This window comes from Pseudorca crassidens, chromosome 11 (genome assembly GCF_039906515.1).
Source record: "Pseudorca crassidens isolate mPseCra1 chromosome 11, mPseCra1.hap1, whole genome shotgun sequence".
In the NCBI taxonomy this organism is placed as follows: Eukaryota; Metazoa; Chordata; class Mammalia; order Artiodactyla; family Delphinidae; genus Pseudorca; species Pseudorca crassidens.
The window spans coordinates 105475209-105709952 of NC_090306.1; the positions used below are offsets into that span (position 1 = coordinate 105475209).

The 234744-nt window shown below is 56.7% G+C and overlaps 7 protein-coding genes, 2 long non-coding RNA genes and 1 other non-coding gene across 21 annotated transcripts; 5 read left to right on the forward strand and 5 right to left on the reverse strand.

Annotated features, from left to right (window-relative positions):
- Positions 1 to 295: 295 nt before the first annotated feature.
- On the reverse strand, positions 296 to 8344 carry ALG12 (ALG12 alpha-1,6-mannosyltransferase). The gene is made up of 10 exons (XM_067698443.1): positions 7066 to 8344; positions 5715 to 6052; positions 5509 to 5641; positions 3969 to 4142; positions 3172 to 3366; positions 2603 to 2706; positions 1811 to 2034; positions 1165 to 1334; positions 1002 to 1077; positions 296 to 925 (listed from the first exon to the last, which is right to left on the reverse strand). Exons 2-10 carry the CDS (start codon positions 5880 to 5882, stop codon positions 694 to 696), a joined length of 1476 nt encoding a protein of 491 aa, XP_067554544.1. The 5' UTR covers positions 5883 to 6052; positions 7066 to 8344; the 3' UTR covers positions 296 to 693.
- A 423-nt stretch (positions 8345 to 8767) lies between these two features.
- Positions 8768 to 16949, forward strand: CRELD2 (cysteine rich with EGF like domains 2). Of its 3 annotated transcripts, none has more exons than XM_067698444.1 (10): positions 8768 to 9040; positions 9359 to 9441; positions 9980 to 10090; positions 10397 to 10488; positions 11107 to 11283; positions 12702 to 12797; positions 13612 to 13740; positions 14754 to 14849; positions 15273 to 15419; positions 16671 to 16949. In XM_067698444.1, the coding sequence occupies exons 1-10, from the start codon at positions 8918 to 8920 to the stop codon at positions 16718 to 16720; spliced, it is 1104 nt and encodes a 367-aa protein (XP_067554545.1). In that variant the 5' UTR covers positions 8768 to 8917; the 3' UTR covers positions 16721 to 16949. The 3 variants fall into 3 exon arrangements, with proteins under 3 accessions (XP_067554545.1, XP_067554546.1, XP_067554547.1); XM_067698445.1 differs by having other exon boundaries at positions 16674 to 16949; XM_067698446.1 differs by having other exon boundaries at positions 13657 to 13740.
- A 5731-nt stretch (positions 16950 to 22680) lies between these two features.
- LOC137202624 (uncharacterized) lies at positions 22681 to 31823 on the forward strand. The gene is made up of 5 exons (XR_010932714.1): positions 22681 to 22812; positions 29692 to 29824; positions 30071 to 30269; positions 30347 to 30470; positions 30787 to 31823. It is a non-coding gene; the product is annotated as an uncharacterized lncRNA (long non-coding RNA).
- Positions 31816 to 35708, reverse strand: LOC137202623 (uncharacterized). Of its 3 annotated transcripts, XR_010932712.1 has the most exons (3): positions 33965 to 34123; positions 32316 to 33008; positions 31816 to 32164 (listed from the first exon to the last, which is right to left on the reverse strand). It is a non-coding gene; the product is annotated as an uncharacterized lncRNA (long non-coding RNA). The 3 variants fall into 3 exon arrangements; XR_010932713.1 differs by lacking the exon at positions 33965 to 34123 and adding an exon at positions 35469 to 35708 and having other exon boundaries at positions 31816 to 33008; XR_010932711.1 differs by having other exon boundaries at positions 31816 to 33008; positions 33965 to 34138.
- A 10549-nt stretch (positions 35709 to 46257) lies between these two features.
- On the forward strand, positions 46258 to 49363 carry PIM3 (Pim-3 proto-oncogene, serine/threonine kinase). The gene is made up of 6 exons (XM_067698447.1): positions 46258 to 46624; positions 46731 to 46840; positions 46929 to 46979; positions 47066 to 47435; positions 47949 to 48125; positions 48205 to 49363. The coding sequence occupies exons 1-6, from the start codon at positions 46540 to 46542 to the stop codon at positions 48390 to 48392; spliced, it is 981 nt and encodes a 326-aa protein (XP_067554548.1). The 5' UTR covers positions 46258 to 46539; the 3' UTR covers positions 48393 to 49363.
- A 15261-nt stretch (positions 49364 to 64624) lies between these two features.
- On the reverse strand, positions 64625 to 64697 carry TRNAR-CCU (transfer RNA arginine (anticodon CCU)). The gene has a single exon. It is a non-coding gene; the product is annotated as a tRNA-Arg (tRNA).
- Positions 64698 to 67637: 2940 nt separating this feature from the next.
- Positions 67638 to 105476, reverse strand: IL17REL (interleukin 17 receptor E like). 5 transcript variants are annotated; one of them, XR_010932716.1, is made up of 16 exons: positions 105346 to 105476; positions 73736 to 73885; positions 73456 to 73565; positions 73067 to 73181; positions 72782 to 72826; positions 72380 to 72525; positions 72220 to 72291; positions 72084 to 72138; positions 71388 to 71551; positions 71275 to 71319; positions 70932 to 70989; positions 70602 to 70759; positions 70345 to 70425; positions 70087 to 70144; positions 68742 to 68822; positions 67638 to 67926 (listed from the first exon to the last, which is right to left on the reverse strand). XR_010932716.1 is itself a non-coding variant. In XM_067698453.1 (15 exons), exons 2-15 carry the CDS (start codon positions 73842 to 73844, stop codon positions 68797 to 68799), a joined length of 1242 nt encoding a protein of 413 aa, XP_067554554.1. In that variant the 5' UTR covers positions 73845 to 73885; positions 105346 to 105476; the 3' UTR covers positions 67638 to 68796. The 5 variants fall into 5 exon arrangements, 2 of the variants coding, with proteins under 2 accessions (XP_067554554.1, XP_067554555.1); XR_010932715.1 differs by having other exon boundaries at positions 67638 to 67971; XR_010932717.1 differs by having other exon boundaries at positions 67638 to 67990.
- Positions 105477 to 105582: 106 nt separating this feature from the next.
- MLC1 (modulator of VRAC current 1) lies at positions 105583 to 169084 on the reverse strand. 4 transcript variants are annotated; one of them, XM_067698451.1, is made up of 12 exons: positions 150707 to 150856; positions 138784 to 138875; positions 135210 to 135348; positions 134488 to 134561; positions 132507 to 132635; positions 131553 to 131667; positions 129860 to 129985; positions 122340 to 122526; positions 110917 to 111065; positions 108742 to 108982; positions 106312 to 106747; positions 105583 to 105839 (listed from the first exon to the last, which is right to left on the reverse strand). In XM_067698451.1, the coding sequence occupies exons 4-12, from the start codon at positions 134488 to 134490 to the stop codon at positions 105585 to 105587; spliced, it is 1641 nt and encodes a 546-aa protein (XP_067554552.1). In that variant the 5' UTR covers positions 134491 to 134561; positions 135210 to 135348; positions 138784 to 138875; positions 150707 to 150856; the 3' UTR covers positions 105583 to 105584. The 4 variants fall into 4 exon arrangements, with proteins under 4 accessions (XP_067554552.1, XP_067554550.1, XP_067554551.1 ...); XM_067698449.1 differs by lacking the exon at positions 150707 to 150856 and adding an exon at positions 146309 to 146458; XM_067698452.1 differs by lacking the exons at positions 105583 to 105839; positions 106312 to 106747; positions 108742 to 108982; ... (6 more) ...; positions 135210 to 135348; positions 138784 to 138875 and adding exons at positions 147837 to 149193; positions 154997 to 155119; positions 155753 to 155809; ... (6 more) ...; positions 168352 to 168520; positions 168950 to 169084.
- Positions 169085 to 172933: 3849 nt separating this feature from the next.
- MOV10L1 (Mov10 like RNA helicase 1) lies at positions 172934 to 217504 on the forward strand. Its single transcript, XM_067698757.1, has 26 exons — positions 172934 to 173030; positions 174658 to 174842; positions 179571 to 179733; positions 181037 to 181149; positions 181571 to 181758; positions 184697 to 184840; positions 185093 to 185337; positions 185700 to 185811; positions 187113 to 187307; positions 191010 to 191124; positions 194748 to 194925; positions 195222 to 195292; positions 198402 to 198493; positions 207855 to 207913; positions 208367 to 208464; positions 208863 to 208971; positions 209255 to 209424; positions 209921 to 210067; positions 210534 to 210655; positions 210832 to 210931; positions 211038 to 211202; positions 212538 to 212711; positions 215123 to 215272; positions 216029 to 216136; positions 216691 to 216828; positions 216920 to 217504. Exons 1-26 carry the CDS (start codon positions 172934 to 172936, stop codon positions 217013 to 217015), a joined length of 3534 nt encoding a protein of 1177 aa, XP_067554858.1. The 3' UTR covers positions 217016 to 217504.
- A 4879-nt stretch (positions 217505 to 222383) lies between these two features.
- PANX2 (pannexin 2) lies at positions 222384 to 231642 on the forward strand. The gene is made up of 3 exons (XM_067698455.1): positions 222384 to 222631; positions 228627 to 230057; positions 230412 to 231642. Exons 1-3 carry the CDS (start codon positions 222406 to 222408, stop codon positions 230732 to 230734), a joined length of 1980 nt encoding a protein of 659 aa, XP_067554556.1. The 5' UTR covers positions 222384 to 222405; the 3' UTR covers positions 230735 to 231642.
- Positions 231643 to 234744: the final 3102 nt, after the last annotated feature.

The following is a 234744-nucleotide window of genomic DNA, read 5'->3' on the forward strand; positions in this document are numbered from 1 at the left end:
TCAGGTGCAGGCAACTCCCTCTGGAATGGCTCAGGAAAGACTGCCTGTGTCTACGCACACGTGTGTAGCGTGTGCGTGCATGTGCACGGTGTGTGTGCATGCGGGCAAAGCACACTCAGTTCCCTGCATCGTCTTCAGTGCCTGCTGAAGTCAGACACGTGTCAGGAACTCGGTAAACACTGTTCAGCAAAGTGGGAAGGTGCCCAAATCACTTAAACAAAACCCAGGTGGAAGCAGACTCTGGCAGCAGCACCTGAGATCAACAGTAAGAAGACATTTACAATTTGACTCTCACTCTTTTTGAACGAGTTTATCTCCTAAAGCCTCATCTGAAATGGAAACGGCTGCCTGTGACCACAAAGGAGGCCCCACCCCGAGGGCTGGGTGCTGAGGTTCTGCGGTTACGCTGCCCCAGGGGGACGACCTTTCAGGGGCAGAGAGGCCACAGCCTGCTGCCCAGAAGCAGCTCCGCGGGAAGATCAACACCCCGCTGCGGTCTGGACGGCGAACAGCATCCCACCCACCGTCACCCTGGCAGGGGTGCCAGGCCCCTCGTTCTCACAAGTGGTGGGCAGCGTGGACGTGGGTGCCCCGGCTGTGGCTGTGACCGCGCCCCCGTGAGGGCACACCCGTGGTCCTCTGCGCGCTTCCGTCTCGTCCTGCCGGTGTTTCTGGAGGGCCCCTGGCTCCTCCTCAGGGAGGCCCGAGAAGCCTCTCCAGGAGCACCAGCTTGGTCTGCAGGTTCACGTCAAAGGGGGGCAGCCTGCTCAGGTTGAGGCTCAGCCCGGTCGTGCCTGGGACGCTGGCCAGCACCCGGTGCGTGTCCTGGTACGGGGCCAGCTGCGCGGGGGCGGCCTCCACGAGCAGGTGCGTGTAAGCCAGCATGCGCTCGGAGCCGGGCTGCACGTCCTCTCTCTTATCGTACCTGCAAACGAGAGCAAGGCTGTGCACCGCCGGGTCCATGGCGGCCCTGGGCGCCCGTGCACGAGACGAGGACGTACCTCCAGGCACTGTTGATTTCCAGAAACCGGGACACACCTGTCTGGGCAGCGGCCACATCGATGTGCACAACGACATCTGTGGAAACCGCGTCTGCTCGGTTAGCGCTGCGAATCCGGCACCTCTGGCCAGAGCCGCAGCCGGTAGCGGGGGCCGAGCGCCTACCTGTGCGGGAGGGCACCAGCTCGTGCAGCCTCTGCATCGCCACGCCGCCAGGGTAGTTGAAGTGGGACACGTACAGGCCTGTGGCCGAGTATGTGGCGTTCACCACGAGGTGTCCTATCACGAGGAGGGACCCCACTTTACACAGCCAGGACTTCTTATAGTTAGTCAGCCTGTAAAGAGCAGTGCACCTTGCGGAAAGGCAACGCAGCCGCGGAGCAGAAGCCCGCCGGCCGCTGTCGCCGGGCGAGCCATCCCCAAGCGGCAGGCGTGGCGCTGCCTCTCTGAAATCCCACCCAGACGCCAATTTAAACCTGAGATTACGTTTTCAAGCATCCCACGTCATTACTTGGCTCAGAGCGCAGCCTCCGGGCCAAATACCGCGCTGCCTGTGTGGAGGTGAAGCGGACGGGATAAGGCCGCCGTCACAGTGCGCAGGCAGGACCGCGGAGCCCACGGAGCGAGGCACTCAGCATCTGTCCTTTACGGGCCAGTTGTGGGCCCTGTAGACTCGGGCTGGACCCTTGACCAAAGGCTGGCCAGGCGCCCAGTTAAACACATTGGCTCACCCTAAGCACCTTCCCCTATGTGAACCGGTAAACCGCCCCCAGGGGAGCCCAGGCAGCAGCGTCTCGGTGGTGGCACTCACACGCGGGCGCAGCCCCTGGCGGCCACGATATTGAGCACGGGGAAGGCATAGATGATGAAGCGCAGCTCCTTGTGCGGGAGAAGCGAGTACAGAGCCACGAAGCCCAGCGCCGGCAGGAGCAGTGCCAGGGCCCTTCTGTCCACGGCGCCCAGGGGCACGAAGAGCAGGCTGCAGCCCAGGCCGCGCGGCAGGGCCGAGTAGAAGTACCAGAGCAGCGGCGAGGTCTGCGGCAGGAGGGTTAAGGAGGCCACGCACCAGCCACAGCTGCCTGTCCCCGGGCCGAGCTCAGGTGGGAGCCAGGAGCGTGCGGGAGATGCAGCCCTGATGGCGCCCCTGCCTGCAGCACCCGGGACCCCCGCGCCTCGGGCCACGGCGTGACTGCTTCAACACGCGGACAGAGGCTGGGACTCGGGTGTCGGTGCCAGAGCCAGGCCGCGGATGGCGAGTGGGGCTGTGCAGAGTTCTTTAACTTTTCCCTCCATTTTTCACCGTAAAAACAGATTGTCCCAGGGTGATGGGCCCACTCGGGACTCAGTATTCTATTTGTGTGCGTTTAACTACTCCAGAATAAAAAGTGAAAAAAAGCAGATCCCCACGAGGACAAAGGAGACACCTCGGCTACAGACAACGGGTGGCGGCCACTGGACCAGGGGAGGCCCAGACTGCGGGGAAGAAGGCGCCAGTGCCGGCGCTGCAGCAGCCGCCGTGCTCCATCAGGTGCGGACACAGGAGGAGAGTGGCTCAGCGCACAGCCCCGCCCCGTGGGCCACTGTGCAGACACTGGAAGGATACGCCCCAGTTGGAACTTTTGTTCAGGACGGTGTTGTACCAGAGCACCTTTCCTTCTGGCCATACAAGGTAGCGCCAAAAATAGGAGTCCACGGCCACCGTCAGCCCTAAGAAAAGAAGACCTCAGGAAAGAACACGGCCACCTGGGAAGCTCGGACCTCGACGCAGCTGGCTGAACGGCAGCTGCGGAGCCCTGGTCACAGGTAGATGTTCCCGAGACGCAGCCCCGTCAGCACAGAAACCAGGAGCCACCAGCAGCTTCACGTAAAGGAGCTGAGGCGTCGGGACCATCCCCGAACGAGCCTCTTCACGCAGGTCCCTCGTGGCCGCCCGGCCTGGCTGCGACACACAAGGAGAAGAGCCCCTGATGGAGGCCCCAGGCAGCAGGGGGTGGGGGACCCTTGGGCAGAGCAGCCAAGGACCTGCACCGAGACGTTTTACCACCACTGAAGGTGAAGGTAATTTCATTTAACGAAAAACAAAAATAAGAAAACCTCCCGAGTTTCGTCTCCATAAAACAAGACAAAGAAAGCACAGGCCCCCGACAGCGCGGCCACGGTGACCTGACTCACCTAAGCAGAGGATCCCAGCCGGCACGGCGCAGCGCAGGGCCCGGGCCACCGAGACCTTCCGCAGGCAGAGCGGCAGCAGCAGCGCCAGGCCCAGGAGCAGGCTCAGCTCGGCCCTGAGGACCAGGATGGCGAAGGCTGAGAGCCGGACGAAGCGCGTCCACCTCTGCTGCAGCCAGGCTGCGAGGGCTAGCAGGACTGTAAGGCACAGGCCAAGAGGCAGGCCGCTTACTCCTCCCTCGGGAAAGCCACACAGAACCCTCCAGAAGACAGCCAGCACCTCTCAGAACCAGACCCGCCAACGCAGGCCCGAGGCTGCACCGCGACAGTTCCCCCCACCCGGCCCGCGTCCTACGCTGTGACACAGCCCGAGCCACTTCCGCAGGCCAGACGGCCCCAGATGGCCCCAGACGCCGGCGTCCATGCCACTTCCTGCCTCCTCCTCAGCCTCGCACTCGCACGGCCAGTGCCAACCTCGGCCGCCTCCTCCCCTCTCCTGCCGGCTGCCTCTCCCGCCCGGTCCCTCCAAGGTCCCTGCTCCCTGCACTCGGCCTCCCGAGGCTCCCGGAGCGTCCGCACCGGCCCCGCATGCGGCTTGCCCTCCTCCCAGCTCCGCGGACCAGCTCCAGCTCCGGCCCTGCTCAAGAGAAGCTGAGCCCTGGAAGCCGGGCCTCAGTCCAGCACCGAGGACAGGGCCCTGCTCCCCTCGCAGGGTTTCTGAGACGCCTGGTGGGGAGCAGCTTTCGACGGGCAGACACCTCGGAGGGACCCCCGGGCAGGCCGGCCAGGTAGCTACATACCCACAGGCAGGGCCAGCACGTTGGGGAGTGTCCGCGTGCAGTAGAACATCAGGTGGAACTGCGAGGCCGTCACGCAGCAGAACAGGGTGGCCACCGTGGCCCCAAACTGCCGCCTCACTTCTTTTTGTAAAGTCCAGAGTCCAAAGATCACGCCGAGTCCAAGGACAGCCCTGACTGAACAGAGAGGGCGCCGTGTGCGCGACAGCGGTGAGGCGGGGCCCTTAGGGACCACCGGGTGTCGAAATGGCCCTGAGGGAGGGGAGCTGCCTTCGGTGCTAAAAACAGGCTGGGTGTACACGGCAGAATAGTACTCAGCCATAGCAGAGGCAACCCTGCCACTGCAGCGACGTGGAGGAACCCAGAGGTGATCAAACTAGTGAAGTCAGTCACACAGAGAAGGACAAATATCACATGGACTCACTTACGTGTGGAATCTAAAACGTGACACAAATGAATCTATATACACAACAGAAGCAGACTCACAGACACAAGGAATAAAGGTATGGTTACCAAAGAGGAAGGAGGAGAGGGATAAATTAGGAGTTTGGGATCAACAGACACACGCTACTGGATATAAGACAGATAATTAACAAAGATACACTGTATAATACACGGAACTATATTCAGTATCTTACAATAACCCATAATGAAAAGAATCTGAAAACATACATATAACGGAATCACTTTGCTGTACATCTGATACAATGCCATACTGTGAACCAACTACACTTCAATTAAAAAAAATAGACGCGTAAAATGAATGAAACTAAAATACGTTAATTTAAAGTGACAGTATATTTTTCACTGAAACTAGCATTAGGTGAATTTGTTCATTTTGTGTTTCACTCGCTATTAACTGAATTCTTTTAATTTTGAGTGTGGTGGGCCACATTTCGTGACCTGTCACATCGTTTATTAAACTTTTGAAACTGTCAAAAAAATGGGCTGGCGTGGAAGACGGACAGTCTAGACCCTGGCCCCCCGGATCCCAAGGCGGGGGCCTGCGGCACTCAGCCGCTGGGCAGGCCAGGAGCATCAGGACGACAGCCCAGCACTGACCCCAGTGGCCCCGCCACCTGGCCGATACCTCCAGGGCCACGTTTACCAAGGACCTGATGCTCAGACGTGGCCCCCAACTCTCCCATCCAAGGCTTCCTGGCCCCCCACCACGTGACCACAACAGCCTAGAGCGAGGGTGGATTTCCGTTTCCTCATCTTTCAAGAAGCAGAATTGCTTCTTCCCCAGGAATGTGCAATTCTTAAAGCTCTCCATACAGGCCGGACCAACCAGCCGTGAGATGTGTTTGACTCAGCTGGGAAACGTGCTGCTTCTGCTCGGGGGACGGGGCTCGGCCCCCACTGCAGTCACGAGGGCACAGCCCGGCGGGGCTGACGCTGTCCCCACTCTGAGTCCCTCTGCCGAGTGGCCGAGATTCCAACAAGTGGACCCTCCTGCACGAGGGACCCTCAACCTGGGTGACTGAGACCCTCTGACAACACTGCAGTTCTCCACCCCGTCCCCGTTTGAAGACCCCCTTACCTACTAGCTGAGAATAGAACTTGGACGTTTCCAAGAGCGAAAGCACGTAAACGGCGGGGCTGGAGAGTGCCGCGATCACCAGCGGCCCGAGGAACGTCCTGGGGACCACGCCAGGGAACTCGAGATGGTCAAACTGCGGGGAGAAGGGCAGGTCAGCAGAGGCCCCAGGAAGCGCGGGTCGATGCACGGCTTGGGCGGGAACTCACCTTGTCCACATCCAGCCGGTGGTAAAGCAGGTCGTGCACGGCCTGCAGGTTGAAGCTCTCCTCCACTTTGGTGTAGGGGCAGGCAACCAGGTGGACGGCGGCTACCGCCACCAGCAGCCCCAGGAGCCGGCGCTGCTTGCCCAGGCCCGACGGCCTCTTCCCGGCCATTCTGCACGTCAGCCTCACGGACCTTCATCCACCGTCGGCACCGCCACTCGAATCGTTTTGAGAGAATAGAGTCGCAGGTCCCCAGGCTTCAAAACTCACACTCGAGTTAACACCTGGGAAATGTGTTTGAAGGGTAATGGGAATCCTTTGAACTGCTGCAGCTCTGTAATCTGAAAACACATCAAAATAGAACGCTGAAAGAAAAATCATGCTAGAGAAGCTTTCGTACTTTAACCAGCCTTCTTACGCTTTTAAGTTGTGCGAATACTTTTCCAGGAAGAAAGACCTGAGTTGCAGGACACGAGTTTAGTCCACTGTGCAGCCGGGCCCTGGGCCAGCCCGGCACTGGAGGGCAGCAGGACGACCCCTGTGCTCGAGAAGCTGAAATCTGGCCGGAGAGTTAGGAACAAGCTGGGCTCGGCCCGCACGGTACTGGCCGAGGGAGACGGGCCGGGAGGCTGTGAAGTAGAAGGGCGGGAGGGGTGCGCCTGGAGAACTGCAGAGGGACAGCCACGAGAGGACAGGAGGTGAGGCGCAGGGCTCGGGGCGCCAGCAAAGCCCTGCACCCCAAGGATGGTGAGACAGGGCCGCGGACACCCACCCGCTGTGTTCTGAACTTCACCCCCTGAGCCTCTCAGAGCCCCGGGGAGCACCACGCTGGTCGTGAGCACAAACTCGTGGATATGGCAGAAAGCAAGAGTGTGTTCCTGGGGGGTGGGGATGCAGACAGATGCGCCTGCAATGGACCACCCAAACACCAACAGCGCTTTGGGGGGCACCCCATGCCACGAAGCTTCCTGAGAAAACCATGCAAGTGTCTGGGGCAGTTCCTACTCGTGGAAGACCTCCATCTTTCAATCTGGCGAGGGAAGGAAGACGGCAAACTCTTCCTGTTTCTGGCTTGTCTGAAAACAGGTTTGCTTTTATTTGATCAAAACCAGAAGGGCAAGAAGTGAAAGGAGAGAACCACGGTGCTTACTGTTTGTTAAAACTACTTTTTGGTTCGAGGGAGAGGTATGAAGTCTGTACTCTCCTAGGATAGCAAGTGGGGAATCAACAACTGGGGGAACAGGAATCCTGTCTGATACGGTGGTGAGGTGAGGGAAGTAAGGGGGTCAAAGGGCTCTAAGAATTACCAAAATAACGTGCAGTTCCCAGGGAAGTAACAGAACTTTCCTCTTACCAAACGTAAGGGCGGGATTTTTCTGTCCCCCGCTGCCCACTGTAACCTCAGCAAGGATGGACTCTGGTCATCACAGGGGCCATCTGTGTCCGCTGCTGGGCTCACAGCCTGAGGGCAGGGCTGACTCACTGCTGTATCAGCACAGCCTGGCGCATAGCAGGTGCTCAATAAACTACTTGAAGAAGAAATTCATAAAAACTAAGCGTGGATCTCATCACACCAGTTTACATTTTCATTAAAGAAACGTGCACGCTTTAATTTCCAGTGAAGCCGAAGAGACCACGGAACGTTCATTACTACTCTCTGTTCTCTTACTGTCCGAGGGGAAAAGAGCCTAAAGAACTAGGAAGCATCTCTAAGGCCAGGCGGTTGGAGCAGCTGCGCAGGTGCTCCGTGGCAGGAACCTCGCTCGGGCTCCCAGCTGTCCCAGGCCAGCCCCCGCACACCCCACTCCACACCTCTGCCCAGAGGAGGTTCCCCTGCGGGAAGATCTAGACTCTGTTATTTCACGAGCTGTGGGGTGAAAAGGTACCGGCCAAACCCCGCTCCGGGCCCCAGGAGCTTCTCACCCAGATAAGAGTGTGCTCTGTGCTGATGACCAACGGCAGAAACCAACCGGCAAAGCAGCTTATGTTGGACGGCGCTAGCGGCACCCTGCATGCCCACCCGGGACCACGAGGAGACAAACAGGACATAAGCAAGTACAGAAACCACGGTCAACCCCCACCGGGCCCGAGACGGCGAGCAGACGCACGTGCACTCGTCCACACCTGCTTGCAGCTGTTGCGGTTGTTAATCTGAGGCACCCACAGGCCAAAACAGGCCACGACTTTAAAACACGTCGTTTATAGGACGGTGACCCCTCAGATTAGGTGCAAAGGGCTTCTCGTCCCCGTCTATTCGGATTCTAAGGTCTCTACTGAAACTGGTCAAGTCAGATGTTCACGTTATTAATCCCTAGCTGGAAACACAAAGGAACTGGTACAAATTCGGCGAGAGAAAACTCTTATCATTTGTACTGCTTCCTTCTGGCAGTTCTGTCCTAGTAGAAACCAGGTAATGCCCACCTTCGTTCTTCCTAACTTAAACCACGGGTTCCAGTGCCAATTGCCTCGGGCACGTGGGGAAATGCACGTGTCTGGAACCCCAGAAACACACTCATCAGGCCCCGGGCAAGGAGCCCCAACCCTAGGTGAGGAGACTGCCCCCAGGTGAGGAGCCCAACGGTCGTCCCGCGTGGCCACGCACGGTGAGGCCCAAGGAGCACCGCGAGAGCGCCGGCCCGGGGTCCCCGCATCCCGTCCCGAGAGCCCCAACCGCGCACGCTGACCTCGCCAGCCCACGGCGCGGTCCCTCGAAGCGCGTCCGCCTGGGCTGCCTCAGCCGGAAGTCGGGTGGCGGAAACCGAGAATAGAGGCGACGCCCTTGCCCGAACCTAACATGGCCACTAAACCCCGGCTGCCGTCGCGGCGGGCGCCCTCTCTGACCGGAGTAAAGATGGCCGCCGCGGGCGGTGCAGGCGAGAGGCCGGCGCGAGGGGCGGGCTCGGATCTCCACGCCCCCTGTGCCCAACCTTCCCGGCGGGACGCTGACCCGGGGCCTTCCTATTGGTCGCCTCTCGTGGCGAGCCCGGATTGGGCCACATGGGGACGGGGTGGGCCCAGCCGACCAATAGCGATGGAAGGGCTGGCGCGGGGCGGGGCCCCGGCCGGCGCCGTCAAGTAGCCCCGGGACCGGCCGGCGCTTCGGAGCCGGTGGGCGGCCGGAGGCCGGAGCGCTCGGCCGGTTCCCGCTGGACCTCGGCCAGTGCCCGTGCGGCCGCGTTCCGCAGCGCTGTCCACGTCGGCCAGCCATGCGCCCGCCGGCCCCGGCCGTGCTGGGGCTGCTGCTTCTGACGCTGCTGTCGCCCGGCGAGGCCACCAAAAAGCCAACGCCCTGCAAGCGATGCCGGGAGCTGGTGGACAAGTTCAACCAGGTGGGCCGATCACCCCGCGGGGACACGAGGCCAGGGGTCTGGCCGGGGTCGCCCCGCCTTGACCAGGGTCACCCCACCATGGACTAGGGTTGTCCCGCCATCTACTGGGGTTACCCCCTCCGTGAACTGTGGTCACCACACCAGGGACCCAGGGTTGCCCCACCATGGACTGGGCCATCCCACCATGGATCTGGGGTCATTCCACCATGGACTGGGTCACCCCACCATGAACTGTGGTCACGCCACCATAGACCGGTCACCTCACCATGGACGGGGTGAGGCAGCAGTGCTGAGCTCTGTGCGGCCGTCTCCCCGCAGGGAATGGTGGACACAGCAAGGAAGAACTTTGGTGGTGGAAACACGGCTTGGGAGGAAAAGACGCTGTCCAAGTATGAATTCAGGTGGGCGCCCTGCTCTTACTGGCCCAGCGCCTGCCTTTGGTGCCTGACGTGTTCCTGGGAGCGTTGACAGACACAGAGCGTCTCTTGGGGCTTGTCACCTGTCCTTGCCCGGGGCTGGCACACTGGCTCCTGGCTGGCCTTTTGGCTCGCACACTTGTCCCACTCGCCCTCCACTCGGCAGACACGGTGGTTTCTTAAAAACATAGGTGGCGTAAATCCCTCCTGCCCCCCCACCCCGAGCCCCGGCCTCCTCCGGCCCCATTGCAGGGCTTCCCCTGGCACACCCCACACCCGAAGCCCCACCGTGAGGACGGACAGGCCTCCCTGACCAGCCCCACCCTCCATGTTTAGTTCTCTGCCTGGCACTGACTACCCCCGGCCCCAGGTGGGTGTTTGCTGAGGGTCTTTTTCCACTGAAGCGCCACTGTAGTCGTGGCCTGGCCGCAGGTGGGGCCTCGGGACATCCCTGGGGAATGGACGCTGACCACTGAGGTGCCCCTTGCCCCGGCCTCGCCGTGCTGACAGCCTTGTGTTTCAGCGAGGTCCGCCTGCTGGAGATCATGGAGGGCCTGTGTGGGACCAGCGACTTCGAGTGCAACCAGCTGCTGGAGGAGCACGAGGGACTCCTGGAGACCTGGTGGCTGCGGCTGTGAGTGCCTGCGTCCCCGGGGACCAGTGCCAGCGACTCCTGGCTTTTGAAATGATGTCAGGTTTAAAAAGCTACAGAAATAGTAGGGGTTTCCACACACCTGTTTTCTTCCGTACCCGTGTTCCCATCCTTTATCACCAAAGTGCGACCCTCCAGACGAGGGTGTCAGCTGGAAGAGTCTTTTGGCGCTCAGACCCTCGTCTCCCAGATCCCATGATACTCAGAAGCACGTTACATGTTCAACTGTGTTTTTGTTTTGAGGAAATCTGCCACGTGAGATTTACTGAACACTTTAAAAATCCTCAGGAAGAAGAAGTATCCTGACTTATTTGAATGGTTTTGTGTGGAAACACTGAAAGTTTGTTGTGCTCCAGGAACTTACGGGCCAGACTGCCTGGGTGAGTTTTCTGCGGGGGCTCGTGAGCGTCCTGTGTGTTTCCGGTTAGCCCTGTCGTGATTCCCGGCTGGGCAGGAGCTCGGGTGGGAACGTGGGCCCTGTGCAGCCTCCTCCCAGCTGCAGCGATCTTCGCCTCTGGGTGCCTGGTCCCAAGTATGCTCCTAATTCAGGGCTCCACAGACCCCCTGGTCGCCCACCTGGGTGCCGCCCTCTGGGTGCGGGGAGGTGGTCCATAAGCAGCGAAGCCCGTGTGAGAGGCCGGGGCCAGGGGCGTCCAGCCTCCGGGGGTGAAGAGACTGAGTGAAGCCATAGCTGCCGCCCAGGCGTCACCAGAATGTTCACGTGGATCAACTGGGCAAGGGGCATGATGCCGGCGCTCAGGCCCCACCCTGGCCGAGGCTGCCCCTGCCTGTCCCGCCGGTGTGGCGTCACTGCACGGGCCCTCACTGTCCCGTCCTTGGCCCCGTGTCCCGCGTGAGGCAAGCTGACACCTCCTCCAGACCCCTCGCCAGCGCGGGGCTCCTGCGCTCCCAGACAGAAGGGCTGAAGCGAGACGCAGAGAGCTGTTTTTACGAATGTGTCGCGGGGTGCGCTCTGAGCGGGCTCGGGGTCCCCGCAGCGTGCCAGGGCGGGTCCGAGCGGCCCTGCAGCGGGAACGGTCACTGCAGCGGAGATGGCAGCAGACAGGGCGACGGGTCGTGCCAGTGCCACCTGGGGTACCGGGGACCGCTGTGCGCCGACTGCATGGACGGCTACTTCAACTCACTGAGGAATGAGACGCACAGCATCTGCTCAGGTACCCAGAGCTGCCTGTGTAGATGGGAGGGGGACCCGGTGACCGCTGACCCAGGCTTCTGGAAGCTGAGGGGGAAGGCGTGGGCCCTTGTACGACGTAAGAAGGGACATGACAGGACCAGCAGCCAGGGATGGTCTCGCTTCCTGTCTCCAAACAAGCCCCAGGAGGGACGTGTGAGTTGCTTACCCGCGATGTCCTCTGGAGAAGGGCTCGAGGGTGGACGTGTGAGTTGCTTACCCGCGATGTCCTTCTGGAGAAGGGCTCGGAGGGTGGACAGTGTGGCACCTACAGCTCTGTGACGTCCACGCTGGTCCCGGGGCCCCGGACCTGCACCTGGGGTGTCTGGCCCAAGCTTGCTCTCCCCGTGGCTGTCCCAGCAGGAGGCTCGGCTGTCCTTGGGCGCAACTCGGGGATCAGAGGCTGGTGTCCCCGCTGTCACTCAGGCTTAGGGTCTCGGAGTGAGCAGAGGCAGGGCCGAGTCTGGCCACGTCAGGGCACCAGCAGGGTGGGGAGGTGGCCCACGTGAGAACCGGGACAGCGGAGGCCACGCAGTGTGACCTCCTGGCCCCAGGTCCCCGTGTAGAGGACGCGCCGTCTTGGTCACCCTGGTGTCGGGTAAGGTGGGCTCTCCCACCTGGGTCTTCAGAGGTGCCCTGGCTGTCGTTCTGGGCGCCCCCGTGAGTTCTGAGATGGGCCGTGGGGTTGCACGGGTGGAGCCTTCTCGGCTGTGATGGGCACGCTTCTCCCTTCGATTGGGGAGGCCCATGCCCTGCTCGTGAGGCTGCGTCAGCCCAGGATGGCATCCTCTGACGGGGTGTAGATGTGTAAGTCCAGGGAGGAAGCCATGAGGCACGCCCTGTCTCGATGTGTTTTCTCGTTGGTTGTCACTGATGTACAGGAAGACCTTTTGGGCGTCAGCAGTCGTGTTGAATTCTCCCATCAGGGTTGGCGGTGAGGCTGCGCTCCCTTGGGCATCCCCGTGGAGAATGTGCTGGGTGCCTGGGAGGCCAGCCTCTCCGATTCCTACCCCCAGGCCTTTCCCGGGCCCAGAACGTCCACGCGTGTTGGCGGGCGGCATGCACACACCCAGCTGGGTGTGGGCTCCAGCATTTGGGAGGCTACCTCTGCCAGGTTACGAGCAATTCCTCTGGAGTCCTCATTTGCTGAGAATTTTATCACCCCTGGGCGTGGAAATCCTCGTGTGTTCTCCTCTCTCGTTAAGTTCAGGGATGTTGTGAATCACACGAGTTTCTCTGTCGTTGAACGTATCTTGCTCCGCTGGGATTTTTTGCTGGTTTGCGGTTTTTGTTTTTACACTATGAATGTCAGCTCCTAATTTCCGAAACGCCCTTTGCATCGAGTTCACTCCTGAGACGGGATCCCCACGTACTGACGGCCATCCCACCTCTGCCTTCCAGCCTGTGACGAGTCCTGCAAGACGTGCACAGGCCCTACCAACAGAGACTGCGGCCAGTGCGAAGTGGGCTGGGCGCGGGAGGACGACGCCTGCATAGGTGAGGCTGGCGGCTGCCCTCCCCCACCCCTTCCCCCCACTCTCTCGTGGCGTCTGCGCAGCCCCCAGCTACCCTCAGGACACCCCACTCCTGCCCCCTGCCCCCTCTGACTCGTGGGGAAGCGGCCTCCGACGTTCCAGGCTGTATTGTAACGGCCACAGCGTGGAGGCTGGGCTGGGAAGGTGGCCCCTGTCCCCCGTCCTTGCCATCAGGTGGCCCCGGTGGTCCTGTTGGCTCAGGGCCCGGGAGGGAAGCCTGGGACTTAGGCCCAATCGTGTGTCCTCGGGCCCTGGTTTCATAAAAGAGACAGACGTGGGGTGGGGGGCTCTGGCCGGCAAGTGGACACTGCAGGGCATGGGCAGCCTCTGACTGTGGTGGACTCTGCACGGCTCCTCGGTCTGGAGGCCCTAGCCGTGGCGCGTGGCTCTCCCTGTCCACCGTGCCCAGCCAGCCGGGGCCCCGCCTGTTCCCGGGGTGTCTTCTCCTCGAGCTGCAGCCCTACAGCCCGGCCGCCAGCATCTCGGCCCTGCCCGAGTCCACGCAGGCCCAGGTGCTGGCGGGGGCGGTGGGTTGGGGGTGGGTGGCCGCCAGGGCCTCGGTTTCGGTCTCGTTCTCACAGCTGCTCAGCTGCAGGCAAGTCGGGGGCCTCACGTCCCACATTGGACGGGGAGGGTGGGGCCCCCGCCCGGCCCCACCTTGGAGCTTCACCGAGGCCCCGGGGAAGCACTCACGGGTCAGCCGCTGGTCCCACCTGCAGGCGGAGGCCCCCGAGGATGACTGACCGTGTGTCCCCCACGGCGGTCCCTCTGGCCAGCGGTCGGGGCGCGGCTGCCGCCCACAGCTGTGCCGTCCTCTCCAGATGTGGACGAATGTGCGGCAGAGCCGGCCCCCTGCGAGGAGCAGCAATATTGCGAGAACCTCAACGGCTCGTTCGTGTGCCAGGGTGAGCGCGCCGCCCGGCCTGCCCGCTGCAGCACTCCTTCCCCCGAGATGCTTGCGGTGTGTCTGCAGGACCCCTGTATGCTCTGCCTACTTAAAACACTGAAGGTGGCAACACAAGTGATAGATGTTCCCTGAAGAAGAATCAGAGAATTCAGATAAGTTGAAAAGAGTTGACCAGCATCCAGTCCCTGGGGAGGGCCCCTGGCAGGCCGGTCGAAGCAGCGCTGGTCTGAGCGGCGCCTTGCTACCTGTCTGTTTTTCATTCAACGGTATCGTGACCGCCTTTGCACGTCACATTTCTGTACATCGTGTTAATTATTTTGGAGCACGCTGTTATTTCACAGTTTCTTCAACAATCTGTATCTTTGAATATTTGTCATACACGGTTTCCCACAGTTACAAACTTTGAAGACCCCTGTAGGTAAAGCTTTTTACATTCTTCATTATTTTCTTTGGATGAGTTTCCGGGTCGGTCAGTTCAAGGGAATGTGGATTTTAGGGCCACCCAGCCCCCAAAAGGTTGAAAGGTGGTGCCGATTCCTCGCCTTCCCCCCCGCGTGCCCCCTCACCGTGTCCGCGGCCATGCCGTCCTGTCCCCATGTTTGTGGACACACAGCTTCAATGAGACGCCCCCAAAGCATCACACGTTCTCTGCCATTGTTGGCACCAAGCTCCTAGCAGTGTCACAGCTGGAGGCGGGTTTTGTTTGAGAGAAGACGCTGCCCCCCATCCTTCCCATGACAGAGGTCATGGAGGGGCCCCATGCCTGCTGCTCCCGCAGCCCGGCCTGCACCGAGGTCCCTCAGCAACACAGGACCAATGGTCAATCGGTCAATCGCAGCTAGTGCGCACTTTGCCTCAAGCGCACGCTGTCTGCTCCCCAACGCCCCCAGGATGGGGACACTGGGCTCTCCCGGCCGCAGAGCCTCCACCATCTCGTGTGTGGTTTCAGGTCGCACTTTGCCCACAGGATGGGGGTCTCATGTCGTCATCTCCCTCCCCTCTTGTTTCCAGAATGTGATTCTACCTGCGTGGGCTGCACAGGGAAGGGTCCTGGACAGTGTAAAGAGTGCCTCCCCGGCTACTCGAAAGAGAGCGGCCAGTGCGCAGGTCAGTGGGTGCATCTGCGTTCAACTCGGGGGCGGGAACCTTCCCAGAGGCCATGCGCGCTGGTGGGGACGGGACCCTGGGCTGCAGACTCTGATTCTCACGCGCCCATGGGGGTGGGGGCCGAGCAAGGGCCTGCAGGCTCCGTCTGGGCGTCCACCTCGACAGTCAAGCCCGGCTGGAACCCGGCTGGAGAACCACCGGGCTCCCGCCCTCACGTTTGCCTGGACCGTCTCTTCTTCCCGCCCCCGACGGCCTGGCTCTGGGGCTCCTGTTAAATCCTCCCCTCTGCCTCCTTTCTCTAATGGGATGGTTCCGTCTCTGCGCTTTCTGTGTGTGAGGGAATCATGACGTGTGCATCCCTCGATCCCCGGTGTGCATGTTTGCTGAACGAAGTCACCTGGTCAGTGGAATGTGTTTATTTAGACATTGACGAGTGCTCGCTGGCGGAGAAGCCCTGTCTGAGGAGGAACGAAAACTGCTACAACACACCCGGGAGCTTCGTCTGCGTGTGCCCCGAGGGCTTCGAGGAGGCCGAGGACATCTGTGTGCAGACGGGGCCGGCAGGGGCCGGTGAGTGACCGCTCACCCCACGGCCACCCTCTGCCCTCGGCCCTCGGCCGCGGGGCCTCGGTGCGCTGCCACCTGTCCCCAAGTTAAGAAATTTACACAAAAAGTGGCCCTGGGATGATGGGAGCCGGGTTCCTGGAAGACAAGAGCGTAAAGTCCTCTCTGGGGACGAAGCCCCGGGGGACTCCCTCTTGTATGGACGGAGGGAGACGCAAAGGAAGGTCAGCAGACGGGCCGCTAGCTGAGCAGCCCCCGGGTCCGCCTGAGACAGACATGCAGGGAGGCGGCGGAAGGGGCAGACGGCTCCACGGGGGCTCCTGGGAGCCGTGACAAAGCGCCACAGACCTGGCGGCTTCAACCCCAGAGGCGCGTTGTCTCCCAGTCCTGGGGGCTGGATGTCTGAGATCAAGGTGTCGGCAGGGCTGCCTCTCCCTGAAGCCTGTCGGGGAGCATCCTTCCTGCCTCTTCTGGCTCTGGTGGCTGTCACTCTTGGCGTTCCTGGGCTGGCAGCTGCGTCCCTCCAGCCTCTGCCTCTGTTTGTCACATGGCCTTCTCCCTGGAGCCTGTGTCCGAAGTTCCCTCTACTTATAGGGACACCAGCCATTGGGTCAGGGCCCACCCCAGTGAGTTCTTAACCTGCTCACCTGCAGGGACCCTATTTCCAAGTAGGGTCACGTTCACAGGCACTGGGGATTAGGATGCCAACCTGTCTTTTGGGGGGACACAGTTCTTCCCACAGTCATCTCATACAAGTTCTAGAACAACACGGAGAACAGGAAAGAAGCCACGTTAAAAAAGACAATGGCTCAGAGTTTTCCCAAAGCAGTAAGACTTGGGAGGCTCCAGAAGCTGCCTGGGTCCCGGCAGGATAAAGAGAAGCTAATCCACACGTAGACGCCCTGTAGGAACCGAGGGGCCTGACGGTCAGCGAGGGCCGCGGAGGGGCCGCAGCCACGCACCGTCTGTCCCCACACGTCACGCAGGCTGTTGTCTCGTCCCAGCTGGTTCTGAGGGCACCCCATCGGCTCCCATCGCCCGTCTCTCCCACAGTGGTGTGGCGGCTGTGGGGTGCCGTCGGGACACCCCAGCCGTGGGGTGCTTGGGGCTGCTGCATCCAGAGGGAGCCTGGCGCCACCCCACGGCCATGGGCAGCGTGTCCACGCGTTACCACGGCCCCAGCGCCCGCCTCGTGGCCGCGCCCTCAGGACCTTTCGCGCTAGGATTTTACGGACTGACCTGTTTGTTTTCTGACAGAAGTCACGGAAGCAAGCCCAGCACAGCCGCCGTCCCGTGAAGATTTATGATGTGCATCCACATCAGAAGTCACACCCGCCCTTTAAATTATTCGGACTGTCGTCCTGGACGTGGCCCTTCATGTCACACCGTCGCTCCAGGGGAAGCTGCTTTCATTGAAAGGGCTGATGCTTATTTGACCCTTAAAGCTGCATTTCTTGGTTGTTCTTAAACAGATTTGTATATTTTGATACCGTTCTTTATAATAAAATTGGCCACTGAAGGTAGCTGGGCAGACAACAGGTGTGCGTTTGTCTCCTTGGAAGCGTGTGGACCTTTAGAACGGAGTTTGCCCCGTCCTGCTGGAGCCCCCAGGCCTGCGGGGGGTTTTGAGGCAGCACAGCCCGGCTGTCCCCAAGGGGCTCCTGCCACCACCCCCCAGGCTTGCAAGCACCATCAGAACCTTAACTGGGTGAGTTTCAGGGCCCCACCTTTGGGCCGCTAGAGTGTCGCCAGGGACCCTGGGGGCTAAGCTGGAGAAAAAGTCAGTCGTGAGCCCCAGGGCCAGGTCGTCACGTGGGAAGAAGGCTGCATGGACCCCCCGCAGCCCAGCCCAGCCCGTTCCCACCAGTCTGTGTGGCGGTCAGACCACGGCTTCCGCTCCAGCCCCCCAGGGCTGCCCCCCAGTGAATGCCCAGTGGCCACCACCCCACCCACTCCCCTCGCTCATGCTCCCCCAGCCCCTCTGGCCTCCTGCCCACCCCCCCCAGCCAGGCCTCACGTCATCCCTGTGAACGTCTCCCACTGTCCTGGCGCCAGTGGCCATCCACCTGTCCCCTTGCTGCACCTGTGCTCTCCGAGCCCGAGCTGGGCCCTCTCACCTGGGCACTGGGACAGGGCACCTGCAGGTGGGACTCTGCCCCAGGGGTCCCTGCTGGGAAGGGGAGACCACAGCACCCAAGGGCCGCAGGCGCTGGCCACACCCCGGTGCACCTCGGGCTCTCCCCGGTCTCTCGTCTCTGCCATGGCAGAGGTGGAGCTTCCAGTGCCAGGCCTGAGGGCGGGGGGCCCGAATCCCTAGAGGGAGCGTGGAGTCCAGTGGGCTCAGCAAGGCCAACGAGCAGCACGGGTTGCAGGCTGCTGTCGTCTGGTCCAGGCCTGGGGGGTCCACACTGGGGGATGGCCAGTCGTCAAGCTGCCACACTCCTCTCGGAGATGGACATGGCGGTGCAGGCCGAGGGGCAGGGCACATGGGAGGGCGCGGCCACCAGCGGGGGTGATGGGGGTGATGGCTGCGTGTGGAGGGGAGCGAGGGGCCAGGCGGAGGTGAGGGGACGGGGGTCCCTGGGGAGCCTGCAGTTTGGGGGCTTCCAGGAAGCCGTGTGGGCTGGGGCCCTGCGGATGGATGTCAGGTGGGTGTGGCCAGGTGCGGTGGAGGTGCTGACCAGTGGGTGGACGAGGAGAGGGAGGCTTCTGGCCTGGGGCGCCTCAGAGAGGCGCGGCTAGAAGGCTCCCAGGAGGTGGAGAGAGGGGAAGCCTTCCCTGTCAGCTGGGGGCGGGGGCAGCTCCAGGCCAGGGCGGGTGGTCCCTGCCCGGCTCAGGTCCTGCACGCGGGGCCCAGGCTCAGGTGCCGAAGCCATCCCGTGGGTGGGGCCTCGTGACTGCACTGGGGAACTGACCCCCTCTCCAGCTGGAACCGGATGACCCCCGTCCTCACTGCAGGCCCTGGGACCGAGCGCACGGTCCCTGGGTGGCACTGTCCCCCCACACACGGTGGGGTCACCTGGGTGGCTGCCCTCCCCCCACCGGAGCTCTGTGGGTGCCATTGCCCCCTGCCCCCTACAGGTGGCATCAGTAGGTGTCCTGAGGGGGCCGGAGAGTCACTTGGCAGTGGGGAGGGGGTGGGCCCCGCTGCTTTGGACACTCGAAAGCTGGACCCCGGCCTGAGCCCTGCGGCTGGCTCCCCTGCGACCACTACGCTGGCCCATGGGGCCCGAGGGGTCCCCTACACGGCCCCTACGCTGCCTTCCTGCTGGTAGACCACCTCCGCCATTGGGCACTATTGGCCCTGGGTGGCTTGGAGAGGGATGAGGCCACAGCCCAGGGGGCTCCCTTGGCCCTCACGTCGTTCTGCTCTGGGACCCCCGCTCAGGCCCCCCAACCCTGCCCCTGCCCCACTAGGGCAGCGCAAGTCAGGCTGAGCTGGTTCCTTGAAAGCGCCGTGCACGGTCCCCCCCAGAGCCTTTGCACTTTTGTCCCTCCTGCTGGGGACACGTGGGAGGGCCCTGCTCCTACCGCTCCCTCCCTCCAGGGGGTATCTGCTCAGCTGTCACCCTCAGGGGTCGGCCCTAGCCCCTTGCCCACGTTGCACCCTTCTGTGAGCCCCCACCGCTCCCCAGGGCCGTGTCTCTGCACCCAGAAGGGGATCCTCGCCCCCTCTGAGCCCGAGGTCTGGAGTCAATGGTGGAACACCCCCAGTCTCGGCTTTCTCATCTGTAAACGGGAGGATATTCCCAGCCCGGGAGCTGGGCCGGACAAAGCGGAGGTGGGTGCCGCGGATCGGGCAGGGAGGGGGACTCGCCCCCAGCAGGGCCGCACCAGGCCGGGCTAGGGGCTCAGGATGCAGGCAGGGTCCCGGGACTACCGTGGCTGGGGGTCCACGTGCAAGTGTGTGGGGATGTGGGCGCGGGGGCTTGAACGATGCTGTCCTTTCAGAGGCTCTGGCTCCGCCTGGGGCGGGGCGGGGGTGTGACTTGGCGGTGACCCCTGCCCAAGTCCTGCGTCCTCCCCTCTGGCCAAGCAGATGGACAGGTCCGGCCCCCTCGGTGGATCAGCCACTGGGCCCGGGGCCGGAGGGGCGGGTGCGGCCAGCAGGTGGCGCTGTGGGACCACCCCGGGCCCCTCGCTCTGGACGGCCGGGGGGTGGGGTGCTAGCCCTGGGCCAGGAGGTCCGGGGAGTAGAAGGAAGCGGGGCTGGGGCGGGGCTGGGACAGAGCCGGAACGTCACACTGGAGCCTCAGAGGCCCCCCCCGCCCCGGGAGCCCGGACCCCTGGCCGCTGGAGTGACCCGGTTCCAGCAAGGGCCGCGCCTCTGCTCCCTCATCCCACCTCGGGCGCTGCCCCGGGACGGGAATGGACGGGACTGCCGGGGCAGTGAGTCACAGCGCCCTCCACGGTCCCACACTGCAGGGACGCCTCCGCACACCTCCTCAGGGTCACGGCGTGCAACGCCGTCCTGCCAGTCAGGGTCAAGGACCGTGCCCCGGTGGCAGTTCTGCTCACCCACGGGGCCCTGCACGAGGTTCCTGGCAGCCCAGCGGGGGCACTCTGCCACATCCCTTGAGGGAGCCAGGACCTCAGCTCTGCGGGCCCTGGAGGCCCAGACTCCCGGGGCTGCTCCCACCCGCCCGCGGCACCCGGGCCCAGGTGCGCACCATATGCAGGTCCTGGGGTGGCTTCCCTCCCCACAGAGCATGGCCGTCCCCCTGGTCTTCAGCAGGCTGTTGTGCACCCCGTGGGTTAGGAGCTTCTGGAAGTGTGGTGCCTGAGTGCCCGTGGTCCCAGCCCAGCCCGGTCCTGGCTTTGCTGTGAAGTGGGTCCCTTGGTCTGACGTGGGAGCCTGTGTCACAGGATCAAACGCTTTGGAAGCCAGCGGTTCTCAGTGGGTGGCGCCGGGGACACAGGCCATGTCTGGGGACACTCGTCTCACGGGGGTAACGGGGTTTCTGGCTCAAGCGGGTAGAGACCAGGGATCCTGCTCGGCACCGGCCAGAGCCCAGGACACCCAGCCCCAAGCGTCGGCCTCCGGGGAGACGACGGCCGCAGCCCGTGGCCATGTGCCCCCTCTCCCGGGGGGAGCCACGGCCTGCAGACCGCCTGCCGTTCTGGCCCCCGGGGTCGCGTGGAGGGCCTCCCCTTCAGCCACCCACTCCTCTGCCCCCCGGGATGGGATTAAATGCAGCGGCAGGGACACCGCGCTGCAGCCTTCCTGCTCTGTGCCACGTCCAGCTGGGGGCCGTTAGGGGCCCTGGGCATTGGAGCAGAGCCCGAGCCCGGACGTACTGCTCCAGAACCCGAAGCCTCCAGACCTGTGCGTCCTCCTTCATGGTGGCACGCACCTTGCTTTGGGGGGCCCCAGGCCTCTGCCCCTGCGCGGGGCCCACCTCTCCCTAGAGCACACGTGTCCTACAAAGGCCCAGTGTGTTCGCCACTTCCTGGTCACCTGGCCTGTTGATAGGGAGGATGGGCAGCCGGTCCAGGTGACTGCGGGCTGGAGAGTCCCCGTGGCCTGGGGGCCGTGAGGACACTGTGGGCCTCCAGGAACCAGCATCACCCGTGTCTAGCAGGCCTCAAACGCTCGGCATCTCTCCTCCGTGTGCTCAGTTACGGGGTCCAGGGAAGGGCAGGGGTAGGTGTGCCGATGCGGCAGACTCCACCTACTGGGGACCCAGCCTGCCCTTCAGTGGGGGTTCTGGGTCTGAAGCCTGCCTCGGGCCTGGAGACGGGGCAAGGGTCACGACCTTTCACGGGGGCCTCCTGGTCACGCACCCGTGGCTTCTCCTCCTCGGCCGCCAGTCCAGTCCCCGGGAACACGGTGTTCTGTCAACCACGACCTCAGGCGCCTCGGGCCCTTGGCCCAGCTTCAGCCCTGCCGCTCACGGAAGCTGCACGCACCGGCCCCTGATGACCAGGCGCCACCACCCCCGTCACCCTCCATCCTGTGACAGCCTCTCCCACTGGCAGCGGGGCCCGCGGGAGCCCGGGCAGGCTGCCTCTCCCCGCTCCAGATGGCTGCGTCCGCCGGGCCTCACACCCGTCCCGCCCCGCGCCCGAGGGTGAGGTCCCAGCAGCTGGGCACAGGCCTTACCTTCCCCCCGCCCCATCGCCAGGCCCCAAACCCTGGCGCCTGCCTAGAGCCTGCTGCCCTTCTCTCGCCTGTGTCCCTGTGTGAGGCCCACAGTGGAAGTGGGGGGCTGCCCCTCCCCAACTCCACTACACCGGCTCCCTGAGGTGCCCCGGCCCAGGGCCAGCCTCCGCGGGTGATCTATCCTGGGCTGCTCACTGACCACCCGCCGGGGGCCTGGAATAGGGCTGGCTCCTGGGGCCTCCTCAGCCACGGCTCCGGCTCACAGATGTTCACCCCAGCTGCCTTCCCAGACCCCGCTGGCTCTGCCCTCTAGCCCCCCAGGTACTGCTGGGCTCTCCTGCCTCTGCTCTTCATCCCCACCCGGCGGTGCCAGGGTCTTGCAGACAGGCAGGCCTAGGGGTGGGGAGGGGCTCCACAGCCAGCCCGATGGGCCCCGGCATGGGGGCGCCTCAGGGACCAGGCAGAGGGAGCACTGGAATCCTGGGCAGGGGTAGAGGGCGGGGAGCACAGAAGGCCTCGGTCCTGGGGGCAGCCATGGGGGCAGACGGCTCCATGCCGGGGCTGGGTGGGACCGCCTTGGGCCTCTCTGGGGACGGGCTGCTGTTCAGGCCACACGCCCCCTCCCAGTTCAGGGTCCTCAAAGCCCTCATTGTGCTGGGGTCATCCCAGACGCCAGGCTGGCTGGCTCCACACCACTGGCCTGACGGGGCGTGTGCAGTGCGGGGCGCCCACCTTCTTAGAGAGGGGCGGCCCGTGGGCTTCAGTGTCCCTGCTCCGGACTTGGGCGCGATCGGGCAGAGGACCCTCTGGGCAGCTCAGCCCTTCGGGAGACCCGGCGCCTAAGAGGGCGCAGACAGGGGCACACCTTCCCCAGCCCCCCTCCCCGCCTCCCTCCAGGCCCGACCCGTCGATGCCTTGCCCGCCCCCCGCCCCAACCTCCCGGACAAGGGGAGGGTTAGCCGCCACCCCTGTGTCCGCCCTCGCAGGGCAGGCGCTGCGGCGGGGCGGGGAAGGGCTCGGCCTGCTGGCGGGAAGCGGGGCGCGGCCATGCCGGGAAGGGGGCGGCGCCGGAAGCGTCGGCCAGGCTTCGGCCGCGGGAGGGGCCGCGGGGCGGGGGGGAGGGGTGGTGGGGGCCGGAGAAGTCGGGGGAGGGGCGCGATCGTCCCGCGCGTCGCGTCCGGGGTAGGGCGGCCGGAAAGGCTGGGGTCCGCCCGCGGCCCGCCCGCGCGTCCGGGCCCTGGGAGCCCCCTTTCCCCTTCCCGGAGCTGTAGTGATGCAGGGGTGATGACGCCGACGGTAAAGCCCGAGGTTTCGGGGACGTAGGCACGGCGCGTGCGCGGTGGGCCGCGACCTTCTTGGAAAGCGCTTGGCGCCAGGTGGCCGCGGGCGGGATGCTCGTGCCCCGCTTGACGTCATCGCGGGTGGGGGGTTCCCGAAAGAAACAGGCCGGGCGGAAGCAGGCGGGTGAATTAGATGTGAGGTCGAGGGTGAGCGGCCCGGCAGATCCGTCCCCGCGTCCTCCTATGGGGGCGGCGGCGCGGGGTCTCAGCCCCGGAAGGAGCTGGCGGGGCCCAGGGGCTCGGGCCTGATGAGCGCCGCGGACCCGCACTGGCTCTCGGGGCGTAGAGATCCCGTCCCAGGCACTGAGGGTCTATTCCCCTGCCGTCCCCCCGTGTCCTCCAGGACCTCAGGTCAGGCCCTGCCTTGGGGAGGGAGGGGGCCGCGCCAGGGCTGGTCTCAGCAGGGCCTGCGCCCGCACAGCTTTCCCTCCCCGGGGAGCTACGGCCGGCCCCTGGGCCCCTGGACCACAGCCCACCCTCCCGATGGGCGCCTCGGGGGACCTCCGACTGGGCTCCGGGAGAGGAGGGGAGCAGCCCCCGCCCCGTGAGGCTGGACAGTGGGGATCCAAGTGACGGCCCGCAGGCAGCCCCGCTCCATGCTGCACCCTTTCTGGGGTCAGGTCTGACCTTTTTACCAGGAGCTGAGTATCCCTTTGTGGTTTCAGAAAACAGTCAAAGAGAATGAAGCTAAATCGGGCAGACCCGGGGGTGAGCAGCGGCCCCCCATCCCTTGGTGTGGTCTGCTGCCCCGCCCCCGTGTACTGCTCCCTGCTGGAGGCGGGGTTGACCTGCGAGGTCAGCGGGGACCCTGTGTCAAAGCCACTTCCGGTCGTGGACTAGAAATGAGGTGACAGAGCACAGGGCTGGGGCTGAGGGCTCCAGCCCCCTGCGGCCCCTCGTCCACCCTCTCCCGTGTTGCCACCTGACGCCAGGTGTGGGGGCCCATCTAAGCACCCGCTCCTCCATCTGGGGCCCCTCCTAGCGCTGCCCCTCCCATCTCACACTCCCCAGCATCAGCACGTCTCTCCTTGGGGTGAAGGGTGGCTGGCCAATGGCCCCCTGGGAGAGCAGGGCGCGGGGCACCAGCCTGGGCACCCCCCAGCCTGCTGCCCCAGGTGAACCGCAGGCCCCGGCTCAGCTGCTGACTGGATAACAGTGGCCCTTGTCCAGCCGCCGGGGTACCAGCCCCGGGTGTCTCGGGCAGAGAACGGTGCCCGCCCCCCACCCCACCCGGAGGCATATTGTTCATTCACCCGCCACCCTCACTATTAATAGCGCCTCTCGTCAGCGGAGCCGCTATAAATAACCCCCACCAGCCCCTCACACGAGCCAGTCCAGGCGCCCGCCGCCTGGGAGCACACAGTCACCCACACACGCCTGCACACGGGCCCCCTCGGCCGCATGCCCGGGCGCTGACTCCTGGCCGGCTGCACGGCCAGGACACGGAGGCCGCTCCCGCTGCCTGGCTGGGGCTGCCCTGCACCCCTCAGGGGTCCTCCCCGAGCCAGGGCCAGCCAGGGGCTGTTGCTTCTGTCCCCATGTCGGTGACCCCCTGAGGCCACCCGGCCAAGGGGCCTGGAGCCGACATTGCGGACCTTCCCCTGCAGGGCCTGGCCTGGCCTTCGTCCTCGGGGAGGGAAGCGCACCTGGTCTTCTCCCGAGGGCCATACTCAGGGGCTTGGGCATGTCGGAGGCCCTCTCTGACCCTTGAGCTTTCGCACTTGGGGAGCAGGCACCGTGGTGGTGTCCACCTGGCTGAGCACCCAGGGGCAGCTCTCCCAGCCAGCCTGGAGGGAGAGCCACCTGCAGGCCAGGCTGGGCCCCTGCTGCTACCTCTCAGGAGACCCAGCTCCCGTGGGGACTTAGCCCTGCCTTTCTGCTTCCAGGGCTGCTGGGTCAGGGCCTGAGGGTCACAGGGCCCTGCCAAACCCCAAGGGGGCCTAGGCTCAGCACAGCCCCTGCCCACCCTGACTCTGGCTCTCGTGGACCCCAGGCTGTCCCAGGGGGCAGGCACCACTGAATTCCTGTCCCCTGCTTGTTCTGGGGGCCTCATCGAAGCCGGTCAAGCCACAACCCTCATTCACACGGTGGCAGGTTGGCCCCTGTCCCAGGACCGTCTCCCCTACAGGATCCTGTGGCTGGTCGTGCCCGTGGCTGGGATGCGGGGCTTGGAGACCGCCGTTCCTGTGCCATGAGGAGAAAGGAAACAGCCCTGTTTACGGAAAAGGCACGTCCGCCGCTGCTGGCCAGCAACCTCCCCGCGGGACAGAGGCCCTTTGTTGGAAAAACAGGAAGCGAGGATTTCCAGGACCCGTCGGGTCACCCGCCGGCCACCCGCCCGGCTTCCGCCAGTTCTCAGCAGCTTCTGCCCGTCATCAGCTGCTTGTCTGTCCATCTACTTGTCTATATGTCCCTCTGAGCTGGAGGCCCAGGCTTCCAGCTTTGGGGCAAATCTGTCATCTCAGCCCGTAGTCAGGGAGGTCACCTGTCTCCTGCACGGTGCACCCTGCTCGCACAGGGACGGACACCCGAGAAACACCCCTGGGTGCCCAGCTTCCAGCAGAGCTGGGAGCACAGCAGGCCCAGCCAGGCCCTCTGAGTGCTGCCACCCTGGAGCCAAAGACCCATGCGGAAACCCTCAGAGAGGTCAGCCCCACGCTGCAAGCTGCCACGAGCCAGGAAACACACGTGGGGGTGGGGCCTCTGTTAGGTCACAGCCAGCAGGGGCGCCCCTGAGGGCATCCTTGGACCTCAGACCCAAGGGGCACAGAGAAGGACAGTGCCGACAGGACGTGGGGGAGGAGGGGCTGAGGGGGAGGGTTAGTCAGCTTAAGGTGTCCTCCTGCCTCCACGCACTGCCCCTCCCTGCCCAGGGGCCCTGTGGGTCTTAGGGTCAAAGGTCACCATGTCAGCTGCTACCCAGGCCAACGTCCAGCCCATGGTTCACACACTGCTCACGAGCTGGACCCCCCATAGCACGGGCAAGTGTGCACTCACACGAGCACACCCACGCACATGCGGTCACAGGTATCCACACACGTGTTCTCACACACACAGGCACCGATCGTCAACATAGTCCCCGCGTCCCCATGTGCAGGACACCGCAGCTGCAGCCACCCCTCCCCCCACCTCTGATGCACATCTGCTGGAGGAGCGGGGGAGGTGCCGCTGGCTCACCCCGCAGCCCACCCCGCGGGCAGTGGCCCGAGCTGGCCCGTGAGTCTCCCAGCCCGGCGCAGCTGTGAAGTACCACAGGGTGCCTGGCGCAGGGCGGGAGCCGGGCCAGCACCGCGGCAGGGTGCGCGTTCCCCATCCCCAGCCCTCCCTGGCCCGGCGCTCGTCTGCCTGCTTCGTGCCCTGTCTGTGACCGCAGTCCTGTGCGGTGGGTGTCCAGGGGAGTCAGGGAGGAGGGACGTCGAGTCCGTGGGAGGCTGAGCGGGCCCTGGAATCCTAGCCTTCACGCAGGTGCCCGATAGCCCTCGTGCCATCCCTTGCCCACCTGTCCTTCCCGCTGTCCACGTGCCCACCTGTGTCCCTGAGGGTGGGCAAGAGGTGATGCTGTCCAGAGGGGGAGGGTCCTGGACTGGAGCGGCAGCCCCAAGCCGGGATCTGTCCGGGCCTGGAGGTCAACCCCTGCCCCTCCCTCGTCCTGATGCTGCCGCGTCCTCAGGCTGCTGGTGGGACGGTGTTTGGACCCCCACCCAAGCCGTTCTGGCGTTTTCCATTGTTCTTCCTTTTGTTCAACCATTGAAAGAAGGGTGCTGAGCCAGTTCATGCCAGGCCCTGGACCGGCGGGGTGTGGACTGAGGCCTGGAGAGCGACCCTCCCAGGCTCATGGGCAGCTGGACACCAGCGACATCCCTGGTCCCGGTGCCTGGGTCTGCCCCCTCAGGAACAGCCCCTGCAGGGGGGCCGCCCAAAAGCCCGCAGGGGTAAGCAGACAGGTGAGAGTTCCCCCGACACCACGGTCCACGTGGCCCTCGGCTCAGCTCTGGCCCTGGCACGGTCAGGGCTGAGGGACAGTGTGGGCACAGAAGACAGCTGGGCGTCCAGGGGCCGAGGGTCCCTCCTGGAGACTCCTGCCCCTCACTCACCATCGCTCTGATGCCCACCTTGGTCTCCGGGGGGTGATGGGTGCCAGGAGACCTGGCAGAGGTGGGGGGCACACGAATATAGAACACTGGGTGGGGGGAGGGGACAAAATAGACCCCGGCAACGTGGCCTGTGAGTTAGAGGCCAGGGTGGCGAGAGCAGACTGGCGGGAGGAGGGGTCCAATGGGGGCGGGTCTCGGAGCACTTGGCTCCTCCCCTGTGGGGTGGGAGCGCAGGGGGACCGTGATCTGACGGAGGTTCAGGGGGTCCTTCTGCTGCGTAGTGTGGGGCTGGGCGGGGGCGCTGCTGCGAAAACCCCGCCTGGAATGAGGGCTCCAAGCTTTGGGTCAGAGGGCCAGGTTCAAGGTGGAGGCTTCAGTTTGGACCTGTTGCCCGTGGCCTGGGTCCAGCGTCGTGGTCCCTGCGCCCAGACCTCTGCGTGCTGCCGTGGCCACGTCCTCCATGGGCGTGCTGAGGCCACGTGGGGAAAAGCGGGCACCAGGGGACTGGCTTCAGGTGACTGCTTCAGGGATGCCTCGGCAGGAACCCCAAGCCAGGGAATTTATGTGTCCGTGTGTCTGTCCGTCCATTTATATGTCTGTGCGTCCATTATAGCCACGTGTCCGTATGTCCATGTGCCCATCTCTCCATCCATCCAGCCATCTGCAGTTCTGCAGACCCATAGGTCCTCCAGAAAGTTTTGTTTAATGGTGAATAAATGAATAAACCCACCTGCCTGTCCAGCCACTGCCCCATCCATCCGCGATCAGACCGTGGTCCTGAACTGGGCTCTCGGGAAAGAGCTACTTATTGAATGACTGAGTGAGTGAGAGTGATGCGTTGACTGTCCAGCCCCGAAGCTGCCCGCTGCTGACCCCTGTCCAAGCCCCAGGTCACACTCCCAAGCAGCAGAGGAGACGCGGCCTCAGTGCCGCTCCTGTAGCTTCTGAGGACGCAGCAGGCCTTGTGCTGGGCGGCCGTCAGGCTTGAGCCCTGCCCGGGGCAGCTGGACCCAGGCTGGGCTCCGAGGGGTGTGGGGCAGCCCCCTGGAGGCTCCTCCGCCCTGGGCCGAGGGATGGGTGATGGGAAGGCCCATCGTCACCCACCAGAGCCCCCAGACCTGGAGTCAGCCCCACCGGAGTCCGGGCCAACTGTCGCAGTGGGAGGGGAGGCGGGGAGGGTGCTGCCCCTGCGTGGGGGCCAGGCATCTGCCGCCCACCAGGCTCAGGCCCTGGGGGCCCAGGGAGACGTGGATGCAGGGGAGCCCCGTGAGCAACCTTGGCAGTTTTGAATGCTTTCCCTGAAAATCAGGTTCCCTAAAAATCACCGTCAGGTACCTGCCCTGAAGCCCCACACCCAGAGCAGAGCCCCTGAAGCGGCAGCCATCTGGCGGCTGATGAGTGGGTAGGGGCAGTGTGGCTGGGAGGGCACGTAGCCCACGGCCACCCTGACCTTCCAGGGCCTCCCTGCCTGCAGCCCTCAGCCCCTGCCCCCTTCCTGCCCCAGGTCTTCGGGAAGCACCCACAGGCATGTCAGGGACGGAAGGTTTTCTCCATTAACGAGTTTGGGACACTCCGGCCAGTGAGTCCTCCCTGACCCAAGCCTCCGTCCCTGAGGGGTCTAGCCTTGGTGGTCACACTGGGGCGGGGGTGAAAGCAGCCCCACCTCCCGCCGGTCAGGGCCCGCCTCCTCCGGGGCGGGGTTGAAAGCAGCCCCACCTCCCGCCGGTCAGGGCCCGCCTCCTCCGGGGCGGGGTTGAAAGCAGCCCCACCTCCCGCCGGTCAGGGCCCGCCTCCTCCGGGGCGGGGTTGAAAGCAGCCCCACCTCCTGCCGGTCAGGGCCCGCCTCCTCCAACGAGGTGGCCGCCGGCTCACCTGCTGCTCTTGGGCATCTCGTTTGTGTTCCTCGCTGCGCGCCCTGGAGAGACTGGGCCTCCTTGGGCACCAGGATCTCTGACCTGCAGAGCCTGGAGCTGCGGGGACAGGAGCATAGACATGGGGGTGGGGGGACGACACCGGGAGTGGCCACTCGTGCTCCCGTTCGTGGACCCTGGCACAGCACCGCCCAGGTCCCATTGTGGGTGGCAGGCTGTGCTCCAGAACCTAGGGCCGTGCTGTGACTCTCCCACCGTGGGGACAGTGCGACTTTCTGAGGGTTCCCTTCCCAGAACCTTATTATACCAACGCAGGAGCCTTGACACAGCCCTGGAACAGGCCTGGAGCGCACACACGGCCGGTCCTTCGTGACAGCTGTGCCTGGTCCTCTTTCTCCATGGGGACAGCAAAGAACACGTTAACCAAATCAGGGGCGATGCACCTCCACCAGAGGCTACTGACTGCCCTGGCCTCCCCGCCGCACTGCTCAGCAGCTCCTTGGCAGTCTGCAGCCGTCCAGTCTCTGCCAGGAGTTAGGGTTAGGGCCAGCATGGTGACTGGATGGGACTGGGGTGGGGACCACCTGCACCTCAGGGCTGCAGGGTGGCACGGGGCTCTGCCACATCACTTCCCCGGAATGTGGCACTGTTGACCGTCTTGGCTGGGGTGAAGTTTCCACCTGGCTGTCCCCACCACGAGAGCTCTTCCCTCACAGGCTGAGACTCTAGTTCAGGGGTTGCCCCAGCTGGACGGATGTCCCCCCGGTTATACGTTCAGGGGCTGGGGTAATGGCCGTTGTGGTCCGTGGGTCTCCTGCCCTAACTAGGGCCCCACTTGCCCCTGCTCTAATGGGCCGCGACACTCTTCAGGTTTCCAGGCACCAACGTCAATGCAGACCCTGTGTCCGCCCTACAAGATACCCCGCTGGAATCCTGCGGGGCTGCACCGTCCTCCCCCCAGCACCGGCCACTTCTTCGGAGCTGCCAGGGGCTTCAGCCAGAGGTGGAGCTGGGGTGGAGCGGCCCCTGGGAGGACTGGGGGAGAGCAGTGGCAGGACAGTGACTCAGTCATCGCAGGCACCCTGGCTGTCCTGCTGGGGTGGAGGCGGGGAGGCCAGTGGGGAGGGGCACTGGGGTCATCCAGGCGACACGGGATGGTGACAAGGACCAGGGGTGGGTGGTGAGCGCCAGGCAGATTCTGGATCCCGGCCTCCCGGTCTCCTGCCCTGTGCTGTCCCCTCCCATCCAGCATGGACCCGGCGGCTGGCTCCCAAGGCTCTGGCAGTCGCTCCGTGGAGGGGCCCATGTATGTGGAGCTGAGGGCGGCCCCGCCGGCGAGGACCTGGTCCGGCCACACCGATGCCTTCGTGGTCGAGCCTCCCCATGAGACCGCAGCCCTGCTCAGCACGAGGGAACGGCCACGCCTGGATTCCAGACCCACAGGAGCCGTAAGACAATAAACCTGTGTTGTTGTGGCCGTTAGGGTTTGGGGTAACTCGAGACACAACAAAAGATGATGTTGCAGGCGGAGCCAGCTGCGGGTGTGAGAGGAGACCCAGGTGCCCAGGCGAGGGGGCAGCGCCCGCCCCCGCGCAGCGCAGCAGGAGGGAGGCCCAGAGAGGCTGTCGGATGAGGCGGAAGCCACACAGGTCTCTGTCGGACACGGTCGGGGGGGACTGATGGTGGGGGAGGGAGGGGCCTGTGAGGGGCTCGCAGGGCGGGCGGGAGGGGTGCAGAGGACAAGAGGGGTCAGGGTTTGGGAGGGGGGGAGATGGAGTAGAAGGGGAGGGCAGCGGGGAGGGTGTTCCTCCATACACATCCAGCTGCCCTGAGTCGGGGGTAGTGGCATGAGAGGGGCCGAGGGGGAAAGGGGGCGCTCAGGGGGTCCAGGGCTCTGAGCTGGGTGAGAAGGACAGTGAAGACAGGGAGAGGGTGTCAGACAGTGACAACCTGGGGCGACTGCAGATCAAGACCCCCCTGAGATGCCACATCACGCCCACCAGGATGGCTGCCACCACAGAAACGGAAAGTGCCAAGTGTTGGCAGCCTGTAGTAAAATGGTGCCCTCGTGCACACAGCTGGCGGGATTGTAAAATGGTGCAGCTGCGTGGGAAACACCACGGCCGTGCCTCAGGATGGGCTTGAGTCCCACACGACCCAGGATTCCGTTTTCAGAGATCTGAAAGCAGGGTCTCTGATAAACCCTTGCACACCCGTGCTCATGGCAGCATCCTTCACAACAGACAAAGACAGGAGAAGCCCATGTGTCCATCAATGGATGGAGGGATTAAAAAAAATGTGGTCTCTACACACAGTGGAATATTACTCAGCCTTTAAAAGGAAAGGAGTTCTTTTTTTTTTTAGTAATATTTCCTAGCTTATTTATTTAGTTATTTATTTATTTGGCTGCGTTGGGTCTTCATTGCTGCGCGCGGGCTTTCTCTAGTTGTGGCAAGCGGGGGCTACTCTTTGTTGCGGTGCGCGGGCTTCTCATCGTGCTGGCTTTTCTTGTTGCAGAACACGAGCTCTAGGTGCGCAGGCTTCAGTAGTTGTGGCTCGCGGGCTCAGTAGTTGTGGCTCACGGGTTCTAGAGCACAGGCTCAGTAGTTGTGGCGCACGGGCTTAGTTGCTCCGCTGCATGTGGGATCTTCCCAGACCAGGGCTTGAACCTGTGTTACCTGCATTGGCAGGCGGATTCTTAACCACTGCGCCACCAGGGAAGCCCCAAGGTGGGTGTGCTTAATGCCCCTGAGCTGTATACTCAGTGGTTAAACGGCAAATTTTATGTTACGTATATTTTACCACAATGAAAAATAAAAACAACTGAGTTAGTTTGGTGCAGCGTTTCACCACTCAGGTAGGAACGAAATACACCCCCACGAGCTACAAAATACTGTGTGGCTTCAGCGTCTGCAGTGAGGTCACCGCCCTTATATCTGCTTTAAAACTTGCCCTGCACAATATTATAATAAAGGGTAACGTTCATGACAGTGATTTTTTTTTAGTGATTTTTAAGTTTAATCTTTCTTTATTTAGAACATTGAATAAACATATTAAAAAAAAGGACCATGACAAGTCTGTGCTCTTTTCTGCATGCTACATTTAACAATTAAAATGTTAAAATATGTATTTTTTTTAAAAAAGACATTTCCTGGGTATATCTCCCCACCACCAAGAGGCCTCCGGCCCCAGGCTTGGGAACGCAAAGGTGCCCTGGGATCACCAGGGTGGCCAGTGAGTCTTTGGTTGGCGTTCTGCATTTCTAACAGGCTCCCGAACCCCAGCAAGGGTCCACAGCGGCACCACCCTTAGGGCCCCTCCTCGCCGCTGAGAACTGAGCCACCTGCAATATGGGAGGCACAGGCGGTTTAGGCTTCAGTAGGAGAAAAGATGTAAACTGTCGCATTAATGCCTGTTTATACTAACTATATGTTGAAATGATAATATTTCGGAGATACAGGGTTAAATAAGATCAACATTAAACTTAACTTCACCTGTTTCTTGTTACTCTCACTCATGTGAATTCACTTTTTATTGCGTGGAGCTGGTCTTGAGGGCTCCTCTCCTCTGAATCAAGACCAGATCTTCTTTATCTTTTTTTTTTTTTTTTTTGCCTCACTTCGCAGCATGCGGAATTTCCCCAACCAGAGATCGAACCCACGCCCCCTGCAGTGGAAGCGCAGACTCTTAACCACTGGACCACCAGGGAAGTCCTTCTTTTCCTTATTTTTTAAAAAAATTTATTTATTTTATTTATTTATTTTTGGCTGCATTGGGTCTTTGTTGCTGCGCGCGGGCTTTTCTCTAGTTGCAGCGAGCGGGGGCTACTCTTCGTTGCGATGCGCGGGCTTCTCATCGCGGTTGCTTCTCTTGTTGCCGAGCACAGGCTGTAGGCGCACGGGCTTCAGTAGCTGTGGCTCGCGGGCTCGGTAGTTGTGGCTCACGGGCTCTAGAGCACAGGCTCAGTAGCTGTGGCGCACGGGCTTAGTTGCTCCGCGGCATGTGGGATCTTCCCGGACCAGGGCTCAAACCCGTGTGCCCTGCATTGGCAGGAGGATTCTTAACCACTGCACCACCAGGGAAGCCTCTCTGCATCTTAAATGTTCATGCCTGTGGCATGCTGGGCACCTGACTCTGCGAGGTTTCACGGTTCCTTCTTTTCCTTTTTTGAACGTCTCCCAGAGGGCCTGCAGAATAACAGAGTTTAGAGAGCAGGAGACTCTGGACCTAAGTGCAAGCCCAGCCTCCCCAGAACACAACAAGGCCTGCCCTCCCCGAGGGTCCTGGCAAGCCCCATTTAACCACGCTCCGCGCAGCCAGACACCTCCCGTCCAGTCTGACCCAGGCTGACCTTCGCCTGTTCCTTGGCACCATCACCGGTTCCTCAGTTCATCCCCACCTTGGTCTCCCCACACCCTGCCACCCCCCTGCCCATGCTCCCCCCACCTTCCAACCTCCCCTTACCCAACCTGACCAGGTCTGGCCCCCTCGAGCCCGTCCCAGAAGCTGGGGACCAAGAATCTGGGAGGAAGCCCTGGGCATCTGCTCAGAATCCCCCTCACCGGCCTCACAGCCCTGTAGGCCCGACAGCAGACGTGGCCTGTCCTGCAGAGCTGCGGGACCACCACCAGGGTATAGGGACACGGGGCCTGGGTGAGGTCTTCCTAACTGATGAGGAAACTTCTGAGCCCACTGGGGCTAGGCCCCGGCTCTGTGGCCCAGATGGGGCTGCCTCTGTGAGCAGGCCTGCAAGAACGGCCGAGCTGTGCACCCTCATGCAGGAGGATGCTGTGAGCCCATGCGGAGCGCGGTCAGGCCTGCCGTCCGCAGACACACACGTAGACACACACGCACACACACACAGGAGCGCCAGCTTCCAGGGCCCAGCAGCCTTCCAGGGAACCCATTTGTCATGCAAATGCCCTCTCCTGGGGCCTCCCCAAGGGAGCTAGAGAGCTGTTGCCTGTCTAGCGTGGGGCCTGAGATGGAGACAGGACCCCTGCTGGGCTCTGTTGGGTCCTGCAGCCGCTCCCCTGCAGCGGGTGGGAGTTGGGGCGCGGCAGAGGGGCCTCCGCTGCAGAGCCACACTGGCCTGAGATCTGACCGCCTCTGCCCAATGCCGGCTCCACCCTTGCGCAGCTACCCTCCCTCCTGGCCTCCCGGAACACGGCTGGAGGCCTAGGAGGGCCAGGCCTCTTCTCTTTTCTCAGCTGCCTCTGGGGCTGTGAAGCAAGAGCGAGGGCGCTCTGCTCTGTGCCTACCCCCGCCCCCTGCAGGGCCAGGATGCAGCCCACATGCCCTCCCAGCTGAGCCTGCAGGGCCGTCTCCCCACAGAGCATGTAAGCCCCGCCCCCCACTCCCGCCCGCCAGCCCGGGGTGCAGACCCCAGTAGCCGGGCGAGCCCGCCAGACCTGGGCTGGGCCTGTGCCGGGTCGGTTGGCCTCTGAGCCCAGTTGCCATTGCCACACGGAGCCAGGATGGCCAGGCCCTGGGACACGGGCTGAGGGACACAGGCCACGGCCACCCTCTGAGAGAGGAGCCGGAGGGCCTGGTGGGGCGGCCGCAGTGGAGCCGCCGCAGTGGAGCCGCGGGGAGCCCGGCGGGCGGGACGCTCCAGCCGCCGCGCGTGCCCAGCCCCGCTGCGCCCTCCCCGCTGGCCCGGCGCCGCGGCCGCCCGGCCCAGGACACGGTGTGCGGCCGGAACAGGGCGGTGTCCGCTCAGGGCGCCGGCTGCCGCATCGGCACACAAGCGCCCATTGTGTTCCCGGGCGCCCCCGCCGCGACCCCCACTTCCCGCTGCTCCGGCCCCACCCCGAAACCCAGCTCCCCCGCCCCCCAGGGCCCCCTCGCCTCCCTCTGGCCTTTCCCCCACCCCCGCCGCCCCTCGACCCCGCCCCAGCCCCCCTTGCTCCGCCCCGTGCGTCCTGCCACGCCTCTAGCCCTGTCCCCTGCTGGCCTCGGGCCCCAGCCGCCCCCCAACGCCCGCACTGCCCACCGACCTTTATACCCCTCGACATGCGCCCCCCGACTGCCCTTCGACCGCACCGCCCTACAGGTCTCCCCGTAGTCCTCCGGCCCGGGACTCCCCAGCCTCACAGATCAGGATTTCTGGCCCTGCTCCCCCTCGTCCCCTCCCACCACCTGGACTGGACGTTCCCCAGGGCAGGAGACCCTCCCCACCAGCCACCCCAGGCCTGGGAGAAGGTCCAGAGAGCAGAGCCCCTCGGGCTGCAGGGGGTTGGCTTCCTGCTGGGGGGCGCTGGGAGGATGGCCTGGAGGCAGGATGGGTCCAGGATGCTTCGCGTTGGGTCCGCGTCTTGGGGGCAGGTGCAGGCCCTGGGCGCTGGCTGCCAGGGCTGGCGCCGGGGCCCTCTGTTTCGTGGGCCACACTTCTGCCCGGTGCCATGGTGTGGCCTGGACATGAAGCCGGTGGGTGACCAGCGTCCACACTGGTCCACGTGGGCCCTTCCAGATCCTGACTCAGCACCCACGTGGGCCCACCCAGGTCAGGACACAGGGGACCACAGGCATCTTCGCACTCGCCATCCTGCTCGCAGGCACACGGGCTCACAGATATCCCAGCAGCGCTTGCGCACGCTTCTGGCGCCCCCCTCCCCCAACCCCACTCGCGCACCGCCCCATCGCACCTCTCCAGCCCCACAGGCTGGCTTAGGGGCTCACGCAGAGCGCTCTCCTGGGCGCCCCTTGGACAAGCCGGACAAGCCGAAGCCACAGCGCAGGAAGTCCTAAGAGGTCGAGAGGGGCACCCACGGGTGGGGATGGCCCGGATGGCTCCAGCGACAGGGAGGGGTGGGTGTCACCATCAACCGCAGGGGAGCATGGGGCACAGAGTGGGGTACGGGCCAGTCTGAGCTGTGTCGTTGATGAGTCCTCCGCCCACTGAGGAACTGAGGAATCACCTTCAGGCGCCTCCCGGGAGGCCCGGCCCTGCAGAAGCCCGGGCCCGGCCGCTGGCTGAGTGCTGACGCGGTGGAGAGCTCCGGGGCACAGCTCCGGGGCACAGCTGGTGCGTACCAACCATCTGGAAGGGCCCCGGGAGGTGGGGTAAGGTGGGGGGGGGCCTCTTCCCGCTCCCCACCCCCACCCCCGGCCGTGAGGCCCCTCTGTGCGCCCAGACTAGCAAGGACCTCAGGTGGGCAGGACTGCCCAGCTCACAGGTGGGGAAACCGAGGCTGGGGCCGGGGAGGGGGGGTAGGGCAGTGTCTGGGCAGGCCTGGCCTACACAGGCCAAGAGCCTGTGGAACTGGTCTTTCCAGGTGTGTGTGTGTGCATACACGTGTGTATGTGGACTGGAGCCCAGCCAGAAGGCAGGTGGAACAGAGGCCACAGCCTGCGTCATGGGTAGCACCTCAGGGCACCAGCCCAGCGGGGGGGGGGATGGGCAGGCAGCGTCCACTCCTCTCCTGTTCACGACTCAGAGACACAAGGAGGCCAGATTTGGCCTGGGGCCTGGCTACCGGGCGGGGCCGAGACCCAGCTCTGCCCCCCGGCCCTCGGCCCAAGGGCAGTCTGGCCAGTGCCCTCCAGAGCCCTTGAACTCACACTGAGGGCAGGGCCGGGCTGCATGTGCTGCTCAGATGGGCGGCCCTGCTCCACGTGCCAGGGCCCCAGCCGCCAGGCCAGCTGATGCTGACCCCAACCTGCCTCCCCCAGGGGCTCGGGGCCCAGGCAGGCAGGCAGGTCACCTCTGCTGGGCTCCCCAGTGTCCCGGCAGGTGGGATTGCAGGAGGGCAGACCCTCCGCCGAGGCCCCCTGGCCACTGCTCAGCCCAGCCTGCCTGCTCTCCTGCCCCCACTGTGGGCTCCTTCCCGCGGGCGCTGTGCCCAGCAGTCCTCACCGACTCCAAGACTCGACGACTCGACATCTCTCTGCCCTGGCCACCCCTCCCCACCTCCTTGACCCCAAGTTCTTACACAAGGACTGGCACGGGGCCAGCCTACGAAGATGCCCCAGCCCCTCCTGCCCGGCCTTAGGCTCTGGGTCGCCCACCCAGCTCCCCTGCCTGTCCCCCCTGCCCCTGTCCTGGTGACCCCTAGCCTTGGTTCTCTAGCCTGTGAGCAGGGCAGCATTGCCCAACCTCAGCTGACACTTGGGGCCTGGCCAGCCACTTGCGTCCCCGAACCTCAGTTTCCCCACCTGTAAATGAGGACCAAGAGGACGACCACATGGCCCGGCTCTGCCCTCAGAGCCCGTGTGGGCAGGTCCTGGCGGGACAGGCTCCCCTGCTCCCCCGCATGACAGGCCTCTGCTTTAGGAAGGGTGCCAGTACCTGGGATCCAGGAGCCGGACCGAAGCCCCCCCAGGCCTGAGCTGCAGGCAGTACGGCAGGCGCTTTGAGGCTTGCCCAGCCTGAGCCGGCCAGGGGGCCCAGGGCGGCACGGGGACCAGCGCGCATCCACGCCCGGAAGTGAAGGGCGGCTGGCAGAGGGGTTCCATGCCACCAGAGGTGGGAGAGGCAGGAGCAGGTCGCACGGGGCTTCGAGGTGCCACCACCTGCCCATGGCCCAGGTGCCTCCCCGCACCTCCCCCCCGCAGTCCTACCAGGGGCAGCTGCTGCTCCCTGAATACCCATCCTGCAGCTGAGAGGACTGAGGCCAGCGGCTCTGCTGCTTCTCCACAGGCAAGAGGGAGCCCTGCAAGGGTTTTCAGTGGGGAGTGGTGTGTTCGCAGAAGCAGTCTCCAGGTGCTGCTTCGGAGGGACTGGAGAAGCGGCCGGGCCTGGGGGCTGGGGTGGGGGCCGGGTGGGGCGGGATGGATACCAGGGCCAGGGCAGCGGTGGGGGCCCTGGGTCCGCTCGCTCTCCTGCTGCCCGTGCAGCTGACTTGCCCACCTGGGTGTGGCTCCAGGGCGGGGTCGAAACCCTGCACAGGTGTGTCCCCGAAACCGCGAGTCAGCGGCTCCCTGGTTGCCAGGCCGCCAGAGAGCCACGCGGGACTGCCAAGATGGGGGTGGCGGAGACAGACCTGGTGGTAAGGAGCAGAGGGCTAGAATGGGGCGTCGCTTGGGTCCCCATAGGCCCCAGCTGGGAGGTAGGAGGGAGGCAGTCTGGCACAGGTTCAGGAAGGGCAAGGGCAGAGGCTCCTCGGCCCAGCTGGGGTGGAGACACCTGCAGCCCCCCATCACATCCCCCACCAGCAGTGCTGGGGAGTGACCAAAGGCCCCATTTTGCAGATATTAAGCTGGGCTCTGCCTGGAACCCCCCACGCCCGGGTCCCAGCCCCCCCCCAGGGGGCCACCTGACCCAGGACCCCGTTCCTGAGCCCACTCAGACCCTGGGAGGCCAGACCCCCAAAAGGAGGCAGAGGGTGCTGGTACGGGGTCCTCTCTGGGCCAGGTGGGCGTCCTGTCCACCGAATACCGCAGCCCAGCAGGGCCCCAGCTGGCAGGACGCCAACGCTGCTCGAGGTCAGGGTCAGGCGGGGAGCCAGGCCTGCCCAGGGCAGCTGGAAGCGGGAGAGGCTGGTGGCCGGGGATGGGGAATTTCGTGGGGGTGGGGAGCCTAGCCAGAGAGGAAAAGTGCAGAATTCTTTCCATTCTTCCCGTTTCTCTGTGATGACTCAGCAGCTCTGCCCACTGGCTCCATGGCCCTGAGGCAGGCGAGGCCCACTGGCGGCCCAGGAACGTGCCCACCCCGGGGTGGGGTGGGGGGAGTGTCCCAGCACCCCTCCCTGTGGAGTCCCCGCCCCACCTGTCACCCGCAGGCGCGCTCCCACTGCTGTCTCCTGCCCCAGCCCTGCCTCCTCCGCCAGGTCTTCTAGGGAGCTGGGCGCCCACTGCCCCAAGGGGAGGTGGCCCTGGGCCCTGGGGTAGAGCACCCGTCCCTGCAATGGGCAGGTCTGCAGGGGCTTTGAGGCCCTGTCCTCAGCCCCACTGCGGTGGTCAGGGCGGGGCGGGCGGGCGGGAGGGCCTCTCCTGGGCTTTGGGCTCCTGTCCGGACAGTGGGTCCAGAGTCCCCAGCCCTTGGCCACACCCTGCCGCAGCCCACTGGTCTCCTTCCTCCGGAGGGGGTGGCCCCGGGGGCAGAGGGGGCCGGTGCTGCAAGCCAGAGGGACACGTGCACTGAGGGGCCCGCTGCGTGTCCGCACGGGTGGGCTGCTACCTGGGCCCTGACCCCGCCGACAGCCACGGGGAGCTCCTCCTGGCTCCTGGGCTCTGCAGCACCCCCGGCACCACCACCTCCTCCAGGAAGCTGGTGGGAGTGAGTATGGGGCATTTAGGGATGAGCCGGGCAAGAGTTGGGGGCGTCCTGAGGCCACGCAGCTCTCGAGCTCCCCCCCGAGCCGTCACTTCCTGGGGAGCGGCGAGTGGCCTGAGGCTGGAAACCAGCCTGGCCACTTCTTCTGGATGGGGTGCTGTGCCCAGGCCAGCTCGGGGCCCTGGGTAAGGCTGCCAGGGAGCCCTGAGCAGAGACGGGGACAGGCCACCCCAGGGCTTCAGTGGGCCCTCGGACTTCCCCAGTCCGTGCTGCAGCCTGAACTCAGGGGACGGCTCCAGAGCTCCAGCAGCCCTGAACCCCCCTCCTTTAGCTGCTCTTAATGCCCCCCCCATACCAGGACTTCACGATGAGCCAGGAAGGGCCTCCAGCCTGAGTTCAGGGTTCAGGGTCACCAGACTCTCCCCATCATCCCCCACAGGCCTGGGCAGCAGCTCCTGAACGTTGACATTCCCCAGTGGGCAGCACTCTGCCCCCGCTGCGTCCTGGATCCACATGCCCAGGGGCGTCTTGCTTCCCTGCACAGGCTGGCGCTGGGGGTGCCAACCTGGGTCCCTACAGCCAGTGCTGCAGCGGGGAGAGTCTGGAAGACCACACAGGTCTCCTGGGGCCTGTCTGGCAGGCTTGCCCCCTGCCCTGGCCCGGCTGCACATCCAGGCTATGGCCACTGGGGTCTGGCCGCTGCCCGCAGGCCTGGGTCTGCTCCCAGCAGGCATGGAAGGAGAGGGTCGCCTGAGGCTTGGGTCCAGGGAGCCTCGTGCACCGCTGTGTGCTGGCAGGGTGCCGAGCGTCGTGAAGACAGCCCTCGCCAGCGCAGTTCTTACCGCGCCCCACCAGCAGTTGAACCACACTGTATCTTCCTTGAAACCACTAACCGCCCCGCCCCCCCCCGCCCCCGGCCGCCAATGCCCAGGTGTGGGGGGGCTCTTCCCTAGCTCTCCATTTCTTTTTTTTTTTCCCTAATAAATTTATTTATTTTGGGCTGCATTGGGTCTTTGTTGCTGTGCGCGGGCTTTCCCTAGTCGCAGTGAGCGGGGGCTACTCTTCGTTGCGGTGCGCGGGCTTCTCATTGCGGTGGCTTCTCTTGTTGTGGAGCACGGGCTCTAGGCGCGCGGGCTTCAGCAGTTGTGGCTCGCGGGCTCAGTAGTTGTGGCTTGCGGGCTTCGTTGCTCCATGGCATGTGGGATCCTCCCGGGCCAGGGCTCGAACCCATGTCCCCTGCATTGGCAGGCGGATCCGTAACCACTGCACCACCAGGGAAGTCCCCCTAACTCTCTATTTCTGAACCATTAAAGGAGGGGACCCAGAGGGATCCATTAAAGGGGGAGCCCAGGCTTTTGGGCTCTGAGCTGTGTGGGCACCGCCTGGGGCTGGCAGGGAAGGGCCAGATCAAGGCTGGTCCGAAACCGTCATCCATCTTGCTCTGCTTCGTTCCAAGCCTGATCCATTCTTGGGCGAGGTTCATGCCCTGGCAGTGACACTCTCCTATCTTCCTGGAGGGGCCAGTTACCGCCCTCGGGCTCATCCTTCCCCTGAGGCCCCTGTCTCCCTACCACAACAGCCCCACAGGCCACCGCTCTCATCTGTGTGACGTGGTGTGAGAGCAAGGCCCACGGAGAGCTGCGCGGGGGGCACATGAGTGTGCTGAGCACGGGCACATATTCACTAAATGCGGGTCTCCACGGCCGTTATTCGTCCCGACCCCATGTTTACTGTGACCAGGCCCTCCCGGCCGTGCTCCGGAGACCCCGGGTCCATCTGTAGGAGGCAGTTTCTCCGTGGCCTGAGCGTGGTCTGAGCGTGGCCCTGGCCAGCCCTGGGACTGAATGAAACTCTCCCAAGACAAGGTCATTCCTGCCGCAGGCCCTGGGCCCCAAGGTCTCCAAGGCAAGCTGCGCTGCTCTGACCCCCGACCCTTGACCCTCTGTGGCTCCCACCTGGCTGAATGCCCCCCACACCCTCCCATTCTGGTTCGGCCTTGGAGACTCAGCTGAACTGGGCCTCCTCCAGGAAGCCCCGGTGTGGGACCCACTGGCTGCATGGCTCCTGGAGCCCAGCGCAGGACACCGCGTGCAAATCAGAGGCAGACACAGGCAGGTCGGCCCAGCTTCCGGCTCCTTGGAGACCGCCCTCCGAGGCCCCTTCTGTGCCTCTCCCTCACCTCCGCGCTGGGGCCGCAGCAGCAGGGACTGAGGAGCCCAAGCCGCCAGGGCACCATCTATAGAGGCCGCCGGGGCTCAGAGGCTGCACCTGCTTCTGGGGTCGGGGCGCGGGGTCCCTGCAGGGGGCAGCCCTGCCGGCCCCAGCCCCCCGGGGACTGGGCTTCTGGGGTGAGCAGGGGGCGTGAGATGGGACGGCCCTCCCCCAGTCCCATCCAGGCTGGGCTCCTTGACCTTGGGCTCTCAGCACAGAGATGGTGGAGCTGCCAGAGTCGGCTGGGCCCCGCCCCAGGCATCCCCATCCCAGGGAGCCCCTAGGGTCTCCCTTTGAAATCTGGGACCTCTGCACAGGACAACAGCTAAAGCCGTCACAGCCGCGTGTAGCACGCGTGTACTGTGCGCCCCAGAAGCACGTCACAGGCATCTCACTGGCTCCTCCGCACAGCCCTGCACGGGGGTGGCCAGAGCCCCACAGGTGAGGCCCCAGCACAGGGGTGGCCAGAACCCCACAGGTGAGGCCCCAGCAAAGTGGCCAGGGAGCTGGTCCAGTGCCAAGGCTGTGCTCACAGCCTGCGGGGGCCTGGCCCCAGTGCCGGGCCGGAAGCCGGGTGAGGAGGGGAACCCTGCAGCCCAGGCAGGTCCCCGATGGGTTGTCACCGCTCCCATCGCCGCCACCCCCAAGGCCGGTGTTGGGCGCTCCAGTCCAGCTGCATTTGCGGTCAGGTCCACTGGGACCCCAGCCTTTCCCTGGGTTGGGCCCGGGTGCTCCCTCGTTCGTTTTTCGGGGTCCCCTTGGCCAAGAGTCCAGGTGACCATTGCCAGGCCGTGGGCGGCTCTCAAGGTGTGAATGCTGTGCGGTGGCAGCAGGGGGTGTGCCCAGAGGGAATGGCAGCCCTTGAACTTGGGCCAGTCTTGGCCTTGAGTCAGGCCAGGCTGGGGTCTCCTGGGCGGGGCAACCAGAGTTCCCACAGGCCACCACCCACCAGCTCCCACTGAGGGACACCCCAGCCCCAGCCCAGGCCCCACCCCAGTTGCCTTTGGGGAACATTGCAAAACCCTGGCTTGGCTCTGCTGACTCCCCTCCCCGGTGGGTGAGAGGCCAGGACGGAGGCGAGAGCAGGCCAGAGGGAAGGCCCCTCCCGCCTCAGCCAGGCTGTGGCCCTGTGTCGGGGGTTTTCCATGCGGCACGCAGGCAGGGCCAGGTCCCAGGGCTCCCAGAGCCCAGTTTGGGGCCGGGGCAGGGGTGGCACTGGTGTGAAGCTGGGTGCTGTCGAGCCAGGCCCTATGGGCTGGGGAGGGGTCAGGCCCGGCGGGCCAGGGGTTCCTGCAGTGGGAGTGGAGGCTGGACGGGGCTCAGGGGGACAGCTCTGACTGTGGGCCAAGTCACCAGGACGGACCCTGACGGCTGGAGCGGCCCTGGAGGATTGGAGGCAGGATGATGGTGTGCTGACGGCGGGTGCTGGGGAGACCTGGGGACCATGGGAGCACAGACAGGGTTGAGGAGCAAGTGGGGGTCCTCCAGGCATGGCCTGGGGTGAGGGGCATGGAGAGGCCCAGGGCTGGGCCGAGCAAACCTGTGGGATGTCCAGGGGCAGCTGGAAAGAGGCCAGTTGAGGAGGCCTTGGTTGTTGACATGGGGGGACAAGGTGGGTGAGGGCCCTGACCCGGCGTAAGTGCCCGCCCCCCCGTGCTCCCTGCTCTGTGGGCGTGTCTGTAAGCGTGTGTCCATGAGTGTGGATGTGTGTGGATGGAAGACAGGGTGCTGGCCAAGGCTATCTGTAGCCCAGCCTCCTCTTCCTCCCCAGTCTGGGGAGGATAGCCTGGCTCCAGTCACCATGGCAACAGCCGTCCCTCCCACCAGCAGGACAGGGTTACCTTGTGGGGCTGGCTGTGCAGGGTTGGGGTAGGCTGCTTCCAGGGTGGGGCGGGGTGCAGCCCCCTGGAAAGATCCAAGCTGCCCCCCCCACTAAGGAAACACCTCCCTTGAGAGGCCACTGGGAACTTGAAGAGGCACCTGGCCCCGCTGTGAGGCTGCCCCTCTCAGCAGGATGGCCCCATGGAGGGAGGCGCTCACAACACGCTGGCCTGAGCCTCGGGCACGCCAAGGAATGGTGGGAGGCCAAGGGACCGGGCCTGACCTCTGTGGTCAGTGCGGTGGCCTGGTGCCTCAACCTCAGCTGAGCCTCCTCCTGGGGGCCTCTCCCCGCCGTCTGCAGGAGTGGCCCCAGCTCTGTGGCCCATGGAGTTGCTGACCTGGGCCAGGCCTGCTTGTGGGGCCCAGAGCTATTTTTAAGGCCCACCGGATGGGCCTTCCAGGAACCAGGAAAAAACAGGCAGGGTTTGACATCCTGCACTGCTGGGGGTGTGGCTGGAAGTGCAGTGTGGATCAGAACTGCAGGGAAGGGGTGGCCTGGGGTTACTGACCAAGGGCCATGCCCAGGGCAGAAGGGCAAGAGGCCCCTGGGGCTCAGATTTGGCCTTGCCTCCCTGTACAAGGAGGAACACCCGGGGGAACACCTCAGAACCTCGATGTGCCAAGCTGAGAAACGGCTGGGTCATGTCTGCCTGCAGGGTAAGGGCAGGGGGAGGTGGGCAGCACCTTGCCTGAGTCCTGCCCATGAGGCGGGGTCACTTTGGGTACTGGGGGCCCCCAGTGCTGAGGAAACATGGGCCCTGGGTGGCTGCACAGGCAGAGATGCCAGCCCCCTGCCCGGCCTATTCCTTGGGCCAGATTGGGCCTGAAAGAGGCCCCCCTGCAGGACAGCCCTTGGTAGGGACGGGTGTCCAAGTCCATTCTGACCCTCAGGGATTCACAGTCCATGCAGGACACACACACACACACACACACACACACACACACACACACACACACACACACTAGAAAGTCCAGAACACACAAGTCTGGATGAGATGAAGGCTCTGAGTAAACCTCCATCTCAGGAAAGAGGCTGCCTCCTGCTCTGTCCTCCACTCCCAGACTAAGCAGGGGACCCCTCGCCACTCCCAGAGCCCCCAGGGGCTTCCACAGGTGGCTCAGCCCAGCTTCAGGGCTGGGGGAGGAGGGACACACACTGCCCCTTTCTGAAGGAGAGTGAATCCTGCTCTGAGTTTGGGGAGACTCAGGGTCTTCAGATCAAGACTCTGCAGCTGGTGGGGTGCAGGGGGTGGCCCTCAGCCCCAGGATGCTGGCCTCCCAAGGCTGACTCTCAAGGCCAGGGACCAGCTGGGCGCACAGGCCAGGACACCCAAGGAGGACTGGCCTGCAGGTTCACATGGGAGGTCTGGAGGCCCAGAGGGGAGGCCACCGGGAACCTCGGCCCCTGTCGGCTAAGTTGGAACCGCCCTCAGAGTCACATCTTGACACCTAGATCCAGGATGCTCTCCAGCACTCCCACCCTCCCTAGCCCAGGACAGGCTGTGGGTCCAGGAACCTGTAGCAGCCTGATCTGAGGAGGAAGCCTCTGAGGACCATCCAGTGGTCCCCTGGAAAAACCCACAAGAAGACAAGAGCCCCTGGATTCTACTTCAGGGGCAGGCATCCTGCCTTGGATCTGACCCCATGAGGAGCACTGTACTGGCCTGGGGACTGTGGTTAACCGGCCGGCCCTGGCCCTGCCTTTATGGGTCCACATCGCAGGAGGGCGGTGGACAGAGCTCAGAAAGATAAAAACCTAAAAGCTGTACCAGTGGAGGGTCCACTCTCTGCCCTGGGAGAGTGACTGTGGCAGCTAAGGGATGTGACTTGGGGTAGGCTGGGTGTGCTGAGGGAGCCAGCAGGCTGGCCAGGGCCCCTGAGGCAGGTGAGTGCACATGCTTGGAGGTCACACCTGAAGGTAACCTCTGATGGGCCCAGGGATGTGGATGCCATGATTAGGTCCCAGCCTGGTCCCCAGGGGCCACGGGGAGTACCTGCGATGCCAGAAGGACCAGTACCTTGACCTCCTGGTTCCCCCAACCCTCAACCCTCTCTGGGATGGCTGTGGGAAGCAGTGGACGTCCTGAGCTCAGCCACTGGGACTGGCAGACGGCTGCTCACACCTGAGCTGCTCAGGCCGGTGACTTGGGCTGAGGTTGGCAACCCGTGGGGTTGGATGAGTCTGTGCTATACAAAAGGCAGAGGACAGGCTCAGGTCCAGACGAGGGCCCTGAAGACCTAGTCTGGCTCTGGCTCTGACAGAGGCGGGCAAGGTGGCCTCCCTGGTAGAGGTGGACAGCAGCTGGGCCTGGAGGGCAACCAGGTGGGTGGAGAGCCGAGGAGGGCTCTCCAGGCACGGGGTCAGCAGGGCAAAGTTCCTGGGAGGGAGGCGGAGTCAGGGAGGGACCTCGGGCTGCGGGCTTTGAGGTCAAGCCCGGGTAAGAACGAAGGCCCGGGGTAGGCAGAGTGGAGCCTCAGCCCACCCGGGGGCCGCGAGGCCCGGGGCGCTGTCGCCCGGCGGGGTCCCCCAGGGGGCGAAGGTGCCAGCCGCTCCAGGCCACGGGCGCGTCGGGGTGCGCGGACTGCCGGGGAGGCACAAGCACAGCCTGGGGTATCGGGGGCGCCTCCCAGACCCCGCCGCTCCTCGGGACCCCACCGCCGCATTCCTGGCTCAGCCGCCCTCGCCCGGCCGGTGTAGCCGGTGACCTTCCCGGCGCGGCCTGGGGCGGGGCCCTGGCCCCGCCCCGTCCGCGCGACGCCACTGGCTGGGCCCCGTGCCCTTTGCAAACACCGGCTCCCATTGGCTCCCGCGGCCCCGCCCCGCACTCCCGGGCCACCGCCCGCGCGGGAACTGCGCGTGCGCGGGGGCGTGTGTGACCGCGGAGAGGTGACGCGCCACGCCGTGCCGTGCGCCTCCGCGACTCCGCTCCCGCCAGCTAGTCCCAGGCGGTTCGCCGCGCCCCCCGCCCGCCCCCGCCCACTCCGGAAGGCGCGCCGGCCTCTTCCCGCCGTCGCCTCGGCAGCTTACGCGGGTTCCAGAGGCGACCGCCGCCGCTCAGCCCCGGCGGAAGGGGGCGGGGCCCCGGCTCGGCCCGCCCCCGCGGAGGGATACGCGCGGCCGCGGCCCAAAAGCCCGGGGCGAGGCGGCCCGGGCGTGTGAGCGGGTCGGTCTGCTGCGCGTGTCGTCGTGGTCCACGCGGGGCTTGGTCGGGCAGTGCGCCGCGTGGACGGCCTCGCCCGAACAGGCCCGCGCTCCGAGGCCGGCGGTCCCGGCGCACCTGCCCGCTGTCCGCGTCGGGGCTACGCGCGGCCCGGAGAGGCCGTCCTCTCGCGTTCTCCACCGCGCGGGGAGCCGGGCCGGGCAAGAGGCGGCGCGGAGGCCGGGGGCCCGCGCCCGGCCGCCGCCCGCGATGCTGCTCTCCAAGTTCGGCTCCTTGGCGCACCTGTGCGGACCAGGCGGCGTGGATCATCTCCCGGTGAAAATCCTGCAGCCAGGTATGCGGGGGCCGGGGGTGTGGGCGCGCACCGAGGTTGGGCGTCCACCGGGGTCGGGGGGCCGGGCTCTCCGGTCGCACCAACCCCGCCCGTGCGCTCTCCACAGTCAAGGCAGACAAGGAGAGCTTCGAGAAGGTGTATCAGGTGGGCGCCGTGCTGGGCAGCGGCGGCTTCGGCACGGTCTACGCAGGCAGCCGCATCGCCGACGGGCTCCCGGTGAGTCTGGCCGCCCGGCACCCGGGATTCTCGGCCCGCGCGCGTCGTTGCGTCCGCGTGGGCCTGACCACTGGTCCCTTCCCCCCAGGTGGCCGTGAAGCACGTGGTGAAGGAACGGGTGACCGAGTGGGGTAGCATCGTAAGTGTGGGCGGGGAGCGCGGGGCGCCGGGCGGAGCGGGGGACGCGGGCGCCGGGCGGAGCGCGCTGACCGCCGTGTCCCTTAGGCCGGCGCGGCTGTACCCCTGGAGGTGGTGCTGCTACGCAAGGTGGGCGCGGCCGGAGGCGCGCGCGGGGTCATTCGCCTGTTGGACTGGTTCGAGCGGTCCGACGGCTTCCTACTGGTGCTGGAGCGGCCCGAGCCGGCGCAAGACCTCTTCGACTTCATCACGGAGCGGGGCGCGCTCGACGAGGCCCTGGCGCGCCGCTTCTTCGCGCAGGTGTTGGCCGCCGTGCGCCACTGTCACGGCTGCGGGGTCGTGCATCGCGACATCAAGGACGAGAACCTGCTGGTGGATCTGCGCTCGGGCGAGCTCAAGCTCATCGACTTCGGCTCGGGTGCGCTACTCCGCGACACCGTCTACACCGACTTCGACGGTGAGCGCCCTCCCCGCGGCGAGGGCCGAGGGGCTGGCGACTGTTGGGGCCGCGCGCCGCGCTGGCTTGCCCAGAGCGGGGCCTCGGGCCGTTGGGTCCGCCAGGTTGGGGCGCGGGGCGGACTCCAGACTCCTCTTGGCCGGCGCCGCCTCGGGCCTCCCCTGCGCGCGTGCGGAACGCGGGGGCGCCGCGCAGAAATCCCCGCATTGCGGTGCCGGGGAAGCCGGGGCTCCCTGCCCCTCCCCTTCCCGGTATCCTCACCTCACATCTGTTTGTTGTGAAACCGGACCCCGCGCTCATGTGATCCGCCTCCCGCGCAGGGCCAGCTGGGCGGGCGGGGCGGCGGCGCCAGGGGAGACCACGCCTGCCGGGGTTTTTCCAGGGTGAGGACCGGCCCCCGGCTCCAACGCGGAGAGGATCAGCTGGGAGCCAGGGGTCTCGGTGTTCGCGTGCTGCCGGCCTGGTGGGGCGCCGACCCGGCAGCCGGTCTGCTAAGCCCCGTGTGTCCCCCAGGCACCCGCGTGTACAGCCCTCCGGAGTGGATCCGTTACCACCGCTACCACGGGCGCTCGGCCACCGTGTGGTCTCTGGGCGTGCTGCTCTACGACATGGTCTGCGGGGACATCCCCTTCGAGCAGGACGAGGAGATTCTCCGGGGCCGCCTCTTCTTCCGCAGGAGGGTCTCCCCAGGTGCGCTGAGGGGCTGGGCCTGCCACTGGCGGCGAGGTGTCGCGGGGCGGCCCTGTCCTGACCCCCTCTTCCCCCACAGAGTGCCAGCAGCTCATTCAGTGGTGTCTGTCCCTGCGGCCCTCTGAGAGGCCCTCGCTGGACCAGATCTCTGCCCACCCCTGGATGCTGGGGGCTGAGGGGGGCACCCCGGAGAGCTGTGATCTGCGGCTCTGCGCCCTGGACACGGACGATGGGGCCAGCACCACGTCCAGCAGCGAGAGCTTGTGAGCAGGGCCTGCCCCTGGCCGTGGGAACCGGAGGGGACCCCTGCGCTATGCCCGGGCCTGCGCTGGGCCGGCTCTGCCGGGCTGTCTGCCCCTTGCGAAAAGCAGTGACCTCCGACCCCTGGTGACTTTCGCCTTTGGCACCGGCCGGTTCCTTTGCTTTGAGTGCCTTTTCGAACGCTGCTCTCACGGGACTTAGTTTTCTCAAGCTCTGTCTGTCCAAAGACACTCCGATCCAAGCCAGGTCCCGCCTGCCCACGGCCGGCGCTTGACCCGAGACCGTCCCTCTCCTGTGCTGCTCCGGAGGTGGCCCTGACCTCCCCGCCCCTCTGCGTCTGACGTGTCGGACCAGGAGCTCTCCCGTGTCCTGTGGCCTCGTCTCACATGGGCACGGGGTCCCTCATCATGCCCCCCCCTCCCACCCTCGTGTCTCGGTGTTCGTCTGGGCACGTCTGTGCACAAGCAATGCAACGTTCAGGCCTTGCTGCCCGCCCGCCCACCCGATGCGTGTGCAACCGTCTTATTTATGGTGTGACCCCGAGGAGGGCTATTTATTGTTTAATTTATTTGTTGAGGTTCCTCCCTCCCAGCAGCCCTAGCTCCTCAAGGCCTGTGGGCAGAGGAGGGGGCGGCCGTGCGTGTGGACCCCAGGTCCCAATCCTACCCGTGTCTGTCAGAAGGTGGACTTGTACAGTGGCTAATTTAAGGGGAGTGGGTGACCCCGCCCCCTTGCGGCTCTGCGCCCTTGCGGGGTGGGTTTTAAATTATTGACCTTGTACAGTCTGCTTGTTGGCTCTGGAGGCTGGGGGGTGGGGGGACAGAGTCTCAAGCCTTTAATTTATTTCAGCAGTTGTGTTTGTGTGATCCCGGTGTGCGTAGGCACTGCGGATAGGGTTTTCTTTCAGTTCAGAAGTGAGATGTCTGGAAATCATATTTTTTTATACAGGTATTTCAATTAAACTGTTTTGTATGAAATGGATATTCTGTGTTTACTGGGCTGGGTCGTCTTGGGTAAGAGAAGAGGTTTGGGGAGAAGGGGCATCTGGTCCCTGCATAGCTCCTTCTGCATTTCCTGCGGGGAGGTGGCCGTACGAGGGGCTCAGGCGCTTCCCTCCCAGCTTTTGGCCTTCTTGCTACTCCGTTTGGACCCTGCTGCCCCAGGGGAGTGGGAAACACACTGTGCCCTCGGGCCCCTGGGGGGAGGAGCAGGGAGCCAGGCCTTGGGGGTGTTGCCAGCACGAGTCTGGGGCCGTGGCTGGCAGTGGCCCCAAGACGCTGGAAGGGGTTCTGAAGCATGAGGAGAAGTTTGCCAGGGGATGGGGGTGGGAGGTGTTCCAGGTGCGGAGAACAGAGGTGGCGGGTTGGGCCCTGGCCTGACAGGTGCAGGGTGAGGTGGCGGATGGGAGCCACGGCCAAGTCCAGGTGTGGACACGTGGGCCAGGCTGCAGTGTGAAGGGCAGTCCGTGGAGCGTCTGGCCATGCCCTGCCCCGCCTCCACGGGAGCCCTGTGCTGGGCATCTTGTGCTGGGGCAGGTGCTGGAGCCCCCAGAGGCCTGTCCCTGGGTCCCACGGCCCAGGTCCCGTGTCTCATGCCTGCTGGTGGGCCCTGGGAGCAGAGTTGGACAGAAGGGCGTCCGGGGGCCGAAGGTTAGAGCAGAGGCAGGAGGTTTTGGAAGGCGAAGCTGGAGGAAGTGGAGTCAGCTCGGCCACTCAGAAGTCAGCGGGCGTTCGTGGCCTGCCTGGGGCCTGGCGCCTCCCCCCGGAGCTGCTGCTGAGCCCCCCGCCTCCCCGGGGTGGCCCCCCTCGGTGTGTGGGGTGCCGGGCAGCACTGCCCGAGTCCTGCCAGGCTCCGTGGGGCTCTTCTCCGTTGCTCACCCTGCCTCTCCGCGGAGCAGGGCACTCGGGCAGCGGCCCCGCCCCCCACCCTGGTGACACCGTGATCCCGGCTCCCCCTCTTGCCAGCTGAGGGTGTGCCCTGCCCGTTTACCCCCCCATCCTCAGTCGGTTCATCTTCCAGACCGTCCAGTGAGCACTCCCAGAGCTCGCCTTAGTGTGGGACCCAGTCCGGCTTGGGGAGGGCGAGGCGCCCCCCACGGAGCCGCCAGGCGCCGCAGCCTGCTGGGAAGGCAAGGGGCTCGTGGAATTGGGGACCCACTTGCTGGGCATGGTCTGTGCCACTGGTGCCCCTGGTGTCTGCGGGCCCTCTGCCGGGGTGGGGTCTGTCCTGGCCGTCAGTACTGGCCCTGTCGGTGGGGCTGGGGGCTCCTCTGGCGCAGGGCCTCTTGGGACCAGGATGGGGTTGTTTCCACGGGCAGGATCCCCAGCCCCGCCTTGAGGCTGCTGGCACCGTCGGCTGTGTGGACGGCCTGCGGCTGGAGCAGAGGGGACAGGCTGCTTGAAGACCGTGGAGGGCCCGACCCCCCAAACCCTGTCCTGCCCTCCTCGAGGCTGCCAGCTTCTGGGCCAGGCCCAGGCTTCTTCCAGCAGCCGCAGTCCCAGGGGCTCCCCTGGTCCAGGGGCTCTGACTGTGCTCTGCCAGGCCAGCCCCCATCTCCACTCAGCCTTTGATATCTTGACCAGTTTAGTATCGAGGCTCCTTTAGAACCACTTGCTCACCTCCAGCCCTCAGGGGCTTTCCTTGGGGTTGCACGGAACCCAGAAATCATCACGGAAAGCACCGGAAACCTGAACGCGCTATGGCCCTCGGGGGTGCGAGCACCTCTGCTCGGAGGCGCCCACACCCACGGGAGCGACACAGTACACCCCGCACAGTGCTCACGGCCAGGCCTCCTGGGGGCTGGTGGGTGCTGGCCAAGCCGATGAGGTGGCGGGTGGGCGACCTCTCCGGGCTGCTCACCCACCTGCCTGAGGCCGGCCCCGCTTCCGGGGCAGCGTCTGGGAGGCACATCCAAACGCACTTGCCGCAGCTGTCAGGGCCTCGCTGTTTCTTTCCTCCGGTGCAGCCCCCAAAAGGAAACCTTGGCGTGGCTTTGCTGCCTCGGCTTCTGAGAAAAGGGAAGTGAACCCACCTGGGAGCCCCACCCAACCCTCTGGGCACCCAGACCCTGGCTGGGGGAATCCCCATGCTCTCCGAAGGGGACAGGCTGGGTGGCTCCCACGGGGGCGGTGGAGACTGGACAGGCAGGGGCTGGGGGGCCATCACCTGCCTGCGTGACCCTGGCCCTGAGCACTGCGGCTGGGAAGGGCACCCGGGTCTGTGGACGCTGGCACGTCACAGGCCCGGGCTGGAGCAGGACAGGGTGCGCACTGAGCTGGAGACACACGGGGGCCTCCGGGGAGGGCGCTTGTGAGCGGCAGGGCCCAGGGTCCTGGGCAGGCAGCAGGGACGGTGTCGGCCAGGCCCGGCCGGCCCACAGCGCAAGGGGAGGGAGAGGAGCTCGTTGGGCCCAGTTCATCCCTGACCTGCAGCTGTGGCTGAGGGGTGCAGGGCCCAAGCTGATTTGCTGGCCCTGGGGTTCCTCAGTGGGTCTGTCCCCTCTCTGCAGAGGTCTCTGATTGGGGCGGGGCGGGGGGAGCTGCCTGAGCCCTGGGCACATGACTTCCAGGCAGCCTTGGCAAACCCCTGAGCTTCGATTACACAGTTGACACCCCGCTCTGCCTGCCCCCCGCCCGGTCCCCAAGGGTTCCTGGCAGTCAGGCCTGTCTGGGCAGGGAGGGGAGCAGGGCCTGCCCCTCCAGCACTGGTTACGGTCCTCCTCCTGGCCTGGTCCCTGCAAGAAAGCCCTTCCCAGGTGCCGCCGGGGTGCGGTGTATGGGGGGCCAGCCCTTCCCAGGTGCCGGCCGGGGTGCGGTGTATGGGGGCCTGCTCCCGGATGCATGAATGAGGGGCCCCTCTTTTGGGGGTAGGTCACCTGTACTCGGCACTGAATGAGCCAGGTGAGGGAAACTGAGGCTCAGGGACCCACCCAATGTCACAAACAGCCGAGAAGGCCGCCCCACCCAGGGAGGGGAGGTGCCCTAGGGCGGGACCGCATCTTCCTAACACACAGAGCTCGGAAAGGTGGGCTGGCTCTGACCTGGCCTCTGGCCCCTCCTGCCCGCCCTGCTGCCAGGAGGCCGCCTGCCCTGATCTGAGGCTCAGGCCTTTGGTGGGCAGGGCACCTGACATCACTGGGCCTGCACACCTGCTGGGGAGGCTGGCATCTGGTCCAGGGCCTTCAGGCTTCCCCACCCCAGGCAGCCCTGCAGGAACCCGAGCCAGTTCCTTGGAAGGATGGAGAGGAGAGCTGCTGATGCCCGAGGCACCAGGCCAAGCCCAGCCCAGGAGCCATCTGCCCCATTCCTTGCGGCCCCCAGGTCCCCGCCAGAGCCTGGGCTATGGGGAGGGGGCTGGACTGTGACGGTGAGAAGGCCCTGCTGGTGTCAAGTGGCAGGGCCTCTCTGGGCTGTAGATGCCGTGGGTCCTGGGACCCAGTGACTAGGAAGCCTGGGAGGTTCCACCCCCTGGGCAAGGCCGGCCAGGAAGCCAGGGTTCCTGGACCACTGGGGCACTGCCCGAGGCTGTGTGAGCCCGAAAGCACCAGGCCGCTTGCTGGTCTCCCACTTCCCACCTTGGCGGGGGGAACGGGGCCTGGAGACATCTGGACTGGGGTTCATATCACGGCATGGCCCGCTTGATGGGTCCCCACAGAGGCACCCCCATCCTGGTGAGAGTGTGGGGAGGGGTCTGCAGCCCCACCCTGTGGAGCACCCCAAGGGGGTCGCCCCAAGCCTCCTGACCCTCCCTGCCGGCTGGCTTCTGCTCACCACGCCTCCCCCAAGCCGCCTCAAAGGGCCCCTTCCCTCTGGAGGAAAGCAGACACTCCTGACCCCAGGGGCTCACCCCTGCCAGAGGGGCAGTGACCCAGACAAATGGGCATGATGGTTTCGGGATGTGACAGAGACACGGTGGTGGGGTTCCTAGGGGTCGCTGTCGGCCTTTCTGCTGAGTGGGCCCGAGAGATGGCACTGGCAGCTCTGCAGAGATCTGGGGAGGGAGCGCTGGCAGGGGAAACAGCGGATGCAAAGGCCCTGAGGCAGGTGGAGGAGCCCAGGCCCAGCTTACTCAGGGCTGGAAGCAAAGGACAGACACAGGAGGGGCTGCACAGCCTCCACCAGCACACGCGCTCCTGCAGTGGCCCTGGATTCTCCTGACAGCCTGCTCCACCTGGGTGGGCTAAGGGGGTGGGTAAGCTGAGGGGAAGGAGGTGGGGGGCTTCAGAGGCCCTGAGCCCTGAGCGAAGCCGTGGGGCCGCTCCGCGCCTTCCTGCCCGAGCTCCTGCCGGTCGCAGCACTCTCTGCTGAGAGATGAGGGTTAGGGTGCAGCTGGCCCGCAGACCCCGGCATGCTGGCTGCCGAGGTCCCTGGCGCCGTGGCTGACTCAGCATCCTTCTCAACAGGCCACAGCAGGGGGGGGTGCCCCCTACCCAGGGGCCGAAAGAGGCGCCCAGGGACCCGAGCCGGCCCTGGAGCAGGTCAGGGTTGACTCAGCATCCTTCTCAACAGGCCACAGCAAGGGGGGGGGGTGCCCCCTACCCAGGGGCCGAAGGAGGCGCCCAGGGACCCGAGCCGGCCCTGGAGCAGGTCAGGGGCTGCTGTGGGGTCCCGGAGTCCCAGCTCTGCCCCTGCCCAGTGCAGGCCACTCGGCAGCCTCCTGTCTCCCCTCCAGAAAGGCCCAGGGGGTACCACAGAAAGGGTGCGTGTTTGCCCTTGACTGTGCGCGTCTGTGTGTACCTGTGAGTGTGTATGTAGTATGTGTGGGTGTGCACCTCTGTGTGGTCTGTGCATGTGTCTGGGTGCTCGTGTGCATGTGCACGCGCGTGTGATCCAGCACAGGGTAGTGTGTGTGCACGCATGTGTATCTGTGCATGTTGAGCGTGTGTGCATGTGTGTGCACCCGGGCAGGACCTCATCTACGCAGAGCCCGGAGCCAAGACTCGGGGTGTCCTCCCCCCGTGTTCCGCAGCTGCCTCTGCTGTGTGACGCACCCTCCCTTCAGACGCCGCAGCAGCCCGTGGGGGAGCCCCTGTGACTCAGCGCCTGCGGGGGGGGGGTGGGAGGTGACAGAGGAGGAGCCCGGAACCGGGCAGAGAAGAGGGCAGGAGGCTGTGGCAGTAAAGGTCCTGCCCCCCGAGCGCTCCCGCCGCCCAGCGGCCACCGGCGCGGTGGCAGTGCGGTCACACGCGTGTACGGTGTCAGGGCACAAAGGCGTGTTGGCCCACGTGTAGGGACCGTCTTCAGCCCCAGAGGGGGCTCGAGAGCCATGAGCGCATCAGGGTCATGGGAAGTGGGGGTTCGCAGAGGGCCCTGCCGAGATCTGAGGGGGGGTGGGGGCGGGGCGCCGAGGGGAGGTGAGTGTGCTGGAGTGTGGGGGGTGTCCCGGGCGTGAGGGGCACGTGGGGGGCTCAGGGTCCTCCAAGTCCAGGAGGCAGGTGGGCCCCCGATGACTCGGGAAGCAGAGGCAGTCAGACCCGAGGGCGAGTGGAGGCTCCCCAGGACCCTGTCCACGTGCCCAGGACGCCCCCGCAGGCACAGTGAGGGCCCTCCCTCCACAGCACCCGCCTCCGATGAGTGCTTAAGGGGAGGCCCTGTCCCGTCCTGGTGCTGACCTGCCCTGGGCCTGAGGACACCTCTTTGCGCTGCCGCGCAGGAGGGGAATCGCAGGACCTGGGGGCGGCCGGGGGCTCGGAGCTGTGGTCCACTGGCTTCCCCACCCTGGGACGTTACGTCCCCTTCCTCGTCACACGTGGTCACTGGGGGCCAGCAGTTCTGTCTGCCCTGTACCTGACTCCCTAGTGAGCACAAAGGGGCTGAAGTTTGGGGATCCCCGGGGCCAGTGGGGTCTGTCATGGGGCGAGAAGCAAGGGCCAAGCTGGGCCTGGAACACAGAGGTGTGCACCGTCGGGTTGGCAGGGTGGGTGCCACCTTTCACCCCGGCCACACCGCAACGGTCCCTTCCCTGGGGACACTGGAGCATCGAGTGGAGGCGCCCTGGCCTGGGGGTGGGGTCTCAGGGAGGGGCAGAGCCCAGGGCAGGGTGGTGGCACTTGTGGGGCAGGCCCAGCCCCTCGGCACCATGTTTGTCTCTGCCCAGGCAGCCCACCCTGCGCATCCTCGTGGGGGTCCCCCCTGGGGTCCTCCAGGCGTGTCTGCCTCCGGGGCCCTGCTCGCTGCCCCCCCGAGGTGTGCCCGCCCAGGTGCGCCCCCGCCCGGCCCCGTGCACACACCAGGCCTTTCTCTGCGCAGCCACTGGGGGTCTTGGTCAACCCTGCCCCGCCCCCGCCCTCTCACCCGCGCCCAAGAGCCGCCAGCTGCCCCCGCCTCGGGGCGCACCCCCACCTCCCCTAGACAGTACCCCAGCCTCCCTCCGGCCCCCCAAGGTGCCATGGGTCCCTCACCTCCTGAGGGGCCTGCTCGCTCCAGGACCTGTGTGGGGCGGAGGTGATGAGGGGGCCTCCGCCAGGGGAGAGCCCCGGGGGCAGGGTCCGGGTCAGGCCCTTCCTTTCAGCTGGCTGCCTTTTTAATAACAAGCAAAATTCCTCTTAAAAATAGTCTAAGCCACTTTAAACATTTCTCAGAGAGTTAAATGGAAATCTAATAAAATCTGTGAAAAGTATTTTTAAAACAGCTTTATCGAGGTGTAATTTACATCCCATGAAGTCCACCCACTTTCAACGACTTCAATGAGCCACCCACCCTTCAATGGTTTTAGTAAAACTTCCGAGTTGTGCAACCACCACAGTCCGATTTTAGCACGTTTTCCATCCCCTCGATGATCCCTTGTTCCCCACGAGCAGTCACTCGTCCCCCACCCCAGCCCCTGGCAACCACGCACCTGCTTTCTGTCCCACAGACTGGCCTTTTTTGGACGTTTCATATAAACGGAATCTACAACTTGTAGCGTTTGGTATCTGGTTGCTTTCGCTGAGCACACGCATTTTGAAGTTCATCCGTGACGTAACACGTCCATAGTTGGTTCCCATAAACATATTCCATTGTAGGGAACACGTTCTGCTTATCCGCTCACCAGTTGATGGATGTTTGCTTTTCTTCCCCCACATTTTGGCTCTTACGAATAAGGCTGTTATGTACATTCAGGTACATGTCTTCGTGTGCACGTACATTGTCATTTCTTTTAGGTAGACACCTAGGAATGGAATTGCTGGGTCACGTGGGACATTTCCATGTAACTTTTGAAGAAGTTGGCTCTACAGTTTGCATTCCCACCAGCAATGACCGAGGCTTCCAATGTTTCCACGTCCTTGTCAACGCTCATTATCATCTTTCGTTCTGACTGTAGCCATCCTAGTGGATGTGAAGCGGTGTTGCATTCAGTTTCAATTTGATTTTCCTAATAGCTAATGATGTTAAGCATCTTCTCACATTTGATTAGACATTGCACCAAAGAGGATACTCAGCTTCCCCCCTCCTTCTTTGGTTAAATGTCTAATCAAACTTTCGACCTATTTCTTACTTGGATTGCTTGTCTTATTGTTGTTCTTTAAATCTTATATATGTTTGTGAATTGTGGTAAAATACACACAACAACTTTCAGCGTGTGTCGTATTTTGAGTTGTGAGTGTTCTTTATAGATTCTAAATACAAGTCCTTTATTATTAATACATATAAGATTTGGGAACATTTAACCCAGTTTTCACCATCTTACTGCTGGTGTTTGAAACACAAAACGTTTACTTTTGACCAAGTCCAATTTGTCTGTCTTTTCCATGGGTCCTGTCTTTAGTGTTTGCTGCACCTGAGAACACTATGCGTCACTCAAGGGCACAGAGGTTTTCTTTTATGTTTCCTTTCAGAAGCGTTATGGCTGTAGTGCCTACATTTAGGTTTATGGTTCATTTTGAGTTAATTTTGTGTACGGTGTGAGGTAAGGGTCCAAACTCCTCTTTCTCCATGTGGATGTCCAATTACTATAGCACCATTTGTTGAAGAGTATCCCTTTCCCCAGTGAAAGCTGTGGCACCTTTGTCAAAAATCATCTGATCATTTGTTTCTGGATCTCAGTCCTGTTCCATGGGCCTGGATGTCAGTCCATACTGCAAAACGTGCTGTCTCTATCGCTGTAGCTTTAGTGTAAGTTTTAAAATTGGAAACTCTAAATTCTCCAGCTTTGCTCCTTTAAAAAATTGTTTTGGCTATTTTGTGTCCTTTGCCTTTCCATACACATTTTATGATCAGATTGCTCATTTCTGCCCCCCAGAAATCCACTCACATTTTGATAGAAATTGCATTCAGTCTGTTCAGTCTGTGTGCATCGTAACAGTATTGAGTCTTCCCACCCATGAACACTGAATTTCTCCCTGTTTATTTAGATTTCTTTACTCTCTCTTAGAATTGCTCTGTAGTCTTAAGTGTACAAGTCTTGCTCTCCTTTTGTTAAGTTCATTCCTAACCATTGTATTCTTTTCATTGCTGTTGTAAATGGAGTTGTTATCTCAATTTCCTTTCTGGATCGTTCATCGGTAACATATCGAAATGCAGATGGTTTTTGTATGTTGATCTTGGGTCCTGGAACCTTGCTGAACTCACGTATTAGCAGCTTTTTCCCTCTATGTTCTCCTGCCATTTGGCCCCAAATGTGTCACAAATGCAGAAGTGGATAGTTTCTGGTGGAGGAAAAGGGAACCTTCAGGTACGTGGAAAGTACCAGGAAAATAATGGAGAGGAAGAAGTTCAGTGAAATGACGCCAGAAGCTTTAAAATTTAAACTCCCGCTGTCACCCCTAATCCGAGTGCGTGGATCTGATCCTAATTAGCATATCAAATACTTGGAAAATTGATCTGACAGGTAGACCTCCACCCAGGTCTCAGAGTGAGTACTAGGTGGTGCCCATGGGGCCAGACCTGATTAGAACAGCAAACATTGAATATCGATTGGACATTGGAACCAGAGCCCACAGGAAACTAACATTCTCCATGGGCAGGGGGAGACCCATAATACTCAAATGTCCGGGGTAGAAACCGAAATCACTTGGTATAAGAAGAACATGAAAATCTCAACTCACATAAGAAAAGACAATAGACGCCAACGGTGGGATGACACAGATGTTTGAATCATCTGACAGGGACGTTAAAGCAGATTATATCAAAATACTTGAACTACAAATTGCAAACAGTCTTGACAAAACACTAACACAGAAAAACTTAGCAAAGAAATAGAAAGATATAAACAAGCAAATAGAAATTTTGGAACTGAAAAATTCAATAACTAAAACAAAACAAAAAACCCTCACTAGATGGATTCAATAGCAGAATGGAGATGACAGAGGAAAGAATCAATGAACTCGAAGATATATCAATAGAAATGAATCTGTGGGAACTCCCTGGTGGTCCAGTGGTTAGGACTCAGCGCTTTCACTGCCGAGTGCACAGGTTCAATCACTGGTCAGGGAACTAAGATCCCACAAGCTGTGTGGTGTGGCCAGAAAAAAAAAAAAAAAGAAATTAATCTGAAAAATAGAAAAAAGATTTAAAAAACTGAACAGAGTCTCAGGGGCCCATGGGACCACAACGAAGGGCTATATTTGTGGTGCTGGAGTCCCAGAAGGAAAGGAGAAAGACTGTGGGGCTGAAAACATATTTTGAGGAAATAATAACTGAAAACTTTGCAAGTTTGGTGAAAGATATAAACTTACAATTGAAGAAGCAGGGCTAATCCCATCCAGGATAAGCTGAAAGAAATCCACACCAAGACGCTTCAATATCAAATTGCTGGAAACTACAAACAAAGGAAAAATCTTAAGAGCAGCCAGAGAAAAGTTATGTATTACCTATAGAGGAGCTAGGATTTGAATGACTGGGCTTCTCTTCAGAAATCGTAGAGACCAGAAAGAAGTATTGGTAATACAACATTTTTCTGAGCACTGCAAGAAAAGAAACGTCAATTCAGGTTTCCACACCTAGCAAACTTCTGTAACTTGATAAAGAGCATCAACAAAAATCCTACAGCTAATATCATACTCTCTGTGGAAGACTTACTGTGAAAGGCTTTTTCCCCGAAGATCAGCATCGAGTCAAGGATGCCCATCTTGTCATTCTTATTCAACACAGTACCAGCATTTGTAGCCAGTGCAATAGACCAAGAAAAGGAAATAACAGCATACGAACTGGAAAGGAAGAATAAAACTGTCCTTTTTTCTAGCAACACGATTATCTATGTAGAAAATCCCAGGGAATCTATTTTTTAAAAAAGAACCAAACTGTTAGAACAAATAAGTGAGTTTAGAAAGGTTGCAGGATACAAGATCAACACAAAGAAGTCAATCCTATTCCTGTATATAAGCAGTGAATAATTGGAAACCAAAATTTTAAGAAAGTTGCTATTTATAATAGCTCCCACTTAATAGACATTAAAATGTCTAGGTGTCAATTTAGCAAAACATGTATGCTGTGTGCTGAAAACTACAAAAGGCTGTTGGAAACATCAGAAAGATCTAAACAAATGGAAAGACTTATCATGTTCATGGATTTGAAGACTCAGCATAGTAAAAATGTCGTTTCTCCCCAAAGCGACCTGCAGATTTCACACATTACCAGCCAAAATTCCAGGAAGACTGTTTTGTAGATGTAGACAAGCCAGTTCTAGAATTTACATGGAAGGGCAATGAAACGGGAATGACTAAAACAATTTGAGGACTTCCCTTGTGGTGCAGTGTTAAGAATCCGCCTGCCAATGCAGGGGACACGGGTTCGAGCCCTGGTCTGGGAAGATCCCACATGCCGCGGAGCAACTAAGCCCGTGCGCCACAACTACTGAGCCTGTGCTCTAGAGCCCGCGAGCCACAACTACTGAGCCCACATACCACAACGACTGAAGCCCGAGTGCCTAGAGCCCGTGCTCCGCAACAAAAGAAGCCACCGCAATGAGAAGCCCACGCACCACAACGAAGAGTAGCCCCGGCTCGCCGCAACTAGAGAAAGCCCGCGCGCAGCAACGAAGACCCAACTCAGCCAAAAATAAATAAATTAATTAATTTAAAAATAAAGACAGTTTAAAAAAAGTTAAGAAAACCCCACACACAGGGAGATCAGCTCGGTGCTTTGTGACCACCTAGAGGTGTGGGATAGGGAGGGTGGGAGGGAGGGAGACGCAGGAGGGAAGAGATATGGGAACATATGTATATGTATAACTGATTCACTTTGTTATAAAGCAGAAACTAGCACACCATTGTAGAGCAATTATACTCCAATAAAGATGTAAAAAAAAAAAAAACCCACAAAACTCAGCACTAAGAAAACAACACAATTTACAAATAGGAAAGGTGTTGGGACTTTGGGCATGGGTTTGATCCCTGGTCAAGGAACCAAGATCCTGCATGCTGCGCAGTGTAGCAAAAAAAAAAAAAAAAAAAAAGGATGTAACTACAAATGCAAAAGGTCTTGAACAGACGCTTCACCAAAGGGGATGTATAGATGGCAACTAAGCACATGAAAAGATGCTTAGCACCATTAGCCACGACAGAAACGCAAACTAGAACCTTGATAAGAGAGCACTGCGTGCTTCTCAGAACGAGTAAAGGAGAAACACTGACAATACCAAGTGCTGGCGAGGATGTGAAGCAACGGGAACTCTGGGATGCGGATGCTGGGAAGGCAAAGCGGTGCGTCCACTCTGGGAGATGCTTTCTCAGTTTCTTATGCAGGTAACTATATATGCTTACCGTGGGAAACAGCAACGCAACCTCAGGCGTTTGTCCTAGAGAAGTGAAAACGTGTGTTCACACACAAACCTGTGCGTGAACACTGGTGGTGGCTTTGTTTGTAACAGCTGGAAACAACCCAAACATCTCTCAGTGGGTGAATGGATGGACGGACTGTGGTGATCTAGACCATGGAATACTGCCGAGTCACGAAAGAAACAAACTGTGGATTCACACAACCTCCCAGATGAATCGCAAGACATTACAGAGTGAGAGAGGCCAGTCCCCCAAGATGGCCTTCTATCTGTTTCCATCCACAGGACCAACCTACCATCGTGGAAAACAGATCAGTGGTTGCCAGAGGTTATGGGTGGAGGAAGTGTGCCCGAAAGGCATGGCAGGGGGTAGGTTTCGGGGTGATGTAACTGTAACCTGTTACAGTGACGGCTATCCGCATGTGTTAAAATTCAGAGAACTGTCCACCAAAATTAAAAAGTCAATTTTTAATGGAGGGGATAAATTAGGAGTTTGGGATTAACATATACACACTACTATATATAAAATAGATAATCAACTAGGACCTACTGTAGAGCACAGGGAACTCTACTCAATATTCTGTAATAAACTATATGGGAAAAGAATCTGAAAAAGAATATATATATATATATATATAAACTGAATCACTTTGCTGTACACCTGAAACTAACACAGTATTGTAAATGAACTATATTCCAATATAAAATACAAATTAAATTTTAAAAAGTCAGTTTTACTATGTGACAATTAAAAATTAGATGAACAAAATATTTTTAAAATGTATGTTTCAGGCCATTTTTACGCGCGCCCGGGCTTTCTCCTCGCAGCGAGTTCTCCTGCTGGGGGCGAGGGGCGACGGCCGCGCTTTCTCGGGGCACCCAGTCGCACAGTCTGGCGCATGCGCCCGGGAGCCGGGAGGATGGTCGTGGGGTCCCTCCTGAGTGGGTCAAAGGCGAGACAGAGCCTTGCAACCCAAGACGAGGGAGGTGTCCTTAAAGATGTTCCCCCCAATAAAAGCCACAGCGGGGCGGGACGGGGGGCAGAAGACGCGGGCCCTGGAGCCCCGTCCCTAACCTGCCGCGGAGGGGCAGCCAGGCTCCCCAGCCCCTCCCTAACCCCCCACCCCTATCCGGCTCCCGGAGGCCTCCCGGGGCCGCCCTGCCCCTCGCCCTCCAGGGCGTGTAGGCCAAGCCCCAGCCTCGTCCCCCGGGGCAGCCTCCCTCCTCCGACGGGCCCGCCCCGCAGCTGCTCCCTCTCCGCACCCCACCTGCGCCCCAGCCGCCGACCTCCGGAGGAAGCGCGACCCTCCCCAGCCCGCCGCGGGGACCGGGCGGAGACCAGACTTTGAGACTGGGGGCGGGGTATCCTAGCGGCCGGCCCCGCCCCCCCGCCCATCCCGCTGGCTCTTCGCGGAGCTCGCACCCGGCGGATCCCCGGAGGCTCCTGGGGCGCAAGGGCTGGGAGCGCTGCGGGCGCTGGGGCGGTCAGAGCTGCGGAGAACCCTCGCCCGAGGCGCCAAGTGACACTGGTCCCGCTGGAGAGGCAGGTGCGCCCCTCACCGCGAGCTCTCGGCTGCTTCACCCACAGCGCCTCTTCCCCAGCCGGCTGGACACACGCCCTCCCCAGTGGTCACTGCTGCGTCCAAGTTCTGGGGTCAGACGTGCCCCGGAATGCGCCGCCCCGCTCCCCGCACACCGCACGCCCAGAGGCTGCATCTTCCCCTCGGCTCGCCCAACCTGGGGCCCACTCCCCAGCCTGACTCGCGTCCGCGTCTGCCGCCACGGCCCACTGTGTCCTGTCCTAAGGCTGTGCTCAGTGGCGCCCAGAGAAACGTAGAAAAAGTATGTTTAAACGTGCACACGAAGAGTTTTAGAAAAAAAGAGTCAATCGCCTCAAAGTAATAAGCAGCCGTTTAAAATACCATTAAAATCATCAGAATCTTATTGGAAGCTGTACTCATGAAGGTTCTGCGGGAACTGACAGCTCTTCGCTTTTTGGCTCGAAGAGGGTGAATGTGGGAACCTGTTGCTGGGGGCTGGCGAGGTGGGCGCGCACAGCTGCCCCGAGAGGTGCAGATGCCGCCGAGGCCCAGGCGCTGCTGTCCGGAGGCCCCACTGCCAGGACCCGTCTCCCCGCCCTGCCTGCCGAGCTGCCTCCCCTTCCTCTGGTGGCCCAAGCTGGACACCCAAACCCTGGCCTCTGCTCGACCTCCAGGGGCAGAGACCACCAGCCGGGGACAAGCCCTTCCGCCCTCCTCAGCGCAGAGCCCAGCTCGCAGCTGCAGCCCGGCCCCCCGACATGAGTTGTCGCTCCTGCAAGCTAGAAACCCCCCAACTGCCAAACACGTCAGAGCCCAGCAACTCTGAGGCATCGACCATTTCTTTGTTCCTTCCTGACTAAACTCAGGGAGTGTCCCCCCACCCTCCTTCCGAGAGCCCTCTGCAGTCGGCCTTCCCCCCCAGGGCTCATCTCGTCAAGGTGAGTTCCTGTCTCCAGATGGCCATGATCAGAGCTCCCCTCGCTTGGCCCGCAGCCTGGTGACAGTCGATCCTTTCCTGGAAACTCTCCTCCCCTCCTCAGCTCTGACCACCACCCCCCACCCCCCCAGCGTCCTCACCCAGCCTCTCCTTATGCCCACTGTGCGCACGCTGGGGCCTCTGCCACCGCAGCCCTTCTGGCCTTTCCATGGAAATCCTCAACAAGCCTTCCAGAAGACTTCTCATTAGAAGCCTTGGAGAACACAAGCCAGTGGGAGGACATATTTGAAGTCCTGAAGAAAAAGAAAGACCTGTCAACCAAGAATTCTATATCCAGCAAAACTATCTTTCAGAAATGAAGGAAGGAAGATGTTTCCAGATAAGTAAAAGTTCAGGGAGCTCATTTCCTGCCCTACTGGAAATGCTAAAGAGAGTCCTTGGGGCTGAATGAAAACACACTAGACAGTAACTCAAAACCACGAGAAAGTACAGAATACAGTGAAGGTTACTGCATGGGAGAAGCTGAAAGCTGGTGTTATTGCAGTTTTGGTTTGTAACTCCTCTGTTTTTTTCCGTATGATTTAAAAGGCAAATGCATGAAACAATAGTTATAAATCTATGTTAACGGACACACAATAGATGAAGATGAATCTGTGACAACAACAGCAGAGGGCTGTGGTTGTGTAGGAGCAGAGTGTTTACTACTGAAACCAAATTGGTATTATTCAAACTAGGTTTTTATAAGTTTACGATTTTAATTGTAACTCCCAAGGAAACCAGTAAGAAAATACAGAAAAGGAAAGAAGAAGGACGTCAAAATAGTACATCACAAAAAATCAACTAAATACCCAAAAGGCAGTAATAGAAGAAATGAGGGACAAAAACCATATAAGACATATAAGAAAACAAATAGCTATGGTAGAAGTAAGTCCTTTCTTTTCAGTATTCACTCTATTTTTAAAAAATATATTTATTTATTTATTTGGGCTGTGCCGGATCTTAGTTGCGATACGCAGGGTCTCTGTTGTGGCATGCAAACTCAGTTGTGGCATGCATGTGGGATCTAGTTCCCCGACCAGGGATCGAACCCAGGCCCCCTACGTTAGGAGCAAAGAGTCTTACCCACTGGACCACCAGGGAAGTCCCTCAGTATTCACTTTAAATGTAAATGGAGGGCTTCCCTGGTGGTGCAGTCATTAAGGATCTGCCTGCCACTGCAGGGCACACGGGTTCGAGCCCTGGCCCGGGAAGATCCCACATGCCGCGGAGCAACTAAGCCCGTGCGCCACAACTACTGAAGCCCATGCACTTAGAGCCCATGATCCACAGCCACAGAAGCCACTGCAATGAGAAGCCCATGCACCACAACGAAGAGTAGCCCCCGCTCACGGCAACTAGAGAAAGCCTGCACGCAGCAACAAAGACCCTACGCAGCCAAAAATAAGTAAGTAAATAAAATATATATTTTTAAAACTTTAAATGGGTTAAAGTCTCCAATTAAAAGACAGATATTGGCAAAGGCGATCCACCTTTGTACACTTGCTGTGTACAAGAAACTCACTTTACATACAAAGACACAAAGAGGTTGAAAGTAAAAGGATGGAATAAGACGTTCCATGCAAACAGGAATCAGAGAAGCTGGGGCGGCTGCGTTATTATCACACAAAATAGGCTCGAGTTCAGTTATTTTTCTTGAGATCCCGTATGGAATGGGTTGTACCTGCCTGGATCATATAAAGGGTGAGGTTTTTGTCTTTGCAGTCTCTTAATGCTCATCCAATAATAAAACTGTTTTATCCCTTTCTACCCTTGTGGAAGGACTCACTGGGTTTTTGGGGTTTTTTTAATAAATTTATTTATTTTATTTATTTATTTTTGGCTGCGGTGGGTCTTCGTTGCGTGCGCGGCTTCTCATTGCAGTGGCTTCTCTTGTTGCGGAGCACGGGCTCTAGGCACGTGGGCTTCAGGAGTTGTGACTCGTGGGCTCAGTAGCTGTGCTTGCGGGCTCTAGAGCACAGGCTCAGTAGTTGTGGCGCACGGGCTTAGTTGCTCCGTGGCATGTGGGATCTTCCCGGGCCAGGGCTCGAACCCGTGTCCCCCGCATTGGCAGGTGGATTCTTAACCTCTGCGCCACCAGGGAAGTCTGACTCACTGGGCTTTAATTGTTGGTCCACCAGCTCCATCTCCTTCCTGTCTTGGCGTGAGACCCAGCCTGCCACTCTGCCCCCAAGACCATCTCCTTCCCTTAACCTGCTCCAATTTTTCTTTCTGAATAAACCTTTTATGTCCTAGATAATTTACTCTTTTTTTTTTAATGTTTATGCCTCTCTTCTCTGCCTTGGGCAGGGATCTGTGTCTGTTTTGTTCACTGAGGGAGTGATACCCAGAAGGCCCTACAGAAGCACTGGCGAACAGAGGCAGCTCAAACTTACCACGTGCAAACACCAGCTCCTGCTGCTACATTTCCGTCCCAGCCCATGGAGCCCCAACTCCAGACACTGAGGAACGTTGGTCTATTTGACTCGTACCCCCGTATCCAAGCCAGGGCACCCCATGGCCCCACCTGCCTGCCACAGCCCCTCACCTGTCCATCCTGTTAGAACCAGACTCACGCGTTGCCGGGACCACACTCCTCTAAACGGCAGCCCTTCCACACTTCCTATTTGCTTTCCTGACCTCCTTCTTCTCGCACTGGCACTGGGCACCCCGTTATAAGTTACATATTCAGCTGTTTGTGGTCTGTCTTCCCCAGGCAAAGGTCCGCTCCAGGTAGGGTGGCCGATGGCCCTGTCTGCCTGGGGTTTAGGGCTGAAAATCCTGACCTGAGAAGCCCCGCAGTTCAGGGCAGACCCAGGTATTTCCCCCGCTCCGGGGCCAGTGCTGTTTGTTATTAGTGCTGGGACAGGGTGGCACCCAGTGGGCGCTCAGTACCCGCTTAAGGAATGAATGAGGTACACAGATGTCCAAAGGCTCGTCCCAGCTAAGCTGTGAGCCCTGGCGGGGGTGACCCTAGTCATCCCTCATCCGGGGCCTGAGCGCATCCGCACGTCTCTCCGGGGCAGGGGTGAGGATGGGGTTTCCCGCTTGGCGGGCGGGGGGGGGGGGCAGTCTTACTTGGTCCATGGCCAAGGCGGCGGGCCTGCTGGGCCATGGGGCTCCGGGTGTGGTTCCAGATCCTGATGTGGAGGCAGGAGGTAAGGTCCAGCTCAGAAGCGGGCGCTGAGTGTTGCCACCACTTGGTGGCGGTGCACACTGGACAGTGGGGCAGCTGGGACCAGAGCGTGTCCCTCCCCTCCCCGTCCCCTGTGGCCCTGCACACCCTTGGTCCTGGAGAGAAGCACGGCCGCTGCCTCTGTGTGGGCCTCTGCTTCCGCCATCTGGGGCGGCCCGGGCTGCTGAGGAGTCTTGGGGGAGCCTGCACCCGGTCAGTTCCCCGCACCCGCCGCCAGCAAATCCGCCATCCCAGCTCCAGGCGGCAAGGACTCCTGGGGTGGCCCTGGGTCCCGCTGGGGTCTCTGTGCGTGGACCAGGGGACCCCTGGATGGTCCAGGCATGGGAAGCAGGAGCTTGTGGGACGGGGAGAGGGGGCCCCAGCCAGAGCTGGGACCTTGGTCCCCCACCCTCCCGGGTGCCTTGATGGGGAGGGGACACCTGGGGCAGACAGGGGTCTCCAGGGGGCCCTTGGGCAGGGGACCGGGCCTGGCTGGGGTAGGGGAGTGGGAGCCTGGGGCTTGAGGGGTGGTTCAGCCCCTGCCAATCGTCAGGGGGCGGGCCTGCGGGCTGAGTGGGCACGGGGTGGCCCTGACCCGCCTGTGGGCGCCACTCTCCCCCCACCCACGGGGGCGGCTGTGGGGCTGTTGGAGTTCCTAGCCTGGGGATGTCCTGCGATACAGGCGGGGCTGTACGTGGCGGAGGGCGGCAGGCTCCGCCCGTGTCCGTGGCTCCACCCTCGCCCCAGCTGCAGTCCTGACCTCCATCTCGTTTTAGGAGGTAAGCCCAGGCCCGTGGTCCTCCCAACCCCACCCTAAGGGCCACCTTGCCCTGCAGACCCCATCTCTGTCGTCAAGGAAAGAGGCGAGCCAGGTGGACAAGTGTTTACTGAGCGAGGGGCCATGCTGGCTTTGCCTGCCCCCCTAGTCGGCTGGGGGCAGCAGGCCCCATTGAGAGAGGGATAGGAGAAGGCCCGGTGGACTGTGTCCGGCTGAAGGAGGGACAGCCCAGCCAGGGCCTGGGTGTAGGGGCACATCTGCAGACGCAGCGCAGCTGACGTCCAGGGCGGGGCCTGGATGCACCGTGGTCTCGTGGAGATGACCCCAGACACAGCTCGGGAGGTGTGGCCCGGTGGTCCTTGTGAGCCGGCAGGAGGGTCCTGGGAGGGCAGACCCAGCCGGCCAATTGCTGGGTGACCCCTGGCCTGGGACACGGATGTGACACTGCAGGGTCAAGGGTCCCCCTGTGGTCCCTGAGCACAGATGGCACATAGTGGCCCTCAGGGAGTGTGACTGTCTGAGAATGGTTCGTCCTGGCACGTGGCCCCTGAGGCCAACGGAAGCAGCCGGCCCTCACTGGACTGGCCTCGCTGGGGGCCTGGGGAGTGGAAGGTGGCCTGAGCTCTGCGGGGGGCTGGTGCAGGGTGGTGTTCGGGCCGTGGGCTCCCTCGAGCTCTTAGCAGAGTCTTTGAAGGGTCGAGGGAGAGCTGTGTGAGGGACACTGGGGGGCCAGTGAAGGCCCAGCCTGGGCAGCAGGGGGCCACCCGGTATGTGGAGCCCGGCCATTGTGGGCATGTCCCGGCCCCCAGACCCGCCCAGCTACAGAAGGGGCGCGGCCACACTCTGCACTTCAGAGAACACTGTCCTCAGGACCAGGGGTGCAGGCCGTGCCCCCAGTTGTCCAGAGGGAGCCGGGACCACGCTGCGATTGGGCAGGTCAGGGGCTGGGCCACCCGGGGAAGGGCGCATCCCACCCAGCCGTTCTCTTGGACCCCACTCGGGGGGTTCAGAGGGGCTGAAGGTCCTTGACTGGAAGCCCCGGCATGGCCCAAGGGCCCGCGGGAGCCGCAGGCCTCTGGAGAGCTGAGGCACATAGGTGCCACGGTCTGGGGCCAGGTGAGACCCGCCCCACCGCCTGCTCTGAGGCCCAGCCTTCACAGAGGCTTGGCGTGCCCAGGCGTGAGCTGCCACTCACCACGTCCCAGCAATCTGGCCCTAGCACTTGCTTCTTCCTGGTGAGACACGTGGCCTCAGGCTGCTGTCCCCTGGGTGGCAGCTGGGGAGACAGGAATGGGGGGCTGGCTCAGGCGGCCCAGTGCCACCCTCGTCTGGGGGCACAGCCGTCCCCAGCCCAGCCCTGCCTGTGCAGTGGAAGGCAGGAGAGGGGTCCGAGACCCCAGTCGCTCAGGGTGCACTGCTCAGTGCAGCTGAGCCAGTGCCCGCGCGGCAGGCAAGGGTCCCGTCTCCGGGGGAGTCCGCCCAGACCCCAAGGGCAGTATGCCCCCCAGGTGCCCACCACTTGAGCTGGGCCCAGTCACTCTCACTGCTTCCTGGGACTCTGGGACTCGCCCAGCATAACACTGGGGCTCCAGCCGTGGCCCCAGGCCAGCCACTGGGCCACCTGGCTGGCAGGTATTAGAGCCCCAGCCCAGACATGAGGCCCCTAGGGGTGACCATCGCCCCTTTGACCTGTGATCTGCTGGAGGTGACCTTTGCTGGGGAATGGGACCCAGACTCGGCTGAAAAGCTCTGCTGGGTCAGGGAGTGGGGGGCAGTTGGGGGATACAGGCGTGAGGAGCCTCTGCGGGCCCCGGGGCATTTCCCGGGGGAAGGCGGGCAGGACTGGGGCTGCCCTGGAATTGCTGTGACTCAGCTGAGTTCAGAGGCCATTCAAGACCTACCCAGCTGCCCACGTGCAGAAAGGCTGCGAGAGCCCTGGGCGCCGGAATGCTCCCCCCGTGACCAGGGGGTCCACTCTCCACAGCTAACAGGAGAGGTTCTGTGCTTGCAGGTGGCTGTGCCTGCTGTCACTCACCCTGCGCTGGTGTCGTCCCCCCCCCACCCCCACCCCCCACCCCCACCCCCCCCACCCCCTCCCCCCCACCCCACCCCCGGGCAGGAGCCACCCTGCTGGGCCACACCCAGGCCCTGCAGGGTTAGGCTCATCCGTGGCTGGCTGGGCGAAGGGTGGGCTGGGGACATCGCGTTCCTGCACAGTTGGAACCAGAGCCCTGATTGGGGTCCGAGCAGTCAGGGAGGAGACGCAGCGCACCTGACACCGTGGGACCCGGCTGGGTGCTAGGAGGCTCTGGGGCGGACTTGACCGCCCAAGTCAGGGCGGGGCCGGGCCTGACTCCGAGGCAGGTGGCCCCTCTGTCGCCTGCCGAGCCCCAGTCTACTGTGCCGTGCACCCCGCCCCCACTCCAACATGGGAGACGGGGCTCCAGGGGCCAGTCTGGGGTCCAGCCCTTGCCTCTTGCAGCCCCCCGAGGGCCTGTCCTCCCTGCCCCCTCTGGCTGAGGCCTGGCCCCGGTGCTCACCGCACTGGAGGTCGCACAGCTGCTGGGGGACGGAGAACTGGATGTCGGTCCTTCTGCCCTGCAGGCCGGGGTCGAAGGCAGCGAGAGCGAGAGCGGGTCAGCACAGCCTGCAGCCGCTCCCTGAGCTCCGCCCGCATTCCCCAGAGGCACCGGCTGGAGGGACTGCGTAGCTGGAGGGGCACCCAGGGCAGCTCTGGGGAGGCGGGGGCTCCCCTGAGGTCTGGGAGTGGAGGAGGTGGGCAGGACAGCACCACCCACCTGGATGCAGGTGCCGGGTGCGCAGGCCTGGTCCCCGGGAATGTCCACAAAGGCCACCGCAGGGTCCTCTGTGGGGTCACCCTGAGCGGGGGAGGGGTGGGTCACGGGCAGCGGGGGTGCAGACCAGGCTCCTCTGCGTCCCTGCGGAGCCGTCTTAGCACCCTCCCCACCAGGGCTGGCTTGGGGACTGTGGGGAACTGAAGGGGTCAGCACGCCCCCCCAGGTCCCCAGGACGGTGCCCACCACACCCAGCTCACCGCAGGGATGGGGGTGGCCTGGAGCAGCCGGCGGCACGCGGGGGGCCACATCTTCCCTCGGTGACACAGGCACACCTGGAAGCGGGCAGGGCTGGGCGAGAAGAAGGCCACCCGGAGGTGGCCCGGAGCGGGCGCCAGCTGGACGGTCATCTTCCAGGCTGCGGGGGGCAGGGGTGAGGCCCAGCACGCCACCCCACAAGTGACCGCACCCTGTCGTCTTGCCCCCCCCTCCCCGACCAAGAGGCATTTACACAAGCAAAGGGCCTTCTTTGCTGCGGCCGCCCTGCGACGGCCCCAGCCGGCCTCCCTCCCGCCCCACGGGGGGCTCACCTGGGAAGCGCAGCTGCTCAAAAGGGCACTTCACCGGGAAGCCCAGGCTCGTGGAGAACTGCAGGGAGGCCGAGGGACGGGGTGTGGCCGCGTGTGCAGGGACAGGGGGTGGGTGGGGGCCGGGACAGGCGGGCCTCCTTCGTGGCCCTCTGGGACTGGTTACACTGCCCCTGCCCCGCCCCCGTGGGACCAGGAGGGGATTAGAGGGGCCACTGAGTAGCTGGACCCAGGGCTGGACAAGGCACAGGGGGATATGTGGCTGCAGGCCCCTTGCCCCAATGCCCTGGGCCCCCTCCCCAAGCCCTGGTAGTGCACGAGGCGGGCTGCGGACTGGCCCACTCACCTTCAGGCAGAGCTGGGGCTGGGTGTCCACAAGAGGGTACTGCACCTGAGGGGCGCTCAGGTCAGGGCCCTGGCCATCCATCCCCGCCCCATCCCTGCCTGGGGGGCACTCACCCTGCTGTGTGCAGGCCGGCTGGACTGCTCCAGCTCCAGGCACTGGGGCCCTGGCCCTGGGCGCCAGCACAGACTCACACGGCCACTCATGGGACAGGCAGGCTCCCAACTCAGCTCCTGGCTCCCCGGGTGGTAGTGGATGGCGTCCCACAGTGTCTCCGTGTCTGCAGGGACCCTCCCCCAGGGCTGGCATCAGCTGGCGCTACCCCAGCCGCCCGTGGGCCACGGGACTGAGCACCTGCTAGAGTAACCATCGGGCTGGCCCAGGACCCAGGTGCCTTCTCTTGGGGGCTCTGGGCCTGACCCGAGTCTGTGTGTGTGTTCTGTGAGCACCCCGCACCCCTCCGGGAGCCCCTCCCGGAGCCCCTCCCGGCAGCCTGGGCTCTTCCAGGTGGCCTGGCTGCGACACGTGCGTGCTAGTGCACCGCCGACACGCGCTCTCCTGCACGCTCATGTCCACGCGCAGGCTCTGCCGCCTTGGAGGGCTTGCCTGGAACACACTTGGCTGCCTGCCGTCCGAAGCAGGCTCAAGGGCTGAGGCTGGGCCTGCCCCCCACCCCGTCTCACCCCCGCTCGAGTCAGCCGTCCCAGCTGGACAGGCCAGCCCCTACCCTGCTGGGCACCTCTGACCCTCCCATCTCCCACCCTTCTCTCCTCGCTCCCCCCTCCTTCCCCCTGGCACCACGGGGCACTTGCCATCTTCGAAGGGGCAGGTCTGGATCCGCACGGCGTCAGGCGTCGCGGACCAGCCCTGCGGGAGGGACTGGGGTCAGCGCAGGGTCTGCCCATCCTTCTGTCCACTCCCGGCGGTCAAGGCCACATCCTCACTGACCTCAAGGCACAGGCACGACAACTCTTGTTTGTAGGGCAGAGAGACCCTCCGGGAGACCCCGTTCGCTGTCACCTGCAGGGGAGTGAAGGCACCGTGGGCGGGCGGCCAGCGAGGATCAGAGGCGGGGCCGGGCCGGGGCCGGGGCGGGGGCGGGGCTCACTCGCACTGGGGCGCCCGCGTCTTCGCAGGTGAACCACTTGAGGCAGAGCCGCACGTAGTAGTCGTGGTAGTCGGGGCCCCCTGACTCTGGCACCTGTACCAGAATGACCTTGCGGCTGCGGTCCACCGAGTAGGAGAGCTTCCCAGCTGTGGAAGGGAAGCAGGTGAGGTCACACTGGGGCCAGAGGTCACCAGGCACAGGGCTCCCTTGTGCTGACAGCCTCCAGGTGGTGACCCCTGCCAGACCCCGGTATTTTGGGGGTCTCCCACCTGAGGACCCATCATGATTTCCCGAGTGCGGAGGGCAGAAGAGCCCAGTGGGAGGCCCGTGGGTGTCTGCCACCATCTGAGAGGCTTCCCAGGAGCCATGGGGCCCAGGTCCCACCCGGGGAGGGGGCCTCACCAAAGCAGTCGGGCACGTTCCTCCCTACGTCCTCGTCTGCGCAGTCTGCGAACGACAGAGGCAGTGTTGGGCCCAGCCCGCTCTGCACCAGGGGCCGCCCCCCAGCTGGGCCTCTGCCCGTGTGGTTTCCAGAAGGCCTTCCTCTCCAGGGAAACGGAGACACTGAATTGAGCCAAATGCACTGCTGGGAGCCGTCCAGCGTGGGCCCTGCCCCCTGCCCTGGGTGAGTCCCGCCCTGAATCAGTCCCGGGAAGCTGGATGGCAGCTGTACCCGCGCCGGCCCACCTTCCACATGGTACCGCTCGTCCAGCTGGACCCCGCAGAAGTGGGGGACAGTCCTCAGGGTGACGTAGAGGCTCTGGGCCACGCTCACCTCAAAGCAGTCAAAGTGCACCTGGAGCTGGGCAGGGACGGGTGGGAACTGGTGGAGCTGGGACCTTTGTCCACCCACCCATGGCCAGGCCAGTTCCACACCGCACAGCTGGAACCCAGGGTCTGGGGCAGAGGAGGAGGGGCACCCATTCCTTGGGCCTGGGGTGGCAGAGCCCCAGGACGGTCTATGGATCAGGTGGCCAAGAGGGGAGGGCAGCCGGGAGCAGGCCAGGGGACAGGTGCAGCTGCCCGGCACCGGCTTGGGGCTGGACCCGCAAGTCCGGGTCAGACCCTGGTCTCACCTGCTGCCCCACCTGCAGCCGGCGGGAGGCCCTCGGGACCCGCACGCTCTGGCACTGTATCTCCTGGGTGTCCAGGCTCATGGAGCAGGCCTCCAGGCCCCGCAGGCCCTCTGGGTGGAGGGAGGGGCCGGCAGGGCTGTCAGAGCCCTTCCCTCCCCTCCTCTGTGAAGGGCAGTTAGCAGGGTCTCCCTGGTCCACCCCACCCCCGGCTTGTCACGGGGATTAGAGGAGCCCTGAGCCCACCACCCCACTTCCTGGGTGTCACCACCATCATGGTCACCATGCAGCGTGAGAGAGGCCTTGACGCGCAGGAACAGGGAGCAGCCGTCGGGGGGGGCACACTTCATGGCAGTGGAGAGGGTCAGGGCCTCCAGGACGGACCCGGACATGGACGTGGGGGGCTTGCGGCAGAAGCTGTTGAAAATATTTCCTGGGGAGGGGAGAAGGAGAGTGAGTACCACGGTTCCCAGGGCCTGGGTAAGGCTCTTTGGGTGGTGGGGTGGGGGTGGGGGAGGGGGGCTCTGGGGCTGCACAGTCGCGGGGAGAGTGCTCCCTACTTGCCCCAGTGCAGTCAGGGAACCAGGCCCCCGGTGAGTGGTGGGCCACCCTGAGCCATGCTCAGAGATGGCCGCTGGGCGCCAGGAGTGGGCCCCCGCCTGGCCAGCAAGGGGGCAGAGGAGCCCCCCTCGGCAAGCTGGCGGGCCCCACGGACAACAAAGATGGGCGACAGCAAAGGTGTGCTGGGGGCACGGGGGGCCTGACCTCAAGGGCACTGCCGCCTAAGGCCCTGACCGCCGGCAGGCGGCTGCGCCCGCCCAGGTGGGCCTGGCCCCGACGGCCTCGGTCAGGGCACCGGAAACTGCGGCCAGACCAAGGGCTGTGCAGGGAGCTGGGCTCTCACGTTCAGGCGCGGGGGCCGAGCAGTGTTTTCGGCCGTGGCTCTGCAGATTCGCCGGCGGACGCTTCAGGTCCGGGGAGGGGCGTTGGTTCCACGGGAGCCACCACACCCCAGGGAGCCCCGCGCCCCACGGAGTTGGCAGCCCAGGTTCTCTGCTGCGCTCAGGGCCGTGGCGTTCACGCCTGGTGACGTGTCAGACTGGGGAGTAACCCCGGGCGGGACAGTGCGCCCAGGAAGGGGAGGTGTGTGTGCTCAGCGGTGCCTCCAGGGGGCCCGGGCCCCAGGCGAACGCCGGGAGCATGTCAGGAAGACCAGCTTCTTGGGCTGACAGTCAAGGGGAAGTAAAGGACGAAAATGCCGGGAGGAGAGGGGACACGGGTGGGACCAGGTGGAACTGTTGAATGCACGTGATGGGGGGAAGCAGAGGCCGAGGGCGCACCAAAGGCTTCCTCGCTGCAGAGAAAGTGGAGCAGGAATGAGGCATCCCCACGGACCACGGTGGCTGACCACCGAGACCCTGGAGAAGGGGGGCAGAGGCACCGCGGCTGAGACACGGACGGACGCGCTGGCCCGTCGCTCAACAGAGCCCCGCCTGGACCGTATCAGAAACAACTCAAAGAGGCAGCAGGAACTACGAGGTCTGAAATGTTCCTGGGAAAGAAACCCAGCGCTGTGGATCCCACTGTGGCCAAGATGGAGTCACAGGGGTCAGATTTTCCCTCGAGCCTGAAGCAGCCTGGAAACCAGACAAGATACAGTCTCAAGACACCGGACGTGGGGAAGGACAGACGGCCATGCCCGAGGGACGGGGACAGACGGCCATGCCCGAGGGACGGGGACAGACGGCCATGCCCGAGGGACGGGGAAAGACGGCCATGCCCGAGGGACGGGGACCGACGGTGATGCCCGAGGGACGGGGACAGACGGCCATGCCCGAGGGATGGGGACAGACGGCCATGCCCGAGGGATGGGGACAGACGGGGGAGCCCAACGAGGGCCCTGCTGTCTTGAGAGCCTTTCCAGGCTGTGGCAGAGGGAGGGGGAATTTGGGACCCCTGACACCCTCCCGAAGTGGAGAAATGGGGCAGACGGAAGTGGCCAGAGTTTGCAGGATGAGCACAAGAGGAGGGATGATGCAGAGAGAGCAGGGGAATGCGTGTTCGGCAGAGAGCGGATGAGCACATGGACGTGAGGGGCTGCAGGAAGAGGAGAAGCCCAAGGGGTTTGCAGGGACAGCATCCTGTCCGCACCCGGGGCCAGGACTATCCCCATTCCCAGCCAGACTGGGGACTTCGTGATTCACGGGGCCCCGGGTACACCGTAGGCAAGAGTCTTGCTTCTGTAGGAGAATAACTAGCCTTAGATGGAGCACTGCTCTGGCCTCGCCTAACAAATCTTAAAGACCCCCAAAGGTTAACCTGTTTCTAAGGAACTTAACTGTATTTCAGAAATGGCTCAAGAATATTTGTATGGATAAAGGTATATATCCGACACACAACAGGTAAAAATCACCATGTCTACCATATAATAGAAAATTACAAGCCATGCAAAGAATCAGGAAAACATAACCCAGAATGAGGGGGAAAATCAAATAAAACCGACAGCGATGTTAGGATTAGTAGACAGGAACATTCAAACAGTTACTGTAACTGTATTCCACATGTTAGACATGAAAGATATTAAAAAAAAAAACCCAAATCCAACTTTTAGGGATGAAAACTACAGTGCCTGAGATGAAAAATACAACAGCTGGTTTAATAACAGATTAGCCATTGGAAAAAAAAACACTGGAGAACTTGACATAGCAACAGAAAACATCCAAAAGTAGATGGAGAGAGATTGTGGCGATGGTGAAGTTGTGTTGATGATGATGGTGAAGGTGGTGGTGACAGTGGTGAGGAAATAATAGAACAGAGCATTGGGGAGCTGTAGGACAACTTCAAGTGACCTAATGTATGTGTGGTTAGGGTCCCAGAAGGAATGAGGGAATGAAAAAACTTGAAAAAACGATAGAAAATTTTCAAACTTGGTGAGAACTATAAACTCACAGATCCAAGAAGCCTGATGAATGATAAGAAATATGAAGAAATTACACGGCACACCAGGATCAGTTTGCTCAAAGCCAGTGGTAAAGAGAAAACTGTAAAAGCCACCAGAGGAAAAAAGACATGTGATGTGCAGAGGAACCAAGGTAAGGAAGGTGCAGAATTCTTTTCGGGAGCAACGCAAGTGAGAAGATGATGGGGACAAAGACCCTGCAGGACTGAGAAACAAACCCCGCCCGCCTAGCATCCTATCCCTGCCCACATATGCACGACTGATTCTCAGCAAACATGCCGGGAACTCAGAGGGAAAAGGGTAGTCTTTTCAGCTAATGGTGCTGGATCAACTGGTGTCGCCAGGCAAACAATGCGCTTCTGTCCACCTTTCACAACATACAAAGGTCACCTAAAATGGACCGTCAACCTCAATGTAAAACCTAAAACTATAAAACTGTTAAAAGAAAACACATTTTTATTCAATAAAAATCTCTGTGACCTTAGGTAAGGCAAAAAATTCTTAGATACAACACTGAAACCGTGACCCACAAGAGAAAAAAATGAATAAATTGGATTTCATCAAACTTTAAAACTTCTGCTCTTTGAAAGACCCTGGTAAGGAGTGAAAAGATAAGTCAGAGATTGGGGGGAAATATTTGCAAATCATGCACCTGCTAAGGAACTTGTGTTCAGAATCTATGAAGAACTTTCCAAATTCAATGATAAGGAAACCAACAACGCAATATAAAATGGGTGCCTGTCTGTCCTCAATGCAGGAGGGGTAGACTGGGGGAGGGGGCCGCAGGCTTCCACCATCCTCCCCCCAGACTGATGGAGGTTTAAAAAATAATAAAGCCAGCGAGTAGTTGGTCTGCCTTTTTTTATCAACACGCGCTGGCAGTTCTAAACAGTGTTGGTGATAAAATCTTCCCTGTTGGTGGAAGATCTAAATGATGGCCTGCCCCCAGCCTGGCCCCCAACTGCATCCTTCGCCCACTGTCATCTTGGAGCTGATGTACCTAAGGTGTGGGGTCAGATGGACGACTCAGAGGGGGACAGCACCCCAGGGCAGTGGCTGGAATTGGAGGAGAGGCCACCTGCAGGAGACAGCTGAGTCCCTGTCTGGCCACAGGGGCTAGTGGTCAAGCCCGGTGGATTCGTCACGTAACGTGGTGGCGAGGAGGACTGTGTCCCCAAGCCTGACGCTTCCTTGCTCTGAGGGTCATCCTTAGAGCTCGGTGGGCAGCCTTCTCGAAAGAAGCGATTGTACTTTAGAATTCTCTCTCATGCGTGTGAAAACTTCCTCCTCTGCGCAGAAAATGAGAAGTCTGCAACTTTTGACCTTTTCTGGAAAAAAACAAAGACCTTCCAGCCAAGCAAGGAAAGGATCAGAGCCAAAAAAAAAGGTAGAGCCATAGAAGAGCGTGGTGACCATGGGAAATGATGAAATACATAGTTAAGTATAATGGATGCGAAGGAGAAGTCGCTTGTTGTAAATAAATGAATAAAAATAAGAACAGGCTCTTGTCCCAAATTAAGCTCACAAAACAGGAGACAGTATATAGAAGAAAGTGAGGCAGGGGACTTCCCTGGCGGTCCAGTGGTTAGTGCTCCACGCTCCCACTGCAGGGGCTGGGGTTCAATCCCTGGGGAACTAAGATCCTGCATGCCGTGCAGCGCGGCCAAAAAAAAAAAAAAAGTGAGGCAGAAACACTAAATTATTTGTGGTTCAAAATGGGGAAAATAATTCACTGCTACTGTGTGGAAAGAATTGTGAACCCAAAACTCATCATAAATACTTACGGAGAAGTAAATATATTTGGTCTTATTTAGAGAGGCTTCCTAAAAGAAGACCTGACAGCTGTATTTTAAAAAGGAGAAATATGAACTCAAAAGGAAGAAGTGGGTTACGAAAGCAACAGTGAACACAGGAATGGGTAGAACACGGTGGTGAATTTAAATTCATGCTGGGAGGGCAGCAGGAGAAAGAAGGACTCCTGTCTGTTTAAAAACAAGTTGCGAGTTCCATTTCCCAGCCTACGGTAGCCCACGCTGTTTGGACCAATTCTACTGAAAACAACTTACAATGCTGGAGAAAAAAAACATACATGTAAAAAAACTTCTTAAAAACCTGTGAGAGGGCTTCCCTGGTGGCGCAGTGGTTGAGAGTCCGCCTGCCGATGCAGGGGACACGGGTTCGTGCCCCGGTCCGGGAAGATCCCACATGCCGCGGAGCGGCTGGGCCCGTGAGCCATGGCCGCTGAGCCTGCGCGTCCGGAGCCTGTGCTCCGCAACGGGAGAGGCCACAGCAGTGAGAGGCCCGTGTACCTCAAAAAAAAAAAAAACCTGTGAGAGCTGATAAAGAATCAGGATCATCAGTATTAACCCTGAGGAAGGGCAGAGGGACGCAGAGCACAGGAAGCTGCGTTCCGGGGCGTCTCCCAGCCCGGACGCTGAGGGCTCCAAGCGTGCGGCCCAGACCAGGGGATCCCAGGGCTGCCCCGTCACGGCGAGGGGAATCAGGAGAACCCTGCCCCCTCCCCGAGTCCTGGGGCGTGGTGGGAGGGCAGGGGCAGCGGAGCTTCCTGGAGAGCCCACAGCCTCCGTGGGCCTGGGTGCTGGGTCCCGGCCCTGGTCTGCACCCCCAGGAAGATCCAAGAAACTTCAATCTATGACTTAGTTAGAAATGGTCCTGATAGTCACATGTCACTCCTGGGTGCCACTCAGAAACAAAGGGGAACCTGGAACCACAGCCACATCCTAGGCTGTGGGGAAGGCATCATTTCTCAGGGGCATGGAGCAGACATTTTTTTTTTTTGGCCACACCCCGTGGCTTGTGGGATTTTAGTTCCCCAACCAGGAATCAAACCTGGGCCCTCGGCAGTGAAAGCACGGAGCCCTAACCACTGGACCGCTGGGGAATTCCCTGGAGCAGATATATTTAGTGATAAACAAAGTTGCTGGGGAAACAAAGCACCAAGAGAAAGAACCAGCAGAGACATGCCATGGACGGGTCCATGGAGTGCTACAACAGGTCGGACACAGACTGCAGACCAACCTGCTAAAAGGATAGGCTTGAAAATATAGGGGAAAAAACTATAAAGAGGGACCTAGCACGTTTGAAAGAAACAAATAGAATTTCTGGAAGCAAAACCCACAGAAACAGAAATTAAAATATGTGCAGGGGAAAAAACTATAAAGAGGGACCTAGCACATTTGAAAGAAACAAATAGAATTTCTAGAAACAAAACCCACAGAAACAGAAATTAAAAAGCAATACATGGTTTGGAGAGCAGGTTGGACATCACTGAAGAGAGAATTAGTGGGAGAAAGATCACAGTGGATGATACAGAAATCAGCAACGAGACAAAGGATGGAAAACGCAGAAGGGAGACTGAGAAATAGGAAGAAAGACGTGAAATGTCTGAGGTGTGTCCATCGAGGTTCCAGAAGGAAAGGAGAGGATGGGGCAGAGGCAATATCTGAGATGATGGTTAAATTTTCTAAGGCTTACACAAAAGTAAAAGTATAAGCTGACCCCACTTACGAATATAGCTGCAAAATCCTAAATAACATTTTAGCAAATTGATTTAATAATATATTAAACATGACCAGATAGGAGTTGTTTTAGTACTGCAGGTGTGGTCAACATTAGACAATCTATCACCTCATTAAAAATATTAAAGGAGGAAAATTGTATCTTTATAGACACAGAAAATTTTCATAAAATTTAACACCTACCCATGATGAAAGAAGGTTTATCAAACTAGGAAAAGAAAGACACTTCCTTGTCTAGATGGAGGGCATCTCCTCCAAACGCCCAATAAACCTAATCCTTAATGGTACGTTTTTGGAAATCATTGCTATTTAATATCAGGACTAAGACAGTGGTTCCCCATTCAACATTGTCCTGGAGATTTGAGCCACTTCCATAAGGACAAAAACAAACGTAGGTTATAAACTGTTATTATTTGCAGAGTATGTGATTATCTATATACAAAAACTTAAGAGACTCAGTGGGAAATCTACTAGAAATAACAAAGAAAGTGTAACAAGTGTGTGGATGCAAGATTAATGTACAAAACTAGCTTTACACCAACAAACACCAACTAGAAAATGTGATAAAATAAGGAACCCATTCATGGATCCTTCAACCTCTGAAGGGCATAAATAAATACTTCGAGGAAGACCTAACTTCCTCAAAGATGGAAAGGCATACCATGTTCATGGTTAGAAGACTCACCTCGGATAAGATGTCATTTCTGACTCAAATTGGTCAATAAATTCAGTGCAATTCCAAGCAAAACATGTGATATTGTGATTTATATTAAGAAATATATATTTGGTCTTGGTCCCCATTTCTGGTACACAACTCCTAAAGCTCTTGGAGTTTCCTAAATGATGAGTGATAAAGGTGTCTTTTGTTATCTATAACGAACCTGTTTCAACCACACCTAGTTTGTTAATGAGGTGATTTTTAGAAGCACCTAAGGATGGGGGCTGGTTGCCAGGGGAACTAACAATGGGATTAGAGGGTTGGAACTTTCAGTCCCACCCCCCAGACCTCTGGGGAGGGGAGAGGGGCTGGAGGTTGAGTTCAATCACCAATGGCCAATGATTTAATCAACCATGCCTCTGTAATGAAACCTGCATAAACCCCCAAAAGGACAGGTTCGGAGAGCTTCTGGGTTGATGAACACGGGGAAATGACAAGTCCGAGCGCATGGACACTCCTCATCCTTCCCCATGCCTCGCCCTGGGCGTCTCCTCCATCTGGCTTTTCCTGACTTATATCCTTTGATAATAAACCGGTAATTTAGTAGGTAAAATGTTTCTCTGGGTTCTGTGAGCCACTCAAGCAAATTAATTGAACCTGAGGAGCAGGTGGCGGGGAGTCTCCAATTTATAGCCGGTCACTCAGAAGTGCTGGTGACACCTGGACTTTTGACTGGCACCCGAAGTGGGGGTGTCTTGTGGGACTGAGCCCTTCACCTGTGGGAACTGAGGCTCTCTCCAGTAGACAGTGTCAGAGTTGAGTTAATTGCTCGGTGGTGTTGAAGAATACACACACCGGAAAACGCCTGCTGACATTTTCAGGAAACTTACAATCAAAAATTCCCATTGAAGATTGGAAGGCTGAGGGTTGAGTCTCCGGTGGGAATAGACCTGGTGTTGAATGCCTTCGTGTCCTGTCTGGACCTTGGCCATGTTTAATGCCAGCTGTCACGGACGCTCAATTCACTGGGAGACGCAAAATGGTGATACGATAATTCTGTTGTTTTGCTTCCATATCTTAGCTGGAGTAATTGTTCCAAGGGAGCATTTGTAGAAGAAAGGCACGATGGAGGCTTGATTCCTTCCCTTTATTTACCCAATCTTCAAGGTGAGTTGGTTCCCTGTCATCCACAGAGACGAACAATTCTTTTTTTTTTTTTTTTTTAAACAGTACCGCTAAGAATGCATGGGTTTAAGTATGGGCTGCAACTCATTGCAGTCCGTATTCTTTTTTGAAGCTCAAACAATACCTCTTGGCAGGTGGGAGCTCCTTCTGGCCTCCAGGTACTGCAGACCTGTCACCACCGCCTTTGAGAGCTTCCTCCATCTGGAATGACAAGATGTCCCAGGCTCTTCTCGTACATTTTCTGCCCCAGACTGGAAATCAGTTTATTTTGGTGAAAATGGTATTTCAAGGCCACAGCACTAGGGAGGCTCATGACTATGTGTTGGTCGTTGTTTCTAGGATTTTTCTGTGGACAGAGCTGCAACGTGTTTAAAGCAATACCTCGTGAGGTCATACTTAGGTTACCAATTCAGAGTAAAGGTTTTACAGCACCTTTTCTACATGACATCTGCATCTCCTTTCTTCCATGCTTGATTCTCAAGAACACAGGAGAGGATAGAATGAAAATATGTCCTAACTGCCATTTGCTGTACTGCACACGCCGTACACGAGTCTGGGTCACAGCACAAACCACCGGGGTGACTGGAAACAGCAGAAACGTGCCTTTGCGTAGACTTTTCTCAGTCTCTCCCCATTTTTACACCATCAGCGTACAGCTGTGAATACCGCACTGTCTCCTTTTCCACAGGTAGTCTCAGTTTTGCAACTAGCCCTGTAGTAATTCTCACCCATTTCTTATCTGACCCTCCTGCAGTCTGGCTGCCCGAGGCTTGTTCTCCCGGAGAGTCCCCAGGAGGGGCCGTGGGACAATAGTCCGTGAGTCCCCGCCTGTTGTACCTTTATACATGAAGGTCAGTTTTCTTTTACGGAAACATATTTGACGTATAACATCGTGTAAATCGAAGGAGTACGGCATATTGACTTGATGCATTTATATGTTGTAATAATAATTGTCATCGTAGCAAAGGCACCCCATCAAGTGACATAATTATCGTTTCTTCTTTTGTGGAATAATTAAAATCTAGCCTCTTAGCAAGTTTGGTGATTATAATGCAGTATTGTGTCTATACGCACCATAGCTGTATTATGGTTTTGCTGTCCATTTTCTTCTAGCGTTAAGATGTCGCTCTTTGAAAAGTCTGATGTACTTTTCTTTCTGTTATAAATTGTACAGCTCTTTTTGCCGAGAGGCCCAAAGATTTTTCTCTTTCCCTTTAAAATCCAGCCATTTTACTAGAATAACTTTGGATGTGGTATCCAGGACTGGTATTCTCCAGTTCATGGTTTGCCTTTTCAATATCTACTGTCAAGAAAGAAATGTTTGTTCTCCGTGAACTGTAGTTTTTAGTGTTTGTTCTGCTGCTTTGGTTTTCTTTAGGGTCTCATATCATCTGCCTTCCGGACATTCTTTGACTATCTGTAACATTTACCATTATTCACACATCATTTTATCTCTTTTTACATTTCTTTTTGATTTTTTTTCCTTTCAAATTTTAGTCGTATTCTTTTTTTAAGTCGAAGTATAGTTGATTTACAATGTTGTGTTAATTTCTGCTGAATAGCAAAGTGATTCAGTTATACGTATAGATACATTCTTTTTTTAAAGTATTCTTTTCCATTATGATTTATCACAGAATGTTGAATAGTTCCCTGTGCTATACAGTAGGACATTCCTTTTTGATTAAAAAAAAAATCTCCTTTTCACCTGCTATTTCTCTCAAGGCATTTAATATTGGGTGTATTCACTACTTCCAATGCAGTCTTCATTTATACAATGATTTTTTCCTTTATTTCTAGTCACCTCGTTTCCGAACGTTTCTAATTTTTGTTCACGTCGTTCTTTAACGTATCATTGTCTTGAATATTCTAAGCCATTTTGAAATGAACTGTTACACTTGTGGGTTTCAGGATGCTCTTCTGGCGCACCTCCTTTGCCTGTCGGCACATCATTCCATTCCTTCTTTTCTTTTTAATTATCATAACTTGTCTGGAACTTGCCCTTGACAGTCTTCCGTTGCCCACATTTACGTGAATTCAGTTTCCCAGAGCTCTTAGCAGACTTGGTCTGCTTTCCTGACTGCGCAGAGCTCCCTCTGCTGTCACTTTTGGGTAGTGTTTAAAAATAGGGTGGATCGCTGTTGAGTTTCTTAGCTCTTTCCCCCCTTGCCTTCGTACCTGAAGCTGCTCTTTTCTTGCCTCTGTTGTCCTTGATGCCACTCCGAGCTTCTCTGTGCAGGGCCTCTCCCAAGGGGTCCCTGCACCCACCTGCCGCAGTGGTGGGCAGCCCCTCGGGGGGGGTGTGCTCCCCAGCGATTCTCACCGTCTGTGGGGTTCAGACACCCCTCCACTCCCTGCTGCACAGACCCCGCTGATGCTCCCGCCTGGGGCTCTGGGGCTCGTCTCTGGGGTCTGGGAGCGTGGACCCCACTTCTGTTTTACATCCTTGCTCTTGGGTCTGAGGATTCAGGGAAGCTACCATCATCTCCCGGGACAATTTAGGAAAGAAAGGAACCAGAGGGGCTTGCCCCACCAGAAATCAGTATCTAGCTGAGCTCCATATGGACTCAGACAGTGTGACCCCGCTCAGGGATAGGGGCGGGTCAGGGAACCGTGCACACAGCGTGGAAATCTGACGGGGTGGTGGGCGTCCAGTACGTGGTGCGGCCACAGCCGGATTTCCAGGTAGCAAAAGATCACAGGTGGGTTCCTACCTCACACCATACACGGAGATACATTCTAGATGAATCAAAGACCTAAATCTGAGAAAGAAAACTTTAATACAGAAATATAGGAAATACAGGGAGAAAATCTCTCTGACCTCAGGATTGGGAAGACTTTCTTGAAAGACCCCCCCATATCCACAAAATCCATGAAGGGGGAGGCTTGTAGACATGGCTGCATCAAAACTGAAACCTGTGACTCACACCATGAGGTTGAGACTGAGAAAGTGGAAGGACTCTCTGTGACGCGGGGTGACCGCCCCCACACGCTGGCCCAGGGCGGGTCAGGCACAGGGGGAGACCACACGGGTCTCAGCGTCATCAGAGACACACAGACTGAGACGGGAGTGGGGGTGGGGAAGCTGTGGCCTCACGAAACCCCTGCCCCATAACGACCAGAACCACAGATGCCACAGAGCCAGAGAACGGCCCCCGCAGCAGGCAAAGCACACGGACACAGGCCAGAGCATCACCCAGATGCCGTGGTGTCTCCCTGCCTGGCGACCCCGCTCCCCAGAAGCCCTGCTCGTGGGGTGACTCAGTCTCGGAATTCTCGACAAGCCCCCCTCCCCCGAGTCCGGAGAGAAGGAGGCCGGCTGGGTGTCCTGTATTGTCACCGCTCCGACTGGCGTGCGGGGGAAGGAGTGGGAGGGACGAGACTGCGGCGGCCCCAGGGCCCCCCAGAAGCCGAGGGCCCCTCCCCACACCTCTCCCCGGCCCCCAGGACCCGCCTGCCGAGTCCCCTGTCTCCCCAGCCAGGCCCGGGGCCGTCCTGACACCTAGCCCTCGCACACAGCTCCTGGGGGAAACACCATGGACCTGCGGTCAGAAGAGAGGAGAAGCCAGCCTGAGTAACCAGGGGTCTGTAGGGAGCTGCCGAAGTGTGACCAGGATGGAAAGCATGTCAGACGGAGTGTAGGAAAAATTAAAATAAGGATGGAGGAAAGACATGGAAGAAGGGAGGGGGAAAGGAACACAGAACGTGGGAGGCAAGGAAACGTCACGGAGGAATAGAGGGGACTCTTCCTCAGGCACCTCCACTGTGACAAGGACACGGCTTCAGTGACACAAGGGATCCGACAGGGGATCACACGGCAGGAGGCTCAGCGGAGCCGTGCCCGCCGAGGACCAGTCAAGGAGCCAGACGACCCAATTTCAGGACAAATAAGTACGGTGAGGACGCAGGAACCAGGAGACGTGGCTGGAAATTAAATTGCCGGCTTGGAACAGTTGAGATCATCATGGCAAAAGCCGTTGAGAAAGAGAAAAATGAATGGAAGCAGGTGATGGAAGGCGGAGGTGACTGAGGTCAGATCAGATGGGAGAACGGGCATCACGGAGCCTGGCTTGGACCAGGGATGGCCTGGGGCGGAGGAGAACCCCGCAGGCCCCTCGGCAGAAATGCCAGGGTGGCCTCGGCTTCTCACCCTCCGGGGAGAGTCCAGGGACAGAACTGCCGCCGAGTTGATGCTATTCAACACCCCACAACCGCTGACCGCTGGTCGGACAAACCGGTGACGGGATGCTGCCTGGGGTGGGGGCGTGTCCCCGGCTCGGGGCCCAGCAGCCTGTGTCACAATCTCACTCCTCAACCTTGCAGGGGTCCTCGAGGAAACAACACCTCTTGAGGTGAAGAAACACTTCAAGTTTAACCATTTCTTTAGTTTTTCCTATTACAGTCAAGTCAAATTAAATAAAACACTTAGTTTACATGGCATAAGGTAATTTCACCTCTATAAAATATTTGTTATGTTTATCCCACAAACAGTATATTTGCCTACAAAAGTGTCTAGAATAATGTTTTCCTAATGTAAACAATGTTTATGTCTATATGGGGGCTTTGGAGCTAGATTATTTGCACTTTCTGCCGTATATATTTTGCATCTCTTATGCCCCTTTTGATGAAATATAGTGTCTGCAGAGACAATAAAGCTATTTTTAAAATGGGATATCGTTTTACAACGGGAAAAAATGAAAAAGTGTGATATGAGAAATTTATTGCAAAGCAATGAATTCCGTGAAAACAGGAACGCACGATTCCCACGTCCAGCAAGCCCACGACTGGGCTTGACGGGGCGCTTGCCCTCCTGCACCAGGCGGTGGGCAGGGAAGGGGGGCGGCGCTCTGCTAGGGGAGGGGCGGTGGCAGTGGCGGCAGCTCTTCCTGCACAGGAGGGAGACCCCGGCCGCCTGGCAGACCTGGCTCCCGGGAGGGCAGGGTGACGAGGAGCAGAAGGGCAGCGAGTCCCCCTCGGCCTGAGCTGTACTCACGGTTTACGCGGCTCTTGCAGGCGAAGCCCTGTGGACAGAACAGTGAGAGGGGTGGGAGGTCAGCTTGGCTGCCTCTTGTCCCCCGCCCACCCCGGGCCCCGCCCCGGTGTGACCTGGACCCCGTGCACCTTCAGAGCCCCCACCCCCTGACCGCACCGACTTCCCGTGCTGGCATCCGCGGCTCCCCCGGCCCCCTTGTGCCCGTGCTGGGCGGGTGCTGGGCTTCAGGAAGAAAAGAAAATGGGCGACGATCCCGGCCTCGGAGGAGCTGCCGTCGGAGCCGGGGCAGCCGCACGACGTCAGAAAGTGACATTTAACGTCAGCTGTTGAAAAGTGTGGGGGACGATAACCGAGCGGTCAGGAGGGTGAGAGCTGTGACTCTGCCGGGGGTGGCCTCGCTGGGTCTGGCCTGGGGACCGCCGGGGAAGGGCAGGGATTAGCCCATGCACACTGCCTCTCCCGCTGGACTGATGGTTTCCCGAGGGGTCGGGACCAGGGACCAGGGACCAGGCTCAGACAGGGTGGGTGGGGGAAGGCGCCAGGGCCGTGCCCGTGGACCCCACTTTGGTGGGTGGGCTGAGGGGCTCCACGGTAAGCTTGGGAGGATGGGGTCGGCAGAGTTCTGGGAGCCCGGGGACGGGCACCTGAAGCGGCGGAATACAAACCAGTAGGGTCGCTGCCCTGGGCCCGGGCTCAGCCGCAGTGGGGGCCCTCTGGGGGCACCCAGGGAGCAACGACAGCTGGGGGCCCGAGGTAGAGACCCTGCCGGCACAAGTGGGGAGGTGGAGGAGCGAAGGGGGTCTGCTCCTGTCCCTGGGGTTTGCAGGGTGGTCCAGCTCCAGCTCCACCCCCCTTTCTAAACAGCCTTTTCATTTTGGAATAATTTTAGATTTACAGAAAAGTTGCAAAGGTGGCGCTGAGGTTTACCCAGTGACGCCCGAGGTTAACGTCTCGGGTAAGTGGGTGTCACTCTTGGGCGAGCCCCAGACTCCGGGATTCGCCCGTTTCCACCCAGGTGCCTTTCCGCTCCAGCCTTTTAACTGTCACCCCGCGTCCACCCTGTCTTCTGACCACGACATCTCCCAGAGACGCCGACTCGCCCCCTTAGGCCTCCAGACGCACAACCCCCACGGAGGCGACCTGCGGCCCTGCCCACGGCTCTCACGGGTGAGGGGCCTGACTCCGGGGCCGGCCCAGGGTGGCAGGAGGGCTCTGCTGGACTAAGGGGCTGCACCCACCTGGGTGCCGCGCCCAGAAGGTGACTGGGCAGCAGCTGGGCCTGGGCCGCAGCCCTGAGTGGACAAAGGGGCAGTGGCTTGGGTCCTCGCCCACCCTCCCTCCCTGACACGGCCCCAGATGCCTGGAGCCACCCCCTGGCATCCTCTGTCCTGTGGCCCGAGCCCAGCCCCCTCCCAAGCTGGTAGGAGCTAGAGGGCAGCTGCATCCTGGCCCAGGGTCACTGCCTGCCCACTGGGGACCTCCTGCTGCCCCTGTGCCTGAGGACCACGCAGCTGTGGCCCCTGGGTTTCCAGTGGAGCGGGGGTGGGCACGGTCTAGTAGTTGGCCCTTCGGTGCCCGCAACCCCTCTCCTGCCTTGGGGACCAGCGGGGGCAAAGGTCGAGGTCAGAGAGCACCTGTGGATTCCGGCGCCCAGGGACCCTGGCATCTTGGGAGCTGGGGGTGGGGACCCGGCAGAAGCTGGCCCGGGGCCCTGGGGCCCTTTGTAGGGTGGGGCCGGGAGGGAGAAGTGGTCGCCCCACCTCCCCCTCCCCGCCTCTGGGGTTTTCCGTCGGGCTTCCCGGGGCTTCCCAGGGCGGCGGGCGTGGGGGGGGGGGTCTGTGGGGAGGGACCCGAGGGTGGGGTCTGGGCCCTGACCCTGCGGCTCCACTGGGTGTGGAGGGCGGGGCCCTGCATGCTGCAGGAGGGGCCCCTTCGGTCTGCCCCACTCCGCCCTGAGGCACCCTGCGGTCATCTGCTCCTGTCCGCCCCACCCTGTGCCATGACTGAAGACGTGCCAAGGCCCAGAACAGCCCTCCTAGGGGCACGATGGGCTGCAGCGGTCTACATGCTGGTGCGGGGGGCACCAGCCGTGCCAGCGGTCCTCTGCTTCGCCCCACAGAGGCAGCCCCGCCCGCCGCCCTGGGCCTCTGGAGCCCCTCCCGTTCAGACCCCTCCTCCGGAGCTGTGACTCCCCCTCTCCGACCCCCTCCCTTGGCTGCCAGCAGCCCCCGGGCCTCGCGGGCTCTCCGCGTCCCCTGCTCCTCCGCCCTCCTCCTGTAATCCCACGGCCCCAGCCGGGTGCCACAGTGGCTGGAGCTCCACGGCCAAGTGCAAAGTGGGGCCCAGGCCTGGCCGTCCCCATGGGGGGCAGCGGCGGGGCGGGGGGACCCTCCCTTCTTGCTTCCCTCCCCTGGCCTGGCCCTCCTCCTTCTGCCGGGGTCCCTCCCCTCCTCGCGGCCCGCCCCACATCCGGGCCCATCCCACCACGGGGCCGGCCCATCCCACACCCAGCTGCACCAACGCCAGTTCTCACGTCTGACGGGCTTCTCAAATCCCATATTTCAAAAACGAGTTTCCTCCCTGAACCCTTGCCCGCCAGACCCCGTCACAGGAAACAACTCCTCCGTCAGCCCAGGGGCTACGGTTACACTTTAAGGTCCATCTTGGATTTCTCCTTCCCTCAAGGTCAAGGGTCCCCTGCCCTGCCAGCTCTACCTCCAAAGTACACCCCAAAGTGGCCCCGTCCCATTCTCCATCTCCGTGGGGACGGTCCAGGCCACCACCCCTCCCACCTGGGCTCAGCTGTTTCCTCTGCACCCACCTGCTCCCACCAGGAGCCAGACGCACCTCCACCGCCACCATGGGTCCCTGCACCTCGGATCTGAGCCCAGCCTGACCCCCGGCCACCCAAGCCCACTCTGTCTATCCGTGAGCTCCCTGGAACCTCTGCTGGACACTCTCGCAGGCCTCGTGGAGCTGCCTTTCCTCCTGACTGGGAGCCGGGTGTCCCCGTGTCCCCCGGGGGGCCCGGCCACTGCCCCTGAGAGGCCCATGAGCCCTCACGCCAGGCTAGTCTGTGCTCAGCAGTCACCACCGCCTAATCTTGCTTCAGGTGCGTTTCCGCAGGTCCCTGCTGTGCCCACACTTGGAGGAGCGCACACAGGCAGGTGCTCCCCAGCCCGTCCCAGCGGGCCGGCCGCCAGTCTCGCACCGGGGGACCTCCCGGGACGCGGGCACACTCTGCGGGCAGGTGCTGCCGTATGGGACGCCTCCCAGGGACAGTGAGAGTTCCGGGACACCACCACTTCTGAGCCGCATCCCGGCCCTGCAGCTCCTTCCCGCCCAGGATGAGCTTGGTACCCGCGGCGTTTCCTTAGCGGGGCATCCACAGAAGCGCGGACGCCGCCCTGGGTGACTAATCGGGGTCTGTGAACGCAGGAGGGGCTCTCGGGCTGCCCCCCACCACGTGGCTCCTCGGAGAGGGACAGGTCACAGGTGCGTCAGCGCCCCTGCCCCTCAGGCTCCCGGCAGACGTTTCCCAGATTGGCGCTGCGGGGTCAGGCCACCACCTCGTGGGGATCCCAGGCCCCCAGGCCCCCGCCACCGACCGCCCCGGGCCGGCTTCCCTGGCCTGTGCTGGGGTGGGAACGGCTAGTGCCCACCGAGGGGAACCAGGGCAAGAGGAGAGCCTGGGGGGCAGGGCTCACCTGGGAACAGGAGAGGCTGCATTCCGCGACCCTGGGGATGGCCAGGCTCCGGTAAGCGCTCCAGGCCAGGGAGAGGAAGGCGAGGGCTCGCCCAGCCAGCATCTGGACGCGAAGTGACGGCCGGGCAAGGCTAGCAGGATGCCCGTGGCTGCGCCTCGCCCTCTGGCCGCAGCTCAGCCCCGAGACAAGCAGGAGAGAGTCCGGAGTGAGTTCGCTCCCTGGGGCGGGTGCTGCCCCTCCCGGTGGGCCGGGCACAGCCCACAGCCCGCAGCTTCCTCCTGCAGGCTCACACTGGCCAGACGCCCTGCTGTTTCCAGGCTGTCACAGAAGACATCCTGGAACTTTGAGGCTCTGGGGTCTCAGGTAACCGCGTTCCCCTGGGGCTGGCTGCGCGCCTGTGCGATCAGGGAGCCGCCTGCCTCCCCCACGGCTCCCGGGTGTCCCCCTGTCTCTCAGGCCCCCGTCCTGTGGTTGGGGGATGGAAGGTGGTCAGGGGCCGTGGTCGTCGAGCTCAGCGGGGCTGGCAGAGGGGTGGGAGCCATCCCAGGCGCCTGTCTCCCAGGGCCGCTGGCGCCAGCCCCAACTCCCGCAAGCCTGGGGACACCCCGAGTGCCCCCGTCACCCATCTGTATGTGAGAGGCTGCCCCCCCCTTTGCTGAGCCCTTGCCTAGACATCCCTCACCCCAGAGGGCAGCGCCCCGCGGCCTGTAACTCTGGGGCCTGGCTTCTGCTGGCGGCGGAGCTCTGCTCCTTCCCGTTCGGATCTTCCTGGACAGGGGAGACGTCTCCAGGCAGCGGCTCCCAGCACCCTGTCCGGCCCCAGAAGCCAAGGTGTGGCTCTGGGGCCCTTTGGTATCCTCCCTGTGTCCAGCCCTCCTCCTGCACCCTCCGGCCTGGGAGGGCACTGTCCCATGAAGGGGGCATGGAAAAAGGTGTATGGCTGGAGAGCTGGGGACACCCCGCCCCCGTTGTGCTGGCCCTGGGGGCTGGGGCTCTGCTTGAAACCACAACAGGGCACCCCAGGTGTGGAGAGGAGCTGACCCGGAGCTGACCCCAGGCCGGCACCCTGGGCAGGCGGGCCCCTGGGGCGGCCCTGGCTGCCGGCCCGTCTCTTGCACCCTGTCTGACCCGAGTGCTCCGTGAAGTGGGCTCAGGCCCGAGGCAGGAACGAACTTGGGAAACACCTGATGGAGCTTCGGCACCAGAGGATGGGCCCCACAGGCAGACGGCACGCAAGACCACGGGCCCCACACCCCACCCCCGCCCAGGCACCAGAGCCCACGGCCCAGCCTCCCTCCCTCCGGGCCTGCACCTCACCGCTGCTCCCACCAGGCCCGGAGCACGTATGAGCACCGCGGGGCTCTGGGCACCACGCCTCACTCTGCCCTGTCAGTGAGGCAGAGCTGATGGGGATAGCGCATGCCCGGCCGCGTTCACCTGTGGGGCTGGCCTGGGGTGCGGTCAGCCACAGGCTGGCGTGTTTCGGGGTGGCCAGGAAGTCCAGGCGCTAGTCCTCCCGCCGCCCCTGCTCTGCCCCCCGCCCCCGAGTTGAGCTGCAGGAGGTCCCTGGGCCCCTAGGTCAGCCGGGCGGCGTAAGTCGGGAGAGGACGTGCTGCCGGAGCTCAGGCTGCGCGGCCCGGCGCTGCCCTCCACCACAGCCTGCTTTATCATCACCCACGGGACGGCTGGGGACGCCGCACTCAGTGACTCTCCCCAGAGCGGCACAGAGGCCCCATGTGGCCCAGTAGGCACCGCAGTGGCCCTCTCTACAGGGCCGCCCCAGGACAGGCCCACCCACCAGGTGACACCCTGGTGTGCTGAACACGCCATCCCGGTGCCAAGGAGATGCAGGTGATCGGAAGTGGACGGCAAATCCAACCACATGACTTCATGGGGAAGAACCATGGTGGGGACAGGCCCCTGACCCCTGGGTCTCCTGTCTTGCCTCTGAGGGCTGGGGGCTGCAGATCCCCCCAGTGTCCACAAAGAAGCGGCCCTCGAGACCCCTCGCAGGCCCCCTGTCCCCTGTAGGCTCGGGTGGTTGGGACACCCCAGCCTGAGCCCAGAGAGGCTGCAGGGGCTCCCCCACCTCTGGTCTCCACAGCCTGCACGGCCCACTGAGAGCCAGAGGCCCGAAAGTCCACCTGCGGTACAATCTGAGGGGATCTGACCCAGTGCAGGGACCCCCTTCACCCCCTCGCTCAGCCCAGGTTGAAAGGAGGCTCTTGGGTGCAAAGAACCTGGACCAGCACAGCCAGACTTTTGTTGAATCAATGAGTGAACAAGGGGCCGCTGGGGAGCCGGCCGGGGCCCTCCAGCAAGGAGGGAGGGGCTCCAGAGGAGGGGTGTCTTGCGGGGGAGCCCACATACCAGGAGGCTCTCATTCTCACATGCCCAGGGCATGCCTCTCACATGCGGGGTGAGGAGAGACGTGTGGGTCTGGGGACACGGGTGTGTGGGTATGGCACGTGGGATGCAGGGCGAGGGGCCCGGGATGTGGGTGGGCATGGGGTGCAGGCACTGGGAGAGGGTGGGGACTGAGGCTCCACAGAAATACCATGGTGAAGACTGCACAACTTTGCTAAAATAGCTCTGTGTACAAGGTCCCTCATCTATGCCAAGGTTTCCAGAGAAGCACGCCACGCACTGGAGGCCGCGGGGCCTGGTCCTTGGTGTCACGGGGTGCACAGGCCGCCGCCCGGCCCGTTGCCGAGGGGCACGACGGAGGCGCCCTGCAGGACGGCGGCGCAGAACGAGCAGCAGCGTTTGCAGGGACCGGCGGGCGGCAGCGAGCCACGGCACACTAGGCACGGCGCTGGGAGGGCCCTTGGCAGCCCTGGGGGAGAGGGAGAGACAGAAGGGCCCTGAGACGGTGCCCACCCGCCCGGAAACCACGTCCATGGCCCCAGACCGCGCCCACCTGCCCCAGACCACGCCCACCTGTGCAGACAGAGCCCACCTGCCCCAGACCACGCCCACTGAGGCCACCCACCAGCCCACAGACTGCATCCATCAGTGCATGAAATCATGTCCACCACCCCAGACCAGGCCCACTGGTACCAAAAACCATGCCTGCTGCCCCAAGACCTCGTTCTGGCCACGTTCACTGGTCCCTGAGATGGTGCTCCTCCCAGCACGCCCACCTCGGGCTCGCCCACCCTGCGGCGGCCCCCCCGCCGCAAGGCGTGCACCTGGCTGGCAGTTCCGGCCCAGCTGGCTCCCAAGCCCACCTGCTCCCACACAGAAGCCACCCGGCTTTCCCCAGCTCTCAGGAAAGCCCAGACCTCCACTCAAAGCCGAGCGTTGAGGTCCCCTTGGCCCTGCTTATCTTTCTCCACCCCCAAGGGGGCGCAATCGCAGTCAGGGGGAATGAGCACGCCCCGGGCAGTGGGCCTGGGCCCCGGGCAGTGCCCAGCCAGCAATGGCTCAGCCCAGGAATGCCACGGGCAGAGCCACCCGCTGCCAGTGCTCTGGGCTGAGTCACTCCTGCCCGGGGTCCGGGAGGGTCTGGGTGGGGTGGGCAGGAGTGGGGGCCACCCGGCGCCTATGCAAAGCAGCCCACAGCTTCCTGGACCCTTGAGCGGAGGCTGAGCCGGAGCCCAGGAGTGGGGCCTTCCCCGGGTCCTGGGGCCAGCCTGACCCGCAGGACATGCCAGGGCCTGCGTGGCATATGAGGGTGTGGGAGACCGGAGGCCTGGGCACAGGGTGGGGAGGCCAAATCTTCAGGGGTGAGCAGGCTCTGTCGCCAAGGGGGCAGCTCTGCCGGCAGTGCTTTGCCCACCAATGCACCCCAGGCCTAAACGGGCCTAGCGTACGGCTGGACGGGGACAGAGCCCTGGGCCCGCTCCAAGCTGAGGAAGGGCCAGGCCCCTGCGGCAGAGGGGCGGCATGAGGCAGGCAGGAGGGGCTGAGCCATCCGTTTAGGGGCTGGCGTGAGGGGCTGAGAAGCAGGAGAGCCATGCATCGTGGGGGTGAAGGAGGAGGGGGTGAGGCCTAAGGGGCACCGGGGACGGGGGACATCACCGAAGCGGACGGGGTGTCCACGCAGGAGTTGGTGCTCTGGGATCCAGACCAGCCCTTCTGGGGAAAAGCACAGAACACGAAAAACGTCTCAGAAGCAACAAAAGCTGGCAAAAGCAAGGGGTGATCAGGTCGCGGCTGAGGGGAAGCCCTTCCTTCAGAGGCTCTGCAGACCAGCGCCCCTCGAGGCTCGAGTTGCCAAGGCTAGGGGTGCGGGGGCAGAAGACCACCCCCAAGAGGGGTGAGAGACACCCCACCCCTCAAAGAAGCAGCAAGCCCGAAAGGTTACAGCCCGGGTGCACGGGTGAGCCCAGAACACACCTTCCCTGCCCCAGGGAGCGCCAGGCGTGTTCCTGGCGCTGAGCTATGTGGGTGGAAATCCCAGAGAAGTTGGAGTCCCGAGCTAGTCCCCAACAGGTCTGAGTGACGGCTTCTTACCCCTGGGCTGCAGGCACGGCGGGGAGGGCACAAAGCATCAAGCTATGAATTCAGAGCGACGCGGGCAGCGTTCCTCGGGAGGCGGGAGATGAGGGGCCCGGGGCAAACACCACCCTCCGAGGGGCTCCCCTGCATTCTGGAAGGAGTGCAAAGAATCCCCACAACTAACGTTTGAAAGAAACTGATCCGTCTCTAGTAAAATGTGAGAGTGCCGGCCGCAACCGCAGCACAGACATGACCAAAGACTTCACCTGTTAGAATTATCAGACACAGAATATAAGCTAACTGTGTGATGTCATACAACTTAGAGGTTTTAGGCAAAGGAAAGGAACTACAAAGAATAACCAACTTTATTGAAAAGTAGAGTTTCTAAAAAATGAAACGATAATAACTAAAGTTAAAGTTTCAATGGATGGGATTCATAAGGCTCTAGACACTGTTAAGGACAGAATGAACCGGAAGACAAATGAGGAGACTGTGCCGATGGCAGCACAGGAAACCAGACGTTGAACGGGAGTGGTACGGGCTGAGGGGCAGCGAAGGTGTGAGCAACGTCACACCTGAGCTCCAAAGGCCAGGACAGAGAGGATGGGGTGGAGGCAATACATAAAGCGAGAGGCTGGAAGTTTCTCATAAACGATTAATGACACGAGTGGGAGAGTAAAGATGTCCAAAGGTTCCCAGTTTGAATAAATAAAATCCCACACCCAGACCTGTCTTACTAAAACAGTCGTAAATGGCGCCCGCAGTGAAGACAGCTCACTTTTGGAAAGCCGCGGACTAGCTGAGCATCTCTGAGCGCAGCAGTGAAAGCCGAGACAGCAGATTGGGCTGACTGAAGTCAGAGAGTGGTCATCGCATGGCCGAGGACAGGGTGCGAAGGGGCACGGGGAACTTCCTGTGGAGAAATGTCCCCTCTCTCCTTCCGGGTGGCGGTCGTGAAGGCAAACACGTCGCACCGTGTCTGCTGGAGACCTGTCCTTACCATTTGTAAGTTGCACCTTAAGAACATTGTGTCAAAAGAGATATTATTTCCTGTGGCGTTAAAAACCACCAAATAACCAGAAAAAAAACCTAATGAAGGACGTGCCAGACCTCTACCCTGAAAAGCCACAAGCCACAGTCCAGAGAAAGTCAAGACGCCCTAATTAAGAGTAGATCATGCTTTTGATTTGAAAGACAATATAAAGAGATGTCAGTTCTCCCCTCTGCAGATTCAAGGCGAATCCAATCAGAATCCTGGCAGTTTTTCCTCCCCTCCCCCCTCCCTCCCTTCTCTCTGTCTGTCTGTCTGTCTGTCTCTTTTTTGCTTTCTCTTGAGGTGGACAGGCTGATCCTGACATACGTATGGAAGTGCAAAGGGCTGAGAACAGCCTCTGGTGCAGAGTGTGCTTCCCCTGCTGCTGGCTGGGCCGGGCCAGGTGACCTGCCCTCCCCTGCACGCGGTGCAGTGAAGGCAGCAAGTGCTGGCGTGCGGCCCAGCTGGCAAGAGGCAAACTCGCCCTGGGCAGCTGCGGGCTCGCGGCTGAGGAGCTGCGGTTCCGGCCTGAACACAGCCGGTAGCCTGGAAGCAAGCGCAGCTAGTCCCGTGGGACCCTCAGGGCCACAGCCGCGTGACCATCACGCATTGCTTCACTCCGAGATGAGCGCCACGCGCGGTCACCGCAGCACAGACCCACTCAGGCGCGCACGGGGGTCCTGAAACTGAGAGAGACCCTAATAGGTGGTGTTGGCTTGGGAAGCGGGGGGGGGGGGGCGCGAAGAGCGGCCACAGGAGGTTGACCCTCTCGCCCTCTCCCACGGGCACCAAGACCGAGGCAGACGTCAACCACAGCGACACCGCACACGGCAGGGAGACTGGCCGAAGGGTCACGCGTGCCCAGCGTGGCGCAGCCAGGCGCCCTCCTGGAGGGACCCCGAAAGCCGGCGTGCGCCCTGAGCGGACCCGGACATCGTCTGGAGTGGCTTCGGGAGTAACCTTGGCTCCTATGAGCAAGAAGCACCTGAACCGGCTGAGTCACCGAACCCTGGACCCGCACGGGCCCCAGGAGAGGACAGCCCCGGACCAGCTGTGTTCCTGTCCCTCCCTGTGACTGGCCGGGCATGGGGACATTAGGACCTGATTGTGGGAAGGTGGCCCTCCGGCAGGAGGTGGAGAAACCCTGAGCCCGCAGAGCCTCGACGTGGACCAGGTTCTCATCTCAATCGAGCAACAGACAAAATCGAGACGCTTACAGGAAGCAAGGCCTCCGGGGGCTCAGCCTCTGACCAGGCTGCCGGCGGCTGCCTTGCCCTCTGCCAGGCGCTCGGAAGGGGCTGACAGTTGCCCTCGGCTGGACAGGAGGCTCCTGGGGGGGCTGTGGGTCTGGTCCCAGAGTCCCAGCACTGGTGGAGAGAAGGACATATCTTGAAGACGAACGTGGGAGTGGATTTTGGTGCACAGAGTTGGTGGGACGGAAGCACAGCTTTTGGGGAGAAGGGTTACGTTAGCAGAAGGACCGCCAGCCTGGGCCAAGAGAGGCAGCACCCGTTTGCGCTGTGAGGACCTGAGAGCCCCGCTTCCTAAGGCCACAAGCCGCGGAGGAAACGGCCAGCCTCCAAGGGGCACGTGTCCCCCACATTCTCCTTCGTATACGGCCGAGGAGGACGACGAGAAAAGGGCCTCTCGGGGCAGAGCCAAGACTCGCTGAAAATGGATTAAGGAGCATAGTCATGGCACAGAGCTCTCCCCCAGGAAGGGCGCAGTGTTTGCCGGGGGGATCCAGGGTGCTGTGGACCAGCTACCCTGTGCTGCGTCCATGTGGCGTGCGTGCATGTGTGTGTGTGTGCGCATGTGTGTGTCCGTGCAGGCGTGCGCATGTGTGTCCGTGCACGCGTGCTCAAGAGCACGCGTGCACGCAGGTACCTCGTGTTGGGAGAGACAGCCCTTGGTGTCTCGTGCCCTCCTACGTGTCCTTCGAGGTGCGCTCCGTCCATGCAAGGCCCTGACCACCCTTCACTTGGGCCACGTCTCAGGGTGAGGTAATGTCTCCCTCCAGGACAAAGAGCTTCCTGAAAAGGCAGCAAGTGCCCCAAGCTCACTGCTCCCCCCGTGACACGGGCCCGCTGTGCATGCGCCATCCGCCTGGGCCACAGTGCGTCCCAGATCAGCTGGCGCTCACGAAGTCCTTCATCTCTGACCCAGGAGTTGCGTGTCTTCTGGCAACATCCACGCAACAGCCTCAGCTAAGCTCACAGCCAACAGCTTGTAAGGAGGGGAAAGCAAACCCAGTCCTGGCAGTTTGGCAGTAAGGATGCCTCCGGGACTCACAGTGCTGAGGCCAGGGCCCCAGAGAACGTGGCTGAGGTCTGTGCTGCTGGGGGACCTGATGACGGTTGTCTTAAACAAATGCATGTGAGACAAATCAAACGGGTTTGGTGCCCACCTCTCCTGGTCAGGTCAGAGTGGCCTGTGGAAACTGGCCGGAGGCTCAGATGATGCAGGATGCTGTGTATCACTGGGAGAGAAGGCCTTCCTTGGGTCTCCCAAGCACCCTACATACTTTGTGGGGTGTGCCAAGAATGCAAGACCCTGATCACCCATTTACCTTTCTCAGCATCGTGCCTGCAGTGAGCAGTCCTGGGGGATGAGGTGCTAGTTCCCTCCAGGACAAGAGCAGGCTTGCTTACTGCTTGCTACAAAAGTGGTAGATGCCTGAGGTTCAGTGTTCCTCATCTGTGATGCAAACTCAGCGTGTGTAGCAGGCATCTGGGCCACAGTGCGTCACCCCACGTGGCTTCACAGATGTTCAGAGGCTCTCGCTGCTTCCTGAGATGAGAACGATGAAGTCCTTCGTCTCCAACCCAGGAGTCGCGTGTCTTCTGCCAGCCTCCATGCAACAGCCACAGCTAAGCTCACAGCTCGTAAGGAAGGGAAAGCAAATCCCAGACTTGCCAACTTGTTTTTCTGGTTCATAGTTATCCAGGTGAAGAGGAATGATGGAGAATCACAAATCCCAGACTCAGAGTCTGGTTCTAGGACTGTGGAGACTTTCTGGCGGGCGGCGGTGGTGAGCGTAGTTTGTTTGCAGAAGGTAAGTGAATGCCAGTGACCCGGAGATTAGACTGTTGTATATTTGATTATTGTTCAGAACATATTCATTCCGCTCCTCCTACCCCACTGAGGAGTATCCTTCGTCGCCCACCTACTTGAGTTTGGGCAGATGTGATGTGAGTAGAAGCTTTCAGATGCCTCCCCCTTTTGACTTGCCCTCTCATGCTGATACCATCTGCCTCGTGAAGATGATGACTGGGGAACCACTGGCCCCAGAAGGGGAGACACGTGAGGTGGATCTCAGCCCAACCTGCAGCCTGGAGCCTGGCTCAGCCTTCCTGGTAGAACCCAACATTGCTACAGCTGACCTGAAGATGTGTGAGAAACAGAGGCTTGATGAATAAGTACCTCTGAGGTTGGGGAGGGGTTGTCTTTGTTATGCAGCATTACTGCTGCAAAAACCTGACTTAATAAAGACAGAAACATAGAAAATTGGGAGTGTAGAGTCCAAAACCAGAAAAACATACCTAGTCACCTGTCTTGCGACAATGGTACAATGCAGCGAAGAGGACACAGTGTCTTCAATGCACTATGCTGCATCAGCTGAACGTCTGTACAAAAATTGTGCACCTTAACTCCTATATCACACCACACCCGGAAACAGTTCCAGATGGAACATAGCTCTAAATGTGAAACCATACAACTTTAAGAGGAAAACAGAAGTGACTATTTTTATGACTCTGGGGTAGGCAAAGATTTCACAAACAGAAAACATAAACGCTAATCATAAAAGAGAAATTGATATTGGCATATACTGAAATAAATAACGTATGTGCACCAAAAGATACTATTCAGAGTAAAAGGCAAATCATAGAATGAGAGAAGTTACCTTTAATACATATACCCACCAAAGGACTTGTATCCAGAATACATAAGGAACTCCTACAAGTTGACAGGAGTAGGGAACAGAAAAACATGCCCAAATACAAAAAAGGTACCTTGCAAGAGTATGTTGAAATGGACTGTTGATATGAAAAGGTGCTGAATTTCTTCAGTCATCAGATAAATGCAAATTGAAACTGTCATGTGAACCCACTGCACATCTACTAGAATGGCTAAAATAAAAGGACAGAGAATACCTAGTGTTGGTAAGAGTGTGCAGCCACTGGAAGACTCATACACTGTGGCGGAATTTACACTGACACAGTCACTCTGGGAAATTCCTTGGGAGTGTCTACCAAAGCATGACCCAGCAACTCCATTCCTACAGAAAGATGTACACATGTTCACCAAATTCAGGAGTGCTCACAACAGCACTGTTTGTAATAGTCTGAACTAGAAGCAACGTAAACGTCTATCCACAGTAGTACGTCAGTAAACTGTGGTTGAGAACCAATTGTAACTACGTGCAAGAAACCACATCCGGACATACATCAAACTCAACGTCAAACCAACTTAGGTTCGTTCCTGGAACGCAAGGTTGGTTTAACATTCAAAAACCGATCGATGTTCAGTGCTACAGGCAACTTCTTAGAGAAAGAAAAACCTATTGACGTTATTTATCACTTTAATAGTATAAAGAGAAGAAACTTAAGAGAGTCTCATAGATGCAAAAAAAATTGCTGAGAAAATTCACTGCACATTTGTAATAAAAATTCTTGGTAGGGATTAGAAAGAAACGACTTTAACGTGCTAGAGTATCTATACGTTGATATGTATAGACCATATTTATAGCTTTATTAAGACCTACAGAAAATGTCATTATAAATGAGAAATGTTAGAAGCATTCTCTCTAAAATCAGGAATTCAACAATGGTGCCCAACATTGTGTAGGAGGTTCTAGCCAGTACAATAAGACAAGACCATAGGGGCAAGAAGGTTGGAGTGGAAGATACAAAGCAATTTACACAGGATATAATTATTTACATAGAAACTCAAAAGAAGATACATACACATTTTTAGGAATAATGGGAGAGTTTAGAAATGTGGCAGATAGAAAATTAACATATAGAAGTCAGTTTCATTCTATATGACAGCAGCAAACAATGCGAAAATGTATATATAGAGATGACACCATGTGCAATAGTATCTGAATATCAAGTAAGAGAAATAAATCTAATAAAAGATGTCTATGATCTCTGATGGGAAAATTCTAAAATTTAAAGTAGATCTAAGTAAATGGAGAGATATGTCACGTTCATGGGTAGAAAGATGCGATTTCATTAATTTATCCATTTCCCCCAAATTGATCCACGGAGTCAATGCAAATCCAACCAAAATATCAATAGGATTTTTTTTGTTGAACTTGATAAAACAATTATGATATTTATATAGAAAAGAATGAGGTCAGGAAGGACCAAGACCCTTATGAAGATAAGCAGAGAGAGGCAACTTGCCCTACCAGATGCAACAGGCAGTGTGGCACTGGTGCAGGGGGGCAAACTCACCAGTGGAACAGAATAGAGACTCCAGAAATAGACCCACACATGCACACAGGTGGGATACCAGTTCACAAGGGGATAGAAATAAATTTTTCAAAAAATAACTGAAAAATTTTTCTACGGGAACAAAAGTAAAATTCGATTCCTAACTCACACCATATACAAAAGTCAACTCCAAATGGATTAGGAAATTTATGTCAAAAACAAAATTTAAAACTCTTTTTTAAAAAAATAAATTTATTTTATTTATTTATTTTTGGCTGCATTGGGTCTTCGTTGCTGCGTGCGGGCTTTCTCTAGTTGCGGCGAGCGGGGGCTACTCTTTGTTGCGGTGCTTGGGCTTCTCATTGCGGTGGCTTCTCTTGTTGCAGAGCAGGGGCTCTAGGCGTGCGGGCTTCAGTAGTTGTGGCACGTGGGCTCAGTAGTTGTGACTTGCAGGCTCTAGAGAGCAGGCTCAGTCGCTGTGGCACACGGGGCCATGTGGGATCTTCCTGGACCAGGGCTCGAACCCATGTCCCCTGCATTGGCAGGAGGATTCTTAACCACTGCGCCACCAAGGAAGCCCCAAAATGTAAAACTCTTAGTAGTAAATGTAGGTAAACAATCTTTTAAACCTCAGGGTAAAGAAAAATTTCTTAAGACAAAGTAGCACTGACTAAAAGAAAAAGATTGATAACTTTAGCCACATTAAAAATCAAATTAAAACCTGTGTGCAAGTTCTAATTACACTACTAAAACGATCCAAAAAAACGTAGGCCATGCAAGGACAAACAATGAAACTATGTCATGAACCAAGAATTATGATTAATCAGAATGTGTGCACCTGAGATCCAATGGGATGAGGAAAATGAATGAATAAACAAGGTCCTGGACAGTCAAAAAAGTGAGAAAAAGATATGAAAGTTATAATGATTGCAAGGAAAGGAAAACAAATTAGTTGATATATCTGTATGTGAGAAACCAAAAGAATCTTCAAATATATTAATGAATTGATAGAAATGATATTAGCCAGATGGACTTTTTACAGAATCCATTCATAGGGTTTCCCTGGTGGCGCAGTGGTTAGGAATCCACCTGCCAATGCAGGGGACACAGGTTCGAGCCCTGGCCCGCGAAGATCCCACATGCCGCAGAGCAACTAAGCCCGTGCGCCACAACTACTGAGCCTGCTCTCTGGAGCCCACGTGCCACAACTACTGAGTCCGTGTGCCACAACTACTGAAGCCTGCGCGCCTAGAGCCCGTGCTCCGCAACAAGAGAAGCCACGACAACGAGAAGTCTGCACACCGCAACAAAGAGTAGCCCCTGCTCACCGCAACTAGAGAAAGCCCGCGCACAGCAACGAAGACCCAACGCAGCCAAAAATTTAAAAATTAATTAATTAATAAATAAAAAGAATCCATTCGTAAAAATCAATTCCCTTTCTATCAACCAGCCACAATTTGCAGGAAAAATTTTTTTTAATTTGATACTATTTACAATAGAGTAAAAAATAAAAAATATATGTCTAAATCCAACAGAAAAAGTGCAAGACCATTACAAAGAAACTTCTAGGAGTTTATTGAAAGATCTTAAAGGATTTATTTATGGAGAGATATACCATGTTCACATATTCTAAGGCTCAGTAATGTAAAGAAGTCAGTTCTCCCCAAACTGATGAATTTAATAGCAATAAAAAATTTTTAATTTTAATAAAAAATTATGTCGGTGAATCTTGACAGCCTACTTCTGTAACCTGTGTGGAGGTGTAGGGGTGCCAAGAAGAGCTGAGTCATTTCCAAGGAAGAAAAACCAGCTCATAGGACTCGTCTGACATCCTGCAAAGCTGTAGTAATGAAGACCTTGTGGCACTGGCCCAAGGCAGACAAAACGGTGGAGCTGAACGGAAGGTCCAGAGGCGCCAACACGCAACAGTGCCAGCCTGCAGGCGAGCAGGGGCGGGGCCGTTGGGCTCCTCACACCACGTGCAAGTCAGCTCCAGGAACGTCCAAGGCTGGAATGTATGAGCCACAGCAATGCTCCTAGAAGAAGAGGGCTTCACGACCTCAGGGTAAGGCCACAAGCCAAAGAAATGACCAACTGTCGAGGGAAAGCCTGACCTATCGGAGTTTATTAAAATTAAGGTGGCTTTACATCCAAAGACACCATAAAGGTGTGAAAAGGCAGATCACAATGTGGGACACAGTGTTTCCACACAAATCAACTGAAAAAGGAGGAGAATCCAGAACAGATGGCTGTCACCCCTTCAAATCAGCAGAAAAGATGCACAATTCTAAGGACGATCAGACAGAAGACGTGCTTTTCAGGACAGGAGCCCTAATTGGCCAACGCATGTCTGAATACAGGCCATTTTATTAGTAAATAGGAAAATGCAAACGAGCGCCATCACTCCCTCCAGAGGCAAACAAGAGGCCCTGTCAACACCAAGTATTGGCACAATGTGAGCAATGGCCGCGGTGTGGCCGCGGTGTGACCACGGTCACAGTGCCGTCCCTCTGGCCACGCCTGCAGTGCCCGGTGCGCCGGGTTTAATACCCGCCCCCCCCCCCCCCACCGCCAAGCCCACGTCCACTTGGAACCTGTGAATGTGACCTTATTTGCAGATGTAATCAAGGTAAGGTGAGGTCGTACTAGAGGAGGTGGGACCCGATCCAACAACTGGTGTCCTTTTAAGAGGGAAATCTAGACACAGTGACACCCTGAAGGAACACCGTGTGAAGCAGGGCAGAGATCGGAGTCACTCGTCTGTAAGCCGAGGAACACCGAGGACTGCCGGGGGTGTCAGAAGCTGGAAGGGACAGGAAGCTTCTTCCCTACAGGCTCTGAGAGCTCGGCCCTGCCGATGCCTTGGTTTTGGACTCTGGCCTTCAGAAAAAACGTCTGCGGTTTACGCCACCAAGTTTGCGGGACTTCGTTACAGTAGCTAATACACCTACTTAGGTAGAAGCTGTGTGCGCCCTGGGGACACTCACTCCTAGGAAGAGGCCTGGGGAAAGTCGCACAGTGCATTGCAGAGAAAACCTGGAAATTGCCCCCATGGAGAGGCAAGTCGCTAAGCAGTAGGGCTGACAGACCTTGGTGCCAGACTGGACATGGGGTGAGGATGGCGGGCCGGACTGCAGGTGGCCCCCAAGGGCCCTGCCAGCTCTGAAAGCACACGCTCATCGTGCCCGGCGCTGGCGACTCTGGGGGGCGGCCCGCACACGTGCTGATGCAACAGACATGCACTGAGCATCTGCTATGTGCCGGGCATGGCCCCAGGTGCAGGGGTGCACCGAGAGCCCAGCCCCTGACAGCTTACAATCCATGGGGACAGACAGACAGGCAAAGAGGCTGTTAGTGCCAGGGAGACAGACAGACAGACACACTGGGAACCCGGGGGGGGGGGGTGGGCACAGCAGGTGCATGTGTCCTGGTGAGTTCAGGGAGACAGGTGCACCTGGGGCAGAGCAGGTGGGGGCGTGGCCCTGGCTGGGGTCACTCTCTTGGCCACGGCTGGGTGCCAGACCGTGCCAGTGGGGCTGCTCCATACCTGTGTACCTGCGCTCGGAGGCCAAGCCCAGGCCAGGCTCCCGGGCCACGTGTGACCGGCTCCATCAGAAGCTTCAGAAAACAGCGCGAGGGCCCAGTGATTGCCGGCCCCTCCCGTCCGCGGCACTTGGCGCCTATGCAAACCTCAAACTCGACGCCCCATTGGCGCCACACCCCACAGGGGAGACAGACGAAGGCTGTTACCCACCTGGTCCTGCTGCAGGACCCCCCACTATCCCAACAACTGGCCGGGACCAGGATGGGGCCAGGGCGCCCTGAACCCTGCTCTGAGCTCAGGCTGGACCAGAGGCCCCGGCCTGCCCTGGAGGACGTAGAGCAGGTAGCCCCAAGCAGACCCGGGGCTCAGACGGACACGAGCACGGCGCTGTTACCTGATGGTCTGGGCAGCTGAAACTGAGCGCTCTCCACTGTCTTCACGCTCGGAAGAAGGGACGCAGTGGGCGCACATTTAATAAGTTTGGATCCAAGTGTTTGTCTGATTCGGCCCTGGCGAGAGCAGAGCTCAGGGCCTTACTGTCTAGGTGCTGAAAGGTACAGGTGGGGGGGCTCTATCTTCCCCAAACTCCCTGTGGCCGCACTTTACTTTCGCACTTCTCTCCACCAGCCTCTTTTAGGGCACAGGCAAGGTGCAAGGAAGCACCTTTTCGTCTTTCAGTTTCAAGTCTTGCTGGAGAGCCATTCGTGGTGGCCCCGGAGCCAGGTGTGGCATGGCCGGGGGGCACCTCTCCCCTGGTGGATGAATGTCCAAGAGCGGAGATGCAAAGTCAAAGTTGGAGATGGGCGTCATCTGCTTCTTGGCTTTCCACACACCCACCCCTTCCACGAAGAGGTCGGACCCCGGGAAGGGGGGCAGCTCCACTGCAGGCTGGGGAGGGAAGGATGAGGTGAGGGGTGCTGGCTGGTCCTTTCCTGGCCTGCCGGTCAGGCGTAAGGCCTCAGGGAGAAGCCCCAGCCACACTTCCCGACAGCTGGGCTGCCCACTGGGTCCCCCCACCAGGGGCGCCAGGTTGCAGGGTTTTGCTGCCTGGCCTGCAGGAGGGCTCCTTGGGGGAGCAGGCCCCTGGAAAGACCCCTGAAGGGAGGCTGGATCTTCACCCCAGGAGGACGGAGGACACTGCAGGTCGGAAAAGGAACAGCCTAGAGGGGCCTGGAGGCCACGGACATCCCGCCAGCCCAGCCAGAGGACCCCCTGCCAGGTGGCCACAGAGTTGGGGTTGGCTGGGGAGGAGAGATTGGAAAGCTGGATGCCAAAGGCCAGCTGGGCGAGACGCCCCCGGGGCGTGGGGAGGGGCCACCCCGAGGTGGCCGGCAGGAGAGGGACACCCCGCCCCCCTCACCTGTCTCCACAGCAGCTCGAAGTTGCCGACGTCGCAGTTTCGGTCGACCTTGCGGTCCACCACCACCTTGATGGTGTCCTCCTGCACCTGCGCGCAGAGCCGAGCCGTGACCGGCGTGGACGCGTGCATGGTGGGGCTAGAGTTGATCTCGATGAGCCAGGGCTTGAAGTCGCAGCCGAGGATGAAGTCGGCGCCGTACAGCTCGAAGCTGTTCTTCCGCGGGTCTACGTGGTCCTGGGCCACCTTCATGGTGTTGGTGACGGCCCTCTTCATGGACGGGTAGATGACGCTGCCCCACACGGCCCCGCGGCCCCTCTTCTGCAGGTACTCCTGGAACTCGGTGCTGGTCCACATGTTGTGATCCGGCAGCAGGGGGCTCCGGTCCTTGTCATTCTTCAGGTGCTTCTGGATGGAGTTGTTGCACAGGTGGATGGCGCTGCGAGGCAAGGCCGCCGTCAGGGTCGGGGGGCGGGTGCGCAGGCTCCTCTCCTCCCAGCGGGCGCCCCGGGACCCCACCCTGAGGCCCCGCCCAGACCCCGCCCCGAGGATCCGCCCCCGAGCCCCTGGCCCCGTGGGCCGTGACCCCGGCACAGCGCCACTGCGGGAGGGGTTCTGACGGGTTCCCCGTTCTCCTAATCCTCCTAGGCAACCTCAGGACAGCTCTCCCATCCTGCCTGGGACCACCATGGGGTGGGGCGGGGAGGGCAGGGCAGAAGCCAGCCAGCCCGGGGCCACCAACTAGGGGCCTCCAGCAGGTACCACCCTCTGAGCCCGTTTCCCCACTTGTCCCTGGAGGAGAGCCGGAGCCCCCCAGGGCTAGAAGGATTCGCTAACTGAAATTTTCAATTAATTCGTTTATACGCTGGCATTGTTCTAAACAGGATTTAAATTGAATAGCATCTACTAGGAGATTATAAAATAGGTGGGTCCTGTTCAAAGTCATTTTCATTTAAACGTGTCCCTGGGCCTGGGGATTTGCCATCTTGTTCTGGGTGGTGAGACCGCACCTGTGACCATGAGAGAGCTGTACTCCCTAAGACAGTTGCAAGAAACAAGATACAGGCATACGGAAGAGTTTTGGAAGCTGCAAACAGTGCTGTTAGGGAGCCGACACAGTTCAGAAACAATGTCAGAGAATCTCCTGTCAGCCTGGGGAGAGGGTTATGGTCCCGGATGGAGAAATGGCTCAGAGAGGGTAAGAGACCTGCCAGGCACTCAGCTCCCAGCTTGGCAGGGCCGGGCAGGCTGGAAGGGGCTCCGTGGGCTTCTCACTGCCCAGTCAGCCCAGGACCCCTCCTCCAGGCCCTCCCGGCCTGGTGGGAACCAATGTGCTCCTTGAGCTGCCGGCCGGGACCACTTGTCCCAGCTGCCTGCTCCTGCCAGGTGTGACTCCAGGTGTCACCTGCCAGGTGTGACCCCAGGTGTGGTCACAGCCCCCAGCTTGAGCACAGTGGACCCCCTCAAGGGCTCTGTGAAGCAACCTTCAGTCCTCGTGATACTGACGGGCTCCCCTGTAGCCCCCGCCAAGATGTCTAGGCACCCAGCCGGGCACCCGCGTGTGGTCACAAAACAGAGCCACGGAGGCCCTCCATCTGGAAAGAGAGGTGGCAGCTGTTCTCTCAAGAGAATGGCACGTTCCCGAGACTTCGCTGGTGGGCTCTCGTCCTGACACCCACCCGGCCTGCCCGCTCTGGGACCCTGCTGGGGCTGGGTTCACCCACCCCAGGGCACCCACTCCTGCAGGTCTGAGCTGCTGCCCGGCACCCCCTGCACCCTGTATCGGGTACCGCTCTCATCGTCTTCACCCCTCCTAACCCCGCACGGCTGGGGTCATCCTCAGAGGACCCCTCAGGCCACCCTCACGTCCCACACTCTGCCTCGTCGGGGAGCCGCCCCCCACCTCCCCAGACACTCCAGCAGCTTCCCCGCCTGCAGGATCCCCACCCAGGGCTCTGGGCGCTCACAAAGCGAAGGCCCTGCAGAGTCTACTGCAGGATTTGAGGGGCTGGTCCCCAGGAGCCTCCCAGAGGAGCCCTACCTGTCCCCTCCCTCCACATGCTGAGGGGACCGAGAGAGCAAGCAGAGCTGCACCCCAAGCCCGGCCCGTGTGGTCAGCGGAGGGGCACGGCCCGCCACTCAGCCTTCCCAGCCGAGGGGCAGCGGCACCCACCGCAGAGGGTGCCTGGTGCCCACGAGCACATGGCAGACGGTGCTTTCAGGATTTTCTGGAGAAGACGCACACCCCATGGGGGCGCAAGGCACTGGCTCTGATGGGCAGGGGGCCTGGGCCCGCCCCTTGCAGAGGGAGGTCGAGTAGCCTCCGCAGGCCCGAGCACGACACAGCACCCCACCGGGCACACGAGACCTGCCTCGCGCTCCAGGTGCTGGTGGGAGCCCACCCTCTATGGCAGCTAGCTGACCCCCACTGACCTGTCCAGATTGTCCAGGGAGAAGCGCTGCGTCGAAAAGCGCAGGTAGCTCTCCTTGTAGAACCAGATGGTCAGCGGGTTCCAGTCGGTGACCAGGAACCACTGCCGGATGTCAAACTTGGTGTCGTAGATGAGCAGCGGCGTCTCGATGTACTTCTGCACCACCCACTTGTTGCCCTTGGTGGGCGGTGGGTCTGTAGCCAGCTCCAGGATCTCCTCCACGTGGTTCAGGCACACTATGTCTGCAAGAGGCCACCGCTCAGCCCCCAGCCCCAGAACAACGCCTGCGGTCCTGCGCTGGGGGGCTGCGCAGGAAAAGCTCTGCCCTCGGGGTCGAGGCCACAGCCAGGGCAGCCGCCAGGCTCGCCCAGCACAAGGGGCTTCAGAGAGGACTGAGAATGGGAAGGTCGGGGACGGGGACAGAGGCCCCGTGAGGAGGCAGCCAGCGAGCTGGGCACTGGCCCGAGTCTGGGGGGCGCAGGGAAGCAGGGCGGGCCCTTCAGCCTCAGGAAAGCAGCAGGCGGGGTGATGGGCTGCTCCACGGGCTCCAAGGGCTGGTGAGGCCTCACACCCAGGGCGACTGGACAAGTGGGGGTGAACAGGGCAGGGATGGGGTGCACAGCTCTTCCCCACGTCTGCACCCCTCCACTTTGCAGGAGGGTTTGCATGCCCCAAAGTTAAGCCGTGTGACTGGTGGTGACCAGTGACACGTGAGCCAAAGTGACGTGCATTTCCCTGGGCTGCAGCATTTAATGTCACCGACAGACCCCCTCCCCAGCCCTCTCTTTCTCTGCCGTGACACCCCGGAAGCCTGAACTGCGTCACAAGACGGTGGGGGGACTCGCCATCCTCCCTGCCAACCTGCCTTGGACAAGCGTGAGGAGAGGCCGAGATGTGGGGCGGCCTGGCTCTCCTGGCCGGCACGGGGGGCGGGTGCCCCTTGTGAGGCCCAGGGGCAGTGACAGCGCGGGACACGAGGGAGCTTTCCTCACAGAACACAGGACCCCGCTCTTCAGTTACAGCAAGTGGAGACCTTGCCATCTTGAGACCAAAGTCCAGGAGGAAGCTGCAAGCCCCTGGGCCAAGAGCAGACGGGAGCACTGGGTTGGGGGTCAGGCGGTGGGAGCAGAGCCAGTGACCAGGCACAATGGCGCGCACTCGGTTATGAACAGGTGGGTTTGAGGTGTCTGTGGAGCGTCCCCGGGGACGCAGTGTCGGCAGTGGGTGGAAGGTCTGGGCTCAGGAGAGAGCCCGGGGGGGAACACGGGCCCGGCCCAGGAGGGTGCTTGCTGAGAGCAGGCAGAAGCTCGGGAAAGAGAACGTTTCAGGACAGCCTGAATGCAGGATATTCACAAATTAATAAAGCTTTTTAAAAATCTCATAAAAAGTAACCACTTATGAATTTACAGCAACAGTAAAACCCCTCAAATAACTCAAGGGGCAAATAGAAAATGCAAACGAAAGGTAAGGTCCACTTAGATACTCAGGAAAAAGAGAACATCATATAACATAGACAGGAGGATGCAGGGAAGGCTGTATTCTGAGGACATTTCCATAGCCTGGAAGCTTCTACTCTTGCACGAGGATGTCTGGGAATAAATAAGCTTAGCATTTAAGTCAGCACCAAGCGCGAACAGGAAAATTGAACAAATGCAACCAAAAGTTGGTTCTTTGGAAACACTCCTAAGATTGGAAAATCACCCTGAAATCCTGTTTTTAAATGAAGAACCCACAGTATTCACCATTAGGAATAAAGAAAAGGGCACGGTCACAGCCGTGACGCAAGGAGAAGTAGAAAACCGGGGTCCCGGGACAGAGCTCACAGGCCACTCAGGATGCGCCTGCAAGAGGCCAGTGCCTCTGGGGCTTTTATAACCGCCCTGGGCCCAGGCCCCCACTGCTGCTGGACGCGGAGTCCTCGCTCCATTGCAGCAGCTGGCGAGCAAAGCAAATACGAGAAGAAAACTACAGACAGTCTACCTGAGGACTAGAGACGGAACTTCCTAATGAATCCTAATTACTTAGCAAAATTTGGAAGAGCAGCCATGAACACCAGGGTCACTGGGATGCCCGCTCCCCGGGACCCGCGAGTCCTGAGCCCCCCAGGGAGCCTGGCGCCCAGTCCCCCCGCTGCCACGGCTGGCTGTCCCCGCAGGGCGCCCGGCTTGGGACTCACCTCGTCCCCGGGACTTGGCCGCGGGCTTTACGATCCAGATGTTCCGAAGCCCATCGATCTCCGTCTGAGGGTTCACAGAGGTGATTTTCTTCAGCAGAGCTTGGCACTGCGAAAAGTAATTTCTGGAATTGGAGATGAACGCCTCGCCGCTACAAAGCAAGATCCAGAAAGCCCGTGAGGCTCTGAGGGCGGTGCCCAGGTGCCAGCAGGTGGCCGCCCGAGGAAAGGGCGAGGGGCAGGCTCAGAACATCCTCCTGCCTGCCCGACGGGTGCCCGGGAACGTGGCCTGTAGGGTGGTGGGGACCCCCGATTTGAGGACACCCCGGGGCGCTGTGCCTGGGCCCAGAAAAGGTGCCGGGACATGAAGGCCAGGGTTCTTGTGCCGGACCCACGTCAGGGTGGCCCTTGCAGGCCCGTGTGGGAAAGCCGAGCTGCCCACGCCGGCAGCACCCAGGGTCCTGCAGCTGACGCGGGCTGGACGCCAGCTTAGTGTCCCGTGGGCTCGACTGCCAGAGTGGCTGGTGGCCACACGGTCACAGCAGCCATGGGGCCACCCCGGGAAGCCACCGTAACTTAAGGGAATAAGGGAGGCAGACGGCACAGCTGTCTGCGTGCGTTCAGAGCTCGATGCTGGTGCGTCCCTGCAGCCTGGGACCAGGAGCCCCACCCCCGCCCGGGCCGCATCGCAACCCCACGCGAGGGTGGACTGCAGCAGAGGACACTGCGCTGGGCCCCGAGGCCACCTGCCACCAACTGCGGGGATGGCCCTGGCGTGGGGAAAAAGCCTTCTGGGACACGGACGTCTGTGCACAATGTTGTGCCCACCCTGCTGGGAAGGGGGGGCAACAGGGAGGGAGTAGCGATGAGTGGGGTCCCCTATGGTGGGGGAGAGGCCCCATACCGAGGAGCAGAGTTTGGGGCGTGAGAAAGCAGGAGCCCCCTTTGGTGCAGGGAACGTGGGTGACGAGTCAGACGGGGCCACGCCCCCTGGTTCTAACAGGACACACAGAAGGGGAGCCCCCTGGCCCACCTTGGTGGTGCACACGCTCTACCTGACCCCAGGGAGAAGACAGGACCTGGCGGAAGCAGGTGTGAGTCCCGAGCTGTCTGTAACCCTCCCGCCCGGCAGCAGAGACCGGCCCGGATGCCGTGAGAAATGAGGCAGGTCCCCGAGAGCCCAGCCTGATGGCCAGGGGCAGAGCTGTCCAGGACACCAGCAAATGCAATCTCGACTTGGGCTCAGGAAGAAGACAGGGGTTGATCTTCCCCCAGGGAAGGGTCCCCACTGTCTCCCCAGGGTGTCCAAGCCCTTGCAGCGGCATCCGGGCAGGATGGAGTCCCCTGTGAGTTTGTGCATCACAATAGGAAAACAGTCGCTTCCCCCTGGGGGTTAGAGGACGGACGGGAGGAGGCGGGACCCCAGCCTAAGGTGAAGGCCTGGCCAAGCTCCCTGTCCCAGACACCCTCATAATCGCCAGAGAACAAGCACTGTCCCCCCAGATGCTGATGACAAGAAAGGGACACAGCATCTGCCCTTCTGGTCCTGACGACACGCACACCACGCGTGGGGACCCCGGGCGCCTCAACAAGGAAGGAACGGGGACAGACCGAGCTAACCGCCCTCCGGTTCCCTAACGAGCCCCCTAGCTCGGAAGGTGCCACCGCGGCCCTTGCGGGGTCTGCTGCTGCCACCCACTGGTTACACCTGGGACTTCGAGCCAAGGGCACAGCCCTGAGGGGAGAGCTGCCCATTCTCGCACGTGCAGGTGCCACCCGGGGCCAGATGCAAACACTTCCAACCCCTCAAAATGCTGCCCTGGAGACCACGTCGGCCAGACCCCTCTGCCTCTGCCCTGTCCTCCCCGCCCCTGTGTGGACGCCTCCAGCTTCACACCGGGGCTCGTTCAGTCAACAGAACGACGTGGAGAGCCACGTGTGGTGCTGCAGGCATCAGCAGCAAGTTCTTCACACCGCTGGTGGTTTCCAGATTACGAATGAAGACCCTCTGCAGATGTGTTTTCATTTCTCTTGGACAAACGCCCCAAGCGCGGCAGAGCTGGGTCGTAGGGTATGTAGATGCCTCAATTTATACGAAATGCCTGAGGCTTTTCTAGACAGGCTCCACCCATTTCCAGACACCCCCGCCGCCCTCCCCCTCCCCCTCCCCCGCCGCCCCCCTCCCCCGCCGCCCCCCCCAGCAGATTTAGGCTCCGGCCGCTCCACATCTCGGCTGACCTTTCAGCCGATCTTGTGGGTGTGCAGTGGCGTCTCTGTGGTTTTAATTCACCCTTGAATTATGAATTCAGTGATGCTAAGTGTCTCTTCATGTGCTGATTGGCCGTTTGCTGTCTTCTTATGTGACATTTCCAATGGGATTGTTTCTCTTACTGATTTATGGGCGTCCTTTAAACATCCTAGATCCGAGACCTCTGTTGGATATACGTGTTGTAAATATGTTCCTCCAGTTTGTGGCTTGTCTTTTCATTCTCTTTGTAGTGTTTTTTGATAAACAGAGTTCTTAATGTCAATAAAGTACAATTTATCAACTTTTAAATTATGATTAGTGCTCTTAGAGAACTATTTAAGAAATTTTTCTTTTTTTTTTTTTGCGGTACGCGGGCCTCTCACTGTTGTGGCCTCTCCCTTTGCGGAGCACAGGCTCCGGACGCGCAGGCTCAGCGGCCATGGCTCACGGGCCCAGCCGCTCCACGGCATGTGGGATCTTCCCGGACCGGTGCACGAACCCATGTCCCCTGCATCGGCAGGCAGACTCTCAACCACTGCGCCACCAGAGAAGCACCCTTGCATGGATTTTGATGGGGATTACAATGAATCTATAGATTAGTTTGGGAAAAACAAACATCTCTATACCACTGAGTCTTCTAATTCATGAATGTGGTTTTATACACACACACGTACACACACATACACACAACACACACACACACACTTATTGGGTCTTTAATTTCTCTGTATAATTTTATAATTTTCAGTTTAGGGTTTTCCTTGTATTTTGTTATATTTTTTCTGGATATTTGTAGGTTTTTGATGTTATTGTAAATTTCATTTTGTGATTGTTACAGTACACAGAAATACAGTGGGCTTTTGTATATTGACCTGGTACCTAGTGATCTTGCTAAACTGACTTAATTATGATACTTTCTTTATGATTGTTAAAATTTTCTATGTGCACAATTAGGTCATCAGTAAGTAAAGAGTTTTATGTCTTCCTTTCTGATTTTTTGCCTTTTCTTTCTTTTTCTTGTACTGTTAAACTCAACAGATTGTTCAGTCAATACTGACTAGATGTCATGATAGTGGGAATTTTTGTTTCATTCTGATTTCTAGGGGAACACTTTCAGTTCATGACCATTAAGAAATATATTAGCTTTAGGATTTTTGTAGATAAACTTTATCAAATTAAGGAGGTTTCTTTCTTTTCCTAGTTTGCTAGAAACAGCAACAAAACTTAACATGGACACATTGAATTCCATCAGTGTTTTGCATCCACTGAGACGCTCATACAGTTTTTCTTCTTTATTCTGTAAACACGATGAAATTTACCAATTTACTTTTTTTTCCAAAAATCTTATTGTGGTAAAATACACATAACATTAAATTTACTACCTTAAATATTTCTAAGTGTACAGTTTAGTGGCATTAAGTACACTCACGTTGTGCAAATATCACCACCATCATCTTGTAAACTGAAACTCTGTACCCATTAACTCCTAGCCCCTGGCAACCACCATTCGACTTTCTGTCTCTGTAATTTTGATGACTCTGAGTACCTCATATGAGTGGAATCATACATTATTTATCTTTTTGTGTCTTGCTTATTTCGCACATTATAATGTTCTCAAGGTCCATCCACGTTGTAGCATTTGACAGAACTTCCTTCCTTTTAAGGTTGTAGAATATGCCACTGATCAACTTTTGGATGTTAGACCGACCTTGAGTCCCTGGAACTCAAGACTGGAAATGACGAAATAAAATTGTTTTCTACAATGACATATCCTGTATGTAGAAAATTCTAAGGAACACACACACACACACACACACACACACACACACACACACACTGCAAACTATTAGAACTAATAAATGAGTTCAGCAAAAATTCACAGTTACAAGATCAATATACAAAAATCAATTGCATTCCTATATGCTACCAACAAAAATCCTAAAATTAAAATTAAGAAATTAATTCCATTCATAATAGTATTAAAAATAATAAAACATACAGGAATACATTTAGCAAGAGAAGTATAAATTTTGAACTCTGAAAACTATAAAACATTGTTGATACACATTTTAAAAGTCCTAAACAAGTGGAGAAGCATTCTATATATATGGATTGGAAGACTCAGTATTATTAAAAACCAGAAAATACAACCCACAGAGACAGAAAAAGATTAGTGGCTGGAGAGGACGGGGGTTCTGAACAAAGAGTGACTGAAGATGGGAACAAGGGAATTTTATGGGGTGATGGACATGTCCTAATACTGGATTGTGGTTTTATACAACTTTGTGAATTTACCAAAAATCATTGAATTGTACATTTACAATTAATGGAGTCTATGGCATTCAAATTATAACTCAATAAATGTATATGGAAGAAGTGGAAACAATTGGATTCCTCCTGTATGATTACGAAGATTTATGGTGGCAAAGACTGCCCTGCTGTGAGTACGCCAGTCTGTTTGCTGATCGAAGGGTTAGTTCCATTTCAGCTATATTAATGCTACTCTGATTTATGACAAGGCCGTACAGTGGGAAAAGAAATACTTTTCAATAAATTATAAGTCATTTCCAATATTCATATGGAAAAATACATCTTGATACCTACCTAACCCTATACACAAAAATCAACTCCAAAAGGGCATGTGTAAAAATATATGAAAGGTAAAATAATGAATATTTTAGAAGAAAACATAGGAGTATAAATTCATGACTTGGAAACAGCAGGGACTCTTTGAAAAGTATTATAAAACATCAATCATGAAGAGAAACTAAGATAATTGGACTCTATTATGACTAAAGATTTTCACTCTATCAAAACACATCTTGAAGAGAATGAAAAAAAGCCACAGAATGGGAGACAATAGAAGGATGGGCAAGAAACTTGAACAGTGAATTCACAAAAGAGCATATCCACATGGCTAATAAACATGAAAAGATGACAAACTGCACTAGTTACCAGGGCAATGGATCTAGAAGGATTCATACGTGAGAATAAATAGAAAATTTCTGGAAAAGGGAGTAAAGGGAATGGACTATTTCTACCATGAATTAAATCATAAATATACAGTAGTTAAAAATATACAGTACTATTACTAGGGTAAAAGACAGCAAGGCCAGTGGAAGAGAATATATAGTTTAGAATTAGACCCAAAGATATTAGAAAGACTGCCATGATGATGAGAGATGAGACCAGTGTAAGAGACATGTGGGACACAGTCTAACATATGTGTAATTGGAATCCAGACAGAGTTAGAGGAAGAATGGGGCAGAGGCAATACCGGAAAAATTAATGGCCAAGAGTTTTCCAAATTTGATGGGAAGCTCCAACTAACAGATAAAATAAGTCCCACAAACCCAAAGCCAGATAAATACAAAGAAAACTGCTCCTAAAAGCATTGTAACAAAACTGCCGAGAACCAAAGATAAAAAGAAGATCTTAAAGCACCCAGATAAAAAGACACTACCTTCAAAGGACACAAACAATAATACAGACGATTTGTAAATAAAAATTATGAAAGCCAGAAGATGATAGAACAATATATTAAAATGCAAAAGCAACAAAAACCTCTGCAAAGCTAGAATTTTATTCAGGTGAAAATATCTTTAAAAAATGAATGTCAGGGGGCTTCCCTGGTGGCGCAGTGGTTGAGAATCTCTCTGCCAATGCAGGGGACACAGGTTCGAGCCCTGGTCTGGGAAGATCCACATGTCGCGGAGCAACTGGGCCCGTGAGCCACAACTACTGAGCCTGTGCATCTGGAGCCTGTGCTCTGCAACAAGAGAGGCCGAGATAGTGAGAGGCCTGCGCACCACGATGAAGAGTGGCCCCTGCTTGCCACAACTAGAGAAAGCCCTTGCACAGAAACGAAGACCCAACATAGCCATAAATAAATATTTTTTTAAAAAGTGAATGTAAGGACTTCCCTGGTGGCACAGTGGTTAAGAATCCACCTGCCAATGCAAGGGACACAGGTTCAAGCCCTGGTCCAGGAAGATTCCACATGGCATGGAGCAACTAAGCCCGTTTGCCACAACTACTGACCCCACGTGCCACAACTACTGAAGCCCACACACCTAGAGCCCTTGCTCCACAAGAAGAGAAGCCACCACGATGAAAAGCCCACGCACCGCAACGAAGAGTAGCCCCTGCTCACCTCAACTAGAGAGAGCCCGCGCAGCAGTGAAGACCCAACGTGGCCAAAAAATTAATTAATTAATTTTAAAAAATGCTTAACTTTTAAAAAAATGTAAAATTCTACTCCTTCAGACAAAATAATCAGAGAGTTCTTAACCAACAGATTGTCACTAGAAGAAATACTGAAAGATGCTTTTTAGGATGAAAGAAAATAATAATGAAACTGCAGAAATGAATGAAGGTCCCTTAAAAAGGTTAATACGTAGGAAAATATAAAATTGCTGACTATTTAAAGCAATAATAAATACCTCACATGTAATTAAAACATGTGTAGAAGGGAGGATTCTGGGAAGGTGGCAGAATAGGAAGCACCAGGAATCTGTCTCCCCACCTAGGCAACAATTGCACTGGCAGAATCTGATGCAACTGTTTTGGAACTCTGGGGTCTACTAAACGTGTGCAACCTCCGAGGGAAGCCTCAGACAGCAAATCGAAGTTAATTTTGGTCAGTACCAGTTCTTATTACCGTGGCAGCTCCGCGTCTCCCACCCCTGTGGCAGGCAGCTGTGCATGGGCTCTGGGGCAGCGTGCACGCAGCTTGCAGGCGCCAGGGCGGGGAAAGAAAGGACCCTGTCCTCCAGACATCGGGGATCTGTGCTCTCTCTGATCACTGATTGCTCCTCCTGATGATAGAGGTACAGACAAATCAGACAGGCCGCCATTATTGCTGGACCTCCCCCCACAGTGTTATAAGCCCCACCCCCTCCAGCTGAAGAGCCTTCCAGGAGATTTAAAGGGCCAGCACCCTTCCCTCCCCTTCATTTTATTCTTCTTCCCTTTTGGAGAGCCAGACATTAAAAGACTAGGACATTTAAAAACAACTGCATAAAAAGGGAAAATTAGAAAGTGACTGTGCATGCCCAGAGAAAGGCATAGAAAAGACCTAAGAAGACCTTAAATTTACACCTCAGGCACAGAGACAGACTACAGAAATCAAAAAACCAAAATCAATAAACAGAAACAATAACATGAAACAGCAAGCCCTGGAGAAGGAGGAGAACCTGATTTCCAGAGTTTCCAGCTCGCCATAACTAGAGAAAACCCACGCAGCAACGAAGACCCAACACAGCCAAAAATAAAATAAATTTATTTTAAAAAATTTAGCTGTAAAAAAAAGAAGTCCCTTCTTATCAGTTATTATTTTTAATGTAAGTGGACTAAACTCTCCAATCAAAAGACATAGATCTGCAGAATGAATTTAAAACACATGATCCAACCATATGCTGTCTAGAAGAGACTCACTTTAGATCTAAGACACAAATAGACTGAAAGTAAAAGGATGGAAATGATATTCCATGCAAACAGTAACTAAAGAGAGGAGATGTGGCTATACTAATATCAGACAAAATAGATTTGCAGTCGAACAGGTTACCAGAGATAAAGAAGGACATAATATATTAATAAAGGTTACATCTTCTTCAGCAAGAAGACATAACGATTATAAAAAGTTATGCATCTAATGACAGACCATCAAAGTACATGAAGTAGAAACTGACAGAATTGAAGGGAGAAACAGAGAGTTCTACAATAACTGGAGACTTCAATACCCTACACTCTCAATAATGAATAAAAGAGCAAGACGGAAGATAAGGAAATAGATGACTTAACACAGTAAATCAACTAAATCTAACAGAAACACACAGAACACTCAACCCAACAACAACATACACATCGTTCTTAAGTGCACATGAGACATTCTCCAAGATAGACCGTAAGTTAGGCCACAAATTAACTCTTAATAGGTTCTAAAAGATAGATATCATACAAAGTATCCTCTCTGATCACAACGAGATGAAGTTAGAAATCAATGACAGAAGTACGACTGGAAAATTCACAAATCTGTGGAAATTCAACAATACTTTCTTAAACAACCAATGGATAAAAGTAGACACCACAAGGGAAATTAGAAAATACTTAGAGATAGGAACTTCCCTGGTGGCACAGTGGATAAGAATCCACCTGCCATTGCAGGGGACATGGGTTCAAGCCCTGGTCTGGGAAGATTCCCACATGCCATGGAGCAACTAAGCCCGTGTGCCACAACTACTGAGCCTGCGTTCTGGAGCCTGAGAGCCACAACTACTGAGCCCGTGTCCACAACTACTGAAGCCCGTGCGCCTAGAGCCCCGGCTACGTGACAAGACAGGCCACCGCAATGAGAAGCCTGTGCACCGCAACGAAGACCCAGTGCAGCCAAAACTAACTAACTAAATAAATAAAATTTAAAGAAAAAAGAAAATACTTAGAGATAAATGAAAATTAAAACACAACATGTCAAAACTTATGGGATGTAATGAAAACAGTACCAAGGGGAAAATGTAGAGCTATAAAGGCTTACATTAAAAAATGAGAAAAATCTCAAACCAATAACCTAACTTTACAGCTTAAGAAACTAGAAAAAGAAGAACAAACTAAACCCAAAGCTAGCAGGAGGAAGGAAATAATAAAGATTAGAGCAGAATTAATCAAAATAGAAAAACAATAGAGAAAATGAATAAAACCAAAAGTTGGTTCATTGAGAAGATCAACGAAGTAGATGAACGTTTAGCTAGATGGACTAAGGAGAAAACAGAGAAAACTCAAGTTACTAAAGTCAAAAATGATATTAGGGACACTACTACTGATTTTACAAAAATAAAAAGATTATAAGAGAGTACTATGGACAGCTGTACACCAATAAACTGGATAACTTAGATGAAATACACAAATTTCCAGAAACACAAAACCTACCAAGACTAAATCATGAGGACACAGAAAATATGAATAGACCTAGAGCAACTAAGGGGCTTGAATCAGTAATCAGAACCCTCCCAACAAAGAAATGCCCTAGGCGTGATGGCTTTCCTGGTGAAATCTACCAAACATTTAAAGAAGAACTAATACAAGTCCTTCTCAAACTCTTCCCAAAAACTGAACAGCTAATAAATGAATTCAGCAAAGTAGCAGAATACAAAGTCACCACGCAAAAATCAGTTGCATTTCTATTTCTCTTCTTAATTCTGTGATTGTTTTATATATTCTGATGCGGTATTCACTACATCTAAGTCCAGATTGCTTTGATTCCTTTGATTGGATTCTTTGGTTATGAAATACCCTCTTTACGTCTATTAATACCTCAAATACAGTTGGAGATTTTAACTAAGCTCTCTCAGTATCTCAGAGAACACGCAGGCGAAATAATCAGTAAGAATATAGATTTGAATCACTAACTTGACTTAATTGACACTTTTAATAACACACCACCTAGCAATGCAGATACACGTCGTATTCAAGTGTAAATGAAACAGTTACCAAAACAGATCAGTGCTGATCAGGGCTGAAAGGAAGTTCCGCCAAAATTCATGTTTATTTTTTATTCACAGTGAAAATCTCTATACAAAAAAGAACCTTGATCTTTATCTCTTATCTTACACAAAAGTTAAGATTAATTAATCATGAAAAGCTAAAAGTGAACGGAAAAACAGTAAAACATGTAGAAGAAATCATAGGGGAACATCTTCATGACCTCGAAGAGTCAAAGATTTCTTAACCAGCACTCGACCTACCATAATAGGGAAAAAATGAAAACAGTGGACCTCATCAAGAAATTCCACTGAAAGGTAAAAAGACAAGTCATGCACCGGGAGAAGGTAGGCTTAATGCACCTCTCCAACAAAGGACTTGGTGACGAAAATGTCGAGAACTCTTAGAAACCAACTTTATAAACAGAGAACCAACCTCTTTCTCTTTAATGATCAAAAGATTTGAATAAGCACTTCACGAGAGAACATAGCCAAATGGCCAGTAAGCATATGAAAGTATGTTCATCACCATCGGTCATCAGAGAAACGCAAACTAAGACCGCGATGAGACGACGAGGAAGGGAAAATGAAAAAGTGTGACAGTGCCGAGGGCTGTCCGCGGCGCGGGGAGTGGGGCGCGTGGACGCGTATCACGGCTGGCTTATGGAGGTGCACAGCCACTTTGGGAATAGGTTAAGACTGCTGGTATCCCACCTGCCCACCCACAGCAGAAGGAGTAAGGGCTCTGTGGTCTATTGAAAGGATGGGATTCCGCACAGCAACAGAAAAGAATGAGCTTCTGCACCGACTTGGATAAATCCCGCAGGTCTTGTGTTGAGCAGAAGAGTCACAAACGAGACAGCCCGGCCTGTACGATTCCATGAATATGAAATTCCACAGCAACATTGGTGGAGGTGGCGGGAGTCAGAGGAGGTGTGACCTCGGTGGGGTCCTGCCTGGGAAGGGTTACTAGGGGGGCTGGGGGGCTGGGAGTGCCCTTTATCTTGATCTGGGCGGTGGCTACACAGTGAGCACACATGCAGACTTGTATCCTCCTGGACAAATACCACCAGCACATGGCGCGCCCTGTGCCACATTTACATCCAGTGAGGAAGAAAGTACTTGATCCAAAGAAGGAAAGGAGTAAAACAACAGAAACGACCCCGGATGGTGCGTGTGCACCGCAGGCAGACCCTCCGAAACGAGGGCTCCAGCTTTGCTGCCATGTTCCCTCGGCGGACAGCTGCTCCCGCCGCGGGTGCTGGCCCGCCTCTGCCCCAGCTTCTCACTGTCGGCCACTGTGAGAGGTCGCAGCCCTCCGCAGAGGGCCCCCGGGTAGTGGGGGGCAATTGAAGGTCGTGGAGTCAGGAGGCCTGGGCCGAGCAACGGCCCTGCCGGTCCCGACCACCCAGAGCCAGCCTGGCAGCCTGGCTGCGAAGGGGACGCCCAGGGCGGCTGTGGCCCCAGATGACGCAAAGGACACGCAGGGTGCACAAGGCGCCACAGCCTCGCCCGGCCGTGTCATCCTCTTATCAGCCAACAAGGGCCTGGGCAGGCACCCCAAAAGGCACCCCAACTCCCAGACAGGCGCCCCAGACGTCCCAGGGGCCAACGTCCCCAGACAACCCCTAAAGCCCACCCGGCGTCCCCTGGATAACGCGAGCAGCGGGCAGGCCCCAGAGGGCGCCGACCAGGCGTCTTACTGAATGAGCCTGTAGTACTGCTGGGTCAGGTCCTTCCACTCGTCCTCCGTGAGGTCCTTGGCGGCGTCTTCAGAGAGGTCGATGTCCTCGTGCTCCAGCCGCCCCAGGTAGGCCTCGCACGCCCTGCACGCGACGTCCACCAGCTGCCCTGAGAGGCCTGTGAGCCTCGATCCCGTGCTCTCAGGAACTGAAACCCAAGGACAAGCACGTGGGGCCTGGGCCACCACCCGCCCCCATGCAGTGGCACCACTGGGGGCACAGGCAAAGGCCACCCCACCTGTCTGTGCCTCAGGGTCTCACGGTGAGGGCTCTCGCTTCTCTGGGCAGCCGCCCTGGACGCCACACCTGGGCCTGGGCAGGTAACCTTTCCCCTCCCAAAGCTGCCCCCCACTGCACCGTGCCCCCTCCCCGCCGCACCCTCCGACTAGACTCTCAGCCCCTCGGGTGGGAATGAAACGGCACTTCTGATGAGCTCTCCACAAAACCTCTGCTTCTGAGCACACACTTGGTCCTCAGTGAGAAAAGAACAGGTATGCGTGGACAGCCCTGCAGTGATGCCTGTCAGCCCTGCGGGAGGCTGGGGGAACACCTCCCTGTACGTCCAGCACTTCTCAGAGCCCCAGCATGTGTGGGCTTTGTGGCTCTGAGCATCCGACCTCTCACACAGCACCCTCTCCTTCTGGAGCCCGTGAGCCAAGATCACTGTTGGTCTGGGGAGCACTGAACACAGGGAGGCCCCCGCCCAGGTGAAGGCAGACCTCATGCACCTGGCCCCCACCTCACGTGGCGGCCTGCCCCCCCCACAAAGCCAGCGGTCCCCAGGCTGGATGCGGAGATGGGGTGAGAGCTGAACCCTGTCGTGGGGCTACGGGGCAGGAGCCTGCAGAACAAGGCTGCTTGGAAGGTGTACGGAGACACCTGCACAAGCCCCAGGCACAGCCACTGAGACGGCAGCCCTGATGGACCCAGCGGCCGCCAGCGAGCACGGACCCGGGAGAAAGCGCTCGAGCTTCGCGGTTGCTGCGGGGTTACAACATGCATTTCTTAAATGTGCTGAGGTGAACTTCACAAAATATAAAAATAACCATTTTAAAGTGAAAATTCACTTCTGGTGTCCAGCACGTAAGGAGCCTGGAAGCTGCCACTCCACCCCAACAGCGGGTGAAAACCTGAACAGACCGGAAAATCACCAGCTGTTCTTAGATCTGTCCGAGAACTGAGGTCACAGGGCAAAAGCCTGCCCCAAACTGGCGAGACGGATGGGCAGGTACAGAGAGTCACCAGAGCAGAAACCTGTGTGGGAGCCGGCGCCAGGGAAGGAAACCCACCTGCTGCCATGGACGGGTTGCTGGAGGCTCAGGGCGGACAATCCTGAGACTTAGAAACCCCAGGGCTCGTCTTTAGGGGACCCCGTACTTTTGTCAGTTTTACCTCCAAGAGTCTGACCTGGGGGTCACAGTGAGTATTGGAGGAAAATCCCCTCGTGTTGCTGACGGGAGAGGAGGAAAGGAACACTCTGTTCCTAACAAGGCTGCCCTCAGGAGAAATAGTCACCAGAGTGTGACCTGCCAGGGTCTGATCAGGGCCTAATCAACGCTGGGGCAGGAAAATACCCAGCTCCGCCGCCTCTAGCCATCCTATCCCACCAAAGGGGGGAAAAAGGAGAAGCGGTGGTGAAGGTCACAGTCCAACGGCACAGGCTCAGCAAAGACAGAGACCTGATCACAGGACTACAAAGCACTGTATCAGACAAAAAAAAGAAAAAAAAGAGGGGATTTGTTGCCAGTAGACTTGGCTTGCAAGAAATGTTAAAAGAAAGAAATCCTTAGGAGAGGAAAAAAATGGCATAAATCAGAAACTCAGATCCACATAAAGAAAGGAAGAGCATTAGAGAAGGAATAAATAAAGGGAAAATTAAAACTTTACTTTTTTAATCCTTAATTGATCTGACAGAACATAATAATTTAATAATTATTATTAAAAATAAAAATAGAAAAAATATATCCAGATTATAGCTTATGGATAAGTGAAATAAATGACAGCAAAGATACAGGGCACAGGAGGGAGGAATTAGGAATATTTTGTTATAAAATATTCCCATTACTGTAAAGTGGTCAATGTTACTTGAAAATGCAGTTTGATTCATTGTAAATGTATATTGCAAACTATAGGACAACCACTAAAAAAATTTATATATATCTATGTATATCTGCTATGCTAGGAAGAGAAAGAAAATGAAATCATACAAAATGCTCAATTAAAACCACAAGAGTCAGAAAAAGAGTAGAAAACAATAGGAACAAAGGACAAGGGCAACGAATAGAAAACAGTAATAAATATGGTAGCTGTTACTCCAACCATATCAATAATCACTTTAAATGTCAACGATTAAATGTATCAATTAAAAGAGATTATACAGTGATCAAACAATAAGACCCAGCTGTGTTTTCAACAAGAATTCCACTGTAAATGAAGACACATATAGATTAAAAGCAAAGGGATGGAGAGAAATATACCCTTCTAACACTAATAAAGGAAAGCAGGAGTATCTATATTAATTTCAGACAGAACAGACTTCAGAGCAAGGAAAACTATCAGGGATGAAAAGAATGTTACATGATGATGAAGGGGTCAATACACCAAGAAGACATAGCAACACTTAACATGTATGTGCCTAACAACAGAGCGTCAAAATACATGAGGCACAAACTGATAGAACTTCAGGGAGAAATAGATGAGCTCTATTAGAGTTGGAGACTTCAACACCCCTCTCTCAGAAATGGATAGATCCAGCAGGCAGAAAATCCGTAAGGACGTAGGTGAACTCAATAGCACCGTCAACCAACTGGATATAATGGACATCTATACAGTACTTCATCCAACAACAGCAGAATACACATTCTTCTCAAGCTCATTTGGAACAGTTCCCAAAACAGGCCACTTTGGGGCCATAAAACACACCTTAACAAATGTAAAAGAATAGAAATCATAAAATATATGCTCTCAGGCCACAATGGATTAAACTAGAAATCAGAAGATACAGATAGCTGGAAAACTCCTCAAGTACGTGGAGACTAAACAACATACATCTGATAACACATGAGTCAATGAGAAGAATCCCAAGAAAAATTTTAAATATTTAGAACTGAATGAAAATAAAAATACAATTCATCAAAATTTGTGGGATGCAATGAAAGCAGTGCTTAGAGGGGAATTTATAGCACTGAATGCATATATTAGAAATGAAGAAAGATATGAAACTAACTATCTAAGCTGTTATCTTAGGAAGCCAGAAAAAGAAGAACAAATCAAACTCAAACAGAAGAAAATAAATAATAAAACTTAGACCAGGGACTTCCCTGGTGGCACAGTGGTTGAGAATCCGCCTGCCAATGCAGGGGACATGGGTTCAATCCCTGGTCCGGGAAGATCCCAAATGCCACGGAGCAACTAAGTCCATGTGCTGCCACTACTGAACCTGTGCTCTAGAGCCCGCGAGCCACAACTATTGAGCCCACGTGCCGAAACTACTGAAGCTCGCACACTTAGAGCCCCTGCTCCACAACAAGAGAAGCCACTGCAGTGAGAAGCCTGTGCACCACAACGAAGAGTAACCCCCACTCACTGCAACTAGAGAAAGCCCACGCGCAGCAATGAAGACCAAACACAGCCAAAAATAAATAAATAAAATAAATAAATTAGAAAAAAACACAAACTTAGACCAGAAATCAATGAAATTGAAAACGGGAAATCAACAGAGAAAATAAGTGAAACCAAAAGCTGGTTCTTTGAACACATCAATAAAATTAATAAGCCTTTAGTCAGGTTAACTAAAAACAAAAAAGGATGGATGATGTAAATTACTAATATCATAAAACTAAGAGGTGACATCACTACAGATCTCATGGACATTAAAAGGATAATAAAGGAATACGATGAACAACTTTATGCCGACGAATTTTATAATCTAGGTGAAATGGACTGATTCTTTGAAATATACAATCTGCGAAAGCTCAAAGAAGAAGAAATAGACAATCTGAATTGTCCTATACCTATTAAAAAAATCGAATCAATGGTTAATAACTTTCCAAAACAGAAGGCACCAGTCCTAGATGGATTCACAGGTGAATTCTACCAAACATTTAAGGAAAAATGTATACCAATTCTCTACAATCTCTTTCAGATGATAGAAGCAGAGGGAGTACTTTGTAACTCATTCTCTGTGGCCAGCATTACCCTAATACCAAAACTAGACAATGGTATCACAAGAAAAGAAAACTGTTGACCAAAATCTCTCATGAACATATTTGCAAAAATCCTCAACAAAATATTTGCAAATTAAATCTAACAATTTATAAAAAGAATTATACACCATGACCAAGTCACATTTATCCCAGGTATGCAAAACTGGTTCAGCATTCAAGAATCAGTTCATGTAATCCATCACACCAACAGGCTAAAGAAGAAATATTACATGATCATATCAATAGATGCAAAAAAAGCACTTGATAATATTCAACACCCACTTATGATAAAAACTCTCAACAAACTACGAATAGAGGGGCTTCCCTGGTGGCACAGTGGTTGAGAGTCCGCCTGCCGATGCAGGGGACATGGGTTCGTGCCCTGGTCCGGGAGGATCCCACATGCCGTGGAGCGGCTGGGCCCGTGAGCCATGGCCGCTGGGCCTGCATGTCCGGAGCCTGTGCTCTGCAACGGGAGAGGCCACAACAGTGAGAGGCCTGCGTACCACCAAACAAACAAACAAACAAACAAAAAACTAGGAATAGAACATCAAGTTGAATATCCTCAACTTGATAAAGAATATCTACAAAAAACCTACAGCTAACATTATACTTAATGATGAGAAACTAGAATCTTTCCTACTAAAATCAGGAGCAAAGCAAGGATGTCCTTTCTCAACACTCCTTTTCAACATCATACCGGAAATCCTAGCTAATGCAATAAGACAAGAAAATTAAAAGTAAACAAATTGGGAAAGAAGAAATAAAACTGTTTTTATTCAGAGATGACATGATTGTCTAGGTAGAAAATCTAAAAGAATTAACAACAAAAAAACTTCTGGAACTAGTAAGTGGTTATGGTCAATCACTTTCCTATACACCAGCAATTAATAATTGGAATTTGAAATTAAAAACAAAATACCATTACATTAGCACTCCAAATATGAAATAAATACATAATTAAATCTAACAAAATATGTACAAGATCTATATGAGGAAAAGTACAAAACTCTGATTACTTAAATCAAAGAAGAACAAATTGGGCTTCCCTGGTGGCGCAGTGGTTGGGAGTCCGCCTGCCGATGTGGGGGACACGGGTTCGTGCCCTGGTCCGGGAAGATCCCACGTGCCGCGCAGTGGCTGGGTCCGTGAGCCATGGCCGCTGGGCCTGCGCGTCCGGAGCCTGTGCTCCGCAACGGGAGAGGCCACGGCAGTGAGAGGCCCGCGTACCGCAAAAAAAAAAAAAAAAAAGAAGAACAAATTAATGGAGAGAGATTCTATGGTCATGAATAGAAAAAACTCATTGTCAAGATGTCAGTTCTTCCCAACTTGATCTATAGATTCAAAACAATCCCAATCAAAATCCCAGCAAGTTATTTTGTGGATATTGACCAACTGATTCTAAAGTTTATATGGAGAGGCAAAAAAATCCAGAATAGCCAACGCAATGTTGAAGGAGAAGAACAAAGTTGGTAGATTGACACCATCTAAATTTGAGCTTTACAATAAATCTACAATAATCAAGATAGTGTGGTATTGGTGAAAAAGAGACAAATAGATCAGTGGACTAGAGAGCCCAGAAATAGACCCACACAAATACAGTCAACTGATCTTTGACTAAGGCACAAAGGCAATACAATGGAGCAAAGACAGTCTTTGCAAACAAATGGTGCTGGAACAAATGGATATGTGCAGGCCAAAAAGAAAAAAAGAATCTAGATACAGACCTTACACCCTTCATAGAAATTAACATAACATGGATCATAGACCTAAGTTGAAACACAAAGCTATAAAACCCCTAGAAGATAACATAGGAGAAAACCAAGATGAACTTGGGTATGACGACGACTTTTCAGATACAACACCAAAGGCACAATCCGTGAAAAAAATAATTGATAAGTGGGACTTCACTGAAATGTAAAACTTCTGCTCTGTGGAAGATATCATCAACAGAATTAGAAAACAAGCTGTAAATTTGGAGAAAATACTTCCAAAAGACACATACACTAAAGTACTGGTACCCAAAATATGCAAAGAGCCCTTAAAACTCAACAATAAAACAAACACCCCGATTTAAAACTGGAGGGAAGCTGAACAGACTCCTCACCAAAGAATATATACAGATGGCAAATAAGTATATTAAAAGATGTTTAACGTCATATATTGTCAGGGGAACGCAAATTAAAACTACAGTGAGACACCACTACACACCTACTAGAACAGCCAAGATCCAGAGCTCTGACATCACCAAATGCTCACCAGGATGTGGAGCAACAGGAACTCTCATCATTGCTGGCGGGAGCACAAAACGGTGTAGCAACCACTTTGGAACAAGCTTGGCAGTTTGTTACCAAACTAAACATACTCTTGCCATATTATCCAGCAGTCGTGATCCTTGGTATTTACCAAGTGAGTTGAAAACTTACAGCTGCACAAAAGCCTGTATGCAGCTTTAATCATAACTGCCAAGACTCGAAAGCACCCAAGATGTCCTTCAACAGGTGACAGGATGAACAAACTCTGTTCCATCCAGACAGTGGAATGTTAGTCAGTGCTAAAGAGAAATGAGCTATCAAGGCATGACTTAAGGAGGGATTTAAGGAGGGACCTTAAATGCACATTAGTAAGTGAAAGGAGCCTGTCTGAGTCATATACACTGTATGATTCCAACTGCATGACATTTTGGAAAAGGCAAAGCTGTGGTGACAACAAAAAGCTCAGATGTTGGGGGGCAGGACGAATGAACAGGCTGACCACAGAGGGGCAGGAGGAATGAACAGGCTGACCACAGAGGACTTTCAGGGCAGTGAAACTACTCTGAAAGATACTGTATCAGTGGATACATGTCATTATACATTTGTCCAAACCAAGAGGGAACCCTGATGTAAACTGTGGTCTGGGTGATGATGACGTGTCAGTGTAGGTTCATCACTTATAACAAATGGACCATCTGGAGGAGGATGTTGACACAGGGGAGGAAAGGGCAGAGGGTACACGGGACACCTGTACCTCCTGCTCAACTTCGCTGTGGACCTAAAACTGTTCTGTGAAAGTGAATAACAACAAAAAGGACTTATCTGGGTCTTGTAGGCCTAAACCCACGGTGGCCCACGACTCCCTACATGGCCCAGGAGCGCCATTCCCATGGCATTCTGCTGGAAGAGACTGGGGGTCGGGCAGAGCTGCAGCCCCACCCTGGATGCACAGCTCCACGGCCCCTCCCGTCACTGTCCTCCCGGGGTGCCACGGCCTTGGCCACGCCGAGGCGGCACACACCTTGCTTGTTGCTGGGGCCACTGTCACCGGCCTCTTCCTTCCAACCCTTGGGTGTGCTCCTGCTGCAGTTCCGGTGGCTGACCACCCACTTGAGGATGCTGGAGGCCACCGTGCGCCGGAAGTCGTCTGAAAGGACACCAAGGCCTCACCCCCGTGCCTGCGCTGGGGACGGGAACTCAGCCAGCGCCAGCCATTCCCAGCCCGGCATCCCACTGCGTGCGGGGGCCTCACTCCTGCCTCAGAGCCCTCCGGGGGCCGGGCGCTCCCCCACCGTCCACACCCTCCACCTCCACACTCATCCTCCCTCCTCTGCGGAGGGGAGCCTCATCCACCCCAGGACCTCCACCCCAGCTGCGCATCCACCCTGCCTACAGGCCCAGAGGCAGAATCCATGCACCCCGTTTCCTGCCCCTCTCCTGCACCCCCAGGGCCACGGTCTGTGGCACCGTCACCACCTCTCCCTGTCCCCGTGTCCTCAGCCCTGCACAGAGGGATCCTTCTAGAAGAGCCCCCTGCTGACAGCACCAGGACCCTCCCCATCACACAAGCCCCTCCGGACCTTCCTGGACATGTTGGCTCCCACCGCTCTAACTGCGGGTGGCTGGGGGCCCTGCTGCATCCACCAGCGCAGAGGCAGCTCAGGGTCCCCCAGACCCAGGCTTGGAGCCAGGCTGCCTCTGAGCGCCTGTCACATGCCAGGGGCAGCGGCCAGGGGAGGCTCGCCTCCGTGAGGGGCCTGGGAGGCGAGGCTGCTCCCCACCCCAAGTAGCTGGATATTCCAGCAACTTCTCTCCCAAACCTGCTCCTTCCCCACCTCAGCTGAGGCCACCCTACCCGGCATCCACCGGCCTGGCACTACTGCTGCCCTGGAAACACCCAGAACCTGAGCCCCCCACGCGGCCCCTCACCCACCCCCCTCCGTCCATCAGAACACATGCTCCTGACATCACCAGCCCTCTGCCCGAGGACGTGCGGGCACACTGCCTGCTGCAGGGCTGGCCTGGAGCTCCCCAGCCAGCCGCCCTCAGCCCCCCTCTCCTCTGGGTCTCCGCCCGGCGCCCCATCTTGCGAGGCCCCTGCTCACGGCCCTGCCCCCGCTGCGCTTCTCACCTCTGCCCCCGCCCCGCCCCTGCCTTGTCCTGCAGCCGGCCATTGGCTCCTGGGAGCCCCGGCCTGGGGTCAGGGCACAGGGCAGGGGTGCTGGGCAGATGCCGCTCTCTACAGCCCCCCAGACGGGCGCTCAGGAAACACGGGTCCCCCCCGAACGACCCCCTCCCTGCCTGCCCTGCCCTTCTCCTTCTCTCTCCTGTGCCTCCAGGCAGATCGAACCAGGCACCAGCCTTTGTCCCCAGCCCAGAGGCCGTTGTCCCCGTGTGCCCCAGGCACCCAGACCCAGGCCCAGCACCACCCCCATGCCGGCCTCTCCCAGAAGCCTCGTCAGAACCAAGCTGCTGACACTTGGCCTCCTGCCTTGCAGACGCTGCCCATGGAAGTTTCCAGACTGGCTCCTACCACGTGAAACAGAGCTGAGGTCCCAGGTGCTGGGATGGGACCGGGCCCTCCGCCATCACCCCACCCCCACCCCCAGCCCTGCGGCCCCTCCTGCAGGAAGGTGGGCCAGAAAGAGGCCCCGCCGGGTTTCCGGGCCCAACGCTCAATGCCAGGCGCCTCGGCCGGGCCGCCAGCCACTCACCCAGGAACTCTCGCTTCTCGCTCTCGGTGCAGAGGCCGTAGCAGCGTGGGAAGAAGGAGTCGGGGTTGGCCTGGACGTACCACGGCAGGTTCCGCAGGCTCACGCACAGCCCGATCTCCAGAGACAGCGGCACGTCAGGCCCGCCGGCCACGCGCCAGGCCAGCTTGGACCACTCTCAGTGCCCACGGGCCTGGCTGGGCAGCACCGGCTCCAGTGGGCTCCCGGGAGGGCACCTCCTGCAGCCGCCCGGCCCCATGGGCTGTCCGCATAGCCCACACCCAGACGGACACCAGCGGCCCAAGGCCTGGCAAGGATGTGGGGGGGGCGGAGCCCTACAGGGAGCCCCGGGGGCAGCCGTGCACTTCATCCCTGCTCCTCTGTCACCCTTGAGGGTTTAGGGGACGGCGCCCTTGTTGCCAGGGAAGCCCCTTTACCCAGTCGCTCCCAGGGGGTACACACAGGCCTGTCCCTCCCGGGCTGGCCCCGCCCCTAGCCTCAGCCCTCAGGGTAAATGGTGAACGGCTGCCTGGACGGGCTGGCGGCTGAAAGGGGGAGAGGGCAGGAAGTGCCCGTGTGGCAATGCCCCCTGCAGTTGGAAGTCACAGCGCAGGTGAGGGTGGCCCGGCCCCCCTGGGATCCGGAGCCCCTCCAGGGCCCAGAGCCTGGGTCGGGCTGCGGTGTCAGCCGTCACCTGCCCTGTCTTGGGCTTGGCCTGTGCGCTTGGGGCCGCCCAGGGACACAGGGCGAGGGGCACAGGGGCTCTGGGGGGCGGTCTGAGGGCAGCAGCACGGAGCGGCTCTGGACTCTGCTGCCGGGCCAGGCCAGCAGGAGACTCCAGTCCTGGAGAGGCGCCCCCAGGGAACCGGTCCCCGAGTGGCGCACCCGGCTCCGGAGGTGCTGGCATTTCAGGAGGCGGGGTGCTGCCCCGCCTGCGCCCCCAGCCCTCCCACTCACCTTGGTGGTGAAGGACGCCGTCTTCCCGTAGTGATTCAGCATCTGGTCGCAGCTCAGGCTGTGATAGTCAATGATGTCCCTTTTGATTGTCCAGAGGAAGTATGGTGTTTCATTTTTTACCAACCTGGACTGGCAAGAAAAAACCTTCATCCACACCCAGCACCCAAGGCTCACGTCTCTGACAATGGGACACGCCAAGACTAAAGGAACCGGGGTTTAGGTGAGAAGCGGCGTGTGATTTCCGTGACTCCCATCCTGACTGCGGCCTCGCACGTTCCTCGAGGGTCTGCTGCGGGCTCACGTGGGAGCAGCTACCACACAGGGCTTCCGATGGCACAGGGGTGGGGGGCTTCGGGGTCTGGGCTGCAGGGGCCCCGAGTGAGGTCTGAGCTGCGCCCCCCATGGGTGCCCACGCCGGCCGCAGGGACACACCACGTGTGGACCTGGGAGAGTCCCCGTCCCTGGCCGCCGGGACACAGGCTCCTCCGCTGCCCCCGCACCTTCAGAATGCAGGGGCCCATGAGAGCAGCTGTCATTTGTCACAGTGTGTGAGGAACCGTCGTACACGGAAGTTTAGACAGAGGCTTGGTGGCCACCCGGGCGCCCGGGACGAGAAACGGGTGGGTGACTGGGGTGTCCTCGGTGTCTGCACTTTTGTGTTTACAAAAATGGCATGTTTTTGGTCAAAATTTCTAACCATACAAAGAGATACTAGGAAAGGGAAAGATTCTCCAAAATCCTACCCTAGAGATGACCCGGACACCCTTTGTGGTCACTGTCTGCAGACAGCATATCAGGACCACCTAAGCCCCCCGTGACTCAGGTCAATCGACCTTGACCCCTGTGTTCCGGCAGGACTGGCTCCCCCCACCCGACAACAGCACTGTTGCTGGGGGGTGCAGGGAGGGGGCTGCTGGGGCCCAGGCCGCCAACGCCACTTCCAAAACGCACCCACCCAGCTCCCTGAACGCTGGGCTCGAGCCCTTGGTCCTCGTTCCCGCTCTCAGAGTGACATGTACAGCTCCTGCTGCCACCTTCCCGTGTAAGTGTCATTTGTCACACTGTGTGATGAACCGTCGTACACGGAAGCATAGACAGCAGCTTGGTGGCCCCCCGGGCGCCTGGGGTGAGAAACGGCCTTCGGTCCAGAGCTGACGCTCCTGCACAGGCCCGGCCCCCTGCACCCACCCCCGCCGACTGCCCACGCCCCCTACCCGCGGACAGCCCCCCAGCCTCACGGTCAACTTTCACAGAAAGGAATCCGCTCTGGGAACTTGCAGTGATGGGCTCCCCGGCCTGTCGGGGCTTTGCCCGTTTCTATTGGATCGTCATCTGCTCCTGACCTGTGAGCACGTCACATGTTCTGAGTACCAGATCTTTTAACTCGTAAGCCCTGCAAGTACCTCCCTGAGCGGCTCGTCTTTTCGTTCTGTTCACGGGGTCACATGAGGGACAGGAGCTCTTCAGTGCGGTCAACGCGTCACGCTTGCTCGCGGTGGACGCTGTTTGGTCTTGTTTTAACTTTCTTCCCTCCCCTTGAGTCGCAGTGGCCCTCTGTTATCGGCCAGCAGAGCCCTCCCGGGGCAGCACAGCTCTGCAAAGCCCATCCCTGATGGCTGACCTGCCACCAGGGAGCATCGAGGCCCGGGAGCTGGGCCCTGTGGCAGCTGCCCCGCCCCGCAGGCAGGCGCTGCGTCCAGCAGACTCCACCGCCACCGTCGCCGCCTGGGGGCTGTTCTGATCCTGTCCCACAGGGTTTCCACAGACCACAGGCCCAGCTTGCCTGCCCACACGTGGAGGCACACACGTGGACACTCAGAAACACGGGGCACACGGATGCACACACGTGCACACGCATGCACTCGCGCGCATGTCCTCGAGGCCGGGCGTGACCGTGGCTTTGCCACATCTCCCCCCCCAGGACACGGCACAAAGGCAGGTAAACGTCAGCCGAGACCCCTCCAGAGCCCACGGGACCTACCATCACATCGTGGATGTCGTCTGTTTTCCTCAAAGCCACTTCTTGACTTTCTTTGCCTTCAGCATGTTTGTTTTCTGCAAACACAACACACAGGAGATGTCAGTGCATCATGGCCGGAAGGCGTGACCACAGCCGGGCCCACGACAGGGCCCAGTGCGGAGCAGGTGCCCCCATGGGTCCCGAAAGGAGCAGGGTCGAGTCAGGCTCGGGTGTCCACCGCGTGGCACCCCCGCCAGGGGCCGTGCCGGGGTCGGGGACCCGGGACGTGGGCAGGGCTGTGAGCTGGGTCTCAAGCACCGTGTGGGACAGGGCCCAGCGCAGACCCTGGAGCCAAGAGGATGAAGACTTTGTGCCGAGCAGGGGGCAGGCACAGGTGGGGTCAGGGAGGACCCGTGACCAGGGGCTGGGTGCAGCGGGCACTGCTGGGGGCCAAGCATGGGGCAGAGGAGGGACAGTCAGGGCCAGGCCGCTAAAGGACGATGAACACCATCCAGACACAGGAGGAGGTCTGGGCATGGACGGTGGGACACCAAGAAGTGACCAGTACCAGGGTTTGAAAGGGCTCGCCAGTGCCCGGACGCCTGGGGCGGGGGCCGGGAGGTGACTCCTTCCCCAAGGGCGAGGCCACAGCACAGGACCCGCAGAATCGACTCACGTCTGGGTCCTCGTGACATACACACAAACCTCTCACACCGAAACACAAGACACCTCCAGTACTCTACCTGGCGCTCCTTCCCCTTCGTCTTTGACACTCGGAACGACCTTGGGCAGAAAGTGGAACCTCTTCTCCACCCAGCCCTTCCTCCGCAGGGAGGCCCGGATCACCGGGGAGTGTCCGTAGATGGAGAAGATCTTCTTTTCCTTGAATTGCAAGAACGTATTTGAAATTAAAGAATTGAAAACGAGGCAATTTTGTCTCTGCAAGAGGAGTCTACTCTCAGGATGACACAGGCTGCACCGGCGGGAAGACACCTGTGTTCTGCTATGAGGAAATCCCCCAGGAGCGTTGGGACAGCCGACGGGTTGGGGCCGGGCAGCCCCCGGGCAGGCCCACTCCGCCGTGTGTGTGCCTGCTGCCCCAAACGTGGAGGCCAGGAGGCACAGCACAGCCAGGACCTCCATGCTTCCTGAGGCTCAGACTCCAGCTCAGGGCAGCTCCAGGTCTGAAAGGCGGGATGCAGGACAGGGCCCGAGGGCCTGTGCTCTGCGGCTTTCTTTTCTCTGCAAAGGTGACCGCCCCTCATGCCTGGGGTGGGGGAGCTGCTCGAGGTTTGAGAGGAGAGGGGGGAACAAATGCCCACCAATGGCTGGAGGGGCAGTGCGAACTGCCCAGGGCCAGCACCAGGGGAGCTGGGGGCTCTGCCCATCACTGTGGGAATGAGGCCAGCTGCCAGGGGCCAGGCAGGGAGTTGGTAGCTTGCATCCGCTGCCTTCCCAGATGAGGGACAGAGGGCAGGAGAGTGATGGTCATGCTGGAGCCCCAGGGCCCATGCTGCTGAGGACATAGCCTGGACACATCCGTTGGACGGGGTCAGAGGGCAGCAGCTGCAGGGCAGGGTCAGGGAACAGGGGTATGGTCAGCAGTGAGCTTAGGGCCTCATGAGCTTAGGGCCTCATTAGCTTGTGAGAGCAAGAGGGGAGGCCAGGGCAGCAGGGGGAGGCGGCTCAAACTCACTAGGGTCCCTAATAAGACTCTGAATTTGAAAGACAGACTATCCTGGGTGGGCCTGACCTAATCAGGTGTGCCGCTTAAAAGAGGGTCCAGGATTCTCTCAAGTCAGAGATTGAAAACAGCAGAGACTGTCTCTCTCCACTGCTGGCTTTGAAGAAGGTGCCACAAGGAAATTAATTCTGCCAACAAGCTGAGGAAGCTTGGAAGCAGGTCCTTCCCCTGTTGAGCCTTCAGATGAGACCCCATCTGGCTGATGCTTCATTTCACCCTTGACAGACACTGAGCAGAGGACCCAGCCTGGACCCCTGACCCACAGGAGATAATACGTGGTGTGTTTAAGCGGCTAAATTCATGGTGATTTGTCACGCAGCATCGGTGGCTAACATGGGTCCCAGCGGGAAGACTGCGAACACATGCCAAGAACGTGTGGGCTTGTGGCCAGACGCTGAGAACTCAAGTCCCAGCGCCCACATGAAAGACCTCCAAGCCCCCTTCTAATCAGAACCTCAGTCCAAAGCCTGGCCTCACCCTCGACAGGGCCGTGCACCACGACAGGGGCCACTGTGAGGAGAGGCGGGCAGGGAGTATGACAACAGCAGGAATGTCAGTGCCCTGCAGCTCCAGCAAGACCTCCCAGCTGCGTCCAATCCTCTCCTTAACTGGAGTCCAACTGAATGACTTCAGAAAATCTGATTAACTTTAATAAGTCAGCACAGTACAATACATAAGGGAACTACAAAAGGACAAAAAAGAGTACAAGATTTCTAACATAAGAGAGGGAAAATGGAATAATAAAAAGTAATCAGTCCACAAGGAGGCATGAAAGGAGAGGACAACTGAACAGACAGTGCAAGCCAGATGAATGCAACATGATGGGAATACACCAGTGTTTAATATAGATAAATACACAAAAGGCTCCAGTTAAAAGGTAAGGAGTGCCAGACTATATCTTTTTTTAATCTAAATCTATGTTGTTTACAGGAGAAAATCAGAAGCACAACCCTACAGATAGATAAAAAATAAAAGGATCTATATATGGGACAGAATAGCCTCTGGGACAAAGAAACATCACTAAAGTAAAGAAAATCATCCCGTAATTTAAAGCAAACGTTCAATTCACCAGAAAGATACACTTGCACCCATTAAGATGGCTATAAATTATATAGAGCAAAAACTGGCAGAAGCACGAAGTAGACAAATTCCCAATTACAACAGGGTATCTAACATGCTTCTCCCAGGAAATTAGAGAACACAGAGAAAAAAATTTCAGTAAGGCTAGACGACTTCAACAACGCAAGTAACACGCTCTACCCTGATGGCTGCGAATATAGCACTCTACGTCAACGTTTATATAAATTAACAAAATGCTAGGTATAAAGCAGGTCTGAACACATTTCAATGGAAAAACATTGTACCCATTACATCCTCAACCACAGGCAATCAAACTAGAAATCAATATCAAAATAAATAGAAAAAGAGCCACCAGTTTAGAAATTAAGAACCATAGTTTTAAGTAACACACAGTCAATGAAAAGCAATAATATGAATTATAAAATACTTTGAACTGAATCTCATCAAAAACACTACAAAATGAAATCTTTTGAAATGCAGCTAAAGCAGTACTTAGTGGGATGTTTGTAGCCCTGAATGTTTATATGTTTTAAGGTCTCAGAAGAAAATCTGAAGATTAAATTCTACTTATATGAAGTCCCAGAAAGGACAGTGGTAGGAAGCACAAAGGGCACATCCGTGGTTGCCAGGATTTGGGAATAACTAGGGCGGGAGGCAGCTTCCAAGGGGGCAGAGGTGCTGTCATGTCTGCAGGGGTTCATGCTGATGACACACGTCACCTGTGCTGTGCTTCTCTCTCCAGGTACATCCAGCCCATCACAGCCTGAGCTGTGCACTTATGATCTGTACACTCTCATGTGTGTGCTGTGCTTCAGAAGAAAGTTAAGGGAATGAGCACATTTCCACGTGTTAATGTGTGTTGGCTTTGTCAGTGCTTCCCCACTGTCCCGGCCTGAGCAACGCAAACGCGTGATAAGGACAGAGGATCACGTTCTCAGAGTGGTAGCCGTGGAGCCACCTGCCCCCATTTGAAGAACGCTTGTCCTTCTTTATCTCCCCCAAATTCTCCCATTCTGCTGAAAGGTAGGCCTCCCCCTTGAGGAAGTGGGTGGGTATGCCAGCTGCCCCACTCGAGCCCCAGAGTTCCTCTCCTGGGCACAAACCCCTCTCACATGCAAGTGTCCTCACCGTGTCACCCGGGAGCCTGGGGCAGGGGGAGTGGATGGGAGGGGGTCTGTGAGGCACTAGGAGTCTGTCCCTTGTCTGGGATGTGTGTCCACAGCTGCAGTCACACGACTGCATGGCTGCAGGGGAGATTTTTACCGTGTATGTGTCTGCGTTTTTTGAATTTTGAAAGCATTACCTATTTCAAAAGTACAGCTGAAACATAAAGTAACTGGCAGAAGCCTCCAGGCGGGGGCCAGGACTGCGGGGGCCGCCTCCCATGGGCGGGGCGGGGGGGGCGTCAGAGGCAACAAACTCACTCTCCAAATTCCAAAACGAATTTCTGTTCTTAAAAGTACCCCTCCCCCCGAGCCCCAAAGAGCATTTACCTTGATTGCCTTGTCCGTTAATTGTCTTGCTATTTTGTATTTGTCTAATTTGAGGGAAGAAATCAAGTCTTGGGAAATTCCTCGTTTTAATTCTACAAAAGAGAAACAGACATCAAGGCAAAGGGAAGAGCGAACAAGTGACATTCGGACTCAGGAGACACCAGCCTAATCCCCATGTCCAGCCCCCCACAGCACTCGGCCAGCCCTCAGCCTCTGCCTGGGCCAGCCTTCCGGCCACCAGCCCCTCTGGGGTCCTCTCTGGACCCTGACCAGCAGACTCCTATCAGCACACAGCAAGCGTAGCAGCGTCCATATAGGCGTTACAATGAAACCCCTCATCCCTGCACCTGCCCACTCCCTCCTCCACCTCTCGTCTCTCCTCTCTCCACAGCGCGTCTCCTGGCTCCACCACAGACAAGCTCGGACCGAGGTCACACGTGCACAGGCCAATCCCGTGGTCACTCCCCGCGTCCAGGTCTCTGCCAGCACTGGACACTCAGCCGGCCAGTCCCTGCTCCCCTGAGCCCCGCTGTCCCTCCCTCACTGCCACCCCTTCTCTCTCCCCATGCCCTAACTGTGGCCAGGCCCAGGCCTGGACCGCAGACATCTGTGCTTCACCTCCCCGTCCACCCTGGGCCATCTCATCCCAGATGGTGGCTTGAATTCCACGGGGCAGATGCTCCTGCAATGTACACACCCCGGCAGACCATCCGACCTCCCGACGCCTCCTGGACGTCCAAAGAGCATCCCAGGTGGGCAGGCAGGCAGTGACACCCTGGCCACCCACCCACCTGCTCCACCTGCAGCTCCCTCCACCCCGTGGACCCCAGAGACCCACACCCTCGGAGCCAACTGATGCAGGCAAGGGAGAGCACCGAGGCCCTGAGCGGGGGTGGGGCTGCAGCAGCGGCCTGTCCACATGGAGAGGGGAGCCCTAGCCCCACCTGGGGACACACGGTAACTGGACGTGGGTCACAGGCGCAAGTGTGAAACGTGCACAGGAGCCGGGAGGGGCTCTCAGAGCCTCGGGCTAGGCAGCAAGTCCGAGATGCTCCACAAAAGCACTGATCATCGAAGCTAAAATGGGCAAATCAGACTTTATCAAAATTGAAATGTTCTCCTCGGCTAAGAAAATGAGAAGGCAAACCCTAGACTTGGGGAAAAAAAATACAATACATTCAACTGACAAAGCAGACACCAAGGTGCATCTGAGGGCTTCCACATGTGGGGAGTTCTGGACAGTCAGTTACAAACCAGAGCAGGGCTGGCAGGACCACCAGGAGGACACAGTAGCCTCAGCTGCACATAGGCACAGGCACTGCCCTCGGTCACTGACACAACCACAAAGGTCAGTGAGGGTGAGGATTGAATGTGACTGTCCGCCCCTCACCTCACACGCACACAGAACACCTCGCTCAGTGGCCGCCATCCTGCCCATTCCAGGACACAGGGAACATTTATTAAAATTGACCACTGAGATATTCTTAACCAATTTCAAAGGGACAGTAGCCACATAGATCATGTCCCCTGATCACAGAGCCGTGAAGTCAGGGAGTTTAATCAGAAGACAAAGTAACAACAGGAGATTAACACACATTTCACAAACGTGCTTCTGAATAACGCGCGTCAAAGAGGAGATCGGGATAAAGAGTAATGAATGTTTCTTAACTAAATGAGAGTTAAAATACCAAGTATCGAATCTTGTAGCTAGGTTCTGTTTATAAAGCGATTTTTAGCTGTAGATGCAAATAGTGGAAAATAATAAAGGCTAAGGACAGTCAGTGAAGCGTCCATCTCAGATATTAGAAAGATCACCTCAAAGTCAAACCCAAAGAAATCACCAGAAAACTACCAGCAAATTCAAACCCAAACAAATCATCAATACCAGATATTACCAGAGGAGATATTAATAAAATGTTTTTTGGGGGACTTGCCTGGTGGCACAGTGGTTAAGAATCTGCCTGCCAGCACAGGGGACACGGGTTCGATCTCTGGTCCGGGAAGATCCCACATGCTGTGAAGCAACTAAGCCCGTGCGCCAAAACTACTGAGCCCGTGTGCCACAACTACTGAGCCTGCACCTAGCGCTTGTGCTCCACAACAAGAGAAGCCACTGCAATGAGAAGCCCGTGCACCGCAACGAAGAGTAGCCCCCGCTCTCTGCAACTAGAGGAAGCCTGCGTGCAGCAATGAAGACCCCACACAGCCAAAATTAAAAATAAATAATTTTTTTAAGAAAACCCACAAATGTACTATAGAGAAAATTAGCAAAACCAAAAGTTGGATCTTTGAAACATTTTTTTTCAAATTGATAAACCTCTAAATAGACTGACCACAACACTATAAGACTAGAAATCAACTACAAGAAAAAAAACTGCAAAAAACACAAACAGGTGGAGGGTAAACAATATGCTACTAAACAACCAATGAGTGACTGAAGAAATCAAAGAGGAAATTAAAACATATCTGGAGACAAATAAAAATGGAAACACAACAATCCAAACTCTGTCAGACATAATAGCAAAAGCAGTTCTAAGACGGAAGTTGTAGCGATACAAGCCTACCTCAGGACACAGGAAAAATCTCAAATAAACAACCTAATCTCACACCTAAAGCAACTAGAAAAAGGAGAACAAACAACCTAATCTTACACCTAAAGCAACTAGAAAAAGAAGAACAAACCCAAAGTTAGTAGAAGGAAAGAAATCATAAAGATCAGAGCAGAAATAAATGAAATAGAGACTAAAAAAAACAATGGAAAAGATCAATGAAACTAAAAGCTGGTTCTTTGAAAAGGTAAACAAAATTGATAAATCTTTAGCTACACTCATCAAGAAGAAAAGGAAGAGGGCCCAAATCAATAAAATCTGAAATGAAAAAGGAGAAGTTACAACCCACACCACAGAAATATAAAGGATCATAAGAGACTACTGCAAGCAACTCTACGCCAATACAGTGGACAACCTAGAAGAAATGGACAAATTCTTAGAAAGGTACACTCTCCCAAGACTGAACCAGGAAGAAACAGAAAATATGAACAGACCAATTACCAGTATTGAAATTGAATCAGTAGTTTTAAAACTCCCAACCAGCAAAAGTCCAGGATCAGATGGCAGCACAGGTAAATTCTACCAAACATTTAGAGAAGAGTTAACACCTATCCTTCTGAAACTATTCCAAAAAACTGCAAAGGAAGAAACACTTACAAACTCATTCTATGAGACCACTATCACCCTGATACCAAAACCAGACAAAGATATCACAAAAAAAGAAAATTATAGGCCAATATCACTGCTGAACATAGATGCAATTATCCTCAACAAAATACCAGAAAACTGAATCCAACAATACATTAAAAGGATCATACACCATGACACCATGATCAAGTGGGATTTATCCCAGGGATGCAAGGATTTTTCAATATCTACAAATCAGTCAACATGATACATCACATTAACAAACTGAAGAATAAAAACCACATGATCATCTCAATAGATGAAGGAAAGGCTTTTGACAAAATTCAACATCATTTATGATGAAAACTCCCCAGAAAGCAGGCTTAGAGGGAACCTACCTCAACATAATAAAGTCCATATATGACAAACCCACAGCTAACATCATACTCAGTGGTGAAAAGCATTACCTCTAAGATCAGGAACAAGACAAGGATGCCCACTCTCACCACTTTTATTCAACATAATTTTGGAAGTCCTAGCCACAGCAATCAGAGAAGAGAAAGAAATAAAAGGAACCGAATTGGAAAGGAAGAAGTAAAACTGTCACTGTTTGCAGACAACATGATACTATACATAGACAATCCTAAAGTTGCCACCAGAAAACTACTAGAGCTCATCAGTGAATTCAGTACAAAGTTGTAGGATACAAAATTAATATACAGAAATCTGTTGCATTTCTATATACTAACAACAAAAGATCAGAAAGAGAAATTAAGAAAACAATCCCACTTATCATTGCATTGAAAAGAATAAAATACCTAGGGATAAACCTACCTAAGCAGGCAAAAAAACCTGTAGTCCAAAAACTATAAGATGCTGATGAAAGAAATTGAAGATGACACAAACAGATGAAAAGATATACCGTGTTCTTGGATTGGAAGAATCAATATATTAAAATGACCGCACTAGCCAAAGCAACATATAGATTCAATTCAATCCCTACCAAATTACCAATGGCATTTTTCACAAAACTAGAACAAATAATTTTTAAATTTGTATGGAAACACAAAAGACCCTGAATAGCCAAAACAATCTTGAGAAAGAAGAATGGAGCTGGCGGTACATACGCCCTGACTTCAGACTATACTACAAAGCTACAGTAATCAGAACAGTATGGTACTGGCACAAAAACAGAAATATAGATCAATAGATAGAGAGCCCAGAAATAAACCCATGTACTTATGGTCAATTAATCTATGAGGCAAGGATATACAATGGAGAAAAGACAGCCTCTTCAATAAGTGGTGCTCGGAAAACTGGACAGCTACAGGTAAAAGAATGAAATTAGAACATTCTCTAACACCTTATACAAAAATAAACTCAAAATGGATTAAAGACCTAAATGTAAGACTGGATAAAACTCCTAGAGGAAAACATAGGGAGAACACTCTTTGACATAAATTGCAGCAATATTTTTTTGATCCATCTCCTAAAGCAATGAAAATAAAAGCAAAAATAAACAAATGGGGCCTAATTTAACTTAAAAGCGTTTGCACAGCAAAGGAAACCATAAACAAAATGAAAAGACAACCTATGGACTGGAAGAACAAATTTGCAAATGATGCAACTGGCAAGGGATTAATTTCCAAAATATATAAACAGCTCAGTATCAAGCAAACAAACAACCCAATCAAAAAATGGGATTTAGAAGACCTAAACAGACATTTCTCCAAAGAAGACATACAAATGGCAATAGGCACATGAAAAGATGATCAATATCACTAATTACTAGAAAAATGCAAATCAAAACTACAATGAGGTATCACCTCACACCAGTCAGAATGGCCACCATCAAAAAGTCTACAAATTATAAATGCTGGAAAGGGTGTGGGGAAAGGGAACCCTCCTACACTGTTGGTGGGAATGTAAATTGGTGTAGCCACTATAGAGAACAGAATGAAGGTTGCTTAAAAAACTAAAAATAGGGTTATCATATGATCTAGCAATCCCACTCCTGGGTGTATAGCTGGAAAAGACAAAAACTCTAATTTGAAAAGATACATGCACCCCCATGTTCACAGCAGCACTATTTACAGTAGCCAAGACATGGAAGCGACCTAAATGTCCATCAACAGATGAATGAATAAAGAAGATGTGGTATACATATATATATACATATACAATGAAATATTACTCAGCCACAAAAAAGAATGAAATAATGCCATTTGCAGCAACATGGATGGACCTAGAGATTATCATATTAAGTGAAGTAAGTCAGATAGAGAAAGACAAATATCATTTGATATCACTTATATGTGGAATCTTAAAAAATGATACAAATGAACTTACTTACAAAACAGAAATAGATTCACAGATATAGAAAACAAACTTACGGTTACCAAAGGAGAAAGGTGGGATGGGAGGAATAAATTAGGAGTTTGGGATTAACAGATACACACTACTCTCTACAAAATAAATACACAACAAGGACCTGCTTTATAGCATAGGGAATAATATCTTGTAATAACCTATAATGGAAAAGAATCTGAAAAAGCATATATATATATATATATATATATATATATATATAGGTGAATCACTTTGCTGTATACCTGAAATATAAATATAAATATAAATATAGTAAATCAACTATACTTCAATAAAAAAGATATTATGAACATCCACATGTCAATAATTTGGCAATTCATATGAAATGGGCATTTTCCTTAAACGACACTGCTTATCAAAAGTGACATAAAAGAAATAGAAAATCCAGATGGGCCTATTTCTGTTAAACAAATTAACTCCATATTTAAAATGTTTCCCACAATGAAGCCAGGCCTAGATGGCATTAGAGGTCAATCTGTCCAAATATTTCAGAAGAAAAAAAAACCCAAAACCCCCCATATAAACCCTTTCACTAAAGAGGAAAGTAGAAAAGCCTTTTCAACCCTTTCTTTTTTTTTCTTTTTCAAGTTTTTTTTATGAGGTCATACATTTAACACCAAAATCTGACAAGGACCTTTTTAAAAGAAAGAAATATTACAAGCCAATCTTGCTTATAAAAATAGACACAAAAATCTTAAAATATTTGTAAATCAAATCCAGTGACATATAAAACAGTACACTTGACCATGTGGTATTTGTTTTAGGGATACAAAGTTTGTTTAATATTTGAAAATCCATAATGTAATCATTTGATAGACTAAAGGAAAAAATATGCAGAAGAAAACATATGATAAAATGTAATAACTACTTGTTTTAAAACTCTCAGTAAACTAGGAATAAAGGGAACTTCCTTTAAAACTTATAGCAACAAGAATTTATAGGTGTTTAATTTATAATTTTTGTGAATGACAACTCAGTTAAAAGATACTTGTACATTTTATAGGGAAAATATTAACCACTAGGGCTTAGAGAAAGGTATCCTGGTGAACCTGGATCAGTTTAGGGCCTCTGTATTATAACTATAAAATAGCTTCTAAAATGAAAATTCAATATTTTAGATAAATTTGCCAAAGAAAACTTGACAGTCAAAGAAATGTGAAAAAAAATCATGTTTAAAACATTTAAAAAAACTTATACATCATATTTCATGGTGAAACACTGAGTACTTTCCTCCTGTGTGGAAACAAAAAAAGATGTCCACTATATCATATCTATTCAACATTATACTCAAAAGTGCTAGCCCATGCAATAATGCAAGAAAAGGAAATAAGAGGTATTAAGACTGAAAAGATCTGCAGGTGATGATTGTGTATGTAATAAATCTAATTATTTCTATTTCCAAGCCAGGAAAATGAATTCAACTGTATTTCTATACGCTAGAGACAATCAGAAAATGAAACTCAAAAATGCCACCTACAGCAGTATTAAGCATGGATTATCTGGGAGTGATTCTAACAAAAGGTCTTGCACACCTGTAACTAAAAGTGGGAACCTTACTGACAAGAATGAAAGAGCTAATGTTCATGGTCAGAAGTCTGGATATTAAGATGTTAATTCTCACCCCAATTGATCTACACATTCAATGGAATCACAAAATTCCGGCAGGACTCGTGTGTGTGTGTGTGTGTGTGTGTGTGTGTGTGTGTGTGTGTGTGTGTTGGGGGGGGCTTATATTAACAATCGATTCTAAAAATGCAAAAGTCCAAGAAAACCTGAGCGCATCTTGAAGAACAAAGTCAGATAAATACTAAGACATTACGAGGCTCCTGGAATTAAAGCAGGCACTTCGGAATAAGGACGGGCAGACAGATCAACAGAACAGACGGATGCCCCCTCCCCGAGCCTGAGCTTGGCGGTCCCTTTCAGGAAACCCAGGGCGGCGGGCTCAGGACAATACTGACTAGATTCTCCTCTCCGCTCCGCTTCCGATGACGCAGACGGTTCCATTCCGGCCTCGGCCTCGGGCACCTCAACTTTCCTCCCTTCCACTGCCTGGACCCCTGCAAGGGGGTATCAGTGCTGCTAGAAGCAGGGAACTCAGAGGGGCAAGAGCAGGGCGGAGGTGGAGGGGGAAGTCTGGGGTTGGGGGGCGCAGGCTAGGGTCGGGGTGGGGGGGCCGAAGGCGGGGTCCAGAGGTGTAGGGCTGGGCAGGTCTGGAGTAGGGGGCGGTCAGGAGCTCCGAAGGAAGGGTAGGTCCGGGACTCCGCGGGGGTGGTCTAGAATCCCAGGGGCGGAGGGGCGGAGGGGCGGAGGGCGGTTGGCCCCGTGCTCACCCGGGAGGGGGCCCGTGCCCTCGCCCCGCGTCGCGCCGTCCCGCGTCCTCCGGTTGCCCGGGGTGACGGGCCCGGGCCGCGCGGCGCATTGTGCAGCAGCACCGGGGCGCCGGCAGCGGGGCCCGGGGAGCGCGGCTCGGCGGCGGCCGGAGCGGGGCGTGGGGTTGCGCGGGCGCGCGGGCGGCAGGGGGCGGCGGGAGCGGCTGCGGGAGTGGCTCGGAGTGCGGCTCCGGGGACGGCTCAGAGTGCGGCTCCGGGGACGACAGCGCGCGGGGGCCGTGGGGTCCCACAGGCCGCGGTCGGGGGCATCCAGGCGGGGCCCCCGGCAGGGGCTGCAGTCCGAGGCGCGGCCACGGCCCGCGCGGGGGCCGGGGCGCCGGGGGCCGGGCATGGTGTCCGCGGGGAGGAGGGCCAGCGAGTGGCGCGCGCCCCGCCTGGGATCACGCGGTCCCGCCCTGCTCCGGGTGTCAGAGTCACACAGACCCGCCCTGGCAGTCAGAGCCCCCCAGGTCATAAAGACCCGAGGGCCACACCCGGGCCCCCGCCCCTGCGGAACCAGCCGGGCTGTCCAGGGCAGGCTGTGTCCTGGGACCCTCGGGCCTCTTTCTGGTCCACACCTCGGGCCTCCCTCTGCACCTAACATCCGATGTCCCCCAGCAGAACGCCCCCAGCCCACCAGGGAGTGTGCTCTGGTGTCCCCAGGGTCACTTGTGGGGCCTGACCCGCCGCCCCGGGGGTTCCCAGCATCGGCCAGTGTCCCAGCCCACCCAGATATCCTGCGTCTCTGGTCCAGCATCTTTGCGGAGGGAGGGGTGAGTAGGCAAGACCCGCCCACCCCATCAGTGCCTTTCCTCCTGGTAACTTTCCCAAATCTACATGTCGTCTTTATTTGGTTTAAAAATCTTTATTTTGCATCTAACTACCCAAGATAACCCGAAAGTGAGGTTCTGCGCCCACTCAATGAGGGGTGGTGGGCATTCCCCTGGGTGGGCCCCAGTGCCTTTCCCGTCTCCACCAGATCCCACTGCAGACTGGCTCAGGGCAACATAAATCATGAATAAATTAAAAGGTGGCCCTCGCCCCCGTCCCCCTCCTATGCTTTACCTCTCAGTTGTTTCAAATACCCAGAGACCCAGAGTTAAACAGGCACCTGGGCCACGTTGACATGTTAGCATTTATTGCTCAGGCGGTATTAAACTATGTCACACAAAAATGTAAATTGACAGAGACAGGACTATACACTTTTAAAACCCCATTTGTGTGGATTTTTCAAGCTCTCTCTGAAATAAGAAAGTGCAGGCCTGTGTTAAGCCCCCAGGCACCTCATTCCAGCTCTAAGACTCAGACTTTCTGGACCCCCAGGAGACATCAGCCACACCTGCACTGTCCCCTTGGCTCCCGTCCAGGCTGGGGAGCTGCAGGAAGGGGAGGGGGCCCCGTGGGCTGTGGCTGGGTGGGGGCTGCTTGTGTGCAGGTGAGAGCCACCTTGCTGCCCCCGTGCTTGTCTGGGGGCCTGAGCAAGGCATTCGTCTTCCTGGCCCGCCCGGGACACGGAGGCCACCGAGACGTGGAGATGTGAGCTGTCAGTTTTCAGAGCCTTGGACAAGGGCCTTACCCCAGAGAACACTGAGCTGCCACAGTGGAGGGGGTTGGCCCCAGTGTTGTTGACAGAGGGCTCAGGACGGGTGCAGGCTGACCGCTGCTGAGCTGGGTCTCCACTGGCCGTGTAGGACACCCGTGCATGGACCAGAGCCACTGAACGGGGTCCCTTCCGGAAAGACTGGGTTTAAGTATAGAGAGAGCAGAAACGCAGGCAGGTGGGTTTCACGTGGGGAAGGCTGCACATTGGGGGTGGGGGCTGCCCTGCACCCCTGGTTCTGGGGGAAGTAGCCCCACGGGCTCTCGAGACAGGGCGGAAGCAGCTCTGCCCTCGTCAAGGAATCCATGCTCAGTCAGCGGGCGGGGCCCCCAAGAAGAGAAGGGCCGAAATGGGTGAGATCCACGCATGGCTTAGCGAGGTGTGTGTGCTGGCTGCGGACAGTAGGTGCTCTACAAAAGCAGGGCAGGGAGGCGGGGCGAGGTTTGGAGGAGCAGACACCGGCAGCCGGTCACTGGTCGGACCGGGAACCCAGAGACCCGTGGTTGCCCAAATGTCAGCGCCTGGAGAATTCAGCTCTAGCGTGGGCCCCTCCCTTACCTGGGGGCCCCGTGCCACTGCTCCTGTGGTTAGGCCACCTCCGGAGCACTGAACTGATTCCAACCCCCCCAGTCGGCGCAAAATAGTCAACGTTTGCCTATTTCAAAATTAAACTACCGTAAGAAATGAAAACTCCACGTTGCAGCCCAGCCTGCCCTACGAAAGGGGAGGGGCGAGTTGGAAGGTCGCGGCTCGGGGACGACTAGAGTCTGTGCGTTAAGTTAACAAGAGGGGTGCGCAGTCACTGGGCCATTTGCACCATGACGGCTCTCCACGCTTTCTCCTTGTCAAACTCCTTCAGGGGGCTTCTGGCCACCTGTGACTGAGACAGGCAAAGAGTTATTTGTCCCGGGCCACCCACGCGGCAGGAAGCAGGAAGGAGACTCAGTTCCCTCTCACTACTCTGCTGTCCAGAGCCCCGGCACCTCCGGCCACGACCCAGAGCACATGTCCTCCGCAGGGGCGGGGCCTGGGCTGCGGGGTGGGCTCTGGATGGGGGGTGGGAGGCTGCCGTGAGTGGGCATCCTCCCAACAGCCGGGGAGCCGGGGGCTCGGGTGGAACCTGCCCCTGCCTCGTGAGGCCTCTTCCTGTGGGTCTGCATCCCAGCACCTGGCAGAGCAGCGTCTGCATTCAGTAGGTGCTCAGTAAATACTGCTGACTGTGGAATGATACACACCAGGGTGCAGGGGTAAGTCCCTCCAAGCTCTTCCTGGGGGCAGAGGCTGGACACTCCACAGAGAAGCGGTCTTGACCTGGCCCCGGAGGCTGTGAAGGCATCTCCAGGGGCATGACAACAGAGGAGGGAGGACGCTTGAGGCAACGGTCACCAAACAGGGAGGACAGCTGCCCGGTTCAGCACCCCCTGCGCCCCCAGAACTGGCAGTTCTGGAACATGGGGGGAGGATTCATTGGCCTGACACTGCACCTTGGCGTCCTGACGCAGAACCAGGGGGACCTCACGTGGGACCCAGGGACAAAGCCAACCCCGCTGGGGACTGACCACAACCGGGTAAAAACAACAACCAAACGACGCCATATGAGAAGTGCAACGAAGGGAGAGGTGGGGCAGGTAGGGTGGCTGAGGAAGGGCCAACGACGGACGCCGGAGTGCGTCCCCCGGGAAGGGCGGGAGAAGCCTCGTGGGGCGACAGGGTGACGAAGGCGGGAGGCTGGCCGCGCTGGACGTGTTGCCGGAGAGCAGCAGAGCAGGACGTGAGACGGGGCGGGCCCGGGTGGTGGCTGGGCGGGAGGAGCGCCTGCAGGGAGGGCCCTGCAGCAGCCTCCCAGGTACACGGAGCACCTGGAGGACAGTGGGCAGGTTTGCCCGGGAAAAGCACCACAGTGGGCAGCTCACGGGGAGGAGCCTTTCAGCCGTGGGGACAAGAGGCAGGGCCTGGGGCAAGTGCAGCGGCCTCGAGCCTGGCCGAGGGGCTGGCGTGACCCTCAGAGCCCGCCGGCCAGGGGTCGCTGCTGCCACGTCTGTAGTGGGCACCCTGACGAGCCGCAGGAGGGAAAGCTCTGTGATCCGTGCAGATGTCTGCCAAGTTCTCTTCTACATTTGTAAGAGTAGAACTGGAAGCATTCAGTCCATAACACCTTTCCAGAAATGGATTTGTGTTGGCCTGGCTGGCTTCAAAAGCGTATAACGTATTGTACCTTTCCAAGATTTTTCTGGGGCATTTTAAAAAATACGAAGTGACCCAACAGGTCTTGAAAGAAGTCAGCGCAGGTGGGCGTCGCTTTGCCCAGGGCCCTGGGAAGACAGCCCCACTGGGATGGGACGGGACGGGACGGGACAGGGAGCCACGCTCGCTCGGAGGCCACTCACCTCTCCCGCCGGGCGTCCCTGCGGGCCGGTCTGTGCGGCGTCCCAGGATGCGCCCGCCTTGAAGCGCACGCACTGGATGACCGTGGCCGTGTTGAGGCCCGCCTGCAGCAGCAGCTCCAGCATCAGCAGCAACAGAAGCGCGTCGTAGGACTGCCGGGGGTGGAGACAGGCGGTGAGCAGCCCGGGGCCTCTCCTCCTGGCTCTCAGCCGCCCCCAGGGCCCCACCGCGTGGGCCCACTGCCCAGGGAGGCAGCGCACAGGCTTCCCAGGCCGTGGCCCCGAAGCACAGACCGTGAGCCCTGCCGCAGTCTGTGTGGAGCGGTTTCAGGCTCTCACTCCACTGTGCCCTGTTACGTCACCAGCCTGAGCAGGAACATTCTGTCTCAGTGAGAGAGAGTTGAGGAAATCACTTCTGCTCTGGGTTTAACAGAGGGACACAAAGATGACCCGCCTCGTGGGGCGACACGGTGATGGTGCCGCTGCCCGGGTCAAGTCGTCCAGGCCTCCCAACAACCACTCGTGTCCACAGCGGAGCCACTGAAACCACCCGTGGCCTCGCCGAGGGTGCCCAGATGGGGCGGAGGTCTGCTGTGGAGGCCCCGAGCCGGACGAGAGACAGGGGCAGGGTCCGGGGCGGCGGGACACAGGCACGGTCGACAGATCCGTCTCGAGGCTGGAGGGTGCGGCACTGGCTGCTGGTGAGGAGGGGTCTGCCCAGGACTAGAGGGAGCCCCAGTGGCTGCAAGGACAACCACAGAGCACTGGCCCCTCCCCACACTGCAGGGGTGTCCTTCCAGCCTCAGAAATACAAAACAACGCGACGTTAAGACAAAGAAGAGCCCAGAAAATGTCACTTAGAAAAAAACCAAAAAGACTCAACAGCTCTGAAGTTTATATGCACATTTAACCATGAGTCCAGTTTTTTAAAAAATGCAACATTGGGCTGGCTATCTAGAGCCAGGCAGGGTGATTCTAAAATTCATAGAGGGACTTCCCTGGTGGCAGTGGTTAAGAATCCGCCTGCCAACACAGGGGACATGGGTTCGAGTCCTGGTCCGAGAAGATCCCACATGCTGTGGAGCAACTAAGCCTGTGTGCCACAACCACTGAGCCTGCGCTCTAGAGCCTGCAAGCCACAACTACTGAGCCCACGTGCCGCAACTACTGAAGCTCTGCGTGCCTAGAGCCTGTGCTCCACAGCAAGAGAAGCCGCCGCAATGAGGCAATGAGAAGCCCGCGCACTGCAATGAAGAGTAGCCCCCACTCACCACAGCTAGAGAAAGCCCACGTGCAACAGCGAGGACCCAACGCAGCCATAAATAAATAAATGGATGAATAAATAAATAAATAGCATTCATAAAGAAGAACTAGCAAGCGACAGAAGTGAGTCAGCCCCGAAACGCAGGGCCGCTGGCCGCGAGGCATCGAGCAGGCCAGGTCGCGATGCCTGGTGCAAACCTCCGGGGTGCACCTGGCGGCACAGACCGGCCGAGGGGGGACAGTCAGGGCAGAAACGGACGCAAACAGACCGAAGCTCCGTGCGTGATAAAGGCAGAGTCTCAGACGACTGAGGAAGAGGTGGGCTTTTCAATAAACAGTATTGAACCATGAGCCATTTGAGGAAAGTCCGATGGGGCCCACTCCTTGTGCGGCACTCCAGACTAAACTCCCGCGGAAACACAAGTACGAGCCTTTCTAATTGTGACTTAAAATCTAGAAGCAATAAAGGAAAATATTGACAAATTTAACTACGTAAAAACAACAACAGGGCTTCCCTGGTGGCGCAGTGGTTGAGAGTCCGCCTGCCGATGCAGGGGACACGGGTTCGTGCCCCGGTCTGGGAGGATCCCACATGCCGCGGAGTGGCTGGGCCCGTGAGCCATGGCCGCTGAGCCTGCGCGTCCGGAGCCTGTGCTCCGCAACGGGAGAGGCCACAGCAGTGAGAGGCCCGCGTACCACACACAAAAAAAAAAAACAACGACGACGACAACAAAGTTTCCACATGACAAAAATCACAGCAAGCAGTGAAAACGGCTGCCAAGCTGAGGCTGCCGCTTGCATCTTCTGCGTCTGACGGAGGACTGGGCTCCCTGCGTTAGCAGCGTTCTCAAAGCCCACTAGGAAATGGTCAAGAGACACGGACGGAGGTTACTGGGGAAATGCAGCACTGCAGGCACACAAGAGGTCACTCATTTTCAGAGAGATGCACGTAACGGCCCCACCCGAGGCTCTGTCTCTCACCTGTGTTACAAAGCCCAGCGTGGCGACCCTCCCCAGCTACGCGGAAGCAGGTGCTCTCATACCGTTGGTGGGAGGGAAAACGGGAGCCCCCAGGAGAAATTAAGTTAAAAAAAGAAAAAGGTGAGGTGTAGAAGCGTGGTTAGAGTGACCTGTTTTGTAGGAAAGAAGGAAAATAATAATATGCACTGTAGGTTACCTGTAGAAGGAATCGGGGAAGCCGTGGATGGGACCACAACTCCCCTGAATTTGCCTTTCAGATGGTTTGGCTTGAACCATGTGAAAGTTTTATATATTCAAAAATACTATTAAGAGGGAAAAAGCATCAGAGCCTAAAACTGAATACAGAGAGAAACCATCAAACTTGACTGTGTAGCAGGACCGCTCACAGAAGGGGGTGCCTTCGCAGAGCACATGACCGTACCTCCGCGTACAGCGAGCCGTCCCTCACCCAGCAGGTGCGCTGCTGGTCGAGAATGCGTCCTGTAATTGTGAACACGTGTGAGTCGTCAGGCAAATTTAAGCAGTAACTATATTCAATGTTACCAGGATTTTGGGACTAAGAGAAAAATGATGCAAATATAAAATAACAGAGGTTAAGGGGGAAAAAACCCTAGAACGTAAAATTTGAATTGGAAATAGCAATATACGTCAGGGATCTTTAAGTGGGCATACATTTCTCAGCTCCGTCCACTGACAGGGCTCAGGAGCAACGATGCCCCCACAGGAATGGGTACACGGCCCCCCTCCAGGGGCGAGGGCGAGACACGGCAGGACCAGGACCAGGTGAGCCTGGGCCATCTCAAGCGTCTGACGGGAGAGGAGGACGTGCTGGCATCTGGGAGCCGAGGGGTGGGTCGCCCTGAGCGTCAAAGAACAAAGAATGCAGCGCTCTGCCGACAACGACGCACACACGTCCTCCGTGGGGTTCTCGGGCAGGCGCAGGTGTGAGCGCCCTGGCCTCCCCTGCGGCCCAGGCCGCGAGCAGCCCTCAGTGCTGCCCACAGGCGCTTCCGTCCTGCGAGGGATCGCCTGCCCTCCAAGAGGCACCCTGGCAGCCACAGCAAGCCGGCCAGGATGGCAACACCAGTGCACCTGGACTCGCTCCCGCTGACGCCACTGCAAACAGATCCACAGGTGGGACCATCTCCCGGACAACTGGCCTGGACTCCGAAAGGTCAGTGTCCTGGGGGAGAAGTGGGAACTGTCCCGGATCCAAAGAGACTGAGCGACCCTCATAGCTCTGAGAACCTGAGCCCACGAAGCATCTTCTCGGGATGGTCTGAGGGGACAATGTGCTGTCACCTAGCACGTCAGCCACCTCAGCTGTGCAGGAGACTGTCCTTACTGTTGAGATGCCAGAGCATCTAAGGGCGAAGGGTCACCTCAAACCTCTGCCACTCGCTTTCAGATGCCTCTGGAAAACGATGGCCATGTGTGTGCTCCACCCACCCGTCAGCATAAACACGCACACGGACACACACGTAAACCTCCAGGGAATCTCAGTGTTTACTGCATTAACCTTTCAACTCTGCCACATGTTTGAAATTTCTCATGATAAACATTTGGGGGCAAACACTGTCTATACTGAAACTAACCTCACCCGGAGCCGGAGCCTGCGGGGAGGACGCTGGACCCCCGAGAAGCCCCCGTAGAGGGGAGGCTCTCACTCTCCTCAGTTTACCCAGGAACCAATGGGGTCTCTCATGAAACTGGACAAACGGTGACTCTTAAATGCAAGTGGATGGGAACAGGGCCGAGAAAATGTAAGGCGCCTGTGAAGAGGGGTGTCTGGGGGGTGCCCAGGGCAGAGCAGCCCAGAGGAGAAGAACAGAAGCAGCTGAGCGGTGCCGGGCAGAACGGGCATCAGAGAAGGGTGCACAGACGCCTCACAGTGCACGGAGAAAAGCAAATTAGCAGAACCAGCTCCATGCGCGTCAGGCCGTGCGCAAAGCCAGCTCCGGCCATCTGCCCCGACGTGGGCAGCGGCTCAGCGCTGCTCAGCGGCATCGTGTTTCTATAGAGTTCAAAATAAAATAAAAGAACACCCACCTTGAAGGCTGGCGGGTAATCTTTAAAGACATCCATGATTCTCATTACGCTGAAGGACAGGTACCCCGAGGCCGTGAACAGCAGCGGGGCCGCGAGGCTGCAGATGGCTATCAGCACCTCCACCTGGCGGGAAGCAGACAAGAGTGGGAGGTCGGGGTCTGGGAGCCACTGCCTGGACAGAGGGTGCCGCCCGGCAATCACACAGCGGGAGTTACGAGCGGCGTGTGTCTGCGTCCAGCCTGGGGCACCTGCTGAGTTTCTGTGCTCCGTCTGCCCGTTAACTCAAAGCTCACCACGTGTCGCGCGAGTTTTCTCAACTTAGGCGCAATTCGCTCTGTTGATAACATAGCACTTAGGAATTGATGGCCTCCTCCCAGTGCCCTCTGACCTGCTCCTGCGACCTCCCAAGGCCCTCCCGCCTCGGAGAGCCATGGCTGGCCCAGAGGCCACGCAGGCCCAGGTGTCGGCTGAGCTCAGCACCAGCTCGGAAGCTCACTTGGGCCGGTTTAGCGACTGTCACTGTCCGACATGCACAGCCGGACAGGGCGCCGCCTCTGCTGAGTCCCAGGAATCTCTCCCGACTCTTATGCCAAATGGGCCGTTTCTGCTTACTTCCACAGACAGCCCCGCCCTCGGACAGTCGCAAGGCCCCCTCAAGCCCGCAGCCTGCAGACGCCCCTCAGATGCTCGCCCCGACCCCGCCCAGCCCGGCAGGTCGCTCCGCGGGTGCCTGGAACCCGGCCGGGCTCCACCTACCAGAGATCTGCTGGGACACTCTGCCGTCACATGACTGGCAATGGCACTTGGAAAACACTAAGAAAAGGAAAAAGAAAGGCTTCAGAGATGAGAGCCCAGCAAGTCAGATCCCAAACGTGTACTCTCCCGTTCTGATTCGGGCCATCCTGGTCGCCAGGAGAGCCGGGGATCCGTGCAAGAGAGGCAGAGCAGCCTGGAACCCACACACCTGCTCTCTCAGGTGCGGCACCGCCCCCAGATGCTCGTGTGCGTGTCTACTGCTCCGTCTCGATTCAGCACCGCACCGGGGAAACGTGACACAGACTCAGCAGCTTTGTCCGAGGCAGGGTCTGTGTTCCAACTTGCAATTGTCCCGACGATGTCCTGGTCCAGCTGGGTCTGTTCCCAGCTCAGGACCCAGTCGATGATCACGCTTCATGTTTCTTGTCAGTTCGCTGGCCTCATTGACGGGGAGGGCTCAGCTCACGCTCAGCGGTGCCACCTTCACGATGCCGCATTTCTGGAGGGAGCGCCAGCTGGCCGCTGGCGGGCTCGGCTGGGCTATCAGACTCAGGGCCCCTGGAGACACCGCGCCCCTGCCCACCATGTTTGACCACTGGGGGCTCCTCCGTTGGACCAGCATTCCTGTCCCTTTGTAATCAATAAATGCCTTTTCCCACTTATTTTAAGGAGCTTGATTTAGTTCTACACGATTCGGGCAGAGGGAAGCTCAGGGGAGCACAGGGCTTCCTCGAGGTTGCTGAGTGCTGGGCCCAGCCCCCTGCCATCCATCTGCCCCCCAGCCGGGGGTCCAGGTGCCCAGGGGTCCGCCGCCCCAGCCCAGCACAGCCTGCTGGGCCCAGGTGTGTCCGGGCCCCAGTTACCCATCCACACGCCCACAGAGGAAAAGGAAATGCCCAGGCCCTTGGTGTGGGAGCACCAAGCACAGGAGCCTGTGGTTTGGGGGCATCACGTGACATGTGGAAACTCGGGTGTGCAGGGGCCCATCGCAGCTGCTCCAAGCGGATGTGTGGCCCACACCCAGCCGGCAGCACAGCCAAGGGGGGCCAAAGCCTGGGGGCCGTGTGTTCCCCGGGCCGCATTTCAGCTAAACGCTAAACAACATTAAATTACGTAAGTCAACTCGGACTTACTTATACAAGGATGAAAGGCCCACGTTTAGAACAGTGACCGTGTAGTCAGTAAGCACTTACCAAGCACCAGGTGCGGGGCTAGGCATTTACGGTAGTCGTATTCAATGTAAGATAATATAAATGTATTACGTTTTAAAACGTATTATAAAACAATATGAATGTTATATGTTATAAAATAATGAAACAAGTACTTTTCAGGGAAACTAATGCAAAAAATATAAAATACTAATAGCAGCTACCGCGTCCCCGGTGCCGCAGTGGATAAGAATCCGCCTGCCAATGCAGGGGACACGGGTTCGAGCCCTGGTCCGGGAAGATCCCACGTGCCACGGAGCAACTAGGCCCGTGCGCCACAACTACTGAGCCTGCGCTCTAGAGCCCGTGAGCCACAACTACTGAAGCCCGCACTTAGAGGCCGTGCTCCGCAGCAAGAGAAGCCACCACAATGAGAAGCACGCGCACCGCAATGAAAGAGAAGCCCCTGCTCGCTGCAACTAGAGAAAGCCTGCGCGCAGCAACACAGCCAAAAATAAATAAATAAATTTATATTTAAAAAAAATAATAGCTAATCTGAGGGAGTAAACAGTATCATGATTACAAAAATACATCTGTATGAGGTACTGGTATCCTCAAGCCAGTTTAAAATAATAATAATAATAATACCAGCTAACATCCCGACTCATTTAATCCTCGGTTCCCAAATCGCCCTGGTCTGGGGCCCACGAGGACCTGGGAAGCATCTTGCTCGGCCCACCAGCGCCCACTCCCCACCCCCACCCCTCCTCCCGCTGCTTTCCAGCCTGACTGCCCCAAAACCGAGCTCAAAGGCCGGCCACACTGACGAGGGCCACCCAGGGTGTACTCACGGCCACTAAGATCCAAAAGAACGTCACCGAAAGGTGCGGGCCTGAGATGGCGTCATCCACATTCAGAGCGATGACCCCTCCAAGGATGGCGGAGACACCGGCGATCACCTCGATGACCTGGGGGCAGAGAGTGTCACCCAGGGGAACGGGCAGGCTCCCCGGGGTCCCTGGAAGGGGGCGGGGGTGCAGGGGGTCCTGTGAGTTCAGGGCAGAGCATCAGGGCACCCCGTGCTGAGACACTGAGGATAACCTCCAACGGGATATCGAAAACGCATATTTCCAACCCAAATTCGTGGGAAAGGGAAGGAAGAAGCTCCTGCCAATTCAAAGGAAGGTGGGAAAAGGCATAGAAAATAGGAAACAAAAAGATGGAGAAATAAATATGAAAGTGTCAGGAATTGCGCTCTGAGTGAACCAGCTCAATTCAAACGGCACCAACACTCTGTACAGAAACTGCCCAGATGTAAGGACAGGAAGAGCTGGAAGAAGAGGGGAAGACACACAGGGAAAATATTAACCGAGAGGTAACTGACGTAGTTAACAATATATGTTCTATGGCAAAAGCCACTACTATAGAGAGCTGCTCGTAATGATTAAAAAAAAAAAAAAAATGAAGGAAGGAAGGAATTCTAAACTTTCGTGTACCTAAAAACCCAGGCTCCAAAACTCTATGGTGAAAAGCTACAGAATTACAAAGACAAATTGATAATGCCCACAGATTGGGAGGTTTTTAACAGATCTTTCAGTAATAGAACGAGTAGACTAAAAGATTCTGGAGAGGACGTAAATGAGTGAAAACACAATTAACATATAATTTATGGACACATTGAGAGTAAAAGGGGGTGTACTGTCAACCAGGACAGTTTATGTACCAGGGACACGCCTACACCATATTTATCTAGTACTCCCCCCACAATGAAATAAAATAAGGAGAAAGAAAAGCTTTTCTTACGGAATAGGATTTCAGGACCCGAGCAGGAAATGTCACTTCATACAGAATGTTGGTGCTCTCCGAGATGGAGCCCTGAAAAGAAACAAAACCTCATCACTGGGGTGGCCGTCCGTCCAGGCCGTCGCTCGGGTGATGGTCTGAAACGTGAGCATCTGGAAGACGCTCCTGGATCTCCAGGCTTCGGCGCAAAAGCTCAAACACGGACCTTCTCGTTGCATGTGAAAATGTGTTTGATTGCTGAAGTCCTAGTTTACAAGGTGATACTCTAGGCGGACTTGGTCTCTGCGTGTAACACTACTGGGGGGTGGGGGTGGTGTTACTTGGTCAGGATCAGGCTACGGAGGAGATGGTGCTGCATCCCCAGGTTTGCCTCCCTGGGGCCGTTGGCCCCTCGCTCCGCAGCCGGGTCTGCGGTGCAGCCGTGCCTCAGGCTGGACCAACCTTCTGCTTGCAGTGCGCCTCGCTGGACCGCGCAGAGATGATCACCGTGGCTGCCATGAAAAGCTCCAGCAGAAGCAGCAGAATCAGATTGAAATTGATCTGCCAAAGGAGAACACATGCGTCTGTAAAACCGGCTTCTTCACTTTCATCCCGTAAACGTGGACAGTCCACGAAGGGGCTTAGACGCCTCTTCAAAGTCTCGGCAACTTTTCTGTCCAGAGCCAGATGCCAGGCACACAGATCTGACTCACATATGTCTTTTTGTTTGTTGGTTGGTGGGTTTTTGATTTTAAATTATTGTTGGCTCAAGGGCTGGATTTGGCCCTCGGGTTGTAGTCTGCCCTGATCTCAACCTTCCTTGGTGTTTGGTCTCTCCTGGGTATTTACTCTAAAGGGATGAAAACTTACGTTCACACCAAAACCTGCCCACGTTTATAGCAGCTCTGTGCATAATTGTCCCAAAGAGAAAACACCAGGGGGTTGGGGGTTACGGAGCTGATGCACGTCCTGACTGTTGGCAGTTACAGAAATCCATGCCTGTGTTTAAATCCACAGGACAATACACCAACAAAGTTGATTTAACTGTGTGATATAAAACCAACCAATCGGGAATCTCCTGGCAGTCCAGTGGTTAGGACTCAGCACTTTCACTTCCGTGGCCAGGTTCAATCCTTGGGCGCGAAACTAAGATCCCAGGCAGCGCGGCCAAAAAAATAATAAAATAAAATAAAACCAACCAATCGAGAGCCTCTATGGGCCTCTCCCGCCACCTGCCCCAATCACCTGGGCAGCCCCTCCGCCCTGAGCCCACCGAGATTATTCACGCTGGCAGGTCTGAGCCTGCTCACCCTGCCTCACATCTCCCCCTGCAGAAACCCAGTGAAGGCTCCTGCCCACGTGTCCCCTCTCCCTGCCTCCTGACCGGCCCTGGGGCCCCCTCCTCTTGGGATCTGTGATAAACTGTCTTTGCAGTGGCAGTCGTCTCCTGATCTCTTGGCCTCACTATACCTTCAATGATGATTTTTTTAAAATTCTACATTTAAAAACAAATGCAACTAATAAGTTGGATCTACAGAATTGTACATGCAAAATAAAACATAGAATTTTCATTCTTTTGTAGCATTTGTGTAACACTAACAAAAATTGACCATCTATTAGGCAACAAAACAAACCCTGGTAAATTCTGAACAATCAGTACATTATAGGTTGTACATTCTGACCCTAATGTAGTGATATTAGAAACCAATAATAAATGGGTGACCTTTTAAGATAATTCCACACGTCTGTTTCATCAGGGTTCTAGGCAGAGACTGACAACCAGAAATACAAAGTGAGGTTAACAGAGCAAAGCCAGTTCTTCGAAAAGACTACTAAGAGATACGATAGAGATATAAATTACATTTCAGAATGAAAAGGAGAAATAACTAAAATATTTGGCTTGAATTAAAAACGGTGAGCAAGATGAACGACTATAAACTAATAATTTTGAAAACCTGCACGATATAGATAAACTTTTGATAAAAATATAAAACCCAAAATTTGACACAAGAAGAGACAGAAAACTTTAACACTAATAAGGAAAGACCACCCCTCACCAACAGCCCCGGATGGAGAGGATTGTACAGGTGAGCTCTACCATACTTTCTAGAAGCAGCGACTTCTTATCATATCAAGGTTTTACAAAAAACAAAAGAGAGGTGAGAGCTGCCTCGTTCATTTTATGAGACCAGTATAACCCTGGTTCTAAAACCGGACAAAGGGGACTTCCCTGGTGGCGCAGTGGTTAAGAATCCACCTGCCAATGCAGGGGACACAGGTTCGATCCCTGGTCCAGGAAGATCCCACATGCCGCAGAGCAACTAAGCCCACGAGCCACAACTACTGAAGCCCACGTGCCACAACTACTGAAGCCTGCGCGCCTACAGCCCGTGCTCCACAGCAAGAGAAGCCACTGCAATGAGAAGCCCACGAGTAGCAACAAAGACCCAAAGCAGCCAAAATTAAATTAAAAAAAAAAAACTTATTGGAAACTCTTTAGATACAACCTATTTAAAATCAGGAATAAGCCAGAGAGCCCCACGGTAGCAGAAGTCCTGGCCAAAGCGATAGAGCAAAAGGAACAACAGGGTTAGACTGAACAGGAGCGTTTAAACTGTCGTTATTTGCAGACGATAGGGTGACCTACATAGAGAAACCAACATAACCTACAGAAAACTCGGAGCATACGAGTCCAGCAAAGCTTCCAGACACAAAGTCCACTTATAAAAATCCTTTTTTAAAAACCAGTACAATATGAATTAGGTCTAAGTTAACATGTGCCAATGTCAGTCTCCTGATTTGACCGTGTAAGATGCTCTCATTGGGGAAAACTGGATGAAGGATACACAGGAATGCTCTGTACTATTTGTGCAAATTCCTTCCAGTCTCAAATATTTCAAAATAAAGAAAAAATGAAAATCAGTAGCCTCTCTCTGCACTAGCAATAAGCCATCTAAAAATATAATTTAATAAATAAGACACCATTCATACTAGCAACACATCTGTGAATCATCTAGGGATTATCTAACCAAGAATGCTCAGAACTTTCCAACCCTAACAAAGGACAGAGATGATATGAGTCAGTAGAGAGACGGTCTATGCTCTCAGTGGGATGACTCCACGGAATAAAGATGTCACTTCTCACAAAACTACTCTGTAAACATCAAGGAATCGTAATAGAATCCCAGCTGTATTTTTTGAGGAACTCAATAAACTTATCCTGAAATATATTTGAAATAGGAGCTGTCAGCTATGAAGAAGGAAGACAACTGGAGTCACAAAGCCACAATACAAAGCGTGGCGTCGAGCAGCTCGCGGGGGAACTTGACACACGGTGTGGCAGCAAGTGCTGCGGCTCACAGGAAGAGACCCCTGATTTCGGACAAGCCGAGGACGGGAAGGAAGCCCAAGAGGGCAAACACCCAGGAGGAGGGGCTCAAAAGTACTAGTGATCGGAGAGTGTGACCTGAGGTGACAGCAAGCCACTGTCACCAGACGGGAAAACGGGGGCTGTTGGGGACGCCAAGTGCGGGAAAGGCTATGGGACCGGGCGGCCTCCCGCTGGCGGTGAGGGTGTGTCCTGGGCTTAGCTGAATCCAGGTGGACTCACGCCCCTCCCCGGCCTACGAGGACCCCGAAGGCATGTGCCCACGTCGGCCCAGTTGTGGAAGGGGAGCGTCGGAGGCCGCGGAGCTGGATCCTTCCCTAAAGAAAGCGGGGCCCACGGCGGACCTGCAGCAGCCCGGGCAGGGGTGGCAGGTGGGAAAGAGGGAGCGGAGACTCTACAGCGAGGCCCTGCGTGGCTGTCCCCAGGGCGGGGGTTCAAGTCCAGCGCCCGGCTCCACAGGGAGACAGGGGAGGGGAGCAGCCCCTTTCCTGAGCGGCCTCACGCTGCAGTTTCCTGTTTCACCATTTGTGACCTTGTGTCTGGACACCGGTGGTCCTGACATCGTGGTCCTGGGGTCCTTCCACGTGTTTAGGTGTCTGAGCTTCGTGTCCTGCACATGACCTGGCTGGACCTTCGAGGTGGCAGGAGCCTGAGGGTGTGGCTAACGGCGGGCTCCGGCGCTGGGGCCTGGGCTGGGGGACGATGCGGGTCCAGCTCCAGGGGAGGCCACTCAGTAGGAGGAGGCTGTGAGCATGAAGCTTCATGCGGGGAGGCCCCCAGTAGGAGGAGGCTGTGAGCATGAAGCTTCATGCGGGGAGGCCCCCAGTAGGAGGAGGCTGTGAGCATGAAGCTTCATGCGGGGAGGCCCCCAGTAGGAGGAGGCTGTGAGCATGAAGCTTCATGCGGGGAGGCCCCCAGTAGGAGGAGGCTGTGAGCATGAAGCTTCATGCGGGGAGGCCCCCAGTAGGAGGAGGCTGTGAGCATGAAGCTTCATGCGGGGAGGCCCCCAGTAGGAGGAGGCTGTGAGCATGAAGCTTCATGCGGGGAGGCCCCCAGTAGGAGGAGGCTGTGAGCATGAAGCTTCATGCGGGGAGGCCCCCAGTAGGAGGAGGCTGTGAGCATGAAGCTTCATGCGGGGAGGCCCCCAGTAGGAGGAGGCTGTGAGCATGAAGCTTCATGCGGGGAGGCCCCCAGTAGGAGGAGGCTGTGAGCATGAAGCTTCATGCGGGGAGGCACCCAGTAGGAGGAGGCTGTGAGCATGAAGCTTCATGCGGGGAGGCACCCAGTAGGAGGAGGCTGTGAGCATGAAGCTTCATGCGGGGAGGCACCCAGTAGGAGGAGGCTGTGAGCATGAAGCTTCATGCATCTTTCACAATTTCTTCGTCCATTTGTGCGCTTGGGGGGCACCACCCTAGGTGATGGACGTTGGATTATCTGTTTTGGTTTGGAGTTTTTGCCACGATCCACAGGGCTGCTAGGAACATGCCGCCTGGTCACATGCATGCGTGTCTCTCCAGGGTTTGTGCCATGGGGCTCCCCAGTGTATGTACTTCTTCAGAAAGGACCTGCAAATTCCAGACTTTTCCACAGAGCCTGCAGCAGCGCGTAGGAGCTGTCGGATGTGAGGGAACCACCCTGGGCTCCCGCCCGTCCCGACGCTGGAAACGGCATCTCCTGTGGCTTTCATTGACCTCCTCTTATTACGAGTGTGGCTCCTCCGAGCTGCGCGTTGGCGCTGTGGCTTCCTGCTGGTGAGCGCCCGCGTGGTCCCCTGCTGCCCTTCACTTTCTCCCAAGGCTCCTCATGTACCCTGGGACCGGCCGGCCACTCCAAGAGAACGCGTCCCCTTCCGTACAGAGTGTGCTCCTTGTGTCTGCGGGACGACTGGCCGCGGCTTCGTGGTGGGCGGGCCGGGGGCAGGGCCCCCCCAGGTTGGTCACGGCTGTGCTCCGGGCCGGGGCTGCGGCCGCGCACGTGGGGCTGCCTGGGCCGACTGGTCAGGGGCGGCTCTCCTGTCCTGCTGGGACGGCTGTGGGGTGCGGGTGAGTCCCCAAACATGTTCTTCAAGGGGGCTCCACCCCAGCCCTTGGTCACCACCTAAACCTGCTGGGTCCTGTCTGCAGGCGCACTTGCTCTGGACCCACGGGACAGGCGCCCACTTCTGCATAGGGTTTCTTTGGTAAAGAAGCGTCATAATTCTCAGCGAGGCTTTATGATTTCCTACAAGAGCCTCCAGACTTTTTGTTAGGTTTATTCCCAGGAACTTTATAAAATGATATCTGTAATTAAATAACATTTTCCAAAACCTCTGTTTCTGGCACAAACAACTGTTTTACATTGATTTTCACATCCAGCAACCATGCTACGTGGGCTTAATAATGCAAATGTCAAGAAAGGAGAAAATCGTCTCTTCTGCAGAAGATGGCAGCACAGGTGCTCCTTTCAGATCCGCGTGTCTGCCCATTTTGCATGCCCTAACACACCTGGCTGAGATGTCCTCGGGCCACCACATCCTCTTCCCGATCTTAAAGAAAACGTGTTGAACACAGAGCAGAGGTATCTCTGATCAGGTCCTGTTTCCTAGAGATGTTTTTTCTGCTGCATTGTAATTTAAATGACAAGACTCTTCCATTTTTCTTAACGGAACATAAAGTAACAGGGCAACTTATGTCAGCAGTATCGCAGATCTGATGAAAGATGTTATTACATTACTGTTAATGTTTAAGAACTGTTGTGAAAGAGATACAAAAATCAGTGAATTCGTCCACTGAAATCAGTGAAAGCGTTAAAGACAATTCTTTTCTTCGGAAGCCTAAATGAAATTCTCAAACTCAAGAGCTACGATACACATCTCCGGTGTAACTACCCAGCAGATAGCTCACTAACGCCAGCTCCGAGCCCACAGGGCTCAGCAGACACAGTGGGACCAGAGCCCTCGGCTCCTGTGACCCCAGGAGGACCCACGTGGCTTTCCACGGACTTACATCTACTGCTGACGGGTTCAGTACAAGTTTGCATCCAAACCAGATCAAACACGTCGTGGTGACAGCAAACGTGGACACAAACAGTATCTGGAAGTTGGGAATCTGGAAAACAAGACAGGAGGGGTTTCGTTCTCCTTTGTGTGAGGAAAGAAACCAAGTGACATTCAACCACATAACTGGGCATTCATCACCCATCCCAAGGATGGGGCACCTGGAGTCAGCTGGGGGGATGCCTGCAAGCTCGGGCCCCTCCGCCCTCCTGGGGGCAGAGGGAGGGGGGTTGAAGGAAGCCCCACGGCGCGGGTGCAGGGCTGCAGAAGTTGCGGACAGAAGGCTGGACTCACCGCGCTGACGTTTCTCCTCCAGACAGCAAAGCTCACTATGGCTGAGGGGATGCACTGAAAAGAGAGAGCAGGTGAGCGTCCCTGCTGGTCACCCTGTGTCCTGAAAACCCACATGGCCCGAGACATGTCCCCCTCCATCAGACGCAGTGGTCTCTCTCGACGCTGAAGGGTGCTGGGTCTTTCAAAATAATAATTCTGGAAAGAGTTTTAATTGTTCTGATGATGAAAAAGACACCGAAATGAAGACTGTCCTAGCTGGACGCGCTTAGAAGCAGATGTAGCTTCCTGTGGCCTGAGACCAGGCGCGTCTTGGTAAGAGTCACGCAGAAAGGGGAAACCATCTGCGTGTGAATGAGCAGAAATGCTCAGGGGCCCCAGAGCCCCCGGGGTCCTCGTCAGAGGTCCCCACTGCGTCCCTGGAGCCGAGGACAAGGGAGAGGGCCAGCCTGGGCTCAGGGCGGGGCGGAGTTGGGGGGCCAGCCTGGGTCCCGTGGGCCGTGCCGGTGTTGCTCTTGCAGCAACGGGACCTCCCCGCCCAGACCCTGCAGTGGGATCTGGGGGCGGGGGGCGAGCCCAACAAGGGTCGGATGGGGGCTGGGCACCGACGGAGGACCCAGTGGGACCACCTGACTGGTCTCCCTAGCCCGTCACCCCTGGGGGTGAAGGACGTAACCGAAGATTTTGCTGGGACATCAGCCTAGGTCAGCATGGCTCTGGAGCCATCTGAGTCAGAGGTCAGAGGTCCCTGTGACCCAGGGCTGCTCCGGTGGTGAGCAAAGGGCCACCTAGAAGGTTCCAGAGAGAAGGGCAGGAAACGGGTCAAATTCTTTCAAGGGGTTTTCTTCTAAGGGAGTGGAGGCTGGGCAACCTGTGGCAGGGGGTACACGGTAAGGGCAGCTGCATCTGTCTTGTGTTTTCAGACTTTTGGGCATGCTGACAGGGCTGGAACAGGAGAGCAGATAGGCGAGAGGGCCCCCCAAACCCCAGGGGATGTGCCCTGTGCTTGAGCTGGTGGGAGTCACTGGTCGTCTCCCCATGAGGACTGGCGGCTCCCCAGGCCTTGGCTCTGAGTCCAGAAGTAGGTACAAGCTTCTGGGAGGGGTGAGGTGTGGCCCCCAAATCACAGAGGGGCTTCCCTGCCGGCTCATGGGGCAGCCGGGGCAGTATGCCCCTGCGTGTTGGAAATCAAAGTGCTGTTTCTTGCTCTGGAGTCTGTGGGGTAAGATAGACTTGCCTCATAGATCATTTTCAAAAGCAACAGATGCTATTCGAAGGCAAAGTATAGGAAGAGAGTTTGAATGAGGAGCGAGTGACAGCAACGGGTAAATCTCAGAGCAAAAAACCCAGGTGCATAACCTCAAACATCAGTGCTGGCACAGGACTGCTACTCACTGAACCTGCAGCACAGCGTAGGTAATCCATCTCCAAAGGAAACACGTTTCCCAGGTAGAGGGAAAAGCCCGAGGTCACAAGCAGGCAGCTCTGCAAGACAGCAGCACAAATTCGGTGACGACACAGTCAGGCCTGGAGACGCGGAGGCTGAGCAACAGCACAGTCAGGCCTGGAGACGCGGAGGCTGAGCAACTAGCCCTCTGACCACAGCTTAACTCTGCAACACCGACATCCCCGCCTGGATCCCGCCAGACCTCCTCCCTGCAGGACGGCAGCCGCCCACCCTCCCCCAGGGCAGGTTATGGGCATTTACACTTATTTGGGGGACAGGAGACTCTGTCAAAATTCAAAGCAAGAAATGGCGGCTCCACTCCCCAGAAAACGCCTTCACCCCACATGTGCAATTTCAGGGGCCTCGGGGCCCCCCAGGTCCAGGCACAGAGCCAAGCACACAACCCCATCCTGCTCAAGGCACCAGAGATGGAAACTCACTGCACAGGGTGAGGCCACGGGGTCGAAGTCACTGGTATAAGGTCACTCAGACCCGGGTGTGGGCAGAGGGCCGTGTGCACCCCATGGAATGGGGGCACTGGGGCCCGCGGGCCCGGGGGGCGGGGGAGGCCAAGGCGCACCCCTCAGGGAGAAGAGGGCAGCGGGATCAAGGGCTGTGGCCGCCGGATGCTGCGGGCAACAGAGTCCAGGACCTGGGAGTGAGAGGAGGCTGACCAGCCGCCCACCGCCCACCCGGGGGCTGGAGGGAGGAGTGACCTCTTCGACCCACACAGTGGGAGTTCCCGTCTCAGTGGCACAGGGTAGCGGCTGGGGAGAGGGTGGGCAGGACCACCAGGGTGCCGCGGGGCTGGCCCACAGAGCCCGGGACCCAGGGAGAGGCAAGACCCCAGCCCGGATCCTGGACCTCGGCCCCTGGCACGCTGACCCCCGAGCTCCTGCCCACAGAGAGGTGCGTCCAGTGGCCAGCCCAGGTGACCGCGCCCGCTTGGGCCAAAAGGGCTTCTTCTGTTGTCCAAGTGCTTATCCAGGCATATCGGAAGGGAGACGTCCCAGGACCCCAGGCAAGGTCCCCTCAGGCCTGCCCCCTCCTCCCTGCTGGCCCTGTCCCCTGGCCCCTCAGCCTTCCCTGGTCCCATGGCCCTGGGCTCCTGCGTCAGGACGCCGTCCTGCTGTCCACCCCCCAGAGGCCCCTCCTGAGAGTGTGGCCCCTCCTCCCCACCACTGCAGACCCCCAGGAGGTGAGGGTCGTGGAGGCCGCCCTGGTACAACACATGAGCCGGCAGGCTCAGTGTGGGCCCTGGGCTGTCCGACCCCTGCCAGGACACAGAGCCGCCACGGCCCAGAGGCCAGCAGGGCCAGCAGGACAGAGCCTCACCAGCTGAGGAAAATAACTCAAAGAGCAGAGCGAACAAGCACATCGGCACCCGTGAGTCTCTCAGAGGCAGAAGTAGCCCGGGGCTGCTCCTCCCCGGGCCATCTGGGAACAGCACCCAGGCAGCGGACCCCGGAGGGGACGGTGTCTCCGTGGGCCTGGCGCGGAGCTGCTCACCCCCATCAGCACGGAGAAGACCCACGTCTTGTGGCTGAAGCACGGGGGCAGCCTGGAAGACAGCTGAAGGTCACTGGGCTTGGTGTCCGGGGCGTAGCTCCCCGCATCCGGCCGCCCGCGCTCCAGTGGGGGCATCCGGTCGTAGCCCAGCTCCTCCCGGGCCATGGCGCTGCCGGGGGGCAAAGGCTGACATTAGCGGCCGCAGCGCTGCACTCACCACGCCACCACTTATTTGTGATAAGATTACAAATTTCACTTCTGATCACGCTGAAAAAACTCCCAAAGAAGTGATTTTCAATAATACTTATTTTTAAGTTGTTGTCAGTAAAAGAGATATCATTTGTATAGAAGTACTGTAAGAAGAAAATAAGCAGTTAATTCCACAAGTGCATAAAATCACGTTCCCAGGAAAACGAACCTGAACAGTCTAGATTCACAGCAGGACTTCAGGCTTTAAGCGCTTCGCCCTCCCACCGCCCCCTCCATTTCACTTCCACTGGCAGCTCCACTTATGAGTCTCATGATGTGCTGGCTACTCCAAACTGGACAAGAGATCACAGATGTGCTCCACACGAGGGTTTCCCGTCTGCACACTTACCTCTGCGGCGGTTCTGGTGTGGGAGCGCCGGTCTCTGGGTGAGGGGCTCCTGTTACCGAGTCACCCTGCCTTGGGCGTCCAGCAAGAACTATTCACAGACAGGACAAAAGCCTGGCAGAACTGCACTTAAGCCGGGCAAGGAGGACCGCTTCCTGAATTTCAATGAGGTCATGAAGCGAGGGATCCTGGAAAGTTCTTGGTGGTTGTATAACTGCTGGCCCAGAGTTCCGCTCCATCCTGCGCCAACCCCGCCAGGAGCAGAGGGGCCTCGTCAGGTCCCTTGCAGGCAGACAGGTTGCAGGCGCTGGGGTGGGCATCTCAGAAGAAGAGGTGTACCCGAGTGCAGAACTGCACCAAGCACAGGATCCTGGCGGGCCGGAGGGCCGGGTGCCTGTTTTGGAAACAAACATTTTTATCCAAAGCCTTATTCTCCATCCTTTCTGGCAGCCCTTTTCCATCCCCTGTGATCACACAAGGAACACAAGGTCTCACACATATTTGCGCTCAACGTGGCTGACCTGGCCCTTGAACTGCTTGGGATTCTGACCCGCGGGTTCCTGTGGGCAGCGCCGGGTCCCGCTGTGCCCTTTCTTTCTGCTCACCAAGCAGAGGGAAAGGACGGGAGGGCACTTTGCCCAGAGACACTGGCGCCCCACAATTACAGCACCAGTCTTTGTGCTCACAGGAGCGCTTAAATGGCTCAAACCAAAGCATTCTGCAAAACTGCCTCCTCAGACCACAAGCCCACATCAGGCTTGAGCAAAGGCTTCAGTTTCCCATCATGGGATGCTCTGTTGTCTTCGTTTATCAACCAATCAAGAAGGATTAGAATTAATTTTCACAAACTGTGAAGTCAAGAAGGGATTTTAAATAGATTGAAAAACCTCCCAAACCTCCTTATTAACTGTCTTTTAAAGCAGTAAGTGGAACTAGCAGGAAATGTCCAACCAATGGAACTCTTCACTTCTCTGTTTGAAGAAAAGCATTAAGCAGGTTTCACCATTTCTGTGCCTTTCCAAAGTTGTTCTCTAAGAAATCAAACAAGCTGCCTTGAATTAGAGATCGTAGGACAAACCCCGCCCAAAGCGTCCTGGGAAGAACTTCCTCGTTTCTTGCGGCAACACTAGTTTCTAGAACAAGCCCCGATCCCTCACACAAACCATGGTTCCTCAAGAGTGCTTCCTCTGTCTTCCACTGCCGAGGTCCCGCTCATGCTTCAACATTCACCTCGCCGTTCAGCAAACATCTGCAACGTGAACAGGGCAGGCCACGGTCCTTCTCACGTGGAGTCCGCAATCTAATGGGGGGACAGGCGCACACAAGAAGAATAAATGGGTGTGTTCTATGGTGACGTACTTGACTCTCTCTGTGACAGCAAATAAGTCCAGGGAGGGGATGAAGGTGCTACCTGGGGAGACAAGGCAGGCCTCACTGGGAAGGAGGCGAGGCGGGCAGGGAGCAGAGTTGCTGCAGGTGCAAAGGCCCTGAGGTGGCAAGGCTGGAGGATGGTGGGCACGAGGATCACATGAGGTAAGGTGTAGGTGAGGCCTCCAGGGACAAGGCACCTGTGGACATGGAGACAGGCTTGGCTTTGACTCTGAGATGGACTTGCTCGGAAGCTCTGGGCAGAAGAGTCCAGCTGGGAGGAGCACAGGCTGCGGGGCAGCAGATGAGAGCAGGTCCTGGCGGGGATGGAGGTAGAGCGGTGGGGGTGGTGAGAAGTGACAGGATTCTCAATAGACTTTCACAAGCCAACCTGATCTGCCGTCCCAGCGACGTGGGGCGAGGAGGGCAGGAGCTTGGGAGACGGGAAGTTTCTCGGCCTGAGCGGTGCTGCTGGAGCTGCCTCACCTGGGATGGAGAAGACAGAGGTCAGGAGTTTCGTCTTGATGATGAGGCTGAGGTGTCTGTTGGATGTCAAGTGGATCTGCTGATGAGGTGGAGTGGAAGAGTCCAGAATCCAGGGGACGTTTGGGCTGTTGGAATGGGAGGGGCAGCCCTGTGATGTGGAAGCTCCCACGCACGTCACCCTGGCTCTGGCACCCTGCAGGAAGCCCGGCCCAGCTCCCAGCCCCCGTGTTGCACGCTCTTGTTCTGGGACGTCTCTCCCCACTTATCCAATAACTCCCCAGGGCCTTTCCCACTTCCTTGTGTATTCCCAGCAATGAGCCCAAGACAGGGACTTAGCAGTGTTTCGTATCATTTAAGGAACAAGTATCTCCCCACCTCTCAGGAAGGGGTTGTAATTACACTGTGCATCTACGGAGGGGCGAGGCCCAGGCTGTCGATCAGACTGAGGGATCTGACCCAGGAAAACAAAAACATGCCCATCAAAGCTAAATTGGACCCCAGCCAACAATACCAGGATACCCGTGGTTTCCAACAGCACATGGAACATTTGTGGAAGGAGACAAGGAGGAAAGCCTCGATACATTTTTTTAAATTAATTCATCCAAGTTTCATTGTCTGACCATGACAACATTAAATTAGAAATTATTAACAGAAAAATATCTGCAAAATCCTCAAATATTTAGAAACGAAACAATATACCGCTAAAATAACCCCATGGGTCAAAGAAGAAATCACAAAGGAAATTAGAAACTGAAGGAAAATGAAAATACAACACGTCAAATTTTGTACAATGCAGCTGAGTCGGAGCTTACAGAAATGTGCACTTTTAAACACTTATATCAAAAATGAAGAAAGTTCCAAAATTCATTATCTAATTTTCACCTTAAAAAGTTAGAAAACTACAAATCAAAGTAGAAGAAGAAGGAGGTGGAGGAGGAGGAGAGAGGCAGTAGAGGGGGGCAGGGGTGGGGGAGGACGAAGAAGACAAAAACAGGAAATAACGAATAGGGAAAAATCAATGAAACCAAGAGGTGTTTTCTGAAAAGACAAATAAAACTGATAAACCTGTAGCTAGATTGATGAAGACAAGAGGGTAGACATAAATTTCCAACATCAGGCATGAAAGATGGTTCATCACAGTGGATCACATGGACATAAAAAGGATGGTAAGGAAATACTGTGAACAATTTATGCTAATAATTTGACACCTTGGATGAAATGGACAAATCCCATAAAAGATGAAATTACCAAAGTTTATGCAATATTGCTCAATACTGGTAACTTAAATAGCCCTTTAACTATTGAATGTATTGAATTTGTTAAAGCAGATGTACAATGTATGTCTGATAGGCCACAAGGCAGGCTGTTCTAGTTAGCGTAGAGTTCAAGCCAAATCAGGTATAAGCCAGAAGGACTTCCCCACACCTCAATATGTGAAAATTTCTTCATCACTCAGGAGCAAAGATGCCACCCTTGACCACACATTACCAAGTTGAATCAATACACAAAAAGGATAATAAACAATGACCAAGTTGAGTGTTCCCAGAAAAGCACGGGTGGCTTAACATTTGAAAAATCAATCAGTATTATTCACTCTCATTAACACCCGAAAACGACATGATCACTTCAACAGATACAGAAAAAAGCATTTGATAAAATTCCACACCCAAGTGCGATAAGAACTCTCAGAAAAATAGGAACAGAGGGAACTTCCTCAACTTGATAAAGCATATCTGCCAAAGCTACACCTAACAGCACAGAGTTGTGAGATGCTCTGCCTTCCCCGCTCCTCCGATGGACGGAGGGAGGCCCACCTAGGCGAAGCCCCGCCCATCTGCGCGAAGCCCTGCCCACCAGCGCACGCCTTGAGCTCCAGGCATGACGTCACTCCCACGCCGCGCACTAACGGTCAGCAACCGCCGACCACCCGCAGCTAACAGGCTTGGCGCGTGCAACACCCCCATTGGCCGAGCTTGACCAGGCGTGGGCGCAGGCGCGGGCGCCACAACCCTATTGGCCAAGCTCGAGGGCGCGCAGGCGCAGGCTCGGGCGCAGCAACCCCATTGGCTGAGGGCAGCGGGAGCGGCGGGCCGCGTGCGGGCGCCTAGGGCGGCGGAGACGAACGGCCGGGCCATGCTGCACCTCGCGGGCAAGCTGGTGGCCTTCTTCTGGAGGAGGGCGGAAGAACCCGAGGAGGAGGCCGGGCCGCCGGGGCCCAAGCTCGCAGAAGGTGCCTCGCGGGAAGGGCTGGTACGCGCGGCCCCCTGAGGCCGCCCAGCCAGACGGTGGACCGGGACTGTGGACGGGCGCGGGGGTGGGGGTGGGGCGGCTGGTGACGTAGTGAGAGCCGCTGAGGCCCTCAAAGCCTGCTTCCTGCGCCTGGTGGGGCGGGAGTGGGGGAGGAGCGTGGTCCGAGCCGGGTCCCAGGGCGTTAGTGTGACGAGATCGGGATTTGAGAGCTTTTGCTTGTTTTCTAACTCGAAGCTGAGGCGTGTCTGTCCCGTGATGATCTCTTCTTTGCAGTGTAACTTAAATAGGTCTTCTCAGTACGTAATAGCATTTTACGGCTTTTGGGGTCTGTGCCTCCTTGTTTCCGCTTTGTGTTTTCATGCGCCGGGAGCGCCTTGACACGTCGTCCCGGCACGGCTTCCCGTTCTCTCTGTGTCAGTGTCCCTTGCGGTTGTGTGCTTCGACAGCTCTGAAGAGTGTAACCTGGCTGTCTTAAACTGTCATTTTAGAGTCTCGTGGCATCCTCCTCCTGTTTACTTGAAATTGTTTTCGAACCCATCTTCCTGAAGTACAAGCTGTACGTACTTCTGTTTCTGCCACAGCGTCCCTCCCTGCACCCCGAATTACACGGTTGCTTTTCCCCAAGGCTTTTCGCATTTCCTCCCAATTCCTCTTTGCATCTGAGACTTGAACGCCGGGTAGTGATTCTCTAGTTGCCTTCTCTAACCTCTGAAAAGACGAAATTCTCCGCAAGAGAAGCCAGAACGTCAGCCGTGGAGTTACTTGTTGGGGCAGCACACTGAAAGCCATCTCTGCCCAGAGTTGTTAGTGCCCCTTTGCCGCCTGGAGTAAGTCGCTTCGTCCGTCCGCGCGGATCTTGTCTGTTAAATGTGGCCCTTGAACAGCAGTCGGAGTTCCAGCCAGGCTTCCGCGGGCTTCCGTGGCTGGGCCGTGCCCTGGGCACTTGGGTGTCTTCTGTGTCTGACAAGGAGCAGACGAGGTGCTGTGCGGACTCGGAGCACGGGTTCTGGCCGGGGTCTCTTGAGTGGATGAGGGCAGGCCCTGTTCTACGCCAGACTTGCCCCCCAGGCCCAGAACGTCTTCCAGCGCCTGCTTTGGTGAAATAACACAGAATCGCCTGACCGTGCTGCTGGTGGTATTGATAACAGCGGTGAAGAGGATGCGCAGTAGCCACTCCCCGATGCTGCTATAATGCTAACAGCAGTTTACGGTGCCCCCAGCCTGTGCCAGCCACTCAGAGGTCTACGCGTTGCACGCGTCTGTCACGTAATAACCCTCACACAGCTCTCTCGGACAGAGACCACGACTGTCCCCGTTTTACAAGTGAGGACAGGCACGGGGTGGTTAAAGCCCTAGCCCAGGGTCCACAGATGGCTGGGGAAGAGCTGGCCGCCAGATGCAGATGGGCTCTCCCCATCGAGCCCACGGCCTGTGCCCCTGCGAGGAACCTGGGTAGTCTGCCTCCAAAACCCTGCTTTCTGCGCACCCCAGTCCCCAGGGAGGTTCTCAGCCCACAGGGCTCCTGGCCCCACGGACGCTCTGGGGGGCTTAACTGTAGTGTGCACTTGATTTGTGGTCAATATAACCTCTCTGTTTTCCCGTCTTAGGTGACACCAAGTTGAAAACTGTCCAGGGTGTCGTGACAAGGTACTGCGGCGATTATGGCATGATTGATGATTTGATCTACTTCTCCAATGAGGCTTTGACTAGCAAAGTGCTTCTAAATGTTGGACAGGAAGTTATTGCGGTCGTGGAAGAAAATAAGGTGTCGAATGGACTGAAAGCAATCCGGGTAAGGCCTGAGTTCATGAGGAAGCCTCTCTACACCTTGGGCTTCACGCCGCTGTCCTCCTGTTCACTTACCTGTCAGAGACAACCTGTAGCTGTATGCCATGGAGAGAAACACTGTTACCACTTCTGTATCCACTCTTCTAGTCTTTTAAAAAAGTATTGTTAAAAATAACTATTTGGATCCTTTGTTATCCAGTTAGCCAAGATAATTAATGAACTCTACTATTCAGCAAGTGTTTCTTTTAAAAAAAATTGCGTTTTTGTACTCTGATTTCCTGGAAGTATAATTGTTAGAGAGTATGTGCACATTTAACGTGTTAATGGTTATCATCAAATTATCCTTCAGTAACGCTGCACTAATCATACTCAGGGGCAGGATGAGACACTTGTTACCCACGTTGGCAAAAGGATGTGGACGTTATTGATCTTGGAAATCTGCACCAATCACTTTGAAAAGGGATCTTATAATTTTAATTTGCACTTAAGCCTTAAAGTAGATTAAATTTTCACATTTTTTCTATGAGTTATTTTAGTGTCCTTTTATCATTTTTTTGTTGGGTTCAACTTTTTAAAATTAAACTTTCTACATTTTGGAAATTAGACTTTTTTAAGCAATATTATTATATGAAAATGTTGCAAATGTTTCCCCCCAAGATCATCTTTTGACTTTGTTTTATAAAGTCTCATTTTATGTAGTTAATGTGTCTGTCTTTTCCATGTGGCTCTCGGGCTCTGTACGAATCCTTAGAGAGGCTTTTCCCACTTTTCATTCGACATGCACTCAGGTTTTCCTGTGAAAATTTATGGACATTTAAATGTTTAATTTACCTGGAACTTACTGGATGTACAGACTGAAAGAAGGAGCCAGACGTTTCTTCCCCGGTAGCGCACCAGTCATCTGCTGAGTGGTCCCCTGTTTCCTACTGAGTGGGAAGGTCCCTTTGTCACACACCAGAATCCCATCTGCCTGGGACCCCGTCTGGACCCTGTCGGTTCTGATGCCTGCACGTGGCCCACGTGGCACGGTTGTGTCCTCAGGTGGCAGACTGTTTTCTCTCTTCCTCCTCTTTGTGGATGGACTTCTCTGGGCTCTCCCTCGATGTGGATAAACGTTAGAGTAATCCTGCCATTTCTCCTCCTGGGCTCAGACTCACCCAGACCAGCACTGAGTGTGTGGATCCATTTAGGTCAAGAGACGTGTGGATCGCAGCAGGTCTTCTCCAGCTACCGATTATGTCTGTCCACTTATTTAAGCCTTCCTTTGTGTTCTTTTGTTCACTTCAGTTCTGCAGATTCCTTGTGAAGTTTATTTTTGAGAATTGTAATGTTTTTGTTCCATTATCAATATAATTTTTCTTTGTATTTTCAAATTAATCTTTTTCTTTCCCTCTAGGAAATCTGTTGATTTTTTTTTGTTACGTAATTTGGTATCTTGCAAATTTACTGAGCTCCACTACTTTTTAAAATGGTCAAGACATACTTTGTTACCATTACATTTTAGTAAATGCCACCTACCAGCCATGTGTGGCTATTTAAATTTAAATTTATTAAAATTAAATAAAATTTAGAATTAATTCCTCAGTTTCACGAGCCACATTTCAAGCACTGAACGTAGCTGGCACCAAATTGGACGGCGCGAATGTAGAACGTCTGTGTGGTGGCTGGAGGGCCTGCAGGGCCGCTGTGGCCGGGAACGTGCCGCCAGCGAGGAACAGGCGCTTCCTCCTTGCTCTCCACCTGCACTTGGACTCCGCAGGCCAAGTACTTGCCTTGTTTGTTTTTAGCTCTTCTGGAAGATGCTTGAATCACTTGATTTAGCAACATTTAACAGTTTTAACTGACTTCCTTTGTGAAAGTTTTGGAATTGGCTCATTTGCTCTACCCTCTGGATTTGTTTGCTCATTTTTTATTCAGGTTTTTTTATTGTGGTAAAATATGCATAACATAAAATTAATTTTAATTTAAATTTTTAATGCCATTCAGTGGCACTAAGTACGTTCATGTTGTTGTGCGCTTATACCCACTGTCTGTTTTCATAACTTTTCATCATCCCAAATATAAACTCTATACCCATTAAACAATAATCCACTATTCTAGTTTCTGTCTCTATAAATGTGACTATCCTGGGTACCTCATGTAAGTGGAATCGTATGATATTAGTCCTTTCGTGTCTGCCGTATTAGACTTAGCATAATATTTTCAAGGCATATCCGTGTAACATGTATCAGAACTTCATTCCTTACTAATGGCTAAATGATATTCCATTGTATGCATAGATTACATTTTGTTTCTCCACTCACCTGTTCATGGGCACTTGCGTTGTTTCTACTTTCTGGCTGTTGTGGGTAATGCTGCTGTGAAAAGTACCTTTCTGAGTCCCAGTTTTCAATTCTTTTGGGTCTATACCTTGGAGTAGAATTGCATGCTCATGGGGTAATCCTATATTTAACTTTTTGAGGGTACGCCAAAGTTTCCCCAGTGGCTGCACCATTATACATTCCCACCAGCAGCACAGGGGTTCCAGTTTCTCCACATCTCCACCAACTTGAATTATTTTCCCATTTTTTGATAGTAGCCACTCTAGTGGATGTGAAGGGGTGTTTTATTGTGGTTTTGATTTATATTTCCCTAATAATTAGTGATGTTGAGCATCTTTTCATGTGCTTATTGGTCATTTATATATCTTCTTTAGAGAAATGTCTTTTCAGTTCTTTTGCTTATATTTTAATCAGGTTGTTTATTTTCTTGTTAAGTTGTAGAAGTTTTTTTATATATTCTGGATATTAATCCCTTATCAGATATGTGGTTTACAGATATTTCCTCCCATTCTGTGAATTTTTTAACTTTTTCTTAATATCAGTAATATCCTTTGATGCACCAAAGTTTTAAATTTTGATGGAGTACAATTTATCCTTTTTTAATAGCCTATGCCTTTGATGTCGCACTTAAAAAAATCATTAACTAATCCAAGATCATGAAGATTTTCTCCTGTGATTTCTTCTAAGGGTTTTATAGTTTTAGTTCTTAAATTTAAGTCTGACCCATTTTTGAATTAATTTTTGAATATGGTATTGGATGAGGGTTTGACTTCATTCTTTTGCACGCTGAGAGCCAGTTCTCCCACCACCGTTTTTTGAGAAGACCTTTTCCCTCTTGAAGGGTCCTGGCACCTTTGTTGGCACCTTTGACCAGATATGTGAGGGTTTATTTCTGGGCTCTTTATTTCATTGGTATTTTGTCTGTCTTTACACTCTTTTAATTACTGTAGCTTTGTAGTAAGTTTTTTTGGGGTTTTTGGTTTGGTTTTTTACTTTTTTTTTTTTTTTGGCTGCATTCAGTCTTTGTTGCTGCGCGTGGGCTTTTCTCTGGTTGCGGCGAGCGGGGGCTACTCTTTGTTGCGGTGCATGCGCTTCTCATTGTGGTGGCTTCTCGCTGTGGAGCACGGGCTCTAGGTGTGTGGGCTTCGGTAGTTGTGGCACGTGGGCTCAGTAGTTGTGGCTCGCAGGCTCTAGAGCGCTGGCTCAGTCGCTGTGGCGCATGGGCTGAGTTGCTCTGCGGCATATGGGATCTTCCGGACCAGGGCTTGAACCCATGTCCCCTGCATTGGCAGGTGGATTCTTAACCACTGCACCACCAGGGAAGCCCTTGTAGTAAGTTTTGAAATCAAAAAGTGTGAGTCCTCCAACTTTGCTCTTCCTTTTCAAGATTGTTTTGGCTATTCAGCATTACTCGAGATTCCATATGCATTCTGGGATGGGTTTTTCTATTTCTGCAAAAAACATCATTGGGATTTTGATAGAGATTGCATTGAATCCATAGATCGCTTTGGGTAGTATTGATGTCTTAATGTTAATCCGTGAACGTGAGATGTGTTTCCATTTATTTGTGTCTTCTCTGACTGCTTGCAGCCACATTTTATAGTTTTCAGTGTACAGGTCTTCCACCTCCTTGGTTAAATTTATTCCTAAGTGTTTTATTCTTTTTGATGCTATCGTAAATGGAATTGTTTTCTCAGTTGCCTTTTTTAAATTGTTCATTGCAAGTGTATAGAAATACGACTGATTTTTGTATATTGATTTCATACGCTGGAACTTTGCTGAATTCATTTATTAGCTCTAAGAGGTGTTTTGTAGATTTTTTAGCGTTTTCTGTGTGTAAGATCATGTCATCTATAAGTAGATAATTTACTTCTTCCTTTCCAATTTGGTTATTAAAATTGCTTCTTCTTGCCTAATTGCTCTGGCTGGGACTTCCAGTATTATGTTGAACAGAAGTGGTGAAAACAGGCATCCTTGCCTTGTTCCTTATCCTCGGGGGAAAGCTTTCAGTCTCTCACCACCGAGTGTCACGTGAGCTGTGGGTTTCTCACACGTGGCCTTTATCCTGTTGAGGAAGTTCCAGTCTCTTCCTGTTGGATTGAGTTCTTATCGTGTGAAGGTGTTGAGTTATGTCAGATGCTTTTTCTGTATCAGCTGAGATGACCGCATATTTTTTCCTGTGTCCTGCCAGTGTGCTGGATGGCACTGACGGACTTCCATTTGTGGAGCCACGTCTGCATTCTGGGGTAACCCCCCATCGTGGTGTGCAACGCGTTTCTTATGCAGCTGCATTCAGTTTGCCAGTATTTCATTGAAGATTTTTGCCTCTGTTCATGAGGGGGTCTTGGCCAGAGGTTTGCTTTCCTTGGAGTCCTCAGTATGTCTTAAGTAGCAGTTTGCCTGTCTTGCAGGTGGAAGCCGTCTCAGATAAATGGGAAGACAACAGCAAGAGGCACGGCAGAGGGCTGTCCGACTCCAGCCCCCGAGTGCTGGTCGGCTGCGTGACCTCGCTGATGGACGGCGCCGGCTACATCAACCAGACCACGTACTTCTCCCTGGAGAGTGTGTGTGAAGGTACACGGGATGCGTTTCTGCTTCATGTTTAAAATTAGGTTTTGTGGGGTTTTTTTTTTTAATGTTCATAACGAGATTTGAGATGGACCAGGGACCGGTTTTCATCTGCCAGGTCCTCAGAGTGTTGCCCTTAAAGCCTCTGCCCAACATCTGGTTCCTCCTATCTGGATCTCATCCCAGGCCTCTGACATCCCACCCCACCCCACCCCACCCTGAGGCTGGAGCTCTTTACCCCAGATGCCCCCCTGCTCTGCCCCCAGGCCTGCCCTGTGTGGACCAGCCAGCCTTGCCCTTTCCCTTCTGGTCTGTCTGTTTGAGCAGTGGCTTTGCTGTGGGTGCTCTGTAGCTGGGCTGCCTTTGTGCCTCTGGCAGTCTGCCTAGAACACCCACCGACCTGGAAGCTGCTGCTTCAGGAGCTTTGCCTCCAGTGGCTTTGTGCCGCTGCACGTGGTGCAGCACGGCCCCGCTGCTGAGTAGCAGTGTCCGCAGATGGTTGGGCTGCTGTGTGCTCGTCACCAGCTTTCTTGAGAAACAAACTCCATATTTCATTACGCACTGTTGTTTTTTGAGCTTAACTGCTGCAAAAATGTTTATTACAAAACAACCAAAAGGTTATCACCGGTTGTGGCTACACCGCGTGCCACGCCCTACCTGTCCAGACCACTCTCTCCCCGCTTCGCATCAGGACGGCTTGGCTGCCACCTCACGTCACTGCCCCTGCCGTTTCCCCGCTTTCCCGGCCACCCTACCAGCTCCCTGGCACAGCGAGGGGCTCCCTCTCCTGGGCTGGGATACCCGTAGCCGCCCAGGCCTCAGGTCTGAGCACATCTCCCTGTGTCACCGTGCACCCTGGGTGTCCCTGATGGGGAGGGTACTCACAGTGTCTGCAAGGAGCTGGCAGAGGAGTGCCACACGTACCCATACCTCCTGGAGCCAGGGCTGTGGGTAGAGGGCTGCCATTCTGCCCACTTGGTTGCAGTTGTTGATGACACTTTGTTACGTTTTTCTTTGTTTGAACTTTGGGGAGTATCTGAAATCAAATGGGGTCCTGACACTGTGCAGACCAGGTCCCCTGCTCTTGCCTTGTAGGCAGGAAGACAGGTTGGCCTGTAACAGCCTCTGCTCCGTTGGCGTGGGTAAACCTGGAAGAGAACCCAGGTGGATACGCTGGTTCCTAACAGGAACAGTGAGCACCTTTCTCAACCAGTCATGTGTGTCTCAGAACAGAAACATAACTGCAGAGTGAATTGTACACTTTGATGTTGCATTACCAAGTAACATGCCCGGTTTCCCTGCCTTGGAGGTTTCAAGCCTTGTAAGGGGGACTGGGTGGAGGCCGAGTACTGGATCCGGCCGGGCACGTGGAGCAGTGAGGCCATCTCGGTGAAGCCACTGAGGTACAAGCGTGTGGACCGGGTAGGTGCTGAGCCTCGAGCGGCCCGGGGTCCTGGGTGCAATGGGAGGTCAGGATAAATGAGGGTCCGTCTCGGACAGAGAAGACCCTGATGTCTTACCGAGGTCACCGGCGGCCGGCCTGCACACTCACATAGTTAAATTCTAGGTCACGAAGGGACGAGGAGTGTTAAAGCGTCTGATGGTGGGAATGCATGGAGTGGGGTGTGGGCTCTGCCCTCGCTCGTAGCAACGGCTGTGGTCTGGGGAGTGGGGACTGGAACAGAGGAGGGAATTGAGGTTGCGGGTGGAGGTGTGCGCTGGGCCCCGCTCCCTGCCTGGCCGGTCCCGCTGGGGGCATTGCTCCTCCTCCGAGACCAGGCCTGAGCCTCACTGGCTGCGGCAGCCCCGTGCACACTGCCAGCGTCTGGTGCTGTGCTTGCAGGTCTGCGTGTCCAGCCTCTGTGGGAGGAACGGGGTGATCAACGACTACATCTTTTTCACTCTGGACTCCCTGAAGCTCCCGGAAGGCTACGTGCCACAGAGGCACGACGTGGTCAGCGCGGTGGTGGTGGAGAGCAGCCAGTCGTGCTACACGTGGAGGGCCCTGTGCGTGACCCCAGTGCAGAGGCGGTGAGGAGGCGGCGGCTCGGGGGGCGGGGGCCTGGGGTGCATCTGAGAGCCAGTTGAACAAGGCAGGTAGCAGACCGTCCAGGCCCTGAGCTGGCGGGGCTGGAGGGAGAGCCCTCGTGGGGGCTGGGGGTCCTCACAGCTGCCTGAAGGCTGAGTGAGAGGCCGCCTCTTGATAGCTCATGGTGACGATCTCCATATTTTCGTGGGCTTTGCGTGTTGTGTTCTTTCACACGTTGGCATTTTGTAGAACACGCTGGACGTGGTCAGTTCTTTGTTTTATTTTGGCTATGCCAGTTGTGTCACGCATGCAGTACCTAGTTCCCCAACCAGGGATCGAACCCGGACCCTCTGCATTGGGAACGTGGAGTCTTACTCGCTGGACCACCAGGGAAGTCCTGGTCGGTTCTTAAAATTACTGAATTTCCTGTATCTGGTTCTTCCTTCTGTGCGCCCGTGACTTCCTGCCTCCAACACGCGTGTTTATGCAGCACAGCAGGCCTTCCCGAGTTCCCGCCCCGTCTCTGCTGCTCTCTCTCCGTAGTGCTCGTCTCAGGGAGCTCGTTACATGGTTTCTGAAGTCCTTCTGTTTATTGTCTGATCTCCTCAGCGGAGCAGATTGCTTGCAGGGGGGAGTGTCTCATGAGCCACAGGACGGGCAGGCAGGGGAGCCCCATCTCAGGAGGACTGAGCTGCCTGGCGCAGCTGGGAGGGATGTGCTGGGACCGGGGTGTGGGCAGAAGGGGAACATGGTGAGGTGGGCCCTGCCGTGACCAGGCTGTCTGGTGGACACAGCGTCCTGCCCCACGGGACCTGCTCTCCTTTTGGAGAATGACTCTGCCCGTCCTCATAACAGCGAAGTGCGGGAGATGCATACCCTTGCCCCCTCCACCGGGAAGGCCCAGGAGGCCCGGGAGTTCTGGCTTCAGTCCGTCTGATGGGCCCAGGGGTGTGAGGATGTGAGGCCAAGCAGGTGCTTGTTTGCCAGGCATCTGTGCCGGGATCTTGGAGGCCGAACCGGGGCCTCGGCTCCCTGCTGGCTCTGTGATCCTGCTGGCCGTCGGCCCTGCCCACATTAGGTATTGTCACTCGGAACCTCCTGCCACTTTAAGGGAGCTCCGTGTTGTTGGGACGCGGGCTTCCTGATCGTTGTCTTCACAGCACAGTTAACTGGGCTCCTGACGGCCGTGGGCAGGGGCGGATCATGGGAGGGCAGCCAGGACTGGTGCAAACTGGCCATCCGAGAGAAGCAGCTGCCGTCTCGCCCGCAGGCCAGCGTGTTCGTCGGAAGGGAGTCTGGGTCCCTGTTGCCCTGTCTGTCTGATTCTTCGCAGCACTTACCTTAACCTGCTCTGTGACTCACCGTGTTTCCAGAGGACCCGCGTCTGCCGAATGGAGTGGGTGGGGGCAGGAGCGGGGGGCTCCCTGGCAGTGGGCGGTGAGCTTCGGGTGAGCCTCCCCTGGTGGCCTGGCTGCAGTGGACTCTGGCCCCTCCAGTGAGGGGAGCTGGTCGCCGTAAGGGTGACCAGTCGGGCACTTACCCCGAGCTCCATGCGTCTGCCTCGAGCAGCCGTCTTCACGGGGCCAGGGAAGTCGTCACACTTTCATTTTCAGACACTGGCTGTGAGCCAACCCCAGCTCTTGTGCAGCCCCTCATCATCCCCCCGTCAGTGCGGGGCTGGGGTGAGCGGTGGAGGGGTCGCTGGCCTGGTAAGCAGTCAGGCCCCACGTCCTGTCCACCCAGCAGATGCCCCGTATGCTGTGGTCCCTGTGCTGCATCCTGACCGTGGTTTCCTCCCGTCCTGGTCCTGGCTCCACGGCGTTAGCCCCAAGTGGAGGATGCTGCCCTGCACTCAGACGCACCGTCCGGCTGCCCGCTCAAGGGTCTGAAGGACAGCGAAGTGTCGTGTGCAAAGCAGGGACCTGCACTCCTCCGGGCCAGGCCTGTAGCGGCGTCCAGCATCCCCCCTCCAGGCTCCGGGTGGGTTCCGCCCAGAACCCGCAGGTGGCTCCTGACTCCTGTCTTGGTGCGTCTCTGCCTGCCCATAAGCCGCTACGGCTGGCCGTCTGCCAGGACAGATGACCGCTCCCACGGCTGCCCCAGGCGGGGGCTGAGGCATGGCTGCCCGATCTCGGGGCGGCCCTGGCCGTGTGGATGAGGAGAGGAAGGTGGGGAGCAGGGGGCGGGCAGGGCCGTGTGGCCAGCAGGGAGTTAAGGGGGGCTGGCTGAGAGAGCGTGGCTGCTGTGGTGGAGGGTGTCTCTGGGTGGGTGTGTGCACAGGGACCAGGTGTGAAGGAGCCTGTTTCCAGGTGGCACTACGGGAGGGTCAGGGAGGGCAGGAAGGAGCTGAGGGTGCGCGGTGGGCACAGTGCCCGGGCTTCATGGCAGCGTCAGGAGGACAGAGGGGGACGAATGGTCCCTTCTCACGGGAGGGTGGAATCTGCTCATTTTCTAAAGATAAAAGTTCTCATTTAATTAGTTTCAAATATTTTGAAGCCACACTCTTTTTCCAACGAAAGCTTAGTAGTGGGTCACTGACGAGCAAAGCCCCTTGCGGCAGCCGGGGAGGGTCTGGGGAGGAGCATTGAACACCCTTCCCTCTGTGACCAGGGCTGGGGGGTGCGGGGGCGAGGAGTCCCGGGGCTCGGGGGGTGCACAGCTGGCGAAGGCTGCCCGTGTTCTCAGATACCCAGAGCTCCCACCAGGGCCCTCCTCTCCTCTGGATTCAGCAGGGCTTGTAGTTTCTTCTTCAGGGTGATCTGCTGTCTTACTCAGAAGTTCTAAGTGTCGTCCTTACTTGGTCGCCTCTTTGGGGTTGGCCCCTTATCCCCTCGCCCTGTGGTTGGTGCGGCCCGGAAGGGCAGGGAAGGCAGGTGGGGCCTCAGGACGCGCCGCCCGCCCACGCTGACCCCGACACTGTCCTGTGGCTGCTTTATCCAGGGGCACCTCTGTGGTCCAGGAGGCTGCTGACGAGGCCTGTGGAGCCCTTTTACTGAAAAACAAAGGTGACATTGAAGTCACGAGGATGACAAATTTTGGAACGCTGAAAGAAGGAGAAAGCAAAAATGTGGTGATCTGGATAGAGTAAGTTTGCCACTCAAACAGAAGTACAAACTGTGGTTTAAGAATTTCTGTAGAACCGATTTTATTTTGCTTGCTTATTTTTTCCTTTATGTATATCTTTCTAGATTTTCCACCCTGAAATAGCCTTTTTGCTTATACTCATAAAAGTATTTGCAATTGCCATTCACTAGTTACATTGAATTCTGTTTTATGGTAACAGTATTTTAGCTTTAGAAATCCTATCTCTGTTCATGGCTAATTTTCCTTTTCCAGGAATAAAGGAGACACTCCTCAAAACTTAGTCAGCTGCAAGTTGGGTGGCTGGGATAAAGCTAAACAGTTCAGATTTCAGATGCTGGATAAAATCCAGACGTGCCCCGAAGTGTCTCTTGTTTCCGTTCCTGAGAAGGAGAAGAATTTTGCGGATGAAAATATTAACTCGTTAGACAGCTGCAGGAAAAACAAAACCTATCAGACATTGGAGAGCAGTCTGGTGAACAACAGAGAAGCCTCTCCAGGTAGACGTTTCAGCTGTTGCCATTGGATCAGCTGCGCGAGCCCTGTCGGGTCCGGGAGCTGGTGCAGCCGCTCCAGGGTCTGGGCAGGCTAGTGGCAGCGTTTACCCTGTGGGCTCTTTGGTCTGGACCCTTCTCTGATACTTGGGGTAAAACAGCTGGAGAAACGCCCGGCGTGCTTTACACGAGCTGCTTCCTGCAACGATTCTAAATTGGGAAGAGGATGCCTGCAGCCCCCTTGCCTGTCGCTCACCTGTCGGGGGCTTCGGCCACTCGTCTATGTGTGATAGTCCCTTCCACCAGCACCACCACTGTCAGAACAGTTCACCTTTGGTCTAATTTTGGATTTAAATTTCATCTCCCAGATGACTATGCCTGTAAAGGAGAAAAGCAGAAGAATGTGTCACAGAAGCCCGAACCTGGTGGGCTCATTCCTCCAGGTGGAAAAACCCTGATCGTGGTTACCTGTGATGCAAAGTACGTGGCTGGAGGGTATGGAGGGAGTTGACTTTGCAGGCATCTGCGCGTTTGTCTTGTTCGGTTTCGCTTATGGTACTTATAGGTTGGATGTAAAAAGTATTGGTAACTATTTTGATGGGACGAAATCACAAGGAAAAGCGCTAGTGGAGGAAGTGGCTTGAGTAAGGGTACCCCCGCTGACTCCTGACTACGGAGGACGGGCACGGCCAAGCCCCCACAGCCTTGGGAAGCGGGGGCCCCGAGGCCCCTGCTGCTGCTCCCCAGGCCTGGCCTCAGCTCGGCCCTGAGACCTGCCTGCCCTTCTCCCTCCACCCGGGCAGCCCAGCCAGACACAGGCTCCCGAGCCCTCGTGGGCCCTTCCGTCTCCTGCCTCCTTCCCCGTGTCCAGAACCCCCGGCTCTGCCTGCTGGTCCCCTGGCAGCTGGGCGCTTTGGTGCAGTCCTTCTCCCCTCCCTCATCTCATCTACACTTGGTGATTTAAAATTTGTCAGAGGGTGGCTCTGATTAAATCAGCGCCTTGCTTCAGGCCCGGGTGGCGCTTTGAGCCAAGGGCAGTCCTCGAGCCAGTGGTTGGTGATGCAGCCCCCGTGGCGCCTCCATAACGTGACAGTGGGGCCGGGACTCGAGCAGCAGCGGAAAGTGGGCAGAAGGCAGAGTGGGAGGTGGTGTCTCTGGTCACGCTACACAGCTCTGATTTAAACTTGGGAGTACTAGAAATATTGTTTCCATTCTTAAGCGTGAGAATTACAGACAATACCATTTCAGGTGTGTGATTTTAGCTTGGGAAAACGTTAGCATTGCTTATTTTAGAACGTCCATTTTTTCCCTCTAAAAGAATTATTAAAAGCTAAGGGTGGGCTTACCTGGTGGCACAGTGGTTAAGAATCCACCTGCCAGTGCAGGAGACACGGGTTCGAGCCCTGGTCCGGGAAGATCCCACATGCCGCGGAGCAACTAAGCCCGTGCACCACAACTACTGAGCCCTCGTGCCACAACTACTGAAGCCCGTGCGCCTAGAGCCCATGCTCTGCAACAACAGAAACCACCGCAATGAGAAACTCACGCACCACAACGAAGGGTAGCCCCCACTCGCCACAACTAGAGAAAGCCCACGCACAGCAACGAAGACCCAACGCAGACAAAAATAAAGAAATAAATTAATTTTAAATTAATAATAAAAAAGCTAAAGGTGACTGGTTTGCTAGCTCTGTGACTTTCCCTGTGTGAACGAAGGGGGATTGTGTTGAACCTGCCTCTATTACTTACGACTCACACTAAACTGTGTCTCGTTTCTCCAGGAATTCTGGCCGCTGCAAGGAGCTCCTTCTGCTTTGCTTCTCCAATTTCATAATCGGGCGATTCCTTGAAGTGAACGTCGTAAGTGAGGAGGAATCACTGATAGCTGTCCGAGAACCCTTTTCATGGAAGAAGTCTAAAAGTTCCCAAGTGTTAGCTTCCACCAAAACTACAGTTGTCATGACCATGCAGAAAAGGTACCATGAGCGGACGACAATGCAAGCCCAGATCTTGGGCTCACGGTGTGAGGGATGCACGTAGCTGCTGTTGTTGGAGGGAGGTGGACGTCCTGGATAAAGGGGTGCAGCTGAGGCCCAGCGCCCTCCATTGTCCTGGGGACATGCTGTGAGGATGGCGGGGGGGGGGGAGGTGGCTGCAGCACCCCAGCTAGTCTCAAGGTGACTTGCAGTGCAGGCTGTGATTTGACCCTTGCCCTCAGCTCCTGCCACCTTTCGTGTTCCCATCAGCCCAGCCCGCCCACCTCCCGAGACAGCCCGTGTCCCACATGGGCACCCAGGGCAACAAGCAGCGAGGGGTCAGTGAGACGTGGTTGGCATGGCTTTCGAGGGCCATTCACAGCACCCGAGTGTCGCTTGTCGAGGGCAGGAGGGTTGCTTGGCTGTTTGAAGCCCATTTGAAGATGTGACACCTTTGAAAAATGAAATTAAGAAAAAGCATGTAATCTGCTAGTGACGCGTGGCTGGTGGCTTGGGGACAACCTGACCGTATCTGGGGTGTCGTCTGGAGAAAGTGCCGCGCATCCACGCTTTCTCGTCTGCAGTTATAAATCCCAAAAGCTCTGAAAAGCAGATTTTGCTTTTTTAAGTTAGGTGCCAAAAAATCATGACCTATAGGCTGGAGGACGTTCCACGACTTAGTCGTGTGGACGCGCCCCCTCATCTGCTGCCCAGAACTCACTGGGATGGTACATGCGGTTTTTCTGTGGTGGGAAGTCCTGAATCCCAGATCACATCTGACCTGGGAACAGTCGAAGATAAGGTACTGTGGGCTTCCACTAATGCGTGGGCTGGAGGGGAATCTGTTCAAGTATTGTGTGCTCATTGACCTTTGGGGTTAGACCATTGTTTGAATCCCAGCACTGCCACCCGGAAGCTGTGCCATCTCAGGCCAGTTTCTCAACCTCTCTGAGCCTTAGTTTCATTTGTAAAGTGCTAGTCCCCCCCTGCCCCACACGTGCCATTTCTGGCACTGAGCAGTCAACAGCAATCAGTAAGTAAGAACAGTACTGGGCGTGTAAACAGTAGTTGAGTGGCTCTAGGGATAGAACCTGAACACAGGAGCAAGAAGTCATGTGGCCTGCGGGCGGCAGGTCCACATGGCTGGACTCCAGTTACAGGAGCTTTTAAGAACCTCTGGCTGTCGTTTAGTGGTGCACCAAGCAGCTTTCCCGTTACAGTTTGGCTTAACTAGAGGAGTGAAGTAGAGCAACAGCACAAGTATTTAATCCTCTGGTAAGTTTTTCCCCATTGAATATTAATACATTGTCACTGTACAGGAGCGTCCCTAAAGCGAACACTCGGGACTTCCCTGGTGGCACAGTGGTTAAGAATCCACCTGCCAATGCAGGGGACGTTGGTTCGATCCCTGGTCCGGGAAGATCCCACACGCCGCGGAGCAGCTAAGCCCGTGCACCACAACTACTGAGCCTGCACTCTAGAGCCCGCAAGCCACAGCTACTGAGCCTGCATGCCACAACTACTGAAGCCTGCGTGCCTGGAGCCCATGCTGCGCAGCAAGAGGAGCCACTGCAATGAGAAGCCTGCGCACCGCAACAAAGACACAACGCAGCCAAAAATAAATAAATAAAAAATAAATGTATAAAAAAAAGAAAATGCAAGTAATCTATATTTAGAAAAAAAAGAGAGGGCACTGGGACACCATCAAATGGGTCCCAGAGGAGAAGAGAGAGGGAAAGGGGCAGAGAACATTCATAAAGACATAACAGCTGAAAACTTCCCTAACCTGGGAAAGGAAACAGACATCCAAGTCCAGGACGCAGAGAGTCCCAAACAGGATCAACCCAAAGAAGACCATGCTAAGACCCATTGTAATTAAAAAGGCAAAAATTAAAGATAGAGAATATTAAAAGCAGCACATTAGGTACAAGGGAACTCCTATAAGACAATTCGCTGACTTTTCAGCAGAAACTCTGCAGGCTAGAAGGGAGTAGCATGATATATTTAAAGTGATGAAAGGGAAAAACCTACACCCAAGAATATTCTACCCAGCAAGTCTCTCATTCACATTTGATGGAGAAATTAAAAGCTTTACAGACAAGCAAAAGCTAAAAGAATTCAGAGTCACCAAACCAGCTTTACCAGAAATGATAAAGGGACTCCTTTTAGCCAAAAAGAAAAGACCACAACTACATACATAAAAATTATGGAAGAAAAAGCTTATAGGAAAAGGGAAATATACAGTAAAGGTAGTAAAGCCAGCCTCGTATAAGGCTAGTAATAAGGTTGAAAGACAAAAGTAGTAAAATCATAAATATCCCCAATAAGGAGTTAAGGAATACACGAACAAAAAGATGTCAAATATGATGTCAAAAGCAATAATCGTGGGGCTTCCCTGGTGGCGCAGTGGTTAAGAATCCACCTGCCAATGCAGGGGACACGGGTTCGAGCCCTGCTACAGGAAGATCCCACGGCCGCGGAGCAACTAAGCCCATGCGCCACAACTACTGAGCCTGTGCCCTAGAGCCTGTGAGCCACATCTACTGAAGCCCGCGCACGTAGAGCCCATGCTCCGCAACAAGAGAAGCCACCGTAATGAGAAGCTTGTGCACCGCAACAAAGAGTAGCCCCTGCTTTCCGCAACTGGAGAAAGCCCACATGTAGCAACAAAGACCCAACACAGCCAAAAATAAAAAATAATTTAAAAAAAAAACAATAATCATGATGGGAGGAGAGTAAAAATGCAGGGTTGTTGAAAATGCATTTGAACTTAAGAGACCAGCAACTTAAATAAACATAGATGGATGAATGGATGGATGAATAGATGATGATGGATAGATGGAGGAACAGATAGCTATGCACATTGTGGAGAATATAGTCAATAACAATGTGATATATTTGCGTGGTAACATATCGTAACTATACTTACTGTGATGATCATTTTGAAATGTACAGAAATATCAAATCACTGTGTTGTGTAATAAGGAATAACAGTGTTGTAGATCGATTATACTTCAAAAACAAACTTACAGAAAAAGAGATGAGATTTGTGGTCACCGGAGGTGGGGTTTGGCGGGGGGAATTGGATGAAGGGGGTCAGAAGGTACAAACCTCCAGCTATAAGATGAATAAGTACTAGGGATGTAACGTACAGCGTGACACATGTAATGAACATGGCAGTATGTTATATGTGGAAGGTGTCGAGAGTGATCCTGGGAGTTCCCGTCACAAGGAGATATTTTTTTCTTTCTTTAGTTTTGTATCCATATGAGAAGGTGGGTGGTCACTACACTTACCGTGGTCATTATTTCATGATGCATGTAAGTCAGATCATTCTGCTGCGCACCTTAAATGTCTACAGTGCTGTCGTCAATTACATGTCCGTGAAACTGGAAGGAAAAAATAAAGCATAAGAGTTGAGCTTATTGGAAGCTTAGAAACAGTGTTTTCAAGCTCACTGGTCCCAGGGGCTTTTGGGAGTTTGGCATGTTCTTCTACTGGAGGCAAAGCAGCTCCCGGGAGAGCGGCCCCAAAGCTAAACAGCGCTTTGCAAAGCACTGCCTGAGGCCAGCAGTTCACGTACCAGTTGCTTTTGGTGATTGAACCTCTTTCTGAAATAGGAAAGGATGTTTAAGTGGAGACGTCCGGGGTGAAGTGCCTGGTGCTGAAGGGTGGTTTCTAACTTGCGAATCTCCTTTTAAGGAACCTGAGACGACAGCTTCCGAGTTTTCTCCCGCAGTACCCGATACCAGACAGGCTTAAAGAATGCGTGGGGCAGAAAATCGACATCCTGACCTTTCAGCCGCTACTCGCAGAGGTAGGAAAAGTGTCTCACGTGAAGTACTGATTCTTCACCACACTCGAGTTGTTTTCTGAACAAACTCAGGGTGAACCTTTGTTGGGTTCAGCCCTGGTGTGGGCTGTGTTCACCCCGGGAGCGGCGGGGCCCATCACTGTGTCCCTTTGCAGATTGTCGGGGCTTTGGGGGCTGGGGGCAAAGCGGGGGTGGGGGGACCCCCTGCCCCCCCATCCCGGCCTCTCTTCTACCCTGTGGCCGAGCCTCCCAGCAGCTTTCCATTTGTGACAGAGCTCTGAGCAGCTAAGCAGGGGAACCGGGAAAAGGCCTGTAGCCACACAGACCAGTGGGGGGTGGGGGAGGAAGGAGGCCAGGCCTCCCGTAGGGCTCCTCTGGCAGGTCGTCTCCTTGTCACCCTCCCTGGCGGGGCTGTTTCAGATCCGCTGGGGGAGGCCTGGTCTGAGCCTGCCCGCTGTGGCAGGTGGTGGTCAGAGCTGTGAGAAGGGGTGGACCTGCCAGAGGAGGCCAAGGGCAGGGGCAGCACTGAGCAAGGCTGAGGCAGGGGTCCAGGGAGGGAGGGAGAGTGTCTGTTCCGCTGGCAGCGGTGGCGGAGCGCGGCCCCTGTCCAGGAGGGCACTTTCCCAAGGGTTTGGGTGTCTGCTGCCTGAGGAGTGGGTGAGTGGAATGAGGGCCAGGGCCTGTGCTGCATCAGGGCAAGAAGGAGGGAGGAGACTGGATGGTGGCTGCAGGGAAACTTGGGACTCGCCAGAGATTCGTGGAGGGTGAGGGAGCCCTGATCTGGGAGAGCTGGGGTGGCAGGCGGAGAGGAAAGGAGGCTTGGGAGGAAGCTGAAGGCACCGAGGAGCACGCCTGCCCTGGGACTGATGGACAGAGCCGTCTGTCTGCTGGGCCTTGGGCCCGCGGCAGGGCTGGGCCAGAAGCTGCCCCCGGTGCTGGTGCTGCGATGCTGCCTGTGCCACCGGCCTGAGGTGCCCCACCCCAGGGTCACACTGGCGTCCTGCAGTGGGGAGGGTGCCGCAGGGGCACTGGGCACTGTCCAGGGACGGCACGACCACACAGATGGAGCAGCACCAAGGAGGGTACGTGGGCAGGACTGTGGGTTGGAAGCGGGGAGATCCGCCAGGCAGTTGTTGCAGTGATGGTTGCAGGGCCTGAACTGAGGCCGGAGCAGCAAACCAGCCCTAAAACACCTTCGAGAAGAACTTCGGGGCTGAGAAATTGATGCCGATGCAAATACAGCTTCTGGGACCATCGTGTGCCGGAAGCACGCCTGCACCTCTCCTGTAACGCAGCCTGGGCTCCGGGAAGGGATCTCCTCGTGAGCGTAGCAGTTACGGGTGTCTTCAGCATTCATGATAGTATGATAGTAATGGTCATGAAAAAGTGCTGTATGGTCTAAGGTTCCAGAGTACTTGCCCCTTTGTGATTCTTTAATTCACGCATGTGTCACCCCAGTACTTCCTGACTTCCTGTGCCCTTGTAACCGCCTCCCGACGCAGGTCCCCTTCCTGGGGCTCCTCCCATCCTTCTGGGGGACCTGAGCATCCCCTGCAGTGGTTGGTCTGTCAGCCTTGCGGGTCTCGCCCGGTCTTGACCTCTGGGCAGGCGCTGCAGAGACGCTGCCCTGCACATCCTCCCTCCTGGCGTTTCTCCAGGGGCTCTGCTTTCCTTCTCACCTTGGTTCTTTTGCACGGAGTCTGTGTTTTTTTTTCTAGCTCCTCTTAGGATTTTCTCTTTTTCACTAGTTTTAAGGAATTTAATTTACAGTGTGAGTTGCTGTAGTTTTCTTCACGTTCCTTGGCTTGGGTTTTTTGAGCTTACTGGAGAAAGTGAATTTACGGTTTTTCTCAAATTTCAAAGTTCTTGGCCATTCCGTCTTCAAGTATTCTTTCTGCCCCGCTCTCCACGTTCCCATTACATGTGTATGAGGCCACATGAAGTTGCCCCACAGCTCACGGCTGCTCCGTTCATTTCTCTTCGGTCTTTTTTCCTCTGTGTTTCAGTCTGAGTAGTTTCTGTTGCTGTGTCTTCGAGTTCACTGATTTTTTCTTTTGCAGTGTGCAGTCCCATCCAGTCTTTTTTTTGTTTTGTTTTGTTTTTTGCGGTACGCGGGCCTCTCACTGTTGTGGCCTCTCCCGTTGTGGAGCACAGGCTCCGGACGCGCAGGCTCAGCGGCCATGGCTCACGGGCCCAGCCGCTCCACGGCACGTGGGATCCTCCCAGACAGGGGCACGAACCCGTGTCCCCTGCATCGGCAGGCGGACCCTCAACCACTGTGCCACCAGGGAAGCCCCAGTATTTTTTTTATGTCAGACATTGTTGATATCATCAGACATTGTTGCTATTATCTCCACAAGTTCAATTAGGCTCTTTTTTTTTATATTTTCTGTCTCTACTTAATATGCTTAGTCTTTCCTCACCTTTGTTTTCTTCAGTTTTTTTTTTCTTCAACTTTTTGAATGTATGTAGTACAGTTACAACAAGTGTATTAATGTTCTTGTGATACTGGTTACATCACAGGTGTCATTTTTGGTTCTGTCTCTGTTGATAGGTTTTCCTCCTCATGGGTTGTAGCTTGTGCTTAGTTCCGTGCCTGGCCATCTTTGTTTGGACACTAAACATTCTGGATTTTACCTTGTTGGGTATTTCGTATTTTTCCGTTCTTGAAAATATTTTTGAACTTTGTTCTGGGATGCACTTAAGTTACTTGGAAATGGCCAGATACATTTAAGCCTGGCTTTAAAGCCTTGTTACGGGCTTCCCTGGTGGCGCAGTGGTTGGGGGTCCACCTGCCGATGCAGGGGACGTGGGTTTGTGCCCCCGTCCGGGAGGGTCCCGAGTGCCGCGGGCCGGCTGGACCCGAGGGCCGTGGCTGCTGGGCCTGCGCGTCCGGAGCCTGTGCTCCGCAACGGGAGAGGCCACAGCAGTGAGAGGCCCGCGTACCGCAAAAAAAGAAGCCTTGTTAGGAGGGACCAGAGTTGTTTCTAATACAGGGCTGATTCCTTCTGAGTACTCTACCCAGTGCCCCTTTACCTGAAGCCTTTCCATTTGGGCTGGTGGGACCCACAGCATTCTCAGCCCTGTGTGAGTTCTGGGATTTGTTACCTCTGACCCCGTGGTTCTCAACAGGTGAACTTCCCCCCAGGAGACATTTTTGGTTGTCACGACTGAGAGTGTGAACAGCATCTAGTGGGTGGAGGCCAGAGATGCTGCTAAACACTGTGCAGTGCCCGGGACAGCCCTGCCCCAGAGACCGGTCCACCCCGGTGTCGGAAGTGCCGAGGCTGAGGAGCCCCGTTCTGCTCCCATCACGTGCATCTCCCCATCCGATGTGGTTTCTCACGCTCGTGTGCTGACCTCTGTGTGGCGGAGGGCTCACATGGCTGCCCCGGGCTCGCTCTGAGCAGAGCTTGGAGGCTCTGTCTGATAGGAGCTGGGCGGTTGGGGCTTCACTCAGATGGTTCCCCATCTCAGGGCCACTGCCCTGAGCTGCCCAGTCGTCAGTGTTTGAAGGCTGTTTCGTCTGTCCGTGGGACTTACCCACCCCAGAGCTGCTGGCTTCCTGATGTGGGTGTGTGTGGAGTGGTCCTCAGCGCTCACTATCTTGCTGGCTTCTTTTTCAGCTTTTGAACGTGTCAAATCACAAGGAGAAGTTTTCAACTTTGCTCTGGCTTGAGGAGATTCATGCAGAAATAGAACTGAAAGAGTATAGTATGAGTGGGGTCACCTTGAAAAGAAACGGGGACTTGCTGGTTCTGGAGGTCCCAGGATTAGCTGAAAGTAGGCCTTCTCTTTACACAGGTAGGTTTGTTACGTGTCACGGTTTCCTAGATGGGCTAGAGACATTGAGCCACAGTCAGGAAAACGAATGCTTTTAACTGGCAACGCAGTAGTCACGCTGATTTTCTTTGCTTTGGGTTATAATTTCACTCAGAACTTGGCCAGCCTCTCTCTCTTCACACTGATGTGATTTTAAGCTGTTGATCCCAGTAATGTTTTTGTCTTACTCCACTTCTTCAGAGTGTTTGATTTTACAGTACAGCAAAAAAAAACTTATTGATTTTGTAGTTTTACGTGTGGTAATGTTTTTTAACTAGGTGATAAACTGATTTTAAAAACTCAAGAGTACAGCGGACACGTCATCGAGTACATCGGCTATGTGACTGAGGTGAGAGGCCACTGTTAGTTAGTTCATGTTGGACTAGCCCAGCGGACGGTTGCAGAGGTAAACTTCCTGCCTCAGCTCGGGATGGGGGTCCCCTGGTGTTGATGGTATTTTGGAAAATTTGAGGATCAAATGAATATTTAAATAAATGTGATGTGTAAAGAAGTCTTATCACTTTCAGCTGTGTAAAACACACTTACCTGTTAAGTACATCACATGGAAGGCGTGCATTTAGTCAGATTCGGCGTTCTGAATATGTTCTAGGAGAGAGAGCCTGCGAAGGAAAAACACACCTACACGTTGAACTCTGGTGTCTCCACGGGGAAGGCTGTGTTGGTCTGAGGCCCCGTGCCCATGCGGCTCTGAGCGCGGCCAGGGCTTCTCCAGCTACTCTCCCTGCTCCCTGCCGGGCACAGCGCAGGGACGGAGCTCGGGGGCCGCGTGGAGGGACCCACGGAGCCCGCACGCTGCCTGATGTGGGAACTGGGGCACCGAAGCCCCGAGCTGGGGTTGGGGGGTACGAGGACCAGCAGAGCCTCCCCCGAGGGTGGGGCCGGGCCCTCGCTGGGGCGGCAGGCGATGTGCCCCCAGGGACAAGGGGAAGACGGGCATGAATAATCCAGTGTGGAGACTCGTTCCTCTCCTCGAGAAGATGAGGAAGTGGCATCTGATCACCGTAAAAGACAGCAAGGATGTTGTTAGTGGAAAGGGCCCAGAAGGCGTCTCCAAAGGCAAGAAGCTGTGAGCACATCGCAGGGACGGCCGCTGCAGGCTGGGAAAGGCAAGAGAAGAGGCCGTGAGCACATCGCAGGGGCCGCCGTTCCAGGCTGGGGACTCGGACTCCGCAGACCTCGCCGTACGGGCTGCCGGGGCGCCAGCCAGGACCGCAGCATCACACGAGCCCGCTGGGGCCGATAGAAGCAGAAGAGGTGGTGTTTTGAGTCGAGTGGGCCTCTCAGGTGGGCGAGCTGTGCCTGGAGAGCAAGGTCGGGGTGCAGGCTGGTCCGTGGCAGAAGTGTGCCCCCGCCTGGCCTCATGGTAGTGTCGCTCCCACCAAGTCAGAGAAGCTTGGACGCGGATGCTCCCACCACCCTCGAGACAGGATGCGCTGTCCCCACGCCCCAGGCCGCTGGACCAGGCCTGAAGGTCGGGCGAGCCTCTTAGGCCTCGCGTGTTGTGGTTTACCCAGAGTAAGTCGCCGCCCTGGAGGGCGTGTGTCCTGGGCACCGGAAGCCTCCCTGCCTGCACAGGCATCCACGTCACTCTCTCCCTTCAGAAGCATCTTGCTCCTGCCTGACGTCCTGCACTGACCCAGCTCTGCAGACAAGGCCCTCACCCCCCGAGGGGGCGGTCCCACGTCCCTCACTCAGCACTCCCCGCACAGGGCCAAGGCCCCGTCTCGGGACACGCCTGTCCCTGTGCTCCTCGGGGCGTGCTCAGGGCCCGTGACCATGGCCACAAGGGCCCACGTCTGGGAAGGGAGGGAGAGCACGGGGCGGGGTGGGTAGGGGGTTTCGGGGCGTTTGTAGAAAGATGGCCACAGCTGCAGCCCTTGTCGCCTGTGAAAGCAGAGCCGGGATTTCCTGGGGCAGGAGCTCACTCTCCTTGATGACAGGTGGCCTGGCCGGGTGCCCCCTCCACTGCAGGGCAGGAGCCACTCAGCCTCAGCTAGAGGGCCCATCACCCTCCCCAGCGTGAGACCCCCTAGCTGTTGGCAAGGGCGTGAGGAGCCCAGAATGGCCAAGTGACCATCTCAGCTTCCAGAGAGTAGACCAGTTGTGCCCTTAGGACTGCCCTGTGGACTAAAACCTCAGAAGAAGCAGGACCAGGGATCTCAGGGGTGAGGCCCCCTTGGCCCCTGACTCCCAGGCTGGCGAGTCCAGAGCTGAAGCTGCCCTGCCGACCTTCCCACGGGACCGTCCGTGAAGCTGGCCGCTCCTGAGTGATGGGTGCCCGCTAAAGCTGTCCTGTTTCGGGTATTGGCTGTTGCTTTCCGTGATTCTCCGGAACCCCATGGCCAGCGCAGTGGCCTGGGTGCCATGAAGGCACCGGGGCCCTCAGGAGCGCCCCCGGATGGTGGGGCAGGCAGAGCGTGGTGCTTCGGGGAGCGGCGGGGGGTGGGGGGATGGAAGGCTCCTTGGGCTGAGCCAGCACTGCCCCTGGCCCATGCGCACCTCTGCAGAGGGCCTCCCTGTCTGCTGGGAGCAAACAGGTCGCTTGTTCCCTTCTCTCCGAGTTTAGCTCCATAAGCAGAGTTTTTGTTTCTAAATGCTATTTGACTCATGAAAGCTGCCCTGTTGTGTGGTTTTATGTTATCTTATGATTGCTTATCTTGGTTTTCCCAGTTTGTTTTTTTTTGCATAGTTTTTCAAATTTCTGTAAATGATAGCATCAGTAGATGATGTCCTTGGGGCCTCAATCTGTTGATAGCAATTCAAGTCAGTCCTCACTGCTGGTGGTTTCCTTGTGTGCCTGATGGTCTGTGACTACAGATTCATTTTCATTTGTCTTAATCTCTGGGAAACCCAGGACCCTGTGCTGGGCTTGCTTTCGTTTTAAGGAAAGCTTGTGTTTGCTTCTGCCGAGAGCAGGGGGTACTGTGAGCCTCACGTCGCAGCCTCTGCCCTTGCTGGCCCCCAGCTCTTGGGAGGCCCCGCTGCCTAGTGTTCCCGTCCTGTTTCAGCTCCTCTCAGCGTGGGGTTTTCTTCCTGCTCCTCTGAGGATTCTTATGCAGGACCTAGCTTTGGCTGGAGGGTCCCTGAATGTCTGCTTCCCTGTCCTGATGGGGGAGGGGGTCTCATGGCCGGCACCCCCTGCTCTTTGCGGTCGATCATGTGTCTCCTTCAGAGGTGGCGGCCTGTCTTGCACACCCTGTGTTCGCGAGCCCGCACGCCCGCCCGGTGGAGGCGTCGGCAGGTGTGCTGCTGGGGGTGGGGGCGGAACAGCATGGTGACTGAGTCCTTTCCCATCATCTTGTACTCATTTCAGATGCCAGATTTCAGCTCAGATCTGCAGGATGAATGCTTCATGATGAGTTGCTGGATATGAATAGGAGATTGTCCCAAGAAATCAAGTACATAGTATAAAAAGTCAATGATTTGTTTATTTTTAGATTCATGAAGAAGATGTAGCCCTTAAACTTAATCCAGAGTTTGAACAAGCATATAACTCTGAGCCTATGGATGTGGAATTTACATACAACAGGTAACGCTTCCAGGGACTCTTCCTTCTGGGTGGGCGGCTGTCTCACCTTCCTCGGTCCCTTGATGCCTAGGGGGCGGCATGCGTGCTCGTGGGTTGTGAGCAGGCTCCCTGCACCCGTGTCACATGCCTCTGTGGTCACAGCTTTGTCACCAGCCGTTTGGTAAGCGTTTGCATGTCGGTTCTTTTTTGGATCTTAAGTGAGAATCCGTGGTCCCTCATGTGCCGTCACCACCAGCCGCTCCTCCTCCACCTCACTTGTCACGTGTCACGAGGCGGGGACACCACCACCAGCTGTCTCTCCCCCTCCTCCACCAAGCCCCCACCATTAGCTGGGATTTTGTGTTTCTCTCTCCTTTACTTTTTAAAACAGAAGTTGGTGTGTTTGCGCACAGACACACACACACGAGCAAGTGTTTGCGTTAGTTGCAGCTGTTTTGCACTTGCTGCCTGCGGTCTGGAGCTGTGGGTTTGCTGACACAAGGTCTGCGGGCTGTGTCCGCAGCCTCCTTGTGCCCCACTGGGCGCGTCTGCCCTCCTGCCGGTGGGCACAGCGCTGCCCGCGCTCTGGCGGCCGCTGTGGACACCCGCTGTCTCCTCGTGCACACCCACCCCCAGGTTTTCTCGGCTGCGCACTCGGGGTGGGCTCGGGGTTTGGGGGATGCTAATGTTCCAGCTGTACACGTGGTGGCAGAAGTGCCCCAGCGGCTCAGGGTCTGTAATGCCCTCCCGAAACCTGATTTTGTGAAACCCTCGGCGTGTGCCTGCCTGGTAGGTGTGAGCTGTGTCTCCTATGGTCTTGATGTATGTATCTCTGACTACTTCTAAGGTCGAGAGTCCCCCTGTTTATTGGCTGTAAAATTCCTTCATCTGTGAAATGCTTCCTTGTGTCTTTTATTGACTATAATTTGATTTTTTAAATTATTTGTAGCTGTCCTTTCTGTATCCTTTATGCTAGACTATTCTTAGATACACCTGTTACAGACAACTTCTCTGGGTTTGTTACTTGTCTTTTCACTTTCTTAAAATATCTTTTGAGTAACAGAAGGTGGTAGTTTTAAGATAGTGGAATTTATCAGGGTTTGTATACCAGTGCTTTTCGTATACCAGTGCTTTTCGTGTTTTGTTTAAGAACTCTTTCAGTGTTTGGGCTGCAGCCAGGTTGGAAGGTGTTGCAGGTGAATGGATGGTGCAAGCGTGGAGTTGGCCCTTTTGAAGGGTGTTTGGCTGGGAAAGCAGAGAAGCCAGGACAGAGAGATGAGTGAGGAGGAGGCGCCCAGGGTCCGGGCGGCCTTGCCTGGTTTGCTGCTTACAGTGAGAGGAGCCAGCACCGCTCGTGTGAAGCCAGTGAGGTGGGTGTGGTGACCAGGCAGCAGGAGTGACGCGTGGGGTCGCGGGCTCCGGACCCGGGCCGAGGCCGTGGTCTTTGGCAAAGGCACACGTCCTCCATTGTGCTGGGCACACATGAGATGGGAGCCGATGGTGAGTGGGAATTTGTAAGGGATCCTTGTCGCTCTAGGACGTGAGGTGAGGATGTTCGCAGAGAAAAAAGAGGATGTGGACCGGGGGCGGGGGCGGGGGCGGGGGCAGAGGAAACACTGCTGCAGTCGGTGCAAGAGCCGCCCGACCGAAGGACACGGGCAGGTGGGCGGACGGATGCGCTGTGGGGCGTGAGCCTAGGAAGAAAGTGACCAGGAAGAAGCCAGAGGGCCGTGGGGCTGAAGACCACCGGGCAGTTTCCTGACCCAGAGTGTTGGAAAGACAGGAAGTTGAGGTCGAGGCAGGATGTCGGAATCTGAGTTCAGAGGGGATGCTGTCTGCAGCCGTCCAAGTGGGGAGCGAGGCGGGAACGAGGGCCAGTGGCTGCTGCTTCTGCACAGAGGGTTTGCTCGCCCCACATAAGTTTTTGGTGGTTTCGCATTGTTACTCAAAATCAGGCGATTTCACACTTTAAAAAATCTGTATTTACCACTTATTTTGACAAACGGAAGGACTGGGCGGCACCGCAGTGCAGCAGGAGGGACAGAGCCAAGAGGCCGGGCCCTCTGGACGGGCGACGGCTGCACCTTTATGCTACGTGCATTTTTCCGTTTTAAGAAAGTAGGTTTACTGAGAGGTAATGAAGGTAAAATAATCTACGCCTGTTTAAAGTGCACGGCTTGGCGGTGTTGACATCTGTTCACCCCGTGAAACGAGCTTCACGGTGAAGACTGCAGGCAGGTCTGGCACCGCAGGTGTCTCCTGCTGCCCTTGCCACCCTCCTCTGCCCCAGCTCCCAAGCAGCACACGCTAGTCTGCATTTTGTAGAATTTGCGTGAGGCCTACTCTTTTTTGCCTGGCATCTTTCACTCAGCTCCATTACTTTGAGATTCAGCCTTGCTTTTGCATGAATTCATTCCTTTTTATGACTGAGCAATGCTCCGTTATAAGAACATACCCGAGGCTACTAATCCAGGCATCTGTGGGTGGACGCTGGGCTGTTTGCAGATCTGGCTGTTAGAAGTGGAGCTGCTGTAAACACCCGCGTGGACAGGCATTTTGATTTCTCTTGGGTAAGCGCCTGGCAGTGCCACGGCTGCAGGCGGCAGCAGGTGTACACTGAGCTTCCTGAGACACTGCCAGACTCTCCTCAAGGGGCTGCACTGCTCGTGTTCCCAGCGTGCTCCCCACGTGCACAGCCCTGGGGTGCTCGGTGCTTCCTCCTCAGGCTCGGTGTGCAGTGAGGACTCACCTTGCTGTGATGGCCGACGCCGAGCGCCTCCTCCGCTCGCTGGCCGGCACTCGGCCTTCGTGAAGGTGCCCGCTCAGGTCTGTGGTTCACGTTCTGTATTGTTTGCTTTATTGTTGAGTTTTCAGAGTTGTTCACATATTCTCAGTACAAATCCTTTATCAGGTATGTTTTTTGCAAATATTTTCTCAGACTGTGGCTTGTATTTTCATTTTTAGTAGTGCCTTTTGAAGAGCAGGAATTCTTAATTTTGATGATGTTCAGTTTATCGGTTTTTCTTTCATGGATCATGCTTTTGGTGACGCATTTAAGAAGTCTGCCAAACTCAGGGTCACAAAGATTTTCTCCTACATTTTTCTCTAGAAATTTTGCAGCTTTAAGTTTTACATTTAGGGCTGTGATCTGTTCCAAGTTAATTTTTACAAGTGATGCAAGGTATGGATTGATTTGGCGGGGGCTGTCCAGTTGTCCCAGCACCATTTGTTGAAAAGACAGACTGTCCTTTGTCCAGTGAGTGACCTTTTCACCTTTTTGAAAACCAGTTGAGGGGATATATGTGTACATGTAGCTGATTCACTTTGTTTTGCAGGAGAAACTAACACAACATTGTAAAGCAATTATACTCCAATTAAAATACATATATTAAAATAACATTTAAAATAAAGGTTTATAAAAACCAAAAAAAAAGAAAAGAAAAGAAAGCCAATTGGCCTACGCATGTGGATCTATCCCTAAGCTGTCCATTCTGCTCCACTGGTGCGTCTGTCAGTCTTGCAGCCTACACCACAGAGTCTCGGTCACTGTGCCTTTGTGATAAGTCTTGAAATCAGGGAGGGCACGGCCTCCACTGTGTCCCTCTCTTGCAGAGTTGTAGCTGTTCCAGGTATTTGGTATTCCCATGTGGATTTTAGAATCCGCCTGTCGGTTTCTACAAAAAGCCTCTTGAGATTCTGATCAGGACAACATTGACTCTTTAGGTCCACTTAAGGGAGAATTGACATCTTTTTTTTTTTAATTGAAGTATAGCTGATTTACAATATTGTTTTAGTTTCAGGTGTACAGCAAGGTGATTCTGTTACATAGTTTGTATTTTTTTCAGATTCTTTTCCTTTATAGGTTATTAGAAGATGTTCGACACAGTTCCCTGTGCTGTACAGTAGGTCCTTGTTGGCTGTCTGTTTTATGTATATAGTAGTGTGTATTTGTTAATCCCAAACTCCTAATTTATCCTTCTCCCCTCTCCCTTTTGGTAACCGTAAGTTTGTTTTCTATGTCTGTGAGTCTGTTTCTGTTTTTGGTAAATAGATTCATTTGTATTACTTTTTAGGTTCCACATATAAGTGATATCAAATAATATTTGTCATTGTCTGTCTGACTTCACCTAGTACGATAATCTCTGGGTCCATCCATGTTACTGTAAGTGGCATTACTTCACTCTTTATGGCTGAGTGGTATTCGGAGAATTGACATCTTAATATTGAGTTTTCTAACCCTTGGAAATGGTATATCTCTCCATCTAGTTAGGCAGTTTTTCATTTCTTTAGGCAGTGCTTTGTACTTTTCACTGTACAGGTTTTGTATATCTTTTGTCAAATTTGTCCCTGACTCTTTAAATGCAATTGATGTTTGTATATTAATCTTGTATCCTGCCAGCTTGCTAAACTCACTTGATGGTTCTAGTAGCTTTTTACAGATTACATAGGATCTTCTGTGTATACAGTAAAATCATGTATTCAAATAAAGACGGTTTTGCTGCTTCCTTTCTCATCTGGATGCATCTTGTTTTTTCTCGCCTCGCACTGGCTAGAGCCTCCAGAATGGTGTTAAGTAGGAAGTGACGGGAAGTGGCGTCCTTGCCTTGTTCCTGATCTTAGGCCAGTAGCGCTCACTCTTGAACCATCTAGTGCTGTGTGGGCTGCAGGTTTTTGTATTTGGCCCTGTCAGGTTAAGGAGATAGACTCCTAGTTTGCTGAGATTTATTTAATCAAAAATGGATATGGGATTTTGTCAAATGCTTTTTCTGTATCTGTTGAGATGATCATGTGGGTTTTCAGCTTTGGTCTATTAAGATAGTCAGTTACATTGATTGTAAAATCAACTTTGCATTCTTAGAATAAACCCCGCTTGGCCATGATGTAATTTCCTTTTATATATTGTTAGATCTGATTTTCTAAAATTGTAGTAATTTTTTCGTCTATGTTCATGAGGAATATTGGTCTTTAGTTTCTTGAAGTATCTTTTTCTGATTTTGGTACGAGGTAACACTGGCCGCACAGTAAGTTGGAAGGTGTCACCTCCTCTTCCATTTTCTGGGACAGTTTGTGTAGAATGGGTATTATGTTGACAAAAATATTAATCAGTAGTCAGTCTAAGAAACATGAAGAATTTTATTTTAGCTAACCTGAGGATTGTAACCTGGGCGACAGTCTTTCAGAAGCTCTGAGGACTGTTCCCAAGAGGTAGGGCGGAGACCAGTATAGGTGTGATTTGAAGGGGTGTGTGCAACCAAGCACAGTTTGGTGGGAGGTCACTGCTGTTCACACGGAACAGATGCCTTAGCTAATGGTTTTAGTGCTTTTCTGAACATGGGAAGAAGCAGAATACTGGGTTTATAAAATTTTCTCCTGAAAATATCTAACTATCTGAGGACCAGTTCTGCCAGTTTTCCCAGAGCACAAATGCTTCGTCCTTGTCTTCCCTGAATTCCTTTTGGGATGTACTGTGCAGTTGTTAACGACTTGATTCTTGTAGAACTGGAGGATGGACAACATTTTTTATGTTACAGTCCCCTCCCTTTCAGTCTTAGTTTCAACCAAGGTTTGGGAGGCATTTAGTGACCGTTTTGTCCCATGGTGCTAGGAATGCTCATTCCCAGCTCAGATGGGGATTTCATTGCTGGGCCCCTCAGTGTGCTGGACTAGGCCCTGTTAACAGTGTAGCCCAAAGCCTCCGGACCACCTGTCGCTCTAGTCATTTACGGTCCAGGAAATGATTCCCTCTGGTTGCTTCTTCCCACATCTAGAGTTACTCTGCTGCAGTCACTGAGCTTATGGAACTATGTATTTGGTCAATTGTTTCAGGTCACCTAGTCGTCATTATTTTTATCGGGGGCTCAGTCACACATTTGGTAATGCAGGAAGCAATAATCTTGTTGTTAGGAAGAATAGGAAGAATACAGGTGATAGAGCTGGTAACACTAATAAGGTCATAAGTATTTAAGCTGAGAACCACCATTCACTGCAGCCCAGAGTCTCCCCAGGTCGTCTGACCTGTCTGTTCTGCACCAATCACTGTCTTTAAGGGAAACGACACATTGGCCTTGTCCATAAAGTCCACCAAAGATGTCTGCACGTGTACAAGGTGAGTGGTGGGTCACCGTGACCCCTCACAGGACTGAGAAAGGAATGTTATCTTCTAAGGAGTTACATGGCTGGCTCCAGAAGGAGAAAAATCAGTCTTTGGTTGAGCAGGTATTTCTGCCATGGGGGAGGTCAGGTTAACACATAACGCAGATGCAGATACACACTAGTCGGAGGGAGGAGGCCAGAGGGCAGAGAACAAGTTTATGTTTAAAGTTTTCTTGTCTTGCCTTAAAATATGACTTTCATCAGTTCTTCCTTAAATGCTTGGTAGAATTCACCAGCAAAACCTTCTAGGTCTGAAGTTTTCTCTGTGGGAAGCTTCCTGACTACAAATTCAGTTTCTTTAGGAGATTAAGAACCTTAGTTTCTTGCCACATGGACTCTGGTAGTGTGTGTGTCTTTACGGATTTGTGCGTTTCATCTGCGTTATCTCATGTATTTGTGTGAAATTGCTCATGATGTTTCCTTGTTGTTCGTCTAGTGTTTGTAGAGTCCTTGCTGGCGTTACCGCTCTCATTCCCAGGACTGGCAACACGTCTGCCCTTTCTTTTCCTGTCAGTTTGGCTAGAGCTTTGTCGGCTTTACTGATCTCATTGAAGGATGGACTTCCAGCCTCATCAGTATTCTCTCGTGTGTCTCTGTCTCTAGTCTATCGGGGTTTTGGGGGGGTGGTTTTGGCTGCACTGCGTGGCTGGTGGGGTCTTAGTTCCCCAACCAGGGATCGAACCCGGGTCTACGGCAGTGAAAGCCCATGTCCTAACCACTGGGCCACCAGGGTACTCCCAGTCCGTTGGGTTTTGCTCTGGTCTTTATTATCCCTGCTGGACCTTTAGGTTCTAAGCTTCTTCCTATCACAGACAGTGAAGCAATAAACATTCTTACATCTTTGTACCGTGATGGTGGGAGAATTGTCATCTTTGCCGTATGGGGTCTAGGAGAGCTTCCTTTAAGTCCTCTCTTCTTTCTGTTCTTTGTCCTCCTTTGGAATCCTTGTCTGTCATTGTGTTAGCTCCCACCCAGCTGCTTTACTTTTCTCTCGTGGCTTCCATCTCCGTGTCTTTGTCTTGTTTTTTGTTTTAGTAAATACTGCTGGTATTTTACCATCTAGTGTCTTGCTGTCCTTCGGATTAATTGTGTTAAGGAATTTTAAGGGTCAGTTTCTATTCTGAGCTATTACATTCATTTCCTTTTTGGCATTTCTTGAGATAATAATTTTTTGTTCAGCCTATTCAGGAGATGGATATTTCGACTGGATAACTTTCTGTCGAACCTTTCTTATAGGCCCAAGATGAAAAACGTGGTGTTCTGTGTGGTGAATTCCTCCCGTAATGTGCTCCAAGGATTTCCTGGGAAACGTTTGGCTCGTGTTTTCATGCTGTTTTCATGCTGTTAGGGGTAAGGTGCTGGGCTGCAAGTTGGCGGGACGTCTGGTTTCCTCGGGCGTTTTAGAGTCTTTGTTATGGTGACTTCCCACTGGAAGGTTTCTTCCTCTTTAATTCATCTGCTTTAAGTTGTCTTTTCTTTCTTGGAGTCACAGCCTTGCTAAGTCCCAGGAGGGTCTTTTCTGGTTGCTGCTCCTCTTGAATGGAGTTTATTGTATCCCAGGGGTGATGGGGCTGCCAGGAGCCTGGGACCCTGCAGGTGAGGCTCCGGTTCCTTCTGGCCCCGTACACGCCCACAGAACGCTGCGCTGTGGGAGCAGGCCCTGACGGTGACCTGCATTTTCCGGAAATCCGTAAATCCACCTGTGGCCGGAGTTCTGAGGTGGCTTGAACCAGCTCTCGTGCCTTTGCTTGTTCGAGGCCAGATGCTCCTTTCTGAGCATTCTCTTCTTTTGTGCTTTGGAGCTTTGGTCATCTTGTTCCATTGAAGGTGGAATTTTATTTTCCATTTTTTGTTCTTTTTGTTGTGTTAAAATACAAGAGAACAGGGACTTACCTGGCGGTCCAGTGGTTAAGACTCCACGCTTCCACTGTAGTGGGCACAGGGGTTCTATCCCTGATCAGGGAACTAAAATCCCGTTTGACGTGCGGCAAAGCCAAAAAAATAAAAAAAAAATGGAGAACAGGCCCACAGTGGAGTCGCTTATACTAAGCCCCACGTCACCAAACTGAGGTTTTACTGAATTGCAGTCTTGGCTGTCCCAGAAATGGAATTGTGAACCAGTCAGCCAGGAACCCCCTGATTAGCACTGGGGGGTCGTCTCCCTGAATGACCCCTGCCGTCCCCTCAAGGACAGTGACCTTTGCCCCAGCCCGCCTTTTGGCCTAAATCCCTCCTTGTCCCTGCTCCCTTCTGCCTGTAGAAGTCTTTCATTTTGAACATCTCCTCAGAGCTCTTCTGTCTGCTAACAGGATGCTTTACTGCCTGATGCCCATCAATTTTTGCTCTAATAAACTTAAATTTTTTTTTTTAATTTTATTTTTGGCTGTGTTGGGTCTTTTCTGTAGAGATTCCCCATCTGCTCAACCATTATGTCCATCTTTAAATCTTAAATGTATTTATAACAACTGTTTTCAACTTCTTATATGCTAATTGAGTGTCTAGTTCATTTCTGGGTCTGTTTCTTTTAACTTTTCCCATGAGGATGCTTCTTATTTTCCTGCTGTTTTGCTTGTCTAATAATTTTTTAATTTATTTAATTTTTTTATTTTTGGCTGCGTTGGGTCTTAGTTGCTGCGCGCGGGCTTTCTCTAGTTGCGGCGAGCGGGAGCTACTCTTCGTTGCAGTGCGCGGGCTTCTCATTGCGGTGGCTTCTCTTGTTGCAGAGCGTGGGCTCTAGGCACGCGGGCTTCAGTAGTTGTGGCTCGCGGGCTCTAGAGCGCAGGCTCAGTAGTTGTGGCTCGCGGGCTTAGTTGCTCTGCAGCGTGTGGGATCTCCCCGGACCAGGGCTCAAACCCGTGTCCCCTGCATTGGCAGGCGGATTCTTAACCACTGCACCACAAGGGAAGCCCCAATACTTAGCATTTTTAACATGCTTCAGTTTATTTTTTTACTGTTGTTCTGAGTAAATTTCACAGGAGTGAATCTTTACCATCAAAGTTATTTTCCTATTGATGCAGCTCTGACAGTTCACAGGCTATATTTCCTCCTTTTTCTACTTGTCCACTTTATACATTAAAACAGGAATATTCCCAGAAAGGAAGGCATCCCTGCTGTCCTGACAGGTGTTGAGAGTTTCCTCGTAAAACTCCTGCTGGTTCCTCCAGCCTGGTCTCATGTGAGTGTTTCTTAAGGGTCCCAGGGTGCTGACCCACATCACTCTCTCCCACAGGACCACCAGCAGACGGTGTCACTTTGCACTTGAACAAGTTGTCCACTTGGGCGTAAAAGGTATTAACTTTTGTGGGATGACGGTGTTACATCTTCCCAGAGTATTTTTAGAAGCGTCACGTAAAATTTTGTCTAAACCACAGCCTCTTCATTCATACATTAGAAGTAAAACTATGTGATACCCAGTGTTTTCCTTTCTATTGGGGACGTTCAGTGTTTTCTTACAATTTCAGCTATGTAGAAATAGCATGCTTAAGTTATTAAAAATAAAATGATTGCACTCTGCTTTCCCCCCTAAATGTAACTCATTTTTGTACTTACAAATAGACAAGTAAATGGCTTTGTTGCCAAGAATATGCGGTGCTGGCACTATGCTGTAGGTGAGAAGCAGTGCACAGGGCCAGAGAGGAGAGGAATACACAGACATGAATTTCTTCAGGACGAGCTGCCTCTGTTCATCTTTCTTAAGCTTTCCAGTAATGTCTACCTTCTCGCTTTTTCTTGTTCTAAAAGTGTTGTTTCCAGAAGAAATCATTTTACAGTCTCCCCAAGTGACATGGGATTGGAAACACGCACAAGACATCAAAAACCACGGACAGCCCACCTCCAAGGTATTGCTTTATTTATTTTATTTTTTATTTTTTTGGCTGTGCTGGGTCTTCGTTGCCGCACCCGGGCTTCCTCTAGTTGCAGCGAGCGGGGGCTACTCTTCCTTGCAGTGCGCGGGCTTCTCATTGCAGTGGCTTCTCTTGTTGTGGAGCACGGGCTCTAGGTGCACGGGCTTCAGTAGTTGTGGCACGCGGGCTCAGTAGTTGTGGCACGTGGGCTCCAGAGTGCAGGCTCAGTAGTTGTGGTGCACGGGCTTAGCTGCTCCGCAGCATGTGGGATCTTCCCGGACCAGGGATTGAACCTGTGTCCCCTGCATTGGCAGGCGGATTCTTAACCACTGTGCCACCAGGGAAGTCCCAAAGCTTTCTTTTTAAGCCATTTTTCTGCATGATTTTTCTAGAATAGGAAAGCCTTGAAGGACCAAACTAAGCACACCCCAGAGGAGCAGCGAGCGGGTGCCCAGGACACACCAGGGCCATGGGCGTTCGCCACAGAGACAGGCAGGCTGGGTGAGTCTGGGGACCAAGCCAGCTCCTGCAGGACTTGGTGGGGGGGGATCTCGGGCAGGCGAGGGGACATGTGTTCTGACCCTCCTGATGGTGGGCTGCTCTTGTCCACCTGTTAACAACCACTCATAACACCTTGGTGACACTACACAGGTGACGCGGGGAGTGGGCGGAGTGGCCTATGCTTTTGCTCTCAGCCGACTATCCCGAAGCAAGTGGCGCTGGGACGGGTCGTGAGGGGACCAGCCGTGACCTCCGCCGACCCTGTCTCTCCCTTTGGATGCAGTCAGCGGAGCCCCGAAAGCGAGAGAGGAGTTTTTCAACCCCCTGCTGAACGAAAACCAGAAGTTGGCGGTGAGGAGGATTCTGAGTGGAGACTGCCGCCCGATCCCCTATGTGCTCTTCGGGCCTCCTGGGACTGGCAAGACGGTGACCATCATAGAGGCTGTTTTACAGGTAATGGTGGGTGGGGACGGGGTCGCGGTAAACAGAGCTGTGTGCTCCTGTCATCGGGAAGCATCGGTTTAAACCATAGATCAGAACGTTGGAAAGAGTTTGAAAAATCCCAGTTGTTTCGTATTTAACAAAGTTTGTTATGTGGCTATAGGACTTTAAGAGCTCATTTCCTACGTTTAGACAGGAGTCGCTCCACTTCAGAATCGAAACTGCACAAGTGTCTGGCGCCTCCACTGAGATTTAAATTGAGTTGTGGACATTGTGTTCAGTGTCCTGCGTCGCTGGGGACTCGGGTCGCCCGTGGGTACCCAGGCCCGGGAAGTTTAGGGTCTGGGAGACGGGGACTCCACCACCTGCACACAGTGGCAGGGCCAGGCTCAGACGCATGAGGGGTGACGTGGGCCCATGCAGCAAGTCCACGTCAGGAGCCCTCATGGGTGGGCCTGGCACTGGCCGCTGACCCGTCCCCTTTTGCCTCCCGTGTGTCCTGGGGAAGGTCTTCCACGCTCTGCCGGACAGTCGGATCCTGGTGTGCGCACCCTCCAACAGCGCGGCCGACCTTGTGTGCCTGCGGCTGCACGAGAGCCAGGCACTGCGGCTGGGCGCCATGGTCCGTGTGAACGCCACCTGCAGGTTCAAGGAGGTGAGCGTCCTCCCCCGACCTTGTCCCAGCACCACAGCAGAGCACGAGGACTGTTTCCTTCCTGAAGGTTTAGTGACGTTCTGGGCGTTCCCAGCTATGTTAAATGCTGAAGCTACTCTCTTATTTTTCCCCAAAGGTACAGTTGCTTTTTGGTTCTGTTGGTTTACTAGAAACGCTCCCAGTTTGGTTAACAAAAGAGATTGAATCTAGAAAATGTATGTGGTTGTTCTGGGGAAGGATCTGCGGGATTCACTGTTATAGTCGTGGTTCTGGAGTCTGTAAAACATGGACTAAGTTGATAGGAAAACACAAGACGTTTTGATAGAAAGAGCAATCTTAGATCAATAGTGAGTCACAGCTAAGAAGTGGCAGCAGGATGAGCTTATCATTCAGAACTCCAGTCAGCTTTGTGACTGTCCAGTGTAGAGAAATGCTGAGTAACCTGGCAGACGGCCTGCCCCCACAGAGCGCCACAGAGACCATCAGGCCGTATTGCAGAGACGGGGAAGACATCTGGAAGGCCTCTCGCTTCAGGGTGGTCATCACCACGTGCAGCAGCGCGGGACTCTTCTACCAGATAGGGTTGAGGTGGGCTCTTGGGGCTTCCTGGGCAGAGGCGGGGAGGAGGTGGTGTGTTCGCGGAGAGTCGGGAGGTACCCGGGGGTGGGGGCAGGAGCAGGGGGCAGGCGCCCCAGGCAGCGAGGCGAGGCCTTGCTGGGCAGGACACATGGACAAGAGTGACCCCGGGAACGTGCCTTCTCTAGAGTCGGACACTTCACGCACGTGTTTGTGGACGAAGCGGGCCAGGCGAGCGAGCCCGAGTGCCTCATCCCCCTGGGGCTGGTCTCAGACGTCAGCGGCCAGGTGAGGCTCATGCGCTGTAGTCGCCCCAACCTTGGCCCCTGCGCGCCACACACCAGGGGACTCGCTCATGAGACGGATGCCGAGAGCCGTCCCGTTCGTGTCACAGATCATCCTGGCCGGAGACCCCATGCAGCTCGGACCGGTCATCAAGTCCAGACTTGCCACGGCCTATGGGCTGCACGTCTCTATGCTGGAGAGACTGATGTCCCGACCAGCGTATCTGCGAGACGAAGATGCTTTTGGAGCCTGTGGTGCCTACAACCCCTTGTTGGTGAGCTTGGACCCCACGTGCTTCTTGGTGGGACTCGAGCAGAGGGGCCCACGGGGGAGCTCACCACCCTGTGTCCCCTGAGCCACACCCAGGGGCAGGGCCCAAGCAGCCCACCCTCCTTCTGCCACCACCCCCAAAGTGCACCTGAGGCACTTTCAGCAACTCCACGGTCCCAGGAACTCAGGAACTGCTTCCAGGGCCTGCTGAGGGGCTCTCTGGGGGGCCGGCCCTTGCAGGCAGCGCCAGCCCCTCAGTAAGAGAGCTTCAGTCTGTGTCGCTGTGGGAAACGGGAGGGAGCTCTGGAAGTTTACCTGGAAGAGAAGGCAGCGTGTCTGCGGTCTCCCGAGGTACCGGTGGATGTGCCAGTCCCTGGGTTCTCAGCCGACCTCTGATGACACAGAGGGATGGGCCTCAGGGTCTGCATTGCAGGAGCCCTCAGCACCCTGGAGCTCGGGAGCTTTGTGTCCATGGGGTCCCCTGTTGAGGTGAGCCAATAACATTATCCTCTGGGCTCCCCCAGTATAGAGACAAGGAGAGGTTCTCCTCTGGACTTTGAACAGCAAGCCAGGTACGGTGATCGTGGGCAGATGGTCAGGGCAACTGCCTGGGGCCTATTCCACGTTCCAGATTGTCAGCCCCGGGCCCTTTCCTCCTGGAGAACAGGGAGGGCACGTGGGCACAGGGCGGATGGGGCGGCGGGCAGGTGTCCAGGCCAGTACCGTGGGGCCCGGCCCGGCCCAGGGAGAAGCCGTGCTGCTGAGTCAGGTTTGGGGTTTAGATTAGTGTCTCAGAGGCTGGACCTGTCTTGGTGACTGAGTTGAAGTTTGTCAACAGGAGAGTTCTGGGCCTCTGGCCTTCTCACCCCAGGAAAAAGGAAAGACTAGGGTGAACTTCCTGGCCAGTTGGAGGCAGGAAACAAAGCTGTCCTTGCTCCCCGTCTTGGCACTTCGTCCCCCGGTGCCTCGGGGGGCTGGCTGTGGGTAGCCATCCTGCCTCGGGGCCCAGGGCCCGGCTCCCACCGCAGCCAAGCCAGGACCAGCTCCCCGGGCTGCTCTAACGGCCGGGGTCGCGACACAGGGAATCAGGGTGCAGCTTGCAGACAGCCTGCAGCCCCACACAGGGACACTTTCTCTCCTGTTCTTTTCTGTCAGAGCCCAGTCGCCCGAGGTGGAGGTGCCAAGAGCGCTTCCAAGTCCAGTGGAGGTGACGGGGGCGGGCGTCACAGGCAGGGCCGCCCGGGTGTGATTCGAGGTGACCACGCACCTTTCCCCTGGAGGCACGTCGGGTGCGCATGCTAGCTTTGGCCCTGGACCTGCCCCTGCTTCCTACCTGCAGGTGACGAAGCTCGTGAAAAACTACAGGTCCCACTCGGCTCTGCTGGCCCTGCCATCCAGACTGTTCTACCACCAAGAGCTGGAAGTCTGCGCAGACCCCAGGGTGGTGACCTCCTTGCTGGGCTGGGAGAAGTTACCCAGGAAGGGCTTCCCCCTCATCTTCCACGGAGTGAGGGTGAGTGTGGGCCGGGCTCGGCAGGAGGGCGACCCCTCAGTGCTACCTACGGTTACACGTCTCCTGGTTACCATGTGGAATCTGGTGGTTAACCCAGCATCATTAACCCGGCATTTCCTGAGAGCTTGTGGTGGGCTTGCTCCCTACTGTTCCCGGGGCAGAAAAGTCAGTGAGGAAGGGGCTCTGCCCCTGCAGGACCAGCCCCTCAGCACTCGGGTGGCTGCACAGAAGGCCCCGGAGGGGGGTGGCCCGAGGTGGGCATCGAAGGGGGGCATCCTGAGGGAGTTGACAGGGTCGATCGGGGGCTGGGAGGTGAGCAGACCTGAGGAAGCTCCTGCCACCGCCCCACCCCTTCCCCCTGTGATTTGATGGTATCGAGGGGGAGGACCAATCCTGGGGACAGAGCCTGCCCTCCCCCAGGGCCTCACTGGGTGGGGGGTCCCCAGAGGGAGGTGTTAGACGCCCGGTAGCGCTCACTTAAAACCAGGGAGTTTGTACTGGGAGTTTGGTGGTTAGAAGCCGAAGTCAGGTTTGGTGTGAGCCCCTCCCTCGCCAAACTCTCCTGCAGAATTGGGGCTGGAGTGGTGTCTGCCCGTCCTCTCAGCAGCCTGCCTTCCCGGGGACAGCACTCGGCCCCTCGACGTTTAGCTTGACCCGCTGTGTCAGCGGTGGGCTCGTGTGTCCAGGTGTGGCTTGGGGTACCCATCCTCTGGATGGGGGCGAGTTGGAGGAAGAGGGGGCCCTGTGGGGAGACCAGCGTGGTCGCTTGGCACGAGGCCTCTCCAGGAATGCCGCTCCCCCAGCCTCTGCTCAAAGGCTTCCCCAGGTTTCAGGGGCAGCAAAGCAGACGCGGTGGGGGCAGCAGAGCAGTCAGCCAAGAAGGGGAGGTCCGTCCGAGAGCACCCACGCTCCCAGTGGAGGGACTGGCCTTGAGGAGAGGTCAGCTCTGCCCACAGCAACCCATGTGTTTCCTGCAAACTACGTAAGGGTCCCAGTAGGCTCATTCGCGACAAAAACTGGGTGTAGAAGGGAGTGGTAAATGTGCAAAAACGTTGTGTAGAAGGAAATGGAGACTCGAGGTCCACTGGATAACCTGCCATGGAGCTGTGGGGACGGAGGTGCTCGCTGTGCAAAGAACAGAGTCCAGAAAGGTTACCTTATTTAGTGGGTATTTCTTGGGGCCTGACTGTGTACTGGCTCCATTCTGGGCCCCCAGAAGAAAATGAGGGTGAGGCCTCTGGGGCTGGGTTGCAGGCAACAGGGGGGTCCACTCCCACCGTTGGAGCAAAAGGGCATTGTCGTCCGTTGTTTCGAGGCTGCAGCACTGCCAGGGCCCTCGCTCCCCCACAGGGCACTCCATCCCTGGAATGAGACCTCCAGGTGTCACCTGTATGCTCCCCTCATCAGCCCCTCCCCCAGAGCTCCAGAAAGACCCCCATCTCCCTCACTGCTCTGTCCCCAGCCCAGGGCATCTCACAGAGGGGCCCAGTCGAGGGGGCAGCTGAGCCCCAGCAGTGCCCAAGGGGGGCTGGGCCCAAGGCAACTGGGGTCTTGTCCTAAAGGAAGTGCGGCCGGGAGCCGGGAACCTGCGCCCAGATGGCAGGGCTGAGTGGGCAGCGTGGCTGCACCCAAGCCTCAGATTCTGACCGTCTGGCCTGTTACAGGAGAGGCAGCAGCCTTTGGTCTAATTGGAAAACCAGCTTTGGACTTTATTCTCACCTGTTTTCTGCTTCATTCGTCTCAGATTTATCTCTGCTCCTCCCCTCGCTGACTTGCTTCCCTTTCCTTTGCTTGTTGTAGTTCCCACGAGGCAGGCGCGTGGCCCCTGTGCTCCTCGCAGGGGCTCGGGTGGCCACGCCCCCCAGCTCTGCCCTTCCACGCGCGTCTTCGTATCTGTCGAGGTGCTTGAGACTTTATTTTCCCTTTTGACCCAGGAGTTCTAAAGAAGTGTGTTTCCACGTGGTTAAGGATGTTTGGGTGACCTATATTTTACTTCTGAGTGTACTAGGTTCTGATCAAGAACGAGGGCCTGTAAATTCTGCTTTTAAAAACTTGTGGCCACATAGGTATCAGCCGGCCGGCCGCCTCCCCCAGGCCACGAGGTCTGCTCTTGCCAGGACGCACGGGCATTTTGGCAGGGGGTGGGGTCCCAGTTCAGAGACGCGCCCAGCCAACCCTCCTCCCCTGGCATCTGTGCATCCAGAACGAGTCCTTACTGCTGAGCATCCGTCTGTCCTGCTGGACCACAAGTCTGCACGAGAGCAGCGCTCCTCCTCTGTCTCTGCTGAGTCACCACCCTGACTTCTCCCTAGTTCATAGACCCTTCACAAGAAGTGACGTTTCTCGTTCACAACGAGAAAATGACGTTTTTGTGATGGACGTGCCATTCTCTTGTCTTCCTGCTAACTCAGGGCGAGGAAGCTCGAGAGGGGCGAAGCCCATCGTGGTTCAACCCTGCCGAGGCCGTCCAGGTCATGCGCTACTGCTGCCTGCTGGCCAGGAGCATCTCCAGCCAGGTGTCCGCTGGCGACATCGGCGTGATCACGCCTTACCGGAAGCAGGTGTGGGTCTGCCCCAGCCAGCTCCTCTGTGCCTTCCTGTCTGTGGGGTCTGAGGAAGGAAGTTGGACACGGCTCTCTCTGCATCTGTACAGCCGCTGTGCCTGTGCCCCAAACGGGGTGGGGGGGCGGGGGCTGGGGACACGTGGTGACCTCACCTCGGCACGCATGCGGTCACTGCGTGTGAGAAGGCCCGTCCCCTGGGCTGAGGGAGCCGCCTCTGGCCCGCACCCTCCAGCCCCTTGTGCTGGCGGGAGCTGAGCTTTTGTCCTTCTCACAATTTCAAGTTGCATCTCCTTTACTAGCACCTCTGGAGACCTTCACACACCCCCAGTCTTGCTCAGCTCATCAGCTGTCCCCCCTTCAGAACCGTCCCCTGCCCCGTCCTCTCCCTCCTGGCTTTCCTGTTGTGGCCACACAGCCTGGTTCCTGTCATAACCACTCAGGCCCCGGGGGTGGGATCCTCTGGACGGCGCTCTCTCCCCGCCAACCCCAGGAGGCGCTCTGGACCCACCCCCACTCTCAGCACAGGGAGTCCTCGCCTCTTGACGCAAAGCCCTGCTCCTGGGAGGTGCTGCCCCGGCCCCGTACACCCCACCTGAGATCGGCGTTTGTGCTGTGAGCGGCTTAGAGTTGATGAGCCGAGATCAGGGGTTGAAAGGCCATGGGGCTCAGTGGTTAACGTTCAGCTTTCGCTGTAATATGTAAAGAAATGGTCAGATTTGTGAAATTTTATCTTTGATCTCATCTCCTTCAAAGGTGGAGAAAATCAGAATTCTTTTGCAAAATGTTGATCTGATGGATATAAAGGTTGGATCCGTGGAGGAGTTTCAAGGGCAAGAGTATCTGGTTATCATCATCTCAACTGTAGGTACCCCCGTCCCAGGGGCCTGCGCCAGGCTGGCTGCTGTGCGGGGCCTCCCGGGGGCAGGAGGGGCCTTGGACCATCACCTTGAGCAGTTAACTGTAGGGCGTTCTTTTTAAAAAAGAACGAAGGACAGAAACCCAGGAAGAAGTAGTTAAATGTTGGAGAAGGAGGGCTGGGATGTTGAAGGGGCGGGATTGGCAAGGAGCCTGCGGGCCGGGAAGGTTGGCTCGGCTCTCAGAAGCCTGTTCTTCTCTTTAAAATTCCCTTTATGGACAGTGCGCGTTAACTGCTGGCAGGCTGGGGAGTTCAGGTAGGAGGAAAAGCAGCGTTGCCTCAAGCCCCGCACCGGAGGTCACCCCTTGGCGTGTGGAGTGCCCCCTTGGCTGTAGGCGGAACGCCGGGAGGCCTGCTCCTCACCCATTGCCTTTCTCTTCTGTGACCACAGATGGAGTCATACCGACGTTGAACGTTTTTAAATGCTTTTTATATATTGAGTTTCTTTCCGCACCGAAAAATTTTAAACACTATTTTTATCCATCTCTGGGTTTCTTAGGTGCGGTCAAATGAAGACATATTTGAAGATGATAGATATTTTTTGGGATTCTTGGCCGACTCAAAAAGATTTAATGTTGCAATCACCAGACCCAAAGCCTTGCTGATTGTTGTGGGAAATCCTCATGTTCTTGTCAGGGTGAGCTGGGGCCCAGGGCTCAGGGAGAGGGGCCCAGGGGGGCAGCGGGATGGCTGTCAGGTGCGAGCCCCGCCCCTTTGTGTGTCGTCAGGATCCGTGTTTCGGGGCTTTGCTGGAGTACAGCATCACGAATGGGGTGTACACGGGATGCAACCTGCCGCCCGAGCTGCAGCCCCTGCAGGAGTGAGCACTGCCGTCTCCTGCCCCTGCGGGCCCTGCCCCTGGGCTGCAGCCACCCTCCACCCGGCCCTGGGATGACATTTGGGGTCAGCGCCTCCTTCCTTTCACAGCTTAATGAGCAAACTTCAGTGCCCCTCGTAAGACCACCCTGGGAAGAGGGGGCTGCCGGGCCCCCCCCCACGGTGGTCCCTGAGCGTGAGCCTGAGCTGTCATGGGGACCCCGCTCACTGGACCCCGCATTTCCAAGTCTGCTGCCATGGCCGGGTGTGCGGCCACCCGTCTCTGCCCAGCAGAGCCCCTGCCGAGAAGCAGTGGCCGGAGGCCACGTTCCACACCCCGAGGGACGCCATCTGGGCTGCGGCCTGCCTAGTTTCCAGCCGTGGCCACAGGCCTGAGACCCCTGGTCTGACGTCTGCTCTCGCTGCTGTCAGCTCCGCACGCAGCCTGTGCCCACCCCTGGGCAGTCTCTGCAGCTGTCACCGAAATAAATGCTTGAGTGGGACACTTGCGTGGCCTCCGCATCCAATATTGGGGTTGGCGGTCAGGCTTTCACATGGCCTCCAGGCCCTTGAGCCACGTTCAGTTCACACGCCAGCTGTGTGAAGCCTGGGGGCTCCAGGGCTCTTTGCCCAGAGCTGGGCCGGCAGGGCAGGGGTGGGGGTCAGCATCCTCCCCGCCCTGCATCCTGGTGCAGCTGGGCGGGGCCTGTATCCGAGCCTTTGGAGGCCACAGGCAGGGCCACAGAGACCTTCCCGTGGGTGCTGCAGAAGTGGAGGGCGTGGCGGGAGGGACAGGGCAGACAGTGTCCGCACCAGGGTTCCCAAGGCCACCCCAGGACCCTAGCAACCCCCGTGACAGGCTGCCCCCGCCCCTGCTCCTCAGGGCCTTGTCCCTTTGTCGGCAGCTGTGAGCACTGGAAATGCCGTCTCCTGGCTCACAGGTGGGGAAGTTGAGGCCCCGGTGGTTCAGCCCGGAGCCCACAGTGGCCCCCGGGCCTGGGGTTGGGCTCTCCTAACTGCGGACACATCACAAATGGCTGCCGTGGGTCAGTTGGTGGGGGAATGGCTGGGTTCAGAAACAGAGCCAGTAGCTTGTCAGGACATGAGAAGGTTCTGGCCTTGACCGCCTGCATGGGCTGCCAGGACAGTTGCCAGGTCACTCTGAGCAGCCTCGAGCCCCACCTGGCAGAGTCTGAGTGGAAGTCGGTCCCCCTGAACCCCCTCGGTCTGCACCTCCTGCCCACTTGCCACCTGGCTCTGCCCCCCTTGGTCTTCTCCGTGGCCGAGTCCCAGTCCAGCACACCCTGCTTTGCCGTGCCACCCTCTCCAGAGCAGGGTCTTGGGGGCCGGGCCTCTGACACCAACGGGTGACAGTGGAGACCTAGAAATTCCGGGGGTGGGGGGAGAACCAGTGTTGGCTGAGCACACGCGGCTGGGTCCCACCCTCCATCCTCCGTGGCGAGTAGCGGGATTTGGTCACCACCACGTGCCAGGGCAGGAGCGGCAGGGGCTGCAGGCAGTAAGGGGCTGGGCGGGCCAGGGACACCTCAGCAGGGTCCCAGAGGTGTCTCTGGGGCGGCAGTACTCGGGGCACACCTGTGTGCCAAGGGCAGGAGGGCACTGCACAGCCTGGCTGGGCCAGAACAGGCAGGAGCCCCCATGTGACCTTTGGATGGGGATGGGGGCCGGTGCCCAAGCAGGGACGTCTGCTGCCTGTGGGCAGAAGCGCACGGTGCCTGCCCTCCAAGGGTCAGTCTGTGGGAGGCCGAGCCACCTAGACCAGCATGGAGACCTCGTGAAGCAGAGGTAAGAGGCGCCACAGGGGACTTGCCTGGTGGCACAGTGGTTAAGAATCTGCCTGCCAATGCAGGGGACATGGGTTTGAGCCCTGATCCAGGAAGATCCCACGTGCCGTGGAGCAACTAGCACGTGTACCACAATTACTGAGCCTGTGCTCTAGAGCCCGTGAGCCACAACTACTGAGCCCACGTGCCACGACTCCTGAAGCCTGCGTGCCTAGAGCCTGTGCTCCACAACAAGAGAAGCCACCACAATGAGAAGCCCACGCACTGCAACAAAGAGTAGCCCCTGCTCGTCGCAACTAGAGAAAGCCTGCGTGCAGCAACGAAGACCCCACACAGCGAAAAAAAAAAAAAAGCACCGTGGGCAGGTGTGGCTGCACAGAGATCCCCTAAGTGAAACTTGGAAATTGTGTGTCCTGCCCCTCGTTTGTAAGTTATCCAAGCTTTTTCTTCATTTTTAAAGGTGCTCATGCCCGGCATGTTGTAACTGTTGCCATTTTAAAGCAGAACAGCCCCAGCGGCCTTCTCAGCAGCTCCGGCAGCTCCAAATGCCGTTGCAACTTGACGCTCGCCTCGCCCACTTGAAAAGCACCCCAGCAAGCTGTCCTTTCACAGCTGCAATCGCCGTGTCATTCTTCCTTCCCACAGAACTGCACCCCAGTGCAGAATGTGCTGGGTTGGAAGTTATGGCGTCACGGAGGGTCTGTTCTCCCGGGCACACGGTGGGCTGTGGCCCGCCGCCGCACCCAGCCCCGCGGGGCCAGCTGAGAGCTCTGGCCAACGAGGGGCCAGCAGAAGTGCCGCAGACTCGAGTGGACCAGCTCCACCTCCTCCATCAGGTGTCTGGGCGCCCCAGGGCGGCGGCTCCAGTCTCCAGAGTGAGGGGGCCGGTGGGGCAGAGCTCCCAGCCCACCTGCTGTCCAAGCGTGGGGTGAGATGACCCTCCGCCGTGTTGTGCCATGGCCTGTCCTATCCAGCACCCTCGGCTGCTCCCAGACAAAATACCTGCAGTAGTACATCGAGGGGGTCGTTTGTCCTAATCTGTGAGACCATGAGGCCAGACCTGGGAACAAGAACTTCCTCTGTGTGCTCAGAATCGTTAGGTACGTACTCAATCAACACGATGCACAGACATTGCAAATTTTCGTAACAACGTGGAAGTAGAATTGGAAATGCGTCAGTTGAGCCGCCCGTCTTCAAGGGCGAACATTACTTGGGGTTCGCCCAAGTGATAAGACATGGTTCGAGCGTTAGGCTTTCTTCCTATTTTTCGTCTTCATTGATATGCGAGCTGATAAAACGTCACCTAAATAGAGATGAGAATGAAGGTTTTACTGTAGTACTGTCCCTCACCCTTCCAAAGCCCTTCCATGAGTCAAAAGCCACATGTCAATGGATCAGCACGAGAAAGGGCAGGCTGCTCCCCTAATGCCATCCTGCCCCAGAGACAGGATTTGGGGAGAGTAGCCTCCCAGTCTGGGCTGGCCGGGGGTGAGGACCGGAGCAGCCCCTGCTGTCCACCCATGCCCAGGCGGCAGGGAGGGTGGAGCTTGGAGACTCTGCAGGGTCAGAACCCCTGTCCAGGTGTCACCTCCCCACCCAGGCCCCTCTCTGAGATGAGGACAGCGTCAGAGGGGCTGCCGTAATGGGGTAGGGGTGCAGGGCCGCCAGCTCCAGCTGCGCCCTCTGTCCTGTGGGTCCTGTGCGCTCGTGCTGCCAGCATCCGCCGCGCACCCGCTGTGCTCCAGTGGCACCTCTGCCACCTGCCATAGCCACTTGCCAATTCTGAGAGCACGTGGAGACCAGCGGTTTTTCTCCTAACCAGACTAACCAACTGAAATACACCTCAGAAAGCGGCGGCTGTTTGCAGCGGAACTACTACAGGGTGTCTTGGAAGTAACCTGAAGAACCAACGAGATGCTACAGAGAAATAATGGTTCTATTACACGAGGCACAGAAGACGTAAGTAAATGGACGGACGTGCCCTGTCCACGCATGGAACAGCCTGAGGCAGCGCAGACTTCCACCTTCCCGTCCTCCAAATGCATACGGAAAAGGAAAGGCCATGAATACCTGAGGGAAAAGGAGAATGTGGGGGGCCTCCAACAGCATGTGGGATCACGGAAACGTGCTGCTGCAGGGGAGAGGCCAGCCCTGACTGGAGGTGTCTGGGTTGTTGGGGATGGAAGCAGCCCGACTCCCTCAGTGAGCAGTACACAGGTAGAACGGGTGGGCGTCGCTCAGAAACACTGGTGAGTCTTCAAAGGCACAGCGACCCCCGGACTTCCCTGGCGGTCCAGTGGCTAAGAGTCCGCGCCCCCAATGCGGGAAGCCCGGGCTCCATTCCTGGTGAGGGAACTGGATTCCGCGTGCATGCTGCAACTAAGACCCGGCGCAGCCTAAATAGATCGTCCCGGACCGGGGCACGAACCCGTGTCCCCTGCATCGGCAGGCGGACTCAACACCTGCGCCACCAGGGAAGCCCCGGATGAATTACTGAGTGAAGTTGAAACTCCAGCTATGCTAAATATTTGACAAAGAGCACGTGTATATCCTATTACAGTGGGATGGGGACCTTTCATGAAAGAATAAGAGGTGATACAGCGAGTCTTGCAGGCAGTCTGCATGAAGGTGGCAGCTGGGCTCTGCGCCAGAGACCGAACCTAGGAGGGTGCGAGAGGGGTGGTGCCTGAAGGTGGGCACGGGGGTGTCGGAGCGGAGGGTGTAAAGGTCAGGAAGATACGGGCACAGGCCGACCGGGAGAATGCCACTGACCAAGGCAAACGGATGGGGTGATGGGGAGGAGGTGCAGGGCTAGAGAGGCCGCGGGACCGCGTGGAGGTGACGCGGGGTGGGGTGGGGAGGGCACCGGGGAGACGGTTGCAGTGCACAGGCCGTGAGGAGACGCCCCGCAGCGTCCGCCGGCCGGCTGCCCTGCGTGGGGGGCGGCAGTCCCCCGTCTGCGTCCGCAGCAGCCCGGGTGGGTGGGAGCCTCAGTGCCCACGGTGGCGGCCAGGCTTCGGTAGAGAGCAGAGAGCGGGTGCGGGAGGCGGACGAGGAACCCCCCTCTCCGTGGGGCGGCTCCCGGACGCGGGGCTGGAAGACGGGGGCCCAGGACGCGGCCGGCCCCACCGCAGCTCCGCCGCGTGCAGCCACCGCCGACCCTCGGGCGAGGGGAGCCCCCCACTCGGCCTCCCCCTCCTCCCTGCCCTGAGGAAGAGGAAGAACCAGTCATTGTTCATTCATTTTATTTAAATATTTTTTGCCAAGTCATCACCGGCGCCGCATCTGCGTGCGGGGGTGGGGGGGGGGCGGGGGGGCGGAGCCACGCCGCGCGTCGCCGCAGGTAAACAGCCCCCTCCCCGCGGCGGGACCGCAGCCGCCGCCCGCCGCTCGGGGCGGGGGTCCCGCCGCCGCCCCCGCCGGAAAGAAGCGCCGGGGCCGCGCCGTGGCTGCAGCCGAGGCGGGGGCGGCGGCCCCTGCGCCCCCCGCAGCCCGCGCCGGCCCGGGCGGCCCGACCCCTGCCCCGGGGGGCGGCGGCGGAGCGCCCCCCGCCCCCACCGCGGGCCCCGCGCCCCGGGTCCCCCGCGCCCCCCATGCACCACCTCCTGGAGCCGTCCGCGGACATGGCGACGGCGCTGCTGGCCGGCGAGAAGCTGCGCGAGCTGATCCTGCCCGGCGCGCAGGACGACAAGGCGGGCGCCCTGGCCGCGCTGCTGCTGCAGCTCAAGCTGGAGCTGCCGTTCGATCGCGTGGTCACCATCGGCACCGTGCTGGTCCCCATCCTGCTGGTCACCCTGGTCTTCACCAAGAACTTCGCAGGTGAGGCCGGAGGCGCGCGGCGGGAGGGGCGCGTGCCCTCCCGGGCCACCCTCGCTGCGCCAGCCGCCGCCGCGGGCCTCCCCACTGGGGCCGGCCGTGTGGGCGGTGCCCCGGGGTCTCCCCGCAGACCCTCAACACTCCCCCACCCTTGCATGTGTCGCCGGTCGCTGGGGCTGCCTTCCTGACCCCTCTCTTCCGATGTATTGAATTTACCTTCCGTGGGCTCACACCTGGCGGACCCGGCGGTCCCAGGCATCAAGGAGATGTGGGGTCTGGTGTGGAAGAGGGGCGACCAGAAGGGGGAGTGGGCAGGGTCTGAGGGAAGGAGGAGTGGCCAGGTGGGGACCAAGAAAGGAAGTTACAGGTGATGGGGACAGTGGACACCAAAGCACGGCCTCTGGGCAGGGTTCTGGGGCGGGTGGTGGGATGAAGACCCTGAGAAGTGGGCAGATTCTGGTCGGTTGCTGTGGGGGGGCACTGGGAGCCTGGGCAGGTCTTGGGCAGGGGCCCCCCAGGGCAGGCAGGGCCTGGAGGAGCAGCAGGCACTGGTGGGCAGTGGACCCTCCTGGCCTCAGCAGCAGGCCCAGCGCCTGTGAGGCTGATGCAGGTAGAAGAAGAAATCGGACAAGGGCAGTGACCACGGCAGCGTGGACGGGATGAGAGGTTGAAGGTGCCGTCAACAGACGTGGTCCTGATTAGATTCAGTGCATTTGGGGAGCACCTGAGGGCCTCCTAAGGAGAGGTGACCCCAGGTGAGGCAGGAAGGAGGAGTGGGCTCCCGGGGCCCAAGGGTCCACACGCGGCAGGTGGGTGGGCGGCTGGAGACGGGAAACGGCCCCCCACGCAGGGTCTGGCTGGCAAGCGGTCTCAGGGCCCAGATGTCCAGGGAGGCCCCTTCGCAGCCCATCAGCCCGTGGCACGGAGGGCGACTCTCCCCTGAGGGACGTGGACAGGCTTCCTTGCACAAAGGACTCACCCGTTAGGGGTCCCTGTGACATGAGGGTGGACGTTGTCCAGGCTGCCTCATCCCACCCCCGGGGGGGGCACTCCCGGCCTCAGCACGCTCCCCAGGAGCCTGGGGGGGAAGTCAGGCTGTGCACAGGTGTCTCCTGGGGCAGCCTTGACAGATTAGCACAAACTTGTGGCTCCAAATGCTAGAGCCTTATCGTCTCACAGTGCAGAGGCCCGAAGTCCAAAATCCAGGTGTGGGCGGGCCATGCTCCCGAAGCCCCAGGCAGAGTCCCTCCTTGCCTCTCCAGTGCTGGAGGCGCCGCAGTCCTGCGCCCTCCTTGGCTTCATTGTGGCCGCATCACCTGATCTCTGCCTGCATTTTCACACCTCCTCCTGGGTGTCTGTCCAAATTTCCCTCCTCTTATGAGGACACCAGTCATTGGATTGGGGCCCCCTTGATCCAGCGTGACTCATCTCAACTTGATCACATCTGCAAAGACTCTTTCCAAACAAGGTCACATTCACAGGGACCAGGGCTTGGGGCTAGAACATCTTTTGGGGGAACAATCCTACCCACTCCAGATGCACACGGTGGGGTAGGCTGAGGACTCAGTCGCCGTCAGGCGACCTCCTGTGACAGGGCCCCCACCTTGATATCCTGCTGTGAACCAGCTTCCCCCACGTGGGGGGGCCTCAGCACCTCTGCATCCAGCCAGGCTGGGCTGCTGGGTCTCCCCGAGTGTGTCCTTCATCTCTGCTCCTGGCGGTGCCCTTGGTCTCCCTGTGCCGCCTGCCCTTTCACACCCACCTGCGTGTGTCTGGGGACACTCCTGGGCCCGATGCTGGTCGGGAGGGGCCCGGTGCCTCCCTAGCGAGGGCGAGGCAGGCCTTCTGAGCCAGGGCAGGCGGGTGCCGGTCCTGCGGCCCAGCACCCCACGACCCAAAATCCACTCGGTGGAGCATGTCTGGCGCGTGGGGCCCAGGTCTGCCCCATGGTAATCCTGTTCCAGGTCACAGAGCAAATGGGGAGTGGCGGTGGCTTCACGAGCTCTCCCACTGCTGAGTGACTGAGGCCGCGCAGTCCCCTTGCTCCCACCGCGGTTCGGGGCAGTGGCGGCTGCCTCTCCTGCTCTCCTGGATCAGGGTCCGTCTACCTGGTGCTCCTCACAGAGCTCAGAATCGTCCCCGGGTCCCTTCTCCAGATGTGAGGACAGTAGGGGACCACTGCAGTGGACCAAAGAGGGGCAAGAGGAAGCAAGGTCAGAAGCTCTGACCCTCAAGGGGCGCTGGAGGCCCCTCCAGCTGCATCCCCCACCCCCAGACAGGAGCACACCCGACCCCGTCCCCTCAGCACTGGGTCGCCATCCATCTTCAGGTTCCGAGCCCAGAGTATGTCCTGCCACTGCTGGAAGGATCCACGTCCCATCCACCGGAGCCCGGCTCAGCTCGAGGGGACCCGGCGCTCACCCCCACCAGCCCACCCAGCGCCCAGATCCTCACCTGGTGCCCTGGCGCAGGGGGCGGGGGTCCGACGTGTCTGCCTGTTGGTGACACGTGGGCAAGCACGTGCTGGCCGTTGGGCTCATGGTGAGGAGCCGGCCCGGCGGGGACCTCCCTGGACACCGGGGCTTGTGCGCATCCCCAGGCTGGAGGGTGGCAGGTGGCGGGAAGGCCCCGGTGGCTCCACAGACACCCGCGCTGCGCAGACCCGTTCGGTGGTGGATGGAGGGTCAGCCAGGCGCGCGGCCAACAGAGAGGATGGCGGGGGAGCGGGGCATTGAAGGGCTACCGGCTTCTCCAGATGTTATGTGGGCCCTGGGAAGGGGGGACCAACAGCTGCTTTTTCCTAAACTGGCCAAACGCAGGCAGACCTCGTTTTATTGTGCTTCGCAGATATTGCGTTTCTCACGATTTGAAGGTTTGTGACCACCCTGCGACGAGCAGGTCTCCTGGTGCCATTTCCCAACAGCATTTGCTCAGTTCGTGTCTCTGCGCCATATTTTGGTAATTCTCACAATATTTCAAGCTTTTTCCTTATTAATACATTTGTTACGGTGACCTGTGAGCAGTGATCTTTGATATTACTATTGCGAAAAGATTACGACTCGCTGAAGGCTCGGACGGTGGATAGCATTTTTTAGCAATAAAGTATTTTTAATTAAGGTACGTACGTTGGTTTTTAGACATACGTGCAGCGTGTAGACATAGACCACAGTGGAGTATAACCAGTGCTTTCATACGCGCTGGGGGAGAAAAGAATTTGTGTGACTTGCTTCGTTGTGATCTTTGCTTTAGCGCTGGCGTCTGGAACCAAACCCTCGACATCTCCGAGATGCCTGTAACGGGTGTGCCTCTTCTACCCTCAGTCAGGCAGGGTCTCCAAAGGAACTGGGGCGCTCGCGCTGGGAGGGGACGCCGTTGAGGGCTGGGCTTGGCCTGGGGACCGGGAGCAGCCCCGGGATTGCAAGCGAATTCGGAATCGCGCACGCGGCTCCTTCCCCGAAGCAGCCTCGCAAGCCCTGGCAGCTGCTCTGGCTCGATGTTCTCCACGGCACCGCAGTCGGCCCCGCGCGCTCCACGACGGGGTCTCTGGGAGCACCCGGGGCTGCGAGGGCCCTGGCCCCGGTGTCCTCTCGGGGCATAGCCAGGGGCGCTCGGGTCCGGAGTCCACACAGTGCCATCCTCAGGAAAGGTGCCCTGGGTGAGCTGGCTGGGTCTGCGGGTCCCCGTCGGACACCCGTGCTGGCACCGCAGTGTTTGAGCGCCCGGTGCCCAGGCCCCTTGGCTCAGCGGTCGCCCTCACCCCCAACCAGAGTCCGGCCCAGCACCCAGGCCCCTGCAGCTCAAGTCAGGACATGCGGCCACAGCTCTTCCAGGCCAGGGTCACTGCACACGTGTGTCCTGAGGCACCGGCATGACACATCCGGTCTCTGCTAGGCTGTTGGACCTGCTTTGCAGGTCAGGGAAAGACAGAGACCCCGGTGTAGAGCCCGAGAGGCCCTGGAGCTGGGCCTCTCCTGAGCCAGGGCTCATCCCTCCTCCCCTCCCAGCAGCCAGGGGGCGGTGGCAGACGTGAGAGGATGTGGGGACCCATGGGGGCCCTGCTTCCATCCACGGGTGACCCAGCTCCCCTGTGCCTGCAGCACTCACGGCCAGAGGACAGGCCCCCTCCGTGCCCCAGAGCCGCGGCACCCTCCCAGTTCCCCTGGGGCCTGGACCAGGGCCCTGGGGGTCCCAGGGACCTCTCCCCGCCATCCTTTTCCCCCAGAGAAGAGCGTCTGCCCTTCCTTGGCCTGGAGTTGGCTGTGAGGACAAAAAGCAAGTGAATAAAATGCTGTCTTCTCAACCACGAGGGGGGATCCTGTGCCTTTTCCACGTTCTCTGAGCCCAACTCACCGCTAGGCCCCAAACCTGTGTCCTCGTCAGGGGCCTTGGGCTGTGGGTACCAGCGTTTCCTGACCCAGCGCCATCCTTGGCCAAGCCCATCCCTCGTGCGCCCACGGCACAGCCTCCTCACGGAGCCCCTGGCCTCGCCACCACAGCCGAGCAGAGCTCACCGCCCCCGTCACTCCTGCCCCCAGCCCTCCGTGACTCCCCAGTGCCTGCCACGTGGAGCCCCAGGTCCTGCTGCCGTGGCCGTTGGACCACACCACCTGGAACGAGCTGTGGGCCCCACTCCGGTGACCCTGAGGCCCACCTCAAGCCCCCCTCAACCCTCAGGATGGTGCGGGGCTGCCACGCTGGTGGCAATGGCTGGGGCTCTGCGTATGTAAGAGGCCAGGTGACCTCCGTGCACTGGGACCGAAGACACTTGCGGGGTCTCCGTGCCCAGATGTGTAGCTGGCCCCCTCGGCCCCTGCGAGGCACCAGCAGTGACCTCAAAGGCCGGGCTTAACGTGGGGCAGGCCTTGGGAGGGGCCTGCACAGACAGACAGACAGGTGCGTTGGTCCCCGCTGCTTCCTGGTCTCAAGCCTCGTGGGGTGAGGGCCGTAAGCTGGAGCGGAGGGAGACTCGGCGGACCCGCCCTGGGGGCCGTTCTTCGGGGCGCGAGGGAGGGTCCAGGCTAGGGCGGGCTGGCATGTATGCTAGCTGTGGTCGGGCTGGGGGCAGTGACCTCCTGTCAGGGGGACGCTGCGCTCTGGGCGGGCGCCCGGGCTCTGCCACTTGCAAGAGGGCACATGTGCCCAGCCTGTGGTGACAAGGACTGGAGCCTGGCCTGACAGCCGAGTGGCCCCGCCTTCAGGGGCCGTGAACGGTGACGCCTGCCCTGAGCACGGCTCTGAGCCGGCCAAGCTCTTCCCTCTGAGAAGCATTCAACGGGAGGCCCACCTGGAGGGCGGGGGGTGGGGGACAGCGTCCCACGTTCTCCGCTGTTGGTTGGCACCTGTCCTTACCTGGGGGGAGACAGCTCAGTGACGACCGTTTTTCCTGCGTGACATTGTGGGCTGGGTGGTGAATCCTTCCTGTCGGATCCCCGGGGTGGCTGCCCCTGCCCACCCAGTGTCCGGGGACCCCAGGCCTGCCCTTCCCCAGGACAGTGGGTCTTGGGGGGACACTCCTCAACTCTCAAGAGCAGGCAGGGCCACTTTTGCTGTTCCTTAGATGTGCCACCGTAACCGGCTCTGGGTAGGTAGGACCCGGCCAAGACACCTGCCCTTCTCAAGATGGAGCCCGTGGCAGTGCCCGGCTGGGGGCTGGTCCAGCTGTGCCACTGGAAGAGAAGCCCCAGCTGAGTGGTGTGGCCTGTGCCGCCCTCTCTAGGACTCGTCCCTGTGTGCACATGGGGACGTTATGGCACTCGAAGGGGGGCCTGAGGTTCCAAGTGCAGGTCGGCCCCCCAGGGCGGGGTGGGCACGGCCGTACCCTCCACCTCCAACCCACCTCTGTCTGTGCCACAGCTGACTGCAGTACGTGGGGGGCAGGGTACCCGGGGGGAGACCCACGCCACCACGCTGAGATGTGCGGAAGGGGGCTCAGCGCGGGGCAGGCGGGAGGGGTCCGATGCCCGGCTCGCCCCCAGCCCCCTCTCCTCTCTGCCCCCAGAGGAGCCCATTTACTGCTACACGCCGCACAACTTCACCCGCGACCAGGCGCTGTACGCCCGCGGCTACTGCTGGACGGAGCTGCGGGACGCGCTGCCCGGCGTGGACGCCAGCCTGTGGCCGTCGCTGTTTGAGCACAAGCTGCTGCCCTACTCGCTGCTGGCCTTCGCGGCCATCATGTACGTGCCCGCGCTGGGCTGGGAGTTCCTGGCGTCCACGCGCCTCACCTCCGAGCTCAACTTCCTGCTGCAGGAGATCGACAACTGCTACCACAGGGCTGCCGAGGGCCGCGCGCCCAAGATCGAGAAGCAGATCCAATCCAAGGGGCCCGGCATCACGGAGCGCGAGCGGCGTGAGATCATCGAGAACGCGGAGAAGGAGAAGAGCCCAGAGCAGAACCTGTTCGAGAAGTACCTGGAGCGCCGCGGCCGCAGCAACTTCCTGGCCAAACTCTACCTGGCGCGGCACCTGCTCATCCTGCTGCTCAGCGTGGCGCCCATCTCCTACCTGTGCACCTACTACGCCACCCAGAAGCAGAATGAGTTCACCTGCGCGCTGGGCGCGGCCCCGGGTGGCGGCCCGGCCGTGCGTGTCACCTGCAAGCTGCCATCTGTGCAGCTGCAGCGCATCGTGGCGGGCGTGGACATCGTGCTGCTCTGCTCCATGAACCTCATCATCCTCGTCAACCTCATCCACCTCTTCATCTTCCGCAAGAGCAACTTCATCTTCGACAAGCTGCACAAGGTGGGCATCAAGACCCGCCGGCAGTGGCGCCGCTCGCAGTTCTGCGACATCAACATCCTGGCCATGTTCTGCAACGAGAACCGCGACCACATCAAGTCGCTCAACCGGCTGGACTTCATTACCAACGAGAGCGACCTCATGTACGACAACGTGGTGCGGCAGCTGCTGGCCGCGCTTGCGCAGTCCAACCACGACGCCACGCCCACCGTGCGCGACGAGGGCGTGCAGACCGTGGACCCCAGCGCCAACCCCGCCGAGCCCGAGGGCGCCGCTGAGCCGCCCGTGGTCAAGCGGCCCCGCAAGAAGATGAAGTGGATCCCCACCAGCAACCCGCTGCCCCAGCCCTTCAAGGAGCCTCTGGCCATCATGCGCGTGGAGAACAGCAAGGCCGAGAAGCCCAAGCCCGTGCGCCGCAAGACGGCCACCGACACACTGATTGCGCCGCTGCTGGACGCGGGCGCACGCGCCGCGCACCATTATAAGGGTGGCGGGGGCGACACGGGCCCGCCCCCCGACAAGAAGCATGCCCGCCACTTCTCCCTGGACGTGCATCCCTACATCCTGGGCACCAAGAAGTCCAAGGCCGAGGCCATGCCTGCCGCCCTGCCAGCCTCCCGGAGCCAGGAAGGGGGCTTCCTGTCCCAGGCAGAGGAGTGTGGGCTGGGCCTGACCGCGGCACCCACCACAGGTAGGGATGGGCAGGGCTGGAGGGGTGTGAAAGGGGTTAAGGACTGAACCAGCTGGGTGGAAGCAGGGAGTGGGCAGGGGAGCCAGCTGCCGGGGTGACGACAGGCGGGACCCTCACTCGAGGGCCCTGTGAAGCACACGGGATGAAGGGCTGGCGGGGACACACGGTAAGGTTGCTCGGCACCTGAAGAAGGTTCTGGAAACGGGCGCTGTGTTCCTGGGGCGGCCAGAGCCCCTCCAGGCCGGCCGCTGTGTGCGGGAGCTTCAGAGCCTGAGCGGGCCAGGCGGGAGGAGGGGGGAGGCAGCGGGTGGGGAGAGGGGCCTGCAGAGGCTCTGTGCTCTGGGCTGTTTGCAGATGCACCGCTCCCCGCAGAGCCAGCCCGGGCCGCGCTGCCCTCAGGGGGCCCGTTTCACATCTGCTCGCCCTCCGCCGCCCCCGCCACGGCCCCTCTGTCGCCAGCCAGCCTGGGCAAGCCTGACCCCCTCGCCGTCCTGAGCCGCAACGCCACCCGCCCGCTGCTGCATATCAGCACCCTGTATGAGGCACGGGAGGAGGAGGACGTGGCCCCCCGAGCGCCCCCGGATGTGGGCAGCCTCCTCACCATCCCTCCCCCACAGCAGATCCTCATTGCCACCTTTGAGGAGACAAGGACAGCAGTGAGTGCTGTGGAGTTCTGAGGGGACAGGGCTGCCCAGGCCGTCGCAGGCCCCCCTGCATGACCGCAGTGCGCCACTGCCCCCAGCGCCCCCGTGGACGCGGCCTCTGCTTTGCCCGGCACCGCCCACACCCTGGCCTCCTGTGCGCATGCCACGGGGCTCAGCACCTCGCCTCCCCGGCCCCTCAGATTGCACCGTCGGGGCGCTGGCTGGGCCAGGGGCTGGCCGCGACCCCCGTCGAGCCCGTGGCCAGAAAGGCCCAGAGCCACCCCCCGCCCCCTGCATCAGGCGCTCGGTTGTGAAATGAAGAATTTATTTTTTTAGTTGATTTTGTCTTAGGCCTGGGACGCTGGCCCATGAGGGGCCGGGCAGTGGCAGGACAACTCAGGAGGGAGCTGGGGGTGGTGGCACGTCAGGGCTGCCCCCTGCAGGGACCGGGAGCCCTCGGTGGGAGGGGCCCCCCTCCAGTCAAAGGTCAACGTGCACTTTCTCCTCGTATCCCGACAAACCTGTACTTTATTTTACTATGATTACTGTAACTAGCGAGTATATTTATTACCAGGAGGCTTCAGACGCATTCAAAACAAAGGATGTCGTGTGTGTGAGTGTGGGAGCGTGTGGAAGAGAGAGCGAGGGCGCCAGCGTGCCAGTGGGTGTGTGTGCGTTAGCGGTAAGCGTGCGAGTGTGTGCGTGAGTGCGCACGGGTGAAGCTGGGCGAGGGCGCCAGCATGCCAGCGAGGGCAGGAATCCAACGCAATAACCACGTCCCTCCAAGGCCATCAGCACCCCCCCGCCCGAGGGTCCACGACGCTTCCGTGGGAGCCCAGGGCCGGCGCTGGGCGGGGCCATCCCTATTACCTCAGCCACGGCGACAACGTGACAGTATTAACAAGGCAGCACCGAGCATATCAATAAAGATTATTCTGATACCCCTGAGTCCTGAGTGGTCCATCCTGCCGGAGGCCTGTGGTCCAACTGAGGCCTCCTGTGTCCAGGGCCTCCACCCAACCTGCACGGGGTGGAGGTGCTGGGGGCGGGGGGGGGGGCAGCAGGGCCGTGGGAGGCGCCCCGATGCCCTCCAGGTCGCGTGGGGGCCCTGCTGCATCCACAGCTGAACGAGAACACACAGTCCTCGTGCGGCTGACACACCGTGGTCTCCAGCTAACGTGCGTGCATGCTGGGCCACTGGGTGATTCACACAGACTCAGTGGAGATGGAGTGCGCCCTCCCAGGAAGCCGGCCCCCCCATCAGACGCTTGAGGGCAGGGGCTGCCAGGTACACTTGGGGGGAATAGCAAGAACTGGCAGGACTCAGGAGGGCTTCCTGGAAGGGGTGCCCCTGATGTGCTCTGGAGGTGTTCATGTCATGGGGATCGCAGGCGCGGGGGTGCTTTCCTCACCAGGCCCAGATGCAGGTGGGGCTGAGGCTGGCCCCGGGCGTGCACCAGGGAGTCACACACCCCATAGGCCACAGCAGGAGACCCCGAGGGTCTGAAGAGAGGCTCCTTGGAGGCAGGTAGCTGGGGCAGCTGGGCCAGAAACCCCTGGGGGCTAGACCAGGTGGGCTGCGGGCCTCAATCACCAGGGGGCTCAGGCGAGACCGGGGTGGGACCACCTGCTGCACCGTGTGGAGGCCTGACTGGTCTGGCCTCCTCGAAGCCCCTCCGCAGGCCCCTCCCTGGAGCAGCCCTGAGCTGGGCAGGCTGGGCTTCCCGGGAGTGCAGCCGATCCGTCATCCAGGGCTGCGTCCCAACTTGGGTGTTTCTGTTTTTGTTTTTCATAAATTTATTTCTTTTCGGCTGCGTGTGGGCTTCCTCTGGTTGCGGTGCGCGGGCTTCTCGTTGCAGTGGCTTCTCTTGTTGCGGAGCACGGGCTCTGGGCGCGCGGGCTCAGTAGTTGTGGCTTGCAGGCTCTATAGAGCACAGGCTTAGTAGTTGTGGTGCACAGGCTTAGCTGCTCCGCGGCATGTGGGATCTTCCTGGACCAGGGCTTGAACCCGTGTCCCCTGCACTGGCAGGCAGATTCTGAACCACTGCGCCACCAGGGAAGTCCCCCAACTTGGGTTTTAGATGTAGGTTTTTATCATCACTCAGGCATGGTGAAGCCAAGAGATCAGGAGACGACTGCCACTGCAAAGACAGTTTATCACAGGTCCCAAGAGGAGGGGGCCCCAGGGCCGGTCAGGAGGCAGGGAGAGGGGACACGTGGGCAGGAGCCTTCACTGGGTTTCCGCAGGGAGAGATGTGAGGCAGGGTGAGCAGGCTCAGGACCGGCCAGCGTGAATAATCTCGGTGCGCTCAGGGCGGAGGGGCTGCCCCTAGTTGTCGGTGCCTGGCCCAGATGATTGGGGCAGGCAGAGGGTGGCCCCGAGGACATAGTGCACCTCATGGAGGAGGGATGATCTGGGGCTGTGGATGGCTGGTTTGCTTGTGAAACTGTTTGCTGTCTCTAGGAATTGGCTGACTCTGGGAGTGGCAGTCTCTCCAGGGTCAGCGCGGCCCCAGATGGCAAAACGGTACAATTCATACCCCCTGTTCCCAGAAAGCACTCACCCTCAGCCAGGTCAGGACACTCTCCCCAGCCCAGCATCCCAGGTCATATGGCCAGCTGCCTCTTGGGCTGGCCCTCACCATTTCCACTCATCTGGGGAAGGGACCCCACAGGACCCAGGCAGGCTGACCAGGTCCTGCAGGGTGGGATGAGCCCCTGGCCCCTCGGTCCCACATGGGCAGCCAGCTCCGTGGTGGTGGTGAGCCAGGCACTGGGGCCAAGGTGACCCTGCAGGGGTAGGGGCTGCTGTGCCCACCCAGGAGTCCAGTTCCCACTCACCTCAGGCAGCAGTGTTTGCCACGGGCCCCCCGGCAATCCCTGAGCAGGGCTGGAGCCCAGACCGGCTCTCCACCCCTGCCCATGCACACTCAGGGGCTCTGCTCAGAGTGGAGACATTCCCAGAGACCTGCGGGGCGCGCTGCCTGGCCGTGCGCTGAGTCCACAGTAGTTCCTCATGCACACGTGTCCAGGTGGGGCTAAGGCACACCAGCCACTGAGCCCCACCCCGCCCCCGGTCTCTGTCTTCAGCGGGACTGCTGTGCCCAGCCCTGCCCCCCGAGCCAAGGCCCAGCAGGACATTTCAGGCCAGTCTCCTCCAGAGGTCTGTTCCTTGGTGTGTGAACTGACCCACTGCCCTGGGGAACAGAAGGGAGGCAGCGTCCCACAGAAGCAGACCTCTTCCTGCAGATGCCAGGGATGCCACCTTGCCCGGAGGGGGCAGAGGGCGCACCGTGGGCATCAGCATTCCTTTGACACACCCTCCACCTGCCTCCTTGCTCCTTCCCTCCAGCCCCGGGCAGGGCAGGTGGAGGTGCCTTCCCTCTCCCAAGAGGAGGGGCTGTGGGAGAAGCTCAGACCCCACCCCAGACAGCCAGGCCTGGAACCCAGGCCTCTCTCCATCACACAGCCCAGCATGGACATCTCAGCCAGACTGGCTCTAGGTCCTGGGGCAAGTGCCTCGAGGGGACAACATTGCGCTCACTCCAGCTCTCTTGTGTGGGTGGCCAAGGTGGGGGGCGGGCAGAAGCGATCTGTGCCAGCACAAAGGAGATGAACAATAGGAACCAGACAGAGAGGGCAGGACAGGGGTCCTGGACCACGAGACGGGCAGATAAACGTCAACCCAGAGCCTCTCGCGTAACAGAGCCCCGCCTGCCGACAGGAGCCTGCCCTGCATGAGACTGGACGGGGCATCACCTCCCACGTCAGCCAGCCTGCAGGAGGGCCACCCCCAGACTCAGAATGTGGGAACCCGGACCCTGTGCGGGACAGAAGGGCTGGGCCAGCACCCCCTTCCTGGAACCTGAGGGGAAGCCCGGCGCCCAGCTCGGACCGCTGGTGGGCCGGCCCGGCAGGCCCAGACCAGGCCCGGGCCAGACGGGGCTATCCCTCACCCCGGGGCCCCGCCCTCACCCTGTGCCCCCCCCTCCCCTCCAGCCGTCCCACCGCCCCCGCCCGCGCCTCCCCGGACCCCAGCCGCC

Coding starts and splice junctions, on each gene's coding strand:
- ALG12 (XM_067698443.1), bottom strand. CDS start 5,882: ATGGCCGGGAAGAGGCCGTCGGGCCTGGGCAAGCAGCGCCGGCTCCTG. Junction 3,367..3,968: donor CGTGCTGGCCCTGCCTGTGG/GTATGTAGCTAC, acceptor TGTGCCTTACAG/TCCTGCTAGCCCTCGCAGCC. Junction 2,707..3,171: donor GGCTGGGATCCTCTGCTTAG/GTGAGTCAGGTC, acceptor TTCTTTTCTTAG/GGCTGACGGTGGCCGTGGAC.
- CRELD2 (XM_067698444.1), top strand. CDS start 8,918: ATGCGCCCGCCGGCCCCGGCCGTGCTGGGGCTGCTGCTTCTGACGCTG. Junction 9,442..9,979: donor CTGTCCAAGTATGAATTCAG/GTGGGCGCCCTG, acceptor CTTGTGTTTCAG/CGAGGTCCGCCTGCTGGAGA. Junction 13,741..14,753: donor CGGCTCGTTCGTGTGCCAGG/GTGAGCGCGCCG, acceptor TCTTGTTTCCAG/AATGTGATTCTACCTGCGTG.
- PIM3 (XM_067698447.1), top strand. CDS start 46,540: ATGCTGCTCTCCAAGTTCGGCTCCTTGGCGCACCTGTGCGGACCAGGC. Junction 47,436..47,948: donor CGTCTACACCGACTTCGACG/GTGAGCGCCCTC, acceptor TGTGTCCCCCAG/GCACCCGCGTGTACAGCCCT. Junction 48,126..48,204: donor CCGCAGGAGGGTCTCCCCAG/GTGCGCTGAGGG, acceptor CTTCCCCCACAG/AGTGCCAGCAGCTCATTCAG.
- IL17REL (XM_067698453.1), bottom strand. CDS start 73,844: ATGTCCGGGTCCGTCCTGGAGGCCCTGACCCTCTCCACTGCCATGAAG. Junction 73,182..73,455: donor GGCTGCAGGTGGGGCAGCAG/GTGAGACCAGGG, acceptor GTCCCTGCCCAG/CTCCAGGTGCACTTTGACTG. Junction 72,292..72,379: donor ACGCGGGCGCCCCAGTGCGA/GTGAGCCCCGCC, acceptor ACTCCCCTGCAG/GTGACAGCGAACGGGGTCTC.
- MLC1 (XM_067698449.1), bottom strand. CDS start 146,354: ATGGAACCGTCTGCGTCATCGGAAGCGGAGCGGAGAGGAGAATCTA. Junction 108,983..110,916: donor GGCCAAGTCCCGGGGACGAG/GTGAGTCCCAAG, acceptor GGCCTCTTGCAG/ACATAGTGTGCCTGAACCAC. Junction 105,840..106,311: donor TCGAGCTGCTGTGGAGACAG/GTGAGGGGGGCG, acceptor TTCCCTCCCCAG/CCTGCAGTGGAGCTGCCCCC.
- MOV10L1 (XM_067698757.1), top strand. CDS start 172,934: ATGCTGCACCTCGCGGGCAAGCTGGTGGCCTTCTTCTGGAGGAGGGCG. Junction 174,843..179,570: donor ATGGACTGAAAGCAATCCGG/GTAAGGCCTGAG, acceptor CCTGTCTTGCAG/GTGGAAGCCGTCTCAGATAA. Junction 185,338..185,699: donor CAACAGAGAAGCCTCTCCAG/GTAGACGTTTCA, acceptor TTCATCTCCCAG/ATGACTATGCCTGTAAAGGA.
- PANX2 (XM_067698455.1), top strand. CDS start 222,406: ATGCACCACCTCCTGGAGCCGTCCGCGGACATGGCGACGGCGCTGCTG. Junction 222,632..228,626: donor CTTCACCAAGAACTTCGCAG/GTGAGGCCGGAG, acceptor CTCTGCCCCCAG/AGGAGCCCATTTACTGCTAC. Junction 230,058..230,411: donor GACCGCGGCACCCACCACAG/GTAGGGATGGGC, acceptor GGCTGTTTGCAG/ATGCACCGCTCCCCGCAGAG.